The following is a 288,358-nucleotide window of genomic DNA, read 5'->3' as shown; positions in this document are numbered from 1 at the left end:
CTTTAGAATTCTACTGAAGAAAAAAGTCACCTACATCTTGGATGACCTGAGGGTGAGTAAATGAACAGGAAATTTCTGGGTGTACTATAGCTTTGATTTAATTTGTTCCCTGGGACAATTTGAGTGGTGCTTGTTTGCAAAAATCACTTCCACAAGTCTAGGCTGTTCTGTGTACTTTACTAAATACTTTTTGAGTTGATCTGAATGACTATAGCCTTAAGCATGATCAGTAATTATAGTGATGCAGGATTTAACAAACACAACCTCCTCTAACGAATCAGTATCTCCGTATTTTTGCGATAGGTTCTTGTCACCAGGATGTTTGTATGCAGAATATTCGGCACAGGATGCTCTCTGGGAAAGTGGCAGAGGGAAAGTGTTTACCTCCAACTTAAAAGCCTGTATTTCAGTACAGTCGCTCTGTAATTTGTGCATGTGTGTGAAGGGATTGGCCTCTGAATTTGGCGTGACGAGTGAACGATTATTACAGACTTGAACCATCTGGGGCTGAAATCTTCTTTGCATGACTGTCTTTTGAGGATTTGGGCAAATGTATGTTTCTACTTGCCCTCATGCATCTGTCATTGGTATAAATTAGTACATTTATGCTACCTTCTAAGGTCTCCTTGTGTTCGAAATCCAAGACAGCGTCACTTGCAGAATTGCATTCTTCATGGAGAAGACAATTTCTGAATCCATTAAAAAAAGTTGACAGATGGGAAATGGGTAGTAAAGTATAGGTAAAATGAGTTTTTTTTTATATGTCTGTGTACTAAAAAATTCTCGAGCTTATATTGTATCAAGCACATAAACGTATTGTGTTGTTAGCTATTGAAGACGTTTACACGAGTTTGCATCTCACAATTCTTTTCTCAGTGTTCTATGAGTTTAAATCTCATACAGGTTTGAGGTAACATCCCACAGTTCTGTGAATTCTCAGTTCTAATAAATTCTGAATCAAGTAGTTTACAACTTTTTTTTTCTTTTAAATTTTTTTTTTGTAATATTAACCATGAATGTGTGCTTTTCGTCCATGTGAACACATTGTGAGAAAAAAGTCGGAATTGCAAGACGTAAACTGAGAGTTCCAAGAAAACAAACGTCTGAATTATGATATGAACCTGCAATTTTAAGAAAAATGTCATAATTGCAAGATGTAACTCAAAAAAAGAGAGAATTGTGAGAAATTCAGAATAGTGGGATAAAATGTCAAGCAGATCCATAGGAGCTTTCAGGTCTTTGCTCTATTGCTAGCTTGACATCATTGTTATATCTTCTCATTGGCTGGTTCTGCATTCAGACGGTTTTATAAATTTTCTTTTCCCAATTTCAATGTGCAACAATCTACTGTTCCCAGATATTGGTTACCAAAGCTCATCTGAATGCAGTTGATGTCAAACTACTGTTAATCAAATAAAGAAAAAGAAAAATGTAAAATTTTCATGTTTTTTTGTATTCATCCACTTTTTTGACACACACACACACACACACACACACACACACACACACACACACACACACACACACACACACACACACACACACACACACACACACAGTACACATCTGGCAACATGAGATAAAGATGTAGCTACCATAAAAGTAACAAAGATTAATAAAATCAGGAAATTAATCTCCAAATGGAGATGTTACTGCATACCCAGTTGAAATAGTACTACCCAGAAGGCTTTGCTGCGCCTGCTCTCTGCCAGGTCTCAGGCTGGCACCAGCCTGCTAGTATTTTAGGGAATCCCCTGCTTTGTGCGGGTGGCTGAACTACTTTGGGAGTCATAATAACAGGGATGATTTTCTCCCATGATGCAGTCCAGCTGTCTGGGTGCGTTTCATTTCACCACAGACACACTGAGCAGCAGATGCATCAGCTTTAGTTTCACACAAACCCACACACAAAACTAACAGCAGATGCAGAAGCAAGGTATCCACCCTCAGAGGTTTTGTTTAGTCATCCCAGGATATGCCATAAGCACTTTAACACACAGTATGCCAGTTTTAAAAACTAAAACTACTGCTGATCAAGAGGAAAACCAGTAAGAAAACAATTCTCAACTTCCCACAACATGAGTTTTATCTGATGGACATGGTTTTTGCATCGAAATAACAAAATGTAAAACCACTTGTTTAATTGATTACCTTCAGTTTCTAATCTTTCAGATGTCATCAGTGTTCCCTCTGTTTTGTCTTCAGATCAGTGATAAGGTGTGTGGGAGTGTATCTGTACCTCGTGAAGGGGCTCGGGACGCACAGAAGGTTCAGGAACTGGTGCTGAACAGCCATCCTCTCACCCAGAACGGCCCTGACATGAGTTCTGATATCAGAAAGACCGTATCCACAGAGCCACGTCAGGAAAACAGCTGGTTGAGGATTTTTGAAAAGGAAGCAAAGAAGGACATGGTGTACTGAGTAATTCTTTCAGTTTTACAAGATGTTCTTTTTGAGTTGAAAATTAAAACGGCTTCGTTCTTTGCTGCTAAGTAAAGAGGATTTTAGCCGATTTTCAGTTTATGAGGTACATTTTTTTTACTCAGCCCTCGTCACCTCAGACTCCAGGCCAAAGTAGAGAGCTATTTCTGAATGGCCAGTTTTAGCCTGACATTACAACACCTCTGCGCTGCCTGAAATGGAGATGTGGAGGTCATGCTGTGCTTTCAGACAACAGTGGAATTCCTGCTGGGTCTCATAACCAGCGTCTCATCAAACACTGACTCACTGTCCTGTATGAAGTCTTTAGTTTTTTAACATCCTGGCTGTGGTTCAGAGCACGTACACACTGAAGATCACACAATGTCAAACACTGTCAAGCAAATGGTTTCAGTTTCAGTTGCTTCACAAGTACACTGAGAAGAAAAATGGTGTAGGATTTACTTTGAAATAATTTTCACTCGGAAATTGCTAGTAAATGTTACAAATAAATAACAGATTTAATTAAATGTTACATTTTTTAAGGAGAAAGGCTGAAGTGTTTTTTTTAGGGTGAGGTAGAAAACAATGTAACAATTTACATTACACTAAAACAAAATTTGAGAAATTGTTGATTGGTTAAGACCAACATACTAATTCATATGTATACACATTTCTATGCATCAATGCATTTGACTGTGTGCAAGCACTTTTACTAGTTTATGCTTTAGTAATAAACATGCAAGTAAAGTTTGTAGTGGATCTTTGGGTAAAAGCATCTGCAAAATGAATAAATGCAAATACAAAGCAGAAATAAAATGGCACCATAAATAAAGTGTTTTTCAAGCCATTTCATATAATGCACATGCACATTAAAGTCGCTAACTGAAGTCGCGTCAGATTTGTTTTATTCCCCAAATTGCGACTTGCATGTGAATGAAGCGGTTAATCGAAAGAAGAAGAAGAAGAAGAAAAAAAAGAGTAGGACATGGCTTGATTCTGTGCGACGGCTGGATGGAGGCAGGTCTGAATTTCCTTCTTTGAACATTTTTTCTTTGTTCTGTGGAACATAAAATTGGATATTTTGAGAAACGTCTTAGTGTTTGTTTTTTGTCTGTTTGATGTTCATAGCAATACTAGATAATTCATATAAGTACACTGTAAAAACGATTTTATCTGTACATAAAAGAAAGATTATTAGGGTATTTTTCAAAAGAAAATGCCATTTCAGTCTTACTACTTAATTCAATGTTACTTGATGTTTCTAAGTCTCCGAGTTTAAGTCTAAGAGTTTCAAATTATTATTAGATTTTTTTTTTTTAAGTGTACATAATAGGCATACTAGATATGATCAAATATGTATGTTCAAAATAATCTATAGCAATAAAATGGAATCATACATTTTGTGTGAACTATCCTTTTAATTTTAAGTTCTGGTTTCCCTTTTTAGTGAATTTTCAGGACACATCATGTGAAACCATAGAACAATTATCTGAATAGATCTCTCTTTTATAAGACTACTGTGAGACAGCTTCAGGAATGCCCATCATTCCCTTTGGAGATGAGAACAGAGAGACTTGAGTCATCACATTTCAACACCAGAGTAATTTGGCTCGGCGGCCCAACCCAATGACACAACGCACACTGACACCGCGCTCGAGTTAGCGCCTTGCCAAATGGGTTTGGACTGTGTTGCTTTATTTGCTGAGTGTCTGACCTTCTCCAAATGCATCAGAGAGTATGCTTCTCAGTACTTGAGTGAACAATAAGTTGGGAACGGGCATAAAGGAAGCCTTTCATGTCAAATGAAGTGTTATGCCTTTAGGTATTGACATCCTGGGACAGTCGCTGACAGTACCTCTGTTGTTTGGAAACTTTTTTTTGCCCTGTTACTCAGTAACCACACATAATTCAGTCTGAAATCGATCCCCTGTCCCTCATAGAAGTGACTCACTAATAAAACACTGTAGAATCATTTCCCAGAAGTCCCACATTCCTCAAATGTGCTGACTTTAAAAGGAGGAAGGGATTTTTTTCTTGTCCCAGGTGACATGTGACTTGATATTTTTAGAGTATTCATTTCCTGTGTATTGTGTCTTTTCATATTGTGCTACTGCATTCACATTAGAGGTCTGTTATATTCTTCTAGTTTCGTTATTAGTTGTGTTTGCTAAGCCAAGCAGCACTGTTTCTATTTTGAATACTTAAGGTTAAAGAGATAGTTCATCCAAAAATGAAAATTCTGTCATTTACTCACTCTCATGTCATTCCAAACCTGTAAGGCTTTCTTTGTTCAGTGGAAATATGAAACAAGATATTTTGAGAAACGTCTCACAATGGAAGTCAGTGGTAACCAAAACGTTGATGGAAAACATGATCATCAGGAAATTCTAAACTTTATATACATTTTTAAAATCAACTTTTCATTCAATTTAATTTACACTGATACCATAACAGCTCTCAGATGGTTAGAGCCAACTGTTTGCCAATACTGGTCTACAGTAATGTATAACCATTGTCAGCAGCTCGATAGTGGCCCCAAAAAGTATTTGGACACATTTGGTGACGCTTACGAATGTCTGAATGTTGTTGCATCTAACCAAGTGAAATTTTGTTTCAAAAAAGATAGCAAGAGAACAACACTGTTCAAGAAAAAAAACCTTTCTCAAAAAGCTGGGTTGATAAAACAAGTCTCAAAGTGAAGGGAGGTGTGAAATATTGGAACGTGTTCATATGTGACGAACAACACCTGTGTTAACATGAAGGTAACTGACTAAACATCACTGTCACAGCAGTCACTGAAAAGGCATAAAATCAAGAAGTGGTTTTAACCTTGTGCGGTCTTCGGTCACTTCTGACGGGAGAATTTTAAATTTTGAATTTTTAAAAATCGTAGCTTTACCAGAATGGTACGAAACTTGGTGACTTTTGTGGCCATGATTCAAAAAAGCTGAATGAACATAAAAAAAACAATAGTCACACTCATGATCTTCGGTCAAAAATGTCCGACCATAGGAAATGAATGGGAAATGAAAAAAAAAAAAAAATACAGACAATTTTTGTGTACAATCTACAAACTGACAACAATGCCGAAAAAAATTGCACAGCAATGAAGAGGTGAAACTCTAAACCATGTAGAGTGCAAAATCAACACACCAACTCTCTCTCTCTCTCACACACACACACTCTCACACACACACACACACACACCTATGAACTGGTATGACTGTAACACTGCAACTATGTAAAATAAAGTCAATAATTCAACTACAATGCAGTAAAAATGTGGACAGCAAGGAAGGGATTACCCTCTGAAACAGAGGTTAGCAAGTAAGTTTGGAATCAGGCCAAAAAAATTTAGCCACTAGATTGCGGGCCAGAACATAATCAAAGCATAATTTAAGAAATTAATTGATGAAAAATGCAACTAGAATTGCCTGTGACAGACTGTTGCAGCGTCTTTTCTAACTGGTAGCTGTTACTCTGTGTTAAATCCTGTAGGAGGACAGTCATTAACAAAAAGCCGCATTTGTGTGGCGGTGTCCAGAAGAGTATGTGAGTGGAGTAGAGTGTCAACAATATCCCCTCCGTGCTCCAAGCATTTAATAATCACTCCACTCCAGCTCCAGCTCCAGCTCCCGCTCCAGCTCCAGCTCCCACTCCAGCTCCAGCTCCAGCTCCAGCTCCCGCTCCAGCTCCAGCTCCCACTCCAGCTCCAGCTCCAGCTCCAGCTCCCGCTCCAGCTCCAGCTCCCGCTCCAGCTCCAGCTCCAGCTCCCGCTCCAGCTCCAGCTCCAGCTCCAGCTCCAGCTCCGCTCGGTTTCACCATTTCCCTCTTCACTCCATGTTCACTGATATCAGAAACACCACTCCGCCTTCGCATCGCGTCTAAAGTATTTCAGTAGGCCTGTGTTTGAAATACTACAGTTCTGTTCTTAACGTATATTAAAAATAAAATAACAGGAGAGTGGCTTATTGGAACACTAGTGTGCAAACTTTTTTCCTACCACAGGACAAGCTAATAACATGGTTGTCAGCATTAAAAGGTATAATTGCTGCTTTGTGCGGTGCAAATTTTGTCAGTGATGAAAATTACAGATTACTGCTCAATTGAAATCGAATACAGATGAAGTAGCACTGTAAGATTACATTTGTAATGCATTATTGAGAGAGCGATTGCGTGTGAATATGTGTTATAGTACTTGTTTAAATCATGCTTTCAGCTGAAAATATTCAGTATCTAGAAGGAACAAACAAACTCCTTGAGAACTATAACTTCCCGTTTATGTCCATTGCTGTCATCATAAGCCTTCACATTCTTTCTGATTTGAGTGATCCTTTTCTGTCAAGCTAGCTAAATATGTTTAAAATGTGGATTCTTGCTAAATATGCAGTTATATTACGGGTCGTTGGCATGAATTGTACTCGTGATGGAGCACTCTTGGAGCAAGTGAAAACCACGACGTTCCGACTTTTAAAAAATCCGCTCCTCACTCCAGTCAAAATCACACCGCTCCACTCCGCGCTCCGCTCACATACTTTGATTGTGAGTAACTGTTGCTGTCATGACAGATCTATTTCAGAACCAACCGCTATCAAAATAATCTGGCTGCGGGCGCAGGCCAGATGTTATTGCTGGCGGGCCAGTTTTGGCCGTCAGTTGCTGACCACTGCTCTAAAACATCAAGAGTGTAAAACAGATAGCCTACATCCACTCACACACTTACTTGCACACACTCACACAAACATAATTATGCATACACAAATGAGTTGGAAATACAAAAACAAAAAATATGTGTATATATATATATATATATATAGAGAGAGAGAGAGAGAGAGAGAGAGAGAGAGAGAATTTTAATGTTTTGTTTAACAAAATGCTTTGTGTTCAGGTTTGAATATAGTAATAATAATGCAAAAACCTACACTTCAAATCAACATTTAAAACAATAAAAATATAAACCTTGACAAAAAGTAGTCCTTGAGAATGCCTTAATATACATTTAAATCCACAACCTAATAAAAGTAAACAATTATGTATAAAAACAACTAGGGAATTCACAAGCCTCTCTATAGAGTCCTATACAAGAATCTTGTGGTTACACCATGAAATTACAGGTTTTGTTTTTTTGCTCTCGCCAGGAACGGTGAGAGGCAAGGTGGGATTTTAAAGGCCTAGCCTCTATTTTAATTTAATTTAATTAAAATAATTGAATTAAATATAAATTATATATATATATATATATATATATATATATATATATATATATATATATATATATATATATATATATATATATATATACAGTACAGATCAAAAGTTTGGAAACATTACTATTTTTAATGTTTTTGAAAGAAGTTTCTTCTGCTCATCCAGCCTGCATTTATTTGATCATAAATACAGAAAAAACAGTAATATTGTGAAATATTATTACAACTTAAAATACTGTAATAGTTTTCTATTTGAATATACTTTAAAAAAATAATTTATTCCTGTGATGCAAAGCTGAATTTTCAGCATCATTACGCCAGCCTTCAGTGTCACATGTAACATCCAGTCTATCACATGATCATTTAGAAATCATTCTAATATTCTGATTTATTATGAGTGTTGGAAACAGTTCTGCTGTCTAATATATTTGATGAATAAAAGGTTAAAAAGAACTGCATTTATATTTATATGCATTTACATATTTACAGTGGGAAAAATGTCATAATTATTGCATAAATATTAATTAGTACCATAAAATTCTCGAAAAAAAAAATTAGAAAACAAATATATTAGTTTGTTTTTACTGAAGAAAAAAAGTTAGATATCAGGTGTCCGGTCACTTTTGACCGTGAAGACCATAAGTGTGACTCCCAAATGAGGAGCGCACAAAGGGTAAAAAGATCCTGCAGCATTTAAATGCACTTGCTTTTATTTGTAGCTAATGCACAACCATTTTAAGTGTCCACATACTTTAAGGGACTTCTACATGTAATGTTACTGGACGTGTGAGGTGTGTGCTTATAGGAAAGCATTTCCGTCCCTCTTCATGCTGCAGATAATGTTGCTGTGTAGGAATGTTTGGCTTGTGGAGTTGATCACATGGGTTGTGTTATCCCTCACTTCACTTTCCTCTTCACAACATCATGGTTTGGTTTGGCTACTGGAACTCTCTGAAATGTCTTCAGAAGGGACCAGTAAGGCTGATCAGCATGGCGCTGTAATCTCCATGTTCACCACCAAACACGTGTATGTTGTGTGTGTATAGGCTAACAGTTTTGACGCATTTGAATATTATGCATCGAGTTATGCTTTGAAAGATTTGGTTTGGTCTGTTTTTGGTTTTGGTTTGTTCATCACACGGAGATGAATGACTTCAAGTATTGGAATATAGCTAGTGCATGTACTTTTACTGTGCTTTTTTTTTGCCATTTTTGAAGCATTGGAAAATTATGAAACATGCATTTTAGGGACTAACTGTGAAAACAGTAAATTCACTAATTAAATGAAAACCCTTCATCTAGTCTATGCTTTTTCCCCCCATCTATCCATTCATTTTATAGCCTAAATGATTAGGCTGAAGCAAGCTCATTCTTTTATGATAACACTGGAGTTTTTCTCCAGTGCAACAGACCAAGTTAACTCATCAAGTAACCGTATCAAAGTAAACGTTAGATGTCAAATTCACTATAATATATAAAATGAAATGCTTTATTATTTCCACATGTCTTGTGGTGAGAAAATTCTCTTCAGTGAAGGCTACTTTAATCATGTAAAGTTACAACGCAACCACACGACAGCAGGAAGTCTTTACACGTCTCTTTCAAGTAAGCTACAAGCTCTCTAAACCGCTCAAAACATTCTCCAAGCAAACCCCGAAAGACCGATCTTGATTATTTAGCATGGGGACCCGTGTTAATAACCTGCACGCGGACACTGTTTTCCTGTTTGCGCGCTCGTGAGCTGCACCGCTGGTCGCGCGCTCCTTCATTCACAGCGGGACTCGGCGGGAGTCGCTCAGTTTCTCTCAGTGAGGAGAAGAGTTTACTGAAGGAGCCGTTTGAACTTGCTGTCGTCCACTGTGGAGTAGACTTCGTTAGATGTTAGAGTTTGGGTCGAGTTTCAGTCGATTTAAACGGAGAGCTGCCTCCGAAAGTTACAAGAGCAGTTCTGCTCGTGTACGTTTCTTTTCAGTCAGCTGTTAGTTCGTTCAAGAGTAGATTTCCCTGCTTTTTGTCGCTGTCTACAGTTAGTTTTATTTACAGGTTGAGAAAATGCCGAGAGTTTTTTCGTCGAAATAGCATTCCAGTCACGCTTGGTCACTTATTTTCGCGGGTGGGCTATTTTAGTGGATTTAATCTGTGTCGCGTGATGTTTGCTGTGGAAACTTTAAACTCTTCACTTGGCTTTTGCGGTTTTGACTGATCTTACTGGTGGCTTTTCACAGGTGAATGAGTTTGGACAGCTGTTTCTCATGAGTTTTCCGTTTTCAATGGTTTGTCTAAATTTACCGCTGGAGATCCTCCGCTGACAGAAGTCGTTAAAAACTTACTTTCTGAGTGTTTCAGTTCGTGTTTCCAGTTGCAAACATGGATAAATACGACGATTTGGGACTCGAGGCGAGTAAATTCATCGAGGACTTGAACATGTATGAAGCATCGAAGGACGGCTTATTTCGCGTGAAGAGAGATGCGGGAAACAACCCGGATTTTGAAGAAACCAGAAAGGTGTTTGCCTCAAAGATGACCAAAATACACATGCAGAAGCAGCAAGAGGAGATGGCAAGAAACAGTCTGGCGGCAAGGATCAATGGAAGTCATTCGAAACCGTCATATAACACATTTTACACCAAAGACAGACCACCCATCAATAGTTATAGACAGGGTGGTGAAGCAGCAGCCAAACCACCCATCATGTCTGGACCAATGGTTGGCCCCGCCAGTGTGACTCCATACATATCTTATGAAGGACAAAAGCATCATTCAGCCAGCTTACCTGATGGATCCAGTAACAGAGCTTATGACATTAAGGAGACTGGGAATGCTGTTAACCAAATACCAGTGCCAGCACGATCGGCACCCTCTACCAGCCCCCCTGGCACATGGGCATCAAGAAGCGTTTACCCATCTCAGACGCCATCATCTCCTTTCTCAAACAGTTCCTCCTCTTCTAGCTCACCTGGAGCGGGTCAGAATTATTCTCCAGTGTCTCAGGGATTCCCTCAAACAGGGAAGTCTCCCTCTCAGTCACCCACAGGAACGTACAGGGATGCATATCACCAGCCTCAACAGGTTAGCCCTGGGCAGCATTACCAAACAAATTCTGCCCAGTGGCCTGCCAGTGGACTGACATATCAAAATGGGGTAGTTCATAATATTGGCACCCCCTCACCTACCCAGGTGACCCAACCTCCATTGTCTCACAGAGGGAAGCAAGGTGATCCATCCCAACCCATGAGCCCTGCTCCCGGTAACCTGACAGTGCCCGCTTCTACCCCTGTTGAGTCGCCCCATGATGAGTCTTCCAGCCCTTCTCGGGCACTCAAGCTGCCATGCCAGACCCTCCATGTACAGGCAGATCAGGGGCCATCTGTGGCTGAAATAAAATTAGAAGCTCTAACTGAACGCCTGGAAAAGGAGATGGACGCCCAGCCAAAGGCTGAGTACTTTGGTAAGCACAACGTGATCACTGCCAGTTTGGTGTTTTTATATTTATCTTTTTCACATCTGCAATTGTGTTTAACAGCTTGCTGATTGAAAAACCCTCTGCCTGTTTCCACTTGACCTTCACTATATGTGTGTGTGTGTGTGTGGTTCTTGCCACAATGAGCCTTACATTCAGTTGTATATAAGTGTGTAGCCTAGATCCCTGTTACTGGTGCTTTTTCCAGAAGCTATTCCTGGAACTGATTTTTTCTAATCTGTTGATAGTTTCTTTTATTTCATTACATTTCAGTTACCAAAGGCAGACTTTGCTGTTACTGTTTTTTTATTATTATTATTATTATTGAGCTTGACTCTGATCCGTGGGAGTATGTTCAAGCTAATGGATATTTCTTACACTAAGAAAAGTTTCCTCCCTGTCTCTTGGTGCCCGCTGTGTATGAAACTTCCCTAAACCAACATTGCCATCCCCATTATCATTCGCTCTGTGGGCAGTGGGCCTGCAAAACTAATCTATATTCATTCACTTTAGTCTCTACACAAGACCTAACAATTGTCTCTGGCAGACGATATTACAAACCAAACATTCAAAGTATTTTATTATCTTTCATGCTCAGCGTTGAATTTTAGTTTGTTTACTTTGGTTACAAGTTTACTGACCTTAGACTAAAAGGATTTATGGTTGAAGTGCAGGTATATACTTATGGAGCTCAGGGAAGATGGCATATTTAAAGCGGTAGTTCACCCAAAACTTAATATTCTGTCGTTTACTCAACCTTATGTCTTTACTGTATGAGTGTCTTTCTTCTGTGGAACATAAAAGAGAATATTTTGAGAAATCTTTTGGAAGTCAGTGGGATCAAAAGTTGTTTGGTTTCCAACATTCTTCAAAATATTTTCTTTTGTGTTTGCCAGAAGAAAGTAAGTCCTAGAGGTTGGGAATGACGTGAGAGTGAGTAAATCATGACAAGACTTTCCATTTTTGTGTGAACTATTCCTTTACCATGATGCAAAAAGAGTGAATACAATTTTTTTGTCCTTGTTCCGTGTCTTAATATTCATACTTGTATATAGTGGAAGGGTGAAAAAAAAACAGAGGTGGAAAGTAACGAATTACATTTACTCGCGTTACTGTAATTGAGTCGCTTTTTTGTGTACTTCTACTTTTTAAAGTAATTTTTAAAATCTGTAATTTTACTTTTACATAAGTATATTTTGTTTGAAGTATTGTACTTCGCTACATTTTAAAACACATTAATTACTGAGTAAAAAAAAAAAAAAAATTTCCTCCCTGGAAACTACGTCAGTAAATAATGGGCAGGAGGGCAAACTGGCGCTAAAATCACAAGAGAGATGCAGACGGACAAAACAGGCCTTAGTGGTGCAGACACCGCTGAAAACGAAACCCTGAATATTCTGAAGTTGAACTCGAAGGAAAAGAAGTGAAGCCCTGGCCATATTTATAGTGCAAGCTGTGCTTGCCTAGGAAGACCAAAGCAGCTAATAAAATCTCGACAAGACGTCAACCCTTCGCAAGCATATAGAGGTAAGCTAAATAATTGCATCGTTGCATTGGTGGTTAAAATGAAGCTTTGACATTTTAGCAAGAGGTTTTACACAAATTAGCCAAAAAGACAGTGGTGTGGAGTGTGCTATATATATCGTCTGCGATAATATCACAATTGTTTTAATGATGTGCGCGCGCATTTAGAGTGTGTTCTTTCACTGTGTGATTCAGTCTGTTGAAATGCATTTAGAATGATCACAAAATTAAAGATATAGGGGCAGAAAATTTACATATTTATATCATTTCATAGAGTGAATCAAAATCACACAAAGAATGCCGTCTTTTCCTCAAAAAAATCTTCATGATTACATATATCATTATATATATATATATATATATATATATATATATATATATATATATATATATATATATAAGACTATATATATATATATATATATTTACAACAGGTCAGTAAACAAATTAATTAAGAGACTTAATTCTTATACACCACACTCTTTCACCAACCAAAAATTATTCCAAACAGCCACCATAGAACACATCCACCACAGAACAACTTTACGTCTCTGAGCAACATGACAGTGTTTCGTTCCTGAATGATTCGGTTCAATCGCAATGACTCACTTATTAACAGTGACTTCCTGACACCTACTGGCCATTTTAATTTCACATGACAAGTATTTTTTGATTTTTTTAAATAATTAATTTCTTATAATTTCAAATGAGTATTCAATATTTTATGTCTTGTATATCAAAACATTATTCATGCATTTGTAACTGCAGTTTAAATGCATTCTTGTCCTGCATTAAACAGTGTGTAAATACATCTAAATGGCACTTCCAATGAAGCTTCTGCATTTCCTCTGCATTGAAAAGATGAGTTTGTTGATACTGATTTGCCTGGTAACAGCCTAAATGTCTTATTATTCTAAATAACTGATTCCTTTAATTAAAAACAACTGGTTTGAGATTAATAGGCCTATCCCAGGGGTGTCAAACTCAGTTCCTGGAGAGCCGTAGCCCTGCAGAGTTTAGTTATAACCCTGCTCCGACACACCTACCATGTAGTTTTCAAATAAGCCTAAATGATTAGATTAGCTGGATCAGGTGTTTAATTAGGGTTATATCTAAACTGTGCAGGACTGTGGCCCTCAGGAACTGAGTTTGACACCCTTGGCCTGTCCCATTTTTGCCTCCCTCCCACTGTTAAAATGTAACTAAGTAATTTTTACTCTGAGTAAATTTTAAATGAGCTACTTTTTACTTTTACTTGAGTAGATTTTTAGACTGGTACTTTTACTTGTACTTAAGTAAAATTTCATTAATGTAATGGTACTTTTACTTGAGTAGAATATTTTTGTACTCTTTCCACCTCTGCGTGTCTTAATATTCATACTTGTATATAGTGGAAGGGTGAAAAAAAAATATCAAAGGGAATCAGTTCACCCATAACTGAATGGATTATAGGTTTTACTGCCATATGGATAAAGTGCATTGAGATATCAGTGCAGAATAGTTCTAAGATATAAAGCGTGATGGTCTAGCAATCCCTAGTTGCACTTGCTGTTTCCATTAAGCTTTTGTAAATCATTCAGTCTTGCTAAAGGAATTTCCTGCTGGAAAAGCACAGAGCCATGGTAGAGTGTGTGAAGAATCTTTAGTATATGTTACTGTGATTGCAGAAGAGATACAGACGTGCAGTATAGACACAAACATTAGCATGCTTGTGCTCAAGCCTACATAGACACATAAATAGTTTCCTCTAAGCATGTCTCCAGACATTTGTTGTTTACATGGACTGTAAATTGTGATCACTTGGGAATAGCTGGTTTAAATTTAACTAAACGAAGCCGCAAAGCACATGAAGTGTTTGCCGTGCAGCTCATATCCTCGTGACCGTTGTACTGTACTTTGGCTTGACAGTCACACTCACACACACACTCTCTCTCTCTCTCTCTCTCTCTCTCTCTCTCTCTCTCTCTCTGATTCATACTAGAACATAGATTGAGTGACAAATGTTTTCTTTGGCCTCGCATGAACTGAAAAAATCAAGGATTTTTCGTATACTGAGGAGTGGGTGAAAAAAAGTACATTGCTTTCATCGTCAACCCCACGCAGTATTCTTTTTTTAAGCCTTGAAAACGTCAAATATCATTCAGGCCATAACTAGTATCTTTTGGACAATACTAGGGCTGCAAAACGATTAATCACGATTAATCGATTCAAAATAAAAGTTTGTTTACATACTGTATGTTTGTGTTCTGTGTATATTTATTATGTATATATAAATACACACACGTATATATTAAGGATAAAGATTTTACATTTATATGCAATATATATATTTATATTTAATATAAATTATATAGAAGTGTTTACATACAAAAACATACAAATACTTGTTCAAATATATATACATATGTGTGTATTTTTATATACATAATAAATATACACCACACACAAACATAGTATGTAAACAAACTTTCATTGCAATTTTACAGTATATATTCTGGTTATATATTAATGGGAGTTGTGTAACCTACAACACTGTAAATCTAGCAAATATATATAATCATATATATATATATATATATATATATATATATATATATATATATATATATTTATTTTTTTTTTTTTTTTTTTTTTAAATCCAATGCACGCTTATAAGGTTATACTTTGTGTTCTTTACCTTGACACTAAATTTCCGAACACTAGTTGAGTGTTTCTAATACAACAGCTGAGAGTGATGGCAAATAACCCTAACATCTTTCTTCTAACCACTGTAGATAATTTTTTGGGAAAGTCAGAGAAATGCTTTGTTTTTGTTTTGTTTTCTATTAGATCAAATGGGATCGCTATAAATGATGTTTGTTGTAGATTCCATTCACTAAGAATTGACCCAACTATGATAACATAAGCTTCTGTAAAACACAGAAATGTGAAAAGAATGAAATTATTAATCAAATCCATGTAATACAGCGTGATTAAAGTAGTACATGACTAGCTGTGCATTACCCCTAATTTATTTGCTATTGAAAAGTGCATTGATAACCAAACTATTCTGTTTACATTTATTAGGGAAGACCAAGTTTAGGGACTGAAGGAGGTTTCAACATCCACCTGTGTCCTGTTGATGTGTTCTGGATGCTGAGTTGGCAGTAAATGGCATAGTAAAGCCACGCTGGTGTTTATAGTCTCAGTCTGACAGCTGCACCGCCAGGATTTTAAGGAATGTCTGCATTTTACAAAGTAGCTAAATGAGGACAAAGAGACGATAATAAATTACAAGACGCTTTAGTGAAGTCTAATGGCGGTTTTGCCTCTGCTGACATCCCAATGGTTGGCGTCCCCCCTGTCTGGAGTCGGTTATGCTTGGCCTCTCCCTGCTGCTGTGTTTTGTTTTGGAAGAGACAGTGGGTGAGATGTGAGTCGGCTGGAGGGAGGGAGGGAGGGAGTCCCGCCTTGTGCACACAGACATACCAACAGCAGACATTCATGCTTTGTGCCCTGTGCTCTTTTGATGAAGGATTCCTTAATCTGCCTGTCGACTAGATAGCTTTATCTTAATTGTTGTCTAGGATTCTTGGCTTCCTGTCCCTTAGCTCTTGAGTTCATGTCCTGCTCTCTTGAATGGCTGTACTCTGGGTCCAGAATTAACTGTTTGGCCTACATCTCAATGGCGGGTGAACTGGGAAAATGTACCTGCTGTAATTACTTAAGCCCTATTAGGACATTTTTGACAGAGGCCAAATCCATGTGATAATTTGATTGCTGTATGAATCCACATTTCTGAGCTTACAAGAAGGGATCAGTCCCATTCCCTGTTGCACTTTGCGTTAATGTGAATGCATGTTGAATACGGACACTTTTATTACTGAAATGCTGGAAATTGTTTACAGAAATATTATATTACAATACTGCTTCACTACAGTGAATAAGAAGGAAAAAATCATGTTTTGTTGTTTTAAAATGGGCCGTTATTGTAGATGGCAATCAAATGTAAAATATTTCTATACAGTTATATAAATTTGGGCTTGTACAATAATTTTACTAGTCAAACAGGTGTCCAAATGTTCACCTTATGTAAATAACAGTTTGGTTAACTTATTTCTGCAAATTTCCACATTTTAAAAATGACATCAATCATTTAGAGAGCTGAAATGCAAGACAGAAAACCATTTAAATCATTGTGCATTAATTAAATGGTCAGGATATTATTTTCCTATTATTAAACTATAAATGGAGTTATTTATTATTTTAATATAATATAACTGTATTTTGCATAATTTATGTTTTTCAATCTATTGCAGGATTATTATTTCTGTTTTCTCCTTGCATAGTTGTGACTGTTGGTGCATCACAACCAGTTCAGTTAAACTATGCATTATGTGTCTGTTCCTGATAAAGTACGGGACAGCTGGCAAGAAACTGTTTTACCTATTTGCCAAAGCTAGTTTGTACTTGTGTGGCATTTGGTAGGTGTAAATTTAGTGCCCTGGCTGTACTCACATGAATGTATTAATAAGCACACGTGGGCTGATAAATAGCAAAAACAGATTTAGTCTTTTGTAAATAAATAGCACTGGTGCTGATGGGAATCTACTGACTGGTCATGCCAGGGGCTACTCTTACTGGTAATGGTTATTTTGAGTCGATGTAGATCTATGTGCAAGATGAATGTTATCTGAGATAAGTTGGAAACAGTCCAGTGTGAATGTGAGCACATTTCTCTACATGTGTCATCTGTGATAATGTGTTAATTTAACAGAGAGGGATGCTTGTTAGAAATTCACTCCACATGATTTGTTCCAGGTTCAGTGCATCTTCACCGCTATATTGACAGCATCTGGAACATGCTCGATTACCACAGAAAATCATTTTGATCTGTCGAACAGTTTGGAAAATCTGCAGCAGCTCATATTTGGTCAAATAAGCTTGTATTAATTCTAAGGCTGCAACTATCCTTTTTTAATTGATTAATCTATTGATTAATTTATTTAGTCTATTAATCTAACATTTCCCCCCTTATAGATCTATTGATTATTTTCAGGATTTGCCCTGATTAATCTTTCGGTTAACTTACCAATAACCATAACTTGTGGCATTTATCTTTCTACGTTTTATTCAAATAGTGTAGATTTGGGTTAAATGTGGCTATGTTATTATAATGTTTATTTTTTTTTTAAATCATTTTTTATTTTTGCTATTTTCCTCTTTTTTCGTTTTAATTTTAAAGTTTTAGTAATTTTGTCGTGTTTGACATTTTTATGACTTATGTTTCTTTAAATGCGTCTATATCATTTTTATTTTTATTTATTTTTTGTCACAACAATTAAAAAAAAAAAATTTTTTAATAATAATAAAAAAAAAATTATATTAAAAAAAACAACATTTTTATGTGTGGTTTTTTTTATAGGTTTAGTTCTAGTTTAGTTTCTGTAATAACCCTGGGGTGCGTTTCCCAAAAGCATCATTAATTAACTATGGAGATAAGTTCCATTGAACTCTATTAGTAATGACAGAACTTGCGAACTTTGTTGCTTTTGGGAAAAAGGAGTCCTCACTTCTGAAAATTTTAAGATATCTGTTCTTTTATGCAGTTTTTTCCTGCTTGTAAAAAACAAAATGCTGTATAAACGCAACTGTGAGACTTACATCTGTGTTCTAATGTGGAGTAAACACAGCCTATTTCTGCTGTGAATAGTGCTGCCGAGTATGATTTACTTTAGTGCCTAGTGCCGAATCGGAAATGCACTTTGTTTATTTGAAAATGTTGTTTACACCATCTCAGAGCATAACCACAACGTAAATCTACATTGTTTAGTTTCATAAACAAACAGCTTACAACTTGCAATTGTGCTGGAAAGTGGCATTGCAATGCTAGCCATCAGTATCTGCTCTATGGAGTCTTCCTTGAGATTTTGTGTGAAACAAGACATATAAGAAGGCTACAACGACCCATTGGCTCCCAGTTAAAGATTTCCTACAATTTTGATTGTTGGGTGCGATATTTTTGTGATGACTCACAAATTCCCAGCATGCGATGCATTGACGGAAATCATAATGTCAGCATGTCTTTCTGACCCAAATTAATTCTTACATAAAAAAAGTTTTTTGTTTTGAATCCAGACTCAGTTTAAAAGTGCTACAACATGGTGTTTTAATTCATCTTGTTTCAATGAAAAGCCTTTTTGCAAAGCAGATGTGGGTCTGATTGTGTTTGTGTAGAAAGTCTGACTGTGCTTGGCGCGATTGGACCAGGCTTTGCTGAGTGGGCAGAACTTGTTAGCATGATGTTTGCTGAATACCAGATGAAACAGAGGCTCTTTTGTGTGAGGCCAGCGCTGGCTAAGAGCAGACCTCTGTCTGTTTAACGCTGTTATCTCAGCACATGCTTGCTTAAATGTTCTCCTTGCGTATGCCACGTAGACCAGCCTGAACTGAAAGAGATGGACAGAGAGCCTCTTGTGCTCTCAGTTCACCTTCTGAACAGACAGTCTTGTGATTTCACTTGAGCTGTACTGTTATCTTAAGCTCATCTTAATGTAATGTTCTCTTAAAAGTGCGGTATGTAAGTTTTTTACTCTACTAAAGCAGGGAACTCCAACCTTTTTTACACCACGGACTGGTTACGTTTGTCAAATTTTCTTGCGGACCGGCTGGACGTGGAGGGGTGGGGGTGGTGGAGGCTGATATATCCTAAAAAGATTTTTTTTTTAACATACGTTAATTTTATGTGTACATATAAGCAACTCGGTATTTCCGTGCTGTCTGAAACACGTCTTTATGCTTGTGCGTGCTTTGATTGTGTGTGGGAACAGCGCGCGAGTATCAAATTGAGCTCTTTTGTTTGTTCTTGTGGTTTAAAATTTCTTGAACGTGTAAATTGGCAAATTAATCTGCGAATCATGTGCGTGCCGAACAGTATAGGGTCTCGTCCGTATGTATCACAGCTCAACTGCGATCTGTTTAACCCCAATATGTGACCGATCAGAGCAGAAAAGATCTTTCATTTACTTATTTAACATGAAATCGTCAAATTTCTACTCCATATCAATCGCATACAACAAAAATACTGAATAATAAGAACAATCACTAACACGCAATAAATAACAGTAACATAGAGTGTCATATCTATACACATTTTTCCTTGTGACCCTGTAGCAGTTCTCCCACGGCCCTGTAGTGGGTCGTGACCCGGTGGTTGGGGACCTCTGTACTAAAGCTTAAAAATACCATAATATGTTTGCAGATATTTAAGATTAAATGCAGATTTAATTTAACATACTTGTTTATCTGAAAAACAATGCTACAGTCAGTTATTCTCTTTTGAAAATGTGTGTTCCGGGCCGGAATGTTGGTCTCTGATTTGGTTTGTGTTTGGTTTGTATTTTGGCACCCCGGGTTTCCAGTTGGTGGGAAACACAGCGTATTTCATTTCATTCATCGTCAAGTGTGCTCGTTCCTGTCGGTGTCATCAATCTGGCAACCTGCATGTGCATCAAGTCTGAGGAGGAGGAGCCGGGTGAAAAAAACCCTCTCCAATATTTTGAATTTGGACTGCAATACCTAGTACATCCACTTGGTGTCAATCCTACTTACAGCACCAATAAGGTCATAGGGTCTGCTTGTTTACTAATTAGCTCTCACATAACCATATGCGCGTATGTATGTTTGTTTGTGTGTGTTTGTATAAGAAATACAACATTTTAGTTGAACGTAATTCCAGTACCTCTATTTGTAATTACGTATCTCCAATATCAATATCCAATGCTTCACACTGACTGTCCAGTCAGAACAAACATTGTGGTTAGTGTCACAACACAGCTGACCTCTGCACTGAAGCTCAGACTCCTCTTCAGCATTGCCTTCCCTCTTACACACTCTTTCATTAAGTTCTTCTTACCTATATAGAATGAAATTAAAAGCGTGACCTGGTTTGTTTTCTTGCTCTTTTGCAGGCAGCTGTGTGAAGTGCAGCAAGGCTGTGTATGGAGCGAGTCAGGCGTGTCAGGCCATGGGCAGCCTGTACCATGACAGCTGCTTCACCTGCAGTGCTTGCAGTAAGTGTGTGTGTCATACAAACCCACTCAAGATATAAGCGCGCTGTCATACGGAAGTAAACACGGGGGCTGCTGAAGTAATCATTAACCCATTCATTTATAAGCTGATGTGCCACCGAAGGCAGTGAATTCATGAGTAAAAATAAGAAGACACAGAGCAAAGTTTTTAAATATTTAAGATAGGACCCCATAAGTTTAGCTTGTATAGAGCTGTCACTGCAATACTTATAAGTTCAACACCTCTTCATCTCTCCACTGACTACATCCACAACTGTCTGTCATACTCACAGAGCGATCATACCAGTATGTAATATCTTTGGAGTGACTCCTTCCAGCGCGGACTTATGACGAAAGTCCATCTAGTGTGATGTAAATGTCGCATGAATTCTGATATGACCGTTCGGACTGTGGTCGCATTGCAAATCATCTGACCTGAATTTAAGATTTAGGAAGTGGCCCAAATCAGAATCATAAAGATAAGATTCCATGTGGTTTGTGCTGTTCACACTGTCATGAAAAAAAAGAAAAAAAAAAGAAGATTTTTTTAAATGCTTTTAAAAGAAGTCTCTTCTGCTCACCAAGGCAGCATGTATTTGATCAAAAATACAGTAAAACAGTAATATTGTGAAATATTATTACAATTTAAAATAACTGATTTCTATTTTTATATCTATTGTTTCAGCTGTTATGATGCAATCTTTTGTCCCTGTATGTTGCTAATATCTGTGTGCCCAGATTTATGTTTGAAGGTCACATTTGAAGCTGTAGGTCTGGTCTGTGTTGGATGTCAGGCTTCATCTCAGTTTGTCTGTGTTTTGTAAATGATTTAGCTTGTGGTTCGAGCGGAAATGTGTGTGTTGGGAGCATACAGGCTGACAGGAAACAGCACTGGGTCTGACTGAACTAAACAGAGCCCATGCACTGCGGTGAAGTTCAGATAAACCTTCATTCCATGCATTCATCCAGTCTTGTTTCCTCACACTTTATTTAGCTCCGCTCTGGTCCCTGGGACTGGCAGCTATTTGAAGGAAAATGAGCATTCCTGAGCTTCTCCTCTGCATGACTGGCTCTGACCCACAGCATCGCTCTCCGCATCGGCTCTTTAGTTCTTGGTGTGTGTCCAGTGTCTTGTTATGAGCGCAGTAAACGTGTCCGCATGTACCTCCACCTGTTTACACGGATTACGAGACTAAAGATAGTGAGAATGCACAGCGAATAGTTGTGCAGGAGAGAGCGGTTGCCCGCTGGAGAGGAGTGCAGGGAGCGTGCGAGTGAGGTGCGCTGAGGGGTCCGATGAGCAGATGGAGGAATGTCTGATGTGTTTGGTCAGCTGGAGCCAGAGAGGGAACGAGAGAAACAGGTGTTTGATCTCCAGGGTCAGAGTGCAGTACGTAAATGAAGACATGAATGCTTGGCCAATGCATTGCAAGTGCACAGTCACGCTATGGCTGGGCCAAAAAATCAAAAAATTCAAATCTTGGTAATATTTGCCATATACGCTATATACCTCATAAATCTCAATATTTTCATTTTTGTATTTGAATTAAAAAGAAAAGGTGTTTAATATATATGTATATGTGTATATATATATATTTCACTTACCACCCAATGTTGTCCAACAAAATACATATTGAAGGCTATGAAAATAAAGACCATGTAAGCCTTTATATTATGAAAAATCACATTTCATTCTAACATTGTAACATTGCAATCTAAAAACAAAAACAAGGCTTATAAAGCAGAAGTTAAATTCATGAAACTAATAATGGAAATAAATGAGAACAAAAGCACAGAGTTGTGTTAGGCTATTTTGATTACCCCATTACAGTCACTTTACAGTCAGTGCTATCTTAAAAATAAACTTACTTGTAGGTTTAAAATTCTACATGTCACATTTATTGTCCAACCACAAATATTTCAGTGAAATGTATATTTTAGTTAGAATTATTGAGCTCGTATTTAATTGAGCTCTGTCTGTTTGGCGCGCAGCGGCGCTCGTTCACTGAAGTCTGTGAAGTTTAGCGGAGAATCCCAAAACAGAAGGCTCATACACTTCTGACAGAAAAATGGAAATATTTCCATGGCTTTCTAACATTTACAGATGGAGATCATACCTGTGAAATCTCATTAAACAGCGCGAGTAGCCTAGAGTCTGTCAGAGCATGACGGGCCGAGCTGCTTAAATTAATATGCAAAACGAAACTATAAACTACACTGCCCTCAATAAGTATTAGAACAGTGAGGCAAATTCTTGTATTTTTGAGGTAGACTGAAAAAATTTGGGTTTGACATCAAAAGATGAGTATAAGACGAGATCAACATTTCAGCTTTTATTTCCAAGTATTTCCATCTGGATCTGATAAACACAGCTTAGACGATAGCACCTTTAGTTTGAACCCACCCATTGCTCATGTGACCAGTTGGTGGGTTCACCATGTGTTCAGTCTACAGCAATAATAAAGGAATTGGCCTCACTGTTCCAATACTTTTGGAGGGGAGTGTATGTCTTACCCGTTTTTAAAGGCCTTAATATGAAGCTTGTTACATGTTTAGAGCAAATTGGATTAAGCACTTTCTCTGCAGCAGCTCAGTCTGTGTCCTCCGCTATATTTTCAGATGTGCTTGTATCAAACTACTGTATATCAATATAAAAGGTATTGCCTCATATCAAATCGCTTATAAAGAAAACATTGATGTATTGTACAAACTCAATATATCGCCCAGCCCTATGATCCGCTGTACATACATACCAACACAGTAACGAAAAAGGATTTCGCTTTAGCTGTAGGACTCTATAAAATCTGTTTAATTTTTTTTTTTGCCAAATTCAGTTTTTTTTTTACTAAAAATATTATATTAAAATTAAAATTAATAATATTATTATTATTATTATTATTATTATTATTATGCTGGGTTCTATTATATTCTGTTCAAATGAAATTTTAGTAGTCAAAAAGCATGTTTAATTAATTGAAATCATGAAACTTATACAGTGAAACATACCTGTGCCTTTAAAGCTGTTATTCCAACTGTTTGCTATAAATATATTAACTTGCTCAGTATTCAGAAACATTTTAGTTCTCCTCACTCCACAAAAAATCTTTTTAATTTTTTTAGATTTTTAGAACAGAACAGGAATGAAAACTGTAGGTGTAAAACAAACATGAATTCATTTATTATAAATGCCAAGCCTAAACAAATTTATTTTAAGCAAAAAATATGCAATACAAATAAACTTGGGCTCATGTTCCTCTTTCATTTTTTATGACCAATATTTGTATATTATGTAGATTGATTTCTCCACTAAACTGTTTCTCAAGCGTGTTCTCTCATCACCACTGCTGTCCCGAGAGTCACATGTAGATTAACATGGCTGTCTGTCTGAACCAAAGAAATAAAATACAACTATCTGTCCCATACTGAATTGCACAGCATCATATATTTTTTCTCTATTGCATTGAATCGCATTGTATTAAATCTATTTGAAATCGGATCGCACTACATCATGGTGAATCGTATTGCATTGCGTCGGTAGCTGCTTCATATGTATCTTCAATGTATTGTATCATTGGCTATGCATCGATATGCGTTTCGCAATGCCCTCAATTATGGAGATGCACTTCCCTAGTATAGATGTCTTCTGTGATTGTAAGTCTGCAACTCAAGCTGTCAGCGAGCTCAAAACTACAGTGTCCTAGATTTGGCGTGTCATTCAAGTTGCTTAATATAATTTATTCCAAATAAAAATTAATAAATAAATAAAAATCAGTTTTTTATGTTGCAGATTGAGCTGGATCAGTCCTATACTCAAACTGATCTCACAGTTATATCCTACAGAAGAATTCTTGCTGTGTTTAGATCAGACGGCTTCGTCAAGCAGAGAGACTTAGAAATAGCATCATAGACTACACAAACGGCCCATATAAGGGAAAGTGTGAAGGAAAACATCGCAAAGCCCCCATAATACTTAAAATCTCAACAGGCCAAGAAGAAGTGCTTTGATTTCTGGCTTCTTTTTGGACACATTTCATGGACTTCAGAAAGTTGTGCAGGAAATGGCATAGTCTGCTGCACTAACTAGTGCAAGGGAAGACATGCTCTTAAAGTATTTTACATTTCAAACTCCCTGCTTTGAACATCAGATGAGTCTTTGTATGTCTTTACTGAACACAAGCTCATAGAGAGTAACCCAAAACTCACCCACTCTACCACTCCCAAACTCTTTCTCCTCTGGCCAATCAAAATTTGCCGCCTTGAACTCAATTTGGCTTGTTTTGTGGCTTCTCTGTGAAGGCGGAGACGCCAACAGTGGTTTGTGTGAAGGGACAGAAGATCATTGTTTTGGAGCTGTAAGGAGGGTAGCTTTGTTCGTGACCCAGTCCAAATATGCTCAGTATCAGATCCACCAGGGATTGTCTGACATTTCAGTGCTGTACAGAGGTTTTTCACTTAAATTGGACGGTATGGCGGCTTGGTAATCCTGTATCCTCCAATGTATTTATAGGTACAGTGGCCTTAAAAATGGCAATGCATTAGATAACAAAATAACAAAGCAATGGCATCTTTGGATATCTGAACAATAGGGGTTCTTCTGATTTTTTAAAGTCAACTTTTATGTGATGAAAGTTGAGTCGACGTCAACTAGTCGCTGATGATGTCATTAATGAACAAATAAGCCTGAACCTGGAGCTGAGACTCGAAACACTTTGTGTACAGCTATGGCAATATGACACAGCGCTGCCCACATAGCTATAGCTCCTATACAGCTCATTTTTATCAGAACGGCTAATAACTTACCTGTACAATAAGCTGTTTAAAATGTACATTCTCCCGTTCAATTTCGAGCATCCAGTAATATAATCACACGTCTTGTGGACACTTTCAGAGTATGCATTTATTTATAATTTTAACTGTTTGGAAACTGAGCATAAATGAGGAAGTCCTTCAAAGATTTCTTATCCTGTTGCATCCTCTATAGGACCAGCGACTAGTCGACGTCAAGCTTAAAGCGTCACAGCAGAGCATTGAAGTCGACTAGTCACAACCCCACTGAACAGTTAGTTGAAATAGTTTGTCTTAAAGGGTTAATTGCCTCAAAAATGGAAATTCTGTCATCTTTTGCTCACTCTCATGTCATTCCTAAAACAGAGGATATTAAAAGAATGTTGAGGTCCAGACAACATTGTACTCCATTGATTTTCATTATATAGACACAAACACAAAAAAAATATTTTTTCAAAATTTCTTTGGTGATCCACAGAAGACAATCATGCAGGTTTGGAACAGACTGTTTGACAGTACGCAATGGAAAAGAACAGATCACGGAGATCATTTACAAGTATTTTCAGGTTTAAACATCCTTAAGAACATTGAAGATCAGCCATGTCTCATAAAGAACATATTTATAAAGTAATTTTCATTGGAATTGAATTTGGAGGGAATGTTTTAAAGAATGTGATCACACCATTTCTCACATAATGTTCTTAAAGAGATAATTTGCTTAAAGCACACATAATGTGGTATGTACCAAATTAAACCGAAGTGGTTGGCTGAATTACATGATAAATCAGGCGGCTGGATTCCAGTTGAATTCCAGTCTGCATCGCTAACATTTGGTGAACATCATTGAGATGCATGTAGCTAAAGCTCTTGAGGTGCAAAATGATCCATATGCTTTAATTTCAGTAAAATATGGCCATTCATTAGTCTGGTGTCCTCCCATGAGGAAGACAAGTGGGAGAGTTTTTATTCTCTTTCTGAGGAGATATTGGATTGAGAATGGATTGTTTCTTAGAAATCCTGTGTTTTTGTCTCTGCAGAATAAAGCTGAAGTTAAACTGGAGAATAAAGTTTAGAGCAGTTTCTCTGTACAGTCATAAATCTGTCATCACATTCCTCTCAAATCCCAAGCACTCATTCATCAGCTGCAATCAGGGCTGGACTGGGACAAAAAATCGGCCCTGGCATTTTTTGGTTTTTGGTCCAGGCAGCCCACCACCACTTTGATATATATGTGTGTGTGTGTGTGTGTATATATATATATATATATATATATATATATATACACACACACATACCAGTCAAAAGTTTTTGAACAGTAAGATTTTAATTGCTTTTTTTAAAGAATTTACTATTTAAAATAACTGTTTTCTATTTGAATATATTTTAAAATTTAATTTATTCCTGTGATTTCAAAGCTGAATTTTTAGCATCATTACTCCAGCCACATGATCCTTCATAAATCATTCAAATATTCTGATTTGCTGCTCAAAAAACATTTATTATTATTATGTTGAAAACAGCTGAGTATAATTTTTTTAGGTTTCTTTGATGGATAGAAATTTCAGAAGAAGGACATTTATCTGAAAAATAATTTTTTGTAACATTATAAGTGTCTTTAACGTAACTTTTGATCAGTTTGAAGCAGGGGCGTTGCTAGATCTAAAGCTCTACTGGGGCACAGGCCCCCATTACTTTTCTATCACTTTTTTCTTGAAAGCCTGCTGTGTGCAACACAATGCACTGTACAGACTTGCATTGCTTAAACCAATATTCCTACAGTGCAACAATAATTGTAAAAATATTTATATCTTTTAACATACTTAACATGAACATTAACATTGTTCAAGGCATAAATTGCATACACTGTGGAAACAGGGCCGTATGCAGGTTTTTACAAATACCGAGGTCCCAAAAAGGAGATTGGTGGGGGGGGGGGGTTGATATTCCTGACCTACATGTGTGCATTTTAAGATGTTTTAAGGCTCATAAATTGGATAATAAAATAGGTTTAGAACCAAGTCAGTGGGCAGTAGTAGCATAAATTAATTTTTAAAGATAACAGATTCTTAAGCATAAGAATTAGATTAAATGTTCCATGATCCACACTAAAAACTGGAAATAGAGAAGATATAGTTTGTTTGTTTATGAATTTAATAAATTAAGTTATCATTATTCTGGTAGCCTTCAGTGAAATCACGTGTCTAAAATGATTAAACATGAATATTATTATTATTATTAATCACACAGATAGAAAGTAATCTTTTCCAATAACTTTAAACTGATTTTTACATTTTATGGGCATTTTTTACCTTTATGAAGCCATTTTTTCTAAATGTGTCCATTATCTTTTCAGTCAAATTCTTACATTTAATCACTGAATTAGAATAAGACATTTGGGCTGTTACCAATCAAATGAAATCAACACAGAAGCTGCATCTGAAGTGACATTTTGATGTATTTACACACCGTTTAATGCAGGACATGAATGCATTTAACCTGCAATTACAAATGCATAAATAATGTTTTTTAATGTTAAAGGTTTTTTTTTTGCACATCTGCATTCTACATTACATAATGTTAACAATGAAAAATCACCTTTTCAAGAATTTACAGTTACAATATTTCAAGAAATCTGTCATTTTATGGCTGCAACTAAAATAAAGAGCATATTTAATCTAGTAAAAAGGGCATTCCCTGGTTTCCCTGCCAAGTCCAAACAAGGTTGGTTAATTTTTTTTAACGTTAAACTCTAGGCTGCTGCCTATATAGCAAATAGTTATCTCAGCCATAGTTACTGACAATTTTTTATGTCCTAAACAAGAGCTAGAGAATGAAATATTAATTTCATATCTGAAAGTACAGAACACATAATTGTTTTTCTCAGCAACATTGCAATTCTACAACGTACAAACTTAACAGGTTTTCCTGAGACCTTTTCCTCTAATGTCTGAGATCTGTCTGGGTGGGAGTGTACAGTAGTTTATCAGGTCTTACCTCCCTCAAACTCATCCTCTCTCCTTTCTGCTTCCCTTTCCCTGCTTTGCACAGATATATTCTGATGTCCATCTACAGGAGCCAATAATGATAGGGTCAAAATAAGATGATCGATATTATTTAGAGACTTACTTTAGTTTGGTAATGTTTTCATAGCCTACCTCATTCTCGTGTCGTCACCAGGCTGCGTGTTGCAGTTGTTGCAAGGAAACACAGATGCACGAACATGGATTTCTGTGCAAAAGTGATTATCAATTTTAATGAATACACTGACAAAAACAGTAAATTGTTAAAACTTAAACTTGAGATTTATACTGGGGCACAGCAAAAGGGGTCTAGCGACGCCCCTGTTTTAAAGCATCCTTGCTAAATAAAAGTATTAATTTCTATCATCCCCCCACCAAAAAAAAAAAAAAAAAAGTATACTGACTGACATGTATAATGTTACAAAAGCTTTTTATTTCAGATAAATGCTGATCTTTGGAACTTTTATTGGATCTTTCCTACTGTTCAAAAAATTTTGACCGGTAGTGTATGTAAAGTATGTAACCTATGTATCACACTCATATCACATCTTGTTTTGGATAAGAATAACATGAAAGTCTGACAATATCATTTTTTTTTAAATCTAGCTTTATTTGCACTGGCCCATGGAAACCTCTGGGAACACACTTGACTTGACTTGGCCAAAAAATCGCGGGGGATGAATTTATGTTTTATTAAAAAGTGTTTACATATTCTACACTCGTGGTGCGCACATATTAGGATTGGGTTGATGCCTGCCTCCGTTGCGAGTCCCTATCAAGCACTTTAACGATTCAAGTACTCTCTTCTCCTCCTCCTGCCTGGCTCTTTGCCCCGTTTCACTCACCTCAGAGCAAGCCTGTTCTCGATAAAGCTGCAGTGAAAACGTGGGAAAAGTTGGGGTGATGCAGTCTTTATATAGGCGAAGCAAAATACTTCACTCCATGATTGGATGTTTACACTGTCAATACAGGAGACAAACCAATGGGCCACTGGCTGCTCGCTGTCTCTGCGTGATGGTCCTCGGCAAAAAAAATACAATTCTGTCGGCCCCTTAGGTGTGTCGGCCCACTGGGAAAATGCCCGGTATGCCCGATTGCCAGTCCAGCCCTGGCTGCAATCATTCAAAAATCTATTTCAGTGAATCTGTATATATATATCATAGTTTTTTGAACACATTAACTAACATAGAAACTACTGTTTGAAGACATCAGATTTTTTAAATTAGATGTTTTTAATTAGTGCTGTCAAACGAATAATCGCATCCTAAATAAAAGTTTTTTATTTACATAATATATCTGTGTGTACTGTGTATTTTTATTATCTATATATAAATACACACACATACAGTATATATTTGGAAAATATTTGCAATTACATATATATATTTATATTCATACAATTTATAATATGAATATATTTGTGTGTATATTATACATTTTATCATTTATAGACGCTTTTATTCTTAAAATATAGAGTAGAAACAATGTCAACGTGTGTGTATCTAGTGTATATTTTTTTTTAATAAACATACACAGAAAAAGAACACACACATACAGTATTAGTGTAAGTGCACAAAAACTTCTTTATTAGGGATGCGATTAGATCTCAATTAATCGTTTGATATTGCACTAGTTTTATATATTGTAGCTTATGTAAACAAAAACTTTTTTTGCGATTACTTGCTGGTTTTTGAGTCCCCTGTAAGCCTCAGACATTCTCTCATGTGTTGTGTGCTTGCTGGTTTTTGAGTCCCCTGTAAGCCTCAGACATTCTCTCATGTGTAGTGAGCGTGTGAAAAGTCTCTGTATTTACTCTCATCTCTCTGGAGAAAGATGAACTCAGTCCTTTGGTCCACATCTCCCAGCATTCCCTGGGACTTACATCTGTTTCCTGGCAACAGACTGATCTTTGTCTATGAGCTTTTAACCCAGAAGAATGTCTCGTCATTTTCTCACATACTGCCGATTGTCTATTGCAGACTTCCACACTGACCAGGCTTAATAATGTAATTGTTGGTTTTGGGAAGAAGATAAAATCCTAAAAACACAGTTTTCAACATTGCTTATAATCAGAAATGTTTCTTGAGCATCAAATCAGCATATTAGGATGATTTCTGAAGGAACATGTGACACTGAAAGCTGGAGTAATGGCCATCACAGAAATAAATTAGATTTTAAAGACCTCTGTTTTCACATTTAAATGACACCTATTATGCTTTTTTACAAGATTTAATATAAGTGTCAGGTGTCCCCAGGATGTGTCTGTAAAGTTTCAGCTCAAAATACCCCACAGATCATTCATTGTATCATTTTGAAAATACCTATTTTGAGTAAAAGCAGAAACACTGCTGTTTCTGGGCATGTCTCTTTAAATGCAAATGAGCTGCTCTTCCCGCCCCCTTTTCCCAAACAGGGCTGTCCCTCTACAGCACATTCCTCAGATACTCTGCTAAATAAAGTCTGTTTGGTTTTGATTATCATGTATATCGTGCTAAAATTGTGCGTTTTAAACCATATTAGTTTTACGGTTTTCTGAGCGCACCCATCCAAAGCACACGGACAGAAAGCGCCTGTCCCACAGCTTGTGAGTACTAAATTAAGTTCTCTTTCATGTCTTATTGTGCTTAAACTGTCAAATACGCACAAGTTTGTTAAAAACACGAGTTACAAAAACAGTCGGTTATGTCTGTGAATGTAAACAGCTGGGAAAGAAATTGTTTATTTTAGATCTGTGTAGCAGTAATGTAATATACAGTAAATAAATCAATAAATCTACTGCTCTCTGGTCTCCTCTGAGGCTGGGACTCTAAACAGTGTTCTGTGCTCGTCAATGCAGCCAAAGACAGAACAGTTAGCATGCTTTGGCTCAACTTTTGTTAGAACTGGTACACCGTTGTCTCTTGTGAAAACACAATAGTGGCGGCGTGGGTGGAAATGTGCAGATTAAGGAGTTGAAATATTATAATATGGTCCTCTATCTACTGAATGTTACTGGGGGAGCAAAATCTGAGCGGCTCGTTTATCACAAGATGGCAGAGAAAGGCTTACTAAATTTTATTTCACGTTTTCTGGGTTGGTAGATGCACTGGGGACCTGATTATCGCACTTAATCACGGAAAAAGTCGGGTTTAAAATCAGTCACCTTTAAAACTTTTTTTTTTTAATGTTGTTTCCATCCCTGTCTGGTATTCTTAATATTTTTCAAGACAAACCATGTGCAATTTCATCTGTCAACACCATTACAGGTATTTTCTCCTTGAAACTATGTTGAACCAAAGAGTTTTAAAAATGTGGTTTGAAAACACTCGTTTCCTACCATCACAAACATGTAATCAATTCTGTCAACTTGCTTTTAACATCATTAGCAGTGCGTTTCCACCTAAGGATGCTGATCTTTAGAAGGTAGCTGTCTGAGATGGTGAATGGGAACATGGCTTGTGTACACATTATTAGCTGATTGAGAACGTAGTCAAGCCAAAGGCTAATGATATCAATTACTATTACATGTCTGATGTTGTAGAGAGCGATACATAAAATGCATTACCATTCTGTTACATTGATTTGTAGAACATCTTGTTTTGCTCTTCCTCTTCTTGGGAATCAGTTTCTGGTTCAGACATATATAGATAGGGATGTAACGATTCGCTCAACTCACGATTTGAATCGATTCGTGATTTTGATTTCACGATTCGATTTTCTCAGTTTTTTTTTTACAAAATGCGATTGAAGACATTATACAGTAAATGAGAAGGTGTCCTTTTATTAGACAAATGCTGCATATTTCTTTGTGAAATTGAAATATAACAAAACTAAATTTAAATATTAAAACAAACCCCAAATCAAATAAGCAAGTTACACAAAAGAAATCTCTTCATATAAACAAACTAATGCTTTGTCTGTGCTCTTTCCATTTAAAATGAGTGTCAACCACTGCATTTTAATAATCATCCAAATAAAGATGCAGCATATATGCAGCATGAGCAATTTTTAATCTAAATTAGATTGTATAATTGCGAAATTTGAAGCAAAAACAAAATGGTCTGACTTTAGTTTTGTGAAATTATACTACATAAAACATATTTGAACGAAACAGCAGACAAGCTGAATGAGACTTAGATTCACTCTCTGCCAGCAGGTGGCGCTTATCAACAGCGATGATGTAGTAATTCCTTGGTGACCGCTGTAAACAAAGCAGAGCAAACAAAGATGAAATGGAAACACCACGTAAACTTTTCTAAAGACAATCAGATCACCTCAGAGATACATTAGGCAAGGCAAGGCAAGTTTATTTATATAGCACATTTCGTACACAATGGTAATTCAAAGTGCTTTACATGAAAGTAAAATAATCATGAAGAAAAATAATAACAAAAATAAAACAAGCAATTTTAAAACATTGGAAATGATTTAAAAATTGACTTATTTAAAATGAATTTAAAACAGGTAAAAATAGAAAATGATTTTACATAAATTACAGTGAATACATAAAATACAGTGCAATCAGTTCGGACATTGCACAGTGCTCATTCAATAAATGCACAGCTAAACAGATGAGTTTTGAGTCTAGATTTAAATGTGACTAATGTTTTAGCACATCTGATATCTTCTGGAAGCTGATTCCAACTGCGGGCAGAATAGTAACTAAAGGCGGACTCCCCTTGTTTTGTGTGAACCCTTGGTATTTCTAACTGACTCGATCCTAATGATCTGAGTGCTCTGTTAGGTTTATATTCAGTGAACATATCTGCCATGTTTTTTGGTCCTTGGTCATTGAGTGATTTATAAACGAGTAAAAGTACTTTAAAATCAATCCTAAATGTAACTGGAAGCCAGTTTAAGGACCCGAGGACTGGTGTGATATGCTCAGATTTTCTGGTTCTAGTCAGAATCCTGGCAGCAGTGTTCTGGATGAGCTGCAGCTGTCTAAGGGTCTTCTTGGGAAGGCCGTTGAGGAGACCTTACAGTAGTCCACCCTCCTGGTGATAAAGGCATGAACAAGTTTCTCTAAGTCTTGACTGGAAACAAAACATCTAATTCTTGCAATGTTTTTGAGATGATATTATGCTGATTTAGTTACTGCTTTGACATGACTACTGAAACTAAGGTCTGTCTCCAGAAACACACCAAGATTCCTGACTTGATTTTTAGTTGTTGTGATATGCATTCACCTTGAAAACTTCATCTTTGTTTCCAAATGCAATAACTTCAGTCTTTTCCTTATTTAACTGAAGAAAGTTCTGGCACATCCAACTGTTAATTTCATCATTGCATTGGCAGAGGGAGTCACTGGGGCTGTAGTCATTTGGCGATAAGGCAAGGTAAATCTGTGTATCATCAGCATAGCTGTGATAGGCAATTTGGTTCTTTCTCATTATCTGACTTAGTGGGAGCATATACAGGCTAAAAAAGAGCGGTGCAAGAATTGAGCCTTGTGGGACTCCGCATGTCATGGACGTCCACTTAGACTTATGCTCTCCTATACTCACATAATAACCTCTCCCTTCTAAGTATGACCTGAACCATTTGAGTATAAACTCCTACTATAAACTCCTACTCCAATTGTATCGAAGTTTGTTTGGAATCTCAACCAATTTGAATCGTTACATCCCTAATAGATGAATTAATCCAATATTGCCACTTGCCACTGTGTAGTGTTCACTACTTCAGTTAACTGAGTGAGTGAATGTGGAGCAGCTGGTGTGAACGGATGGAGGCAGGGACTAATTTGCATATTAATGTATGGCTTATACTTAATGAGGTAAAGGTTGTATATTTACATTCAAGCCATTTTAAGACCTTAAGAAATTATTTCCATGTCCAAAAATGTGTAAATATGTTATTTTGATGATCAAGGATGGGTTTTAAAGGATAAAATTAGTGACTTGTTTTCAAATAGAAAAGAGCTATTCATTTTGGGGTGGAGTATCCCTTTAAATTAATATTTCACAATGTGACTATGAATGATTACTTTATTTTTGATTACATAAATGCATCCTTGGTGAGCAGAAGAGACTTTTTAGTGACCAGAACTGTTGAACGGTTGTGCACTTGTATGTCTCAGCCCCCAAATCATTTCCACCAAGCATCATTTGAAAAATCCAGCTGAGCAGTGATGGATTCAAGTAAACGTTCCTGTTGCCAGCAGACTCATGTGAAGTGTGTTTAGGTTGACTGAGCGCCGCTGAGCCTGGATGGCAACAGTATGAAGGCTTTCATTGAGCTTTGGCTTATAAGGGTTAACTGCATCGGCCTGAACCCCCCTCTGCAGAAAATGTGCGGAATGTTCCCCTTTCCTGTGGGACGGGGTCTGTCTGAATGGGGAGGGTTTGTCTGTCTGTCTGTTGAGGTAAAAAGCCAAAAACAGTCCAGATTAGGACAGGAAGTCCCCACCATGGGCTGGAAATTGTCTGAACTGCACATTTTGCAAAGTGCTGACACTTGCTTAATGTGTTTACTGTGTGTTCATTGGATTCAATAAATGTTTCCCTCGTGTGCTTTGAGTTTAGCCTCTGATTTATTTTTCGAACTTGTAAACATGTATCAGATTCAATTATATCATTGTTAGGTATTTCTCTAATGAGGTTTACGCTGAAGGTTTAAGTGAGAACAGAGAACAGTTAAGATAGTGACAATGAGTGTGTTTACATCTGCAGTCTTCTGTGATTATGCTTAAGCTGAAGCCTCATCACCTCATTACCCAGGCCTATAAGAGTTAACTAAAACTAGTTCACTTTAAACCATAAAAAATATTTGTTGCATGAAATAAAATAAACATTAACTAAAATAAAATATAAAAAACAAAAAAGTTTGAATGTAGTTTAACTTGATATACTAAAATAACTAAAACTGAAATAAAAATTAACAGAAAATATATGAAGTTTATTTGCAAAAACAAATAAATCCATTTTCTTTTTCAAAAAGCGTTTTTGTTATGTATTCACAATCAAAAACATTATTTTTTAAAATATCTATAAACAAAAACCCAACTGATTTATTAATTAGAATAAACAATGAAAAAAATGAAAAAAAAAAATTTTGAAAATTGTTGTCTAAGTGATGTTTTTGAACTCTTCATATAGACATAAAAAACAACTAAACAATAAAATTACTGAAACTAACTAAAATAAAAACAACATTGTGCTTTTTGATTTGAATTAATTATCAGTGTCCCATAATGTTGCTGAATTGATGGTAAATGTCTTTGTTGTGTGTTTTCTGCAGGCCGAAAGCTCCGAGGGAAAGCCTTTTACTACGTCTGTGGGAAAGTCTTTTGTGAAGAGGACTTCCTGGTATGCTGACTTCCCCTCTTCTTTGATTTGGGGTTTTCATGTCTCAACATGTCTCGAGACATGTCTTACAACCATAGATCATAGTTATGTCAGAAGAATGTGTCATCTTATCTAAAGCATGTCTTTAAAGACATCATGAGGTTTCAGGTTTCAAAACATGAACCTGGTTATGAGCTCACATTGGTTCAACTTGGCTTAATTGTTTAAAAGAAGACCGGTGGGATCCAGCAGTGGGCTTCAGCAGTCTGAGATGTTTTTGTTTTGGCTTCTTTGTTCTTTTTATATAAAAGGAAATTGATAATCATAATTTGAGTAATTTGAGTAAAATTGAGTAATTTGAGTAAAATTCACTCCCCTTAGAGTGTTTAAGAATAATGAGCTTCAGTGGAAGCAAGAAAATCGGAGAGTTTCTACATAATGTCATGGATTAGCTTAGTTAATCTGTTTAGAAATCTGCAAATTGAGTCGTAGTGTACTGTAAGTATTTCCTCTTCAGTAAATGTCAGTTGAAACGCTCACTTTGTCTTCACTCTTGTCTTTAATAGTACTCTGGGTTCCAGCAGTCTGCCGACAAATGCAACGTATGTGGACATTTAATCATGGACATGGTGAGTCTGATGGACCTCCACACCCTGCGTTAGTCACAATATCACATGACGGAGAATATCACACTACAGAGCTTGAAGATATTGGTTGGGTTTCATTTATAAAGCTCCTTACTATACAGTGCTCTTCACATAGATTTGGAGGTGGGATGCAGTTAAGATTAGGGACTGGTTTTGTGGTATGGTTAGTTTTAAGATGTAATTACATGCAGGTATTTTTTTAAACGCAGGTACAACTTAAAACATGTTTGCATGCAACAGGTTTATTATCGTTAACTAAAACCGTAAAAAAAGACTTGAAATCAATGTTAAATGAAATTAAATAATTAAAAAAGATATATTTAATTTAAAGTTGTTGTACTAAAATTACAAACTTAAATTGAAATAAAAATTAAATAAAAACTGTATAGGCATATTTTCAATCAATCTAATTTAATTTAAGCTAATGGGCAAGGCAACACTTCTCATTTTTGTTTAGTTAAGGAGTACTAAAATAACTAAAACTAATTAATACATTTAAATATACTGTTAAAAAAAAGAACAAAAACACAACGACAGTACTAAAACTTCAACTAAAATTAAAGTGAAAAAAAAAACAGACAAAAAAATCATAAGTCAAATGATAAATAACACTGGTACACAATAAGTTAATTGGATTAAATGATTAATTTAAATGTTAATACGTACATAGTACTTAAAAACATTAAATATAAAGATGTTTTCTCACACATGGATGCCCATCTCCTCTCAAAGAGTAATGAGAGGAGGTATGTCACACACACAAACGTGTCGCTGTTGTTTGGCAGCATGTGAACACGGTGTTCTTCCTCAGATCCTGCAGGCGCTGGGAAAGTCTTACCACCCAGGCTGCTTCCGCTGCGCCATCTGTAATGAGAGTCTGGATGGAGTGCCTTTCACTGTGGACACAGAGAACAAGATCTACTGCGTGAAGGACTATCACAGGTGAGATTGTGTGGAGCTGCAGGCCCACAGCCAATCACAATTCTTGATTATATGATTATATGTGTTTATTCATTAATGGTTTGATAAGACTTCAAGACTTCAAGTTCATAAAACTGCACTGGTTGTGCCGCGTGTTTGTTTTTATGTGCAGACCACAGGCATAACTCTACAAAAAGAACTGTTTTCCTGTTTTTTTTTGCAGTGTCACTGGATATTTTCCAGTGGACTTGTGTGTTTTCAATCATCTAAACGGCCTTAACTTAGAATGATTGTGAATTTTAGTCTTAACTTTCAGATATCATATTTTTGACTTTAAAAGTGAACACAATAAACTACACAGTCAGGCAAGTGCCAACTGTGTACTGAAGGTGGAAAAAATTAACTGAATGTACTCTGCTCTGAGGACAAGAGCAAATAGTTCATATCTGTTGTTTCTTTATATCAAGGGCTTCTTTGTAGCCAAGACTTTTAGATCTGTGTCTATTGAAGTTGCCTTTCCTGATAAATATACCCTGGGAAATACTGATTCGAGTAAAAAGTGACAACTCAGACTGAGATGTTTTTATTTTGGCTTCTTTGTTCATTTTATACAAAAGGAAATTGATGATCAGCAGAGCAATTTGAGTGAAATTCACTATTGAATTATTTGAGTATTTGAGAATCATGAGCTTCAGTGTAAGCAAGAAAATCTGAGAGTATAATGTCTGCATAATGTACCCTGGGAAATACTCTCCTATTTATTTAAGTTTGTGTCATGATGGCATTTCCTTTTTTAACACCGCTTTTGAACTTTAAATTGACCAAAAATGGGGATGACCATATATGCATTGTCCAGATATTATTGTAGCATGCAGTTGATGGCTGCTCGCCATAAAAATCATGATTTAAGGTCTGCATTGGAAATTGTGACGTATATCCGAGTGAAACAAACAAGAAAAATATGTAGGGCTGTGTTTCATGTAATCGTAATTTTTAATCATCATTGATGTGCACAGATGAGTCAGGTATAATAAATACTGCATTCCATAAAAAAAAAATTAAAAAAATGTTAATTTAAATTTATGGTGACTTTTGGCTGGTAAAGCAAACTCCAGATGCATAAAGTGAGCTATATATTTCCTTCAGTTGATGGTAGATGTGTGCTTTTTGTTGTGCTCTGTTCTCCTTAATTTCTCAGGCATTTTCTTAGCAGTAGCTTGATGTAATGACATTTTATTGTTAGTTTTATTGGTCTTGAGGGTGTATGTGTGTGTGTGCGCTTTGCTGCGCTGCAAATTCTTCTCATGCACCCTTTGCAGTGAACTGAGCGATGATTGCTGTTGTTCCAAAACCCCAGACATTCAGTCAGGTGGTGACCATATGGAGATGAAATCAAACAATGCTTTTCCACTCGGTCCTTCAGGGATCGAGTTATTCACGGGCTAATCGAGCAGATCTGCAGTCTCTTCTCAATCTATCTCTCACCTCCAAGTCATGCGGTGGCTCAAAAAAGTATTTGGGCATACTTATAAATGTCTGATTGTCATACCAAAATATCAAATCAAATGGAAAAATAGCACTTAATAGCACTTAAGTTTAGAAAGAAATAAATTATTTATGAGAGAGTCGTTGAATTATTCACTTAACCAACAACATTGTATTTTTTCAAAAATGTAGGTTACTCAACCTGAACTTATTGAACTGTTGTATACATGCAATGTCACACTTGCAGTTGTGTTGCTGGTATGAAAATAAGTGTTGATTTTAAGAACAGCAACATTAAAAGGATTCCCTGTTGGTTGTAAAAAAAAAAAAGAGAGAGAGAAAGAAAAAATTCAACTGTTGGTTAAAATTAATTGCTAAAATGGTTAGTTCTGAGAAAAGATCTAGCATCATTTGCCTGAAGACATATTTTATGACAGACATTTTAAATATAGCTAAAGCACCCAAATACTAATTTGTATGCAACTAAGTATGTCACAGTCTTGTACTCTGGATAAAGAGTCATGCTGATATGATTTGAATTGCCATTTAGCGAATAATCTGTGTGATTTATTTCTTGTCTTTTCATCTTCAGAGTTCTTGCCCCTAAATGTGCAGCCTGTAATCAGCCGATCCTTCCCTCAGAGGTAAGATGCATATCAGGGCCAATTCAGCCTGTACTCCATAAACTCTCTTCATACAGAAACAAATCTAATTTGACTGTAAAAGGTAATCAGTAAAACCCCAGGAAATCACTGAAAGTTTGAATCCGCCGGGGGCTTGAGCTGTATTCTCAGCCTGTGTCACAGAATCAGCTTTCTCTGTATTAGATCCACGTGTCACAGCACTGCCAATGCCAATCTGGACTTATGATGACTTTTTGCTTGTTATGAGACAAATTAACTAAAATGAGCATGGGAATTTGTACTACTTGGTAGAACTTTACTGCTATACTTAAACTATGCAGAACATCTAAGTCATTCCAGAACACTTAAACCTTCTTTAGGCCTGATACTGTGAGTAATTCAGTTAGCACTGATGAAGGAGTGATTACTGCTAAATTAGGACATGTGTCATTTGTTAAAGCCACCCCCCCCCATCTATAATTAGAGATGACCCGCGAGGCATGCTGCTCTCCAACACCATCAAGAGCAAGAGCTCAGTTATCATGCACCTGCACGGAGGCTCTTATGAGAAACTCTACAGGAATTCCTCCTCTCTGATCACAGCCGAGTGTAACATTAACACTGTTCACAGCTGAAACATCGCTATACCCAGAAAAGATTAAACAAATTGTTTATATATATATATATATAAAAAAAAAAAAAAAAAATATATATATATATATATATATATATATATATATATATATATATATATATATATATAAAATATAAGAATTTAAATATGAATGTATATGTAAATATTTTCTAAATATATACTGTATGTGTGTATTTATGTATACATAATAAATATAAAAAATACAAAAAAAAAATAAAATAAAAAAAAAAAAAAAACTTTTATTTTGGATGCGATTAATCACGATTAATCGTTTGACAGCACAACTGTTTAGTGCCACTCACCAGAACTCACCTGAACATCATAATACATTGCCCACAGTCATGTTTAACTTCTTAACTCCAGGCTGACATTAACACAACATTTGAGAATTTTTTTATTAGTCATTAATCAGTTGTAGACAGTTCATGTTTCTGTTTGGTTATTGGAGTAGAGACCGCTTTTGAAGGGGTCATGCTGTATCATTGCGCGTGTTGTGGTAAGTTGTGTTCTTCCAGATGTTGTCATCTCACTGGTTTTTTTACTCTCATAGGGATCAGATGAAACCATTCGAGTGGTTTCCATGGACAAGGACTACCACGTGCAGTGTTATCACTGTGAGGTGAGTTCAACTTGGAAGACAACGGCAGTGATGGAAGTCTCATTTGTGCTAATTTAATGTCATTCCCAATGGTTAGAGCAAGTAAAGAAACTTTCGTTCTTGAAAAATAAAATACACCTTTTAAGGCATGCATGCCTCGACATGTGTTATTAACAAAGATCTGCACATATCTAACTATGGAGAATGAAGTTAGTGTGATGTGAATGTGAATCTCTTCCCGCAGGACTGTCATATAGAGCTGAATGACGAGGAGGGTCACCGCTGCTATCCTCTGGACGGACACCTGCTGTGTCACGCGTGTCACCTCAAACACATGGATCCTGCCGCCCCGCCATTTACAGCAAACAGCTACCACAGTCAGTTTTAAACATCTGCCACCCCCTAGTGAGTGTTCAAAGACATCACCGTTTGCCAAAGATGCTCAGATATTGAATTGTCAAAAGTCACAGCTGAGATTGAGATTACAAACTGTGTGAGACACATTATTATATACTGTATTAAGTCTGAATTATTTACCGTGCTGTTTTCTTTTCTGTGCATTTATTAATATTTTATTAGATTGGATTCAAAAAGAAAATAGTTTAACATTTCTTGTATAATATAAATGCTGTAAACAATAAACCATTGGCGTATGCAAAAATGTTGCAACAGATTTTTGTAAATAAGGCAACCATTAGGTATATTATTACAAAACTACATCTGAACTTCTCGAATGGCACCTAATAGTGTATACACCTTTATTTAATTAAAGGCGTGCTCAGTAATTGTTTTGATTCTCTTGTGCTGGTCAATATGGTCATTGTTCAAAAAGCTATGTTTTGGTTACTGATGCCATTGCAGACATCCCCATTACATAGTCAGCTACGATTTATTACACAAGAGAAAGTGTTCAATAAGAAGGAACTTTTTCAAAGAGGAAAAAATGACTAAGTGTACTTTTTAACAGACCAACGAAATAGACATGCCTATTTATGAATGTATATTTATTATAATAAGCCCCCAGTTGCATAAATATTAGGTAGTAAGCTTTTAATTTTGTGTCCGATTCCATTTCAATTTAACGGACAAACATGAACATTAATTGTTTATTCTGGAAGCTAATGCGGATACCTGTGAATGTGTACCAACACATGATCACATCAGCTGAATTGACTTAACAACAGTGACAATCTGTCATTTGAAATCAAACTGACCTTATTATAGCTGAAGCTTATTTATTTATGTGTGAGTTTTATTATTTAGCCATGCAATCAGGTGCATTTAAACAATGGAATATTGTTTTTTTTTTCTTTCTTTCTAATAATTAAAAAATACTCTAATTTGGTGCTTGGTGTTAATTATGGGCCCTGCTTGGAAGTCATAGAAGAGGTTCATCAGCTGTTATTCTGAATATCTTTGAAATGCTTTTATTACACTATTGCACTTGGACAGAATTCAGAAGTTCACTACAACTCTATTACAGATGGCAGGTCAAACCCACATCTTAACTCATTGGAAGACTTGACAACAATTACTCTCAATTTAAGGCTGTTATTTCAGACCTAGAAACCTAAAAGCTATTGTTGAGAAATTCAGATCATTAAAACATGTTCCCAATTTTGTTTCACAAAACACCAGATTAAGATATGACCAGACAAATGTAACTCCAGCTTAGCTCACCTATATATTATTTAAAGCCTTTAATCAGTAACTCATTTATATGCCTGTTGTTTCTTTTGTTTTCATGGTTAAGCTCTTGATTGTGTACAACGCCTTAAGTTCTCAGATCTCCCTCAGTGTTACTTATTTATCCATCTGCTCCTATTAAAAAGTAGGATGTGATGCACTTATTTGACATTGTGTTATGCTGATGATTTCAAAAATAAAATAAGTTTTTTTTTTCATCATTTATTAAGATTGTTTCAGCACTTTTATGCAAAATTAAATAGTAGTTCACCCAGAAACAAAACTTATGTCAGTTTACTCTAATGTTGTTCCAAACCTGTATGACATTCTTCTGTTAAACATTATTTATATATATATATATATATATATATATATATATATATATATATATATATATATATATATATATATATATATATATAAATATATATATGTTTCACAGAAGAATGTCATTCAGGTTATATAAAATACAAAATATATATATATATATATATATATATATATCTGTATATATATTTTCACAGAAGAATATATCCATATATCCATACAGTAAAAGACTTTGGCCAACAAAACTGTTTGGTCAATAAAAATCCCTGATTTTCACAGAAGAAATACATGAAAAACCACTGCACAGTTGCCAGCTAAACCCTGAGGTACCTCAAGGATCAGTGCTTGGCCCTATCTTCTTTTATAAAATAATTTTTGACATTTAAATGTTTTCACTATCACTCTTTTTAAAAGTGATTGTACAAAAATATATTTATTGACTTTTCAGCATCATTACAGGTTCCCAAGGACGTTTGTCATTAGTGGACGCTAAATTATTTTGCTGTTACAATAAAATGTCAATACCAATTTACACACCTTATTTCATCACAACAAACATAAAAATATGCCTCATACTTTTCATGCATTTATGTAAAAAGAATGAAATTAATAAAATACATCATAAGCATGCACAAAGTTCTCTTAAAGTCCGTAATCGTTTAAAAGTCTACACATATAGGGAACAGGTGATCTCCTGATTTTTTTTGTTAGGCATCTGGGGATTGTCAGTTTATCTGAGTTCCTCATCTAGCGTCCAGTTAACTGCTCCCTGAGTGGTGGTAGCAAACCAGCATCATCCAGTGGATGATGGAGGGAGAATTTCAGGTTTCTTGTACACTGATTTCATATGAGAGATGATCATGTCAAGAATCGCATCACCTTTAGTGTTATTCAGGACAACCTGGCAAAGTTTGTTATCCAAGCAGATATCCTGGAATCTGAGATGATTAAAATCTCCAAGTATGATCAATATCTGGGTACTTAGTATGAAGCAGATCAGATGAACCTATCAAAAGGATACTCCACCCCAAAATGCAAATTTTGTCATTAATCACTTACCCCCATGTGGTTCCAAACCCGTAAAAGCTCTGTTCATCTTCGGAACACAATTTAAGATATTTTGGATGAAAACCGGGAGGCTTGTGACTGTCCCATAGACTGACAAGTGAAATACACTGTCAAGGTCCAGAAAAGTATGAAAGACATCATCAGAAAACAGTAATGGACAATTAACATCCAAATGGTGATACAAAAGCAGAAAACACAAACAATGAAATAAGTCAATTCTGCCCCCCCCCTCCCCCTTTTCAGTGCAGAGGCTTCACATTGATACTAAGTTGCATGGGTAAGATTCTGAGTGGGAAATCTGTACAGCTGCTATAGAGAAACGGATAGATTGCTTCCTTAAATGTTCTGGTGAAAGTGCACAGATGTGTGTTAGTAAGAGGATCAGAGAATGAAATCTTTCCTCCATCCCAGTCCAGCTGCACTCTGATCACCTTCAGCCGCTTTTCAAGAGTTAAATGCATGGGGGGCAAGAACGGTGACTGTGACGTGTACTGACCAGCCATGTAACGCACACGCCACACTCCAGTGTCAAAGAAAATACCTCCTTTTCTCTGCTTAGATCCTGTGGTTACTCCAACAGACCAACATGTGTTGTTCTGGACCTCCACATCCCAGAAGTGTGTTCCAGAGTTTAAGTCCTCAGAGCCCAGCACACAGTGATAATAGTCAAATCTCTCTGGATTGTCTGGATACTGTTGTCCATCACCACTGGATTTCACATGGGTCAGATCATCGGTCAGGAACAGCAGAGGATGTGCAGTATTCGGGTCCAGTGTGACAGGAGCTGATGAGAGAACAGTCATCAGAACTCATAACATGTAAACACAAACCAGGAGTTTTGATACTGTAAATTAATTGACCACTTTAATTAGCCACAATTTACTTTTGATTTCAGAAGTTTCAGTAAAAACTATAGATATTAGGAGAGAAAATAAATACATCCTACATATTGATTTTGTGTTTTTAGCACAAATCTGTTAGATCAACCTATTAATAATATATATATATATATATATATATATATATATATATATATATATATATATATATATATATATATATATATATATATATTCATTTAAATAAATCATACTGCAGGCTTCTTAGAAATTTGCTGAGGCCCCTTAGTGGGCAACAGAATGTGCAATTTGAAATAGCTGTTTATATGTTGTTTTGTGTGTGTTTTCACTGTCATAGTGTGTCTGAGTGTGTGTGTGTGTGTGTGTGTGTTGCACTGTCATAACTTTTCTGATGCTGGAGGACGTTTATACAAATCTACATGATTGTGACATGGTAACAAGCATGGCAATAACCAACAAGCAAAGGATCCTGAGGGTATGTGGCCTATGAAAAGGTTGATTGTTCTTACTTGTATTGAAAAAGTAAGACTGATTACCCCTTGGCTACTTGATCAAACTAGTTCTTAAGACACAGTCTTAACATGGTGGCTAAATTTTTGCAACTGGTCCCAGAAGGCTTATGGAATCTGGGGGCGGAGCTTAACCGCCAGCTGAGGTTCCACAAGAGATCACCATGGCCTCCTTCTGGCCAAACATCATGCTTTGCTTCATCTGACCTAAAGTAGACTAACCCAGAACAGGTTCACACCATGCTGGTGTTACAAATTAACTGAAGTGATGATTATCTGTAATTTTCTACACGCTTAAAACAATTATCATTTGACATAAATGGACACTTTACTTACAAATAGTGACAAAAATAAATACAATTAAAATAAAACACGTGCACACATAAAAATGACCAGTAAATTCTGCAGCAAAAAGTACATTATTTAGTGTGAATGGTTAATGAGAGCTTAAGCCTAGTATTGTCATTAAAACTGGACTTATGAAATATCTTCATTGTGACTGTGAATGAAAAGTCACATAACTGAAACAGATGAATGTTAAACCCACTGAGTTGAACTATCTGCATCATCTTCTTCCAGACTTTAAACTTCAGGTTCCCCAAGTATTGTCCCACATTCATCAGTGCTCCAGCAGGCATCACTGGATCCTTCAGTGTGATCTGGGCTCTGTGATCACATTCAGGGGTTAGACAGATGGAGGAACTGCACCACAGAGAGAAGACAGCAAGAAAACAGCTTACCTTTCTTTTGAGAACTTGAAGTTCTGCGAAACACAAAAGGAGGAAATAAGCTACATTTAACCCTCAATCCCTCAACATTTCATTAAAAATACGGGTGATTTCTTACTTGTAGAAAGGGCATGTCGGCAGCGTCTAAATCATTTTTTATGGTTCCAAGATTGTTTGAAAGAGATTCGATCTCTCTGTCTATTTGTTCAATCTTCTCCTTCATCATCTGACTCTTCTGATTCTCTTCCTCTTTCAGTGCAGATATTCTGATCATCTCTTCATCTCGCAGAAACTGATGAAGCCGCTCAAACTCCTCCTGCAAGCATCTCATGGTCTGCTGAGTCTGAGCCTGTATAAAATACAAAGATTTTCACGTCCCTTCTACCTGAATCTTTCTAAAAATCTTTAATCTAAAATATTATACTGTATAGTTCTCACCTTAATGTGGTGCGATGCATCAATAAATGTTTGTTTTATTTCTTTAAAGCTCTTGAGTTTTTCTTGTAACTCTTTCAACGAAGTCTTTAATTCCTCCTGAAATTTAATAATCAGTTGATGTTTGTTAAATCAGTGGGATGTCATTAATTGTAATTAGTAGTCAAACGATTAATCGGGATTAATCGCATCCAAAATAAAAGTTTTTGTTTACATAATATGTGTGTATTGTGAATATTTATTCTGTATATATAAATACATACAGCATATATTTTGAATATCCAAAATAAAAACAAATTATACAAAAAAAATCATATATAAATATATTTAATATATAAACATATTTTTCTTAAATATATACACGCATCTGTGTGTATTTATATGTACATAATAAATATACAAAGTACACACACACAAAAACGTATGGATGCGATTAATCATTTGAGACAGCACTAAAGCAAAAGAGTATTCTATGTAATTTAAAGCAGTAGTTATCCCTCATATTTTTTCTGGTATTTTCTGATGTAATTATGACAATGCTGCTTGTTTTAAATTTTTTTATTAACAGAAACTGAGATTGTTCTACTACATCACAGCACAGAGACAGTGCTCATTAAGATAATAAATGATATTCGCTTAAATTCTGGCAAAATATCAGTGCTGGTACTATTAGATCTCAGTGCTGCGTTTGACACTGCCGATCATAACATACTACTAGAGAGACTGGAAAACTGGGTCGGGCTTTCTGGGATGCTACTCAAATGGTTCAGGTCATACTTAGAAGGGAGATGCTATTATGTGAGGATAGGAGAGCATAAGTCTAAGTGGACGTCCATGACATGCGGAGTCCCACAAGGATCAATTCTTGCACCGCTCTTGTTCAGCCTGTATATGCTCCCACTAAGTCAAATAATGAGAAAGAACCAAATTGCCTATCACAGCTATGCTGATGATACACAGATTTACCTAGCCTTATCGCCAAATGACTACAGCCCCATTGACTCCCTCTGCCAATGCATCAATGAAATTAACAGTTGGATGTGCCAGAACTTTCTTCAGTTAAACAAGGAACAAACTGAAGTCATTGCATTTGGAAACAAAGATGAAGTTTTCAAGGTGAATGCATATCTTGACTCTAGGGGTCAAACAACTAAAAATCAAGTCAAGAATCTTGGTGTGATTCTGGAGACAGACCTTAGTTTCAGTAGTCATGTCAAAGCAATAACTAAATCAGCATACTATCATCTAAAAAACATTGCAAGAATTAGATGTTTTGTTTCCAGTCAAGACTTACAGAAACTTGTTCATGCCTTAATCACCAGCAGGGCGGAATACAGTCATGGTCTCCTCACCGGCCTTCCCAAAATCTGAGCATATCACACCAGTCCTCAGGTCCTTTTAGGATTGGTCCATTTAGGATTGATTTTAAAGTACTTTTACTTGTTTATAAATCACTCAATGATCTAGGACCAAAATATATTGCAGATATGTTCACTGAATATAAACCTAACAGAGCACTCAGATCATTAGGATCGAGTCAGTTAGAAATACCAAGGGTTCACACAAAAAACAAGGGGAGTCCGCCTTTAGTTACTATGCCGCCCATTGAGTTGGAATCAGCTTCCAGAAGAGATCAGATGTGCTAAAACATTTGTCACATTTAAATCTAGACTCAAAACTCATCTGTTTAGCTGTGCATTTATTGAATGAGCACTGTGCGATGTCCGAACTGATTGCACTGTATTTTACGTATTCACTGTATTTTATGTAAAATCATTTTCTATTTTTACTGTTTTAAAATCATTTTAAATAAGTCAATTTTTAAATAATTTCCGATGTTTTAAAATTGCTTGTTTTATTTTTGTTATTATTTTTCTTCATGATTATTTTACTTTCTTTTATGTAAAGCACTTTTTGTGTACAAAATGTGCTATATAAATAAACTTGCCTTGCCTTGCCTTACTATTAAATTAATTCAGCACAATACATTTTGTCCTTTTAGAAGATTCAAAAATCTTAATCTATATGTTTTAAATAAAAAATAATAGTTACAGGGCAGAAAAAGAAATACTATTTAAGTTTGCATCTTGATTAAGTTTTTATTAATAGAATTAAATTACTTTAAGGAAATCCTGTGGCCCCCTGGTTGAGAACCACCAATTTAAATGGAACATATCATGAGATATTAAATCTTTAATTGAAACTAACTTCGCAGACTGTTTAGTGAAACTGAGCTACTCATTCTGAAAACTCAGAACCCGGAAACAGTAGCACATCACTGCCCATATTTATACATCACCGATGGCTAGGCAATAACATATTCCACCCCAATGCAATCAATAGGTACTAAGGAAGTCAGATGCTATTACTCTTGAACAAGAACAGAACAATTGCACTAGTAAAGCACTAAAATGTATATATTTGGTGAACATCTCTATAAATGGAACTACAAGTTAAGAAAAAATAATTACAAAGAAATGACATGTAATTGGATTAAAACATTATTTTTTTCTTGTAACAGATACTCCAGTAATCTTTTATTTACAACTTACACACAATTTACCTTTAGAAGCGGCGCAGCTTCATCAACAGGTCTGAATGTGTGATGCAGGTGTTTCTCTGAATCTCTGCACACCAAACACACAGGATGATTATCATCCAGACAGAAGAGTTTAAGTTTCTCTCCGTGCACGTCGCAGAACACCTCAGATGAACCTCTCTTCTGTAAGAATGACTCACACACATTCCGCAGTGCAAGATTAGCAGGTGTTTGAAATCCTGTGAATCTTTTCCTGCAAACTGGACATTCCTGAAATCCTCTGGAGCTCCAGAACTCTTCCAAACAAGCTCTACAGACACTGTGACTGCATAACTGAAGCACAGGATCGGTGAAGATATCAGCGCACACAGGACACAGCAAATCCTCCTCTGAAATTTGACTCAGAGAACTCATTTTCTACCCTATAGTTATGCCTAAAAAACTAAAAGCTTTTATCTTCACAAGATGTCTGCTGTTCAGTTCTGAGATTTGGCCTCTATAGCAGGTTTAATATGTAATTATGTGCTGATCACTATCAACTTTACAGGTTAATGATTACTTCAGAGGACTTGTACACAGGCAAACTGACTCTCAGCCCTCAGTGTAAAGGAAAGCCAGCATAAAATACTTCTGTAAGGAAGACTGTGATGTTTCTTCATAGCTCTTAACATTCTCAGTTAATTTCTTCATACAAAGAATTGAAAATATGTAATAGCCATACAAGTAAAATGTAATTTACATGCATACTGATTTGTTTTACAGTAGTATAATACAATGGAATAGTTCAAAATACATAAAAATACACTGCCTTTTAGGATCAGTAAGATGTTTTAACGTCCTTGAAAGAAGTTTTTTTCTGCTTACTAAGGCTGCGGCTATTTGATCATAGATACAGTAAAAACAGTAATATTGTGAAATATTTTTGCACTTTAAATATAAAATATTTTCTATTGTAATATTTGTTAAAATGTAATGTTTTCCTGTGATCAAAGCTGAATTGTCAGCATCAGTAATCCAGTCTTCAGTGTCACATGATTCTTCAGAAATCATTCTAATATGCTGATTAGATCCTACCTGTCCGATTGCTACCACTTTGTTTATTTAAATGGGGAGTCATCTCATTTATCACCAGTAAAATATGGAGTGCCACAAGGATCTGTCCTAGGTCCTCTGCTATTTTCAGTATACATGCTACCCGTTGGTCATTAGAAAATACGGGATTAGTTTCCACTGTTATGCTGATGATACTCAACTATAAATCTCAACTAGACCAGATGAAACTTCTAAATTATCTAAGCTAACAGAGTGTGTTAAAAATTTAAAAGATAGGATGACCAATAATTTAAAATAACTCTTATTGAATTTGGATAAGTTGAACAACTTGTATGTGATGAAAGTCAAGTCGAAGTCGACTAGTCGCTGATGACGTCATTAATGAACAAATAATTCTGGAGCTGAGACTCAAAAACTCTGGACTTTCACATTTTGCTCCCAAACTCTGGATTAGCCTTCCTGATAATGTTCAGGGTTCAGACACACTTTCTCTGTTTAAATGTAGATTAAAAACACACCTCTTTGGCCAAGCATTCAAATAATGCATCTCATAATCTTGGACTGCAGTTATATCTGATCAAGTGTGCTTTATTATTCTTTAGCTTGGGTTAAACAAATTAATTTTGCTTGGTTGGAACAGCAGCTATGCTAATTATGTAGGTGGCCAGCCAAATTTCAGGGGGTGCCGGTGCCACCCCCGGCCACCACGTAGACACGCCTCTGGTACAGTTACTCAAGTACTTTACACCCCTGATAAATACGCAGTAATATTTATCACGGGTGTAAAGTAATGAGTAACTGTACTTATATTGTAGCTATATATTCATGACAACATTTATATGCTGCTAATCTCCTAAAAGGATTTAACACTGATTTTTGGTTGCTTTGTGGACAGTTAAAAAAAAAATAATCTTAAAAGTTAAAATAATTGGTTTATAATAGTAAAGCAGTCTTTATGGGAACTGCTCCACACATGAGACTTTAGATTTCATTTTAAAATCAGGCCACTACTGTATGAACATTACAGGCATGCCTTCAAAATAGTAGCACACTAAAATAGAAAGCTGACTGTATAAATGGCAGTTACAAATGTGCAACAGATTTAGTTCTCCTTACACAAAGTAACAGCCGGAGAACTATGTTTGAACAAGCACTCAAAACAGTGCTGGTTCCCGTCCTGCAAGTTTATTTGCTTCAGCTGACTTATCTTATCTGTCAGTTTATTGACGGCTGTGGAATGAATGTCTTGATGCAGGATAACAGCAGTCAGGTCAGAGTCTCTGGATCTCTCACACACATCAGATGAATCGGACAATGGCAGGTGTTTGGAAAATTATTCTTCTCAACATTTTCATCGTCTCTGCTAGAAGTAGCGTGATGAAAGGTATGTCCTTCAATGCTTTGAGTTGTTTCAGCTAAGATAAACGACTGTATACTGCACATCTTTTAAAAAGCACATTGAAGAGCAGAGCCTTTCAGCAGTGTATCACCTTTATGAATTCATTAGAGCTTGAGAATGTGTAGTTTTCAGCATGGAAGACGTAAAGCTGATATGAAGGCAGTGTGAGGACAAAACAGTTGGAAAAGCTAGTTATGTAGCTGTCAGTCAGTACAAAATGGCAGAACGATGCTGTGGACAAACGGTCAACAAATTTTGTGCTGTTGTTTTTGTTTATTTTTATGTATTACAATATTTTTTAATGAAATAATGTATTTGTAATAGTATTCGAATTTGTTCTCCAATTTACATGTATGATTTCTTTTATCTGGAGGAACTGATTGTAGAGGAAGCAGAAGCATTTAATCTCGTTTGATCTCAGTTGAACTGTGAAGCTTAAAATGCTTCTTAGTTTATTAGTGGAGTAATACACACATAAATCAAGACAATTTACACGTGAACACTACATATAGATGGTGATTTATGGTGAAATCTTCAGTCTTCAGTGGACTGTACATTTAAATTGAGGTCTGTAATAGCTCAGTAGTCTTGAGATATATCATGCTCAGTATATGGCCAGGCTGATCACAGCTGTTCTCCACTACAGGTTATTTCTGGCACATCTCAGACCTCCACTGGGATCCTTCTTATGATGTAGGGAGTAACTCTGCATCAAAATGTGCCTCTAGTGGAGGCCGTCCGACCCCAAACGCAGGCAGATTTGGAGATTATTTCTGTGACTCCCCATGGACTCTGATAAACTCAACATTGAGTGCCATGAGAGGGATCCTGCCTGACCCAGACTTCATCATCTGGACCGGGTTTGTGCCAAGCAACCTTTTAACTCATAAGACTGTCCTAGTTTGAAGTTTAAAGTGTATTCAGTAGAGTGCTGCAGTGTTGATGGGTTTTTGTTGACCAAACCTAGTTCACCTGACAAAAACCTAATAGGATTTTTCCATTGGCTTTAAGATTACTGTGCTCTGTGACCAACAAAAGATTATGGTTCTTGCACGTTCATTCATCATGAGAATCTTCACAATTTAACACAACTTTTTGGAATTTTGAAGTCTAAATAAAATTTGCAGAAATAAAAGCTAAACGTTTTAAATGAACTACACCACGGACTTCAACATCATCGCCATTAAGCGCCAACAAATCTGTCGGTCTTTATTTAAAAACCTCTTTTTGAGTTAGAGTAGTTGATTATAAACACAATGAGGCTGTGAAAGTTCATCATGAATCAGTTTGACATGATGATGTTTAATGTCCCGACAACATCTGTTAGCAACCGCCTTTATCAATACAAGTAAAAAAGCACAAGGGGTATTACTGATCCATTTAGGCTTTTAACCAAAAACCCATTCAAAAAAAACCTTGACTTTAGGGCGATGGAACCAGAAGAGCTAAAATGTGAATCGTTAAATGTGTTATCACTGCAGCACTGTACCGTATTTAATTTTTACTTGTTTTAAAGAAGCACAATAGATTTTCAACTATTTCATAATCTTAAAAACATCTAAAGGCTTTTACTAAAATGCTTGAAACTTGTTTTGTAAGCAACTATGAAATGTGCATTCATATAAAATTTAATAGTGAGAGAAAATTAGCCAACAAGTGTCCAATATAGTATATGTTGTGCTTCCAATCATAAAGATAATCATGAAGATAATCATAAAGAATGAGTTGGAGTGCCAAGCATTTAGCCTGTATTGTAGATAGGTGATCTGACTAAAGTCATATATTTCTTACATAATTGATTATATAATTAAATATAATTCAAATTCTTTTTCACAGAGATGATACGCCTCATGTGCCCAATGAGCAGCTGGGAGTCGAACCTGTCCTGCGTATAATCGGCAATCTCACCCACATCATAAAAAGCACTTTTCCTAGTATGTGTTTCATATGGGCTGCTGACTGCTTGTTTGTTTTGTTTGTCTATGAAATTCATTTCACATTTGTATTTCTTTAGATACCAAAGTGTATTCCGCAATGGGAAATCATGACTACCATCCAAAGAACCAAATGCCTCCAGAAAAAAACAACATTTATGAACAAACCGCAAACCTGTGGCACGACTGGCTACAAGCGGCGTCAAAAGAAACCTTTAAAATAGGTATAAACTAAAGCAGCTCATCAATAATTAACAAAACAAGGACACAAAGGCAATAAGAAAAATATACAGATTTTACTATATTATAAAATACATGAATTATATAATATAGCTTTAACTAACGTCATATAACTTTTATTAATGTCTTTCACAGGTGGATATTACACAGAGAAGTTGCTGAATCAAACTGGCCTCAGAGTCATGGTCCTAAACACGAACCTCTATTATGATCAGAACAAACTCACAGAAAACATCAAAGACCCTGCAGATCAGTTCAGTTGGGCTGATAAAGTGCTTCAGGACGCAGCTAAAAATAATGAGAAGGTTAGTAGTAACTTACAGCGAGGAAGCGAAACCTTCAGTTTTGTGTCATTATTGCACATAAAGAGCCTTTTTTCTGTCTTACCCAGGTTTACATTATTGGCCACGTCCCGCCAGGGTTTTTTGAGAAGAAGCGAGATAAAGCCTGGTTCAGAAAAGAGTTTAATAAGCGCTACATAGATCTCATACAGAAGCACAGCGCTATTATACAGGGCCAGTTCTTCGGTCATCATCACACCGACAGCTTCCGCATGTTCTACAGCTCAAAAGGTCATTTCAGTTCTGCTACTAATTCTGTCACATTTTGTGCATCTTTTGGCATTAGAATTAACTTTCAAATTAGAAAAGTGGAAAACCTATTTATTAGAAGGGTTATCGTAGTCAATTTATTTTATTTTAGCTAGTTGTCAAGGCAACATTGAAACTTTTCATTTAGTAACTTCATGTTAAAAAACTAAAACTGAAATCAAATTTAAAAAACTACATATTAAATACAACTATTAAATGCTATAGAATCAGAGATAATAGATTAGCGTGTCTTCTTTTGGCCATGTAATGTATTTCTCAAAGATTTACAATCTCAGAAAAAAATTTACAAAAGCTGTCACTGGGACAGTACCTTGAAAGGTACAGTACACCTTTGTACCTTAAAGGTACATAATAGTACTTAAAGAATAATAATAATAATAATGATAATAATAATAATAATACATCAATATAGTGCCTTTCAAGAACCCAAGGACACGTTACATAAAGTTGATATAGATAATAGATGATACAATATAAATAACACAAATATAGTCACATGATAAAGCAAGTAGAGCAAACAGAGATCATGATGTAATGTCCTGTTTTTTCTGTATTCAATATTCAAAGAAATTCTGAGCCATCCATACTTTAAGATTGTGTAGGCAAGATGTTAAAGAAGAGGGAGGAAAATAGAATTGGACTAGAAATATGCAATGAATTTGCGTATCCTCAGTGTAACTCTAAAAATTTAAGACCATGGTACACACTTATCTGACCCAGAGGAAGCATGAAAATAAGAAATAGAAGTGGGTCAAGAACAGATCCTTGAGGCACGCCACAGGAAAAAGTGACATTTGTGTTTATCAATGCTATTATAAATGCCTTATCATAACATGTTTGATATTTAGGATTTGAGTTCGAGGACGCTCAGTCTGTAAAGGGAACAGTTAAATAATCGTAATGATAACACATGCGAGTCATGTTATAGTGACACTTCATTCTAGTTGACCATATCACAGGTATTAAAGATGGAGAAGTCTTGAATCAACCAGCACTTGGGTGACCAGTAAACATAACGAGGACGACAAGCAATTGCAAGACTTTTACACCATTCATATCTAGAAAAATCTAACTGAGAAAAACAGTTAAATTGGTGCAGTTGTGATTGTGGCAAGGTGTAAAAAATGTTAACCAGAAAGATAAAAAAAATTACATGCGATAAGGGGTAGTTGTCTTGTGATTGCAAGCTGATTAATAACAAAAAACATTGTCTTACACAATTTGAGACAAGCAGCACTCACAAAACACAGCCACACCAACAACACTATATATACACACCAGTAGCCAGTAAGCTAGTATACACATTACTACCTAAAATGCACATACTTGTACCCTTCGAAAAGGTACTGCACCAGTGACAGCTTTTGTGCCTTTTTTTCTGAGAGTGTACCTTTTCAAAAGGTACACCATATTTATCCCTAAAAGGTGCATATTAGCACTTCAATGGTACATTGTAGTAACTAAATGGGTTGCACCTTCCTTTTGAAATGGTACTGCCCCAGTGACGGCTTTTTTTCTGAGAGTGAAGATTATTTCCACAAATTGTTTGTAAAATGGAAGCCGTTAATACCCTTTTACAGGATCTCCCATAAGTGCGATGTTCCTGACTCCAGGAGTGACGCCTTGGATAACAACATTACCTGGTGTCATAGATGGTGGAAATAATCCTGGAATTCGCATGTTTCAGTACGACACCAAAACACTTTTGATCAAGGTAAACCCCATCTGTATGAAGAAATGTGTATTTTTATTGCAAACTTCGTATATTTTTATACTAGTGTTGTTTTAGTATCACTAGGCTTGTTATAGTTTTTGTTAATGTTTTGATTTAGATTTTATTTAGTTTTCAATTTCATTTTAAAGTTTTAGTCATTTTATTTTGTTACATTTTTTTAATATATGCCTATATTGCTTTTATTTATAAGTTTTAGATATTTTACATCAAGGTAAACTAAACAAAAATAGAAATGTTGTCTCGACAATAAGCTAAAATATGTTGTTTTTTTTTTTTACATTTTATTTCAAATAAAATTATTGTTTTAGTTTTAATTAAAGCGGTAGCACATAACTTTTGCCTCTCTATCGCCATCTATGTTTAAAACATAAAAATGCAAGACACTATTTATTATTTATTTTTACGTGGGTTGTGCTTTGGCACTGCTTCTGTGCATAGATGAATCTGTGATCACCATTATCATCATGTATTATTTGAACAAGTAATCAAAATATCTAAATTGCTCATTCAGATCAGATCACACAGTACTCTCAAGAAGTGAAATTTACCTCACTAAAATAAAATTTAATAATAATAAAACAAACAAAAATGAATAAATGAATAAAAAAGAAGCTTCATACCCATCTGAATCAAGCTAGATATGAAATGTCTTACCTGTTCAGCAGAAAAAAAAATTCTCAGTGTTGTTCATTTACCTTCGTTTTAGCACAGGTTTCTGTTGCTTTCCATTTTTGACTGCAGACCCTCCACCGTTTGAGTTTTCTTAGTTTTGAAAACAGGTTCCCCAGATGTTAAAGGGATAGTTCACCCAAAAATGAAAATTCTGTCATTAAAAACTCACCCTCATGTTGTAATAAACCCGTAAGATCTTCATTCATCTTCTGAACACAAATTAAGATATTTTTGATGAAATCTCAGAGCTATCTGATCCTTTTCTTTGCACACAAAAAGTATTCTCGCAGCTTTGTAAAATTACGGTTGAACTACAGATGACACATGGACCATTTTAATGACGTCCTTAGTACGTAAATATCCCAATATCTTTTCAGGACCCTAGCTGTCTATGAAGGGTCAGAGAGCTCTCGGATTTCATCAAAAATATCTTAATTTTTGTTCCGAAGATGAACGAAGGTCTTACGGGTTTGAACGACATGAGGGTGAGTAATTAACGACAACATTTTTATTTTTGTGTGAACTAACCCTTTAACAGTTATTACCGCTTAGAACTTAACAGATTAAAGCAGCCATCTAGATGACAAGTTTAAATTCTAAGCAACTGTTTCAAGAACAAGTTACAAACGCTCCACACAAAATTTTAATAGCCAGATCTTCTTTCTGTTTACGGACGTGACGTAACCACGCAAAGAAGAATGACATACGTCAACTTTCAGTGAAATTGGGTTAAGGCTAGAAGGGATATCTATGGCTCTACTGGGCATGCGCACATCAATACAGCGTAATTTTTGTCACACTGTACAACAATAATTACTATTTTTTCATTATTGTAAGGGGATAGGTTTAGGGTTGGGGTAGACGTTAATAAAACACAACCTAATAGGTAGAAAATTAATTTAATTGTTCATTTCCGGTCTGAGCTTTATCCATTCTAGCCACAACCCGGACTCGACATCTCAAATTTTGAATTATTATGAGCTTACTATTGCAAATTAAGATTTAAAAAGTTACATACTGCTATAATATATAGCCCTGATTTACACGTTTCTATTCTTACTGCTTTGTGTTCATGAAGATATAATCACCTACTATATGAACCTGACATACTCAAATGTGGCACATGAGCGCTGGGAGAAAGAGTACCGGCTAACGGAGGCGTTTCGTGTGCCGGACGCATCTCCCGCCTCTATGCACCGTGTGATGGAGCGGATATCCACCGACAAGTGTTATCTGCAGAAGTACTTTGAGTTCAACTCTGTGAATTATGACCTGACGGAGTGCCACGCTGACTGCCGCATCGATCACGTGTGCGCGATGAGGGAAGTGGACTTTGAGGCCTATGAGAAGTGCGTGGTGAAGGAGGGAGGCTCGTCCACTGCTCCAGTGCTGTTTACTCTGCTGCTGTCACTGATGCTGAGCCTGCTGTGTTTGAGCTGATCACAGAACAGCAGCGTTTCTGCAATATTATCACGTGATCCCTTCGATCCCTTCGTGCATGAGTGTGACATGTTCTCAGCAGTAAACTTTTAACGTGCTGTTCATAAACTTGATCTATCATGATTTCTTTATATTTACTGAACTGTCTCTTAGTTGAAAATGTTTTTTGGGGGTTCCAAACATTAAAATGGAAAATTGAAATTTGGAGTGACGTTAAAGTAAATAAAAATTGCAGCTGTTTTTTTTTTCTTTACTGAGAAAAGTCTTTATTTTAAGATAAAAAGTTGCATGTAATGTCAGAAACGGTTTGATAATGATAATAATAAAGTATGCATAATGATGAATTATGCATTCCTGCCATTTATATTTAAATACATTCGTCAGCATGACGTAATTTTTTTCCCACACTACATATTATCAATGCCACAGTTGTCCAGCTGTAATTAGGGCATCCAGCAGTACGAACACTCACTATGACCAACTATACAGTACAGTAGTCACAAAACAGTACAATACAGTAGCCTTTGATTTGCATGTAAAGTTGCAAATTAAAAAAAAAATTGTGTGGGAAAAAACTGAATACTGCATAAAACATCTGTAAATAAAATTCATCTCGTGTTCAAGAGAACAAAATCAAGGTATCAATAATAAAATAATAATAATAAATTGCTGCAACTGGGGAAGGCTGAGACTCTTTTTCCTACGTAATCAATTATCACCACATCAGTTGAGGCATCCAGGAACTGAATTGACAAATGAGTTCAAGTGCATGTTTTCTTACAGAAATAAAACATTGTCCACCTCGAAGAAATGTTGTTTATCTTTTTAACATGTCATTATTTCTCATTATTCATTCTGTAACAAGGCCTTATAAATGTCATGAATGTCTGTCTTTAACATATGCCCCATATGAGGGTTTTTGTGTTTGACTACATGTGATAAAGCAACAATAATGCTTGAGATGAAACAAATGCTCAGGCTTTCTTGGCAACTAGTCAAACTCATACTCTTTGTACATTATCCAGTTATCTGTATGTAGTCACTATAAATGTAGAGTGATGTCTGATGGACTGAAAATCCTTATGATGCTCATAAATACCAAGTATGCAATAAATGTCAATGCATTTAAAATCAAAGCCAAAACAGCTGATAAATCTAACTGGATTCAAATGAGGTCACATGACAAAAACTTGTTTGGTGGAGACATACGGCTTCATGGCGTTCTCCAGGGCCTTTCTGAAGTCTTGAAGGCACACTTCAGTGCAAGCTGGAGCCGACAGCTTCCCAGCACGAATCAGGATGCAGAGTTCATCCAGCATGTTACGTAAGGCGTCTTCATCTATCACAGAAGTGTTAGTGAGTGTTATAGATTAAACTCTATTGATTCTCAAACAACAGCACTATTTATGTCAGCCTCAGTGAATGCACAAGACTGGAGACACTCACCATGTTTGTTGTCTCTCTTCCACTGGGTCACCCAAAAACCTCTTATTTTCACATCTTTGAAGATCAGTGCACTCTAAAAACAGCATCATATTTGTATAATGCAAAGCACACCATATTAGAGGAACATCATGACTATATGAATCTTCCACTATAATTATACAGTCCAGATATCAAGGTTGATGCAGTGCAGAGAGCAAAACTCACCACTGGAACAGTGACTGGTTGTTTGGCCATCCCACCGTAGGTCACCATGCTGCCTCCACTTCTGAGGAACACAGATACCTTATTCTTTCATTTACAGACCTCATACACAGTGCTTATCAAGGGCCCTAACTGATCAAATCAAAGTTTGTAATGTTGTTCCGCTGGCTGGTTTGGTTCATGCTTCAGCAGTTGATGCGAAGAAACTCTTCCAAATAGGGATGCAACGGTTACCAGTTTTCACATTTTAACTAGCATTAAAACAATATTTACCATGATTGACGCTAAACACTGCCCAGCATTAAGCAGAGTTAGCAACAGTCTCACGCAGACAAGCATGAAATGTCAGTTTTGATTTCTGTAAAACACTGTGGAAGAAAGAGGACCAAGAGAGCGAATTTGCAATTTCTTTCAGTCCATCTTTTTACGCAGTTTTGTACATTTATATGGATTGATGAAAAATGGGGTAATGTGGAATGCAGTGTCTAAACACAGTTGTCCAGAAGACAAGCATTGACACTCTTCACAAGGAGGATAAGCCACAAACATTAATTGCCAAAGAAGCTGGCTGTTCACAGAGTGCTGTATCCAAGCATGTTAACAGAAAGTTGAGTGGAAGGAAAAAGTGTGGAAGAAAAAGATGCACAACCAATCGAGAGAACTGCAGCCTTTTGAGGATTGTCAAGCAAAATCGATTTAAGAATTTGAGTGAACATCACAAGGAATGGACTGAGGCTGAGGTCAAGGCATCAAGAGCCACCACACACAGACATGTCAAGGAATGTGGCTACAGTTGTCATATTCCTCTTGTTAAGCCCTCCTGAAGCACAGACAACGTCAGAGGCATCTTACCTGGGGCTAAGGAGAAGAAGAACTGGACTGTTGCCCAGTGGTCCAAAGTCCTCTTTTCAGACGAGAGCAATTTTTGTATTTCATTTGGAAACCAAGGTCCTAGAGTCTGGAGGAAGGGTGGAGAAGCTCATAGCCCAAGATGCTTGAAGTCCAGTGTTAAGTTTCCACAGTCTGTGATGATTTGGGGTGCAATGTCATCTGCTGGTGTTGGTCCATTGTGTTTTTTGAAAACCAACGTCACTGCACCCATTTACCAAGAAATCTTGGAACACTTCATGCTTCCTTCTGCTGACCAGCTTTTTGAAGATGCTGATTTCATTTTCCAGCAGGATTTGGCACCTGCCCTCACTGCCAAAAGCACCAAAAGTTGGTTTAATGACCATGGTGTTGGTGTGCTTGACTGACCAACAAACTCAACAGACCTGAACCCCAGAGAGAATCTATGGAGTATTGTCAAGAGGAAAATGAGAAACAAGAGACCAAAACATGCAGATGAGCTGAAGGCCACTGTCAAAGAAACCTGGGCTTCCATACCACCTCAGCACTGCCACAAACTGACCACCTCCATGCCACACCGAATTGAGGCAGTAATTAAAGCAAAAGGAGCATCTACCAAGTATTGAGTACATGTACAGTAAATGAACATACTTTCCAGAAGGCCAACAATTCACTAAAAATGTTTTTTTTTGTTTTTTTTTATTGGTCTTATGAAGTATTCTAATTTGCTGAGATAGTGAATTGGTGGGTTTTTGTTAAATGCAAAACAAAAACAACTACTTCAGTCTGTGTGCATTGAATTTATTTAATACACAAGTTTCACAATTTGAGTTAAATTACTGAAATAAATGAACTTTTCCATGACATTCTAATTTATTGTTTACTGTATATAAACTCCTCTAGAACAAATCTCACTAAAGAATTAGTTGGACACTGTTTAAACTATGTTTCTTACATTTTCATTTCTCTGTTTCAGTAATGTAGCCACTTACTGTAAATGACGTAACAGCTCTGTGGCGCTCTTTCCTCCAACTCCATTCAGAGCTAGTTTAGGCCGAGGACACGACTGTTAAAAGCAAACGCCAAACACCAACAAAATACAGAATCTCTGTCAAGCTACAGAATGTTTTTATATGTTGCCTTTAACAGAATTCCATTATAGACAAAGCAAATCTGCTTGTAGGACCAGAATGACACCTTGAAAAGCTCCTTCATTTCTGGCCGTCTTAGTGTCTCCTCTGTGATGACGTGTGTGGCTCCCAGTGCTGTCAGTCTCTCAGAGAGCTGCTGCAGGTCAGGCCTAACAACGACAAACAAGCTGCTTCACACAATAACAACATCAATACAAAGTCACAATACAAAGTTTCTGCACTTTTTATGTCTAAAAGAGCTGTTCTGCAGCCGATGCGAGAAACTTATTTTAAGTCCTTCATTAAAAAACAAAGACCCAAATTTGAGAAGATTTTTAACTGGGTGGAGATCAAGTTCACTCTCAGAGCATCTCCACGTATTCCAGTGACAACGTTTCTTTTCCAAATCTATTATTATGGATTATGTATTGATATTATCGACTAGTATTTTGGTCAAAAGTGATGCATCTTTTCTCTTCACAAGACACCAGTTGATGTATTCATCAGATGATGGCACCCATTCACTACAGAGGATCCACTGGCTTTTCCACAATAAAAAAACAAACTCATCTACATCTTGGATGACCTGAGGGCGAGCAAATTTTCATTTTGAGTGAACCATTCCCTGAAAGTCATGTTTACCTGTCTCTGACGACATTGATGCTTTGAATGCCCTTAGCAGCAGCAATCTGGATAACAGCCTGTCCGACGCCGCTGTTAGCTGCGTTCTGGATGACTGTGTCTCCTAAAATACAGAGTTAAGTAAAGACCTCTGTTGAATGATGAGTGGTTTGGATAAAGTAAAGCACTGCCAACCTGGTTTGAGCTCCTCGAAGTCTGAGAGCATCCTAAACGCTGTACAGGGATTGACTCCCAAAGTGGCAGCAGACAGCACAGGAATGTCTTTAGGCAAAGTCACCAGATCATCAGCCTTCAACACAGCTGCTGTTCTCCACGTTCCTGTGCAGATCAGTGCAGGGGTGTCAGAGACTGAGAACTACTGATGATCACACTGACCACACCAGGCTTATGAATGTCAGCTGAATGTTCACCTATGCCGGCATCTCTTGGAATCACCCAGTCGCCCACCTTGAGCGCCTTCACCTCGTCACCCACCTCCATGACCCGGGCCACACCCTCATTGCCCCCCACCGCTGGAAGCTCAGGCAGGATGGCATATGTGCCTGAATATACAAAATCATATTTGAAAGATATTTGCATTCAATTCAAAGTTTCCCGGTTTAACGGAAATAAACAGTCTATATTTTCCACTCAATTCTAAATATGCAATGCAAAAACATCTGGATCCCATTATTGTGTTTCTTTAAAAAGATTAAACACATTTTAAATACAAAATTATTTTTAAATTAAATGCTGATATTAACTAAAAAACAACAACAACAGCATTAATCTAGATTTGCTTCAATTCAGAACTAAATAAATAAAAAGTAGTGCTGTCAAATGATTAATCGCGTCCAAAATAAAAGTTTTTGTTTACATAATATATGTGTGTGTGTACTGTGTATATTTATTATATATATATATATATATATATATATATATATATATAAATATATATATAAATACACACACATCCGTGTATATATATTTAAGAAAAATATGTTACCATTATATATTAAATATATTTATATATGATATAATTTATTTAAATGTGTGTAAATATTTTCAAAATATATGCTGTATGTGTGTCTTTATATACACATAATATATATAATATATAATACATATAAACAGTACACACACATATATTATGCAAACACAAACTTGACAGCACTAATAAAATAAATGAAAATGAAATTTTGGGGGAGATGTTGTTAAAATAATATCAATGGGTGTCAATGGCTTGCATTTGTCCACTAAGGTCATTGCTGATGTAATGCATTATTTATTCAGTTTATTAATGCTTTGCTCTTGCCTTGAATCATATTTAAGTCAGAGGGGTTGATGGGAGCCGCCAGCATTTTCACCAGGACACTTTCAGGTCCCATTTGTGGCAGAACCAAGTCCTCCAACCTGCCAGGCATGAAGAAAACGCTGTAAACTTTATAAATCTCTCAACATCTTACTGTCTATGTTATGACACGCTTACTGGAGGACTTGTGAGGGCTCGCCGTGGTTTCTGTGCAGAAGTGCAGCGCTGTCTCTGACTGCAGACACAGAGTAGCTGTTTTTAAGGAGGACAGCTGTCCGGTAAACGAGACGTCCCCGTGTTAAAAGAGATAGTTTCATTTCAAAGTTGTGATATGTCCAAAATCAAAGTGTCATAACCTTGCAACAAGCGAGCATATGTCCATATTTACTATGAAGTTAGTGGCCATGTTGCTACCGTAAAGCCTGTAGTAGAGGCGAAGCCTCTGTTAATTAATATTAATTAGCAACAGTTACGACATCGCGCACGTCATGGACGGTCCAATCATAAGCCAAGCCCCTTATGACCTTTTTTAGCAACCTAGAAATCGTTCATTGGCCAGACTGACCAGTGTCCACTCGCCAACGCCGGACTTTTAGCCAATCAGGTAAGCCTACCGGGCGGAACGTCACATTGCGTAATTAATATTCATGAGCTGACGCTGCGCTAGACTTGAATTCGTAAATTTACCATCAAGTTGGCAATATAATCGCACTATATATTATATATACTACTGCTTGTTCGCAAGTCAGAGAAAGGCTGATACAAGTTAGGAAAATCAGAATAAATGTAGCTGTTAAATCAGAAAAAAATAGCTGTTAAATCAGAATAAATGTAGCTTATTATAAAGATTGTAGGTACTAACAAAAACTAATTATGTTTACTTCTATAGCTTTAGAAGATTATGAATTTTCATGGCAGTTTAAGGGCTGTAAATGTACCCATTAATAAATTGTTGAAAGAAGTCGTCATAGCCGGTCTTTTTCTTATATCCCACTAAATTTATTAGATGACAAAACCATTGCAAAACCTCACATTACATTCAAATGTTCAAGAAGTGATTTCCAAGTTCAACAGGATAGTCAAAAACAGCATGAACACATCTAAACGGTGCAAAACTTCATATGATTCCTTCTTTATTAAATACAACGAAACATGAACTTAAATATTATTGCATAAAGGAATGGATTAGATATCGGAAATGTTTCCAGTTTATGTAAGAGGCAACCACAACATTCTAGATAGAATATACATTCCTGTTTGATCCACAGATCTCGAAGAGTCAGTAATTAGAATGATTATGATGGTATGGAACTATAATAGAATAATACAATTCGTGTCACAAATCGTGTCTTCCTCACACTCCTTGAGTAATCTGACATTCCTGAGTTCAGTCATGATTCAACACTGAAGTAAAAGGCATTTACAGGTCAAATAGCGACTGAAAAATAAAGCATATCTGTAAGACGAGGCAGAGAGCAGTGCAGACTTCAGCACAGACAGAGAGAGATCACAATGCTCCATGATGTAATAAAACACAAACACACACAATTCATCGATGTCAGCTGATTCGTGGCACATTATGGTTGAGGTATTTTAGGAAATAATTCTGAGATACTTGAGGTAGGAGTCTGAGTCTCTTTTACATTGTGGAGAAGATGCAGAGCACTTTGCTATAAATAAATACTATGGGTAAAGGCTAATAAAAGGTTTACATAAGCAGTATGCATATATATGTATATATATATATATATTAAATATGTCATAAAGTCTTTCAGCTCTCCTGTAAAATGGGAGTAAAAGGCTGTTAAATATTCCAAACAATACAGGCAGCTAGGAGCCAATGACTTCACTATCGACGCAGGAATGGGCAACATCTGTTCAAAAGAATAACTTATTTCTCTCTATCTTGCTCCAAGAAACCCCTGAGGGCCAACTGTCAAAGACAAATAACAAAATATATTGCTAGCAGACACACAGATCAGCAGCATTTAAGACGAGATAGCAAATACCAAGCCAAGATTTGACTGTAGACTGAAGCTTAGAGATAAAAGTGTGATTGATTATGTACTTTCAAGTCTAATAGATTAAGTAATTGTTTGAAGATAACCGCAGATCACTAATGGCAGATCTGGACACGTGTAAAATGAGCTGCTGGTTGAGAGAACCAGGTCAGCGGTTTAACATTCATTTGGTCCCTATAGTGATCAGGAGAGTCTATAGCAAAACTGGCAGTTGCCAAATCCCCAACTCAAACCCACCCCAAAACACCACCAACACATTTTCATAAAAGCATCACGAAATACAACAAACATTCAAATGCATCAATCAGTCAATAATCTGTAAGAATAAGAGTATATTCCTTGCGGCAACTCTAGACGAGCTCAGTAGAGAAAACACTTTTAAAAATCACCTAAGGGCTGTTTACACGATGACGTTTTCAACTAAAAATGGAAACATTTTATGCGTTTTGGCCGTTCGTTAAAATGGGGACTGAAAATGCAAACATTTGAAAACAGGTATCAAATAGCACATTTTTTAAAATGATACCATTGTTGTCTCTGTGTAAACTACAAAAACATGAATTTACAATGCAAATTTTATAACATGTTCAATCTGAAGGAATGCATGAGTATGTAAGAATGCATATGTGTGCAGGTGCATAATGTTTCTCTACAAAGTGACATCGCCAACTACTGGCCGGGCATGTATAATACAGCACTTTCAGTCTTTTACCTAGATTAGTGTAAACGGGGAACTTAAAAAGAAAAACCACAAAGGAAAACATTTCCATTTTAAGTCCATCGTTGTCGTGTAAACGTCCCTTTAATGAGATATGAAATAACTACTTCTGTAAATACACCAAACATTGTACTGAAATTCCTGAGAGCAGCTCTATTCCTGAGCGTTAAACCAATAAAAAAGTTACATTCTTCTCATCTGTTGCTTTTATAGACCTGAGGGAGTTCCAACAGCAGCATTAGCATTTGTTTTTGTTTTTTCCAGTATAGTGATATGATTGGTTTTCAAGCGTGGTCCCACCGTCCTCTGCGATCTCAGTCGGTGCTCCCGGTGGGTGGCGGGGAATGACTGTGCTCCGCTTTCTCCTCTTTGACACCACTAGACTTTTCCTGAGACCCCTGAGACGACTGCTGGGCTTTGGCGGGGCAGTTGGCGACCATGTGCGCGACACTTTGGCAGAAATGGCATCTTTTGGGTTGGGGAGGCAACTTGCACTCTTTGGCATGGTGGTCCAGACCGCCACAATTATAACACCTGCGGGACAATTAAAATAAGAATTTTCCTTAATCACCGTTATGAACAAAATCACTTTAGTGTCTTACAGCAAGGTCTAACTCAAATCCTGTTAAAAACCAGGATGGGATTTATGGAACTCTGACTTTTAGAATAGATTTGGGAATAAAAAATAGTGATTAAGGGGCCATTTTAAGCCAAAAACTGAAAACTTTTTATGCATTTTGCCTGTTCGTTTACACGACAGTGGCGTTTTGGGGACTGAAAACGCATTTTTTTGGAAACAGGTTTCAAAGTGCAAGTTCTTCAAAACGGCACCGTTATCGTTTCCATGTAAACACTCAATACGGGGATCTTTGAAAACGGTGATGTCATGCGCGTGCGTAGTACGTGTTAGGGTTGTAGACATGCGCAGTACGTGTTGATTTTACATACACAACATGTTGTTGCTGCTCAAGAGTTTGCTAACGCTTCTTCAACAAAGTGTGGGTTTACTTCACCAACATTACAACTAACAGCAGAGACACATCATATACAACATATAATTGTCTCTTCCCTACAGGTACTGTTTACGAACAAGGTGACAGCACCAACTACTGGCCTGGCATACGCAATACAGCATTTTTGGCCGTTTTCGCAGATATGTGTAAACACAAATCATTTTGAAGATGTTGTTGTGTACAAATGAAACTTAAAAAAAAAAGCAAGGGAAAATTTTTTCAGTTTTTGACTACATCGTGTAAATGTAGCCTAAGTGTGTTTACATGTACCACAAAATGCTATCAAACTATCAAAAATCAGGTCATTCTAAAAATTATTTTATGTGAGAATTAATTAGGTTTGTTTCCTAAAAAGTTTCGTAACTGGCATGTGCACATCAAATAGGCTCACAGAACGACTAAAAAAGGGATTCATTTGCCAATAAAAATTGGATAGTGGCAAACACACACACAAGTTTGCATATATGTTTTTTCGAGTATCATGTTTGATACTCCAAGCTTTTATCTCTCATATAGTATCTGATATAGCAGAAAATGGAGCTTATATTCGAGGTGGAAAAACACCTTTAATTTTATTCAGAGGCAAAATATGCAATTTGGTGCAGCTGCTGATGCTTATATGGACAAAAATAAGATGCTGTTCTTGTAATGTAAATCAGTAAGAACTTTATAAAATTAAAACTAAGACTTCTTATATAAAATTCAGATATCTATCACTCAGTTGTCATCTCCCAGTAATGTCTTAGTGAAATTATATTTATACGACTATTTTTATGATCAAAGTTTTATGCAATGCAGTGATTACTGAGAGATGAACAAATACATTCTCCTCAAAAGCCTGATGATCATATTTGAGACTCGCATTTGAACATGATTGTTCTATAAATTGATGTATGGATAATCAAAGATGTCCAGTAAGTGTTCCTCTTGACATATTACTAACAATATCAAAGTTATACTTATGCCTACTTTATAAAAATCAGTAGATTTCAGAACAAAGACACACGTAAAGCACTAGCTGAAGGTGGACGTTTGTACAATTATAATATAGGACCTTTTACTTGATAAAAAGACTAAACTATCAATCAGAAAAAAGAAGGCATGTAGTATATTGTGTACAAATGTTTTTTCAGCAAAGATTTGATCATGCCTCAGAAATTTGTGTATCAAATAAGATATGTAAGCTTAATAGGATTAATGTTTGCCATCAGTGTGAGCAAATATTTCAATTAAAATAAAACATTGCTTGTTTTTTTTTTTTTTTTTTTTTTCCTGAATGTGCATTCATGCCCAGGCTGTCAGAGTTTACACAGTTATTTAGAGGAGGGCCATGTGCGGAGCTCCCAGTGGCATATGGGTGCCTGGTATGGGGCAGTGGCTGCTGCATTGATGTCCACTCAGTTGAGGTCATGTGGGTGACTGCAGGGCACAGGGGACTTTTGGGGGACACTAGAATGGCTTCTGGTGGTTTATAGGCACTGACCCGAGGCCTTCATCACACGGCACGGACAGACAGCAGGCCAAGCGGGCAGAAGGCAATGACGGTCTTTGTTTGAAAAAAGCTGCAGCAGCAAACTATGAACTATGACCTCTAGCTTCCTAACCCCCAAACAGCCCACCCAGTCCCTAAACACATGCAGTTTCCATGGCTATCCTGACCCCTGACCTCTCTCGGGCACCTTCATCTGTTATCAATTAAATAAACTGCAGCGTTTTCTCCTCTGCATCCTGACCTCAAGCATTCTGCTCTCTCTTGTGAAAAAGGAGCGTGTTTAATTGTACTGAATGTGCACTTGTAGTGTTCTTCAAATTTTAAGTGTTTTTTCAAAAAAACTGTACTTGCAGATAAAATTAAACAAAACAATAGGACGCTTAAGTGTACTTAAAATGAGACATTTTCTTAGTCCTTAACACACTTATGTACACTTTTTTAAAAGTGCACAATGTAATAACATCAAATTAAAAGTTTTACTTCATGTACATTATGTTTTAATAATATTTTGTCATGCTTTAAAGAAGTACACTTATTTTGATGTGTTGATTAACATACTAAAGCACACATCATTTCAGTTGTAGGGATTTATTTGATGTTATATTTAAAACGAATTTATTTTAAATGTGTTGAAATGCAACTTCATCATTATAAATGTGTAATTACAAGTATATTTTTAATACATGACAAACACGTTACACTAGTTGCATGTAATATAAATTTCAACTATAATGTATTGTCATTTAATTTTATATAGCATGCTATTAAGTGTCTGAAAACATTACATTCTTTCTTAAGTGCATTCTTTTAAAGTATATCATTTCTGTAATATGCAGTCTTTTTTTTAAAGATTGCAGTGTACTCCTTTTTCACAAAGGCTGCTTCAGTAAAACAATGAAGCTCAATGCAGAGCCTCCACTCAAATGAATGAATAAACATGATGGACAGATGTGGTTTTCTTAAAGGGGTAACATGCTCCAGGGATGTATCGAATGCAAGCCTGGCAAGACCCTTTGAGGATACAATGATCTGATACGTCAACACAGTGTCTTTCACAGAAATCAGAACGGATTGACTGACGGTCCAAATGATACGCCTCTAACTTCCAATCGCACTGAGAGCTGAGAAAGGTTTGTTTTGGTACCATTTGGGAGATAAAATGGCATAAAATAAACTCCTCGCTCTATGTATGCAAACAGAACATTCTTTAATCAAATGTACCATAATTCTGGCATAATGTTTCAGTTTTTACAAATCAAATCTAAAACTGCATCCTTGCAGTTAATATTTAAAGTGACTTATAGTCCTCTTTGTAAACAACAGCCAATTGGGGGATATCCATCAGGTATAAATGCATCAGTGACCAGGCGTTTTAAACAGTTATTGATCCGGGTCACATCGACAGTCCATGCAGCCCTAACCCAGGCCAGAGGAGGGGGAAGGGAGGACCTGGTGAAAGGGGTGAGGTGACCAAACCATGTTTATGGAGAGATCAGAGTGATAAAACATACACCTTATAGCGCTACACACTAATGCTGAAGAAAGACCCACCAAAAGTCTTAAATAAACTGCATTCTGCCACCTCAAGCTAAATTAATTAGATTAGATTAGATTCAACTTTATTGTCACTGCACATGTAAGGTACAAGGCAACGAAATGCAGTTAATGAACTCCAAATTACAAATACCAGTCTGACAGTTTCAGTTGGACATTGCAAGCCTTACACTCAAAGTCATTAAACTACAAGGTGTTTCCTAGTAATTAATTTGTTACACTCTCAGAATTTTTTTTTACAAAAGCTATCACCGGGGTGCTACCATTTAAAAATATGTACCATTTTGGTAATAATATGTACACTTCAGAAAATAATATGCAGCCTTTAGGGGTAAGGTACAGAGTGTACCTTTAAAAAGGCATTCTAATGGCACAAGACCTAAAATAAAGCTGCTGGATTTTTGTTGATAAGTTAAGAAAGACCCTTGAGTCTTAGTAATGAAGAGAAAACCTGCCTTTTGCCAAATGCCCCAGTTGTAAAAATACTAAACGATATATTTTTATATGGCATTGATGGGTTCAATAAAGAAACCTTACCATCCACGGGACCTTTCCATTGTACAAATGGTTCTTCATAGTGGAAAAGGGTCCTTCAGATTATTAACATGTTCTTCTCTGATCACTGAAAGGTTGACTGGGGAACCCAAAATGGTTCTTCTAAGACCTCAGTGTGAAAACAAAGAGTGTATAGCTCTGAGATGACTCACCTGTCTCCTTTGGCCCGGCGTTTCTGGACACTCTTGCCTTTGGGTCTCCTCTCACTGCCCAGACAGTGAGCTCCTCCAGGACCCGTCACCCGCAGAGACTCAAGACCCTTGGAGGACTTCTTGAATGTGAATTCAACAGCCTCACCCTCCTTCAGACTGCGGAAACCCTCCATGTGCAGTTTACTCTGAGAGAGGCAGACAAGGACAGAAAAACATTGCCAGTAAGGTCACTAGACCAATTCCACATTCATACAGGAACTCAATTAGTTACATGCACAAGGCAAGAAATCACTGTTGGGTTTGAAATACAAAACATCTGGTATCATCAGTGTTTGTTTTACTGTGGAACACTATTCAAGCAAAAAGTTCCCAGAGGATAACAACATTAAAGGAATGTGTGGATTATTGTTATGTTTTTATCAGCTGTTTGGACTCTCATTCTGACGGCACCCATTCACTGCAGAGCATCCATTGCTGAGACACTGATGCATTGCTACATTTCTCCAAATCTGTTCATCTACATCTCGGATGACCTGAGGGGGAGTACATTTCCAGCAAATGTTCTTTTTTGGGTGAACTATTCCTGTAACTAGTTGAGTATGTGATGATGCATGTTCTTATGGGATATGAAAGAGAAAGCGAGTGATTTATGTGTGAAAAACCCTGGCCTTACCATCCCCCGACCCAGGTTACAGCATTCCTGATGCACACACACACACACACACACACATCCCCCCACATCACACACAGGTCTCTTAATCCCCCTCACTGACCACTGGGAAGATGCTGTGGGGTCCAGAAAAATTCTTCACATGGTTGCTTGGCTTTAGTGTATCCTGAGGGCGAACATTTTCCCCGTGAAGAATTAGCTCCCATTGCACAGTGTAAATGAGCACCTGAACTAATTATTTAAAGAAATAGTTCACCCATCATTTACTCACACCCATGCCATTCCAAACCCAAATGCCTTTTTCTTTTCTATGGACAATAACACAAGGAAGCATGAAATGAAAATCTTGCCTGATCATCAACTATTTCTAAATGCATGTTATTGTTCTTATTGTGATCAATTCATCCATGCATGCATTTTTATTTTTTTCACCTTTCACCATGTTTATTCAAAAAGTGACAACACTTCATAACTCGCATTCAGATCTGCCTCTATTTTTTGAATTCATCGCTCACATCTCCAAGTAATAACTGAAGCTTAAACCCAGTTCTCACTCTACCTTTTTTGATTTTCCATTGCACTTGGATGTATGTCACAATATATATAGACAAGACCTGTCTCCATTCCATTTAATCGTGACTTTTTAAGACTCATGGAAGTGTAGCTTTCTGGCTTCAAAATAAAAAAAAAATCTCAGAGCTCAAACAGTAGAGCATGCTGCTAGCAACTCCAAGGTCATGAGTTTGATTCCTTGGAAAAGTATGAACTGCTTAAATGTATAGCTCGAATGCAATGTAAGTCGCTTGGGATAGAAATGTCTGCTAAATGCATAAATGTAAAAGGGATGCACAAATACATTAAAAGTATATCATTAGTTAATAAGAAAAGTAGCAATGTCTAATTATTTTTTATTTTTTAAATCAGAAAGTCGGATCTTTTCAATTTATTTGCTCATCAGATTCACAAAACTGGTCTAAATGATTTGCTTACAAAATCGAGTTCAGTTCATCACACAAAGCTATCATGTGGCTTGGGAAGATTTGCATGGACACATTTATGTTCTTTTCTGAAGTTTGAAAGCCTCAGTCCCTATTTATTGTCATTGCATGCATTGAATAGTGACACTAGCATAGTCCTTAGAAGATTCACCTTTTGTGTTCAACAAAAGAAAGATAATCATATGTTTTTTTTAAAGTGCACTTTGTAATAACATCAAATTAAAAGTTTAATTTTGAGTTCATTATCTTTTAATAATCTTTTGCCATGCTTTAAAGAAGTACACTTATTTTGATGTGTTAATTAACATACTAAAGCACACATCATTTCAGTTGTAGGGATTTATTTGATGTTATATTTAAAACAAATTTATTTTAAATGTGTTGAAATGCAACTTCATCATTATAAATGTGTAATAGTTAAATACATGACAAACATGTTATAAAAGACCCCTTTTACACTAATTGCATGTAATATAAATTTCAACTATAATGTATTGTCATTTAATTTTATATAGCATGCTATTAAGTGTCTGAAAACATTACATTCTTTCTTTAGTGCATTCTTTTAAAGTATATCATTTCTGTAATAAGCGGTCTTTTTTTTAAAGACTGCAGTGTACTTCTTTTTCACAAAGGCTGCTTCAGTAAAACAATGAAGCTCAATACAGCTCAATGCATTGTATTCGTTTGGAACAAGAGGAGTTGGGCTTCATTTCATGGTGAACTATTCCTATAACAGAAAACCTTTTACAGGCCATACTCACAGACAACTAATGCTACCCTGCACTTTACAGTATCCTATCTATCTGCCAACAAACAATGGCAGTGATGTGATGTCATGCAGCAAATGCGTTGCAGATCTTATTGCTTTGATAGAACTGATAAAAAAAAATGTAAATGTGGGTTTTTTACTTTCGGATAAAAGCATCTGCCAAATGCATAAATGTTGATTAACACACAACATTTTTATCTCCCTCCTCCAATTGTAAGTAGCCTACAGTTATGCAAACATAACATTTTCTTTACTGTAATGCAGAAAATATGATGTAGGCTACACCTGTATTAGGTGTTGTGAGTAATATTTAACTGATGCTGTATATCAGTTAGAGTTTATGCAGCACGTAGCTTATTGTCAACATTCTGCTGAAAACGGAGAATGAAGGAGAAATCTTTATTATTCCACTCCTGAATGTTTTATATATGATTTTAAGAAATAATACCAATGTATCAAGCACACTCTCGGTGGATCATCAGGTTTGGGTTTGGCCTTAGAGGACTAGTATGACAGATTCTTATTGAAGTGATGGAAAAGGCCCCGCTGGTGCTGAAGAGTATGTTTTGTGGAAACATCATTGGGTACAACTATGTTGTGGCAGATGCAGTGTTCCCTTTCAAGTACTTCCATTGTGTGTCGGTCAAAGTGACCGTTAACCTATTTCCCTAGACACGTGTGACCCCCACACCCCTAACCCCCAACTTCCCTTCCTCCCACCGACATCCCCCTGATGCTCCGAGGCATCTTTTAAAGCTCTCCCTACAGTAAAAAACCTTTGAAGTGAGCGTGTTCACAGGATCTGTTCTGTATGGACATGCATGATCCATTGGTAACAGTCACACAGGTGATGGAGAAAACACAAGCAAGCAGGTTGTGACATAATAAGAAGCAAAAGTCCACAAAGAAAGAAAGGATCTGTCACGCTCTCTTTCTTTTGTCTGCTCTCACAAAGAGTGGTGGAGTTAATGTTGTGTAGCTGAGGCCCGCTGTCATGACCGAACGTGTGTGCAGCACGTGGATCATGAATGAATGTATAAGCCTGGACAATATCCAACTATTTTGAGAGAAATGATCACTCCCCATTAGGTCGGTTCCTAACTTGTCAATATAAACTGAATATTTTGGGTTTTCTAATTGAGTTTAGTAATAATGTGTTGGATAAATGTTCATTTAACCTCAATTTTGCATATGCATAATTACATATTCCAAACATAATGGTATTATATCAGCCATCTTGCATTGGCTTTGGCTACTAAAAACCCCAATCAACCACTTTACAACTCTTTAGTTTGCTCAATGCTCACTGACAGACCAACAACAACACAGAAAATGTACTACATGCCCAGTACTACTCAGAATCTGCTGTTTAAGAGAACACTGGGATTGTGATGTGTTAAATGTGCCAAATGAAGTTGCAAATTTAGTAGGTGTCTGAGACACAAATGGCCACCCAGTTGGTCACCTCAACAAAAACCGGCTCCTAACTGCTACTTCAATAGCATACACGTATCTGGCTAATGACTTTATGACAGGAAACAAGATTAAAGGCATCTTCCTTGAAGGTGCAAGTGCTGACAGGCCAGACTATTGTTTGAAGACATGACACTTACATGGGAATTGAGAGGTAACGGGGAGAATACTAACCACACCAGAGTGGACGAATGCAATTACTGCAGAGGTTCAAACACTTTGTCTGGGAAGCGATGCTGTTTGACTAGTGCTTGGACATTCACGAAAGATTGTTTCAGCCATTTAAGAGCTCATTTAAGAGCTAACTAAGCAATTTTTGCTTCCAGCTGTTGGCTTTCCAAATGGGAAAGATGTAAATGCAAATAAAAGTTGAAATAGTGTGCTGCAGAAATTATGTATTTTTGTAGGCCAAAAGAAGTCAGCACTTCCAGTTCCATCATCCTTAAGGCAATAGTTTTTCGAATAAGTTTTGATAAAACATCTGAAATGAGGTCTGTGGTGTGCATCAGTGTTTCTGCAGGTTTTATGAAGGCTAATTTATGACTTTTTAAAGACCTTTTAAAGCCCAAACTGAAGGAATAAATTATAATACATCAAAAGTTTTCTATATGTAAATGTCACACAATCAGTTGTTTTATGAACACCTCAAAATTTGCAAATACAACTTCTTACGGATAACAATAAGTAATTTTTGCTGCCAACCACTATAATATGGACTTTTACAGCAAAAAAGTTATCACACTGCAAAAAAATAATGACATTCTTCCTTTGTATATTTCTCTTTTTTTACAGTGCTAATGTCTAAAGATTCATTAACTGATATAACCTACATTTACTTGGGAAGCTAAATGACAAACAAAGTCTTGTTTTTCTATAAAACTGATCAAAATTAAGTTTATGATTAAAAAAAACACATCAGTAATACCCCCTTGTTATAAAATGGCTCTAACAGCTAAATAGGACTACAGTTTCCTTGTGTTTATAATCTAGATATTTAGGTTGTGTTCATTTGTTATGATTATCTTAATGAACAAAATGTTTTTGTGTGTATCTTTTGTTGGTCACAGAGCTTGTTTTCTGCAATAATCCAAAATCCTCGAAACTACTTGATATTCAACCCTACACATACCTGATGAACAAACACGTCGACTGGACTTTCTAAAGGCACACCATCTCTTGTGCTCATGGACAGGAACCCGAAACCCATCCGAACATTGAACCACTTGCACACACCCTCGCCGTGGTAGGCCTGGGGGTCTTCCTCTGCGGCCTGCCCCTCCTCCTCCTCTGCTTTCGTACAGCCTCCTGCAAACCCGTTCACATTTACCATCACTGGTTTTACAAGAGAAAATGATATGCATGCAGGCATGTATTCAAAGGTGAAATTTAAAAATTCGAATGTAACGGAAACATACATTCGAAACTAGAATTTTAAAATAATTGCCGCCAAATTGACAGATCTAAGAGTTGTTGTTTTAAATTATTTACACAATAAATCCGCGCCAACGTTTCCCTTTAACTTTATTTCAATGTTTTAAATAGAATAAATATCTGGTTATTCGTCTCTTGCAATTTTGTAGCAAATAACTACAAATAAAAAGGTTTTAAAACACATTTGTGCATATTTACAATTAAAGCGTTTTAGGTTGGGAAACAATGTAACAGTGTAGTATTTACCACTCTCTCCATGTATTTTGGAGTATTAGGCTATTTAAATTATTATTTTTTAATTGAAAAAAAGAAGCAACGAATTAAATTCACCAAAACGTAACACAGTTACGAAATGCCTTGTTATTGTGTTGATAAATTCTTTTACTTATTATGTTTTTAAAAACAATATATAAAATTGTAATATTCATTGTTGAAAAAAAAAAGAATGAATTAATTTAACTTGTCTCAAAGAACACACTCGTACTTTCTGCTTGATAGTCCTGGTGTAAAACTGAACCCATGTTGAGCTGAATGAAATCCGCACGCTCGGTTTCCTTCCATTCTGAGACCAGAGCGGGCCTAAAACCTTCCTCAAGTCTCAAGAAAACACCCTCACAGCAGAGTCTTCCAAAGAGCGCGAGTAAAACAAAGAGGACCTCCGCGATACCCTCACGTACACGCGTTCACGAGTGAGTGGGAACCTGAAGACAATGCGTGGACCCCCGCGTCTCCTAAACAAGCAACACCTTGATGTAGGCTACCTTCATGATGAGGACCAGAACTTCCAAAAACAAGTGACATACCCTCTGCCATGGGTCCCTCTCTTTGCCTCCTCTATGCTCTTCTCCTGCTGTCCAGTGTGGGATGTTAATCTGGGTTCTCCAGGTGATCTCTCGTGTTTCGGTGGCTGCTCTGAACTGATGATGCTTCTCATGCTCGACCCCCTCTCTCTCCCTGTTTCGGTCAAGTCCACGTGATTCCCAATCACCCCAACACCCCCCCCCCCCCCCCCCCCCCCCCCCCCCCCCCACCCCCACCGTCCGAAACAGGCCAAGCCCACACAGAGACCACCGCGCAAACATCCGGCCCCCAAAAGGTGTCCAAAAGCCCATTAGATGTTTGTTTGCACGACACGAACCTACACTATCAAAATGCGCATTATCATTTCATTAAGTGGTACTCAGCATGTAATTGGTCACTGATCTGTTGAATTCTGATAAATTCTTAACCATTTTGTTTTAATGACAAGATTTATTTTTAGAAGTTTCTAAATGAAATGGTCTCAAGTTATGCTCAAAAGGAGAGTAAACACGCCACACTGCTCAAATATGTGTTTCTGTTCTGATCATATTGAGCATTAAAAAAATATGTTTGACACAGACTGAAGGCAGCTTCAGAGCGTAAACTACAAACTACAGTCATTTATTGTCTTATGTGATTACGAGGGACAACGAATAAAGAAGAACTAAATCATTTTAATTGTACAGCAATTCAGATAAGATTTAAAACGCTTCCGAGACGTAAGGATATGTTTACAACAAATGCGCCTTTAAGCTGTTTAAATTCGAAGCTATTCGTAAATATTATCATTCGCTATTTTTGTTTTAAATAATTTTGAGCATTATGGGAAAAAATCCGGCCAAAGCGATTACAGTGTAATAAACAATACATCAGTTTGTTGTTTAATAACCCATAGTTTTTCTCGCAGAATCCGACTTTATTTATTCAACATGATTTAATTCACACATTCATTATTATAAATAATAAATCTGTGATCAGGAAAATAATCGATCTTTTGACTTGATTCACTTTAAAAAATGATGTTTAGCTCTTTATTTGACATTATTGCCGTTTATTATTATTATTACAGTTAAGGTCATTATTATTATACCATACGAAACTAAAGATAAATGTAATTTGTGCAATACGTTTTCGTTAACAATCAGAAACATTTCTTAGGCTAACCTCGAAGTTATAACTGCTGTGCGTAGCTAAAGCTCCCACATTTATGTAGAATATTTAGCTAGATGTTGTTGTTTCTTTCAGCAGTTACACTATAAAATCATGGTCTTAATATGCAATAACTATCACATGTGAGAATTCAAAAGAAAGCCCAGGACAGCAGAGATCCACTAATGATGACAGATGTGAGGGATGCTGAGCTCTCAGTACTGACGCATTGTTACATGTTTGAACCACTGATCTATAATATAGAACATATATAGATCAGTGGTTTGAACCCTGTTTGTTAGAAATGGCGTTCGTTTCATTCCTCATCATTCTGTGATCAGAGATATACAAACAGAGCTGCCCTCCCCATTCAAACAACCAATAATCAAACCAGCAGGCCGATTGATCAATGCATTGTTGCTATGGTGATGCAAAAAGTAACTTATCTATCAATAAGCCCTAATTCCAATTACATTTGTAAAGACAATAAGCATGTGTACTGCACATGCATCACATCTCCAGGGCTTGAGAAGAGACATTTCTGCTTTATAAATCATGAACTAAAACAATGTATGGTTGTTTTTGTGAAGAAAAATGGTTTTACAGAAGCAGTTGTGATAAATATTTTAATGAATGAGGTATCTGAAAGGTGCAAACAAAGATGAAATTTATGGTGAAAGGAATATGCTGAAACACTGTATTTTGCTGATGAAACTAGAAATAATGCTTATTGAAAAAAATTCTAATGAAAATGTTTCTGCATTTAACATGAGTTACATTTTCTATGTTTAAGGCACAGATATTAGTAGATTTAACACAACAAAAGTGCATTTTCCATCAGGGCTCTAGAGTAGGAAACTGTTGTTAAACTGGTCATGATTGTAACATAGTCCATGTTATAAAGAGCTACAGTATCAGCTGATGATAAAAAACATAAAGACGTCTTCTTCTATAACTGATAAATGAACAGCAGCAGAACAAGCTAATTACAACTGTGTTTGTCATGCAGTATTTATTAACTTGAGCATTTCTCTGTCTGGAAAACCCTCACTTGCTATTTATTACAATAGAAAGACACACTTTATAACCTGTCTTTCACATATTTTTAAAGATTTATTCTATTCTATTCTATTCTATTCTATTCTATTATAGACAAATAATTCTTTAAAAAGTAGGCCTAACTGATTAGAATTCAAAATCTTTTTTTTCATCTGCATTTGTACACAAACATATACAATGGAATTGTTTGATACACAGTCCACACTCCAGAGAGAGCAGAGAAAGTCACTTAATATACTTACATATACTTACTTATAGTTAAATATACTGGACTGGAGTGGGGTCCAATTTCAGCCTTTCCTAATGTAACAATGAATATCATTACTTTTTATAATTCTGTCTACTCTAATCTCTATAAAAGAAAGTAACCTTAATAATAATTAACCTTTAAATTTTTATTATTTAATTTGATTTATTTATCCAAGTCCACATCTATTACCAGTACAGAAGTGAAAGTTAAAGGGGCATAATAATGTGATGTGTTCAGAATGCTACATGTAAAGATTACTCAGGCTATACGTCACTGCTCCCATAGAGCTAAACCTTATTATAAATAAATTAACAAACAAAATGTTTTTTTTTTTTTTGTATGGGCGAATGGTTGATTCTGAGGTAAATGCAATAAAAAGACCATCAAAATCGTACAAAAACATCCAAAATGCTACAGAAAATACTGGTATATATTTGTATATCTTGAAACTTTATATGATTAATATACTTCATTTTTTATAATAAGGCATCTTTTCTCTTATAAAATATTATATATTTTTGTCCAGATATAGCCTATACAATGCAGATTTATGGTTTTACATCTCTATGATATTGCTATGCTTTTATTTTGTCGATATGAACAAATTAGCATACATAACTGTGCTGATCATGAACCACTATACCAGGCTTGTTTGATTGAGCAACTCAACTTCTGACTCTTTGGTAGAGAGAATGTTGAGAGAATTATGGTAGCCTTTATTATTTGAAATGATGCATAATAAAATATTTTGTAACTGTATGTTTTGAAGCATTTCTACTTTATTTAATTACATTTTTAAAAAGAACACAGACAAGACATTTCTCTAGACTCTTATATTTTGTATGTCTCCCTGTAATGATTATGCACCAGATGTCAAACCAAGGAAGATGTAGAACATGTTCAGATGCAGTAAATACCATACAGGCAGAAATAGCAGGAAATGGAAGAAGAACATAAAATTGAAGATATTCTTAGGGAACGAGGGATGGAAAGAAATAGACTCAAAGCTTTGTTTATTTTTCTTAGAAATACATGATTAATAAGAAGAATTTGAAACTTATTGATCCCCCCCCCCCCCCCCTAAATAAGTAAAGTATCTGCCAAGTCCCTCTTCTACACACTCCTGTACAGTAGGTGGCGATATACAATTACAAGTTGCAAAAGCCAAGAAGAAGCTGAAGCTGAACAAGAGCAGCTGGTGTGTGTTGTTTGAATGCGGTGCGTGTTTGGAGAATCTTTCTCAAGCCTTGCTTTTGAAGAGCAATAGCTGTAAGTTTCTTTCTCTACTTGCTTTGAGTGACATGTATTTTTGACATAATGTGTAAAGTGGATAAGACGTTGTCATTTATACACATAACATGTTATCTTAAGCTTTTTTTCAGGGCAAATCGTAAATATTTTTGGAGATATATAAAAATCTATTTTAATGTGAAAATGTGCGAACATTCTTGTCACCTGTATATCATAATTAGTTTTATTTGAACACGTTTAGTCATGAGACTGACTGGTGGTTGTGTTTTTTCTTTAGTGTCTGGTCTGTTGTTGCTGAAACTGAAACTTTCTTTCCTCGAATTTCTAACTGATGGACTTTAACTCGCTGTCAGACTCTGGAAAGTTAAACCTGAAGGGAGAACAGTAACTTGTACCTATAGTACAGTAAGCAATGCTTGTCACTAGGAACCTGCTTCAAGCTTGTGTGTTTTTAAATTATATTTTGTTAATTAGGCTAATACTTGGAAAAATGTTGTTGTTTAAGCATAGTAGGCTGAACTATTGGATGTTCCCTTTGTTGTCATTATCAAAGCCACTGCAGCCTGAAATCTTTAGCCAGATAAGTGTAACAGGGCTGGTGCTAACATTGCAGCTTCGGCAGTGGGCTACACAGGGAAGGAGACCAGAGGCCATTCATGATTAGCTTTGTATTGTATGAGGTGCTTCACATGATCCAAGTTAGCCATTATGCTTTTTCCAATCTCCCAATAATAAGACAACCTCTGGCTGTTATCCACCTACTTTTTTCCAATGCAGAAGCAAGCTGTTTTCTGTGAATGTGTGAGACTTCTGATTTATTATCCGCTACAGGGAAAAATCAAGAAGAATATCCAAGTACAGTAAATGGTAAAATTGTATGCACTACAATTAATTAAATTAATGTGTTTATAATTAAGACAGTACATTAATATCATATAGTAAAAAATACCAGTTTGCAGTTTCAAGCAGCATAACAAGTTTTTTTTTTTTGTAGAGCTAAAATGAACTGGAAGTGAATGACTCTGGAAGCCAGACACATTAAATTTACAAATATTTCACTTACATAAATGCTTAAATGTGTAATAATAATAATAATAATAATGATAATAAAAACACGAAGTAACTGATGTATTGTTGATTTTGGCAAATCTGCTTCTTCCACACAGAAGTTCATGTTCAGCGAAGCTCCTTCCACAACAATCACACATTCAGCAATAAATGCTGGGATATTCCCATCAGTTCACTAGTGCAGACGAGCATCAGAGCATCAGGAAGAGCTGAAATCTGCAAAGATTGGGTTTATTAAAGAGGACCTGCAGAATGAAACGCGCTGAAGAACAAACAGGTTGGTATTTACTAGTGAGAGAGACTAACTAGTGAAGGCATTGACCTCGTATATATTTCACTGGTGAGAAAACATTACAGTACAAAGCGCATAATATTACAACAATAACGCCTTCCATTCTTGCTCAGTCTGCAATAACATAGTAAATGATAACATATCGTTCTGTGTGAAAGGTGCGCAGAAAAATGCAAATACATACGTTGACAGGCAGGTATCCTAATGTTTGGAGCGAATAATCTGATTGGTCGAACATTTTATGTATTTCCGATATAAATTCTCAAGCACTCTCTGGTTTGTGTTTATACCAGCCGCACATTTCAGAAGCGTCCAGAAGTGGCTCTCGTGCTGCTTTGCTAAAGATATGCTCCTAGTCTAATTTTGATGGACCCCGTGTCCAAGCTGCACATAATTAGATATTTTATGTATTTTAAACTGCTTAAAAACAGCTGCATGCCTTTTATCTTTGTCATTCATAACTAGATAGGTAGAACCCAAAAATAAATAATAATAAAAAATCAAGTAAAATCACATCGGACAAGCAAATCTCATGGTCTTGCGAATCCAGTTGCTTCGCTCATGGTGAGAGTTGGCACCGCATGGAAGACCGAACAAAACCTCGTCAGAGTCATAAATGATAATGTTAACATAATACGCTGATCGTACGCTGCTTTTCACGAGTTCGCACTTACATATAATTGGATTGAGCAGATAGTAAGCATATTTGGCATGCTGTCCTGAGAGGAGGGCTCCGAGCCCGGAATATAGCGAGAACCCAGAGAACTCCCCTTATCCCTAATCTGGGATGAGAATAGTTAAAGTGAGGAGTTGAGGTGGAGGAGGGATGCTGGAAAACTGTTGTGGGACAGAGGTAAGTTGGCTATATATATATATATATATATATATATAGTACACACACACACATGTATCGATTAAGATGAATAGCTAAACAAGCTCCACCTGTGCTGAATTGATTGACAATCTGATTGTGCTCCTCCCGAACCTTGTTAATAAAACATCATTTACATTTGAACATTTAATGAACATTTAATTTTAAATGTACAAATTCTTATTTGGCAAGATTAGCCTGCCTACACTTTCTTAATAGCTTAAACACATCCTTTATTCTAACTGCAATATCACTGTTTCTGTCACTGCAACTTCCCAAACAGACAAACACACACAAAAAATGCAATTTGTGTATTATTGCTCAGGCAGTAGTTGGAAGATGTTTAATATCTAACACAACACCAGTAAAGATGAGATATCTTTGTCACCCTGGACCACAAAACCAGTCACAAGGTTCAATTTTTTTGAAAGTGAGATTTTTTTTTTTTTACAACATCTGAAAGCTGAATAAATCTTTCCATTGACCTTTGACTAATGATCTTTGGCATAAAAGAAAAATGATAATTTTGACCCATATAATTTATTGTTGGCTATTGCTACAAATATACCCCAGCGACTTAAAACTGGTTTTGTGGTCCAGGGTCACATATATAAAATGTGCATAACATAAAATAAATGTTTGGAGAATACTACAAATATTACATATAAACATACATCTAACAAAATAAAAGATAAACATAAATGAGTTACATTGAGTATATACATGAATATATTATGAGGATTAATATAAGAAGCATAAATTATTAAAAAAATAATATAAATGAATACATGGATATGAAAATCCCCCAAAATATAACAACATTGATTATTTGGATACATAACTGATGGTTATAAAGCTTCAAGCAGATTTAGACTTGTTGTAATAGGAAAAATCTTTAGAGCTGATGAATAATCTAGATGAAGAAGCAAATAATAAGAGACGCTTTATGAACTGGGTCTTTTTATTTTTATAAAACTTATGTTAGATAATTGTGTAATTGATCCTATCTTCCTATAGAGAAATGGGATTTGTGCCTATAATGTTTAAAAAAAATAATAATTTGAAGATCCATGTACCTCATTCTTGGAAAGTTTCGATGACATAATTTATGAAAATGCATCAAAATGACCAAAATTGTTATATCATGATTAATTTTTTATGTCCTTTCACACGTCTCTTTTTTAAAAAAATAAAAATAAAAATTGAGTCGCTCACAAATAAACTGTTTTTACTTTTATTTCAGAGTTGATTGAAGAAAACGAGGAGAAAGAAGAATTGAGTGAATTTGAGGAGGAAAGTCATGTTAAAACTAGAGAAAAACCCTTAAGAAGAGTCAAGAAATCTTTAACCTGCACTCAGTGTGGGATGAGTTTTTCATGTCTACAACATTTAAAAGAACATCAGAAAATACATACTAGTGTGAGAGAGTACATGTGCTTTGAGTGTGAAAAGACTTTTAGTTCAGCAAAGTGTTTAAAACAGCACCAGAGGATCCACACTGGAGAAAAACCATACAAGTGTTCACACTGTGACAAGAGATTCAGTCGGTCAGGACACGTGAGAAGACACGAGAGGATTCACACTGGAGAGAAACCGTACACATGTGACCTGTGCGGGAAGAGTTTCACAATAAAAGGACACCTTACTACACATACGAGAGTTCATACCGGAGAGAAACCATTCACTTGTGATCAATGTGGAAAGAGTTTCGCGCAATCAGCAAAACTTAGGGAGCACATGAACATCCACACTGGAGAGAAACTCTACCCATGTGATCAATGCGGCAAAACGTTTTTGTGGGCTTCAATCCTGAAGAAACACCTGAACATTCATACAAAGGAGAAGCCACATTCATGTTCTTTGTGTGGAAAGGATTTTTCACTTCTGCATCATTTAAAAGAGCATCAGAAAATACATACTGGTGTGAGAGAGTACATGTGCTTTGAGTGTGAAAAAACATTTACTTCGGCATACTGTTTAAAACTGCATGAGAGGATCCACACTGGAGAGAAACCTTATAAGTGTTCACACTGTGACAAGAGATTCAATCAGTCAGGAATCCTGAAAACACACGAGAGGATCCACACTGGAGAGAAACCATATCACTGCACTGCATGTGGGAAGAGTTTCAGTCAATCATCTTCTCTACACAGTCATACAAAAAGCATCCACGGTAAGTAGATCCAGGACTTTCAGGTCCGATGCTGTGTCCTCACCAAATGTGACACAATAATGCATCAACCAATAAAAACATCATCAGGATAAATAACAGAAACATTATCTAAAGTAATGATAGTGAATAAGGTTCATCTTCAAAACCAGCAGATTCAAATCAACTCAAAGATGGAGTTCCTCCCCAAAGAACTTTTAAGTTTCATGTTTTCAGTTGTCTTGAAATGCATATGTGTCACTTGTAGTTTGCTTACTGTTTCGTGAAGAAATGTAGAAGATGACAAACCGTTCTTGTTCAGGAAGCTGAAGAAGAGGCAATTCAGAGAGACAATTTTAAACCACTAGTTATTCTCCTTCAATGACATATTTAGAAATCACGGATGCAAGATATACTGTCATGTAGCTTTGTAACTGATCCTTCTCTGCTTCTCTTGTAAGTAAGGATGGTGCTAAATTTCGAAAGACCGTAGTATTGATAAGCTCTGATAGTATCGGTTCTGCTTTCACTACATACACTTACAATTTATTATTGGTACATAAATATTATCAAAGCTAACTGCATCCATTTCTATATGCGATAATATGCTTTTGTTATTGCACTGTAAGTCTGTAAGATTAATCTAAATTTATTTTTGATTTCGAGTTTGGCTTCCGAGGATTATGAAATCAAGACATTTAAGGACATTTTGGGCTTTGGGTACACGCCTGAATGGCAGGGGTGACGGGCATGGGGTAATAGAGAAACTAAGTAACAGGTGCCCTGAGGAAGGGAGGCACAAAGATATGGATAATCCATAATATTATCATGACAAAATTGGCAGGGGGTTCATGACCACAAAACCAGTCATAAGTCATTTTCTTAAATTGAGATTTATACATTAACAAGCTGAATAAATAAGATTTGCATTAATGTATGGTTTGTTAGGATAAGACAATATTTGGCCGAGATATAACTATTTGAAAATCTGAGGGTGCAAAAATATTGAAAAAAGTTGTTCAAATTAAGTCCTTAAATGCATACTGTATTATCAATCAGAAATGAAGCTTTGATATATTTACACATTTACAAAATATCTTCATGGAACATGATCTTTACTTAATATCCTAATGATTTTTGGCTTAAAAGAAAAATCAATCATTTTGACCTATACAATGTATTGTTGTCTATTGCTACAAATATACCTGTGCTACTTAAAACTGGTTTTGTGCTCCAGGGTCACACACATCCATACATTATTTCAATAAAATTGTATGTTTTTCATTCTGTTAAAACACTACGTGCTGCACAGTTTCAGAAGTGACAACCGCATCTGAATACAAGAGTGAATCTGCTTAATTATTGTTCCGTTAGGCTCTCCTGATATTGAAATGACTGAGTGATAAACAGATGGAAAAAGAAATTTGTTCTTCATTTTATTACTGACTTTTGCTGAATGATTGCTTAATTAAAATACATTTTAACATTCTAATGTTTTAATATACAGTTTTCTTGTAAACAAAAGTTGTGTTTTATTGTGAAAATAAACCAGTCTTGGGTTTTTAGTGTGGTGAGGGGCCAAACCCATGATTCTGTGTCTGGAGCCCAACATTTGGTGCTAAATGGTAAAGACTTTAGTAGCTTTAATAAGAATTAAAGGGGTCATATGATGCTTTTTTTTAAAGACCATTATTTTGTGTATTTGGTGTAACAGAATATGTTGACATGCTTTAATGTTCAAAAAACACATTATTTTTCTAATACTGTACATTATTGTAGGTCCTCTATGCACCGCCTCTCTCAAGCCCCTCATTTTCTACAAAGTCCCTCCTTCTGACAAGCGCAGTCTGCTCTGATTGGCCAACTGACCCAGTGCATTGTGATTGGCCGATCACCGCAAGCACTCATCGGAAATGTAACGCCCCTTTCCCTAATCCAGCTTTCAAAATAAATGAAAACACGGTAAATAATGTCTTAGTTTTACCATCAGTTCAAGCCCGAAAGGGGAACAGAGTTGCGTGCAGACACAGTGATGAAGCTTGTATGTGTTTGCAGTACACAAGCCACGGACAGTTAAAACAGCTGACTCCACTGTGTGACCCTGTCTCTCTCTCTCTCACACGCGCACAAACACATGTGTGTGCATTCGCACACACACACAAACACACACACACACACACACACACACAACGCAAATACTTAAACTAATAACAAAACATACTTACAGTAGCTGATTCAGAAGCGCCAGATTGTCATAGCAAAGTCAGAATTATCTCCTCTCCTAGGTTCATGAAACAGTCGTCCATTAAATGCGTTGCTGTTCTGTTGTAAGTAATCTTAAAGATTCCTAAATGCTTCTACTTTCGGAAGGCCAAATAAAATGCTTTTGCTTTCAGCTAGAAACACAGCATCTCCCTGACATGGCTGCTTCAACACTAACTGCGGTTACTGAAACCATGCCTTCTTTCTTTGCGTGAACATTTGAGCGGCATTACACAAATATTTCCACATAGTGACGTAGAGATGTGGGGGTGTGTTAGAACGAGCCATTTTAGAGGGGTCTGGCAGAGTCTTAACTTTAATAAAGAATATCTCTTTGGATTTGAGACTTTAGTCTTTTGATCTTCTTCATGCACCAAGAGCTTGTTACACTCAAGGAAAAGGGAAAATTTTAAATCGCATCATATGACCCCTTTAATCCATCAGTTTATACAGTGAAGAATATGTATTTTATTTTACATTTGATTAGTTAATTCAGTTTCTTTGGGAGGCTGTTATTTACCTGAATACTACTGTTAGTCAGCCTAGCATAGTTTTTGCTTTAGTATCAAAATCATATATAAACTTTATGTATATAAATCCCAAAGAGTAAAATATTGGTGCAATTATAAATGGAGGTTTTATATTTGTTTTTATAATGGTATTTTGTTTAAACATTCTGTTTCTTTGCTATATTTTTTTACATTTCAGAATAACAGAATAACTGTAAGAATAACAAAAGAATTAAAACCTTAATCATACACATCCCTACCTTTTAGTCGGTAGAAGATAGGGATCCATCTCATTAGTTTAAGTATATATTTAAGTTATTTATTAAATCATACTTTTTTAATTAGTACATTATCTTTACCTTTTATATTTTGTCAACAACTTTTATTGTCTGCTGATTTTATTTGCATACTATAATTTTAGTTTTAATATCTGAGAGACATGAAGTTTTATGTTCAAGTTTTATGTTGGGCTTTCTGTATTAAATTTCTCAATGTTTCTGAGAGTGAGACGGGTTGATCTTTGCAGACAAAATCAACAGAAGAGTGCATTTAATGAAATCCATTAAGCCATTCAGCAATTTTCTACCTCTGAGCCTAAAAACATAAAATAAAGTTGAATTCTCTGTTTATTTTTTGTATTTATTTATTTATTTATTTTGAATATTACATGTGTTTAACTGGTAGGATAATGGTATTGTTACATGCTGCTTGGGTAACAGATTTTATGCTCACTGTATTTGACATCACAGTTATGGTTGAACTGCACTGTGATTATGATTATGAATTGTTTCTTAGTGTCTACTACTGTCACATTATATAGGAGTTTTGGGAAATTCATAAAGTTATGTTTTTATCATAAAAATGTGTTATACGATAAGAAGGTCAAGATCAATTTCATAAATAACAGAAATTACAGAAACATTTAACCTTAATCAGTTGCGTAGCTACGGGTGGGCCTGGGTCTACCCACCTGTCAGTCTTCTTGATATTCGTTTGCCATGTAATGATAAAGATAAGTTTGCAAATAGCACCCTACACAAAACAGACACCGCATATTCCACACACACATAGCCGAACCCATATTAGGGTTTTCCTGGCATGTCATTTTACTTCTATGAGTCAGTTTTGTACTTTCTGCACAAGAGCGCCCTGGGCTTCAAGTATGACCCTCAAGTATGAAGGTAAAATAATGCCTAAAAGATTTGCAAACGCAGGTTAAGAGTTGGGGAAGTGCATGCGAAGAATTGTGGAAGTGTATATGATCCTGAACTAAATGAAGATTAAAGTTTTGGTGTGTAATGTGTTTATTGAACCAATCAGATAAGAGTAAATGGAGAGTCAGCGAGAGCCTCATTTGATTGGCTACAAGAAGGTGGTGGACCCGCTCTCCCCCTCACACTTGCAAAACTCAGTTGAGTGAGAGAATCGTGCCAAAATTGTAAGTGCAGAGAAAAGAAAGATGGGGCTGTACATATTGGTTTATTTTGGGAACTTTTTGCTCCACATGCACAACAAGTGATTTAGACATTTGCAAAAAAAAATTTTTTTTTTTTTGCACATGTGGCAAGTGGTCAGGTATTTAAAAATTACCAATAATAAGACAAATCCTACAGTCGACTACGCCACCTGGAACACACCGGGGACATAACAGCCCTAAGCAAAGGGACACACGTTCATTGCCAAAGGCAGAGTGAGCATGAAGATAGACGTATCAACAAGAATCACTTTATTAACATACAATTAATAAAAACAACAAATACACCACTTCACACAAGGTCTCAAATCACATCGCAAGTCTACAGTAGTAACCTACGAAACCGTAAGTACAATAAAATAAAATAATAAAGAGGGAGGTGGCCAGCAAAGACCCTCTGATTTCTACCCCACACTCAATACCCAATGACACACACTCTTGTGAAAAATCAAAAATGTTAAACACAGCAATCCATGTGGACCCACAGTACAGGGTACCACGGCCAACCCATACCACCTAAATCCACGCATAATAAAAAAAAAAAAAACGTTCCCAGATGAGTTTCAGACAAAACTGTTAAAAGCTATAACAAAACAAAACAGAGCAGAGCAGTCGATTACTTGATGTTTGTTAGGCTTCAATTAAGATAAATGGAAAGCCCTGGATGTGCAATTAAACCTGCAAGACATTGAACAGCCAAAAAAAAAAAAAAAAAAGTTACTAAAAAATTTGTTAAAAACAAACAATAAACTGCATACATACCAAGAAAAGGGTACAATGCTGCAATACATATGGTTGTTCACCAAGTAGGATTACAGCTATTTGCAGGCCAATGACTAAAAACAAACAAGGTGATAAGCCTCTCCATTTAACAGGCAAAAGGCATTTTTTAAAACAGGGACTAACCATGCATGCATGCATGACAGACAGGAGGATAACCCAACTGCTAGCACTCATTTAAAGAGCCACATGCCACAAAGGGGCGGTACCAAGGATGATACATTTGGGTAATGCCAGCCAATCATACTGGGTCTATACCTCACTCTGCTACATTCCACCTCAACATCAGGCATCGTCACCCTGACAATGAACAAATAAATTATCCCAAGGCCTGAAGAAAACTGACACGACACTGGATATTACGTGACACGGCACCTTTAAGCACCTTGCCAACTGTCCTTGGCTAGCAGTAGAAATTTCAGTACTGACCAGCTATTGACCATTAATCTTCAAGAATCTTTGAAGGGAAACTAGCAACGTTAATGCCAACATTGACTAATTGAATTCTGCACCACAGTGATACCCACATTCATGGGCATAGGAAATGCCCCAAATTAGCTATACCAATGACATTGAGGCTATCGATCCCACTGGAAGGCCAGATTTAGAGGGCTCAAAAAGCACAATGTCATCCAGAAACCACATAGACCAATTTACTGTTACTAATTGAAAATGCCAACTATAATCTGCCATACACATACAGATTGGTTCTTTGCAGTCAATCCATTTTGCAGTTCTTTAAATTGTTGTTTTCGCTTGCAAAAAGTGTAAGCGCGGAAAAATGGAAGTCTGAAAGATGCAGATCATATTTATTTTGCGTTAGCATGAAGCTGCAGTTTCACAGTACTTTAATGACACTTACAAGTAAAAGTAAAATGCTGCAAATAATTTTTTCTTACGCTTGAAACACTATTTACACCTTTACAAAGCTTCTCTTGCGCATGCAAATTAAATTTATGCTTACAATCTTATGCAGACTTCCACAACTCTTACCCTGCGTTTGCAAATCTTTTAGGCATTATTTTACCTTCATATCCACATATTCTATGCTCAAGGAGCTGAACAGCTCTGCTAGTGCTAACGTTAATTCACCTATTTCTCCATCACCAGCAGCGCTCCCTGCCAGTGTACAGGTACCTGAATCTACGCCTCCAGTTGGTATAAATGCAGCTGCAAGGCTGCTGACTGGGGCAAAGAAATATGACCATATCACTCCAATTTTAGCTTCACTTCACTGGCTTCCGGTCCATTTTAGAGTTCAGTTTAAGATTCTGTTGTTTGTTTTTAAAGCTTTTAACAATCAAGCTCCATCTTATCTTAAAGATCTTATCATCCCTTTGCCATCTACCAGACTTTTAAGTGACAGAGCCTTTTCAGTCACTGCCCCCCGTCTGTGCATCCAATGAAAACTAAGGGTGACAGAGCCTTTTCAGTCACTGCCCCCGTCTGTGGAACCAATTGCTTCTAGACTGCCGCCTTGCACCTTCTATTACCATTTTTAAATCGAGGTTGAAAACGTATCTTTCTCCTTAGCATTTTAATTTCACTTCATTGCTGTTTTATTGTATTATATGTCTTATTTGCTTCTTTTCTGTGTTTCCTCTTACTTGTAATTCTATTTTACATTGTTCAGCACTTTGGATAGCTTTGCAATGTTTAATGTGCTATATAAATAAAATTGACTTACTTACTTAAGCAGGTGTAGTTGTGTTGGCCTATTTTGATAACAGATGCATTTTAGGCTAGGCCCACCCCTCTGGGCCCACCCAAATTGTGATTCCTGGATACACTAGTGACCTCAATAAGTTGTTTTTTGAAAAATGTTTAAGTTATTTACTTAAGTGTATTCATATCAGACAGAAGAACGAAGGTAAAGGTAGCAGATATAGCATCCTTCAGGAAGAGTAGCAAGAAGCAGACAAATGATTTTAATACATTACAAACAGTGGTTGAATTAATAATTTGGTAGTTTGTTTTTGTATTTTTGTTTTTGTATTATGTTGGGACATAACAGCCCTAAGCAAAGGGACACACGTTCATTGCCAAAGGCAGAGTGAGCATGAAGATAGACGTATCAACAAGAATCACTTTATTAACATACAATTAATAAAAACAACAAATACACCACTTCACACAAGGTCTCAAATCACATCGCAAGTCTACAGCAGTAACCTACGAAACCGTAAGTACAATAAAATAAAATAATAAAGAGGGAGGTGGCCAGCAAAGACCCTCTGATTTCTACCCCACACTCAATACCCAATGACACACACTCTTGTGAAAAATCAAAAATGTTAAACACAGCAATCCATGTGGACCCACAGTACAGGGTACCACGACCAACCCATACCACCTAAATCCACGCATAATAAAAAAAAAAAAAACGTTGAATTAATAATTTGGTAGTTTGTTTTTGTATTTTTGTCGTTAATGTTTTGCCCCTGGTCTTTTAATAATGGTGCTAAGTTAACAGTGTGTACAAAATATCCACGTTCTCGAACGATAATTAGAATTCTTGTTGAATCAAATTGTTGAACCAGATATGATCTGACCTAAATAACACCAAATTTGCTGTTATTGGCACACTTTGTAGAAAAATAATGCCTTCACAAAAAAGAAGACAGAAACAGTGAGAGAAAGAGCTAAGGGAGGCTGCTAAAGGCAGTTCAACACTGCGAACGTGGATTAAAAGATCCAGCAAGCCAGCAGGTAAATCAACGTTATAAATTTTAGCAGTTTGTCACACTGTTATTTTCTGTACAGTACATTTCCCATTATAATCTATTTTCTTAGTTAATACCAGTAATCTATAACATGTATCATATAATATTTATATTTTATTCAGATCATATTAATAGTAGGACTATACATTATCTAAATGCAATATTGGCTACTATAAATGTTCTAAAAGATTTTTAGGTTAGCATATACTGTAGCATAATATATAGCTTTATGCTGTATAATATTAAATTAAATCTCTAATACTTCCATTCAAGATGAGGCAGCAGAGGCAGGCTCAGAGAGTGAGGAAGAGCCCACTGAGCATCAGCCAAATCAGACAGGTACAGGTAAGCCTGTTAAACTGGCTGTAGCAGCTCAAGCAGTGGTGTCCAGTCCTGTTCCTGGAGGGCCGTTGTCCTGCAGAGTTTAGCTTCAACCCCAATAAAACCCTCCTGAACAGCTAATCAGGCTCTTAATAAGCATACACTCACCTAAATGATTATTAGGAACACCATACTAATACTGTGTTTGACCAGAACTGCCTTAATTCTACGTGGCATTGATTCAACAAGGTGCTGAAAGCATTCTTTAGAAATGTTGGCCCATATTGATAGGATAGCATCTTGCAGTTGATGGAGATTTGTGGGATGCACATCCAGGGCACGAAGCTCCCGTTCCAACACATCCCAAAGATGCTCTATTGGGTTGAGATCTGTTGACTGTGTGGGCCATTTTAGTACAGTGAACTCATTGTCATGTTCAAGAAACCAATTTGAAATGATTCGAGCTTTGTGACATGGTGCATTCTCCTGCTGGAAGTAGCCATCAGAGGATGGGTACATGGTGGTCATAAAGGGATGGACATGGTCAGAAACAATGCTCAGGTAGGCTGTGGCATTTAAACGATGCCCAATTGGCACTAAGGGGCCTAAAGTGTGCCAAGAAAACATCCCCCACACCATTACACCACCACCACCACCAGCCTGCACAGTGGTAACAAGGCATGATTGATCCATGTTCTCATTCTGTTTACGCCAAATTCTGACTCTACCATCTGAATGTCTCAACAGAAAATCGAGACTCATCAGACCAGGCAACATTTTTCCAGTCTTCAACTGTCCAATTTTGGTGAGCTCATGCAAATTGTAGCCTCTTTTTCCTATTTGTAGTGGAGAGGAGTGGTACCTGGTGGGGTCTTCTGCTGTTGTAGCCCATCCACCTCAAGGTTGTGCGTGTTGTGGCTTCACAAATGCTTTGCTGCATACCTCGGTTGTAACGAGTGGTTATTTCAGTCAAAGTTGCTCTTCTATCAGCTTGAATCAGTCGGCCCATTCTACTCTGACCTCTAGCATCAACAAGGCATTTTCGCCCACAGGACTGCCACATACTGGATGTTTTTCCCCTTTTCACACACCATTCTTTGTAAACCCCTAGAAAGGGCTGTGCATGAAAATCCCAGTAACTGAGCAGATTGTGAAATACTCAGACTGGCCCGTCTGGCACCAACAACCATGCCACGCTCAAAATTGCTTAAATCACCTTTCTTTCCCATTCTGACATTCAGTTTGGAGTCCAGGAGATTGTCTTGACCAGGACCACACCCTAAATGCATTGAAGCAACTGCCATGTGATTGGTTGATTAGATAATTGCATTAATGAGAAATTGAACAGGTGTTCCTAATAATCCTTTAGGTGAGTGTAAAAGAAACTTCCTGACTGGTGCGTTAGAGGCAAGTTGGAGCTAAAATCTGCAGGTTAATGGCCCATCAGGACTGAGCTTGAGCACCCCTGTGCTATAGTGTGACAAGAAGAAAGATAGACAATTACAGCAACATAAATTGAATAGGCATTAAGCAGTATTTACAATGTGATTGTAAAAAGTTTGTTATTCATTTTCTATATTAAGATGATTCTGCCTCAGAGTCAACTCAAATAAATCAAAGTGAAGGTCGTGGAACTGAGCCAGAGACAGAAAATATTCAGATTGAAATAGAAAGGCAATACAGGGAGACAGAGAGAGAAGAGACAGAGGCAGAACAAGTAGATGTAGGCAGCCACAGCAGTGTACAGTCATGGGCAAAAGTTTTGAGAATTACATAAATATTGGAAATTGGAAAAGTTGCTGCTTAGGTTTTTATTAAAGCAATTTGCATATACTCCAGAATGTTATGAAGAGTGATCAGATGAATTGCATAGTCCTTCTTTGCCATGAAAATTAACTTAATCCCAAAAAAACCTTATCCACTGCATTTTCATTGCTGTCATTAAAGGACCTGCTGAGATCATTTCAGTAATCATCTTGTCAACTCAGGTGAGAATGTTGACGAGCACAAGGCTGGAGATCATTATGTCAGGCTGATTGGGTTAGAATGGCAGACTTGACATGTTAAAAGGAGGGTGATGCTTGAAATCATTGTTCTTTCCATTGTTAACCATGGTGACCTGCAAAGAAACGCGTGCAGCCATCATTGCGTTGCATAAAAATGGCTTCACAGGCAAGGATATTGTGGCTACTAAGATTGTACCTAAATCAACAATTTATAGGTTCATCAAGAACTTCAAGGAAAGAGGTTCAATTCTTGTAAAGAAGGCTTCAGGGCGTCCAAGAAAGTCCAGCAAGCGCCAGGATCGTCTCCTAAAGAGGATTCAGCTGCGGGATCGGAGTGCCACCAGTGCAGAGCTTGCTCAGGAATGGCAGCAGGCAGGTGTGAGCGCATCTGCCCGCACAGTGAGGCGAAGACTTTTGGAAGATGGCCTGGTTTTCAAAAGAGGGCAGCAAAAAAGCCACTTCTCTCCAAAAAACCATCAGGGACAGATTGATCTTCTGCAGAAAGTATAGTGAATGGACTGCTGAGGACTGGGGCAAAGTCATATTCTCTGATGAAGCCCCTTTCCGATTGTTTGGGGCATCTGGAAAAAGGCTTGTCCGGAGAAGAAAATCGCTGCACTACCATCAGTCCCCTGTGTCATGCCAACAGAAACGCATCCTGACACCATTCATGTGTGGGGTTGCTTCTCATCCAAGGGAGTGGGCTCACTCACAATTCTGCCCAAAAAACACAGCCATGAATAAAGAATGGTACCAAAAACACCCTCCAAACAGCAACTTCTTCCAACAACCCAACAACAGTTTGGTGAAGAACAATGCATTTGCCAGCACGATGGAGCACCGTGCCATAAGGCAAAAGTGATAACTAAGTGGCTCGGGGACCAGAATGTTGAAATTTTGGGGTCCATGGCCTGGAAAACTCCCCAGATCTTAATCCCATTGAGAACTTGTGGTCAATCCTCAAGAGGCGGGTGGACAAACAAAAACCCACTAATTCTGACAAACTCTAAGAAGTTATTATGAAAAAATGGGTTGCTATCAGTCAGGATTTGGCCCAGAAGTTGATTGAGAGCATGCCCAGTCGAATTGCAGAGGTCCGGAAAAAAGAAGGGCCAACACTGCAAATACTGACTCTTTGCATAAATGTCTTGTAATTGTCGATAAAAGCCTTTGAGACGTATGAAGTGCTTGTAATTATATTTCAGTACATCACAGAAACAACTGAAACAAAGATCTAAAAGCAGTTTAGCAGCAAACTTTTTGAAAACTAATATTTATGTAATTCTCAAAACTTTTGGCCACGACTGTACACAAGAAATAAAGAACCAGAAGATTTGTTGTTCCAGTTACAAAATCCGTCAGATCCTGCCCATGTAAAGAAATACAATATAACATACAATGCGGCCTTCACAAAATTTTCAAATTTAGTAGGACCCTGTCATCCAATTTTGCAGTTCTCAAAAAATGAACAAGGACGATCATTTCAGAGGCAATGGACCCCTGGCACCCCCTGGCTAGAGTATTCTCCTGAGAATGATGCGATGTACTGTTTTAGCTGCAGGATTTTCATGAATGATGAGAAGGATAAGAGCAGGACAGGTTGGAAGTCAGTAGGGGTGAGTCTATGGAAGCAGGCTAAAGGAAAAATGAAGGAGCATACCAGAACAGTCACACATGCTAGGCATGATTCGGTGGAATGCCTTTAAAAGAAAAGCATTGGATGCAGCTTTGGAAAAAGCAGACTTTGAAATGCAAGCAGCCAAAAAAAGAGAAAGGCAAAACAACAGGGAGATTATCTACCGACTAATCAATAATATATTGTACTTAGCAAAACAAGGCATGGCCATCAGAGGTAATGATGAAAGCCTGTCAGGTTCAAACAAAGAAATTTCTTAGAGCTTGTGGAGTTGGTTGGCCAATATGACAGTGTACTGAAGCTTCATCTTGACAAAATCAAGGAAGAACAGGCATCACATCAAAAATCTCAGGTGTCTCTCCCCTCTAACCGAATACAAAATGACCTAATTAGAGCCCTAGCTGTTTATTTGAAACGCTCCATACTGAAGGAAGTTAGGGAAGCATCAATATTTTCCTTGATGAGACAACTGATGTTTCACACATTGAGCAGGTGTCCTTTGTTGTGTGTTATGTGCATGACATGATGATAAAGGAGCGCTTTATTCAGCTTTGTGATGTTCAGTCAACAACAGGAGAACAACTTGAAAACCTAGTAATGACTGTGCTGAAGGAGAACCAGCTGAAAGTTAAGGACATACAGGTGCATCTTTATAAATTAAAATGTCATGGAAAAGTTCATTTATTTCAGTAATTCAACTCAAATTGTGAAACTTGTGTATTAAATAAATTCAGTGCACACAGACTGAAGTAGTTTAAGTCTTTGGTTCTTTTAATTGTGATGATTTTGGCTCACATTTAACAAAAACCCACCAATTTACTATCTCAACAAATTTGAATACTTCATAAGACCAATACTGGTGAGTTTGCTGGTGAGTTTGCTGGCCAGTCAAGCACACCAACACCATGGTCATTTAACCAACTTTTGGTGCTTTTGGCAGTGTGGGCAGAACCTTGTTCTAGTGGAGAGCGCTAAGTCAAGCATACACTTTGTCAGTTTTTTCACAGTAGTTGAAAAACTTTACACCTTCATTGCCAACTCCACAAAACGACATGCAGCATTTGTATAAACACAGAAAACCATGAATCCAGGCCAGCGTGCCCTTGAGCTACAGAAGCTCTCAGACACCCGATAGAGCTGCAGGGAAACAGCCCTAAAGACTCTCAGAAAATGCCTCCCTGCAGTTGTGCAATTCCTAGAAGATCTGACAAAGTCTGAGCCACCTAATCCAGCTGCAGGGGAAGCAAACATGCTGCTGCACAGAATTAACTTTGAATTCATAGAAATATATCACAATGCTACCATTCAAGCAGAGACAAGAGGGATCAACGTGCCTGAAGAAATTCCAGGGCAAGCGAGACGGCAAAAAGTACCAACAAAGTTTAAGTACTGCTCCACATCAGCAACAGAAGACCACCAGCAACAGACTCTAGAGGAGTACTACAGAGGAAGGATGTACTTCACTTTTTTGGATTCCCTGATTCAGGAACTCCACAGACAATATCAAGAAAAAGGCAACACTGACAAAATTGTGATGTCACTGCATTGTTTGATTGAACCATCAAAGTGGAAATGCTGAAGCACGAATGGTGCCCATACTCTCTGTGAGTTCTACAGTTTTCAAGAAGTGGAAGAACAGCTGCTAACTGAGCTTAGAGTTTTTTCCACTTTCCCCTCTTTCACATGCTCACAAAAAAGTGCCAATGGAATTTTGGAAACATTCAAAGACTTCAAAGAATTCAAAGAGCTCATGTTGTGTTTCCAACACTTTTCAAGCTGCTAAAAATCCCTCAACACTGTCCAACCCCCAACCCCAAAACCCCCTTTTAAAAAACAATCCCAAAATTAAAATCTTGAAAAAAAAAAAACTTCGTAATGCATGTGGACAAGAACGACTTAATGATCTTCTGCTTCTGGCCATTGAAAAAGACATCCCAATCATCAAAGATAAGGTTTTCAAGATCTTTCAGGACATGGTATCGAATAGAAAGGTTTTGCTGTTAAAAAAAAAAGGAACATCAACATGTAAAACATTTATATGTAAATATATAAATAGTTTGTTATCAGCAATGCGTAGTTGTGATTATTCTTTCAAAACATCTTTAATAAAGTCCCCAACCCGTACCCGTAGTGCCCCTTTTTTTAGTTTCAGCCACTGCCCCTCAAAATGTCTGTGCACACCCCTGCTCATGGTGCAGTTTACACCCACGGATAGAATATTCCCAAAAACAGTACTCAGTGTACTGTTTCGCTTGTAGAAACTTTGGCCTTGTAAAACACAGATTCAGTCTTTACATCTGCTGTGGGATATAAAAATTGGAAAAAAGGCAACTTTCAGAGATGGTGGATTTGCTACTCATGCAAAGTCACGGTCACACATAAATGCAATGATCGCTTGGAAGGAATTTGAAAGAAGAAAAAAAGACTGATTCATCTTTAATGACTTTTAAATAAAGATCACAAAAAGCAAATACAGGAAAATTGCACATAAAAACTGTAGCTGAAGTCTTGCTGTTAACTGCAACCCAGAATACATCCCAGAGGGGTCACACGAAGACAGCTGATGCAGACAACAAGGGAAACTTTTAGAAAAATGGAATGTCATTGGCAACCATGACCCAACTGTTAAGAAATTGGCGGGGTCTCAAAATGCAACAAATGCAACACACGTCACATTGGCAGAAATGGTGTGTCTCCATCATTAATGAGGTCAAGGAAAGTGAGGTGTTTGCCATTATGGCTGATGAAACTAAAGATACCAAAAAAAAAAAAAAAACCAGGATCTCTTTAGTGCTAAGATATTATCAAGGAGCAGTTAAGGAAAGCTCCTTACATTGTGAAGCTGCAGAGTGCCAGCCTCCATGCTGCTGGACTGACAGAAAAAAATCATCCATATTCTTGAAAGATATGGCCTTGACTACCGGAGTAATCTGGTTGGGCAAGCCTATGAGTGGCAAGCAATCTGGTGTCCAGAGTTGTATTTAGGAGGTGGCCAAGTAGGCATTTTTTATGTACACTGCAATGCCCATTGCCTTAATTTAGTGTTAGTTGACACCGTGAAAGCAGTCCCCCAAGCTGAATGTTACTGAGCGCGTTTACATGCATGTTCTTAAGTCGATTATGCTTAATAAACCGAAAACTCACTTGGTCATGAAAAAACGCGGTAACCCGTTTTCTTTTATCTGAGTAAGGTCATAAACGGCGTAAGCATAAACAGGTCGCAACAGGTTGCCTCTGCCTCTGATTTCACACGGCATGTAAACGCAAAAACCTGGCTTACTGTAGTGCATGTGTTATATGTGACAGAAACGCATTGTTAGTGCAGAGTTAATCGCATCTGGACCGAGCAAACTTCTTGCAGAAAAGAAAGAAGGAAATATATCACAAAAGCAGACTTTTTCATGACTCAGAAAATGAGACAAATTTGTTCTCATCTCACGCAGCAGAAGTAGAAGTGGTTCAGTCACAATGCTGCGTTTATAATTGCATGAGAGGATAATATATGAGCTGTAGCCTAAGTTTCCGACATATTGCAAGTTGACATGTTGCAAGCTTAATTTAACATCACAACTGACAAAGGTATGGAATACTCCGAGTCAGATATGCAAATGATTATACAAACCCGATTCCAAAAAAGTTGGGACACTGTACAAATTGTGAGTAAAAAAGGTGAAGTCTTCTCTTGATTGTAGACTTTGACAGTGACTCACCTATCCCCTGAAATGTTCTTCACTTGGCTGGATGTTGTGAAAAGGTTTTTCTTTACCATGGAAAGGATCCTCCGATCACCTACGTGGACATCCAGGCCTTTTTATGTTGCTGAGCTCACCAGTGCGTTCTTTTTTTCTCAGAATGTACCAAACTGTTGATTTGGCCACTCCAAAAGTTCCTGCTATCTTTCTGATGGATCTGTTTTGTTTTTGAAGGCTAACAATTGTCTGTTTCACTTCATGAAGAAATCCTTTGAACATGTGATGTGGTTTACAGCAACAGCTTCCAACTGCAAATGGCACACTGAGAATCAACTTCAGACCTTTTACCTGCTTAATCGATGTAGAAACAATGAAGGAATAGCCCATGCCTGACCATGAAACAACTTCTGAGTCAGCTGTCCAATTACTTATGGTCCCTTGAAAAGGGGGGCAGGCACACATTAAAGAGCTGTATTTCCTTAACCTTTCCTCTAATTTTGATTTGAATACCCTCAAATTAAAGACCACAGTGTGCACTTTAAGCATATAATAGTACAAATGAACCTAACTGTATATGCATCACATTTAAGAACGTCTCTCAAATGCATGTACTGAAATATTCTGCAATTCGAGGTCACAATATAAGGCACAAGCTGATATGTATTTTTTTTTTTTTGAAATTTTAAATGTGAGCACAGTGCACAAAATTGTTTTTGTTAATTTGTAAAGTATGACAAAGAAACAAAAAGCAAACCATATCTGAATGCATAAAATAATTCATTTTACATTCTAACATTCATGTGCTGTTGACTTCTGCCCCTTTTCTCATTCTTGCAGATGGGCATTCAAAAGAGAACAGGTGTTTTTTTTTTTTTTTTTTTTTTTCATTTTTTCCCCCACTTTGCCTTGTGCAGAGTTCAATTTAGGTATGATAGAACTGTTGCAATTAATTTATTTTGACATCTAATAGAATGTAAACATTCACTGTTTATTTTTTCAGATTTCATTGATGGTATAAAATTCCGTGAATGTTGACTAAACTTATAGGGTCAATATCTAAGTGCCTTTCAACACTCACAATATTTAAAAATTTTGATTTCCAATTACCACAAATCAAAAACATAAAAAACACAAACACAATAACAACACACTAACACACAGCTGAGCTCCCACACAATTTTTTTATTATTATTTATTTTATTTTTTTAGATAATTGTTGTGGACAGATTACATTTTCATTGCAAAATTAAGATGCAAATTATATTTTCTGAAAGGTGTGATGTCCTTTTCCTTAAACAGGGTTATTAAAAAAAATATATATATATATAATAATAATAAAATATAATTACATCCTCAGTCACATTGATATCTCCACCCCCCAATCCATTTTTTTAGCAATATTCACTACAAATTAATGCTATGTCCACCCTGTCATGTTTATGTCCACTCTATCGAGTCTACGTGGCCGACAGGGTGGACATTTTGAGCTTCAATTAGCACATTAGCTTACAACAAACCGTGACTAGTTAAATATTTAGTCTGGTTGATGAAGAGAATTTGGTATATTTAAACTTACATATTTTGAAAATACCATATTCGAATCACTTATGGATTAAAGGGGCAGATTCCCCATTACGACAGTGTGGACAATCATTTAAGGGACATGGACAAACTCTTTTTTTGCATTAAATAAAAATATAGTTTATTACCAAATGATCAATACACTCAAATTAAGTTCTTATTTAACAAGATATTAATAGGATATTTTTTAATTTTATGATTTGACAATATTCTACTATCATTCAATGATTTAATGAGCAGCGCATGGGACATAGCAAAGTAACATGCATCCTCCAAAAAAAAAAAAAAAAAAAACACACACACAAAAAAAAAAAAAAAATCTAGAAAATTTATCCGTCACGTCTGGATAGAGAGGCATGAAAAATGATTCAGAGCCTTTTTATTTACACAAACTAAAAGATAGCTTCACACAGTAAGTTTTAAAACTGTACCCTAACTTTAGCTCTTGAAACTGAAGGGAAACACTCCTCATCTAAATTCTAATTAAGAAGATCCAGCAAGAAGACAGGAGACACAGAGCCACGGCAATCCAGCGTGATGTGGAAAGGCATGCAACCAGTCAATGAGATACTGAGGTGAGTGAATGAGTGAGTGAGTGAATAAATAGTGTTCAGGTAAATGACATAAGGTGCTCGTAATTAGTACTCAGGTGACTGTGAACGGGTGTAGGTGGCTGGTGTGGCTGATGTGGTGATGAATCTGTGACAATACCCCCTCCTGGTGGATATATCTAAAGAGCCAAATAATGCTTTTGTTATGATTATAAAACTTAGCCTAATATGACACAACCTTTCATATTCATTTTTATTTTAAGTTATCATGGCAATTGAGTTATTTATGTACAGGACACCAAAAGGCTCCTTATGTGATATTGACCCTTTAATTATCTGCATGCCTTATCCATGCCTTATAGTGTTTTAATGTTAATAAAATAAAGTTTATTAAAATACCTGGAGTTGAGGGATAATACAAAATGTTTTATATATTTACTTAGTATTACTTGATCTAATTCACAACTCAATTACAATTAAGTACAAATTAAAGAATATTATTGATACACTATAAAACATTGCCAAGAGCACTTTTTGCACATATATGATAATAAATACAAATAATACATTATCATTCTTTTTACATTATTAATTTTTTTTTTTTTTTTACATTAGTATATATTTAGGCTACTATTTCATAAATAACCACAGCCTGATCACGTGCTTATATTTCTGGTGCAACTGGCCCTTCATAAAAATACAGACAATAAGATTGAAGGGGAGGGTTTAACAGTGATTTTCTGAAACCAGTTATTTCTGGGTGTTTCTCAAATGGAAGGCTGTGTCCTTCCGAGGCTGCATCCTTCCTAGTTCTGTCCTTCAGAAGCTTGTAGGCAAGAGTCCTCCTTGGCATTAAACGCTAGAATGAGACAGTCTAGTAAGTGCACATGGCTATGTCACATAAGTTCCCGCCCTCACCATCACGGCAGTAAAATACAAATATAACATCTCGGTTACTTATGTAACTGTTAAATACAAACAGTTGATGCTGTTAAATAGAGAGGAAAAAAATGCATTACAAAAAAATAAAAACTTCTAGCGTAGGCTATTCTTAAATTGGACCTCATTGAAATAAAAATACAAGCACCAGAAGCGGTCCACAGTCACTCTCTAAGTTTTCTTTAATTGAAAAATAGGCCTATGCATTTTCATTAATTCAGAGACTAAAGTTTCAATAGTATTTTAGTCCAAAACTTTAAGTGCCATTGTTTAAAAAAAAAAAAAAAATGCTTGATTGACTGCATTTCATAGACCTCAGTTACGCTTTCAAATTTCATGCCATTTGTAATTTCACAGTATTTTTGCCTCCTAAATTACATGTGTGAAGTCACAATTCTATAATGGTACAATTTACTCTGGCCGATGACATTTTTTGTATGACATTAAAATTATTTTTGGAGTAATTGTTTATTCTATTATTGTTTTTAACTGCAGACAGAGACTTAGACCTACATTATGGTACAGTACAAATATTTTGAACGTCCCTTATTCTGTCCCTTATTTTCTTAAAAAATAAACACTTATTTTCTACAAGAATAAACACTATTTTCTGGCACTGATGACATAATTTTCTTTTGACTCCCCTGACAGAGGCCCCTTGCTCAAAAAAAAAGTTATGCAAGTAAAAAAACTATAATAGAAAGCACAAAGGCGGCACTGAAAAGGCCAGTACAACCCCCCCGGAAAGGCCTAAGCCGTCTCGAACCCTGCATGAAACGGGAAACCAGGGGGTGTCGACCAATTGAAACACCTCCCACGAGTGCATGCCCTGCAGATATGGTAACTCCCTCAGAAAAACAACTCTGAAGAAACTCCAGCACTGAACCGATGGGGCAATAGACTGGATCCAGAATGCACTGTCTACACCTAGAGGCAAAAAGTCTCCATTTGAAAGCATACAAGCGTCTTGTGGAGAGAGCCCTAGAAATAATAATAGTGTTGGTAATCTCAGCTGAGAGACCGGAACACATTAGCGCACTGCACTCAGGGGCCACACCCATAACCTCCATAATTCTGATCGTAATCTGAACAGAATTACTGGGAGCAACCGGATTGAGGAAAAAAGTGTGGGCCAGAGCATCCAGACCAAGAGGCGACGGGGGAGACAGGGAAAACCAGAGCGGGCAATGCGTAGTCAAAAGCAAACAGAGTCGGGCTCGGCCAAAATGGCCGCATGTGGAGTAGGCCCAACTGAACTACAGGGGATGCTGCTGCCATCAGACCCAACATGAAATCCACTGAAATGGCCGCATGTGGAGTAGGCCCAACTGAACTACAGGGGATGCTGCTGCCATCAGACCCAACAGTCTGAGTCACAAGCCTACATGGACTAGGCACACCATCTTGAACTGACTTAGGTCTGTATTGACTGCAAATGTGTGGTAGACAGGCATGCCTAGGTTCATCTGTAATCCTAGGCTCCTCAGATGATCAAGCATTAAGTCTCGATGTGTCAGTGCCTGATCCTGAGATTGAGCTAATATTAGCCAATCGTCCAGGTAATTCTGATGCCTTGGAGCCGCAACGGGGGCCAGAGATGCATCCATACATTTTGTAAACAATCGAGGAGCCAGAGCTAGTCCGAACGGAAGAACAGAATATTGGTAAGCTTTCCCCTCGAAAGCAAACCTGAGGAACTTCCTGTGTCTCTTGATGATCAGGATGTGAAAGTATGCATCCTTTACATCGATTGTTACAAACCAATCTTTGGATTGGATCTGAGACAGAATGGACTTTACTGTTAGCATCTTGAACTTGCTCACTCTGAGCACAAAATTTAATCGATGCAAGTCCAAAATTGGACGTAAACCACCATCTTTTTTGGGCACGACAAAATACCAGCTGTAAAAGCCTGACTCCATCTGAGTGGGGGATATCTCCTTTATAGCCCCTTTCTCTAGGAGTGACAGAATTTCCTGACTTAAAATCGAGGCCTCCCCAGGATGTACCATCGTAGGAAGAACCCCGATGAAAGGAGGTGGCTCTTTTCCAAAATTAGATGATGTAACCGTGTCGAGTGGTGCATAGTACCAATTGTGAGACGTTGGGCAGGCATCTCCACGCAGCCCAATAGTCTGCTAGGGGATTTAGTCGTTCTATGTATGGCAACAGTTGAACTACAGGTGCCAAGACATCTCCTGATTGCAGAGAGCCACTGGTGTCTGCAAAAACAGGTAGGATATGTGGGGCTACCGCACTTGATGAATCTTCACCTGATTTTCCTGCATAGGGCCCTGAAGCACCTGAGTTGCGTGAAGCTCTATAGCAGGAAGATGTCCAAATGCCCTGTTGGGCCGGCCAACCACCCCAAAAGTGGGGGCTTTGAAGGCTGTCATAAACAGGCCATGCTTGCATGACCCTTAGGCTTTCTCTCGAACTCTGAAGGCTGGAATGTGCAGAGTATCTAAGGAAGTGCTCGTCGTAAGGACTCAACCTAAAAATGCCCATGGTGCAGTATGTGGCGGGACCGTTAAGATCTGAGCCAGGAGGCCACGATGATAGAGACGAATACGCTTGCGTGGTTTGTCCAAACTCTCTAAAGGAGGTCCTGGCCTCCGAAGACCAGCAAAGGAATCAAGAACTGCTATTAGGAGTCTGAGAATGAGAGGCCTTGGCCATCAAACTCAGGTCTATCCACTTGCGTTGCCGTGGGCGAGCAGGTGGGCGAGACCTAGGACCAACAGGCGATGACTCACGCCTCTGGACCTTGCTAGGGTGATGCAAAGAGGACGAGCATGAATGAGCTGTAGGTGGTTGAGGCTCCACTTCCCTAGCCCTGTGTGGGATGAGCTGAAGAAACGTGGCAGAATGCTGTTTCGCTGCCCGGGAAACTTTTCCGCGACAGTCGTGACTGAATCCCCGAACAGACATTAGAAATTGGGGCGTCCAAAAGAAAGGTTCTGTCCTTTTCCTTAATGTCAGTGAGACTGAGCCAAAGGTTGCGCTCAACTGATACCAAACCTGCCATGGACCTGCCCACTGCTCGAGCCGTGTGCTTAGTAGCTCTAAGCACCAAGTCCGTAGCTCGCCTGAGCTCTTTAACAGCCTCCAGGGTCAGGCCTTCCCCCTCATCCAGCACCTTAAGCACATCTGCTTGATAAGCCTTGAGTACACCCATAGAATGAAGCGTGGCCGTGGCCTGTCCAGTGGCCATGTAAGATTTGGTCCAGCGACCAAAGTGGACATAATCCTACAAGGCTTGGACGGCAACTGGGGGCGTGACTTCCAAGACAGTGCTGAGTTCGGCGCAAGATGTGCTGCAAGAGTCTTTTCTATAGCCGTCATCACCACATAGCCATGTTCCACCATTTTGCAAAACGTGGTGAAATCAGCAGCAGTGAGATTGGTAATATGTGCCAAAAAAGGTTGTTTTCAAGACTGGTGGAGGTCTTGGGTTAAAGGGAGAGGCCTACGGGGCTGAGACGGAATGCGGCTAGACAACAATCCGTCATCCAGTTTCATCTGGGCCTGATTTTGAGCCGGCTTGATATCCCACTCTAACCCCAGCTTATCCACAGCATACGTCACAACGTCTAATGGTGCGTTCACGCCAGATGCGAATGAAGTGTTAAGCACGAGTGATTTACATGTTAAGTCAATGCAAAGACGCGAATAGACATCTGGCGGCGCGAAAAATGCGGCGCGAATTGAGCATTTCGGGCAAGTTGAAAAATCTGAACTTTGGCGAAAATTCGCTCCGCGTTAACCAGTCAGGAGCTTGCTCTGGTAGTGACGTGATTATGACGTAGCGAACAGAGGTAAAAATCTGAAAAAAAACAACAACAATGGAGGATAAAATCATCGTCGCTGGATGTGGCAGAGGTGGAAAGAGTACAAAAATATTCTACTCAAGTAAAAGTACCATTACATTAATGAAATTTTACTTAAGTACAAGTAAAAGTACCAGTCTAAAAATCTACTCAAGTAAAAGTAAGAAGTAGCTCATTTAAAATTTACTCAGAGTAAAAATTACTTAGTTACATTTTAACAGTGGGAGGGAGGCAAAAATGGGACAGGCCAAGGGTGTCAAACTCAGTTCCTGAGGGCCACAGTCCTGCACAGTTTAGATATAACCCTAATTAAACACCTGATCCAGCTAATCTAATCATTTAGGCTTATTTGAAAACTACATGGTAGGTGTGTTGGAGCAGGGTTAGAACTAAACTCTGCAGGGCTACGGCCCTCCAGGAACTGAGTTTGACACCCCTGGGATAGGCCTATTAATCTCAAACCAGTTGTTTTTAATTAAAGGAATCAGTTATTTAGAATAATAAGACATTTAGGCTGTTACCAGGCAAATCAGTATCAACAAACTCATCTTTTCAATGCAGAGGAAATGCAGAAGCTTCATTGGAAGTGCCATTTAGATGTATTTACACACTGTTTAATGCAGGACAAGAATGCATTTAAACTGCAGTTACAAATGCATGAATAATGTTTTTGATATACAAGACATAAAATATTGAATACTCATTTGAAATTATAAGAAATTAATTATTTAAAAAAAATCAAAAAATACTTGTCATGTGAAATTAAAATGGCCAGTAGGTGTCAGGAAGTCACTGTTAATAAGTGAGTCATTGCGATTGAACCGAAACATTCAGGAACGAAACACTGTCATGTTGCTCAGAGACGCAAAACTGTGCTATGGTGGCTGTGTTTGGAATTATTTTTTTGTTGTAGAAATAGAGAAAAAACAGTCAATATGGTGTCTAAAACGCATGTCTCTTAATTAACTTGTTTACTGACCTGTTGTAAATATATATATATATATATAAATATATATATATATATATATAATATATATATATGATATATATATATCAATGATATATGTAATCATGAAGATTTTTTTGAGGAAAAAGACGGCATTCTTTGTGTGATTTTGATTCACTCTATGAATGTGATATAAATATGTAAATTTTCTGGCCCTATATCTTTAATTTTGTGATCATTCTAAATGCATTTCAACAGACTGAATCACACAGTTAAAGAACACACTCTAAATGCGCGCGCACATCATTAAAACAATTGTGATATTATCGCAGACGATACATATAGCACACTCCACACCACTGTCTTTTTGGCTAATTTGTGTAAAACCTCTTGCTAAAATGTCAAAGCTTCATTTTAACCACCAATGCAACGATGCAATTATTTAGCTTACCTCTATATTCTTGCGAAGGGTTGACGTCTTGTCGAGATTTTATTAGCTGCTTTGGTCTTCCTAGGCAAGCACAGCTTGCACTGCTTAATAAAGCATAAATATGGCCAGGGCTTCACTTCTTTTCCTTCGAGTTCAACTTCAGAATATTCAGGGTTTCGTTTTCAGCGGTGTCTGCACCAATAAGGCCTGTTTTGTCCGTCTGCATCTCTCTTGTGATTTTAGCGCCAGTTTGCCCTCCTGCACATTATTTACTGACGTAGTTTCCAGGAAGGAAATTTTTTTTTTTTTTTTATTACTCAGTAATTAATGTGTTTTAAAATGTAGCGAAGTACAATACTTCAAACAAAATATACTTAAGTTAGCCTACACAAAAAAAATACTCAACCTACACAAAAAAAATACTCAACACAAAAAGCGACTCAATTACAGTAACGCGAGTAAATGTAATTCGTTACTTTCCACCTCTGGGATGTGGATACCCGGAGCTGTACGATACATCTTTGTACTTTTATAGAAACAGTGGCTTAATTTATCATTTGAAAACTATAATGCTGCGTTCACACCAAACGTGAATAGTGCGTCTGTCGCGAATGATTTCAATGTTAAGTCAATGTAAAGACGCGTTTACGCGCGTCTGGAGGTCTCGCGGCGCGAATGAGGCGTTTAGAGCGTCGCGGTAGACGCGAATTCACCTCATTCGCGCATCTAGTTCGCTATATGCAGGAGGCGTATGCTCTTCTTTATCAGCCGCGCCACAAGGATACGTTTTTTACGTGTATTTACACTTTGGTTTGAAAGAAAACAGCGCATCGGCGCATCGCGGCTGACACAGAAGAGCGTACACCGCCTGCGTACTGCTCAGATTTGCCAAAATGGCACTACACTGATTTGGAGAGACACAGAGAGGAGGAATTGTTGAATAAAGTCATTATTTTTGTTTTAGTCTATGGGACAGTCTCAAGCCTACTTGTTTTCATCCAAAATATCTTAAATTGTGTTCTGAAGATGAATAAAAGCTTTTACAGGTTTGGAACGAAATATTAAGTATTAAGGTAAGTGATTAATGACAAAATTTTCATTTTGCGGTGGAGTAACCCTTTAAGGGTCACTTCCAACTAAATATAAATACATAAATCAAAAAAAAAAAAAAAAAATAATCCCTCCTATGAATTATTGAATCTTATGATAGGACAATATTTGGCCGAGATACGACTATTTGAATATCTGGAATCTGAGGGTGCAAAAAATCTAAACACTGAGAAAATTATCTTTAAAGTTGTCCAAATGAAGTTCTTAGCAAAGCATATTACTCATCAAAAATTAGGTTTTGATATATTTACGCTAGGAAATTAACAAAATATCTTCATGGAACATGATCTTTACTTAATATCCTAATGATTTTTGGCATAAAAGAAAAAACCAATAATTTTGACGCATACAATGTTTTTTTTGGCTATTGCTAAAAATATACCCCAGCGACAGAACACTGGTTTTGTGGTCCAAGGTCACAAATATACTTTATCCTTATAAAAATACCCAAGATTGCTTGAAGAACACAGACCATATACTCTGTTCAATCACATGTTTATTGTCGTCCCGTTTCCTCAGTCAAGATTTCTCTGCCTGTGTTTTATTCAGCTACAGCTATCACTGGATACCTCTGTCCATATTAGTGATTTCCTGGCGCATTACTTCTTCTATGCATATGTGGAGTTTCTGTGCAAGGGCGCCCTCCAGCTTCCAGTATGAATTAAACAGTAGTGTGTACTGCTCACAACACCCTGTTTTGGGTAAAAATAGGAAAGAAAAAAAAAAAAAAAAAACAGGAAAACAAAAAAAAAAAAAAAAAAAAAAAAAACAGGATACCCTAAATTATCGTCATTGATATCGTTATCACAATAAATATCATAAATTATCATGATACATTTTTAGGCCCATATCGCCCATCCCTACTGAGAACATGATGAAAAACGCTTTCCTACGGGCGACAGATGATTCACTTCCTTAAGGGAATGAAATCTAATGAAATAGCGCGCAGCACGCTGATATAGTTTACCTAAGTACGAGTCAGGGCTGTGCTAAGCACTATTTGGCCAGTGAATAAGGGCTTCAGACATTCGTCACACCGGAGGTGTTCCCATAGCGATGACATCATCGCAGCATTGAAGTGAACCTATGAGAGGGAACTTAGTTTTAGAAAAATACTTTGTATTACAAATCATTATGTTATTTGACTTTTATGTTATTTGTTATTTGCAATTCAATGAATCACAGCTGTCTACAGTCTCCCAGTGGCTTACATTATTGGCAGTTTAGCCTTAAGTGAGTAATTTACACCAAAACAAAAAAATAACATCTTTCATGTCTGAAAACATTATTTTATTTTTTTGTCTTACATTTCATAATAAATTCAGACAAGCTCAGTACTGAATCATTTTTCGTCAGTTTATTTTCATGAAATGGAATGGGTACAAAGGATTGTGTGCGATTGAAGGTAGCGGAGGATACATCCCATGCATCCTTCAAATTCAGCTGAATTAAGGACGCAAAAGGAAAGCTGCCTTTCACGGAACCTTCCGACTGAGATGGCCTTCAGCGATGTTTGATGGCGTGGAAGCCGATATGCTGCCTTCGGAGGATGCATCCTTCCGTTTGAGAAACACCCATTGTGTCATTTTTCATGTTGTTATGACCTATTTTAGTGCTCACGTGATTTTGGGACTGTTGGATAATTGTCTTTTCTTTCTCCCATAACTCTTGCCATTATGTCAGTACAGCGATCCCTTTAAACGGTGTCTTGCTTAGTGGAACATGAATATCAACTTCAGGAAGTAAAAATGCTTGGTTTGGTGATTAGTCAAATCTCGCATTATTTTTTTTATGTCTTTTAAATTGCCGACTCAGGAAGCATGATGACAGCTCATTGGCTGCTGTCGAATGGCTCTCGCGTGCTTTCGCCCATTGCGGTCAACGCTGTTATCTGTTTCCTAACATTTGAATTACAAGCGCGCCTTTACGGAGAGACCCCAGAAGCTTTTCAGCGAATTTAATTATTGTACTTTGCCAGGCATAGCGTTCAAGTACAACAGAGGGACGAGTCTGAAGTGTGTGAGGGTAATACTCAGATCGGTGGGAAGCAGGATGATGTAAGTGTCTGTCCAGATCTGAATAAAGAGAAGCTGGAGATGATGAAAGAGCAGCAGGTCTCAGGTCAGTTCTGCTCACTGTTCCTCTGGAGAAAACTGTGCTAAATGACGGCGGTAAAGTTTGCTTAACGTTAGACATTCATTCGACAATCTTTTTTTTTTTTTTGGCCATATAAACTCTTTGCGGCCAGTAGCGGCGCCAGGATTTTTATTGTAGGTGGGCCTCCAGAAAACTGGATGGGCCAGTTAAAATAAGCCAACCCCCCCCCCCCCCCCCCCACCCAAAAAAAAAACGGGTTTGCCCGTCATCTCCGTTCCAGCGCTTTTCTGCGGCAATGAGGACGACAGCAACTTGTATCGCTGTCCTCCGCTCAGTGCTGAAGGCAAGCGGACAAAGAAATACACCTTAATTGTTGGCAGTAAGCTAAATTCATTTATCTCCTATGAACGTTCAATACACAAAAAGACTGAAACGGAATTATATCTTTGGAGGTTCTGTTATCTCTCCATTTATTTTACAACACGGCGGGCAGGGAACTGTCCAAAATTATTTAATTGTTTTACTTATAAATTCAGAATGACAAGACGAACTATATCGGCATTAAATAACAGCAGCATTGAATCTGACACAGCTGCTAAACACAAAAACAGCAGGAAAACGGCCAGACACTAACGATATCGTTACCCTAACTTTTAGCCTATACTTCCTTGCTGGTGTGAGGGTGTGGCTACTACGGGAGGACTTGATGGGGAGAGGGCGGCCGAGCAGGATGGTAAGTCGCAACTTAAATTTGCAGGAGTTTTCCTCCTGCTGTTCCTCGGAGCATTTCTTGCTGAATTTAAAAATAAAATAGCAGCTTTGTTTTGTTTACGTTTCATATCGGCAAAAACTGTCTGTGTCTGTCTTGAATGAATGACGTCCGCCAACGTCATTCATTTCATTGGATCACTTGCTGGTGGGGTAGAAGCCGCTGATTGGCTGAGAAGATTTCGCTCAAAGCTTTCCTCGGGGCTGGTTATTGGATGAACCGCTAGAATGAAAAATCACTCACTACTCATAGGCCTGGGCCAAAATGGGTGGGCCCGGACCCTTAAATGGGTGGGCCCAGGCCCACCCGGGCATGTATGTGAAAGGAGAATGTATTGCGGCTGTTATGTTTAAAGTGTCAGGTAGACACAAATATACACAAATATACACCCTTCACAACTCTCAAAATCCATAAAAAAAAAAAAAAAAATAAAAAATAATTAAATATCATTTCATAAAGTTTCCAAAGTGTCCTAATATTGTGTTGGAGTCCCCTACAACAGGTTTAAATGCATCTAAAACATTGTAATTTTCTCAAAATATTCATTTAATATTAGAGTCATTTACCAATGATTTCGAAACGATTCGTTCCAAATAAGTTCGGAGCAAACCCCTCCCTTCCTCAAGCCTACTCTGCTCTGATTGGTCAGCTGGCCAAGCCTGCTGTGATCGGCACAGAGAGGAGTCCTTGAGCCAGTTAGCCAGGCTACCATTGTACTGTACCTACTTTAATTAAACTCTGACACCGTATCAAACCTACTGTAAAATATTCAGAATATTATTCCCTATAATGGTATAAAGGAAGGAAAAAATAAAATCTGCTAAATTTTAAATTGTATTTCCTCTATACTTGATTATGGAGATTATAAACAGATTAAAATTAATATAATTAATATTAATATAAAATAAAATATAATTAAAGATGTTTATTACAATTCATATAAAATAATAAATGTGTGTTTTTATATTATATAAATATAAATTGTAACAAACATCTTTAATGTCCATAATATTTTAAATATTTATACACACACACACACACACACACCTACATATAAATAAATGCCATATATATATATATATATATATATATACACACACACACACACACACTTTCTATTTGGTTAGGATTAGGGTTTGGTTTAGGGTTACTTGCATGTAATTATGCATAATTAATTATTATTGTAATAGTAATTACATAAATCGTGTAACTAGCACACCTTGAAATAAAGCGCTACCTAAACATCTTTAATTTAATATCCATTTTTTTATATATTTATATACACACATATATATATTTTATATAAAAATGTCAGTTGTAATAAACATCTTTAATTTAATGTCCATAATATTTAATATATTTACACACACATACACACACACACACACGCACACACAAACTTTTTATGAAATATAGATGAAAATTTTCACATTTTAAAGACCTTACACCAGAAACTCGGCCATTATGCATCATTTTTTTCTCATCCATATCACAAATACTGATCATACATACCCTTGAAAATGTTAGATTTCCAACTGTTTCCAACTTTCTAAAACTGAAATGTAATTTATCGGAGCAGTGGTTAAGTTGTCTTTCCGCATTCAAATGATGTTGCCCATTGATTTCATTGTGCTGGGAAGGATGACTCGACAACGGACAAAAACACATTTATGCCCATATATAGAATGGCAACATGAGTGAAGTGAAGTTGCTGCCAGGGGATTCTGAAACCTGAGGCCACAACCTGCCCATTTACTCTGATCCAACGGCTGCAGTCGCGATTTGCTGTCAGAATCATTTGTAATGTATTTTATGCTTGCTTTGATCTTTTGAGGACACATTTGCAGAGCGCTGCCAAACCGAACAAAGAAATCACAGAAGTCAACTTGATTCCAATAACAGAGAGAGAGAGAGAGAAAAAAAAAACTAAAACTGCATTTCTCTAAGGGGAAGGGTTATTGTTTAGCAGATGGCAACAGAATAATTTGACATTGTATATTCATGGGCAAAACACAAGGAATAAGGTGAGGCTTCCTGGAAGGCCAGGCTGCCTCCTCCGCTGCTGAGCCAGCAAACGGGATTCCCCCACTTCAGGATGACAGAGTGGCATCGGATTGATGAATGTTATTAATATTTCACTTTTCCTGAAATGTGTTTGCTTAAACGGAATGTCAAAGCAAAAAATGCTTACTTTTCCATTTGTTAGCAAAGAAAAGATGTTGAGAAATAACTAATAAATGAGAAACATTTAAGATTTTTTTCCCTTTATACCATTATAGGGAAGAGTATTTTACAGTTGTTTAAAATGTTTAATTTATTATTTTTTTTACCTACTTAAATTCATTAAACTGTGACACCATTTCAGTTAAAGCTATCAAACCAACTTTAAAAATCTCTAAATATTATTCCCTATAATGCACAAGGTTCGGTTGTCAGATTATTAATAAAAAAAAAATTTACAGTACTGAACCCATTTATATCCATGAAACTTGAACACCATTTAAAATAAAGATATCACACCAACTGTATATTTTTCAGCTCATCTGATGTTTTTTATATAGAGTAATGAACTTTTAATTTTTTTAGACATACATACACACACACACTACCGATTAAAAGTTTGGGATCAGTTAAGACATTAACCCCTGGTTTCACAGACAAGGCTTAAACTAGTCCCATACTAAAATGCATGTTTGAGCTGTCTCATCTGAAATTATCTTGCTCTGATATATCTTAAAATATGTCAGTGTCATTGTTCTGTGTCAAAGATACACACATGTAATGTTTTCTTATTAGAACATCTTAATTTAACTAAGGCCTAGAACAGGCTTAAGCTAAGCCCCGTATTGAAACTGGGCCGTTTTTTAAAGAAGTATTTTCTGCTCATCAAGGCTGCATTTATTTGATCAAAAATACAGAAAAAAAACAGCAATCTTAAAAAATCTTATTACAATATACAATAATGGTTTCTATTTTAATATACTTTAAAATATAATTTATTTCTGTGATGCAAAGCTGAATTTCCATCATCATTACTCCAGTATAAAGTGCCTTCAGAACTCATTCTAATATGATGATTTATTATTATAATTATCAATGTTGGCAACAATTGTACTGCCAAATATTTTTTTGGAAACTGCGATACTTTTTTCAGGATTCTTTGATCAATAAAACGTTTAAAAGAACAGCATTAATTCAAAATATAAATCTTTTCTAACAATATAAATATTTGCTATCACTTCACTTAATTTAACACATCCTTACTGAATAAAATTTTTATTTCTTTCGAAAAAGAAAGAATAAAAATTTACTGACCCCATACTTTTGACTTTTAGTGTATATTGTTAGAAAAGATTTCTATTTTAAATAAATGCTCTTCTTTTTAACTTTTTATTCATTAAAGAATCCTGAAAAAATGTATCAGTTTCCAAAAAAAAAAAAAAAAAAAAAAAAATTAAGCAGCAGATCAGTTTCCAGCATTGATAATAAATCATCATATAAGAATGATTTCTGAAGATCATTTGACACTGAAGTCTGGAGTAATGATGCTGAAAATACAGCTTTGCATCACAGGAATAAATTAGATTTTAATGTATATTAAAATAGAAAATTTTTATTTTACATCATAATAATATTTTACAATATTCTTTTTTCCCTGTATTTTTGATCAAATAAATGAGCCTTGATGAGCAAATGAAACTCCTGTAAAAAACATAAAAAGTAATTTTTGATCCCAAACTTTTGACCGGTAGCTAATATATATGTATGCGTGTGTGTGTGTGTGTGTGTGTGTGTGTGTGTGTGTTTGTGTGTATGTATGTATATCCAGTTTAATGTATTTTTAATTTCATTACTTTATATAAAAAAAACATCAGATTAATGAGCTGAAAAATATACAGTTGGTGTGATATCTTTAACTTTAATGGTGTTCAAGTTTCATAGATATAAATGGGTCCAGTACTGTCCAAAAAAACAAAACAAAAACAGATTAATAATCTGAAAACCAAGCCTTGTGCATCATAGGGAATAATATTTAGAGATCTTATAGTTGGTTTGATACCTTTATCTCAAACGGTGTCAGAGTTTAATTAATGCCAGTGGGTACAGTAGATAAAATATATGAAAAATATGGATTTATAGTATATGTAAAAACAATAAAGGCATAATCTGAAAAACCAAGCCTTGTGCATTATAGGGAATAATATTCTGAATATCTTACAGTTGGTTTGATAGCTTTAGATCAAATGCTGTTGTGGTTTAATGGCTCTATATTATTTCATTCATTAAAAGTTGTCAAATTATTATAAAACACATAAAATGGTAATTTCAAAAACAAACTTTTTGTTTTTCAGAACATTTTAGTATTGGTTTAATATTATAATGTCACGTAGTTAAATTGTTTAATGATTTTAAAGTTTTTTGTTTTTTTTCACATTAAGCCTTGTGCAACGTAAAGGGCATATATATTTAGTCTATATGAGTTAGTTTGGGCTCAAAACATTATAGCTGCAAAGAGTTTAATAGGCAAAAAAAATAAAAAAAATAACTTCAAACCACCATCAAAAAATTCAATGGAAGAAACTACTGCAGAAGATTGAAGGAACATAGGCTAGTGGAAAATGTATCATGGAACAAGTGAAAAAGAGTGCCAGCAGAAATGCTCATGCTGATTGTAAATTGTTTTGTTGTTGTAAACCTATATGGCTGTTTGTTGGATAATGGCTCGTTCACACTGATAGTGATTTTGTCGATGCTACTCTTTCCTACTGCGAGTCACCAGTGTCACTCTGATGTGATTGGTAGGCTAGACTGACTGCAGGTTTGGACACAGGCCCGGTGTTCTGTCAATTTGTGCTACCCTCTCAGATTGTGCTACCTCCCATTAAAAACATAGGTAGCACAAATTGATATAGAAAAATGCTACCTATCAGATTATGTTACCAGCCTCTTATTCATGTGGTTTGGGGCTTTTTTTGATGTCCATACCTACCCCTACCCTAAACATACCTGTCCATACCTACCCTTACTCTAAACCTACCGTTAAAACAATGCAAATATATTTTTGGTAGCACAATCTGATAGGTAACATGATTCATCGGCACACCAGCGCCAGATGGTTTTAGTTTTGCGTGTATAATAGTATAACTCATAGTGTAAAATATTCTAACTGATTGCTTTTAGATGGAAAAGCTGCCCATAAGTCCTGGTCTAGGATCTGTTTTCTTTGTAACAATGGCATAACGAAATAGATTTGGCAAACAATCCAGTGTAACTGCCCTTCTGTTTAGGAAAGCGTCAAATGATTTTACAGTGCATTTTCGCAGAGGGGAGCAAACCAATCACAGACATGTTTGTTGATTTCTACAACACAATGGCCAGTCAGATGTGTTTAGGTTGGAATCTGTGCACTCACCTCTTTTTGTCCAGTGCTGAGTTCTATCATGCTCGTAACTTCATTAAAAAAAAGTTTTTCATTGTGTGGTCACATACTGTACATTGGTTAAAACGGAACTTTGTGAGATCGTGATGAACGAGTAACAGTTTTTTAATAAATTTAAAGGGAGCGCTCTTTCCATGCTGTATACGATAATATTACTAGCTAGATAGCTAAGTACTACACTATATAGAAAAAGATAATAGCCTAATTTTAGAAGCACAAAGTGATGTGATTCTGTAACCGAGCCTGGTCCAAACGCAGGATTTAGGTAAGGAAACGGTTATTAATTATTTGTATTGGCTGCCAAGGTAACTTACTTTTCTGTTTAATTTAAGTGTTTTTGTGAACGTATATGCTATGTGAACGTATTTTGTGAACTGAGGGAAATGTACTTGAGTACTGCATATTAACAAAGAATTTTATTTAGAATAGAAATTACCCATCAAACTCTAATTGACCATGTTAAATTTACCTAACTTAGTTAAGTAGATTTCACTTAATTCAATACTTAAATTTTACCTAGAGAAACTAGCAAAACAGAAGACGTGTGTAATTTAGTGAGTAGAACCGCTTCTGAAAAACTAACTGAAGATCCAGCAACCTGTTGTGCTGTGCCTTGTTTGTGCCTCAGAATGTCAGTTGTAAAGGTGTTTTTCCCCCCAAGAAATTGAATGTTTTTGCTTAAAGGTTATGGTTAGGGACAGGTATAAAGATATAGCTAGTTTTAATATTTGTTTTTTTTTTAAAATGAGAGATAGTCGTTTTGTTCTGTTGTTTACAGGAAGAGAAAAGTAACTGAAGTCTGATGAAGAATTTTGGCAAGATTTTTCTTTTTTTCTACAAGGTTTAATACAGACTTGATTTGTTGATCTATGAAGAGAGATTTATAAGCTGTTCAGTTCTTGACCAATTAGACATGTTGCCCACGTGAGAATGAAAATAATGACATAAAATGCTGGACTTCTCATAATCTGAAGCGCACATAGACCAACACCAACCGGAAGAATGAAACCACACCAGGAAAACCTCAGTTTGGCAGTTGTGCCCTATTCACATTATGCATTGAGCCAATACTTTTAAACAAAGTGATAAGATCTGTGTGTGGGTGTGTGTGTGAGTGTGACATATCAGGACACAAATTTGTATAATGACATGGGTATGACACAGGAATTGGGTGTTAGGTGTTGGGCGATAGAATATACAGTTTTTACAGTATAAAAACTGTATTGTTTTTTTATGGAATCTAACTGAAAAAAAAAAAAAAACATGTAAAATTTCTTAAATGATTTAGTCTATGGCACAATGAATTTGTGGAATGTGCTTGTGTCATGTGCTATCCACTAATCGACAAATTAGAATTAGATTCAAAATGAATTACAACGGATAATGTGACCCGTTATTAAATAAATGTGTTTTTTTTTCTTTCAGTGGTTTAGCTTTGCATGCGCATAAACAACAGGAGAAAATAAAATGATATATGATAGGAATAAAATAAATAGTTCTACACCACATTTTTCCGTTAAATAATTAACAAATCAACAGGAATGAGGGAAACACATCTGTTTTGGTTACATTTGATACACTACCAGTTTAAGGAAACAGACCGTTTTGTGAATATACGTGTACCTACTAAGTAAACCCTTTACCGTTTTAAATGTTGTCAGTATAGCCTCGTTTAGATTTGTTCTGCTGTGATGAGGACAATGTGCGGAGCCTCTCGCGCACACAGCGTGCAGCATTGCTAGAGGTTTATGTTGTTTATAACGAATGCCATTATAATTTGTGTTTTACTTTAAAGTTGTATATATAATTTTGTACTATAATTTTATAAATACTTATATTTTTCTGAATACTGTAAAATTTAAAGGAATTGCTGTTCTCCTTCTCTCTCTGTCTCTCTCTCTCTCTCTCTCTCTCTCTCTCTCTCTCTCTCTCTCTCTCTCTCTCTCAGCGCAATTTTCACTGATAGGCGTGTAGCAGAATTTTATTTTTGTCCATGCACTAAGCGTTTTAAAAATACAACAGAAGTCTATTTTACATTTGACACACATTTAGATTAAATATGACACTCTAACTAATTAGTGGAATCATTATCCAGAAATTACAACAATGTTTTATATGAATTTAAACATACATATTTGTAGTGGATGTAGTGCTTTCGAACAATTTTCATATATATGCTGTTTTAATACTTTAATCCGCGAGGACTGCATGCATGACAATTCCGCTTTAAATTGTGCTCTAAATAGTAAAACTCATATTATGAGAAAATATATTTGCTCAAATAATGATTATTGATGTAAACCTAACTTTGTCTGATGGCCTATATTTATTGCAGTGTAAATAGAATTGTTTGACTCGGCGCGTCACTGACAAAGTAGCCTATTTTAAAAAGAAAACATGCAAATTACAATTTTCTTCAAGTTGTATCCTTCAGATACAGTGGCATTTTTCATAATGTTGTAGAGATGCCATCACATGACATCAACACCTCCGTGCAGCTGCGGTTGTACAGTAAGATATTATCACTGGATCTGTTCAAACAATATAGACCGATCCACTGAATCCAGCAGTGTCTGCCATAATATCGAAGTAAGGGCGCATCATTGATCATTGTTCTCACTAAAATATTTTAGCATAGCATGAGATCTTCAGTTTAGTTCAAAGATGAATTAAAGCAGCATGCCACAGAAAAAGTGATCAAACGCATTCCACTAAATATGTCTAAATTATTTAACTTCTGCGTAATGAATTTATGTATTATCAATGCTTATCTCCATTAATGAGAGTGGAATATTTAATGTAAATGTGTATATCGAAATGAAAACAGATTTTAAAATCGTTGCTTTCTTCATTTATTTTCTCACTCCAGGAAAAAGAGTGCATACACATGGTCTAGAATGTCCGTAAGGTGCGTACATATTCACGCAGAGTTTATTTTTTATAAATCCCACTATGTGCGTGGAAAATTGCGTATGCAATTCCTATGCCTATTTTACTCAACGTTTATAAATGAGACCCCAAGCCAATTCTCAAATGAGAATCAAGCAAATCAAGTAAGATCCTTCCTTTTAAACAAAATAATAACAACAAGAAATTGTACATTGTGAGTGAGAGAGAGAGAGAGAGGTGATTTGAGTGAGTGTGATTTATTAATATTTGTGAGTGAATGTGTGCGTGTGTGTGAGTGAAAAGTGTATTGTTTGTTTGCATGTACATGGTTGCTTGCAAGTGTGTGTGTGTTTGTATGTGTATACAATATATTATGTGCGTCCCTATAAACTATCCCTATAGGCTTTTAACTTAAAGTCTAACACTGAAGACCAATTATTAGACACTGTACACATGCAAATGCTAAGAGCTATTGCAAAAAAAAAAAAAAAAAAAAAATTCCTGACATTTACTTATAAACAGTGAATAACCATTTGCAAAGCAAAAAAATACAATAATAATTTTGATAGTGCTCAAAAATTGTATTTTAATGCAGACAAATTCTCAATAAAGCTGTTTTCACTTGTATATATTTCTGTTTCTGTTGTAAGATGGGATGGATATGAAAAAGTGACTAACAAGTGGCCCATTAAGACATAACCAGCTCTCCCTTTTGTTAATCTGCACAAAAATCCAGATTCATAATCACGACGGCGTCTAATGAAATCAAATACACATAAGATAAAGAAAATGTCTGTGTTGTGATTTCGGCTATATTTGCATGTAAAATAGCGTTCGAAGCGACATAATACAGTATCTGTTTTAACTGAACGCGCGGTTCCTGTCAATTTTTTGTGTTGTTGGTTTTTATTGTAATGTTACTTTGCCCAGTACAGTAGGCGAATGGACATTTTATTTCAGTGATTTTTTTTTGTTGTTGTTGAGTTTTTTCATGCCCAAAGACTGTCCATTTTGCCTTGTCAGCATGTTTGCATGTCAGTTATATGGGCAGCAGTGCAGTACTCCAGTGGTCTATGTGAAGCACATGAGGATTCATAGCAATACCCCTAAAGCCCCATTCACAACGTCAGTGACAGAGCGACATAATCCCATTAATTTTCAATGGAGAGCTGGTCAACTTCCGGCGACACGAGTTACAGTGACCATTGGGTGAAGGAATGTGGGCGTATCAAGCGATGCGAGTCAAGCGACAAAAGTTCAGAATTCTTCAACTTTATGCAAATAGTGAATTTCGCGAGCGACAACCAGTGGGAGTGAAGTCAGTGGAGAGCATGTGATTCATTTGCTGTAGTGGAGTGTTACGGAGTAGCTAGGCAACCAGTAGTGAGAACGCCCAGTAGTGACCTCAATTGTCAGCCACAAGCGACAAGCAGTAAAAACGTCGCTGGCGGTGTGAATGGGGCTTAACTTGTTTCTTCATTGTTGCATCTGTAACAAGAAGGTCACAAAATTAGCAGCTTTAAAATCACATCTTTACAAACACCACAGTGAGTTTGTGGTGGTGCCTAGATCACATTTGTACCCTGCAGTAGACCTTGCTTGCCATGTAGACTTGGGTAGTGCTAAATGTGATACACTAACTCAGGTTTATTCCCATCTTAAAGTGCACATTAAAGAGGGACGAAGAGTGACATGCCCCATTTCTCTGCGGCCAGACCTCGAGCTTTCCTTCTGCATCATCCAACTTCTCATGACTCACTTCTCTGAGACACAGGAAGGGCTGATCCTTTTTGCAAATGTAAGTTGTTGTTTTTTATTTTCTATCATGGTCTTATTGTCCTAACAACTGAAATATACATTATACATATACACTCACCTAAAGGATTATTAGGAACACCTGTTCAATTTCTCATTAATGCAATTATCTAATCAACCAATCACATGGCAGTTGCTTCAATGCATTTAGGGTGTGGTCCTGGTCAAGACAATCTCCTGAACTCCAAACTGAATGTCAGAATGGGAAAGAAAGGTGATTAAAGCAATTTTGAGTGTGGCATGGTTGTTGGTGTCAGACGGGCCGGTCTGAGTATTTCACAATCTGCTCAGTTACTGGGATTTTCACGCACAACCATTTCTAGGGTTTACAAAGAATGGTGTAAAAGGGGAAAAACATCCAGTATGCGGCAGTCCTGTGGGGCGAAAATGCCTTGTTAATGCTAGAGGTCAGAGGAGAATGGGCCGACTGATTCAAGCTGATGGAAGAGCAACTTTGACTGAAATAACCACTCGTTACAACCGAGGTATGCAGCAAAGCATTTGTGAAGCCACAACACGCACAACCTTGAGGTGGATGGGCTACAACAGCAGAAGACCCCACCGGGTACCACTCATCTCCACTACAAATAAGAAAAAGAGGCTACAATTTGCACGAGCTCACCAAAATTGGACAGTTGAAGACTGGAAAAATGTTGCCTGGTCTGAAGAGTCTTGATTTCTGTTGAGACATTCAGATGGTAGAGTCAGAATTTGGCGTAAACAGAATGAGAACATGGATCCATCATGCCTTGTTACCACTGTGCAGGCTGCTGGTGGTGGTGTAATGGTGTGGGGGATGTTTTCTTGGCACACTTTAGGCCCCTTAGTGCCAATTGGGCATTGTTTACAAATGCCACGGCCTACCTGAGCATTGTTTCTGACCATGTATATCCCTTTATGACCACCATGTACCCATCCTCTGATGGCTACTTCCAGCAGGATAATGCACCATGTCACAAAGCTCGAATCATTTCAAATTGGTTTCTTGAACATGACAATGAGTTTCACTGTACTAAAAATGGCCCCCACAGTCAACAGATCTCAACCCAATAGAGCATCTTTGGGATGTGGTGGAACGGGAGCTTCGTGCCCTGGATGTGCATCCCACAAATCTCCATCAACTGCAAGATGCTATCCTATCAATATGGGCCAACATTTCTAAAGAATGCTTTCAGCACCTTGTTGAATCAATGCCACGTAGAATTAAGGCAGCTCTGAAGGCGAAAGGGGGTCAAACACAGTATTAGTATGGTGTTCCTAATAATCCTTTAGGTGAGTGTACAATACAATATACAATATACATCCTAATTTAAAAATTAAATGCATACAAGGCATTATTGTTAGTGTATTTTCTCTATATCCTCATCATTGTAACTGTGTCTTCCACTCCAGCTGATGTAGAAAAGACACATAAACTACCTGCAACTCCTCAACTGATAATCCTTGGTATGTATAACTGTATGAACTGTTTGAATGTATAGTCGATTTTATTACATAAGCCACTAAGGGTGGAAATGGGTTTCTCTTCCAAACAGTGTGGTTTCTCTGCAGAGACTTACTGTATTCCTCAGGCATGTCAAAGAACACAGGAATCTTGCCAACTTTAGATTTTCTTGTGGGCTTGTCACATGCCCTTGTATCTTTAGGACTGCCACTGCCCTTCAGGTTCACATGTATCTCAACCACTCAAATTGCTAACCAGATGTCAACAGGTCTCACAGATGTATTGATATGACCTGCCATGTTCAGGGATGTGATTTTACTTCCACAATTTTTTCTAATTTATGTGAACATCTAAAATGGCACATAAGAGATGAAAAAAAAATCCAATCAACTTTTCAAAACAGCAAAAATAACTACAGATTAAACTCCTAACTCTGCAGGTGCAAACAAAGTATATACTAAATATATTCATGACAAACTACTCCTGATGCTGCTGATAAAGATGATGGTGACACACACAGTGCAGAGATTGCTGAGACTGGGAAGAGTTCATCAAACAAAGTAGATGGAGATGTATTCATGACAAACTTAGCCCTTTTCTATCTTAGAATGCAAGCTAAGATGCTTTTGCCAGCCACCACAATCTCAGCTTTAACTGCAGAGTTTCAAGAACTACATACAAATTGGATTAAGCATGTACTAACTGTAGTCAGTCAAGAACTGAAAAAAACTTAAAATACCATGAGGTAGAATACATTAAACTGTGGATGGACTATCAAAAGAATATTTACTAAAGATGTACAATCAGAGCGTGTTTCGATCAGATCAAACTAGAAAAAACTTTTTCAAGAATAACTTCTGTTATGTTGAGCCAACTCAGGTTTATCTTGGTGTTGATCCTAATGGTAAGGAATGTTTCTGCCAGTATGCGCCAGTTAAAGACACTCTTAAAGCACTGCTGTGCCATCCATCAGTTCGGGAACAGTACAACGCTACAAAGATGTACCCTCTGGGAGAACCACATGTATTTGTGGATGTGCATGATGGTAGAAACTATATAGAGAACACCCTCTTGCAGAATGTCGCTTCCTCTGTCTTGATCATCCTTTATCAGGATGCTTTGAGGTTGCAAACCCTCTTGGATCAGGCAAAAAGAAGCACAAGCTTCTGGCTGTGTACATGACATTGGGTGAAATACTGCCACATAATAGATCTGCTATAGACCCCATGCAGTTGGTTGTGCTTTGCAGGGAAGTGGATATCCGCCATTTTGTCAATGACAAAATATTTTCTCCCCTAGTAAATGATTTAAAGGAGATTGAGCAATCTGGCTTTGTGTTAGACAATGGTGAAACGTTGCAGGGGGCAGTGATAGCAATTGTAGGTGATAACCTAGGATCACATTCTCTTGGGGGGGTTCACTGAAAACTTCAGCAGAAGCAAATACTTTTGTCGATACTGTCTTGCAGATCGAGAAAGTTTCGAAAGGGAGCCCACAAAGCTTGGTCCATTAAGGACAAAAGAAACCTATGCAAACTGTGTTGAGGATTCAAAATGTTGTCAAACTAGACGCGGTAGAACGCGGAATTTGACGCTCTATTCGCGTTTGGTGTGAACGCAGCATCGAGAAAGTTTCGAAAGGGAGCCCACAAAGCTTGGTCCATTAAGGACAAAAGAAACCTATGCAAACTGTGTTGAGGAGTTGTCCAAGGGCCAGGAAGTCACAATAGCAGGCGTGAAGTTTGACTCAATTTTCAATTAACTGAAACATTTTCATGTCTGTCAACCAGGACTTCCACCTTGCCTGGGTCATGATCTGTTTGAGGGGATTGTGTCAGCAGATCTTGCATTGTATAGCAAGAACCTGGTGTCTGTTGGAAAACATTTTTCATATGTTCAGCTGAATTTCCAAGGCAGTGATGCTAGGAGCCGACCATGTGAAGTGAAATCAGATGGAGAGTGCTTGGGAGGTAGTGCTACCCAGAACTGGTGCTTATTGCGGCTTCTCCCTGTTCTTGTTGGTAAGTGGATCAAAAAGCTTGGAAGACAAAGCTTGGCAGTTGTGCCTCAAACTCAATAGTAATAGAAATAGTAGAGCTGATTTGTGCGCCTAAGATCCATGTCAACCAGGTGGCATATCTTAAGATTATTATCAGGGAATATCTCCAGTCTAGAGTAGCTCTTTTTCCAAACACATTTATCAAGCCAAAACACCACTTTTTACTCCACTATACTGACCTCATACTGAAATTTGGATCTCTCATTCACCTCTGGACACTGCGCTTCGAGAGTAAACACACTTATTTTAAACAGTGTGCTCGGAAGCTTCACAATTTCAAAAATCTTGGTGTCACTTTAGCAGAAAGGCACCAACTGTTGCAGGCCTATCTTCACAGTGGGAATATTTTTGGTCAGGCAAATGAATTTGATGCCCAAATGTATAATGCAGCAATTCAGGAAGCTGTGAGGTTCAGGGGCTTGACTAAAGACAACACAAAAGAAACATCTACTGTGACATACAAAGGCACATTACACAAAAAGTGCATGAGTGTTGTTCTTGATGTCAATGATAGTGGCTATGTGCAAGGTAGGATTGTTTCAATATTAGTCAAACAGGAAAAGGTTTATTTTGTGTCTGAAAAACATCAGTCAGTGCCAGTGTTAGACCTTGGTGTGCATTGCCTACCTTAAGACTCAGTTTGTTTGTGTGTGTGCCGACAGTCTTGCTGACTATTACCCATTGCCTGTCTATAGAAAGTTTTATCTCGATCTTGCTGTGCTCCATCATTCTGTCTGTCTAGGTGAAAAGTGATGGAGGACATCATAAGAGGCACCCTTCCCCATCTGGATAGTAAGACTGTGGAGACTATAGTTAAAGATTTGCCCTCATTGGGAGTAAGGGAGATTAACAAATTTATGTACATGAAAGAGGATGACATCAGACATCTTATGTCCATAGTTGATTGCAGAAAACTACTACAAAGATTCAACAACATAGGTAAATAATTAGTTAATGTAAATAATGTAAATAAATAGTCTACATCTAACATGTTGTTGCACAATCTAGAGATCCTATGTGGGACATAAAAGTAAACAAAATATATTTACTTTGTGCATTATAATATTGGTCATACCATGAGAATAAGTTATCAAATCATAAACATAAATGATAAAAATATAATGAAAAAGGTTAAGCGTAAACAGTAAAATAACTAACAGAATAAGTTAAATTAACCCTGTTGTATTTGTCTACATGTTTTCTGTAACATTTGAACCAAAACAATTTACAAAGAGGTGTTCTAATGTTATAGACAACATGGTTTATTTCAGTTATGAAATTGACAGATATAGTTACTCCACCTTTTTGCCTTAGTTGTCTGTGGCAGGGCTACACTTAATTTTTGTTTTTCTTTAGATAATGGAGCCCAACAGAACAATCTGCTAAGGGACTCTGCTGCGTCTGACATGATAACACTGACTCTTACACCAATGTCTTCATTAGAAGCCTCTTCAAGCACACAGTTTGCACTACCAGCTCAGCACTCTACCCCTGTGCAGCACAGCACCTCGCACCCAACTTTCCAAGTACCTTGGGACAAGACCAGACCAAGTCTAAGAACATTACTTGAACTGGACTTGGACACTTGGACACTTCACTTTGTGTTCACAATTTTTGTGTTCAAATTACAACCTGAACAGGAACAACACCCCCGCACGCCTAAGAAAACCAAAAAGGCCTGCTGTAATGGTGGAGAATAGCCATCCAGCACCATCCAGAAAATGTGCAAAACTCTGAAAAAAATTGATGATAATCACATATGAGGCCAAGCAACGTGCCATCGATGCATCACCTGCACCTAGCATTAACCAACTAAAGACTGATTGGCCTTTCCTGAAGAGTTCTTTCCTTGTTCATGAAGAGATTTCTGATCCAGAATTCCAGTACACTTACAGGCATTGAATTAGAAGCAAGACTCGGGGAGTCCATCACTGGAAAGGAAGAAAGGTTCTCCATTTCTTCAAGTCTCAATTGCTGCGCTGGAGAAAAGAGGTGAGGACAGTCCTTGCAGACATAGAAAGAGAATCTAGAGATGTGGATCCTGGCCTTGCTGCCATTTGGTGATAATGGCATTCTTCAAAGAAAAAGAAGATTCACTTTTCCTTCTGGCTGATGTAAGTACAGTAATTGTTTTATGATACTGTCATAACATACAGGTTTTTAGATGTTTGATTAGTTTGTTCTTTGTAATTTACTGTTGGGAAATTGAAACACTTTAATCTATTAGTTTAGATTGCAATAAAAAAATTAGACTACAATAACACAATCTTATTTTTGAGGGCCAAAGATGTTATTTTAACATGATGAAACAATCTTTTTTATAGGAAGAGTTCTTCTAAAAATGAAAATTGTTATCATTTACTTACCCTACAGTTGTTCCAAACTTGTATGAATTGCATGTCCCCATTATTAAAAAAATAAACATGGCCAAATAACTTGTTGTGCTCAGTGCTAGCTGTTAGCCACTCATAGATGCAATCTTTGAAATGGTGCACAAAACCGTTGTTAGCGAATTCCTTTTGAGTATTTCATCCTTCAGTTATTCCTCTTTTGTCTGCAAAAGAGCGCCTTGAAAGAGGCAGATCGGCAACAAGATATGATGTAGAGGAGCCGACGACAGCGGCTTGGAAATTCCCAACTTAACGCTGGGCGCAGTGTTGCCAAATTGGGCTACTTTAACAATGTTGCTGCAGGTTGTTTTTCATGTCTGCTAGTTGAAGCGACCTCATTGACGTCATATTTAGCCCCTGGAATGTGAATTTTACCAGGAGAACCCCGCCAAAAATGTGTATTTTACTCCTGGAACGCGATTTTTAACGGGGGAAACCCAGAGTGCGAATTACCCCACCATAATTGGGGGGTACTGCTCCTTCACTTCTTCTATGACCATCATGGTCCACTACCATATCAATCCCCACCGTGATCACCAAGTGCAACATGTGTTGTGCAACACACATACAAGGTCTAAACATGCGACAAACTGATAATCAGTAGGCTACAGAATATCTCATTGTTATTATATATCCAAAAGAGAACTGTTTTGATCAAGTCAAAAGTTAGAAGGGCACTGAAATACCATTCTAATTACTAGTAAACGTAATACCTTTACAAGAAGCCTATATTTCATGAAATATTGATTTGGTTTATTTTTAGATTTCATAAGACCTGGAGGTAAGTCCCAACCCTCTCATATACTGTATAAACAGAAATCAATTTTCCATTATAGTCTATGGTAGTCAGTGTCAAATCAACACAATTACTTGGAGATATGTGAAACCTGAGCAATCTTTAATGTGATTAAGGAGCATACTATGAAAAACAATACTACCACAGAAGAACTACATAGCAGTAACATACAAGAATCCGATAACCTGTTAATGTCAGAACAAGCTGGGTATCATCAACACTACAGTAGGCTACACATGCACAAACACAGATACACTACTTCCAGACATTGTATTTACATTATATATCACTATATTTCTAGACCTGTCCAAATCTGACATAAGTATGTTATGTATGAGTATGTGTAAAAGGTGTATATTGTATTGTATATGTATTTATTGTGCTTGAAGTGCACTGAAAACTGAAATAGTAAACGGCTATGTATTCCAACAGACACTGTTGTAATATATGCAGTAAAGCAGGCTTGTTTTAAAATACTGACCACAGAGGTCGGGGTTTTGCCTCTTTTCCCTTCCTCCCTGGCACCCATGATTTAGAAAAGCGATGCCCTGCCGTTACCCAGGACATCACATATGGAGCAGGGTTAAAGATCTCCAAATTAGGGCCATTAAGGTCCACAAAAAGCAGAGAAGACAGACTCTTTGCACGGAGCTTGTTGCGCGTTTTTCTATCTGTATCATTTACTGCCGAAAATCCTCTCTCACATTCAGCAGAGGTGGCCAAGTACGTGTTACTTGCAATGCTACGTTTTTTCAGGGTACCTAGTTGACTAGTTAACTTTCTAAAGAAGGCGCAATCGCTTCTCGGGTCGACATTAACACACTTACAAAATTATATTCAGAATTTAAAATATTTTTATACCACTTTTTAATGTGTGATTGTGTAAAGGTGTTCACGAGAAAGAGATACCAACCTTTCGCGAACTTGCTTTCAACGTCGAACGAACACTCGTTCTCATGGAGACGCGGTGTGCACGGAGGGGAGGGTGTGTGTGTGTGTGTGTGTGTGTGAGAGAGAGAGAGACGCATGAGTGACAGAGAGACGGAGGGAGAGCAGGGAAAGGAAATGCACTGGGCACGTCGCTGGACCCAGAGGGCGTGCTGTCATGGGAACGTCAAAATTTGATTGGCTGATGCTTCTGTCACTAATGCTCGTTACACATCCTTGAACAAAAGGGAAGCACTATCTGTAGTGCTAGCCCTGTTTTCATGCAGTCTATGTGCTGGCAGCAGACTTTTTTATGTAGGATATTCCAGTTCAACCTCAACGAAACTAATCATAGGCCATTGTGTGGACATTACACAAATGAAAAATGATACCTAAATAATAATAATAATAATAAAAACATTTTTTACACAATTTGATTTTTATATCAAATTGTGTAAAAATATATTTTAGAGTGACGGCCCACCACTGGGTGTAGGTCATTCGTACAAATTCATACGAATTGTGCAACTCGTAAAATAGCTACGTACGAATTGCCGTGAGATCGGGCTGTTTGTACTGTTAAGCTTTTAATGCTGCATTGCACATCTGAGCTATTTGCACTATTTTAATACTGCTGCAAACTTTTTTTATAATTAATAATCTTATATTCTATTATATGTATTATATTGTATTTTATATTTTAATTATTACATGTGTGGTTTGATGTTTGTTCTTTTGTTACCAGCGGAAGATCCAGATGAGATTGATGTGATTCCTGGGAGGAAGACCAGGGTTCTCATTTATAAACGTTGCGTACGCACAAAATAGTCATAGCAATTGCGTATGCAATTTTTTAGGCACATAAAGGGATTTATAAAAAAATAAACTTGGCGTAAATATGTACGCACTGTACGCACATTATAAACCATGCATACGAACTCTTTTTCATAGAGTGAGAAAATTAATGAAGTAAACAATGATTTTAAACTCTGTTTTCATTTCGATATACACATTTACATTAAATATTCCACTCGCATTAAAGGAGATTAATACTGAAATCACATAATTTTACAAACAACATAATTGCAAAATTTCATTAACAATAAACATAATTTTCCTGTGACATGTTAATTTTTAATGACAGCGAGGAGTGCTATAGGTGCACAATAATTAATCTTTTAAACTAAACTACAGATCACATGTTATGAGAAATATATTAGCGAGAACAATGATTGATGATGCGCACTATATAAATGATATTATGGCGGACACTGCTGGATTACTGTACAACCACAGCTGCACGGAGGTGTTAATGTCGTGTCATCTCTACAACATTATGAAAAATTCCACTATATTTGAAGGACATAACTAGGAGAAAACGGTAAGATTTGCATGTTTACTTTTTACAATACTTTGTCAGTAATGCGTCGAATCAGACAGTACACTGCAATAAATATGCGTTTATCTGTTTCCACTAAAATAGCTAAAATATGTTTTATCTTATCAGCAAAAGTTCAAGACCTTTTGCGATTCATAGAGTTCACATCTGAAAGAGACATGTAGCCTACGTGCGTTTTCTGAACGTACGTTCATTTTAGGAATCACACGAGACGTAGCCTATGCGTATTTGAGAGTCTGAGAGATGATCTTAAGATCCATTTTTTATTTGAATGTGCCATTAATGAAACTACATGAGTGAATAACGTTTCAACGATGTGCTTTAACTGTATTTATTTATTTTTTCAAGAATTAAAGAGAAGAAACATTCTCTTATACCTACTCCAGTTCATTTCAGCTTGTTTTTAGTAACTGCATCTGGCAGTGGCGGATCCTGGCATATGCAGGTGCCTAGGGCCGCTTTCTTCTTCTCTTTATACTTAATTTTAGGTGGTTTCTGTTGCGTGATATGACAAATATCGAGCGCGCATAATGATCCATGTAATGCGTGAGGACGAATCTCTCCACCCGCAAGTGGATTTCTTTCACTCACACAAAACTGGATGTGTGCTTTTAAATATGCATTTTTCTTTTAATAAAGCTTCTGCTCTCACTCTTTGACTACAAAGCTTGTTCATAACCACTAAAAGCTCCTCTAGACACACCCCTGTGAGTCACATCGCTCTTCCTCTGGCCCTCTTTCTGTTGCGTGAAGCACTAAACAGTTCTCATGTCCCTTCATCTTATATTACTCTGGCCAAGGATCCGCGTAAGGTATGAAATATGTTTAATATGTTTTATATCAAATTAATATGTTTGAATTATATTTACGTAAACACAGCTTGAATGTAAACCGTTTTGATTATTAGTAGTTTGTATATTTTCAAAGCAACTCCTAAGTATTCTTGAAGGTTAATAGAGAATGTTAATGTTTAAAATGTTCACGAAAAAACAACAACTTGATTTCTGCTATTAGCCTAGCTAGCTCAAACAACTATCCCAAGACACTGGGATCCTCTTTTTCTGTTTAATGAGTTTAACATTGATCAGTTCTTCAGTTTGTACAGGATTTTATGCGTACGCACAAAATGGGCATAGAAATATGCGCACGCAATTTTCCACGCACATTTATATATATATAGGCTATATATATATATATATATATATATATATATATATATATATATATATATATATATATAATATATATAGAGCTATAATAACTTGTCTTAAATATGTACAGACATTCTTGACCATGTGTACGAACTCTTTTCCTGGAGTGAGAAAAGTAATGAAGTAAACTCTGTTTTCATTTCGATATACACATTTACATTAATTATTCCACTCTCATTAAGATTACCTTTTAAGATTAAAATTACATAAAGTGTCGTACACAGAAGTTAAACCACAAACACACGTGGTTTAAATGTTTACACACATGCTAGCAGCATAAGAAAACTTACAGAAAGCTACTAGTTACCATATCAACATTAGATATATAGAGAAAAAAGTGCAAAAATGCACAAATCTTTTGTAGATAAAGCTGAACATTTATTTTACCATAGCAAAATTATATTTCTGCCATAAGTAATTTTTTCATCTCAGTTTTTATTATTCATTTTAAAATAAGACAAATCTGCTATTATGTTCATCTCCAATCTGTTATTTATCAGTTTAGATTTGTGTTTTAATGCTTCGATAACTAGCAGAAGACATTCCGGTTGCGCAGATGGGCACGTTGTAACACTACGTTACAATGTGCCCAACAATTATTAAACTATGCTATTCTGTGACATTAATGATGTAATTTCAAGACATGTAAAGCCTTTTGGCTCGTTTATGTTGGCCGTCCCATGCCTGGTTGTAATGTGTTCATTGTCAAACTCCAAAATCAAATTACTTTTAATTCTTAAAAAACGCCATTATTTTATTTAAAGATTTATTATTATTATTATTATTTTTTATTGACAGAATAGTTTGTCTTGTATATATATAATCTATTATATATATATATATATATATATATATATATATATATATATATATATATATATATATATATATAGACCTTGCACTTAAAAAACTCCTAAAAAACAAAAAACCTTCCACTGACCTGCCTCGCGACCAAATCTCTATCTGTGTGAACCCTGTGTTCTAATAGGTCGAGAAATACATGAATGGGCCACAAAAGTTTTTTTTTTTTTAGGCTACTCTGTGCTATGTAATCGCCCCCTTTCGACACCTCAGCCGCCCCCTCATCGGCTCTGCTTGAACGCACCTCATATGAAGTTTCAGGAAGGTGTGTTGAAGATTGCACACGTCTGAGAATAAACCACTCTTCTAGCGCATGCTGCTTCTTATCTGTATGTGAGTAAAATGTAGTTAAACCTCTACTGCACACATTTTGGTGGTACATGAGAAAAAATGATTCCACATAATTTCTTGGTTTATTTGGGAACATTTTATTGATAAAATATTTTTTGACCATCCTCCACCCCAAAATATTTTTACATTTTTAAATTAAAACCTGACAAAAGTCTTCTCTCTACACACACACACACACACACACACACACACACACAATGTACAGTTTATGTCACTTTAAATAAGATTACTAAAGCAAGTAATCTTGCCTTCTTCTCACACCATGTGCTCCTATGTGTCAGAAAAGGAAGTCCAATCTTCAGATGGTGCTTGATAGTGGCTCCCACGACTTATTGGACTGTTTTTGATAACCTTAAGAAAACCTTTAGTTTTTGCTGTGCTGTAGAATAAATAATATATATTGCCATGCAGCCATTTTGTTTTATATATATATATATATAAACCTTAAGAAAACCTTTAGTTTTTGCTGTGCTGTAGAATAAATAATATCACCTCTAGATGAAATAATATCAGATGTATTAAAAGGGATGCCATGCAGCCATTTTGTTTGTTTGTAACCAGCCATTGCTGAAGTGTGACGACTAAATGAAAACTCTGTGAAGTGCTCAATAGGGTTGTTTTGGTTGATGTTGTTTTTATTATGAAGAATATCTCTGTTTCTGTTATCATTACATTGAAAGTGGATGCGGTCAAGATCCAGAATGGCACTGCCAAGGCAAAGTCAAGGATTGGACTGGAATTTAAATTATTTGTTAGAAACCATTAATTCAAAGCATCATAATTCTTTTGATATTTTATGTTATTTTTTAAGATGGTAAATTATAGAAGATGAGAATATTAACATTTAAATGCATAACAGTACACCTTTTTTCAGAAATATTTTATATCAAATTGTTTTAAGCAAACACTTGTCATGCAACAATGAAATTGAATTAAAATACTCTTCTTTTTTCAGCGCTGAATCATGCATAACATCACATGTGCGGAGATTCAGACTCCAGTGGGGTTTCTGTATGTGATTCTGCCTATTATACTGAATCAAACACTCAATCCTGACTGTGAGCAGGGCTGGTATTCAGAGGTGAGTGTGTTTCTGTCCCCAAACTGCTCCATTATACACACACACACACACACACACACACACACACATGCACAATTTATATGATTGTTATCTGTTTCATTTGATCAGGATGGATTTAAGATAGCAGATCCATCAACTCCTCAAACAGTGGTTGATCCTGTTATTTCTGTCTCATCTGATCGCCTTGTCACTTCTTACTGTGTGAATCTGAATCATCAGATCATCTGTGATTCTGCTGATGGAGTAAATCAACTCAATCTCTCTCAACATTCATCTGTTTTTCATATTTAATCCTTCATAAATGTTATAGATGCTGCTCTAATGCTTCTTTCCTTCCTTCATTTCAGCTTCATTACAGTCATGAGCTCATGTTCAGAGGTGAGAAAAACAGTAAAACACATACATGTGTCCCAGGGACGGATTATGACTTGCAAGGGCCCTGGGGCCAATTATCTCCAAGGCCCCCCACCCCACCATACAAGTTTTTTTCTCCCCACGTTCTTTCTCTTAGCTGCGCATTCGCAGTAATAAAAAGAGAAAGTTACGATCATGAATATTCAAAGCGTTATCACTCCACGTCAAATGCCTGCGCTAAGAAAAGCACTTTGTACAGGGTTTACAGAATCAATGTAGGACTAATACACTTTTGTGAGTCTAATACCTACAACGAATAATCAACAATGAAGCAAATTGAGGCTTATGAAACACATCTTTAATGAATTAACTGCCAGATATTTATATATTTGATGCATCATGAATCAAAAAAAATTTTGCCACTAAACAACTCTGTGACAAACATCACATGTAAAGTTTAAACATCAGATCATCACATATAATAAAATACAATTTAAGAAAACACACAATTGCAAACATTTTTTGCAGGCCCTGACAATTATGCAAACCAGCATGGCTACTGAAAGAATTTCTTACAGGAGTTTCTTTCTTGTCTTCCTCCTCGCGAAGTCATCCACCACTTCATCGAAACTGAGCTCTTTTAAGAGTTCAGACTCCATGGCCATGAGCGACGGAAAGCTGAGATGTTCTTGGCACATTCTCGTTCTCAGTTCGTTTTTAACTCTAGTCATTTTAGAAAATGAGCGCCCTCCCTCACAGTGTTAGAAAAGGTCTTAACGCAATGAACACGTTTGGAAAAGTTGATTGTAAATTAAGATTAATCATTGGGGTTGTTTACAGTCAGTCTAAAGTTTCTAGTCTTAGAATTTAAAAACCAGCTGTATCGTGTCGTCCTAATAAATATTTTATTGAACATGTTTAATATTTGCGACTGGCGGCGCTGGCAACTGTCTGCTGTATATGTTCTGGAGATGCATTCCCTAGGCTGTCAAACAACATTCATCCTTATTTTTCTGATTTTGTCAAACACATCTTCTTTTTTAGTGTTTCTTTTGTAATAGGCTATGTGTAATCGCAAGTTAATTGTTTTAGGCTATTCATTTGTTCTGCAGATGGAAAAAAGTGAAACTGGATTCTGTAAAAATCCAGAATAAGATTGTTTAAACAGGAAAAATAAAATGGTAGCTTATAAACTGCAATTTATTAATATATAGGCTTCCTAGCCTGTTTTAAATAGGCCTTCTCTAACGAATAAAAAAATCAAACATTTGTAAATAAAATAATTTTACTATATATACACTTTAATATATTTCAGAATATATGATGAGGAAATATCTCTACAACTCTCAAATGAAGTCATAGAGTTTCTGTGTTGTCCATTGGGAGCGTTATTTACTGTAAACTGATCAAGTTAAAATGAAAATATACAAATACAATATTAAATTACTTTTGTTTCGGAATAAATAAAACAGTATTTTATATTTTGTTCTAACAGGTAATAAAGAAAATTAGCATTTTTGCCCAGAACGAATTATTTTTTAAGGCCTGATTTGACAAAAACAGCCAACATTAGCCTATTGTTTGATTATAGTAAAAACAACAACAACAACAACAACAAAAAAAAAACACTAGCAATGTCTAAATTAACTAAATTAATCTGGAAATGCTTAATGAAACATTCATACAGAATGTTTTTGCTTTGAAAAATGCATGTGTGTTCACTGCTGTGTGTGTGCACTTTGGATGGGTTAGATGCAGAGCACAAATTCTGAGTATGGGTCACCATACTTGGCTGTATGTCACGTCACTTCACTGATCACTGAGTGGAATGCAGGCAAAACGTTTTAGGTCTACTAGAGCAAGTTTTGAAGTTTTTAGAACGCTGTGTCATGCGCGAGACGCTGCAAAAGACTGCAAGCCGCGAGCGCAAAGGGTAAACACCTCTGTCTAGTGCTTGTTTACATAGAAAAACAATGTAAAAATAGTGCATTGGAATGGAAAAATGCATTCTGTGGCCCCAAAGTGAGTTTTGCCAAAATATAAAATCTTTACTAAAACCGACTCATTTGCTCTCTAAGCTCCTTATTCACATATTTTTATCTTTATTTTTAATTTTACTATCTGTGTAGGCTACTGTTGTTGTCTCAGAGTCTGCACTATAAGCTTTTTCTGTCACCAAAACAAATTCCTTGTGTGTGCAATGGAAATAAATCTCTTTCTGATTCTGGCAAATAGTAGGGTGCAATGGGGCTAAAGACCCACCACAGCAACAACTTGCATTGGGCCCCGGATACCCCAGCTACAGCCCTGGATCTAAAAGATTTGGAGGCCTTCAAATTTACAGGGCCCAATAGTATCAGGAGTGCCAGAGAGCCCTCATAGACCAAGAGCCTTGTTGAAGAGGCATTATATAGTCTAAGGGACACATATATTCAAGCATAAATAAACGTTTGTTTTCATTGTTTATGGGTTTTTTTGTACCAAACTGGATCGCGCAACATTAAAGCCAAGGGCCCCTCCGGGCTCTTGGTAGTCAGTGGCCCCTGGGCACTGGCCCCATTGGCCCAGTCAGTAATCCATCCCTGGTGTGTCCTGATTGAGATCAAGCTGTGTTTAATTAAATCTTCTGTGGTTAAAGTGAATCACAATTATTCTGAATGTGTTTTTCAGTGAGGAATGAAACTGCAAAGATTCCAAGCTCAAGTGAGTTTCATCTGATAAACGTCTGATTATTCACTAATAAAACACTGTGGATCAGTTTCACACTGAATCCAGTTTCAATCTTTTCTTTCATATTGGCTCATATTTGTGATCATTGTGTTTGTAAAGATATTCTGAATGAAGTGACTCCAGATCTCCTGCACTCAGGTGAAACATTCAGAGCTTTAAACCATTTTATGGTTACCATTTAATTATTTTTTACTTTTAATTTTTTTATTGATTTGCTGATTTTCTATTGTATCTCTTGTGTAGATCAGTTGTGGTGGTTTTCTGTCCTGATCTTCATTGTTCTGGCATTTCTATGTTTCTTGATGCGTAAAAGGATTTTCAGGTGAGACACGATTCTTTAATTGTTTCAGAGAGATAAGATCATCAAATTATGATTGTTAGAAAAAAACCAAGACTGACATTGTAGGAGAAAATATCATTGACTGTTTCATCAGACTATGACCTATATTTGTCATAAAGTCCTATTTCATTATAAAAGTGATGGTCTAAACTTCAGTATCTCTGAATAAATATAATAATAAGTTCCAATCTGTTGTCAGGTGTTTTCAGAGGGAAGCTTGGTTCATCTGTCAGCATGAGGATTCAGAAAACAGGTGAGTGAATCAAAACAAGAGAAAGAAAGTCTTTGAGAGAGTTCCTGCAGCACAGACTCTGAATGAACTGTAAGTCAATGTGTTTCTCTCAGGGATCCTCAATCTGATGAAGATCTGATCTGATCATCCTCATTCATGGCAGTTTAATTCCCTTCGTGTTCAAAGGATGATCATCATCATCATCATCATCATCATCACAGTCATGTACTCAAACTCAAGGCTGAATGTCACTGTGATGTTCAACATGATCAGGGGAGTTCTGAACCATTCTTAACTTGTTTAAACACTTAACAGCCTATTTTCATGCATTTCAATCCCTCCCCAGCAGGCACACAATGTCATAAGACATTGGTATTTGGTTACATTTCGGTTGCGACATCGGGTGACCAAAATACAATGTAAATTCAAAGTCCTAATGCCAATTTGATGTCCAATGCCGACGTCAGCTGACCTTGATATTTGTTGTTTTTAGGTTGTGTAAAACCAAACGTTAAGTCAATGTCAAATTGGCGTAAAACACTGACGTCAACCCGATTTTCATTCTCAACCAAAATGCAATATCTGTCCAACGTCAATCTGACATTATATTGATGTCTTGTGCCTACTGGGTCCAGTTTTTCACTGTTCTGTAATCACTGAAATTAATGTAAACATAGACAAACAAAATGAAGCAAGCTAAGTGATAATTGTTCAATATGGCTGGGTGGTATGACAGGATAAAGTGTCATTTGATTTTCATTTATATCAGGCTATGTAGCCTATATCTGCAGAGCTTTGCAGGCATAAATTTAGCAACTCGTTAGAGTTATTAAGAAACATGGATGAATGACAAAAAAGTATGAAATGCTTGATAGAGCAGTATATTGTGAAACAGAGCTTGTGACTGACATCATACTGACAGACATAAGACTGACATTCAGTTTTTTAGGTTTATTATACTTGAAAGGTTAAATACACACAGTCATGCCAAAATGTGAGCATGTGTGAGTATTCATGTAAACACAATCGATTATGTTTTAAATGAACAAAAGTTTAGGGAAAAACCGTTTGAGAAGTGTGCCAATATTGTATCCACACATTATTGCTGTAGGTCTTAAAGTGTCTATTATTTACACACTGCTGCCGTTGATGCCAAAATAAAACCCAAATTTTATGCTTTTTGTTTGCTTTTACTTTGTGTCATGCGTGACTATTGATCTTTTAACATAAAACATAAAATATTATATGTGATATCCTAATTGAAAAATGCTCTTTATTTCAACAGATTCATATCGTTATGGTTTCTATGTGAAGAAATATATATATATATATATATATATAGAGAGAGAGAGAGAGAGAGAGAGAGAGAGAGCGAGAGAGAGAGAGAAAGAGGGGGAAAGGTTAAAAATGCATAAATACAAATTAAAGAATCAAGGGAATGGTTTTGGTTTCTCAGTTCATGACCCCTTTAAAGTGCCCCTATTATGGATTTTTGAAAATTACCCTTTATGCAGTGTGTAACACAGCTCTTATTGAATGAAAACATTGTGCAAAGTTTTAAATCTGAAAGTGCACCATGTATAAAGTTATTGTCTCTCTCAAAAAAAAAAAAAAAAAAAAGTCGCCTCCGAATCATTTAAACGAGTCGTTTTTAAAACGAATCCCAAGCCATTTCATGTCAACATAAAACATTAGCATATTTCCCGCCCACTTGTTGGTCTTTTCACATTGGTTTGAATGAAAATGCAAATTCCTTCTTTGCCACTAGGTGCAGCTTTTAGAGCGGTAAAAATAGCGGTTTCCTCGTAATGCTGTACACAAAGCAACACTGCACTCACACAGCCTGCTTTATCAGGTGTTACAGGAATGATGAAAGGGGAATGAGACCAATAGGGCAAATCATGGCAGATTAGCCTCACACAAAGTAGGTGTTTAAAAAAAAAATAATAATTGTGTGAATTGTTTGGGAGTCATTGAGCAAGTAAGGTAAAAATAAATGCATATTATAAGACAATGAAAGTGTTTTTACGGGTTACGGGAAAGTTAAGTAACCGAGAACGTTTTATTATGGCAGTAATAAAATACAATCTTCTAAATCATCTTAATCAGAAATCGATCTGTTTAATAAAGAACAATTTTAAATATCATTATTAAGCATTACTTCTCAATTTTCCAGGTTTTTTATGACACAAAATAATGAACCCGTAGTGTCATGTGAAATATCTTCTGGATGATTTAAAGTGCCCCTATTATGAGTTCTAATAGGTTCATATTTTGGTTTTGGGAGTCCCCAATAACAGGTTGACATGCATGCAAGGTCAAAAAAACACTTCAGCTCCGGGTCACAGTACAAAATACTGCGAACACGTGATGCCTTCAGTAAATGAAGATTATGCGCTACAGCACCACAACCATAGACTCCAACACAACACAACACAGACCTCAAGCAACAAGCAAAGGAGAAGCGCGAAAAATCAAAGAAAATCTCGGCATTCCACAGGAAAGGTTGACTGACGCCGTTATATTTTTAACGTTTGTTTTTACGTTAGCTAGCTACCAATTTCATTCTGAGGTTATGGGGAAATGTAGATTTAATGAAGTGTGGCTGGATAAAAACTCTTTTCGTCATTGGTTAAAACCAGTGGACAACAACGTTTTTGAGGCTTTTTTCAGCTAGGTACAATGGGAATGAAGGCATTAGAGTCTCATGCCAAGTCGTCCAAGCACAATGGACAAAAACAAACTCCTTTCATCGCCTGCATGTTTCAACCAACTAATGTTAGCCAGCTAGCTGCTAATGTGCCTGAAGCGGCAGCAGGAGCTAATGTTAGCCAGCTTGCTGCTAGCGCTGCAGACCCTCCAGCTATGACCGCAACTAGAGTGGATCTGCGCACAGCTTTTGGGACCACACCAACAATGAAAGCCGAGGTGTTGTGGACTCTTAACACAATCGCTAAACACCAGTCCTACAGTGGAAATGAGGGTATCTCAGAGCTTTTCAAGTGCATGTTCCCTGACTCCGACATTGCTAAAACGTTTACTTGCGGTTAGGGATATGCCGGTATCAAATTTTCCTGTTGCGATTAATTGATAATGCTTTTGTCACGGTATACGGTATTATCACAGTATTGAAATTTAGTTTAAAAAAAGTGGTCATAATACAGTATAACAGGTTAAATAACTTTTTTCTTATAAAAAAAAAAAAATAACTGAACATTTAAATACAATAAAGCAATACAGAAAAAAATATATATAAAGTTAAAAGTTTTACACATTAAAGTGCAAAAGAACTATAAAGAGCCATAGGTATCACTTTACAATAAGACCTCATTAGTTAACCTTAGTTAATGCATTAACATTCAAGGCAAGGCAAGTTTATTTATATAACACATTTTGTACACAATGGTAATTCAAAGTGCTTTACATAAAAGAAAGTAAAAAAAGAATTTAAGACAGTTTAAAAATAGAAAATGATTTTACATAAAATACAGTGCAATACATTAAATATAGTGTAATCAGTTTGTACATCGCATAGTGCTCATTCAATAAATGCACAGCTAAAAAATGAGCAATAGCTACATTTGCTATAGAAGCTATTAATCTTTGTTAAAAAATATGTCTTAGTTCATGTTAGCTCATTAAATAACACAGATGCAACTTTCAATTTTAACATTGTGTTATTAAATATTGGAATACCTCAGATTAATGAATGTTCAGAATAATTTTTCATTGGCAGTTTGTTAACTAAAGAAGCCCTAATGTAAAGTGTGAATGAACAATAAAGAATCAAAACACTTTCAACCAATATCTAGGGCATGTTGTAGTCCAGATTAAAAAAAAAAAGTTTGAAAATAAATATAAGCGTATTAAGTCTAAATATTTAAATATTTGGCTCTGTGATGAACACCATAGCAAATCCACAAATCTGAATGGCTATTTAAAATTATTTAAATGTGGTTTAGAAAGTAGCATCTGATTTATTTATGGGGTTTACAGAATGAGGGCTGCATTTTAGCGCCATCTGTTGTCAGAGAGTAAATGTGCTTTCATTCAGCGCGTCTCTCACGTGTTCCCCCATGTGCTTCTCTTACGTGTTTGTTTACATCAGAGCGCACGCTTCTTTCAAGCAGCATACAACGGTGTTGTGCATTTGAGCAGTTGATGGGAAAAATATTCTTAAAATGCATTCCAAATTCGGAATCATTTGTAATATATAATTATTCACGGTATTTAGAAGTGCCCACGATAACAATATCGTGCATATTCATTACCGCGATATATCGCATTACCGAATACCGGCACAAGTCTACTTGCGGTCCCGACACAACAGCTTACATAGCCAAGTTTGGTTTAGCTATTCACATCAAAGAAGAGCTGGTGTCCAAAGTCAACAAATCACCGTTCCTTCTGATGTTTGATGATAGTCTCAACGAGACTACGAAAAACAAACAGCTGGATGTGCACGTCCGCTTCTGGAACGAGGGACAGGTTCAGTCCAGATATCTGGGCTCTCAGTTTATGGGACATTCCACTGCACAAGACCTGCTGTCGCAACTCAAAGTAAGGGTAATCATTTTTTACTTTAAAAGTTCATCAATTTATATTGATAGACTCAACTTGTGTGCATATACTCTGTAACTGCAATATTACATGACCAATTAGTTATTTGGGTGAGTGTGAATGTGATCTATTTATAATTATAATAATGCATTTTATTTGTAGTGCACTTTACATTGAACAAACAATCTCATAGTGCTACAGAGCAGTTCATATGCAGTACAAAACAATCTCCATGTGATACAAAATATGAATTTGGGTTTCTGATATTAAGTTTTGCAACGAAATCTTCAGGTGCTCAGCTCATTTGTGTGGGGAGCTGTGGCCTACACACGCTACACAACGCATTCAAGTGTGGGTTCACTGCATGGTAATTTAGTACATTTTAGTAAATTTTCTACCAAAAACCGTTAGTGTGGTGCCCTCTTCAGGTTAAAACTTTACACTGTACTTGAATTTGAATCGGGCATCACTACTGGCTCATACTGCTGCTGTGGAGTATAAAATATGCCCAGTCTCGGCCACACCTTCGTAGCGAGTTGGAATAGGAAGGAAGTGTTGAGGGCCCCACTCCCCCGACGCGTCCCTCGGTCCGCTAGGCAACGCCTCCTTTTGCTGCATTTTTCAAATCGGAAATGCAGTAAGACTCTGGTAGGGGGGTGAGTTGCTCTCTAACATTATAATCACCACTGATTGGGCTCAACTGATTTGTTTTGACAATGTGGAGTTTGTGGTTAGTATGTATAAAAAATAGTGGATACATTGTGCATCAAAATCAGACAATTTGATGTCGGTGATTATTGTGCCGCACAGGACATTTTTGTGTTTGTCTTTTGACAGAGTCTACTCAGACGCTTCATAAAGAGAGAAATCCTCCATGATATCACTGCCCTGCAGCTGACCAAATTGGATGTCACAGACAAGACCATCTGGCTCAGCCCACAAGACATCAGCACTGGTCTAGGTGCAGAGTCAGTCCTTAAGGTAGTGTGATGGTTTAAAAAGGTCATTTTACAAATGGTTAGGCTGAACCAGGTCATTGAAGACATGTTCTATATTCATGGCTACCTCTCTCTAGAGCATCAAAGGTGCAGAGCTCAGGGTGCTAGAGTTCAGGAGAGAGTGCATGCAGGGACTGTGTAGCATCATTAGAAAAGTGCAGAACAAGAGCCCCCTCAAGTATCCGACTGTTAGGCAGATGGTGTGCCTGGATCCATCAGTAATGTACAGAGACCCAGAAAGATGCAGGAAGCACATGAAAGGGCTGGTTCAGAGGTTTCTCCAGGACAGACAGCTAACTGATACTTCTGCGGGTAGGAATAAGAAAGGCAAATCATAGGCTACACATGAATTTATCCTAAACCTGATTGGCTTGTAATGCCCTATAGCCTAATTATTTCTTTTTTTTTTCCTGCATATTTTCTCATCTGTTTTGTCATAGGGGATGTCATACTGCAGCACTTCGACAGTTTCCTATCCTTGGAGAGCCGGAGTGAGGACTTCCTCTCCTTTCCTCCCATGAAGAAGAGGCTGGACATCTTCCTGAGGAGTGGCATGGAACCTTATCCAGAGCTGTGGGACTTCTCCAAGAAGCTGCTCATCCTATCCCACTGCCAAGCTACAGTTGAACGTGGATTCTCTATCAACAAAGAGGTGGAGTCAGACAATATTCAAGAGGACACTGTGGTCACACAGAGACTGGTGTGTGATTATATCACACAACACGGAGGTGTTACCCAGGTAAGAATGACCCCTGCCTGGACTAGTAAAATGCTTTTGACTTAAAAGTTGACAGAATCAACATAGTTGGCTTCTTGAGTTTGTCACTGACTCTGGTTCTCTTTTCCCAATCCTATACCTAGGTTCCACTCAGTAAAGCGCTACTCGAGAGTGTAGCAAGAGCTAGGACCAGATATCGTGCCCATCTTGAGACAGAGAGAAAGAAAAGGGAGGCAAAATCCCAGGCTCTTAAGAGGAAAGAGGCAGAGGACTGTCTTCAGGAGCTAAAGGTGAAGAGGAGACGCATACAAGAGGTGTGTGAGGGTCTGGCTAAGGATGCGGACAGGCTGGCTGAGGAGGCTGAAAGGAAGGCAGGAAGCAAGATGGCTGACCTGATCTCCAGGTTCAACCTCCTGCGGAGAGGCCATAAGGAGAAGTTGACGGAACTGGCTGTCCGTGATAAAGAAATTGCTGCCCTGAGTGAAGAGCTAAGGAGTTGACTGTGTTTCTTAATTTAATTTATTGTTGAGTTCTGATTTTCGATGTTTATTGTTCAGGGGTCTCTCAGTTCCCCATATTCCCAGCATGGAATAAGTAGCTAGCTAATGTTAAAAAACAACTTAACATTGTTCGGCAAACTTTCTTGTGGCTTACTGAAATGTTTTTATTTTTCACACCTGCTTGGCTTATCTTTTACCCATTCCACATTTGAAAAATAAATGAACACAAGTTCAAGGATTTTGTTTTTCTTTGCTGGTAGGGACGTGAAATAGGTACTAATTTTTTATATAAGTGGTCTTAAAAAGGTCTTAAAAAGACTTGAATTTAACTTGAAGAAACCTGTAGGAACCCTGCTTTCAATACTACACTCGTATTCCGTCATGCTAGACGCATATGGGAACACAGTACAATCACGCCGTGCTAATGTAGTGGAACGACTAAAGATATCAGACTTCCATAAGCAACCATTGCCCATAGAGAAGTTAACAACAATCCAAGGCTGAGACGGGTTGAGCTTCCTGAGGTTACACCCGGCCTGGTTAATCGTTCCGAAGTACTCCTGTAACTTCGACACCCAAGGGTCTAGAGCTAACAGGTGAACTGATGCCAGAGAGCTTGAGCATGATACGGTCAAGGGCTCTCTGACAGATCTGTTTACTCAGCGCGTGTCACTTCAAGCGGAAAGGACCCTGGCCTGCAAGGCCGGGATTCCAGGTTTTAAAACCTTGCAAATGTGGACGGTGAGGCCCAGCTGGGCGCCTCACAAATATCCGCAATGGACACTCCACTGGACCATGCCCAAGACAAGGCGATACCTCTAGTTGAGTGGGCCCATACTCCAATGGGGCATTGAAGGCCCAAGTAAGAGTACGCTAGCAAGATGGAGTCTACTATACATCTAGAGAGTCTTTGCTTCGTGACCGGAAGCCCTTTGGTGTGGTTACCGAAGCTGACAAAGAGTTGTTCCGACTGCCTATAGGAGGCAGAACGCTCAATATAGATTCTCAGAGCTCTGACAAGTCAGAGCAGAGATAGCTCTCTGTCCTCTTCAGAGGGGGGAAGCGCAGAAAGCATAATGAACTGTGCTCTGAACGGAGTAGAGAGCGCCTTAGGTACGTAACTGTGCCTTGGTTTCAGGACGACTTTAGTGTCATTAGGCCCGAATTCCAGGCAGGCAGGGCTAATAGAGAGCACCTGCAGGTCCCCTATTCGCTTTATTCACAAAAATTGACCCTGAGTCCCAGGCACTCCAGGTGGCTGAGGAGGAGGGTCCTGTGTGATATTAATTCTGCCTCTGACTGGGCCAGAAGGAGGGGAGAGAGCCGCGTCCATGTACTTCGTAAAAGTGCGGGGGGCCAGAAAGTATGCATTCAGCGAAAAGAACCAGTCTCTTAAGCAAATTTGCACAAGGATCTGTTTCAGTGTAGTCTTCCGGAATGACCTTTTCATGAGGGTGTGATTCAGGCGTCTGAGATCGAGGATGGGCTGGAGCCCACCATCATTTCTGGGGACGAGGAAGTAGCGGCTGTGGAAGCCTAACATGCTCTATGGCTCATATCACCAGCAAAATCATCACCTCTGAGCACAGGACGTGTGCATCTTTGCTCTAAACTGAGGTGGGAACCACACAGTTGAAGCACGGGGTATTCAAGCAAATTGCAGTGAATAACCTCGGCACTACAGGGATGGCCTGGCAGGCCTCAGCCTGTGTGACAAGGGTTTGGATTAAATTGAGAGGCTGGTTGCCATATGGGGACCCCTCACTCAGAATAGGAAGTTTACTTTCCCTGAAAATGCTTTCAGAAAATGCTTCGCTAGACTTAATGCTTTCATAGTGAGAGCAGTCAGCCCCGTGCATGCTGCCTCAGCGTGGGCGTGGCCCAGATGTGTTTAATTTGAAGCTGTCAGTGATAATAATCACTAGTGACAGCATTCTCTTTTAATCCGCCAAAAAAAGACCAAACCACTCATTAGAAGAGGAGTTTTGATGATCTTTATGTGTATACACTCTGCTGTGCGCATTCTCTCAAATCCGTTTGTAGCAGATGAGGGGAGGGTGGGCTCCAGTGAAGAAGAGCAGTGAGCGAGCAGTCTCTGCGTGGGGTCTGTCCAGACAGATGACATACTCATTGCTCTTCTGCATCGTGCAAGTTTCCCTGCATGGGCCACACTCGCAGTGCGACATTTGCAACAACATCGCTAGAATTTGCTCTTTTAGGGCTTACCTGCTAGAAATAAGATCTTTCAGAATCACCGGATGGTGGCAGGGAATACGGACTGGACCGGAACTCCGTAGCGGCGGAGAAGCAGGTCAGCTGTGCTGAGAGGTTCCAGCTGCGAAGGCGTGTCAACGGCGAGCAGGCTTTCACGATCAGCAATGAGAGTAGAGTTGCCGCTGAAGAAGAAGAAATCTGATAATCCTGTGGTGAAAACCCGCTTATACAGCCAGACGCCCCGCCCATTCTGGCGGGCTTTGGCAGGCTTCATTGCCATAGGCTCGTGCAGCTCCACTGCCTAGCCATTGGTTCATTTTTTTAATACACTGCACAAACCACTGGCCATGCAGTTTCACTACGTGAATGAAAAAAGGCTTCAGTTCAGGAGAAAAAAGGCTTTTTCCCATATGCATCTAGCAAGATGCAGTATGAGTGTCGTAATCAAAACGGAACTGAACTTCCTGACTGCAGTTGTGTTGACCCTTACGAAAAAGAAGTTTATTCAAGTGTGCTATTAGTATACTTCTTTTAAACAAAAAATAGGAAAGTATGCTTTTAGTTTACTTTTTATGTACTTCTCAGAAATGGGCTTTATGTACTTCTCAGAAATATACTTAAAATGACATTTAAGTATACTTGACTTATACTTACAAAAAGTCTAAATATACTTGAACTATACTTAAGTATACTTAATAAAATAAACTTGAAGTATACTACTTTTTGTTAAGGGGAAGTCTATCTTGTTGTGATTTATTTAATGAGCTTCCCTGTACAGAGAGAAAATGTGGTTTGATGATTTTTCGCATATGTTGTTCCTCAGATCTTCTGCTCCAAAACTACTGACCTGCTGCACATAGCAGAAAGAAGCTATGTAGTGAGGGACTCTGCTAAAGTCTGCAGGAAGGGCTTTGACCAGCTTCCTTGTTTAATGGTGACATTGACACAATGTTGAGTTTTCACTCTGAATCATCATCATCTTGGTTGAGGTTCACATTTCAATATTTAAAGTATGTTGAATCAGCATTGAAAATGTAATGAAAGCCAACAGCACACACAGGGATGGAGACATGGATATTGACAAAACTCCAAAAACTACTGACCAGCTGCACATAGCAGAAAGAAGCTATGTAGTGAGGGACTCTGCTAAAGTCTGCAGGAAGGGCTTTGACCAGCTTCCTTGTTTAATGGTGACATTGACACAATGTTGAGTTTTCATCTGAATCATCATCATCTTGGTTGAGGTTGACATTTCAATATTTAAAGTATGTTGAATCAGCATTGAAAATGTAATGAAAGCCAACAGCACACACAGGGATGGAGACATGGATATTGACAATGATTTGATGCTGATGAACCACAACATCATGAAAGTATATCTCTAAAAAATTACGGTTGGTGTTACCCAATCAGTGGGGCATTTTTAAGCTGCTTTACCTGATTTGTTCTTTGGTTTAGGGGTGGGGCTTTGAGTAAAGCAGCTAAAAATACCCTCTATATGAAATGCCCATGGATTAAGAAGCACTGAATTCTATGCGGCATATGCACTTCTCAGTCGTATAACTCATGCTTCTTCATCAAAGAGAAAAAAGGTGCATCCTATACAGAAGTTGTTTGCTGAATCTACTAACATATGATACACAACTTCTCTGCTACAGTTTTAAAAAATTTTCATCAAATTTATTATTTCTCTTGTTATTGTAATGAGGTACTTTCATTTAAAAGTTATTAAAGAGTTTGAATAAACCATCTGCAAATACATCTGCCTATACACACATGCTTTAGTAATGCTTGCAGAGCAGCCTGAGCCCTTTCCTTTAGTACAGTGTTTCTCAATTCTGGTCCTGGGTGCCCCCCCAACACTGCACATTTTGTTTGTCTCCCTTATCCAACACACCTATTTCAGTTTCTGGAGTTTCTTTTAATGAGCTAATGAGTTGAATCAGGTGTGTATGATTAGGGAGACAAACAAAATGTGCAGAACTGGGGGGCGCTCAGGACCAGGGTTGAGAAACACTGTTTTAGTAGAAGTAAATGCAGATGAGGATGGACAATTAAAGAAATGAGAAGGATGACACTAATTATACATTGAGCTGTAGTATATTCTGTTGCTTCTTAAAAAAAAAAAAAAGTATTAAATGTGATGAATGTAACTGATATCCATTCAGTTTAGCCCATTTTTGCTGCGGTGCCCAGGGAGCAGTTGGGGGTTCGGTGCCTTGCTCAAGGGTCTCACCTCAGTCATGGTATTGAAGGTAGAAGAGAGCACGGGTTATTCACTCCACAGATTTCTTGTCATTGATTGTGTTAAACAAATAAATGTGATAAATGCAGGGAAATAGTTAGGCTGACAGAGAAGATTTCAGAATTTCAGATTTCAGAATTAGAGACACGCATCCAAACTTTAATTGAGGACAGTAAGAATGTGAGGGCTCTAGATACGGCTTTGGATGCGTCTAGCTCAGGGAGTCCTGTACATTGTTCGGTTCCGGTAACAGGGCCTTTGCAGCAGGGCAACTGGGTGACTGTGAGGCGGCATAGTCGTGGGTCTAAACACCACTCTTCTGTTCCGATCAAAACAATAAACAGGTTCTCCCCACTCAGTGATGCACCCACTGAGAAACCCTGGTGAAAGTGCTCTAGTTATTGGTGATTCTATTGTACGGAACGTGAAAATAGAGACACCAGCCACCATAGTCCAATGTTTACCGGGAGCCAGAGCACCTGACATCTTAGCAAATTTAAAAGTGCTGGCTAATGCTAAACGTAAATACAGTAAGATTGTTATTCACGCCGGTGCTAATGATGTTCGACTTCGCCAGTCGGAGATCACTAAAAATAACATTAAAGAGGTGTGTGAACTTGCAAGCATGATGTCAGACACTGTAATATGCTCTGGTCCCCCTCCCTGCTTACCGTGGTGATGAGATGCATAGCAGATTGTCATCACTCAATGGCTGGATGTCTAAGTGGTGCCCGCAGAATAATATAGGTTTCATAGACAATTGGACAAGCTTTTGGGGCAGACCTGACCTGTTGAAAAGAGATGGTCTTCATCCCTCCTGGGGTGGTGCCGATCTTCTTTCTAGAAATATGGCACATAGTCTTAGAGTTTGTACTTGACTAACTGGGGCCCAGGTCAGGAAGCAGACAGACTGGTTAAACCGACCGTCTGCTAGCCGCCTCCAGTCACAGAAGTCAGTTAATTCTCAGCACATAGAGACTCTTTCACCTAGATATCACACTATAGAGACTGTGTCTGTTCCCCGGGCTAGAAAATACAAAAAACATCCAAACCGGTTTAAGAGCAACAATTTTATTGAGGTTCAACAAATAAAAAACAGATGCAATACGGATAAACAAATGATAAAGCTTGGCTTATTGAATATCAGGTCCCTTTCTACGAAAGCACTTTTTGTAAATAATATGATCACTGATCATAATAATGCTGGCTGCAGATAAAGTTTTAATTGTTGGTGATTTTAATATCCATGTTGATAATGAAAAAGATGCATTGGGATCAGCATTTATAGACATTCTGAACTCTATTGGGGTTAGACAACACGTCTCAGGACCTACTCATTGTCGAAATCATACTCTAGATTTAATACTGTAACATGGAATTGATGTTGATGGTGTTGAAATTATGCAGCCAAGCGATGATATCTCAGATCATTATTAGTGCAAACTTCATATAGCTAAAACTGTAAATTCCACTTCTTGTTACAAGTATGGTAGAACCATCACTTCTACCACAAAAGACTGCTTTGTAAGTAATCTTCCTGATGTATCCCAATTCCTTAGCATATCCAAAACCTCAGAACAACTTGATGATGTAACAGAAACTATGGACTCTCTCTTTCCTAGCATTTTAAATACAGTTGCTCCTTCACGCTTAAGGAAGGTTAAGGAAAACAGTCTGACACTGTGGTGTAATGAGCACACTCGCACCCTAAAGAGAGCAGCCCGGAAAATGGAGCACAGCTGGAGGAAAACAAAACTAGAAGTATTTCGTATTGCTTGGAGGGAAAGTAACCTATCTTACAGAAAAGCATTAAAAACTGCTAAATCTGATTACTTTTTGTCTCTTTTTGAAGAAAACAAACATAACCCCAGGTATTTATTCAATACAGTGGCTAAATTAACGAAAAATAAAGCATCAACAAGTGTTGACATTTCTCAACATCACAGCAGTAAATGACTTTATGAAACTACTTTACTTCTAAAGTCGATACTATTAGAGATAAAATTGTAACCATGCAGCCATCAGCTACAGTATCACATCAGACAGTGCACTATAGATCCCCTGAGGAACAGTTCCACTCATTCTCTACTATAGGAGAGGAAGAACTGTATAAATTTGTTAAATCATCTAAACCAACAACATGTATGTTAGACCCTATTCCATCTAAGCTCCTAAAAGAGGTGCTTCCAGAAGTCATAGATCCTCTTCTGACCATTATTAATTCCTCATTGTTATTAGGGTATGTCCCCAAAACCTTCAAACTGGCTGTTATTAAGCCTCTCATCAAACCCCAAAAGAACTAATTATATTATAGACCGATCTCGAATCTCCCTTTTCTTTCCAAGATACTAGAAAAGGTAGTATCCTCACAATTATATTCCTTCTTAGAGAAAAATGGCATCTGTGAGGATTTCCAGTCAGAATTTAGACCGTATCATAGTACTGAGACTGCTCTCCTTAGAGTTACAAATGACCTGCTCTTATCATCTGATTGTGGTTGTATCTCTCTATTTAGTGCTATTGGATCTTAGTGATGCGTTCGACACTATTGACCACACTATTCTTTTGCATAGACTAGAACACTCTGTTGGCATTAATGGAATTGCATTAGCATGGTTTAAATCGTACTTATATGACCGCCATCAATTCGTAGCAGTGAATGAAGAGGTATCATATCGATCACAAAGTGCAGTATGGAGTACCGCAAGGCTCAGTACTAGGGCCGTTACTCTTCACGCTTTACATGTTACCCTTGGGAGATATCATCAGGAAACACGGTGTTAGCTTTCACTGTTATGCTGATGATACTCAGCTCTATATTTCTTCGTGGCCCGGCGAAACATACCAATTTGAAAAACTAACGGAATGCATAGTCGATATAAAAAACTGGATGACCATTAATTTCTTACTGCTAAATTCTGAAAAAACAGAGGTGTTAATTATAGGGCCTAGAAGCTCTGCATGTAATGACCTAGAACGCTGTCTAAGCCTTGATGGCTGCTCTGTACATTCTTCGTCATCAGTTAGGAACGTAGGTGTGCTATTTGATAGCAACCTTTCCTTAGAAAGCCACGTTTCTAGCATTTGTAAAACTGCATTTTTCCATCTCAAAAATATATCTAAATTACGGCCTATGCTCTCAATGTCAAATGCAAAAAATGTTAATCCATGCGTTTATGACCTCAAGGTTAGATTATTGTAATGCTCTATTGGGTGGTTGTTCTGCACGCTTAGTAAACAAACTCCAGTTAGTCCAAAATGCAGCAGCTAGAGTTACTTACTAGAACCAGGAAGTATGATCATATTAGCCCGGTCCTGTCAACACTGCACTGGCTCCCTATCAAACATCGTATAGATTTTAAAATCTTGCTTATTACTTATAAAGCCCTGAATGGTTTAGCACCTCAGTATTTGAACGAGCTCTTGTTACATTATAGTCCTCCACGTCCGCTCCGTTCTCAAAACTCTGGCAATTTGATAATACCTAGAATATCAAAGTCAACTGCGGGCGGCAGATCCTTCTCCTATTTAGCGCCCAAACTCTGGAATAACCTACCTAACATTGTTCGGGAGGTAGACACACTCTTGCAGTTTAAATCTAGATTAAAGACCCATCTCTTTAACCTGGCTTACACATAACATACTAATACACTTCTAATATCCAAATCCGTTAAAGGATTTTTAGGCTGCATTAATTAGGTAAACCGGAACCGGGAACACTTCCCAAAACCACCGATGTACTTGCTGCATCGTTAGAAGAATGGCATCTACGCTCATATTAGTCTGTTTCTCTCTTATTCCGAGGTCACCGTAGCCACCAGATCCAGTCTGTATCCAAGTCAAAGGGTCACTGCAGTCACCCGGATCCAGTATGTATCCAGCCCAGATGGTGGATCAGCACCTAAAAATGACCTCTACAGCCCTGAAAGACAGCGGAGACCAGGACAACTAGAGCCCCAGAGACAGATCCCTGTAAAGACCTTGTCTCAGACGACCACCGGGACAAGACCACAGGAAACAGATGATTCTTCTGCACAATCTGACTTTGCTGCAGCCTGGAATTGAACTGCTGGTTTCGTCTGGGCAGAGGAGAACTGGCCCCCCAACTGAGCCTGATTTCTCCCAAGGTTTTATTCTCCATTCTGTCACTGATGGAGTTTTGGTTCCTTGCCGCTGTCGCCTCTGGCTTGCTTAGTTGGGGACACTTCATTTACAGCGATATCGTTGACTTGATTGCAAATTATTGCACAGATACCATTTAAACTGAACTAAGCTGCATGATGACATCACTGAATTCAATGATGAACTGCCTTTAACTGTCATTTTGCATTATTGACACTGTTTTCCTAATTATTCTTTTTTGTTTAAAGCACTATATAAATAAAGATGACTTGACACAGTGGCTGGAAATGTGACATTTTTATTTTAAAAGGTTTCCCCCAAACTTTGAAATGGTGAGCAATTTATATACCATTGTTTTGATATTAACTGAGGGTAAATAAGTGATGTTTAACCAACATCACTTTATAATATTGATTCAATTACATAATGTTTTTGCCAAAATATCCTCATTGTTTCAACATTAACTGCAGGTGCAAAACTTTGTAACATTAATTCAATGCAGTAAGTGTTGATACATCAACATTGACTTGACATGGTTGCTTGCTGTCTGTGTAGAGACAGAATGTGAAGGAAAGTTTCTCGGTTTCAAAAATGAGAGAATCAGATGATCAGTTATTATTTCAGTAACTGACTGATTGATTCTACAAAAGAAAACAATCAGTACAGTCTGACTATAACAATCAAGCCTGAAATTTTGTGGGTCATTCGACGAAATCAGTGCATTTTGCATCTCTAAAAAATAATTAAACCGATTTAATATAACAAATAAATTTGCAATTCAAAAACATAATACCATGTACTCTTGCATCAATATTACATAAAAAGTCAATTTAACATTTTTTAATTAAATATCATTTGTGCTGGTAATGATAATGTTTTTGGCTTGTCCTTCACCATGATTTTTCTTTTTTAGCAGGAAATTTAATTTGTGAATTGAAGGCAAAAAAAAAAAAAAAATTATTATATATATCTCAGATATGCAAATCATATTTGCATATTATTCCAAATACAGTCTCATTGTTAAGCAATGTTTTTGACATAAGTATGCATTTTTTTTCTATAAAATATAAATCATTTTATTGGTGTCCCCTGATTTCATGTCAGCCCTGGTACCCTCATCGAAAAACCCTTGTAAAATAATGTACAAGTAACATCATCTTTCAACCAGGATTCCTACACTTAAAACAGAAGCATATTTGTTTCTAGAAAGTTTGTCATTCTCACGTATTTTAAGTCTTGTCAGTTTAAACATTAATGTTATTTTAATCCATTCCAGCTCAAGACAGCGTGAAAGATCTCAGTGCACTTGTTGCACGCGGTGATAGATCATCACAGTTAAAGTGCACAGATAGAAATCCACCCCTTGGACAGCACTCAAGTACCAGACCGAGCTCTCTTTCGCATCTTTTAGAGTTAATAGTACACAGTATATCACGTCAGAATGAGTTGGTAACATCTTAAAGGTGCAGGGCTTACAGCCAATCAACATTCAGCTTGCAAGCCTTAATAAAAATTAGATGATTAATGTAAATTATAAAATCATATACCGATGAGATATAATGCCAAGGTATATGGAAAGAGGTTTAAGTCATATCTGCCTTCTACATGTTCAAGTGAGCAATATAGTAAGCAGTCCCTTTAGGTTTTTAAACATCCTATCCTCCAGACTGAAACCAGTGTGTATGTTAAGTGTACAACAGAGTGGCTCAGTGAAGGGTTGACTGATCTGCCATGAAATCATCACACACACACACACACACACACACACACACACACACACACACACACACACACACACACACACACGCTTGAGCAAAGATACACTGGTGTGTCCAAAACCTTCCACTGTCATCTCAAGGGAATTTCTGCACCTCATTTTTGATCAGGTACACGCCGCGCTCCATTACTAATGGCATTCTGACACACAGAAAGGAAAACCCTCGAAAACCTACACTATTACGGTACATTTACTACTTGCAAAGGTATAATTCGGTATATTTTCCAGGAAATAAACCCACAGATGGCTTAAACCATATGCTTTCACGTTTTAAAACATCAACCATGGACTACATATCAACTATACAAAAATATTCAAAATGTCTTCTTTATATGCTGCAGAACACATATTACACAAAAACAGAGGACAGTACTGAAATCGAAATAAAAACAAAATACGTATTCAAACCAACACTAACGGTCATACATTTTATTAGATATGAATAAGCATTTATTTTATATATACATTAACATTCTTTACTGTCTTGAATAAGGAAAGCATAAATTGAGAAAGGAAAACTAATTGCTTACGATTGTTTATTTCTCCAAAATTAATCCAAAAGGGAAGCATTCACAAAGAATATTAGTGCAACGTGCCAAAAAATGTTTTAGGATTAAAGTATTCCATATTTCACTAGAAAATTTCCATAATGTTTTGAAGTTTTTATTTGATTTAATTCCATGTTGCTTTTCCCAAATCACACGTTTACAATTCCCCCATATTTAAAGTGTTTTAATATTTAGTTACCAATGCCATTATTAAAATGAGTCGCTCACCACCGGCCACGATTCATTGATTCCATGTCAAATAACAGAGTTATCATCTTCATTTTGATTAGAGACGCTGCATCTATCGCCCTTGAACACAGTCACAGCTAGTAAACAAACAGCCAGTCACTCTCCCTAGACTGCTGCTCCATGTCAACATGTCTCAGAAGAACAGAAACATAGCTCAACCCCATTTACAGCCACGCATTCAGAAGCATTACTAACTGTATGAAATAAAACGGAAGGCCAACAGGGACATAATGTTTTCACTGCAAATACAAATGAGTGGGACCATTGCATAACATCTGCATGTAAGATGATTTACTCTGCTTTGGTCCACAATGCTTGACCTCAGATTCAGATTGTTTTAATTTTATAAAAAGACTGACGCTCTTCCAGAGAGCAAGTGACCCCTGAAAACACACGTTTAAAACTGCAATAAATAAAATCCCAATTAACAAAACAAAATCAATGAGTCTAAACTCTTACTGTACTGTAACAAAGCAATCAACTCAACCAAGTTTAACAGTATTCCCAGCATTATAGTCAGTGTATCCCCGAAGGCATCTGAGTGGTGAGGAGGTCACGTCAACAGGAGAATTATTCCACTGTACAGAACATCTAAACACACGCTTTACAAACTAAACGTCTGACTGAGTAAGAAAAATGTGCGTCTTTAAAACGAGAACCTTATAAATTGAGTTTGTGGATTCAATAGACTGAGAAGATCATTTCAAAAGCACATTCAGATCAGAACCACCAGTCCCAAACTCTCTGAAAAGAAGAGGTGAAAAGCAGACCCTCATTACTGAGAACCGCACAGACTTCAGAAGCTCCGACTGATCTCTGGGCCGACTTTGACCTACAGCGGGTTTGTGCTGCGCTTGAATCTCATTGGTTGGCAGGATCCTCCAGCAGTCCATACTTGCCCTCAAGTACCTGAACTGTAGCAGAGAGAGCACTGCAAGACAAGACGAGAGACAGCCCATATTTTATTGGAAGTAGGGATGTACCAAGATGGCTGACTAAATGACTAGCAATCATAGATCAAATAAAAGATGTCATATAATGTCATTCAGTGTAACAGATTTGTCAAATTTTAACAATTATTCAATTAAAACAATTATGAATTCATTTGCAAGTCCCTTTGGATAAAAGCTTCTGCAAAATGACAATGTTATTATATTTTAAATGATTAAAAACTTCGTGCTGACACATGGATAATACCTCGTGGTCTGAGGGACAGTGGTTAAGATTCCAAATTACAATTAATTAGTTCCAGAATTGAATCTTTTAATGTCATCTAATGATTCTTGTTCCAAATATGACAGACAAGATTTTTTGGTGTGTAAAATATTGTTACATTGATATTTTAGTGAGTGTCTTATTTAAATCATGGTGAAAATATAGCAAATCAATTTTTTGCTCAGAAAAAAAAAAAAAAAATTATGCTGTATTAAACCTTTATTGTATTATTGCTTGAAACCCCCTTTTTGTCACTGAACCATATACATGACCCTGGAGCACAAAACCAGTCTTCAGTGTCAATTTTATTGAAATTGAAATTTATACATCATCTGAAAGCTGAATAAATAATCTTTCCATTGATGTATTATTATTTAACAATATACAATATTTTGCCGAAATACAACTATTTGAAAATCTGGAATCTGAGGGTGCAAAAAAATCTAAATATTAAGTTAAATTAAGTTTTGATACATTTACGGTAGGAAATTTACAAAATATCTTCAAGGAACATGATCTTTACTTAATATCCTAATGATTTTTGGTATAAAAGAAAATTCCATTTTGACCCATACAATGTATTGTTGGCTATTGCTATTAATATACCCCAGCGACTTAAACCTGTTTTTGTGCTCCAGGGTCACACATATAAATACACACACACACATAAAAATGAATGTTTATATGGTTGCGAGTTGCTCACCATCCCGGTCTGATTATACGGTATCTGCCGCACACAGACAGATCCACAACTGTTGAACCCAAACGGCTTTTATCTCCAATCGGGCCACCGTCCACCACAACAGCCAGACTGGGCCACAGATCCTCAAACTCCTGCAGAACACCACCAGCACGTCAAACACACACTGAAGACCATTTAGAAAGAACGGAGCTCTGTACTTACGTTAGCAGCAACCGTGCTGGTTTGTGTGCTGACGTTAGCGCTGGTGAGAGCAAGCGGCTCGCCGCACATCTGACAGAGACGCCTCATGAACGGATGGTCTGGAACACGAACCCCTATGAGCTACAGCACACAGAATATTACATAACACAGAAGACAGACAACAAAAGAGGACCGCACTGAGCTCTACACACTCAACCAAGAAGAAGTCTGCTTTATTGTATTAAATGTGCACTTGTGTACTTTCAGATTTTAAATGTACACTCAAGTACACTTTTAAAAAGTGCATAATGTAATGTCAAATAAAAGCACATGAAAAGTACATGATTATAATTTCTAATTTAGTGCATCTGACATGTAAAGGTAATATATTTTAAATGTACTAATCAGACAGCTTCATTACAAATGTGGAATTAAAAAAATATATTTAAATACACGACAAGTTTCAATAGAAATGTCATTCAAATATTTTAGTTTATCATAAATGCTTGCCAGTACATTCAGCAGTGACAATTTAACCATATTGCAAAGATAAATATGAAATAACACATTAAGATGTACTTAAGTTCTAATTAAGTGGGTCTAATCTAATTGCATTTAATATAAATTTAAACTAGAATACATTTTTCATTTAATTTTAAACATGCAATTATGTGTTCAAATACATTACATTCAGCTCTCATTTAAAGTATATTACATTCTTATTAAAGTACTCTTTTAAAGTATGCTGAAGTATTCTTTCACTAGGGGCATATATTCAAGTAAACAGAGAATAACGAAAGCAGACCTTGGTAAAAGGATTGAGGTCTCCGTTCAGCGCGGTGGATCTTTCCAGAACTAGTGTCACAGGTCCAGGCAGCAGATCTCGGAGCAGCTCCTCCTTCACAGACACCGTACAGTACCTGAAAACATCCAGAACCGCCTTACAACACAAATACTGTACTGTCACTATCACCAGGATACTTCGATATACATTCCATAAGTGCATATCAAGTCACTTAAAATATCTGTTGCAGTCAAATCACCACGGTGCAATGTCGAGGTCACTACTACTCAAAAAATGAGATGTCGGTACAATTTCCTAATGTTTTCGAAAGTCTCTTGATCATAAATGCAGTAAATATATATTGTGAAATATTATCGCAATTTAAAATAACCGTTTTCTTTGTGAATACATGTTAAAATGTCATTTATTTCTGTGATCGAAGCCTAATTTTTAGCATCATTACTGCAGTCTTCAGTGTCATCGATCTAATATGCTGATTTGCTGCTCAAGAAACATTTTTGATTATAGTAGTTTGATAGTACCTAGGATAGCAAAGTCCACTAAAGGAGGTAGAGCTTTTTCACATTTGGCTCCCAAACTCTGGAATAGCCTTCCTGATAATATTCGGGGTTCAGACACACTTCCTCTGTTTAAATCTAGATTAAAAACACACCTCTTTGGCCAAGCATTCAAATAATGCATCTCATAATTTTGGACTGCAGTTATATCTGATCAAATGTGCATTATTATTCTTTAGCTTGGGTTAAACTAATTAATTTTACTTGGCTGGAACAGCAGCTACGCTAATTATGTTTCTATTTTTTTGTTTCTCTGTTTTGCCACGGGATTTACACAAGCTCCAGTCTGGATCCAGAACACCTGAGAAGAGATGATGCCAACCCCTCAGAGGACCTCAGATGATGCTAACCCAGAGACAACATACAGAACTACCACATTTTGCTATAAGTTTGATTGCATAATTGCTGTTAATAGTGTTAATCGTCTGTTTGTTTATGTCTTTTATTGATTTTTCTGAACATTTCTGCCGTATGTACATAAACTGACAGTCACCACTGATAAGATGATACTAAATATCGTAGAAACTTAATGTTCTGTAAAGTTGCTTTGCAATGATTTGTATCGTAAAAAGGGCTATACAAATACACTTGAATTGAATTGAATTATCAATGTTGAAAAAAGTTGCTGTCAAATTGTGAAAAGTAACATACATTTTCAGGATTCTTTGATGTAGAATGTTCAAAAAAACATTTTAAAATAGAAATGTTTGTATCATTATAAAATATCTGTAATTGCAGTTTTGAATAATTTAATGCATTATTACAGAATAACAAAATCTCTTACTGAGCCCAGACCTGTCAACAGTAGTGCTGCTTCAGTAGACTGATCTGAGAACAGTGAACTAACCTGTAGATGTCCTGGATTTCTCCGACACAGATGGCGAGAGGTTTGTCTCCATTCCTTCCTTTGAGATCATAAACTCTCCTGACGGCCGCGGAGTCCTGAGCCACACAGGCCAGACCGTAGATGGTGTCGGTGGGGACGGCCACAAGCTGCCCCGCCTTCAGAGCCTTGACTGTGGCGCTCAGGACCTCCGTCCACTCTGTGTCCCAAAAAAACAATACACCGGCAAAGCTCAGAGAGGATCAGAAAACTCCAGCCACAGACCAAGACCTGATCCCCAAAATACTGACTTCAGTTTTCCTTCTTACTGATAGATTCGGACCATATTAAAAAGTTTAACAGATTTTTCTTCATATGTTATTAAGATCACTTTATTAAAATAAATAATAAAATAATCTCAAAGAGTAAAATAAACCATTGTTATGTGCATCTGTATTTCTTAAAAAAAATAACAATAAAAATATAAAAAATACTGTATTAAAAAAAAAAAAAAAAAAAAAAAAAAAAAAAAAAAAAAATACTGTATTTTTACTCAATGACAAGTTGTCATTATTTTAGCCCAAAACCAACAATTTTGGCAAAAATAAGTGTAGCCTACTTGGTTACCAGTGAGACAAAAAGATATAGAAAATATTTCACGTGTGAAGAATAAAAAGGGGTTTATGAGAGAACACCTTTAAAAAGCCATACATTTTCTAAAATGTAATTCTGTATTTAGATACTTAAATCGCTAGCTATGACATTATGACAAATCTACAACAAATATAGATGAAAATGTCTTTTCCACCACAGAATGTCACTCCAGGGTCATGAACCTATTCTAGCATCTGTCGTTCATAAAACATAACTTGAACTATAGTGGAAATGACGCTGTAGTAGAATATTCAGGACAATATTGACGTATATCCGCCGTTTAAAGACAATAATGTTAATGTTACCCGACTAGCGAGCGTGTTCTCTAATAGTTCTCTGAGCCAAAAGTGCCATAACTGAGAGTAAGAGATTATAGAAATATGAAACCGGAGCGTATGCTAGAAGTCACGAGCAGAAGAATGACAGTAGTGTTTGTTTCTCGACTAATAAACAGATTCGAGAGTATAAACGTTCTTACCCTGCTGCTGCGCTGATAGCCGCAGGACTCTCGTCTTCAGCTCTTTACACATGCTGACGCTACTAAACGACCCGTTTAGTGTGAACGAGTAAATATTGAAACGTATGCCGACCGTAAACTGCAGAGCTCCATCGACAGCTCGCCGCACTGAAATCAGACAGCACGCTTTCATCAACCAGGAAGCCACGTTTGACTCCACTTCAAAATAAAAGTCCCTTCATCACAGAAAATACAATTTAGATCTTTATTTCAGTCGTGCGGGAACAACAAATTCCGAGTAAACAATCCAGGTGCATCTTGTTAGGACCGATCGCATGTAATTAATTATGACTAATTACTAAATAATATAATTAAGCTCGAACACTCCCGGGTTTAACGTTTTACAAACAAAACTTAAAATGGCGTCAGGTACAGGTGAGAGCTTTTCGTACATTTAAAGAATAATTTCATAGACTGATATTTCTTATTAATGTCCATACCTCAGAAAACACCGAAGAATCAAACACCCAAATAAAAGATCTTCCTGCAGATCAGGTAAATTGCATGCTTCTGTAATTATTTATAAAAAAAAAAAAACTTAATTCACTAATAAATAATTTTTTCAAGCAGTGCCCTTCTGTGAGACACCTGGAGGCTCTTGATGGCAAGATCTCTGACATGCACGAACAGATCGAGCTCTGCACCATGATCCTGAATGACCTGCAGGAGATTCAGAAAATAGTTGCTGTAGGTGTTTAATGTTTATAGATGTGCTTTTAAAAGGCTGTTTGCAGAGCTACTCACTCAAATGTTTGTTTTGGTAGGAAAGAGGCCTTGAAAATGCATCACTCCGAGGACTGGATAACTGAACTGTTTCCTTTCAGTATTTGAAATTCACAAGTATGCATGTATAAATAAAATCTTGATGTGAATGTGTTGGGATGGAGCAATTTCTTTCCGAAACGAGTAAAATAATGTAACAACTCGGACAGGATTTTACTGGTATTGTATTGCTTTTTGATTCAAAAAGTTATTACTTTGTCATAATACTTTATACAAAACAAGCATATGAGAAAAATTTCACATTATACATTCTTTAAAAATACACATCTTTACAGTTTCCTCACACTTTGGGTATCAAAAGCAGTCCTTATGGAAGCATTTGTTTCCTCTTTACCTCAAGCTTCTGAGACTCGACTAACACCGGACCAACTTCTGCTCTGGTCTCGTGTCCTTGATGCTGCCTGAACCAGAAGAAATCCAGAATAACGAAAAGCAACGGTTTATTAAGCTAGTTTGTTGCATTAAATCATAAGTTAATGCCTTAACAAGATCCATGTGTGAATGAAAACATGATTATGGCACCTGATGAAGGAGGGGGAAAAAAAAAAAAGCTTGAGCAAGAACAAAACCAGAAGGGTTGAGAGGCAAGCAAGTAGTTCTTTCACCAGTATTCTTCCAACATTAAAACAAATGCAAGATTTTCATGTCATGTGGGGGTCAATAAAATAAAAAAATACATTGAAGCAGCAATAATTTTCAACAGGAAAAAATATACATAGACATATATAACATTGCAATGCCCAGATACAAAACAAAACCGATTAAGTCACACCAAACATAACTGTACACAACAAACATATTGATAGATGAGACTTAAGTGAAAAAAAAAAAAAAAGGCTTTTAAACTTGAAATACTCAATGCAACAGGACACGGCTGTTTCTCTAAATAATGACTAATGACCACTGAATGCTGACACATGACATTTCACTAATGAACATGTACAGAAGGAGTGATTTGATGTTTTTTTCTATATGCTCTATGACATTGCATAGTTACTTATTTTAGTTAGGTGATGAATAATAACTGCCTTCAATCAAAATGAATCTTTCATGTAAAGTAACTTGTCAAAATTCCTATGCAAAATATATGAACAAAACAATACGGTTGCAAAGCGTGTGCATTATTATTATTATTATTAAGGTACGGTTGATCATTGTATTGGCTGGACCCCAAAGTGCGTGCATTTATTAGAGAAAAAAAACTGTGTTGTTCAGACAGATCGCATTTATAATGTTCTAGTACTAGGTTTGCACAGGTCCCATTAATAGAGATTTAAAAAGAAAATGTAGTGGATAAATAACAGCAACTGATTAACATTTTAGGAGCGACGTACACGGAGCTACCAGCGCTATGAAGCATCACTGTCAGTTCACGGTTTAATTTGGCACTGGATAGGAAAAGGCTCGCTCGGTAATATCTACCCGATTCAAATTCTCCACGTCTAGTCCATGCTGAAATGAAATGACTATCATGAGATGTAAGGCAATGGTTGTCCTACTTGAGTCTGAAACACACGGATCTGCGGAGAACTACATACTGCATAAGAGATGCACAGGTGACAGAGAAGGCAGTGCAGAGTCACGTCTCTCATCTCCTCTCACAGCTCTATACAAAAATACAAATACAATCTAAAGGCTTAAACATTTATCTTCTCAAATGTACTATGTATTTACATTACGGTCAGCTCTTCAGAACCTCTATACAGCAGTGGTATATAATGGCCGGGTCGGCTGAACCGTGGCTGGGTAGTGCACTACAAGCAGGTTCAAAACAACAGGTCAGATGAGACGTGTCAGCGTATCTGGTCAGCACACACACACACACACTTATCATCTCTGAATATACCGCTGCTTGTTTTTCTGCATCCCTGAGCGGGTCACAAGAGACTCACGCGGGTTTAGAAACGGGGTTCAAGAAAGAAAAAGTGCAGGGAGACACTGATAAAAGGAGGGAAACAGAGATCTATAACAACCGATGGGGACAAAAACCCAAAGGAAACCCTACCACATGCCTATCACAAACGCAAAAGTGTTTGATTTCATCACAGAATATTCAAGAGTGATCATATTTCATCCAAAAATCAAGAGGGGAAAAGAAACATCTATTTTTTTGCATAAAGAAAAGACTATATATTGTATATTGTAGCTACAAATTAAGGACTTCTTCCCATGACTTGTTAATTCATTGCCACAATTTACTAATTTGTTCCCTTGATTTAACAAATCATGGCCCCATACTAATTTAACTAAAACAAGGGAATGATTTAGTAAATAGTAGCCACAATTTACTACAACGAGGGAGTGAATTCATAAATTGTGGCCATGATATACTAATTTGATTCCTCATTGTAGTAAATCATGGCCATTATATAATTAAAACAAATGAATAAATCATGTTACAATAAAAAAAATAAAAAAATTGTCGTGGGAATGAATTCTTAATTTGTGGTCACGATATTATATATTATTCAGTTTAAATAATATATTTATTTATTGTTTATATTATTTTTAAATTACTATAATGACAATTGGAGGAATGAAATTGTCATTAATAATAAAAAAAAAAAAAAGTAAAATACAGTTAACTTTCTTTATGCAAAAATGACTATTTTATATTTTTGTTTTGATTGTGGGAAATACAACCCAGAAAATTTCTAGACAGGTTTCGTGAGATTCACTTCAAGACAGACTTAGTTTGGGGAAAATCTAGAAAAATATAGTGAAAAGTTGGGAAAGAGAGCTACATTTATCCAACAATTGAGTATTTTAATAAATTAACATACATAAAATTAAATACCAAGTTATAGGCAGCCAAACAAACCTAAATTACATTTAAAAGGCAGGTAAATGTTCATTGCAGTTTATCAAGAATGACAAACTGTAAAATAAAACCTCAACAAATCACATTATTAATATTATTTTGAGCACTGCAGCCTTTCTAATAAATTACACATAAAATACTTCAACGTTTCAATGTGCAGGACTTTCCGCAGATGACTTCATTACCCACAAGCTGTGATGAAGGCCCTTCTGTTGAAGTCTCAGACACACCAGTGAATCAGCGTGCAGTACGTTCCCATCGATCTAGAGGGTTTCAAGTTTAAACTCAAGCACAGCATGTGGCCGGCCAAACCTCATCTTGTTTTATACGGAGAATCTCTATAAGCAGATTTAGATCTTTAAATAATCTCTGAAATAATCTACCAAAACAGCGGGGTTAAAACACTACCGACACTCAAATCATTATGAGAAGCAACTAAACTACTTCTCCTGGTTCCCTAAACTGCTCCGTCTGCTACTCTCCCTTAAAAGTGCACCAAAAACCACTCACTCGGATCAGGGTCACACAGGCCTGGGGAGAGACGCGTGCCTATAGCAGAGGTACAGGTGTGTGTGAGATACCCATCCGTACACGGTACAGACGAACAGCGAGGCCTGAGCCTCTAGGGGGCGCTGCTGCTTGCTCTATCAGGCATGCCGAACTCATCCGCCACCATGAGCAGGGCCTCTATTTTGGCCGTGGTGTCTGGACTGAGCAGATCTGACACATCCATGCCGGCCAGGCCATCGCTGGGGGTGTTGGGGGTCACCGGAGGTGCCAGGTTGTCCTCTAGGGGCTGAGCGGGGTTCTCTTTGGATGGGCAGCAGGATGGAGGTTCTTCGGGGAGGGCTGGAGGAGCTGGAGGAGCAGGAGGAGGCGACGACGTGTTCTTTGACTTCTCCAGCGAGGTGGCAGTGCTCTTGTCTTTAGCCGAGTCTCTGCAGGCACACTGACACTGACAGGACTCCTCCTGCTTTATGATGATGACCGGCAGACTCAGACCGATCTGCTGCACTGCATTCCCTGAAACAACCACAACAGCAAAAATATAATATATAAAATATTGAAAAAAAAAAATAAAAATAAAAAAAAAAACTTAATTAATGTTAAACTTCCCCCAACCAATTTCCTTAATTAACAAAATTTTCAATTAAAATAAAAAAATTTCCAAAATAATATAATACAATGGTGTCCAATGACTAACATTCTGACTTTTTCTATTTTATTCAGACGTTATTGCCCTCATCCAGTTTCTAACACCAGAAATTCACACTTATGTAACATTTTTCTGTTTTTTTCTAAATTATGAAAACAGGTTAAACTAGAAGCTTCTCTCAAAAGCTAAATCAGTAAAATTCCTAATATTAACACCGGAAATTCACACTTATAAAACAATTTTATACACCACAGACAAAAAAAACTTTTTTTTTTAAACGTTTTTTTCAGGCCAATTTTGAGATTTTGGGCTGTTTTTTTCAGGATAGTGGGATGTTTTGATTTCAAAAATCCAAAAATAAATACACATTTTATTGCACTTTTTCGTTTGACATCTGTATATTTCAATCACTAATCTGCAAAGGCTGTTTTCACTTGCACACACCAAACTTTAAAATTTTTCCTATCTATATTCTAAAGGTTTATTGGGATTTGTTAAAAAATAATCCTTACCTCATACAACATCAACACTAACAAAAAAAAACATGTTGACAATTATTATTTCCTTCTTCCTACAGCATACAGCAACTACTTGCGGTGTGGTGACAAATGGTTAAAAGATTTAAAATATAAAAAAGAAAAATTACTCACTTCAACCTATTATAAACCTTCAACATCTCAAAACCTCAAATCAGTGCAATAAAAAGTCAAATATAAAGTCAAAATGGAAAAACGTTTTAAGGATAAATAACCAATCAGTAAATATCATAGCAGATTATGCTTAACCTATCAAGAGAATCAGAAGCTGGAATTGCATAAAAAAATAAAAATAAAAAATTCATGTAGCATTCATTCTGTTGTCATTACAAATGTTAAAATCAATAAAAATTCAATCATACCTGAATGTCCACCAACTGGAATGGCTGTTGTAAAAAAGACCTTCTCTACTTTTGGGCCCTGAAAATAAAAGCAGTAGTCATGTCAAAAACTGAGAAGAATAAACTTAATAAACTTAAACTTATGCCATTAATTCAAACCTGAACTAGACAATTATTAAAATCATAGCTACTGTTAAAACAATCTAACAGTAAAAAAGAAATTTAGAGAATTTCTGAAAAATAATCACACATGCCTATCAGACAAGATAAGCTTGTTTGTAAAAGCAAAAGCAAGCAGTGAAATAGTTAACTTAAAAACAAAACCACACACATGATGCTAAATAGCAATAACAATGGCAATAAGTACCTATTACTGACTGATTTCACTGATGTCTATATGAAGGCCATAATGGTTGTAACTATTTACTTTAAAGTCAACTTTGTGTTTTAAATTTGTCGAGCTGCTATGATGTGCGCCTTTGAGGATGAATTAGCAGCTGGATTTGAGAAACATTGTGAGGTTCATAGCATCAAATCTTTGAATGTCGTCCTGGTTTCTGATACAGTGGCTAATTCTTGGCCAGAACAAACTTCAATACGCATCAAAAACAAAATGCACCTAAAAAAACCTCACTATAAAAAATGGGTTTTAGCCATAAAGATTTTTATGTTTCTAACATTTTTAACATGTTGTTAGCATGTTTCTAACGTTTTAATATGTTACTACAACATTTTAGCACATTCCTAACATGTTTCTAACATGATGCTAGTTTAGTTGACCAAAAAAATACATTTCTGTCATCAGGTTCTTACCCCCATGCCATTCCAAACCTGTAAGATTTCCATAAATGTTAGAAAAACAAATGAAGTAATTTCTTTTTTCAATTCAGTTTTTTTTCACTAAAACTTTCGAGCTTCAAAAAGTTCATAAAGACATCATAAAATAAATCTTTTACTTTCACAATTTCTTTTATGCTATCTTTATGAACTTTTTGAAGTTTTGCTCTTGCAAAAGAGCGATACTCCCAGGCTTCATTAAAAAAAACTTTCTTTGTGTTTTGCATAAAAATAAAAGTCTTATGGGTTTGGAATGGCACAAGGGCGAGTAAATAATGACAAAACTTTCATTTTTGGGTGAACTATACCTTTAACGGCAAATTAATTCCAGCTTAATAAATTAAGACAAACATGCAGCTGAAGCTAGCAGAAGCAAAACCATAGATGTAGACTGCTGGACCTGTTGTTCAGGGTTTTGCTGCGCGCTGGCGGCACTGCTGAGGATCCACTGCAGGTTCTGATCAGACATGACGATGCTGGGCTGCAGGCCGAGTGTGGGGGCGATAGTGATCGCAGGAGGAGGAGGAGGAGCCAAAGGCACCGTGTGCGTTACTGCTGCCGTCACCTCAGTCGTCACGGCCGGCACGCTGGAGACTCCTGGCGCGGATGGCGGAGGCCCCGGCTGAGCCGTAGAGGTCAGTGTCACGTAATGCTGGGCAACTGAGGGTGCAGATGGAGCGGGCACTTCATGTGAGTGTGATGAGGTGGGCGGAGCACAAGGGAAAGTGGAGGTCAGTAATGAGCTGCTGACAGCGGGAGGAGGCGGGGCCGACTGAGAGGGGAGTGCTGTAGGCGGACTCTGAGCCTCCACATCAGGGGTCGTGATGGAGCAGGATGGGGAAGAGGTGGATGAAGGGGACTGATCAGACACTTCTGCAGCAGCTGTCTGAGGTGACGACTCAAGGCCAAAAGACTCCGCTAGGTTATCTGGAGAGACAGAAGCTTGACGTCAGATTGAGCCACAGGATATGTGATGGCTCACTCCTACTATGCAGTACATTTTGTCATAAATATGCTGGTTGAAATGTCAAAGATGGACGCTGTTTGTGGCATATTTCTAGCATTTTGCTACAAAGTATTAGTAGGTATTGTCCCAATTTGCGAATTTGTACACCAAGCCATTTTCTAATATGTATTGTGTGAGTGACGTTGTAACATGTTTTAAGCATATTTCCAGAACGTTTTCACTATGTTTCTAGCATGTTTTACCATGTCAACCTGTTTCTAACATTTTTAGCATTTTGCTTGAATGTTTTAACAAATCGTTAACATGTTCCTATTATGTTTTAACACAATAAGGATGCAAATGTTTCTAACATGTTTTAACATATTGCTTATTTAACACATTGTTACCATGCTTTAACATATTTCAAACGTCTTATCATGTTAACATGTTTCTAACATTTTTTGTAAAATGTTGTTAACAGGTTTAAAATTTAAATTAAATTAAATTTATGCATTTAGCAGACGCTTTTATCCAAAGCGATTTACAGTGCATTCAGGCTATCAATTGTTACCTATCATGTGTTCCCAGGGAATCGAACCCCCAACCTTGCGCTTGTTAACGCAATGCTCTACCACTTGAGCTACAGGAGCACATGTTTCTAACATGGTGTTTTACATATCTAATGTTTCTAACATTTTAACATGTCATTTAATGTTAAAACATACCAGCAATGTGATAAAACATGTTAGAAAAGTTTTATCACATTGCTAGCATGTTTTAACACACTTTTAACTCGTTGCAACACACTGTTACCATGTTTACATGTTTTAATATGTTGCTACCATGTTTTAAGAAATTGCATGTTTTTACACATTGCTAGCACATTTAAGCTTATGCCTAACATGTTTTAGCATGTTACTAGCATGTTTAAAAATTGTTAGCACATTCCTAAGTGTAAGCATGTTTTAACATGTTGTTACCACATTTCTAACATGCTGTAACATGTTGCTAAGATGTATGAGGACATTGCTAACATGTTACTAATATGTTCCATCACGTTGCTACCATGTTTTAAAAAATAGCATGTTTTTACATTGCTAGCATAGTTAAGCACATTTCTAACATGTTTTAGCATGTTATCAGCGTGTTTTAGCACATTTTTTAGCACATTCCCAATATAGTGTTAGCATGTTTTAACGTTGTTCCCATGTTTCTAACATGTTGCTAAGATGTATGAGCACATTGCTAATGTTTTAACATATTGTTAACACATTTCTAACATATAACATGTTGCTAAGATGCATAAGCAGATTGCTAACATGTTACTAATATGTTCTTTCGTATTGTTACCATGTTTTAACACATTGCTGGAATGTTTTAACATGTTTCTGTCATGTTTAACAAACTACCATGTTTTAACACGTTGCATGATTTCACATGTTCTGAACATGTTTTAGAACATTACTAACATGTTTATCACATTTTAATACATTGCTGGAATGTTTATAACAGGTTTAAATCCATTGTTTTAGCACATTTTAACATGCTTCACTAACATGTTTATCAATGTTGCAACCATGTTTTAACACATTGCTAGCATGTTTTTATATGCTTCATTATACATAACTTTTTGCTAACAGGTTTCTAAAATGTTTTATCACAATGTTACCTTTTGGCTGGTAGGTTTAACAAATTTTTAACATGTTATAATAATAATTCATTTCATTTTATATAGTACTTTCCTAAGCACTCAAAGTGCTTTAAATTGTGAGGGGGATCTCCTCATCCACCACCAGTGTGCAGCATCCACCTGGAAGCCCATCACACACCAGCTTATTGGTGGGTAGGAGACAGAGTGATGAAGCCAATCAGTAGATATGTGGATTGTTAGGAGTTCATGATGGTCAGAGGCCGATGGGCAAATCTGCCCAGGATGCCGAGGTCACACCTCTACTCTTTTTTGAAAGACATCCTGGGATTTTAAATGACCACAGAGAGTCAGGATCTCGGGTTAATGTCTCATCTGAAAGACGGTGCTTTTTGACAGTATAGTGTCCCCATCACTATACTGGGGCGCTAGGACCCACACAGACCTCACTAGCACCTTTTCCAGCAGCAACCTAGTTTTCCCAGGAGGTCTCCAATCCAGGTACTGACCAGGCACAACCCTGCTTAGCTTCAGTGGCGACCAGTCTAGGGCTGCAGGGTGATATGGCTGTTGCTATCATGTTTACACTATAAATTTTAAAGGGATAGTTCACCCGGCGGCTCCGGCGCTGACCCAAATTTGGTATGATGACATTGAACACAAGGCACAAGGCATGGCACGTGTTCAACATCATCACGCCAGATCTGGGTCAGCGCCGGCACCGCCACACACTCGCATCGTGGTGTGGTCGTGAACGCACGTCCACAAGTGATGTAGTAGAGAAGGAAATGTGGAATGAAGTCGTTATTTATGTTTTCTTTGGGCAAAAAAAGTACTCTTGTAGCTTCGTAACATTACGGTTGAACCACTGATTTCACATGGACTACTTTGTCGATCATCTTGGTACTTTTCTTTGCCTTGACCGTGGTAGTTCCCTTGTTATCTACGGGAGGGTCAGAGAGCCTTTAGATTTCATCAAAAATATCTTAAATTGTGTTCTGAAGATGAAAGAAGGTCTTATGGGTTTGAAACAACATGAGGGTAATTAATGACATACTTTTCATTTTTGGGTGAACTATCCCTTTAAATGCTTGCAAAAATCCCTGAAAGTCTGGTATACTCAAAAAATAAATTAAAATAAATACTTACATAAAACACTAACAAATGCTTATTCACTTACAGTGCCCTCCATAAGTATTGGAACAGTAACGACAAAATAGTTCTGTTTGCTGTGGAGTCAAGAAATCTGTAAATATGATAAAAAAGATAAATATGAGAGAAAACTACAGAATATCACATTTTATTATTGGGTGATTCAACACAGATGTTTTACCAACTAAGAAGATCAGCACTTTCTGTTTCATCCCTCTATCAGATTTGAGCATAAGTATTGGAACAGTTGCCTCACAGGTCTTTCTAAGTGTTCAGCTGTGTCCTGTTGCATTAATTATTCAGATATTATAAGTAGGGAATATGTAGTATCAGCTATATCCATTCCCTCTGCATTCTAAATCTTGCATTAGATGACGACACACAAAAACCAGGATGAAGACGAGGGAGCTGACTTTGAGAGAAAAGCAAGCAATTTGGATGCTAAAAGAAAAACGTATATCAATTAGAGCTATAGAAAAAACAAAGGGCATGGAGAAATCAAGAGTTTGGAAACCATCAGTGACATCAGCATCCAACAATGACCTGATAAACAACAGTAGTTGATGACAGACAAATCATAAAAGCTGTTTCAATCTGCTCTCAATTTTAATGATGACAATGTATGATGACAGTAGCAGAATGTATTTGGAAGAGTACAGAAACATCCCTACCAACAATAAACAAAAAAACACCATAATAATCATAAAAAACCACATAATACATTACAACAACACAACAACCAAAAAAAACACCCCATCACAACCAAGGAGTATATCATCAAGAAAAAAAAATAAAAAAAGTCTGGGATTGGCAAAGTCAATCTCCAGATTTAAATCAGACTGAACATGAATTTCAACAACTGAAGAGAAGACTAAAGGCAGAAACTCCCCAAAATAAGCAACAGTTGGAATTGGCTGCATTAAAGGCTGGGAAACGCATTTCAAAGGATGAGACCAAGAGTCTGGTGACGTCTATGGGTCACAAACTCACTGCTCTGATTGCACGCAAGATATCTGCAACTAAATATCTTTAAAACAAAAAGTGAAAGTGAAAGTGAAAGTGACGTGACATACAGCCAAGTATGGTGACCCATACTAAGAATTTGTGCTCTGCATTTAACCCATCCAGTGAACACACACACACACCGTGAACACACACCCGGAGCAGTGGGCAGCCATTTATGCTGCGGCACCCATACATCTGCCATAAGATCAACTGTCCCAATACTTATGCTCATATCAAATAATGGGATGAACTCTAAAAGTGCTGTCCTTTTTAATTGGTAAAACATGTATGTGTTGAAACAGCTAATATTAAAATGTGACATTCTGTACTTTTGTCTTATATTCATCTTTTAATCATATTTGCAAATGTCTTAACTACAAAGCGAACAATGCTTTATAATAATAACAAAATAATTTTTGTCATAGCTGTCCCAATACTTATGGAGGGCACTGTATATATATATATATTTATTCTGGTGCTGGGCAAGTTAATGTGTTATCGCATTAATGCATTAATTAATTAACACCGACAATTATTTTATCGCACATTAACACAGTGTTTTATTTTTATTATTATTTTGAATGCCTGTTGCTCACTGGCTTTGAATACGCATGACCTACTAACAAACTATGGGTCACAGGAGGGGTGGGATGTTGATCAGTACTGGCTTGGGATGAGCGTCATCACGCGTCTCAACCAATGAGAGCATTTGTGGAGGGCCTATGACTGTAGCAGCGCTCACATGGACGCTCTCGATAAAATTATTTAGGCGAAGCATCAACAATCACAAACCACTGTTCACTGTTATTTTTTAACAGAAAAGAATGCAACGAGCTCGTAATCACGACTTCACAAGCGAGCACGTGAAGACAGCAGAGAAGTGCTCTCGCTCAGCACAGTGGAGTGCAGCGTTTTGTAAACTCTGTGGTTAATGTTTAAGTTGAGATTTACAAGAAATATTTTAACTGCTACTAGCCGGTGTAAAATAATTACTGCTGTAAAAAAAGCACCTTATTTGTTTAAAGTGTTTGAAAACAAAATGTTATTGCTTTGTTCATATTGCAGTAGTTTTAAATGAAAAATTGTGCAATACACTTTACTTTTAAATTCATTTTTGAATTCTGTGCATAACAATGCGATCAATCGTGATTAAAAATTTGAATCGTTGCCCAGCACTAATTTATTCAAACCGCACTGCATAAGAGGAGTGACCCAGTGTATTTGAACACAGCGAGCTCTAAAGTTCTTGCCTGTGGGTTTAGGGTCGTCCGGGCTGACACTGTTCTCAGGACTCTGGAACATCAGCTCAAAGATTCGTATGGGGGTGACGCTGTTCAGATCCAAACCCTGAGACTGAGACATGAACATGTGCTGAGATGAACTCGTATCTGAGAGACCACTGAAAACAGCTCTGTGTAAACGAGGATGCGACTCACATTGTGGTTTTCCTGGAGCTCAGAGTCTGTGGAAATGAGGCTCAAATCACTGAGGCACAGCGAGTGATTCGCATCCTGCAGTTGAACAAGTACAACAGTACCAATTAAGTCCACTGTCCTGAAGCGGCCATGTAACAAAGCAGCCAGACAGGGCTGTGATTATGTGAGTGCGCACCTCTGACAGCGGATGACTGCTCATGGTGAACCCTGGACCTTTATCGTGACCCCGAATGTGACTCTTCAGGCTGTACTGAGAGCTGAAGGTCTTCTCACAGCCATCGCTCGGACAGAAAAACGGCTTCTCTCCTGGAACAGAAAAAGAGACCATAAGAGAAGAACCGGACAGGTTCTCTTATCTAAATTAGGTCTATCTATCTATGAAATAAAAAATAAAAGATTCTGGGTTTGTATTTATGATGGATAAGAATTAATAATTCATTTAATTAGTTTTCATTTTCAAAGCGTTTTAAGTGATCTATTTTTGTGGAAACTGTGTTCGAAAGTTCAAAAGAACAGTGTTCATTACAAAAAGGCAAACTTTTGTAACAATACAAATGTCTTTACCATCACTTTTGAGCTATTTAATTCATACTTGCTAAATAAAAGTATTATTTTGTTTAAAAAATGGTAGTGTACGCCACCAATATATTGTGCACATCTATTGTTTTTATTTCAATGGTTTGATTAATGATGAAAGAAGGTCTTATGGGTTTGGAACAACACAAGTGTGAGCAATTAATCACACAATTTTCATTTTTGGGTGAACTATCCTTTAAATGTCTGTGAAAGTCTGGTATAATCAAAAAAATTAATTAAAATAAATACTTTAATAGATTACATAAAACACTAACAAATGTTTATTCACTTATATATATTAATTCTAGGGCTGGGCAAGTTACAGCATTATTATCGCATTAACGCATTAATTAATTGACGCCGACAATTATTTTATTGTGCATTAACATGTTTTTTATTATTATTATTGTTTGATTAATGATTACCAATTTTACAGAAACCCCTCAGCTGTGTGAGGTCATATGAAGCAATCAGACGTATGAAATATCAGTCAGATTTTCTTTTTCTTTTAAACCTTTGGACAAAATATAAAAGAGAAGTGTTTCTACATAATTGTTTTTGGTTGAGTATCATGTTTGTACATCATGCTTTTATGACTCAATATGATTGAGAGAGAATATAGAACTCAAACCCAAGGAAAGAGAGAGAGAAAAAAAAATGCTATTTGGTGCAGTTGTTGATATTATATTGCCAAAAAGTGAGATAAAATTCTGATAGCTTGACCAATCTTTATAACAGCATTGCAGATACTTACATAAAATAATATGAATATCAGTTTATTAATATCACAGTAATACCACTCTATATCTCCCAATAATATGCATTGGTAAGATGATATTTAAATGCTTAGTTTAATAATCAAAGCTCAGTAGTTTTTATTGTGGGGGAAAACACATAATGCAATGCAATACAATAATGACTGAGAGATAATAACCAACCAATCACCATTTGACTCACATTATATAGCTGACATTGTTAGAAGATCATAAACCTATATGCTAGTTACTATAAAAAAAAAAAAATGTATTTGATAAAAATCAGTAAGGACTTCACAGGAAAAAGATGCATGAAAAACACACTGAAGGGGGACATCTCTACAATCAGACTAAAAGACCTTTTACTTGCTCAAACTTATAAAATATCAGTCAGACAACAGAAGGCATTTAGTAGATTGTGCAACAGGTTTTTAGGCAAAGTTCTGATCATGTTGATAAATTAGAGGCCTTAGAAATGTGCATATCAAATATGACACAGTAGGCTTTATAGGGTAAATAAGTTAAGATTTCGTCAGTGTATTGCTTTCATTTTGAGATCATTCATGGGGCAGACTGCGTGGCTTACCAGTGTGTGTCCGTACATGTGTTTTCAGGTGATGACTAGCAGCGAAAGCCTTACCACAGCCATCATGATCACACCTGCAGACACAAACACAATAGCACCTCAATCGTTAATAATATGCAGAAGTACCACTTTCATGATTTGGTAGGTGTGTACTCATTATTGTCAATGTGAACGCTCTGATTGGGTGCTGAAACAGATTTCCTCACCGGAATGGTTTTTCGCCCGTGTGTGTGCGGATGTGCTTCCTCAGGTCACTGAGTGTGGTGAAGTACTTGGTACATCCCTCTGATTCACAGTTAAACGTCTTCCCAGTGTGCAGCCTCTGGTGTGCTTTCAGTCTGACGAGAGCAACACAACAATCATGCAGTGATCACGTTTACTCACTGAGCAGATGCCATCATACAAAATACAAATGAATGAATTATGTATGGGTAAATGAATAATGACAGTGAACACTTAGAAGCAACTAGATGCAAAGCACCAAGTTTCCACCGATGAGAAAAAACAAGCTTCAAAAAAATAAACACTTATATAAAAACACAGATCCAAATACCGAATTCTTATTTCATTCTATTTTCTGTCTGAAAAACATTACAACAAAACATTACATTTCCCAATGCCAGCCAACCAATAATAATGATTTTTTTCCTGATAAAATAAAAAAAAATGAACAACTACTAGTTTGGACTATCAAGTTAACCAATGATTCATTTTAAGATTCAACCAATGATTCATTTTAAGGGTTAATATTATAGTCATATCATAGGGTAGACAAAATCACAGGGTTCCTGTATAGTTTACAGCATTTATTGAGAAAGATTGTTCCTTAAGAAAAATTACATATACTCTACCTGACATATCCAGAGTCAAATCGAATTAAGAGCTTGAAATTAGAATTGTGCAATCTGAGTCAATACCCACCTCTACTGTGATGTTTTCTGATTGGCTGTGTTACGTTTCATGTTTATTACACAGTTATAAAGAGTGTGATTTCGGACCAGTATGATTTCACTCTGAACGGGGCAACCCAGTGTGATACAGAAATTAAATCCAAGAAACCAATAAAACGACCTGCACTCTTTGCCCGGCAGAGTTACGGCTGATTAGATGCATATCTGAGGGTGCAGGACATTAGCAAACAGAGGCGCACAGGAACTGTGGCTTCTGGCTAGCAGTCACATGAGCATGAGCTTCTGATAGACCCCAATACACTGCAATCGCTCTCTAACAGCAAAGCCCACAGGAGGCCAAGAGCAGCTACTTAAGCATGCAAATGTAAAAATGAAAAAACAGTGCTTCGTCCTCATATTAACCTGTAGAGAGTGTTGAAGGCTTTCTCACAGCCCTGCACGTCACACTCAAAGGGCTTCTCTTTTGTGTGGACGCGGACGTGGATCTTCAGGCTGTAGGATGTGAGAAAGGCTTTGCCGCAGCCCTGCTGGTTGCATACAAACGTGTATTCACCGCGGTGCGTTTTCTGATGCGTGCGCAGGTTTCCCGCCGTGCTGTAGGTGCGCGTACAGCCCTCAAACATGCACTGGTATCGCTTCACCTGAGAGATGCACAGAAAGAGTCAACGGTCACAAAGACAGATTGGGAATAACGGTCTCCAATGGAGAACAATAGGCATCACGCAGATGAACAGAATCTTTCCTTTGTGTCAAACTTCCACAAACAACACTTTCCCACAGAAGCCAGGCTCTACAATGAACAAAATATATATTTTTCTAAAATATGCATGGAGTGGAATGACAAATTTATCAATTAATACTTTGAACATACTTTGAAACTTTTTTGAAAATCTACATACCCTTAAGCCAGCCATTCTTCATGGGAACAGATTTGAAGAAATTCAGCATTCCATAAAAACCATATCAGTAAACCAAATTAATCTAATAAAAGCACTCAAAAAAAGAGTCCAAACATCTGAGCTGATTACAAGTAATCCACACAACACTACTCCAGTCCATCAATTAATTAATGAACTTGTTTGTAAGAAACAAATAATTATGACGTATTTAAAGTCAAACTTTTGCTTCTGGCCAAAATACTAGTCCATAATCCATAATAACGCTTCCTCCAATGAAAAAGTACATCTCCTGTTTTCTCTCACATCAAAACCGACCAAAATATTTCTGTTTTGGCTTTTGAACGGTGCTTGATCTGTGCAGATTTCTCTCCCGATTCAGACGAGGTTACTTTTTCTACTGAAGAAAGCAAAATTACAGACAGAGAACTATTAATGATGGATTTTTTTGTTTTAACAAACATGCAGCTTTTTGCTTCACAAGACGTTAACTGATGGACTGGAGTGGTTTGGATTACGGTTAAGACTCTCATTCTGACGGCACCCATTCACTGCAGAGGATCCATTGGTGAGCAAGTGATGTAATGCTACATTTCTCTAAATCTGTCCGATAAAGAAACAAACTTTTGGATAGCCTGAGTAGATTTTCATTTTTAGTTGTACTATTTCTTTAGGTGGCATGTGGGTCAGATACAGAACCCAGTGGTTAACTCACATGGTGCTTCCCGTGGTGCTCATGTGTGCAACATGACATTAAATCCGGCTCTTGACATTTCCCAATCAACCCACTTCTTTTCTCTTCATTTCCTGTCATAATACTGGCCAATGATGCCATACTACTCATACGACTTCTGCAACATGCATTCTGTGCATTTTTTTTCTTTTTACACAAAAGAGCACATTGCACGCAACACTGACAGTATCTCACAGTTCGATTGACATTTCATTTCTAGTGTGAGTCACATTGCTTGCCTACAAAAATGGGAGAATGTTTTGATTCCATGCTGCTCTTTTAAACTTTCTTTGTCAAAAATGATGGTATAACATTTTTTTTTTTACTAAAATATTAAGCAGCACAACTGATTTCAACATGGAAATGTTTCTTGAGCAGTAAATCGGTATGTAAGAATAGTTTAAGTAAGTTTTAGGAGCTCATTTTTATTCCATCTCCTATCCTGAAAAGTCTGTCTTGCAGGATTGACTAAAAATGAGCTTCTAGAACTTACTGCCAGATTCTGGAAGATCGATTCTTCAAACAGTGCTACAAGAGGATATGGTGCTGGTCCTTCAAGAGTCACTCTCACCTTGACTGTCCATAAAGCCTATAAAAAAAATAAGTCTTAATGTATTTCACAATACTTCAAAGGGCCAAATCTGGCAAGCTGGACCTGTTTCATCATCTCTGGTCTAGACTTACTGATGTATTAACAGTTTTTTTATGTGTAGTCTAAAAAATGTATAACATGCAATTGTCCTAAATAAGATAAGTTATATTAATTAACATAATTACCAACCAAGATAACAATATCAGGAGTTATTATTTTATTCTATGCGCAGAATTCTGCTCAAGTGTTCCATAAGCTGCTTATATCAAAACACCGGATCAATAAAGCGTGTCCTGCTGTGTTTGGGAAACACTGAGCTCTATTCTGAGTGGTTTACGTGTGGCCCTGAATGACCTGCGCCTCTGTGTGTGTGTGCTTCAGCAGCAAACAGACTCTCTTTCACATCAAGCCACTGATCAGTATTCAGCAGCAATCTCTTTAGACGCAGACATCTCTGTTCCTGTGAGCGAAGAACATCAAGCCGTGAGATAATGCTGATCTCTCTCTGCTCTTAACAGGCAAACACACAAAACACAACAATAACTTCAACAACACACCTTACTTCTTTTGTTCTGGAAATGGCATGCCCACTTTAAGGCTACAGTCTAGCCCAAATGTCATTTTTATCCTCATATGGTCTACTGCAATTTATTTGTCCTACTATTGAACTTTAATGATGCATCACCTCATTTGCTTCTGACCATGTCATCTCAGTGCTCTTTTAATACTACACTTCATATTTAAAACCTCCTTACGTTTTCATTCAATTATGTACATAATCAACCAGGGTGTTTCCTCTGAGAAGGCAAGGGAGGCAGTGTCTCCTCAAAAAACTGGATGAGAAAATAATTATATTACAAAAAAAACAACAACAACACAAATATGAGTAAATATGTCATTAAAAGTATAAAAGTCACTTGCTTTTATAAAGTAACACTGTCTAACAGTAACACCTGCAGCTAAAGTTGCTTCCCCTCAGCCCATTGACTTTCAACAGAGACCCCACAGTGTGCCATGACTTTACTTGGGGGGTAACTGAGACGAATGGGGGAAAGTCACGTGAGATGAGGCTACGCTATGCTACGTTGCTATAATTGGATATGATCGGTTATGATTGGATATGATTGGCTCGTGCAATAAATCCTGCCTCTTGTTTTCATGCAAACTTTCGGCCTGAATGAAGTACATTATGTTGTTACTGACTAATTATAATTCTGAAAAAAATAATAATAATAATAATAATAATTAAAATCTACAAAACCATGAAGCAGCAAAGCTGTTTTCTATGGAAGCCCGTTTCCACCACTAAATAAAAAATAATACAAGGCAAGGTTCTTTTTTTTTCACAGAATTGTATGATATAAACTTGCAATTCTGACTTTATAACATGCAATTCTGAGAAAAAAGTCATAATTGTGGGATATGAACTCGCAATTGTGAGAAAAAAAAAAAGTAAGAATTGCAAGATTTAGGCCTAAACTCACAATTGCGAGAAAAAACTTTATAACTCACAATTGTGAGTTTATATCTCGCAATTCTGACTTTATAACTCACAGTTGCGTGTTATAAAGTCAGAATTGCAAGATATTAACAAAAAAAAGACAAAAAGACCCAATTACATTTTTTATACATTTTATTCAGTGGCGGAAACGGGCTTCCATAGTTTTCAACATTGATAATAATCAGAAATGTTTCTTGAGCAGCAAATCTGCATATTAGAATGATTTCTGAAGATTTCTGAAATTCAGCTTTGATCACAGAAATCAATTACATTTTACATTATATTCACATAAAAAAAATATTTTACATTTTAATAATATTTAATCATATTTCTGTTTTAAGAAAATAAATAGGTCTAAATACAGCCTTGGTCAGCATAAGAGACTTCTTACAGAAACATCAAAACATCTTACTGGCACAAAACTTTTAAACAGCAGCAAACGTGAATATATTCAAATTAATCTAAAAATGTATTTATTATTTTAGTGTCTTGTGCGTTCAGACATCCAGAGCAATGTCACAGATGGGTCACGTTTAAAAGGTCATGAGAAAAAACACCTGAAAACATCGGATTTGAGCATAATATGAGCGTAATTGGGTGCTGTGGCTTGTAGCTGTGCTCTCATACAAATTATCAACATCATCAATCATTCTCTGAACACAAAAGCAAGAATAACGATCTCATGTAACACACAGTGTGACATACAAAAAAAGACAACTACAAACATGTCCAAGTATTTAGGGTTATTATGAGACAAAGCTGTGTAGCTGTAGATGTGATGAATGACCTTTCAATATGTGTGTGTGTGTGTGTGTGTGTGGGCAGTAAAAGCTGGTCATTTGCAAGTCTGTGTAATGCAAATAAACCACCTGGAGCCATTTGTTGCAGCCAAATTACTCTATTTCTGCTTTGCGGTGGCCATTCCACATGAGAAATACTACATTATGACAATATTTGAATGCTTTTTGTTTGCATCTTCAGCCTGTTCAGCATGACATCATTACAAATGTTACATAATATCTGTCAGCTTAATAGTCAATTGATCACATATCGTCTCTGAGACTAAATGTCTTCATAATGACCCCCAAATATTTATGTCAGCCTCCCGGTAGGACAGCAAGATAATGATTAAACTGTTCATCAAGATTATTTTGCTCAAAGATATAATCACGATTATTAATCACACTCACTGTCATTTCATTTCATCAAAATTATTGCACTTTCAAGAGAATCAAGCAAACCTCAGCTCGCATGGTTTTCTGGCAGATTTAGTCGCAGCGAACAGCACAAACGACTGTGTGAACGAAAAACTGAATCTAACTTTTATTTGAGTAGAATATCTCAATAGAGAATGCTTAACTCTAACATACATGTTTGCCAGTGATTTCAGCTCAACAACGCAGCGAGAGAGAGCGCATGGTTGCCAGGTTGGGAATATTAATAAAGCACTGCAGAAAGTCAAAGGAAACAGATAAATAACCCGAGGAATTGTGATGATGATCACCTCTTTGTACGTCATCTGAACGTCAGCGTCAACACTACACATCACACTGGCAGAGATCTGTGCTGTGAGTGAGGAAGAGCAGTTAGTGTTCAGACTGAGTCATCATCACTAATCACAGAACAAGACTTGAGTTTAAAGATCTGCTAGTGATGCACCAAATAATGGGCAGCCACAGCAGTTTTTTTAAGGCCTGGAACAGTATCCAGTTTCTGATGACTGCGTAAACACTGTCAGCAGTGTGGACACACTTCACCCTAACCACAAATGATGCTACAGTAGCAAAATGTGCAATTTGTTTAGTTGAAATAGTGAGAGGCAGCTCAATGACAAAGAACCAACTGAATTTAATTCCCAAAACTTTATTTCCATTTCATTATCTAAAACTTTAATTTTAGCTTCTGTTTACACAGCTTCTGTGTAAAAAAAATAAATAAATAAAAAAAAAAAAAAACTTTAAAAAATTATAAAAACAAATTATTAAAATTAAAAAAAAAAAAGATTAATTAAATTAATTAGGCTTTATGCATTCATTTTATTATTATTGTAATACATTTGTATTAAATCATAAAACAAACCATTTATTATTAACATTTAAAAAACATTAAGATAGAATTTAGGATTTAAAATAAAATGCATTTCATAGGGCACTATTTTTAACATTTTAAAAATTGAAGTAACTGTACATGCTTTTTTATGATTAAAATGTATTTAAACCATTGAAACAGAACTCAGAGAAATCAAAACGGAAAAAAAAAAACCCATGGAATTTGGGACAAAATAACAGATTTCAAAGGGCACTATTTTTTGAATACATTTTTAGATTGTTATAGCTTTATGAATAGACAAAAAATTAAAAAGACAAAAAAATTTTATGAAAACATAAAAAAAAAAACCAAAAATGTCACTATTATTGTTGAACTTTTAATAAATTATTAATTTGTTCTGATTATTAACATTTAATAAAACCATCAAAATGAAATCCAGTAAACATAAAAATGGGAAACATGGAATTCAGGGAAAAAAAAAAAAAAAAAACGAATAATTTAGGAAAAAATCAATCAAGTGCTCAGTGCATTAACATCTGACTGACTTCCAGACTGGATGTTCAGCATGTGGTTAGGGCCAGTGTGAGGTCTGGGTCTCTTGTGATTTAACCAGATCGCAGACAGAGGAAGTTTACTGGAGCAGCAACCAGCCATAAGAGCTGAGGACGGCTGGGTCCAGAGCTCTGATGTGAAATCACGTGGAAACACACAGATCCTGTGGGGATGAATGCCCCATGCAAACACACCCATCCCTCTCCCAGCTTATCTGATTTGCTTTCCCTGAACAAGCAGATCTGACTGATGGACACGCCACCAGATTTAACACAAACCAAACACTGAGGGTCGTCACTGAAAGCAATGCTCTGTCAGATAAGCTGCTCACCTCTCTGTGCTTGGTCTCGGGGCACTCGGAGTGTAGCGTCAGCGTTGCGCCCTCGATGTTTCGCGGCATAGGGGTGGACCCCGGGTTAATGATGAACTGTATCTGGTCCGCAGAGATGGTGTGGTGTATGTATCCCTGCGACATGCCATCCGGGTCACCCATGAAGGCCAGAGAGCCCTCGTCCCCCTCACACTCTCCCTCCTGCAGGAAGGCCATGCCGTCCTCCTCGCCCTCCTCGTCCAGGCGGATGGGGTCCTGCTCGATGAGCACCGTGGTGCGATCATAGACCCTTCCCGAGGAGGACGAGGGTCCCGAGATTATGCTGTCGTCCTTGTCAAAGTCTGCCATCTTGTCCTCATCTTCCTCCTCACGGCCCAGTTTGTCCACATCCTCTTCCTCGTCCTCAAAGAGCATGGCTGTCACCGAGAGAGGGCCATTCTCTCCCATGATCCTGACGGAGGAGCTCAGTCCTGGGTTCGTGTCCACGTGCTTGCTTTTGTTGCGGCTGGAATACATTCAAAACGGTTTAAGACAATATTCATAGCACACAACGCCAAGTAATCAAATAGAAAACAGGATTTATAGCCCTCAATCATAGACTAAATTGATTAGTTTTTTAATGAAAAAAATATTTTTTTTCATTGAATGAAAAAGTTGAAATAAGAAACAAATATCAGATGAAAAACAAATGAAAACAACAACAAATATAAAGCTGAAATAAATTAAGATAAATATCAGATGAACAACAACAAAAAACTTAAAAATTGTTTTCAATATCTGCAATAAAGCTAAACTAAAATAAGATAAATATTAGATAATAATAATAAATAATAATAATAATAATAATTGTTTTCCGTAAATAAAAAAGCTGAACCAAAATAAATAAATAGATAAATATCAGACAGGTTTATATATATATTAAAAATATTTATGGTAAATGAACTTAAGTTCAAATAAAATTATATAAACATCAGATGAAAAATGTTGCCTTGGCAGCTAACCTAAATAAATGAGTTATGTGATATAAGTACTAAAATTAGCAAAACTAAAAATTTTATGAAAATAAATTAAAATTAAATAGAAATATTAAAAGTAAAAAAACTACTAAAATGAAAAAAAAAAAAAAAAAAAGAGTAAAACTTAAAACATATAAAGTTATATCAAAATTAATAACTGCTATGATGGCATATAATTAATACTAAAATAACATCATTCCTCACTAAATCGTTATAACAACTGCAGGTTATCATAATGATTAAATGAGGAACAGTAAGGAAATAAGTAAAGATCTATTACAGTGTAATGTGCGCATTATCAAGAAAAAAAATGTTTTATAAATGCTATCTTGTAAGTTTAGGTACATTTACATAAATCATTCACATAATTCAGTTTAATTAACATATATCACATATCAACAACATATCCGTTTTACAGTTTTGTTTTAATAAGAGGTATTCCAATATAAATAACAAACAGCGTAATGTGTTGGGAATACAGCACGAATCCAGGACAATGCAGGTGTTAGAGTAACTACAAAACAATCAGAGGAAAGGTGCATCTGCAAACTGAAACTATGGTCAGCCTAAAACAAACCTAGACACACATGACCCAGACACACCGGCTACGTCACAAAACAGAGCACGCTGACTAGCTAGACAGCACTTCGGACATCATGTTCTGAGTCTAAACCTCTGATGCCTGAAAACGTCACTCACATTTTTAAGATTATGATGTTATCTAGGAAGAGACTGTACTAGGTTATAATAACCATACATGCTGTCTAGGAAGGGAGCTTACCATCTCATGATGCTCGAAATGCTCTAGAGGGAAGCTCTCTACATTATTATGCACAAAAGATGCAGTCTAGGAAGACAGCTGAAAGCAGACAGTGTACACTACGAATGCCTCTCATACTACACGGTTACAAAGAAAAAAACATTTCACAAAAAAACAAACACAATAATAATAAAAAAAAAAACAATAATAATAATAATAATAATAATAATAATAATAATACACAATGAGCCTCAAAGCAGGTGAGGCTTCTGTCATTCTGGACACTTTCTAGAAGTTTCCATGTTCACTTTGACATTGATGACAATCACAAGTCATGCAAGACAACATTTACATTTATCAATTTAAACACACACACACACAGAGAAAGACGCGAATACATTAGACACATTAAAAACATGCAGTCTTTAATGTCGTGAAGTCATAAACGTGTCATATTCATCTTAAACTGGAAATGTTGTTATAAACACAAACTGTCATGTCAGTACTGCTAACTGTTAGCTCACCTGTGTATTGAAGCTCGAGTCATTAGTTAATCTGCTTCTGTCCGGTCAACATCCCAAAGACAAAAGGGCTGAAATAATTAAGCAACACACATGTAATCACTTAAAGCGGTCGTGTTTTATTAAGAATGCAGAGAGAAGCTAACAGGCTAATGTGCTAGCAGAGTCTCCATTGACAGGCGTTAGCTTCATCAGCTAGCCATTAACACTAGTTTATAGATCACATTAACCGGTATCGATGGACACAGGCGCAGTTAATTTGACGTTTTAACCGGTTAAAATGTAAAATATTGTGAACACGCTAAATATGTGATGGTTAAAGCACGCAGGGTGGACGTATGCTAACATATTTATCCCGTTAGCATTGAACAGAAACTCTAATGAAACCGAGACAAGCCATTAAAACATCTGAACGATAACGACGCGCTTTTACACCCCCAAACCAAGCAGATTAAAATAGTTTAATGCATTTACCAGTGCTATAAAGACGCTGGAGGCCTCTGTAATGTTGTGTCCTCATCCCTCCGCAGCGGCACCATCATGAACAGCGGCGCGCGCACAGACTCCAGATCAGTTCAGTTCAGCATCACATCACACCCCAGAAACACTAACAATAAACAATACTTCTGCAGCATTTCCTAGTTAATGTTAATTTTTAGATTTACTAACACATTTTAAAAATTGCATGAATAACATGAACAAAGAACAATTGTTATTATTATTATTATTTTATTTTTTAACTAAAATTAATAAATGCTGGGAAAATATATATTGCACATAATTACTTAATGTTAACTAACGCATTATCCATCTAATAAGACCTTATTGTAAAGTGTTAGCATATTATGAGGACATTGTTTGGTGAAGTATTTATGGTGACACTTTACAATTTATTCGCGTTAGTTAACTACATTAGTTAAAATGAACTAACAGTGAAAAATACTTTGCTGGTGTTAATTCCAATATTTACTAATTCATTAATAAAATCAAAAAATGTTTTAATATTTAATGAACCTGAGCGAACATGAACTAACAATGAGCAACTAACATTAACAAAGATTAATAAATACGTTACCAAATGTATTGCTTATTGATAATTAATGCATTAACTATTAACTAATGAGACCCAACTGTAAAGTGTGACCGTATTTATTTAAATAGTGACTAACAAGTCTGAGCATGTCTTCTAGCATTTTCTTTTCATTAGAAATGATGCATGTTGAGCAAAATAAATGCTCAATATTGGAATATTGAATGAGCAGTTCGAAATTGTTTTGAGGAATAAACCTTTTACCAACATATTTACATTTTCTTTGTATGAATTATCTTTAAAATGGTAAAAAATCTTGAAAATGAGCATTAAAATCAAAAGACAAATATATAATGGCTATTATACTATACTACAAAATGCAAATTAAATTCTTTAGATTATTTTGCATCTAAATAATATAAGCAATTATTTCGAAGAAAACAAAAGAAAAAGGCAAACACAAGAGTGTGTTGTAATTGTTGAGATTTAATATAAAAGAACAACTGTTTTTTTTTATTTACAAACATCAAAATACAAATATATTTAATTAAATAACAAACTCCCATTTGTTTTCGCAAATAAAACAAATTAGCTCCAATATCTGTATAAAATGCTTTGAATTAAAATGCAACTACAAAGTTAATCGACATAATTCTGCTGATACCCGGAACAACTAGGCATGTGAAATAATAAAGGCAACACGATGCAGTACATTATTCGGGTAATTTCTCGTCAATATCTCTGTCAGAGGGCGTCTGGACCAAGAAATGCTGGACAAACTCCTTCACCTTTCTTTTCTCTGTGAGATCTTGCTTTGTGGGTGACCTGAGCAAAAGGCCAGCGAAGATCGAGGCTGTAAACAAAAGACAAACGAGTCAGTCAGACCGCCAAAGTCACTTCCACACCAAACTCCCTGATGTTTCCAGGTTTTCCATGACTCTAAACAACATGGAAAATCAAAACTTCAGACTTTCTTTCATGCATGACTAGACGTCTGAATTATTTTTAATAATAACATCTTAGCAGTAGGATGATGCTCGACGCTTTGCTTCCAGCTCTTTATTTGCCATTTTGTTCATCTTCACTAAGCACTGAATGTGTCTTGTGTAGAATAAACCTTTGTGTTTGAAACTGGCCTGCACTCTCCAAATCTGCAGACAAAGTACACAAAAACAAGCAGTGAATGTGGATTGTCAACCTACCTAAAATACTGACATCCAGCCGGTTGTGTGCGGAGTGCTTCAGCAGCTCTTGAAGAAAGGCCATCAAATAGTTAAAAACGTTTTTATGGCACTGAGGTAGCACAGAAATGATCTGTGGACAGAAACAGAAAGGAAACGTGTTATTTATTTATTTTTCAGTAACTGCACTTCTTCATAAGACACTACACTGAAGACAAACCTGTCTACACCGGCTGCTGTCTGAGCAGCAGTCTAAGCACTGTGGGTAGAAGGAGAAGGGAATCACTGGGTCAGGAAGGGCATCGAGGAACAGGAGCAGGGCTTCGGCCACTGAGTGGTTACTGCCAGCTAAAAGTGCTTCAGGTCAAGGGCACTCAACAGTCAAGTAGAACAGAGACACGTGGGTCTACACATAAAGCTTATCAAATCGGCATATTCCAATGATTTTAACACATCAGAATGATTTCTGAAGAATCATGCGACATTGAGGACTGGAGTAATGATGCTGAAAATTCACAATATTACTGTGTTTTTGATTAGATACATGCAACCTCGGTGAGTAGACAAGACTAACATTTACATTTAGTCATTTAGCAGATGCTTTTATCCAAAGTGACTTACAAATGAGGAAGCAAACAAATTCAACAAAAGAGCAATGATACGCAAGTGCTATGACAAGTCTCAGCTTAATGCAGTACACATAGCAAGTTTTATTTATTTTTTATTATATAATAAATAAAAAGAAAATAGATTTAATAAAAAAAGAAAGAATAGAGCAAGCTAGTGTTAGTTTTTTTTTGTGTGTGTGAATAAATGAATAGAGTGCAATTCTAAAAGAGACATTTTTTTTTAAAGAATATAATTAGAATAGAGAGTGCTAGAGTTAGAGGGTCAAATAAAGATGGAAGAGATGTGTTTTTAGCTGATTCTTGAAGATGGCTAAGGACTCAGATTGAGTTGGGCAGATCATTCCAACACGAGAAAAAAAAAAAAAAAAAAAAAAAAAAAAAAAAAAAAAAAAGCCTTGACCCCAAACTTTTGAATGCTAGTGGAAGTTATTCAATCCTACTAAATATCAATAAAAATGTAATCAAAGATAATTTTACTAAATATTTGAGTCTCTGTGAGCATAAGAGACCTCTTTCAAAAACACTGAAATATCTTAATCATCCCATACTTCTGGCTGCCATTGTATGCTTTCCAAGTACTTTATTTTATATAATCCATTTAACTACATAGATTTTATTTTTGAGAAATTATAATTCATTTTACAGTTAAGCAAATCAGCTAGTAGCCCAGCTATGACATGTCATTTTTACATTACTTGCAATAATTTATGTTCGTATGTAATGCAATTTGAGCCATTATCATATGTATATTACCGTATACAGACCTGAACAATAACATAAAAAAAGGTTAAACACATAAAAACAACCTTAAATGATGTGCAAATGACGTACATTAGCAAACCCGAGGATGATATTATTATTTTTAATAATTTGGTCACAAAAACATTTGATTTAAAAAGTTTACAACTGCTTTTATATTTTAGTTTTCATTATTATTTTTTATTACAAAAACAAAGCGAGAACTCTTTTAGTCTTCTGTTATATTCTTGGTTTTTATTTTTATTCAGGTCCTGCAATGTGAAAAAGAGAACATGGCCTCCCGTACAGTATGTCATGAATTATTCCATTAGGCTACGCTTGGAATAGCTTGTTTTTTGTCCAAACCTTCACTTACTAAGTCTTTCTCCTGGTCTATTTTTGCCGGGGCAAAATAAAGGAAAGTATTTTAATTTCTGGAATTATCCAGAACTGCAAAAAGCTTCCAGTTAATGCAAACCCTGGACGCACGCTGAGTCAGTTCACACCGCAGACATGAATCACACAGTGACCGTGTGAAAGGATACGGAGAGTGTCTAAGCTGCCCGTGTCCAAACAATCCCGAATCTCCTCAAACTCGCCGCGCAGGCCGGGCTGTTGAAAGAGCTCTTCCTGTAATACAGATATTGTCAACAATTTCACTATGGCTGCTTTCACAGTTCTTGGATGAACTCCAGGCATTGTGCTTCAAAGTTTCATTCGCAATCAGTCGATGAATCATGTGTAATTGTGTAGCAGATTTAGTCAGCCTTCTCTGAACAGCAAAGAATGGTTTGCTGTTTCGGGTTACTGAAACAACTCCTAAGGCAACGGGTAGTGAATTTCCTCAGCAGATTCCTGCTTTAGTGCTGCTGTTGCTATAGAGAGGAGCTCAGTGGCTCGACCATAAAAAAAAGACAAACAGCTTTTAGCAGCACAAAATTACAAAAGCACAGTTTAAATGTTTTAAGACAGGGAGAGAGAAAAGTTTAAAACACAGTAATACGTGAGAAAAGAGCAATCCTGACCTGTTTTTTTGCGTAACGGAAGAGATGGTCCACCATCATCCATATTTCCTTAGGAATGTCTTGAGGTTTATCAGTCTCTGGGTTACTCACTTGGCTATTCGACTTCATACTCTGATGTAAAAAAGGAAAATTATGAGGCAGGTTAATCATTATCAGATAATTACAGCTTGTAACCAAGTCTTGATGTATAGAATATTTACTAAATGCAAGAATCCTTCACAGAGAAGACAACCCATAATACATGACAGCAAATGCCGGGAAAAATCATTTCATTCACCAAGATTTTGAGTAGTGATTACTTTTATTCAATAACGATGATTTAAACTGAACAAAAGTGACAGCAGAGAAATGATCTTTTGAACTTTCTATTTATCAAAGAATCCTGAAAAATAAAATGTATTACTGTTTTCACAAAAATACATATTTCGCGAGCAGCAAATCAGCATATTAGAAATGATTATTACGTTTTGAATATGGATATTTTTCTTATAAAAATGAATCGATTCGCTACAAGAGGCCTGTTTACCCCCTGGAGCCGTGTGAGACAGATTTTTTTTTTTTAATGGATGGGCACTTTTTATTCACTTCTTTTGGACTGAAGCACTGCAACACCTGCTGAGTGCAATGATAGAGCTTGGAATAGCCAGGACATTTTTTATATAACTGTGGTAAAAAAGAAAAAAAAGAAAGAAGAAAGTCATATACACCTAGGATGCCTCTGGGGTAGGGCTGTGCCAAAAATCGAATACGATTTTCATGCGCATCTCTTCAGTAAAGGCGCTCCTGTGATTAGTAGTATATCTCCAGCACGTGCGTTCAGATCAGGGTTGCCAGGTTTTCACAACAAATCCTGCCCAGTTGCTTCTCAAAACTAGCCAGGCCAACTAGCCCAATCGCATTTCCAGGAGGTTCCCCGATAAAAATTGCATCCCGGGGTTAAAATATAAGTTTTTTTGGCAGGGTTGCCTTGGTAATATTCACATTTTAGAGGCTAAATATCACGTTATTGGTATTGGGGTCGCTTCAACCCGCGAACATGAAAAACAACCACAGACTTGGCAACGCTGGTTGGCATTTACTACACAGAGCCGTAATTCACTGACAATCTACACAAAATCGATTTTAAAATCGCAGGCGATTCTTTGTCGATTTTGAAAGCGATTTTGTGTAGCTTGTCGGTGGACTACGGCTCTGTGTAGTAAATGCCGCTCCACCTGAACCAGTGTTGCCAAGTCTGCGGTTGTTGTTCATGTCTGCGGGTTGAAGCGACCCCAATACCAATAACGTGATATTTAGCCCCTAAAATGAGAATTTTACCAAGGAAACCATGCCAAAAAGCGTATATTTTAACTCCGGAATGAAATTTTTTATCGGGGAACCTCCTGGAAACGCGATTGGGCTAGTTTTGGACTAGTTTTGAGAAGCAACTGGCCAGGATTTGTTGTGAAAACCTGGCAACCCTGATCTTAACGCACATGCTGGAGATATACTACTAATTACAGGAGCATCTTTACTGATGAGATGCGCATGAAAATCGTATTCGATTTTTTGCACAGCCCTACTCTGGCCAAATTTTATTTTTGGTTGAACTAACCCTTTAATGAAGAAGCAACATGCTAATGTCAAGATATACTGCAATCAGCCGTGAGTAGAGTAGAGTATCCCATGTGCACCATGTAAGAAGTGCAGTCACTTTAGAATGCTGCCTCACAAAGTAGCTGTCCATTTAGGCAGTAGGAAGGTTTTAAAACAGCTATAAGCATGGTTCAAAAATATAACTGTCGGTGAATCTGTCAGAAATGGCAGTGCTCTTATAAAAATGGCAGGATCTCACCAGCTCTCTGATGGTCTCTAGGGGCATGTCCTGGATGGGTTCTCTCAGCAAGCACAGGGTACTGAGAGACGAGCCGAAGCAGCTGGGCAGGTAGTTGCCTGTGACGGAGATGAAGTAATCTTTACCCCTCTCCAGATGCAGAACCAGGATGTCCTCCAGCTGCTGCTGGCCTGAGTTCAGCTCTGGGGCTGTAGAGCGGTTCACAAACACCTCCAGGTCGATGTCCACACTGGTACCTATGCAAAGACCACATAGACTGTGAGACTGATTAATACTCTTCAGGTCAGGTTATGCCATCCCATCACACAAAGTCATATGAAGTTTTTGATGTGCATGGAGGGATTTATTCTGCAAATGCATTTCCATCTCCCATTGTTCACATTAACCCTTTTTCGCACAAGACAAAACCACCTCAAGTGAGCATATTTTTTTTTTTTTTTTTTTTGCGAACTGTAATTAAGTACAACACAAAGTGCGTCAGACTTTATACGGGTTCCCAAATGAAACCCAAACAAACTGCACATGCAATAAAAGACCAAACAATATAATTTCTCTATCAAAGGTTTTACCACAAACTCAACGAGACTGCTTTTCCTCAAGGAGTATTATTGTCACATTTAATCACAAGATCTTGTGCACGCTCCTGAAATGGCTCTGTATTTATATGAGATGCACTGCTTTGTTAATTTTGCATGAAAAGATTGTTTTTTTCAGAAAAAAAAAAATTAACACTATACTGCTTTTCAAGTACCTTCTCAAATATATGGCTGTTTTCCAGGACTTAAATTTCAAAAAATCAAATTCAAGTACTTCAAGCATTTTAAGCACCTTGTACAAACCCTGATATTAAGTGAGTTTCAGACTAGAGTTGCAAATGGGAGGGAAACTTCCAGTAAATTTCCGGAAACTTTCCATAATTTTTTGAAAATTTCGTAAACTTTTTGGTTTTAAGTTTTTGGAAATTGACCACCCCTTTGCAACCATATTTCAAACACAATATTGTCTGTTTTTGCTTTATTTCGCAGGTGAAAGCAGTTCCAAAAAAGCCACATTACAACCCGTGTAGGCTGTTTTATAACCGAATGAATCCATATTTTTTAAAAGAATCATTTGAGTGCAATAACAGCTGGTTGTTTTAGAACTAGTATTAACTAGATGTCACTCTATCCACATCGAATAAACACCAACACTGTGGCGAATGTAAGTATATTAGTGAATCCCTCTGACCTTGAGCCAAGAAGCCTTTAGCAGGGTTTGCTGTTAACCAGGGCTTGCAGTAGGTGGGCTCGTCCAGCTTCGGAATGAACTCAAACTGACACGGCACCTGTCCATCATTATAAACGCTCACAGTCTTTGCCTGGTGCTGCATGAACTTCACATCCTGGAAGAAGAACTACAGAAAGAAACCAAAAGGAAATATAAATAATTCATTTTCCATTTAAATGAGCATTACATATTCACAATACTATTCACAAGTCTGGGGTCAGTAATTTAAAAAAAAAAAATGTTTTTGAAATGTCTTATGCTTACCACCAAGGCAGCATTTATTTGATCAAAAATACAGTAAAAACAGTATTCATATATCAAATATCATTACCATTTAAAATAACCGTTTTCTATTTTAAAACATTGTAATTTGTGTAAATTATTCCTGTGATCAAAGCTGAATGTTCAGCATCATTATTCCAGTCTTCACTGTCATATAATCCTCCAGAAATTATTTTAATTAGACATATGCCGGTATTCGGTAATGTGATGTATCACGATAATAAATATGCACAACATTGTGAAACTTTTATAGATTTTTTTTTTCAGGATGCTTTGATTAATAGAAAGTTCAAAAGAACAACGTTTATTTGAAATATAAACAAAATGTAACGTTTTAAATTACTAACACCAAACTTTAAAAATTAAATGCAAAATTTAAAAATAAATTATTAAATTCTGGAAAAAAAAAAAAAAAAAAAAAAAAAAAACTTGCTGACCCCAAATGTGAAAGTCAAGGGCTGGATTATGTAAGACTGCTAACCTCTCTTTCAGACAGAGACACTGAAGGAATACAATCATTCTCCATTCTGTCAATGTGCCTCACAATCTCTTCGAACGTCCGTTTATAAGACTCCTCGTTCACGACCTTGATCTGCGCAGAGTAACAGCAGATGTCAGTAAGAGGAGAGAATGAGGACCGGCTGATGCATGATCAAGGCTGGTGTTCTCACCCCGATCTCTAGCAGAGAGCTGACGGGTTTGTGGTCACTGGTCTTCAGGGTCATGTGACTCTGGTAATGAAGCTGTTTAATGTTCTTTCCCCTCCACAGGATGCGGTCACACCATGCTGGAACTCGGCACTTCTCACTGCATAAACAAAACAACACTGCTTAGGTGAAGTGATCCGACCACTGATAACACTTGCAAACACTTGCCATTTCCTACTTGTATAATATTTTATTATAATTAAGTGTTTTATTTTTTGTTTGTTTGTTTTTTAGTCCACTTTAGGACGGAATGATATGGAGGGAAAAAAGTCTCTATTTAGTTGTTCTGTTATATATAATGCAATATGCAAAATACATTCTAAATACCTTATCCGAATAGTTTAAATGTGCATACAATACAAACATGTTTTTAATCAACCGGTCAAAATTTACAGCAGGGCGTGCAAATTCATTTTTTTGGCCAGAGAAAAATGGCACACACAGGCTGAATGTGAATGCAACTCTCTGTAAATCCACTCTCTGACACTAGGTGGCGCATATGAAACAGCAGAATTACAACTGCTTCCCATAACATCCAACCTGCCGATTAAGAGCACTACTTTACTCAATTAGGTATTACATGGAGTGAAGATGAAAACAAAATTGCATCCAATTTTTTAACTTTAGAGGTGCATTCATATAATTAATTCATTTGCATATTCATTTGTATAATTCCCTTCGCAACCTCCCAGCTATCGCGGATTCGCACATCGCGATATCGATGCTGAAACGATATATCGTGCAGCCCTACTCTGAGCCATATCACAATATTGATTTTATTTAAACTATCATGCAGCATTAGTCCATGTATAATGTTAGTAAATGTTTCTTGCAAAGCCATTGCTGTGTCATTGCTAAGGCACTATGAGTGGGGTTTCAGCACATTCATATGTGGTTGTTCATTGGTCAAGAGAGCCTCTATAATATTCTGGTATCTAAATATGGTTTGGGTTGCTCATTTTTTGTCAGACAAATTTTCATTTGTTTTATTACCCCGGAGAAAAACATAGGTCTGATCACTCAGAAACATGACAGCTTACCATGAATTGAAGTATTTATTTATATGCATAACACAAAATTAATTATGTGCCAAAGTTATTATTTCCTATGGTTGTTTTGGAAAGACTGTGAACATTGCAGTATGTTTCCATATTATATCAAACTTCGCAGACTGGCAGCAAACCAACTATGTTGTGGAGAATATATTTTATAGAAAGTGTCAGAGGAAATAGTGTGTGATGGTGTTTTCTGACCTTGTATCCCACTGATCTGAGCCGGTGTCGTATTTGTATGTTGGTTGGAAATCAATCTCTCCCTCCGTGAAGCCCACAAACACAACCTCCTCATCCATCTGCCGTTTCAGCTGAAACACATGCACATCCACGGTCATTTATACTGCCATCTAACGCAACACTCTCCAGACAAACCGCAGCTGTGTACCTGGTCGTGATTATACAGAGTCTCAAAATCCTTTTTAGCGATCAAGTCCTTCACATGATCAACTTCAAGGTCACTTATTCGGTAGTTTAGATCTCCCAGCCACAACACAACACTGCAAATGAAGAGAGAACCATGATGATGAAAGATTTAAACAGGGAGAATTAGATTTTGTCTCTAGTTAAACTGGCAGGCTGTTGAGTTTGGCTCATACTTGTGTTTCATGATGGTGAGAGGTGGTAGTGTGAGGTCATCCTGTCTGAACTGAATCCTGCGACAAATGTCCTTGAAGTCCTGATTGCGTCTTTCAAACTCTTCTGTGTGCGCGGCGAGGTGGGAGTTCACCACACAGATGTCCGAGTTGTGAAATTGGAAGCGGATCGCTACTGCACCTTTATTACCCTAAACGAGAAATAAGATATTTAAACACACCAATAACAGGGCACTATTTTTTAGTGCACTCCTAAATTAAAAAACTGTAAAGTTAACCCTATTAAACTGGCTGTGTCATCGCAGACACATCAAATCAAGACGTATTCATGTAAGATGCAACTGTGTTGATTTCTGATGAGATATGGGAGGAGGCAGCGGGACTTGTCAGACCAACATCTCTGCATGCGCTGTGTCTGAGTTTGTATGTTTGTATGAGAGAACTTGCACTAAAAAAGTCTCCTGAGTGAGAACTGTGAAACCCAGTGTCAGACTTGTTTTTATTGTAGTCCAGTTGTTAGATTCTTTCGTTCGTGTGTTTTCTGATTTGTTCTTAATAAAAACCAATAAAATTAATTTTTACTTTTTTAAAATTCTATTTACAAACTCTCAACAAGCAATAATGGTCAATAACTGTAATTTACTGAAAGCAAATAGTTTTCTGAAAGAAAGAAAGGAAAAAAAATATATACCTTGCATTTGAAGATTGTATATTGTTTTAGAATTGTACAGTCCGAAAAATAAAATATGTAAGAACTGCCTATTTTAGCTTTAGGTTCTCAATGGTTAAAGTCTACCTTTCAGAGATGATAATAATGTATGCCAGAATATAACATGCACAAGTAGGCATGCATCAAGGTTACACTTTATTTTTTTAGGTGATGTTGTAATATTAAAAGTAATATTAACTAGCTATGTGTACTTACTAAAGGGTTAAGGTTAAGGTAAGGGTTTGGTTTAGGGTTAGTTGTTTTTAATAAGGCATAAGTTACTGTTATTACTAAAGTAAGTACATGCAACTTGTATGTCTCCTTTAACTAAAGTGTAACCCTTATTAATTATGAGAGAATTCATTAACATAGTGAGAGTCATGACTGTTGTTTTTGGAACACATTCAATAAGACTATACAACAATACTAGTACTAATATACTACTACTACTATTGATAATAATGACAAAATAATAACAATAATAAATGAGTAGAAATACTATTTTACTGCAAAATAAAAACAGTATTTAATAATAATAATAATGAAACTGCAGTCTTTGCTAATTTTAGTAATAATACTATTTTACTGCAAAATAAAAACAGCATTTAATGATAATCAAATTAATTTTCTAATATAATAATATTTAATAATATCCATTTTATTGGATCCGATTTATCCAATTTATCCATAATCAATTGTAGTTTTTGCCAATTTCAGAAGCAATATGGTAAAGACAGTATTTATTACTATTATTATTATAAATAACAATGATAAAAATAAAATTGCAGCCATCATCTTTTTACTAGCATTTGGGGCTTTGCACTTGTTAATTTTGGACTCTGTATACAACTATGCATGAGCTTCAATCGGGTCATTCGCACCGTAGCGGCCTGAGTAACACCACTCACCATGCGCCCCATGACCCCTGTGCCGACGGTCTCAGCCTCCATCTCAGAGATGTGTGCCGCATGCTCCGCCTTCACATAGAACAACAGCATGATGCCCACCAATCGCACCAGCTTCACCTGCAAAACACAAATCATCAGTGTAATCTGTGCAGCTCCTATCTCTCTGAATGGGGAAACATCAAATTCTACAAAACTGTTCACTAGGCTTGCGATTAAATTTCATATCTGAAATCACCAAAGAAATCTGATAACAACTGTGTCATAAATGTTGTTTATTTTGCTCAAATAGCGTTATAAAAAGCTTATTATTCAGGCTAGATCAGCCAGTGCGCACGTCTCAGAACGCTGACTGTTTCTATAACAACCGGGACGCTTCTAACAGCAGCTGCAGTGACGCGCTGACTTTACCGATTAGCGAATGGCTCCTGTTATAACTAAACCAATACAGTTCACCTGCGAAATTAAAGTTCAGGGAAAGTATGTTTTTTTTATAGTTTGTTTAATAGCAAAAGCAGATAACTCCACATTTCATGTTTCAGAGTTAAACAAAAACACTCGTTTTATCTTTGTAATCTCCTCGGCTGACAATGTAGATGCCTGACAAACGTTGTTGTGATCATACGCAATACACAGAGCTTTTCCTTCACCATTGTAATGTGCTGCTTTTGCAACGATTTTATTTTCCTTTTACGACCTGAAGAATTTATCACGGGTTCATCAAGTTCTTTTCAAAGTGACTGGCAGCCTTGTCACCTGACCTGAATACAGCGCACTAATTCGCTAAAATGGACTTATCGGCTTCTGTTCACAACCAACAAGGGTGCTTGTTGGCTTCTGCTGTAAAATATGAACTCGCGATGCCTTGAAAGTGGACAATACCATCTTTTTTGCCAAAACGCATTTAGGGTTCAGATCGCGCTGTGTGTGGAGGATCATGCATGGCACCCAGTTATTTATTGTTTTTGGCGCACACACACACACACACACATATATATATATATATATTATTTGTGCTGTCAAACGATTAATCAACAAATAAAAGTTTTTGTTTACATAACATATGTCTGTGTACTGTGTGCATTTATTATGTATATATAAACACACACATACAGTATATATTTTAGGGTTGGGCGATGTCAACAACATTGGCATTGGACGATGTCTACAGTGAAACATCACGATGGACGATTACATCGGTGGCGGCAGGGGAGGGGGGGGGGGGTTGATTTAGTGGGTGTGCCTAAAGCGTGAATCCTTATAAGACATGGAAAACAAATAATTATTCCTAACAATGGGTCTAAACCGGACGCGAGCGGCACACGCGTGGTATGACAAATCCCTGACAGTAAACTGTTGCACGTTCTATTTATGACGTGCTGACACACATTTCAAATGATTTTCAACGGTCGCTTTGTCACATCCAGTGTAGACAGACTTTAGCTGATGTGGTGCGTCCGGTGTAGACACGGTGTAATGGTTGCCTGTTACATTACAGTACATAAAATTTCACTTTCCAAAAAAACAGAGAAGGAGACATGACTGAGGACGAAGGCAAATGATTAGCAGATCCTGAGCACCACTAATCTTGTAAAATGTAATGTAAGTACTGCCGCTCCATAGTATAAACAGAGTACGTCTGATTGTTAATCTCTAAAGTCAAAGTGAAACTAAAAAGCGGTCGTGCACTCAAAAGCGCAGTTTCAATGCCAGGTGCCTTCCTGATGCCAGAAATAAATATGTAGTATAATTACCCAATGATATCACTGTAAGGGAAATATTGAAATATATATTTTCCTCCCATCTCTTATTTATTCCCTTTAGGGGTTCTATATACACTTAATTTTCTTCCCGAACACGGTATTGGGATGTGGCGGATTGCAGGGGTATTGAGGAAGGAGATCACGATGCTGGCTCAACATCATGATGGCATCGCTTATCGGCCCAACCCTTACATTTACATTTACATTTAGTCCTTTAGCAGACGCTTTTATCCAAAGCGACTTACAAATGAGGACAATGGAAGCAATCAAAAACAACAAAAGAGCAGTGATATACAAGTGTTATAACACGTCTCAGTTAGCCTAAACGCAATACACGTAGCAAGGGCTTTTAAATAATATAATAAATAAAAAGAAAACAGATAGAATAGAAAAAGAATAGAGCAAGCTAGTGTTAGAGGTCTTTTTTTTATAATTGTATAATAAATGAAAAGAAAATAGATAGAATACAAAAAGATTAGAAAGGTAGTTAATTTATTTATTTTTTTTAAATAGAATTAGAATAGTGAGTGAAAAAGTTAGAGGGTCAAATAAAGATGGAAGAGATGTGTTTTAAGCCGATTCTTATAGATGGCTAAGGACTCAGCTGCTCGGATTGAGTTGGGCAGGTCATTCCACCAGGAGGGAACATTTAATTTAAAAGTCCGTAAAAGTGACTTTGTGCTTCTTTGGGATGGCACAATTAAGCGACGTTCACTTACTGAACGCAAGCTTCTAGAGGGCACATAAGTCTGAAGTAATGAATTTAGGTAAAGGGGTGCAGAGCCAGTGGAGGTTTTGTAGGCAAACATCAATGCCTTGAATTTTATGTGAGCAGCTATTGGTAGCCAGTGCAAATTGATAGAGAGAGTTGTGACATGCTTTCTTTTTGGCTCATTAAAAATTAATCTTGCTGTCGCATTCTGGATTAATTGTAGAGGTTTGATAGAACTTGCTGGAAGACCTGCCAAGAGAGCATTGCAATAGTCCAGCCTGGACAGAACAAGAGCTTGAACAAGGAGTTGTGCAGCATGTTCTGAAAGAAAGGGGCTGATCTTCTATTTTCAGCATCATTACTCCAGCCTTCAGTGTCACATGTAACATCCAGTCTATCACATGATCATTTAGAAATCATTCTAATATTCTGATTTATTATGAGTGTTGGAAACAGTTCTGCTGTCTAATATATTTGTGAATAAAAGGTTAAAAAGAACTGCATTTATTCAAAATAAAAAAAAAAATTCTAATAATATATATTCTAATAATATATGTTTTCTTTACTATCACTTTTTTATCAATTTAACACATCCTTGCTGAATAAAAGTATTGATTTTATTTAAAAAAGAAAGAAAAAAAATTACTGACCCCAAATTACTGACCAGTAGTGTATATTGTTATTACAAAATATTTATATTTTTTAAAAACATATAGCTTTTTTTTTTTTTTTTTACTTTTTATTCATCAAAGTATCCTAAAAAAGTATCACATGTTCTGAAAAAATATTAAGCAGCAGAACTGTTTCCAACTTTGATAATGAATCATCATATTAGAATGATTTCTAAAGGATCATGTGACAATGATCCTAAAAATTCAGCTTTGCATCACAGAAATAAATGATAAATTAAAGTATAATACATTTAAAAACAATTATTTTAAATTGTAATAATATATCACAATATTACATTTTTTTCTGTATTTTTGATCAAATAAATGCAGCATATATTATTTATTTATTATATACAATGTAAAAATTGTGTATATATATTATATATACACATACACACAAACACATACATATATATATATATATACACATACACACACACACACACAAAAAAAAAAAAAATAGGAACTTTGAACTCTCCCTAATGTTCAGTTCCGAAATGTAAGCAAAATAATGCAGATCAATTTAGACAATGCCTCATTAGCATATTTAAACAACATTTCTGAAACTTGTAATACACTTCTTAATGTAATCTATCACCTGGGGAAAAATGGTGATCTCTATTAGTATTTTATTCACCTTGGGGGTGTTGCCTTCCTAGTAAGTAGTGTGTTTTATTTATTACATTTTATTAATTTTTTTTTTTTTTCATCCATACAAACAACAAACACAAACAAATATATCTATTTGTTTTTGAGTTTAAGATCTGGATTAAGGACATTAGTGCACACTAGCTCAGGTGTGAGAGGGCAGAGGAAGTCCTTACTAAAGCATACTTGGCATCTGGATGGAGGCCCTTGTAGACGGCTAACATCCACTCGGGTTCTTTAGGAGTGTCATTGAAGAGAAACGCCTCCTTACTCAGATCCAGCTCCTGGAAACTACAGATGGAACACAGCCGGGAATCAGAAACACTGATCCGTTCAACTTCATTGCTGTTTAGGTTCATGTAAATATAATAATGTGGAGTCTTACCCAACGAGGTAAAAGTCTGGAGGAGTGGCAGTGGAAGCCAGCCATGGACTGAGACTTTCCTTTGGATTCTGGCCATTCACATTGTAGGTGCCCAAGAAAAAGCTGTTTGCACGCAATGAGAACAGAGTGAGCGATTCACACGATCTCACGACACAAGCCAGACAGAGCAGCTGTCAGTGTAAATTAAGAAACATCTCACATCCTGAAACCTCACAATTAGCCTGAGAACTTGTACAAAGATCAAACTGAAACAGGCATACAAAAAAAAAAAAAGGACATGAGTCTGATTAATTACGGCTGAGACTGGATATAATACAGTTTTATTTTGAAGTGACTATGCTTATGATTGCAATAGGGAACAACATCACTATGTTTGTATGAATAGTGTTCATGCATGTGCCGCTGTAGGACAGGTTTCCATCCAAAAGGGAGCACCGCTGACACAGTACTACAACTTTCCACTCAAGAATGATCTTAACTACCCTTAAAAATACACTGAACTGAAATCTAGAAATTTAAATCAACAGTGACAGTAAAGACACTTATAATGTTTTTCAAACTAATATAAAAATGCAATTAGAAGCATAAAAAAGTCGGGCCCCATTGGGTTCAGCCTGAAATGTAGGGTTCTAATTAACAATATGTCACTTTAATAACTCACAAAATGCCATTTCTGTTTATATATCGTGAAATGTAGGCCACATGGGACTATGGAGGCCTCCGAAAAGCAGCAGATGCAAATGTTAAAATCAGCGCACGCAGCATGACATAACAGGCAAATGTTAACTTCAAGCATGACTGGCACCCAACCGCACCTGTAGTTCTTGATGTAGGTGTAGGCGTCCTCGTTCTTGAGGAGCTCGCATTTGATGAGGTTATCCCGCAGGCCAAACTGGGGCATGCCGAGCATCTGGGATTTATTTGCCAGGATGGGCTGGGAGTTTCGGATCAGGTCATCTCTCACCTCACTCTTCACTCTCTCCTGACTGAAACAAAACCAACAAAGTGCTTTATGACAGAAATACTAATACTTTTATTCAGTTAGGATGCATTAAACTAATCAAAAGTACCAGTAAAGGCATGTATAATGTTACAAAAGATTTATATTTCAAATAAATGCTGTTCTTTACTTTCTATTAATTGAAGAATACTGAAAAAAAAGGATCAAGGTTTCCATAAAAATATTCAGCAGCACATCGGACTGGAGTAATGCTGCTGGAAATTCAGCTCTGATCATGGGAATAAATTACTTTTTAATATATTCACATAGAAGACTGTTATTTTAATTTGTAATAATATTTCACAATATTTCTGTGTTTACTGTATTTTTGATCAAATAAATGCAGCCTTGGGGAGCATAGGAGACTTCTTTCAAAGAGATGTTAATAAGGTGTCAAATTGTTAATCAAACTGTTTTCTTATGTGCAGAGATGCAAACAGGTAAGGGGGGAAAAGGTGAGAACATTGCATGGATTGGGGGCATGCTCCACACAGAATTTCTTTTAAAGATGTTTGCTTTATATGCGCATTCATAGTTACTTTAAGGCATTTTTATTACCGTATATATGCAAAATGCTAAAAAAAAAAAAAAAAAAAAAAAAAAAGCATTGTGTTGCAACATTTTACAAAAGCCAAGATTGAATATATTTGGTCAAAATCCCATGTTATAATAGATGAAGTGCTAAGCAGACTGTTTCAGGAGCATTGGCTGATTAGACGGCAATGCTGACCTAAAATGCAAAATGTTTGCCTTCTCACTCTTCACCATTCATCACATCTCAGACCTCAAATACATACAATTTGTACCCTTCTTAGGTCAGTAGCTCGGGTTTATTTAACATGTAGTAAATACTAAATTGAACAATCAAATGTAAAAATACTGCAGAGTCTTCATTGTATGAATTAAGTCATTTATTCAAAAACAGTGAGTGATTTTCTCTTTTTTTGTTGTTTGATGCATTAATGAAAAAACATGAATAAAACAGACAGCAACAGTTAATTAGGCTGCTGTCACTTTAAGAACAAATGTGCGGATCTAATATACTGATAAACATCTAACTGTTTACGTTCGCATAGAACATGACAGACTGTGCTTACATGAATACTCCAACCAATGGAACATTTTGGCATAACTGTGTCTGTATTTGACCATTCAAGTGCAATAAGTTGTGAAAAAAAAACTGAATTTGCCATCTCATGCATACTTAGACAACCAGCCTTATAAATTCTTTTCAGATAATTACTAGCACATCATCTCAACTAATTACAGGTCCTTCTCAAAAAATTAGCATATTGTGAAAAAGTTCATTATTTTCCATAATGTAATGATAAAAATTAAACTTTCATATATTTTAGATTCATTGCACACCAACTGAAATATTTCAGGTCTTTTATTGTTTTAATACTGATGATTTTGGCATACAGCTCATGAAAACCCAAAATTCCTATCTCAAAAAATTAGCATATTTCATCCGACCAATAAAAGAAAAGTGTTTTTAATACAAAAAAAGTCAACCTTCAAATAATTATGTTCAGTTATGCACTCAATACTTGGTCGGGAATCCTTTTGCAGAAATGACTGCTTCAATGCGGCGTGGCATGGAAGCAATCAGCCTGTGGCACTGCATGATAATGTTATGGAGGCCCAGGATGCTTCGATAGCGGCCTTAAGCTCACCCAGAGTGTTGGTGTCTTGCGTTCTCAACTTTCTCTTCACAATATCCCACAGATTCTCTATGCGGGTTCAGGTCAGGAGAGTTGGCAGGCCAATTGAGCACAGGAATACCATGTTCAGTAATACCATTTACCAGTGGTTTTGGCACTGTGTAGCAGGTTTCCAGGTCGTGCTGAAAAACGAAATTTTCATCTCCATAAAGCTTTTCAGCAGATGGAGAGCATGAAGTGCTCCAAAATCTCCTGACAGCTAGCTGCATTGACCCTGCCCTTATAAAACACAGATGGACCAACACCAGCAGCTGACATGGCACCCCAGACCATCACTGACTGTGGGTACTTGACACTGGACTTCAGGCATTTTGGCATTTCCTTCTCCCCCCAGTCTTCCTCCAGACTCTGGCACATTTGATTTCCGAATGACATGCAAAATTTGCTTTCATCCGAAAAAAGTAAAAAAAAAAAACCACTGAACAACAGTCCAGTGCTGCTTCTCTGTAGCCCAGGTCAGGCGCTTCTGCCGCTGTTTTCTGGTTCAAAAGCACACGCCTGTGCACGGTGGCTGCTAAGGATGTTTCTAGACTCCAGACTCAGTCCACAATGCTTCCGCAGGTCCCCCAAGGTCTGGAATCGGTCACTTTCTCCACAATCTTCCTCAGGGTCCGGTCACCTACTTTCTTACCTTCTTGGTGCAGCGTTTTTTGCCACACTTTTTCCTTCCCACAGACTTCCCACTGAGGTGCCTTGAGTCAGCACTCTGGGAACAGACTATTCGTTCAGAAATTTCTTTCTGTGTCTTACCCTCTCGCTTGAGGGTGTCAATGATGGCCTTCTGGACAGCAGTCAGGTCGGCAGTCTTACCCATGATGGTAAGTTTTTAAAAGCCTCAGGAATCTTTTGCAGGTGTTTAGAGTTAATTAGTTGATTAAGATGATTAGGTTAATAGCTCGTTTAGAGAACCTTTTCATGATATGCTAATTTTTTGAGATAGGAATTTTGGGTTTTCATGAGCTGTATGCCAAAATCATCAGTATTAAAACAATAAAAGACCTGAAATAATTTCAGTTGGTGTGCAATGAATCTAAAATATATGAAAGTTTAATTTTTATCATTACATTATGGAAAATAATGAACTTTTTCACAATATGCTAATTTTTTGAGAAGGACCTGTATAGTACAGTAGCTGATTTTAACATCAAACACATCCCATTCTTTATTTTCTCATCCAATTATGTTTCTTTAATACTCTAACAAGCCAATAGCATTCAGTAGTACGGCAAAATAAAATAAAAAATTTAAACTTAAAATTGATTTTTGAAATTTGTGAAATTAGTAGAAGACAAAACTGCAATTCATATTTGATCTATTTTTTTTCTTCCACCCATATGATGAAACAGCAAGCAATATTTTATATCCAGATGCAACAATTTCCTCTTGAAAGGACAATTAATGTACATAAACTAGTGCTTATATATTAACTAATCTACTAACTAATTAACTAATTTTTTTCTGAAATTAAAGTCCTTAAATATACTTTGTACATTGATCTGAAGATTTAATGCGAAATTATTGCAATATCAAACAACATAAAGACAGTATATTTTTAATATATGTTAAGGCCAGTATCCTGACCCAGTTCAGGTCTTAAAGTCTCTACTAATGAGCTGACGAGTTAAATTGGGTGTGTAAGATGAGGCAGCCAGTGCTGGGCTGCTTCAGTAGTTTTGAAAACCATTTCAGAGACATGTTCTTAAAATATAACGTAACATATTACATGCACGCACAGCTTTAAAGCAGCTTTCATTGTCTTTTTGGTAACTTCATGACTTAATTGACCATGACATAGCATGCACGTAGTTTCATTTGTGCTTTGATATCAAATGATACAGGCTACAGCGCGCACCGGCGCCATTGTGCACGCAACGTACAGTATCGCTTCTGCGCTCGTTTGACTCACGCCTGGCGCTGAAGTGAAGTTGGAGTGTGTGTCTGAAACATCTCTCATTTCATGTGGTCATAAAGACATTCTAACTAAATAAATGCACTTCATGCCAAGAAAAAAAAAAGAGACAGAGGCAGCAGTTGTGACTGAGGTGGCCAACCCTATAGTCCCGTCCCTGCGTTAACTGCATTGAATATTTTTAACGTGTTAAACTAAAAAAAAGATATCACCTGCATTAACACGCTATTTTTGACAGCACTAAAATAAACACAATGTGAAAGTATTATTTTAAGGTACAGTATTAAGATTTTTGGTTAAATATGACTAAAAAAATTAGCAATTATTCAGTTAAAGACCTTCGTCAGGCAAACACACCATTGTGTCTTTTTTCTATTATTTGATGTACCTTTTGAACTTGCACCTGGCCAAGACATTTCTGGATGTGTGTACTTGGACCCTTTCTTTATACATTAAATAAACAAAACTAATTATGCCAATTCATGTTTTGAAAACATATTTACTATAACTGAAAGCTAGTTTGGTTTCTGGTATCAGACAGCAGTGATTTCTTCAAAATCAATAGGACAGTCTACTGAAACTGATGGACGAGCTTGAATCTGGCCCACAGGCCGACAGCTGACAGGTCCGGGTTTAAATCAGGAGCAGCCAGGAGAAGCAGAACTGTTAGAACTACATACAGTGTGTGTGCATTTATGAAAACAACATAAAAATGACCTGAGCTAACTGTGTCTGCAATAAAGTGGGGAATGTACCTTTCATGCACGCCGTCTCCTCTGGTCCGCTCGTCCTCTTTCTTATGTCCGCTGTTGTCGGCTGCATGTGCTCTTTCTGCAAAGGTGGAGACAGATTTCTCTCAGATTAGTCTGCAGCATTACATGAACAGCAGTTAAACACAAGTCAGATATTTCATCATTTCAGGGGAGACTCCTACAGCTCTTTTCTAGCACTCAGATTCCTGGTCGTATTAAAAGGGAGTTTGTTACAGCAATTTGTAAGAAATTATCTCATCTGATAACAAGCGGAGAGAACAGGTCAAAGTTCCTCTGTGCCTTCGTGAATCAGAAGTCATGAGGGTGTAGAAAAGAGGAATGTGGGAGGGACCAAAACAAACATAAGCTTCCCCAAAACTATTTCATACAGGCCAGGAAATTTCAAAGGAAAGGTTTGGCAACAATGGTTTCTGCATTAACAATAAAGTTTGGTAACAAGTCCTTTATACAGCTTTGAGTGGCTAATATTGGCCTGTGGGCAGCACATTACACTATGCTGGCGCCTGAGCTACATGTTTGAAGAAAGACATGAAGATTTGATTAAAGTCAGCATCACATGAAAATTTCCATACAATAAATTTATGCACAGTTTATTTGTGCATAAGTTCCCTTTTTTTACTTTGTAAAGTGTAATCCAAATGTTATAACTGGACCTTTTGTTGAAACGACAAACAAATAATCTGTTACACTCAGATGAATGTCAAAACACAGAAGACAAGATCTGTTTCTACTCCTGTTTCATTGCAGTTTTAATAAACTAAACAGACACACCTGCCCATTATTTGTTTGATTAAACACCTGGATATTATAAATTCATTTCTGATGAATACATTGTTTTTTTTTTTTACCTTGGAATGGACTAGATACCCTGCTTAAATTAAAAAAAGACACTCATGAAGTAGAAAGTCAGGAGATATCAGTCCAAAAAAAAAAAAAATTATATAAAAACACACACACACACATATAAACACACACACACACACATATATATACATGCACACACACACACACACACACACACACAAAAATAAATCTATATATATAAACAAGTCTTCTACTTCCAAAGCAAGTTTGAAGAGAAACACGCACACATACATATATATATATATATATATATATATATATATATATACACACACACACACACACATATATACACACACACACACATACATATATATACACACAAAATATATATATATATATATATACAATATATACACAGACACACACACATACACATACACACACACACACACACATATATACACACACACACACATATATATATACATACACACACACACACACACACACACACACACACACACACACACACACACATATATATATATATATATATATACACACACACACACACACACACACACACACACACACATATATACATTGATTTACACTTTCTAATATCAAGATTTTAGGTAAAAATTTATATCCAGTACAATCCAATGTCTCACAAAGACTGTGAAAATTATTATTACTATTATTATTATTAGAATTCAATTTAATTTGATACAAATATTTTCATTACAAAAATGTATCATATTAGGTTAAATACTACCAGAACAATTTAAAAGCTGAATGGAACAATTTACAAAGAGCATCTTGAGCTTCAATGGGAGTTAATATAAAAAATATAATAAAATAATAATAATAAAATAATAATAATAATAATACATAAAATACTTTCATACGTATTTCACGTCACAAAGCAGGTCACTACAGTCAACTATCCCATAGTTCTTAATAGTGTTAGTGATAAACAAGCAAATAATCAGAAACAAACAAATAAAGATAGAAGCAAATACATAGAAATTAACACTTTCTAACCCTGCCAGATTATCACCGATACATCCATACAGTACACATGCGTTTCTATTTCAAATCCTATCTAGTCAGCATTTCTTTTCAACGCCTAGAAGTGCTCTCTAGGTAGGCAGCTCAAACCAGAAGAACAGAGTTATTTTAGGTCTACTCGGGATGTTCCTGTCAAACCGAATAGACAAGACGTCCGTGTTTAAGTTATATACATAATGATATATCTGTGACGTTATCGGTTTACTTTCTATATATAACCGAGAGCACATTTCTTACCATTTAATCCAGTCGTATTAGACATCTCCCTGTTTTTGCATTCTGACTGTAGTTACACACGGACCGACTCGAGTTCATTCGACTCTAAATAGCTTTTGGCACGGAGCCCTACTATGCTGAAGGTTTGGCTCATGAATATTAATCCCGTCATACTGACGTCGCCTCGTAACCTTCCTCTAGCGTCCAGTTACGAGGCTTCACAAGCGCTCATTTAACAACGTCAGCTTTGCAGCCAATCAAATTGGGCCGAGACGTCACATTCAATTATTATTCATGAGCGCAGCCTTCGCCACAGTAGAATTCGTCATGACGCTTCCAGGTTGCAGACTTGAGCGGTCTAACACAAAGCAATCGATTGAGAATTAGACTCAACTAGCTAAGAATGTTTTCACTATTCCAGCCAACCTTTATATAATAATAACAATGTAAAATCATGTTATTCATAAACAACACCGAGATTTCAGTCCAACAATATACCCAGTGCTATCTTAACTGTAGCACAAGTATAATGCAAATATGAATTCTGAGAACACTTTATATTGTAGAAAGTGTGCTTGAGGACAGTGCTGTTACTTTTATCTAAAACTTTTATTAAAGCTACCAAAAATTATTTTTGTTAATTGAAATAATTCTAAAATAAGTTCAAATATAATACTAAAATTGTACAAAATAAAGCTAAACAGATAAAAAATTAAATATGACAATGGCTAAACCTTAAACTAAAATTTAAACAAGCTTAAAAATATCAATTCAAAATATAAATACTATGTGAGCAATATTAGAGCAACACTGTTAATGGTTAATAAAATGATGATTTCTCTGACATGTCTACAGGAGATACAGATGATTACTGATGATCTAACAAGCTCGTGGTTTCGCTGATGACGCAGTGCTGGCATGTGGATGTACTGGTCTGTTTACTAAAACAACTTCATGCAGACTTAAAGAGCAACAGCCACGCTTCTGCTGTAAAGTCCCGTTCACACCAACAACGATATCATCTGTTTATTCTAAGCGCACTCATTACAGCAGGATGGATTCTGATTGGCTGTCAATGTTTGTATCGTTCACCAGATGAATAAAAATTTGTTCTGAAAATGATTCCAACGATATCATTTCTCTGTGCCTTTATCGTTATAGTTGTAGTGTGGACTCTGCTATTCTTTAATATTGAGAACGGTTTTTAGAACTATATCTTTATCGTGCTTTAAGGGTTTCAGTCTCTGGATGATTATAGAGACCACTGTTCAGTAAGCAAATATACAGTTCTTATAACCAATTAACACAGAGCAGAGACATACCACAGGTCCATGTCGAACCCACTTTGTGGACTTTTGTAATGTTTTCACAAAAAAATACTTTTTGTGGAGTTTGTAAAATGGGTATATTCATTTGTATTGATGTGTTTTACACTGGAAGAATGCAACGCTTACTCAATTTAAAATGACCAGCTCTACACAAAAAACATCTAAATAAGCTCTCACGCTGCACTGGAGTCTTCTTAGGATATGAGTGAGAGTACTTCATGTTATGAACATGTGCGACTGCAATTTTTGTAAAGCTTTTTTATGAGGCTGAACTTATTTGAACCAAAAATACAGTGAAATTGCTATTTAAAATACCTGTTTTCTATTTGAACGTATTTTAAAATGTAACTAATTCCTGTGGTGGCAAATGCATCACTTACCTGATTTCTTCATCCGACTCATCTTGACAGTCGTTGCTCCAATTGACTTTCTTAGTGATCGAGCTCCTTTTGACAACTTTTGGTATTTAGTAAGCCAGTCAAATTTTGGTTCTTCCTTCGGATACTGCTCACAGACATCTGAAAGTTTAAAACACTATTTATTTTTTATTTTTTTTACATAAATGAATTAAACTTCCAGTTTCAGGATAAAACATAAGAGATAAATACATAGAAAGAAATAATGATTCTCATTCTTCTAAGAACATCAATCATTTCTATGTATATTCCTGCCGTTCTCTCTCTCTCTCAAAACTATCAGCCACAAATTTCACAGTAACTTCAACACTCCCTCAAAACAATCATCAAAAAATCTCACACCAAATTCAACATGTAATCACACAGACGAGATCTAACTTCCCTTTGCAAGCAAGTGCCTACTGATGTCTGAGTTTCTATATGACCACAAATGATCTACAACAATAAACCTTCCCACCCCCCAAAAATACAATAATACTTCAACGCTAAAGAGCGAGCGCATCTGCTGAGCCCCTGATACTCGCCATCAGCGCTCAAGTGATGAAGGTCCTTCTAGCATTTGTTAAACATCACTTAGCCTGAGGGTACAGCATTTCCTCTTTAGACCTTGCTGACTTTAGTTTGAGATGCCAGATGAAATCACTTTCAAGAGTTCATCTTTAAATCACGAAAATGCACTGTAGATCCACAATCATTAGAGAAAATAGCAAACAGCTGCTTTTTCTGTATGTTAAAAGCCACAAACTGAATAGAAGCAGACAACCTTCTTTTTTTTTTGAACTCAAACTCCGCCTCTCACACCCCTCTGTTCCGCACTCTTAATCTCTTTCTCAAGTCTTCCTTATTTGCTAGATTTAGCTGTTGTCTGAGAGTTGAGCACACTGGCTGCTTAGCTTCTTCAGATCTCAGTTTATTTTGTGAAGATATATACAGTACAGACCAAAAGTTTGGAAACATTACTATTTTTAATGTTTTTGAAAGAAGTTTCTTCTGCTCATCAAGCCTGCATTTATTTGATCAAAAATACAGAAAAAAAATGTAATATTTTGATATATTATTACAATTTAAAATAATTGTTTTTAAATTTATTATACTTTAAATTATCATTTATTTCTGTGATGCAAAGCTGAATTTTTAGGATCATTATCACATGATCCTTTAGAAATCATTCTAATATGATGATTCATTATCAAAGTTGGAAACAGTTCTGCTGCTTAATATTTTTTCAGAACATGTGATACTTTTTTAGGATACTTTGATGAATAAAAAGTAAAAAAAAAAAAAAAAAAAAAAAAAAAAAAAAAAAAAAAAAGAAGCTATGTTTTTAAAATATAAATATTTTGTAATAATATACACTACTGGTCAGTAACTAGGGGTTAGTAATTTTTTTTCTTTCTTTTTTTTAAATAAAATCAATACTTTTATTCAGCAAGGACGTGTTAAATTGATAAAAAGTGATAGTAAAGAAAATATATTATTAGAATATATATTATTAGAATTTTTTTTTATTTTGAATAAATGCAGTTCTTTTTAACCTTTTATATAAATATATTAGACAGCAGAACTGTTTCCAACACTCATAATAAATCAGAATATTAGAATGATTTCTAAATGATCATGTGATAGACTGGATGTTACATGTGACACTGAAGGCTGGAGTAATGATGCTGAAAATTCAGCTTTGCATCACAGGAAGAAATAATTTTTTTTAAGTATATTCAAATAGAAAACTATTATTTTAAATTGTAATAATATTTCACAATATTACTGTTTTTTCTGTATTTTTGATCAAATAAATGCAGGCTTGATGAGCAGAAGAGACTTCTTTCAAAAACAAACTTTTGTTCTGTACTGTATATAGCACTCGCAGGTTGTATAGCTGGGCTTCCCTATTACTATGCAATCATTCCAAAAGTACCATTTTACCAGGTAAACGAATAACAGAACCAGTCAGCTGATGTCTTTCACTTTCAAACAGCTTTGCTTGGTCTGAATGGATTTCAGAATTTGGTTAGCATGAATGGAAATGCGTTTGGCAGGTCTGCTATGGATGGTATCAATGAAACGTTATCTTCTGCATCACTGCCGTGTGGATTCCCCTTCATTTAAATAAGTATTCCACAAGGAAACCACATAGTTCTACACAAACACATCTAAATATGATTAATGTGTTCTCATACCAAAGTTTTGGGGTCAGTAAGTTTTTAATGTTTTTGAAAGAAGTCTCTTCTGCTCACCAAGGCTGTATTTATTTGATTAAAAATACTTGGCAAAGCTGAATTTTCAGCAGCCATTACTCCAGAAGCATTTTTAATTTTTTATTATTAGTATTATTAAACTCCGTTTTGTTGATTTTCGTGAGAACTGTGGTACATTTTATTTTTCAGGTTTCTATGATGACGACAGCATCAGTAAATAAATATTTTACCGACCCAAAGCTATGGAAAGTCATGCAGAATGTGTATCTTACCACTCCATGCCCGATTGACTTCACTGAGGAAGAGACGGGTATGAGAACCAAAGGGTAACTTCAGCTCCAACTCCTCTTCAAAAAAAGTTACTCGTACCCGAGTATCTGCACCTTTGTAATAACACGTAAACTAGCTTTTAAAATAGTCCTGAGATATGCTGAATATTGATGCATTGATATATACTGTAACTTTGATGCAAACACTACTGCAACTGTTGATATATAATAGAAATGCTCACCAACAACAGCAAGCTCATCTGGAGATGAAACTGTGAAGATATCAGATAATTCCATCAAATCCATTTACCATGAAAGCATGCTTTCACTTATAAACAAAATAATTCCTTCAATGATTACCTTCAACAACTGAGAAGTCATAAGAAATGGGTATGATTTCATCCAGTCTGACATCATCACCAGTGATGGCCATTCTTCGATGGGAGTATACGAATAACCTGAAAAATAAAATGAACAGAACATGTTGAAAGTCTGCAAACACAACATTAGCTTTATAAACTTTGTCTTTTAGATTTTTGTAATGAATTAAAAACTATTAATGGCAAGTTTTACATGCTGTTGATAAAAGTCAGTAACAAAATAATAATAAAAAAATTATTAATATGCCTTTTTTGTTGTTTTCCAGAAGAGCAATTTAAATGTATATACCCAGCTAAGAAAATATGATCTATTTTGCTAACATTCCCATTTTTAATTTTTTTTAAAGTTTGTTTTTTTCTTAGTTATGTGAACATTTGAGACAACATTAACGGAACAATCAATTTTATCACTTTGGAAACCTTATGGGAATGCTAACCCGAACTCGTTGCGCAGTGGTCATTGCTAGGAAATGCTTGTTAGACGTGCGGAAGCTGCGTTTGGTCTCGTACTGTATCACATACCTTGTCAGTGTTGTACGCTTGCTTAGCCCTTTGTTGTGATAAACAGTAAAGTGTGTTCAGATGAATTCAATTTCCATTTTGTCAAACGGTATAACAAGGTTAGTATACCACGTCGGCCCTTGTGTGAAGGCTGAAGAGTGTAAAGACGATCGACTCTACCGTGTGACTCCACTGTACAGGAACACCAGCAAGGGACATGAGTATCACTTCAGATTCGTACTCTTTTCTACACCTTGCTTCACTTCTGTTTCAGTTTTAATGACCAACTCTTACTGTGTTTCCATATCCCTACTTTTACTACCACTCGCAAACCACACATCACACACTATAGGCAAAGCAATCCTAACAACCTGCACACTTTGCCTATGTCTGCTTATACACTACTTTCTTTTTCTATTGGTCTCTGGAAGTTTCAGTCTGCAGTAAACAGAAGCAGATTTCATTACATCACTCTACCTTTCCTGAGGATGGTACTCCCCTAGTTATGCTTGGAGACGTCAAAATCCACCTAGATAAACCTCAGGCTGCAGACTTCCATACTCCGCTTGCCTCTTTTGATCTCAAGAGAGTGTTAACTACTGCTACTCACAAATCAGGCAACCAACTGGACCTTATTTACACACAACACTGCTCCACTGATCATGTACTGGTTACCCCACTGCACACCTCAGATCACTTCCTCCTCACTCTTAACCTCAACATGGTTCCTGACACATCACTTACTCCTCCACATGTCATCTTTTGACGTAACCTACGCTCACTCTCACCCTCCTGGCTATCTGCTATGGTTTCATCACTTCCTCCCCCTAAACAGTTATCATCTCTTGATGCTAACAGTGCTACTGATACTTTCTACTCCACTCTTACATCTTGTTTAGACACTGTCTGCACCTTGTCTTCCAGGCCAGCCCGTACCACCCCTTCTGCCTCTTGGCTCTCTAATGTTCTCCACGAGCATCACTCTAAACTCAGGGCTGCTGAAAGGAAGTGGCGCAAATCCAAAAATACTACTTACCTTAATGTGTATCAGTCACTCCTCTCTTCCTTCTCTGCTAATGTCTCCACTGCTAAAAGGACATACTATCATAACAAAATTAACAATTCGTCTAACTCTCGCATGCACATTTTCCTCACTCCTTTGTCCACCTCCTCCCTCTCCTTCATCAACTCTAAAAGCTGACGACTTTACCACATTCTTCATTAATTAAAATTGAAACCATCAGTACTCAATTTTCCACACCCAATCTATCAAGCACATCTTACCAGAAAACATACACTCGTTCACATCCTTCTCTTTACTCTCTAAGGCAGAAGTCTCCAAACTCATCCTTTCTAATCATCCTACTACTTGTGAAGTGAAAGTGTGATATTTGCCAAGTATGGTAACCCATACTCGGAATTGGTGCTCTGCATTTAACCCATCCAAGTGCCCACACACAGCAGTGAGAAGTGAACACACACCCAGAGCAGTGGGCAGCTATATATCCAGCACCCGGGGAGCAACTGGGGGTTCACTTCAGCCATGGATATTGAGGGTGGAAGAGAGTGCTGTTCATTCACTCCCTCCCACCTACAACTCTTGCCAGCACCGAGACTTGAACCTGCAACCTTCGGGTTGCAAGTCCAACTCTCTAACCATTAGGCCACAGCTGGATGCCAAAGATGGAATCCTATTCCATCTCACCTTCTTCAAGCCATTTCTCCTGCAGTTGTGCCTGCACTCACTCACATCATTAACATATCCCTCCACACTGGTGTTTTCCCCTCATCATTTAGACAGGCTCGTATAACCCCACCAATTAAGAAACCCACCCTCAACCCATCTCTTTTAGAGAACTACAGACCAGTTTCCCTTCTTCCTTTCATTGCAAAAAGACTTGAACAAGCTGTGTTCAACCAAGTCTCTGCCTTTCTCAAACAGAACAACCTCCTCGACAGCAACCAGTCTGGCTTCAGAAGTAAACATTCAACCAAGACTGCCTTGCTCTCAGTTGTTGAAGCCCTAAGACTGGCAAGAGGGGATTCCAAATCTTCAATACTTATCTTGCTTGATCTGTTCGCTCCTTTTCACACAGTTAACCACCAGATCCTCCTGTCAGCCCTATTGACAAAGGGCATCTCAGGAACAGCACTCCAGTGGTTTGAGTCTTACCTCTCAGATAGGTCCTTCAGGTTATCTTGGAGAGGTGAGGTGTCCAAGTCACAACATCTAACTACTGGGGTGCCTCAGGGCTCAGTTCTTGGACCACTTCTCTTCTCTGTCTACATGGCGTCACTAGGGTTTGTCATTCAGAAACATGGCTTTTCATATCACTGCTATGCTGATGACACTCAACTCTACCTCTCATTCCATCCTGATGATCCATCGGTAGCTGCTCGCATCCCAGCTTGTCTAACAAACATTTCTTGCTGGATGAAGGACCATCACCTTCAACTCAACCTTGCCAAGATAGAAAGGCTAGTGGTTTTAGCAAACCCATCGTTTCATCACAATTTCACCATCCAATTAGGCACATCAACCATAACTCCTTTAAAAACAGCCAGAATCCTTGGAGTTATGATTGATGATCAGCTAACTTTCTCAGACCACATTGCTAAAACTGTCCAGTCCTGCAGATTTGCTTTATTCAACATTAAGAAGATCAGCCCCTTTCTTTCAGAACATGCTTCACAACTCCTTGTTCAAGCTCTTGTTCTGTCCAGGCTGGACTATTGCAATGCTCTCTTGGCAGGTCTTCCAGCCAGTTCTATCATACCTTTACAATTAATCCAGAACGCGGCTGCAAGATTAATTTTTAATGAGCCAAAAAGAAAGCATGTCACAGCTCTCTCTATCAATTTGCACTGGCTACCAATAGCTACTCGCATAAAATTCAAGGCATTGATGTTTGCCTACAAAACCTCCACTGGCTCTGCACCCCTTTACCTAAATTCATTACTTCAGACTTATGTGCCTCTAGAAGCTTGCGTTCTGTAAGTGAGCGTTGCTTTATTGTGCCATCCCAAAGAAGCACAAAATCACTTTCACAGACTTTTTACATTAACTGTTCCCTCCTGGTGGAATGACCTGCCCAACTCAATCTGAGCAGCTGAGTCCTTAGTCATCTTCAAGAATCGGCTAAAACCACATCTATCCTACCTTATAATTGCTCTTTTGTTGATGTTGATTGCTTCCATTGTCCTCATTTGTAAGTTGCTTCGGATAAAAGCGTGTGCTAAATGACTAAATGTAAATGTAACTAGTAAGTTTTAGATTTAGATTTTTTAAACAAGTTCAGCGAACAATGTTAAAATAATGTTTTTGTGCTAACGATTTGAGATCATTATTGAAGTATAACATCAAACGAACATTCTATTATGGAACATTCTATTATCGTTAATGGAAGAATGTTTGTTTGTCAGCCAGGTACCTGCTAAAAGATTTATGCAGATTTAGATGTTAGTCTCAACTACATAGACTAAACCCTACAAAACTCCAATTGTGGATTATGAAGTAATGTATATTGACGTTACTGATGAAAATTATTATAATGGTTTTCTTAAAAGTCCATAAACTCACGCATGTTCGTTGTTCTGCTGCACCAGTCCGATCAGTTTGCTCTCTCTCACATCATTCAGCAGTGAAACACACTCCACAGCATGTGTTGGCTGCTAAGGAAATCTAACACAATTCATCACGTTTCTATCAGCCGAGATATTAGATGACTGATGTTCAAGTTATAAGAGCTATTTTTAGCACCGTACACTGGCGACATCTAGCGGACACGCCAGGATTGACACACTGGAATTTCCTTTTTCCATTAAAACTGGGCATGCTCGATAAAAACAGGAGAAAAAAACAGTGTGTGCTTAGTAAGATACACTGTAAACAGAATTGTAGATAATTTTAACTACGTGACATTCACTATAATCTAAACATAAGCATACATATAGTCTGTTTAGAAAGTGCAAAGTTTCGCAACAACCTGTATGTAAGAAAACATGCAGTCGGTTTCAAATACACGGCTTTACTTCGAACAGAAATAAACTTGTGCAATGCAGTCACGGTTTCAGATGAGCGCTGAGAGGATACTATGGTGCAGTCTTCTCCTTTGGCCAAAGTCTCTTGAATCGCCACGGACTGATCCATTATTCACAGCGAGACTGCGCCGGACACTTCACACGTAAGAGATGACATTTACGATCACTTTACATCAACAGACGAGACGCTCAAAGTGTGCCAGATAACGGTCTGAAGTGTTTTACTGTCTTCATGGTTTCCTCCGCGAGTCCAGTGACTTCCCGTCCGATAATGCCACGCAAGAGATTCAAGACTTGATGCCCAGCGCTCCAATCATAGTTTTATCATAGCGTCTGTAAACGGTTATAAAGAGACATCAGCCACGCTAACAGAACCACTTCTGATTTTCTCTTCTTTAGATGTATTACTTTTCTTCTGGCCAAGAAGTGGCGTCAGAGACTGCAGAGACTCAAACTTGGCAGCCTCGGATCCCACCCACTATTGCTTTACGACACATGCGGTAGTAGGCGCTCTCGTTTGCATTTGTAATGTTTTGAACAGCATGTTTGTCTTACTAATATTTATTCTGTTCGTAGTATGGAAAATTTCTTTACGGATAGGATGTTTCGTATGGAATACTAGTGTAGTTTCTGAGTAGCCTACAGAACACTAGTAGTATTATTATTAATAATAATAAAAAAAATTGGTAATTGAAATAAATATTACATAAAATAAATATAAGATGAAAATCTTAAAAAGTAATAATGATAATTGCTAATAATAATAATAATGAAAAACATGAAAATGTAAAAATGTATTTATTTCAATTATAAATTTTCTGAGTACTGCACCAGTTTTGTACTATATATATACACACATACAGTACTGTGCAAAAATATTAGGCCATTAAAAAAATGGTCAAAAAATGGTTTAAAAAAATAACAAAAAATAACAGTTTACTTTTCCAAACATTCCTTTTGCCATTAATTGTAATACAGTGAATTTCTTTGTAGACACAAGGAGTCTGCTGACAACAACCTGTGCTCCACAGAGAGCTGATCTCATCATCATCCAGTCTGTCTGGGATAACATTTACGCATTTAGCAGTCGCTTTTATCCAAAGCGACTTACAGTGCATTCAGGCTAACACTTTTTATCTAACATGTGTTCCCTGGGAATCGAACCCACAACCTCTTGCGCTGCTAATGCAATGCTCTACCACTGAGCCATAGGAACACAGATTACAAGAAGAAACAGAAAAAACTGAGACCTTCAGGAAGACTGAAACCTTCCTGTAAAGCTACCTGAAAAACTATGCACAAGTGCACCTACCGTAGGACAAAAGCTGTTTTAAATGCAAAGGGAGGTCACACCAAATGTTGATTTAATTTAGTTAATTGATAAATAAAATCTATTTATGACATTATTTTTGAAAGCACCGTCACTTTACAGCATCTTTGAGACATTGCCACAGTTTTTCTGGATTTAGTCTGCCTCTGATTTTACTGTTTCTTCTTGTAATCCCAGACAGACTGATGATGGTGAGATCAGATCTCTGTGGAGCACTGGCTGCTGTCAGACTCCTTGTGCATACAAAAATCTCACTGGAATATTACAATTAATAATTAATGGCAAAAGGAATGTTTGGAAATATGAACTTATTTCCTACTGACACACTAAAATACTAAAACATATATAAACAACACTCTAAAAAACCTAAATTTCAATACACCTGCTCAAAAACACTAATAAACTAAAACTTTTGCACAGTATTGTTTGTATGTATATTATATATATATATATATATATATATATATATATAGAGTGGTGTCCAAAATTATTAGTATATGTAGGAGACATTGCCACAGTTCTACTGGAGTTTTTCTAGTATTTCTCAGTTTTTCTGTTTCTTCATGTCATTCCAGACAGACTGATGATGATCAGATCAGATCTCTGTGTGGAGCACTGGCTGCTGTCAGACACTGCTTTTGGCAGTGTGGGCAGGTGCCAAATCCTGCTGGAAAATGAAATCAGCATCTTCAAAAAGCTGTTCAGCAGAAGGAAGCATGAAGTGCTCCAAAATGTCTTGGTAAACGGGTGCAGTGACTTTGGTTTTCAAAAAACACAATGGACCAACACCAGCAGATGACATTGCACCCCAAATCATCACAGACTGTGGAAACATAACACTGGACTTCAAGCAACTTGGGCTATGAGCTTCTCCACCCTTCCTCCAGACTCTAGGACCTTGGTTTCCAAATGAAATACAAAACTTGCTCTCATCTGAACAACAGTCCAGTTCTTCTTCTCCTTAGTCCAGGTAAGACACCTCTGATGTTGTCTGTGGTTCAGGAGTTGCTTAACAAGAGGAATACGACAACTGTTGCCAAATTCCTTGACACGTCTGTGTGTGGTGACTCTTGAAGCCTTGACCCCAGCCTCAGTCCATTCCTTGTGAAGTTCACTCAAATTCTTGAATCGATTTTGCTTGACAATCCTCATAAGGCTGCGGTTCTCTCGGTTGGTTGTGCATCTTTTTCTTCCACACTTTTTCCTTTCACTCAACTTTCTGTTAACATGCTTGGATACAGCACTCTGTGAACAGCCAGCTTCTTTGACAATGAATGTTTGTGGCTTACCCTCCTTGTGAAGGGTGTCAATGATTGTCTTCTGGACAACTGTCAGATCAGCAGTCTTCCCCATGATTGTGTAGACTAGTGAACTAAACTGAGAGACCATTTTGAAGGCTCAGGAAACCTTTGCAGGTGTTTTGAATTGATTAGCTGATTGGCATGTCACCATATTCTAATTTGTTGAGATGAATTGATGGGTTTTTGTTAAATGTGAGCCAAAATCATCACAATTAAAAGAACCAAAGACTTAAACTACTTCAGTCTGTGTGCAGTGAAATAATTTAATACACAAGTTTCACAATTTGAGTTGAATTACTGAAATATATGAACTTTTCCACAACATTCTAATTTATTGAGATGCACCTGTGTGTGTGTATATATATATATATATATATATATATATATATATATGGACGTCCTTGTGTGTGTGTGTGTGTGTACCTACTTAACCATATTTCGGGGACAAATTTGTACCAAAAAGTGAGCTAAACCTGACAAAATCACCAAAAACCTCCCTTTGGGGACGTCCTCATTTGTCAATTAAGTTTTTTTTTTTTTTTTTTTTTTTTTTTAAATTGTAAAAATGCAGAACGTTTCTTGTAAGGGGTAGGTTTAGGTGTAAGGTGATAGAAAATACAGTTTGTATAGTATAAAAACCTTTACGGCTATGGAATGTCTCCATTTAGATAGCTAAGTAAACGTGTGTGTGCATGTGTGTGAACAGAAGTATTGAAGAACCTGACCATTACACCAACAATAACTTTGACATTGCACCATAAATACATAGACATTAATGGAGTTGATGGAGCTATAACAGCTTTCACTTTTCTGGTAAGCCTTTCCACAAAATTTTGGACTGTGTCTGTGGAAAAATGTTTTTTTTTTTTTTTTTTTTTTTTTTTTCAGATGATGTTGTAAGAAAAGATCTGTTTCAGTTCATTTCAAATATGTTTGATGGGTTTGAGGTCAGAGCTCTGTGTGGTTATTACACACCAAACTCATCCAACTGTCTTTATGGACCTTGCTTTGTGCACTGGGGCACAGTCGTGCTGGAATAAAGGGCCTTCCCTAAACTATTCCCACAAAAGTTCAGTGGTCCAGTGTTGGCTGCTTTACAGCATTCCATCTGATGCTTGGTGTTGAAAGTCTTGCATGCAGCTGCTTACCACTTACAGTTGATGCAGAATATGTAGGAGAGATGAAACTGCAAAGGTACCATCCTATCACAGTATGATGCTTGAATTTATTGAGCTCTTCAAAAAGACCCTTTTCCCTTTTACTAATGTTGGTAAATGCAGACTGCACGCCTGGGTGCTTGATTTTATACACCTGTGGCAACGGGTCTGATTGAAACACCTGGATTCAGTGATTAAGAGCTGCGTCCCAATAGTTCTGTCCATGTAGCCTGAGAACACCTGAGAAGAGATGATGCCAACCCCTCAGAGGACCTCAGATGATGCTAACCCAGAGACAACATACAGAACTACCACATTTTGCTGTAAGTTTGATTGCATAATTGCTGTTAATAGTGTTTATCGTCTGTTTGTGTACGTCCTTTATTGATTTTTCATATGCCGTATGCACATAAACTGACAGTCATCACTGATAAGTTAAAGCTAAAACTAAATATTGTAGGAATTTAATTTGCTGTAAAGTTGCTTTGCAATGATTTGTATCGTAAAAAGCGCTATACAAATAAACTTGAATTGAATTGAATATAGCCTACATTTTCCCAGGTATTCCTTTTAAAATGTGCATATACTACACATGCTGAATACTTCAAAAACAGAATTCTATTCTTAAAAAAAAAATTAATAGTATAGTAATAGTTGTATTTTAGTATTCTTTTACCCATATCTGAATATACAGTACCTCCTCACAGTCTTTCATTTGTCTGTATACTAAATCCCCAAACCTGCATGTTTAATTGGTTAATTTATGTCACTGACACAGTTGTAAAGTAATCAGATAAAACAGACTGGTTGTTGATCTAATACAGTAGTTCAAGAAATGTAATGCATTTTTAGGAGAATGTAAAAAACAAGAAAATGTACAAAAAAAATGCTAGACTGGGTGCTGAGAAGATAAAGTATTTATTTATTAATTTCAAAAGCAATCATTAAGATCTATTTCTTGCATTAGCAGTACAGAGCAATAAACATCACTGCAACCTTTATCAACCGAGCTGTCAAAATCCTAATCATGACATTTATCAGAAGTGTTACTCTGACAGAATTTGTGAATTCAAATGTTATTTAAGAAAATTAGCTTAGCCCATATGCTCTTAGATCTGTACACTTACATTTTAATAAACACATTTTTCTTTAAAAATAAAGCTTTATATTTATGAGTACAGGCATCCATATGAGTAATATTATAAATTCTTTATAAATGTGACCCTCTATGTGAAATCCAGGCTAAAGTCTTAAAATCTAATTATGAGATGACAAGCATCAAAGTTTGATTTCAACCATTAATTTCATTATGATTTCAATCTTTGACATGGCATTAATAAAATTGAAATAAATAAAAAAAACATGACTTTAGCTGGGTTTTCACAGCCATGGTTACAAATATTTCACATTGTCTAATTTCCATTTAGATGCAAAAAGTGCATACTCCATTTGTTTGATGTTAGCAGGTTTGTACATAACTATTATTTTTGCATGCGCACACGGTGAAATCTGATTGGACAACCTGTTTTATATTTCATATAATTAGTATCAGAAAATGGATTATCTGAGCATTCTAATAATATTCTTTGGAGTATTTTGAGTAATATAGAAGAGAACATTGCTTTTTTAGAAATGTGTACATTGGACACCAAACAAAATATAAGAAAAGAAGCATCAGATAACTATGATTGACTGTAATCAAAATTCAGACATGTGCACACTGTAAGAAAAGTCCATAAAAATACAGCTCTATGTACCATGTTAATATGTTTCGATTTTTCACAGATGTTTTACCAGTTGCACATTTTTTTAGAGTTGAAGGAAATGTCCATTTTCTACATATTTATTTTTCTTACAGTGTACATTAACGGCAAAAAAGAGCAAGAATTAATCAAACATACACAACTCGTGAGAGGAAGCAAACCTCATATTTGTCACTGCATTGTTAATATATTCCTCTTTGGATCATTTCTGTCTAACTCTGTGATAGAAAGAATCCAACATGTTCCCACTTGATGTAGCTCTCACACATACAGATGCCAATGGTAAAGCTTATTTGGCATCTACACACACACACACACACACACACACACACACACACACACACACACATGCATATATATATATATATATATATATATATATATATATATATATACATACATTCTGCTTCTCATGTTGATCTTATAGACACACACACACCTTAATTTGCTTACATCACAAAGAATGTAAAAGTGACAGTAAAAGAAGTACAATCAGCTTTAAGACACACACACTCTCCTAACAGAATGGATTGCATATTAAATGTAACTGTTATGCTCAATTTAAGATTTTGACTATCCAGAAGAACAGCAAAGAGGCCATGAGCAGTGCGGGACAGTGAGGACTCCTGGTGGCAGAGCTGGGCATGTTCACTTCACCTGTCAGTTTGAGGCATGAGGTGGTAGTGGCATTGCAGCACTCCAGGTGACAGGCAGTACTGGTGCTTGAACAAGCTGTCATCTTTCTGCAATCTGTACTGCAACCCGCCTGCCAGCTTTCTGTGGTGCCAGATGTTGTCTTTTGTAGCTAGAAAATGAGACAACGAGTTGCTTTCATTTAACATTCATGTATAATATGGTGCATCTGCCGGGCTACCAGCTGTTCAGAGCGGATTGCATAGCAGAGTTAATGGGGAAAACGAGAGGTGGTGGATTCTGTTTTTACATCAACGAAAGTTGATGTTCAGATGTAATAATGCTAAAAAAAGATATGCTGTTCTACCTGAGAGGCACTCTTCATAAACTGTAAACCTTTCTACTCGCCGCAGGAGTTTTCCTCTTTCACTCTCGTAAATGTGTACTTTCCTCTGGAAGCATGCATGAGTGCCGCAATGCAACAGCTGGCCAAACAAATAACTGAAATGGAGTATAGGTACCCAGACTCTATTTTAATCATCCTTGGAGATTTTAACAAATCAAATCTCTCCCATGAACTGCCAAAATACAAGCAGCATATTACATGTCCCACCAGAGACAATAATATACTGGATCACTGTTACATCACAATAAAGGATGCATATCACTCTGTCCCACGAGCAGCTTTGGGGCTCTCTGATCACTGTTTGGTTCATCTTATACCAACCTACAGGCAGAAACTGAAATCAGCTAAACCTGTTTTAAGGACTGCTAAAAGATGGACTAATGAAGCAGAGCGGGATTTACAACCCTGTTTCAACCTCACTGATTGGAATGTTTTTGAAGCTGCTGCCACCGATCTGGACGAGCTCACAGAGACTGTAACTTCATATATCAGTTTCTGTGTGGATATGTACGTCCCCACCAAGACATTCTTATCATTCAATAATGATAAACCGTGGTTTACAGGGAAACTCAAACAGCTTCATCACGTCAAAGAGGATGCCTATAGAAGTGGATATAAAATCTTGTATAACCAGGCCAGGAACAGACTAAGAAAGGAGATCAGAGTGGCTAAAAAGAACTACTCTAAAAAGCTGAGAAAACAGGCGTCAGTATGGACTGGTCTCAAGAACATCAACTTGTACAAGACACCACTCCGACAGTCTGTGGAGAATCAACAACTGCCTGAATGTGAATCTGAATGTGTTTAAAAGGCCAATCTACCACCCCCCATCCACTCTGATCTGCACTTTACATATTCCCCCCACCATTCAACCTGCGCTTAAGGTCTGTGTAGAGGATGTGAACCGGGACTTCAGGAAGTAGAAATCTAAGAAAGCTTCAGGCTCAGATGGTGTTTCACCTGCCTGTTTAAAAGTCTGTGCTGACCAACTGGCCCCCATCTTCACACAGATCTTCAACAGATCTCTGGAGCTGTGTGAAGTTCCCTGCTGCTTCAAACGCTCCACCATCATTCCGGTCCCCAAAAAGCCCAAAATCAACGGACTTAATGACGCTCTACTTGTCGCTCTCACATCTGTGGTAGGACATCACAGAACCCTTGCTGGATCCTTTTTAGTTTGCGACTGGTCCTGGCCTAACCTGAAGGACATCACATCCTGCAATAGGGGAATTAAAACAGCTAGTGAGGGACTTTGGGGCAAACTCACATGCCTGACCAGACTAAATGACACATCAGCCCTGTCAGTGGATCCCAGCTTTCTGACAGATAGGCAGCAGGTAGTGTGTGGGCAAACTCACAACCAGGACCCCAATCTGCTTTTGAAGTTTGTGGTTGACACTACAGTCGACTGCACATCAAAGGACCCCTCTGTCAAGCTTTTGAAGTTTGTGGTTGACACTACAGTCATCGGCCTCATCAAGGACGGAGACAAGTCTGCTTACAGACAGGAGGTTAAAGAGCTGGCTGTCTGGTGCAGTCACAACAACCTGGAGCTCAACACGCTCAAACCGGTGGAGATGATCACGGACTTCAGGAGAAAACCCCTGCAGTCTCCCCACTCACCATCATGAACAGCACTGTGTCATTCAGATTCCTGGGCACCACCTCTCTCAGGACCTGAAGTGAACAATCACATTGACTCCATTGTGAAAAAGGAGCAGCACAGGCTGTACTTTCTTCGCCAGCTGAGGAAATTCAGCCTGCCACAGGAGCTGCTGAAACAGTTCTACTCTGCTTTCGAGTCTGTCCTGTGTTCATCCATAACTGCCTGGTTTGGTTCAGCTAACAAATCAGACATCGAGAGACTACAACGGATAGTCAGGACTGCTGAGAGGATTATCGGTGCCCCTCTGCCCAGCCTCCAAGATCTTTACGTCTCCAGAGTGAGGAAAAGTGCTAAGAAAATCACATTGGTCCCCTCACACCCAGCCCACTCTCTCCTCGAATTGTTGCCTTCTGGTCAGTGCTACAGAGCGCCAACCACCAGAACAGTCAGGCTCAAGAACAGTTTTTTTTTCCCCCCACAGGCTATATTCAGGCTGAACAATTAAACTTTCATACTCATACACCGTCCTCACAACTGACATATTTATACACAGAATCCAAAATTTGTACTCTTGTAAACTGCACACTTTTTAAATAACATATCTGCACACTTATAACATATCTGTACATTAATTTAAACAACTAAAATTTTTTCCCCTATACTTCTATTCTGTATATAGTACATTATTTAATTCTGTTTTTTTCTTATATTAGTGTTATATTCCATCCCTACTATGTTATTCCTATGTATGTCTGCACTATGTCTGTACTTTCTTCTGCATTGAAAGCTCCTGTTGTCAAGTCAAATTCCTTGGGTGTGTAAACATACTGAAGCTCTTCTGATTCTGATTCCTATTTATAATGTGAATTTATGTGTGTGAAAGTTGTAAGTACAGTATATACATAGAAAGTTGTAAAACAAAAAATAATCAGAGTGTTTTTAAGTTTTTTTTTCACCTTTAATTCTGTGTCATTTTCCAGTTCTTTGTAATTGTTTGTAAAATTGACCGTTTCTTTGTGAAAATTTCTAACCATTTCTACTCTTCTTTTGTTTTTGTTTTTTTCATTGTATATGCATAAGACCCCAGTAACATTATCCCGCATAAAATTAAAAAAACATTTTCATGTTTAAAAAGATGCACTTTAAATAGATGACACAGGCATTTTACATGGTTTTTAATTGTACTCTCAAAGAATTAGAATAATTATCAAAAACTAAATGTATAGTTATCGATCTATGGCGTGAACAGCCCTCGACTCTAATAGACAGGTGGGTGGGGAAAATATTTAACAATATTATCAAATAAAAAAGATTATTAGGAGAATTAAACCTAACTAAGTAACATTAAATTAAAAAATAAATATTAGCTTGTTTTTTTTTCTTTTTTACTTTACCATGCAGTAGTCCAGACCAACTGGACATGCAGCATTACTGGCGACATTGGCTTTGTAACACGCTGCTCCATTACACTTGAAATTATGACACTTCTTGCCCTTTTGGGAGTAAGAAAAGCAAAGAAAAGTCAGAAGGTGGCAGAAAATGTTAATTTTTGCCCTAAAGTGACAAATAGCTTTGTGTGTTCTCACATTGCTTGCTGGGGTGGTTGGAACTGTGGTCTTTATGGTTGTGGTTGTAGTAGTCGGTTTTGTTGTAGCTACAAATAACAAGATAGGAGTAATAAAAGAGTCAATATTCAAAAGTGACCACTCACATATGTTAGAGATAATAAGAGAAAGAGTTGGAGGTTACCTGTGGTATTGAGTGAATTGAACATGGCAAGCAGACTGTTGTTGAGGCAGTTAGTTGTGTTGCAACAGTTGACAGAGCAATTACTGAGAGTCCCGTTCTCACAGGGCACGCCACATGAGGCACTGCAGCTGACAGAGTAACCTGCATCGCCTTTCATTATCTGAAGCACAACAGAGCAAGAAGTAACTCTTCAAATCAAGCCTGCATCAGTGCATGATTTGCATGGATTACTTTGCACTGGAGGTTCCCATCTGAAAGCGCAGCACGGCAGACTGACCTTACAGAAGTATTCACTGGATTGGCAGGGCTTCGCCGTCATATTCATGAACTGGTCATAACAATCTTTTGTGCAAGCAAATGCTGGACAGGATAGCTTTTGGGGAAAAAGCAGTTGCAGTTCAATAATTGTGACATATATCACACTAAAAAAGATATACGTATATATAAATTAAAGCTTTTTGGTGTAGGTTTTGGAGGAATTTATATCTTAGAATATATATAGAATTTCATGTCTAATTCAATGTGTTACTTGCTATTTCTTTGCAGTTAATTGTGAAAGTTATTAGCAATTTCTGAGTGAAAATTGTTTCGAAGTAAATCCTACACTAATTTTTTAGTGTACTTGCCCAGCACTTACCGCCGTGTAATTTTCTGAAGAAGATATGTTTGCTGAAACAACAGACAATCAGGAGAATAATAAATAAGACAAAATAAATAATTAAATAAAATGTAGTTGTCAAATTAAAACTGTGAACATTTATAGGAATTTTAGTTTTTAATTTTTTTTTTCACTTTAGCTAAATCTGAAAAAATCAGTATGAGATGGCGCCGCATAGACGCAGCGGCTCAGTGCTCTCTTTTTCGGTACTCTATGAAGTTGTTTGTGTTTATAGTGTTATCTGTCCTGACATTTTCATGCTGAGCGATAACATCTACAGTCGACATCATATTCTGGAAATAGGATCACTTAGGGAGCAAGCTTTTACAGCCGAGTTTCTCTGCTCTCACGATATCCTGGTGGAAATCGCTAGGCCTTCCGGGCTCTCCGTGGATTAGCAGCCCCATGGGGAGGTGACGAAGGCGGCGCAGGGAGAGGAGGCAAAAGCGAGGCTGCAGAGCCTTCGTGCTAATGAGGCTACAGAAGCAGCCAAACAAACCGCCGCTTCCAAATATTTTCCTTACCAATGCGAGATCCCTCGCTAACAAGATGGATGAACTGAAACTACAGGGTGCATCGAACAATGTCGTAAAAGACAGCTGCATCCTGCTCTTCACCTGGCTTCATTCATCTATTCCAGATACAGCTATCGAGCTAGCAGACCGCACAGTGCATCATTACGACAGGACCAGGGACTCCGGTAAGAGCAGAGGAGGGGGGTTATGCATTTATGTGAACAACAACTGGTGTACTAATACCAAGACTGTAAACAGTCACTGTTCCCTGGATTTAGAGTTTATGACTGTTAAATGCAGGCCCATATATCTTCCTACTGAATTAACTATTGTTTTGATAACTGCTGTTTGTATACCACTGGATGCTAATGCTAGCTCAGCTCTTGGACACTTACATGATAACATTAGCAGCCAGCAGAGTATGTATCTTGAGGCTTTTCACATTGTTGCAGGGGACTTTAATCATGCAGATTTAAAGGTAGTTCTCCCTAAATTCCATCAGCACATTAAATGTGCTACAAGAGGAGCAAACACATTGGATAAGTCCTTCTATAACATTAAGCTGGGCTTCAGGGCTAAGCAACTACCACATCTGTGTTAGTCAGACCACATGTCCCTGCTTTTAATTTCAGCTTATACCCCCTAAGAAAGAGTGTTCCTACCACATTTAGAACTGTCAGAACATAGACTGTTTCGAGTCAACGAACTGGGATATTTTTGAACATCAGGATTTGGAGCTGTATACAACAGCTGTCCTGGCATACATTAAGTACTGCATGAACTCTGTTACAGTGGATAAATGCATCCGGGTTTATCCTAACAAGAAACCTGGGATGACCAAAGAAGTGCAGTGCCTGCTCAGGAGAGGAACGTTGCATTCAGGGCTGCTGATGAGGAGCTTTATGGTATGGCCAGAGCCAACCTGAAGAGAGGAATCAAAGTAGCTAAGGCTGCACACAGAGGGAAGATTGAAGGCTGTTTCCAGAACAACAACTATAGGCAGGTGTGGAAGGGGGTCCAGCATATTACCAACTACAAACCCAGCAACCTATTGGCTGATGGTGGTGACCCATTGCTAGCAGAGGAGCTGAATCACTTCTTTGCCCATTTCGAGGTGGTGTCACTGGAGGATACCACACTTTATCCACTAGCACACAGCAGCCACATCCTCACAGTGCAGGAGCATGAGGTGAGGCGCACATTGAGGGTTGTGAACCAGACGAAAGCTGCGGGACACGATGGCATCCCTGGACAGGCGCTGAGGGAATCCGCAGATCAGCTGGCTGGGGTCTTTGCCATGATCTTTAACCAGTCCATTTTACCACCTTGCCTGAAGTCTGCTACAATAGTCCCACTTCAGAAGAACATGGTCATCAACAGCCTGAACGATTACTGCCCAATAGCACTGACACCTGTTATTATGAAGTGCTTCGAGAGACTGGTTCAGACTCACATCATCTCAAATCTCCCACCCAGGTTCGACCCATACCAGTTTGCCTATAGAGTTAATAGGTCCACAGAGGACACCATAGCAACAGCCCTCCACACTGCTCTGTCCCATCTGGAGCTGCAGGGGAGCTTACACTAGGTTGTTATTTGTAGACTTTAGCTTGCCGTTTAACAGCATCCTCCCCAACAGACTAGTGTCTAAGGTGTCTGATCTGGGAATATCTCACTCCATTTGTCTTTGGATCAAGGACTTCCTTATTGATCGCTCACAGAGGGTAAGAATAGGCTCTCGTATTTCCTCAGCCTTCAGACTCAGTACCGGTTCTCCTCAAGGCTATGTGTTGAGCCCCCTACTCTACACCCTCTATACTGAAACCCCTGTCCACTCCAGTAACACCATAATTAAGTTTGCTGATGACACCACTGTGGTGGGGCTCATCTCTGGGGGGGATGAGTCCACCTACTGGGATGAGGTGGAGCAGTTGTCCATGTGTTGTACAGAAAACAACTTGATCTTAAACACCACCAAGACTAAGTAGCTTATCATAGACTTTAGAAGGAGGAAAATGGACATTAAGCCTCTTTTCATCAGTGGTGATTGTGTGGAGAGGGTCTCAGACTTCTGGTTTCTGTCACGTCTGTTTTGAATACTATTTAACTTAACTGAACATCATGTGCAATATTGAATGAGTCGTGCAACTCAGTTGAATGTGAGATTAACAGTTTTCTATGCTTAAGCCATATGTTTTAAATACTGCAATAACTAACCGAAAAATTATGTGCAATGTTGAATGAGTCATGCGACTCTGTTGAATGTGAGATCAACAGCACCCAAAGGATTGTATTCAATTTCGTTGTACTAGTACAATGACAGTAAAGATTCTAAATTCAATTCAATCAGGCACAGATTTTATACATCTTCATAAATGTCATATCATCATATTTATTATGTACTGTATATCTATCACAGTATATATTGTTAATCAGTACCAAATTGTTATTTGTACAAACTGGTGTATTATACCTCACTGTTCTTTATTGTTTATAATATCTCTTTCTTCGTTATATGTCTATTCTATTTCTATTCTGCCGATCCCCCATGTTGCTAAAGTTTTGTTGGTTTTGAAACAGTAACAATAAAGGTCTATTCTATTCTATTCTATTCTATTCTATTCTATTCTATTCTACTCTACTCTACTCTACTCTACTCTATTCTACATTGTTTTTGTGTGTTAATGTGTATTGTTGGGATTAAATACATGTACAATAAATGAAAACTACATATTAGAAATCACAACCACACAAAAAAAAGATATAGATAGGCATACAGAAAGAAAAAAATACCTGTCTCCATACTAGTAATACCAGCTGAGGCGACAGTAGCACTGTTAGAAGCAGTGTTCTGTGTTGAGGTGGATGAAGCTCCTGTCACTGTAGAGCCTGATGTGGCCATCTGGTCAGTAGAAATGGAGGAGGACGTGCTTACCGGATACGTAGACTGAGTTGTCAAACTCTGGGTAACAGGGTCTGACACTGTAGATGATTTGGCATCTGTTTTCAGAGTGGTTGCTGGACTAGCTGTTGTGGAAGTTGTCCATACTTTAGAGAGCAGACTCATTTGCAATAAAAGAAAAAACAGGAAGCCTGCTGGAAAGACAGACAAAGGACAGCAAAAGTCTGTGACAACTAGGGCATTTACTGTATTTACATGTGATTAAATGTACTGTAACTTGGCCAGTTGAGAAATGCATGGAAAAACATGCACACAAGAAGCACGAGCAGAAAGAATTTCTAATGAACATTGTAATTAATTTCCTTACACACAAAGGATTTTTTACATGCAATATACACAAGTTCCCTCTGCTTCACACTAGCCACGTTTACATGTACAGTTTTTTTGTCATTCCGTTTAAAATCATTCTGATTGAAAGATTCGCTGGACTGTTTACATGAGATGTTATCTAATCCGAAATGGTGTTTACATGTGCCGGTGCATTCAATTTTGGGACATCACGTTCCCATTCTGACGAACACGACCTCTTGATGTGATGGCGTAGATGCAAAGTAATTGGTTTAACCCGTTTACATGGCAGGATTTTAATTTTGTTCGGTTTGTAGAAAGGTTTATCCCACCCCTCTCAAACCGATTACAATTTCTTTCGGTTTGGGCATTTTTATTTCGATTGAGGTGTTTATATGCATCAAAACCGATTACACATGTAAACGCAACCAACTTTACTGTTAAATGTTCCAACAATTAATTACCAAACAGCAAATACCAATTGTAAATATTAGTTTTGTTGGTAAAAAAAAAAAAAAAAAAAAAAAATATATTAAGGCTGTCAGTCGATTAAAACTGTTAATCTAATTAATTACATGATAGTTTGATTAATTAATCGCAAAATAAATTTGATTGTGAAAATACCCACAAAAGATTATTTAAAGCTATTTTTGTGTTAAATGAGAAAGTATCAAGTAGACACTGCAAATTGTAGCTTTAGAAAGAAATATTTTATTTGATTCAACATAAACATAAACATTTAGGATACAACGGCCTAACATAAACTATAGAAGATAATTTGAGAAACATCTCACTGTTTTTAAAAAAAAATTAAAAAAATACAAATTTGAGAAACATCTCACTGTTTTTGTTCATGCATTGAAAGTCATTGGCAACTAAAACAGAATTACACCAGAACAATCAAATAATGAGAGAATTAGAAAATTATTTTATTTTATGTTCCACAAAAGAAAAGTCTGAAATGACATGAGGGTGAGTAAATAATGAGAGAATTAGATTTTTTTTGTACGTGACGTAGAGGTGTCTGACTAGGGGCGAGACGTGGGCTGATGACGGGTGACGAAAACGCAAAGGCGGCGTTTTCAAATATCTGTCACCCGGTTTCGGTGAGTTTGTCCGTGTGGACAAAAACGCCTATCCGTTTGGTACTGCTGGACAGGGGCCTTTGATCTGTTTTTTTTGATCTTGTTTTCTATTTTAGTACTGTGAGCAGTTTTCCAGTTTGGTAATTAGTTCATGCTCCCATTTGTTCATTGCCTGTTTAGTTTCTTTAGCTACTAATTGGTTGAGTACTCGGTTCAGGTGCTGCTTGTTTAGTTGCTCTATTTAAGTCTTCAGTTTCTCCTTAATCAGGGTCTGATATTGAAGGTCATAGCCTAATAGTAGAGTAGACCTATTTCTCTTGTGAGCTACTGCGTTTATGTTGGTGAATTTAAATAGTGGACCTTGGATTTTTGCATCATCTTCATTGAGTTCATTGATCTCTGCACTACGTCTATAACACTATCCCTTTAATTTTTTTATTTTTATTATTATGATCTTTTTTTTATGAAATGAAATTCTAAATAAGAAACTAAATCTGCCAGCAGGTGGCGGTAAATGCCTTTATGATTTGTTCAAACGGCTGAAGTAATCGGCTCTCTTTATAAAAATGCCCCTTACACACATTTTCACACAATATTTTCAAAAAACGCATACACACACAAAAAAAAAACACTCTCATAATCAGAAAAAAAAACAATTATGTTATGGGTTTAAAGGTAATATTTTTTCTGCAAAATAGAGAAAAACACATTATATTGTGTTTAAAATATAACACAATATCAACTTCTTATTTACTGAACTGTTGTATAAAATCACATTCTAACACCTGGTTTCTAACATTCTGGACAAAATCAGCACTCCTGTGATATTGCTCATCCTACTCGTGTGTGATATTGTATGATATAAATATGAGACAAAAATTCATTCAGGGGCATTTATTTATTTATTTTGCATCAATATCTTGAATTTTAGGGCATAACTGCATTTATGGAGTTGTTGCCCTGCATCATATTTGTCAACAGTCAACTGCATTTAATGTAAAGATGATGTACAGGTCTGGGAGTGTGGCCAGTGCGTTAAAATATTTTAATCATGTTATTTTTTCATAACTAATTAATTAAGTTAACGCTGTTTGGTTTTGTGATGTTAAATACATTTTGACTTGAATAAAACCAATTTATTTAGATGTTACCAAATATTGATTTAAATACCATTCCATGAAAAGGTACAATGACAAACCTGTTTTTGAAGAGCTCCTAGTCTTGCTTATATCGATAGTGCAACATATTTCTCCCAACGCCATCTGAAAGCATGAAATAATGATTAAAAACAGCAGGAATATTGATGTTTATTAATGTTAATGGTAAGCTTGATTGCTGATTTTACATGTTTAAAGGGACCAATAACCAACATAAAGCAAAGCATGTATCAATATCAGAAAAATCCCTTTGCCTGTGAATTATTCTCTGATGGTGGTTTGCATCCATGACGTTGGAGACAAACTTTCACCGAGAGCTATGCAAACCTGACCTGTCATAATTGGCATTGCGGAACATGCCTAACCTCTCGTGACCTCTGAGCATGATATTCTGCTTTGATCTGCAGTGGAGCATGTCATCAGAGATGATTTCTTCTAATAGATGTCAATTGTGAGGCTGTAACAGAGCCACATTGATTCGGTTTCCACCGCCGCATATATTTGAATTAGAAACAGGCGGCATCTCAGTGTGGCTATCAACGTTACATTAATGTTACATCACAGAAATGCCAATCTTCATTTAAAATTCTCTAGCAGACACACCGGTTCATAGTTACAAAAGTTCCCTTGCTACGAGGCCACTTGCCCACACACAATTAACAACTTGTTTGTTCTCTGTGAATCCCACGGGCGTAAGTGCAAAGCACGGCTTGTTACCCCTTTCCCCATGAGGCGGTGATCAACACTGTCAAGAAACTACCCTGGAAACCATGTCTTCCATGAAAACATTGGTTCACCCAAATTATGACTCTTTCCTTTCTATTTAATAGTAATAAAATCAGGTTTTCTGATGATTTCTGACCATCTGTTTACAATTCACCTCTTCTCTAGCTTGCTTATTAATCAAGTTGTCTAATAAACCTGGCATTGTATATTACAAATATTATTGGCTTTATTATTGTATGTAAATGTAATTTTTCTTAGATGCACCAAAAAAAAAAAAAAAAAAAATTGAAGTGTGAAGCATTTACAATTTTCACTGAGAAATGACTAGTAAATTTCACAAGTAATTGAAAGAAACAGCAATTTTTTTCCCTAAAAATAAACATCAGATATGTAATATACTGTTGATGATGTCCTGCATTTAACGGTGATTTGATATTGTTATTTGTTCAGAAAGTATCTATTACTGGGCATTACTCGCTAACCTTTATAATATTTATTATATTTTTTATAACTGATATATAAGAAAAAATGCATAGATCTTATTCCCAATCTCATTCATAAAGCAATAAATCTCAAAAGACATTCATAACAGTACTTGTCCAATAAATACACACATGCAATATTTAGCATCTGCCGTATGCAGCATCTCGGGTCTTTTCTAGACTCTCGGTATCACCTCTCTACGCAACAGCATCTCTTGCGAAAATCTGTCCAGCTACACTTATAGCCCACAGCTGGACCCAAAAGTCTATTTATACATTTGCAACATCTTAATATGGCATATTGGGAAATATTTCTTACCTTCGCCGTGCAGTGGGAAAGCACAGATTGGACTGGAGTTTTAACAGCTGTGGATGAAGTTAAGAGTGTCTATATGATCCTCTATCCCTTCCTCTCTGACTTTTTTCTCTCCCTCTCTGTTGCTATTTGCTCCTCCAGTGTGGTGACATCAGAGGGAAGTTTTCCTAATTAGTGGGAACTCTGATGGGATTGGTCTGCTGATTGTGTGCTTAAACTAGAATGATGTGGTGTGTCTTATTGAAATTATGCATTCAACTCTCTATTGATATTATGAGCTATGTTCTTTACACAAAAAATAAAATAAAAAATAAAATAAAAAGTGTAAAACCAAATATGTGAAATCACGGACTTAGATTGATGTATTAGCATTGTAATAATAATAATGATAATAAAAATAATACAATATATGTAAATAAATAATATAAAATAAAACATTTGATTAAAAAAAAGTGTTGACATGAAAAACGACTCGCATGCGAACTCCTTTATTTAATATTTAAAAAGCATCACAGAATGCAGAAGTGCAGTGGAAGCAGAATACAAAAACAGTTCAAATTTAATTGATTTAAAGGAAATAGTCAAATCACAAAGAATGAAAATCAACTGATACAAGCCATAGTTCCCTGGAACTAAAAAATACTTCTTTGACTACAGGCACCACAATCAAATATCATGAACTCAAGCATGGAAACAGATTTAGAACCATGGAAAGTATAAAATAAATTTAAACAAAGTGACATCGCCAACAACTGGCCTGTTTGTAGTCACTTTTGCGTATGCATGTGAACTGGGGTCATTTTTACAATATTGTAGTCTGTATGTGAAACTTTTCAAGAATGCAAAGGAAAATTTTTGACATTTTTAGTACAATCATTGTCATGTAAATATACCGACAATATCCAAACTTTTCACAATACTACAAGAAACTCCATGGCAGATACTTCCAGCTTAAGCAATACTACTCACAAATGGCCATTCACAGATAATTTGAAACAAAGAATTCTACTCTCGTGAATTCAGGTCCATCTCATCTGTTCTGTAAATTTACAGTTGAAAGCTCTTTGTTCAGAATGAACATAAACTCACTGCATGCTTCAAAAAGTCTGGAGATCCTATTTAGGGCAAGTTGAGAGAAGTAGAAACTGTGGCATGTCACACTGCGGTAAGATGGACTTTGAAGGTGATTTCAGCCGGTGAAATCAAGACTTTCCCACAACAATCACCCCTTTGTAGTGGTGTGTATCACAAAAATGCAGAGCACCAGCTCTGACACACTGAATGATTGTGGGTGCTGAGATGACAAAGATGGATTTCTGGGACTTCCTAACACTATAATCTTTCAGAGTTTATACACTCTTCTACTCTTATATATATATTTAACCCATGCTACACTGTTCTGTGTTTTATGGGTATGGAGGATTGGAAATAGAGAGAGAGTTAACTTTGCCAGTACTTATGCTGAAACTGAAATGCAGGTCTGGTCCAGTATCACTGATCAAATGTTTCTCTGAAAGCACAACTGATGGTGAATGGAAAAAGAGTCAAGTTTTAGCACTAGATGTCCTGTATGATTCAAGGTTTATGAAAACAATATATTCAAGTTAAAACAAATTTTACTGGTTGGCATAGACTATATGCAAAACTGGTGTTCGACTATTAAACTACAAAATCAAAACAAATAGAAACTGAAACTTTGTCAAGACAAATGTTAGCTGCACAGTTCAAAACATTCTGAAGATTATTTTAAAGTCTGATGGTTATCAGGCTTTTGATTATTTGATTATGCTGTACATATGAATCGATGATGAACTGACTTTAACTGGAAAATTGAATGTTTCCTATTGTCCTCTTGCTTTATCGGCACACTATATTCCTGTTTAATACTGTAAAGCTGCTTTGACAATCTGTATTGTAAAAAGCACTATATAAATAAAGGTGACTGGACGTGATTTGACATCTTTAAAAAGATTCAGGCAATGGGAAGTAGAAAAAAAATGAAACTAAATGAAAAGGATCCTATTCCCATTTCTATATAAAAAAAGGAAATAAATAAAAAATGAAATATATATATATATATATATATATATATATATATATATATATATATATATATATATATATATATATATATATATATATTTGTGATTGTAGTGTTGATTCTAATCCCTGCTCTTGGCCAAACATTAGAAAACATGCAGATTTGTCTGTCCCTTGATAAGGATTGGCATGGTATCAAAAGATTCCTGTAGATACAGTAGCTTTTGCACCTGCCGTTGCCAGACAGATGGTTGTGGTATAACGAAACTTCATTAAAAAGCTCAACCTCTTCTGAGTGTTCTGAGTGAAGACATCAGGGACCTCAAACCACAAGGACCTTGTACATCTTCTCCGTGGGAGCTCACATCAGGGACAGAATAAATGGACAAAAGAATGGCAACACTTTATATATATAAATCAGTGGTGTCCATTCCTGCACCTGAGGGCCAACATTCTGCAGTTTAGGATTATGTATTTAAATAGGGCTAAGTGAATATTCAAAAAAAAAAAAAAAATAATAATAATAATGTGCCGATTAATTAATCAAATGATTCTCAAATGAATGAGATTAATTAATTAACGTACATCATGTGCTGATTAAAGATAAAGTTATTATTAAAGATAAGTTATCGTTAATTAAAAAAATTAATAATAATAACTGAATCGACATTACAAATATATACAGAAATATTTTAATTCAACATAAAAAACAAATAAACAATTAAATTATTTGAAAAAGAAACATCTCTGAATATAAAACTAAATGCGGCAGTAGGTGGCGGCAAATCACTGTCTAAAGTGACTCTTTCAATCATTCATTCAATCATTAGTTCAAATGGCTGATTCATTCAGAAATGAAGCAAGTGACTGCCTTTATAAAATGGATCACTGAATCATTGATTCACTCGATTCATTTAAAAATGTGGATTCATTAATTAAACACCAATGTGTGTTGATCTGAGACGCACAATGGTTCTCCTAGGGCTTTATTTTCATCGGTGGAATTACTGACAGTGTGTCTAAAATGTAATTATTCACACCTTTACCTTTTCTTAATTTTTAGGTAAAAACTTTTATGTAACCTATTTTTGTCTTTCTACCAGCCAATGATGATTCTGAAAGAAAGCACAGTGTTTGTTATAGTAACACATGTAACTTTCACGCACATCTGACTGAGAGAACCGTGCAATGTATTTCAGCTGTGCTGTTAATTGTATGGATATTTTAGCAAATAGTTTGCTTCATAAATTCACTTCAGCCGCATTAAGTTGAAGAGGGTAAACTTTATCACTCGGCTGAATCTACACGTGCATTTTAGGCATTCTTGCTCCATCCAAGCAATAAATGCACGTCTTTGATTGAGCGCTGTAGCGTATTCTTCTACCGTCTGAACGACCCATTTCAGGGGCTGCCAAAATGATATTTTAAAATCAGTTGGGGCAAATGGATATGAATATTTACAAGTTAATCTCCATATTATGTGTAGGCTAGCCTTCTTTCTATCTGACCCCCCCACATCTAGTTTTGACATCCATCAGGGGGGTTAAAGCGTTCTTTAGGGGGTCAGACCCACCCAAGCCCCCGTAATTCACACCCTGCTTAAAGGGCACATTAGCACCAACCCTAATCAAACACACCAAGCTAATCAAGATCTTAAGGATTACTAGAAAGGTACTGGCAGGTAAGTTTGATAAAGACTGGAGCTAAACTCTTCAGGAAAATGGACAATGAGGGCCAGAGTTGAGAACCCCTAAACTTGCTACTACAATAGGGGCTTTCACACCAGGGGAACTTTTTTAATGTATTTGTTTGTTCAAGTGCAATAAGATACAAAAGAGATTCTGTGTTCGCACACAGAACACAGCATGCTAATAATGAATTAAGTACTTTCACGTCTTTTTGCGCTTGAATGCTTTAAAATGTTTTCACACTGGCCCTGGGCAGCCCATTTAAATTGCCAGGGTCCTCCCAACAGACATCCACCCACACAAATAACACCAAACACTCACCAACAACCAGCTATGACCCTGATGACATGTAATAATGCATTCTCTGAGGTGCAAGTTTCCCAGGTGAGCTGTATAAGCTCTTCAGGAAAGTTGCATTCTTATCTCTCCTCTACCTGGTTTCAAAATAAGTAGGGCTGCCCTTGACCAAAAATTTGTCTGGTTGACTAGTAGTTGATTATTTGAAGCATCAGTCGACTAATTGCACGACTAATTGCACGTTTATTAGTAAACCATTTAAATAATAATAATTAGCCTTTAATTGTCTTCATAGCCTAATAAGCGCTCAAGTGCACGCATTAAGCTTGCCACAGAACACCGGCAGAAGTAATGATTATGAATGTGTCAGGGAAAACCGGTAAGGAGGCTGCATTAACATTTTAATACTTTATTGATAAACTAGTGCTTATTTGTTTTCGGTTTAAGAGATGAAGTCGGCGACACTGACTCGTCATCTCCTCAATAGGATGTGCTTGTATGCATGTTACGGATTAATCTGAGAATATTTGTTTTCCATTTTAATTGGTTTATTTGAAAGTAGATATTTCTCTCTCTCTCTCTCTCTCTCTCTCTCTCTCTCTCTCTATAGATTTTATGTCTGTAAGACAAATATACATAGAGTTTTGAAGTTTCACGCTCAAGTTCACAGACTGAGATGGCAGAAAGCGCATCCTGTTTTCTTTCATTATTAAAAAAAATACCATGTTTTGTTGTTATTGTGAGTGCAAACAAATAAATGTAGAGTCTTTACAGATTTGAAAGATTTATTACTCTTATCTGTATAATCAAAACTAAGTGAGTATTTTAAGAGCAAGTGAGCGCACCTACGCCTCCATCTGTCCAGAAGTGAGCGGAGCGCATTACTGTTCAACTTCCAAACTCCACACAGACACTTGAACAGCGCACACATTTCTAGATTAACATCAAATTGACCATCAAAGCGGCCATGTAAAGTTGCTGCTATTAACAGATTTCAGATGATAAGTCATATTTGAGGTCGATGAATGATAGGCGAGCGTTTGGATGTCCTGCCCGATGTACTACCACACAGACCAGCTGTTTACGATCTGCACAACTTTGCCAATGTGGATATTCATTTATTTATTATTTTTTCTGCGACTAAGCGACAAATAAAATTTTGGCCGACCAAGCCTCTTCTGGTCGACTAACGGTTAGTCGACTATTAGGGGCAGCCCTAAAAATAAGTGAAGGATAACACTGTTCAGGGATTTTTGTCAGTAAATACCATACATTTGTGTTCAATCTATAAATCATGGTCATGGTCCATGGTCCACTCATGGTGCTATAAATGGACTTGTTGGTCTTGGGCAGGGGTGTCAAATCCTACTCCTGGAGGGATATCTTCCAGCAAAGTTGAGCTTTAACCCCAGTTAAAAACACATTAACCAGCTAAACAAGGTCTTCAGGAACGAGGCACTTTGGCCCTGTCCTAAATGGCCTTTGACTATTGGGAAGAAGTCTCCTGTAATGTACATCAAGGGAGCACAATGGCCACAAAGTCACGCTCACAAGCACCTTTCTGAAAGCTAAAATGGCAAATGGGACACCCCATGGTCTCATGGACTTAATGGACACACCCACATGGCTATTGTACATCTAGAAGGCTGCAAGTGCGCATAAAGTGTGCCATTTGGTACAGGACCTTTAAGTGAGCCTCTAAGTTTAAGCAAAAATGGGAGGTGTGTTGGAGCTAAACTTTGCAGGACTTGCCCTTTAGGAGCAGGATTGGATTCCCCTGTCTTGGGCCAGCAAGTTCAGACACCACTGTAGAGGGACTGCCAGCTCATTAAGAGCACTCAAACCTAGGGACACTAGGGACTTAAGCAGATAAAACACCAATACTTGTCTTTGACAATGAACCACAAAGCTTGACATCTTCTCCATATCACCCAAGGGTGTCCAGTCCTGCTCCTGGAGAGACAATGCCCTGCAGGGTTTAGCTCCAACCTGCCCCAACAAACAACCCAAGTTTATAGTTATCCTGAAGACCTTGATTAGCTTACTCAGGTGAGATATTTAGGATTTGATCTAAAGCAGGGGTGTCCAATGCTCCTCCTGGAGGGCCAGAGTTTAGCTTCAGTCAGCACCAACACATTTGCCTAGAAGTTTCTAGTGAGTCTGAAGACCTTAACCCTTACTTTGGTTCATGTGTGTTTAATTAGTGTTGGGGCTAAAGACAGTGGCCCTCCAGGAACAGGTTTGGACACCCCTGAGCTAAAGGATAGCTCTCTGTAAAAGAAGACACGACGTAGCTGTGTCTCACAAGCAAGGCTCTTGAACTCCACCAATCACGATGACAAGGAGACATTCAGGAGATATTAACAAAAAAACAGAACCACACTTGAGCCAGCATATAGTGGCTCTACAGCCTGATAAAGACTAGTTGTCTGATCTGTGGTTTGGATGAGATGCTTGTCCCCAGCTGAAAGTGGAACCGAAATAGAGGAAGATGACAGGAGGCATGTTGCCGTCACATTCCCTGCAAAAACTTCCCTCAGCTCACCCAGCTCAGACCCTTGAGGTTAAACTTTGGGCAGCTTCATTTCCTTGGCAATATAACAAACAAATCATTCAGTCAGAGGGGCACCAACACCAACTGCTTCAGGTGTCACGGATGGGGTTGTGGAGCTGCTTGAAGGTGCTGCACTGGAACCTGGTAACACAACTGTTGTTTTCTTGATGCAAACTTTCATTATTTGCATTCAGTTAGGCTACAAGATCCATCAGTTCCTGCAATTCCTCTTCCATTGAGTACAATGATGCTCACCACAGAAAGGGAAGCAGATGTGTAGAGGAAACCATAGACGAGACCCAATACAAATGAATTGTCTCCAGGGTCGTATACTACTCTTTCACTTCTATTGCAAACAAAAAAACATTTTTCTTCAGATCTAACAAAGAACTTTACTGGAGCAATAACATCTGGCGTTTAGTGATCGTTTTCATGCTAAGTTAAAAGTAAATTCCTTATATTCAGTTGCAATGAGTTTTATGTCAAAGCAAATGCATCACTGTATCCTGTGTATATCATGCATCCATAAAACCATGTAAATTATCTGGCTAAAGACTGGCCATTAATTATTAATTTTTTTCTCCAAATGATAGCTCTGGGTACAGTATGCCAGATGCTTCCAGGTAAAAAGTGCAAGTTGCTCAACAAATAATAGAGACTGAGTTTTGCATTCAAAACCAGGAAATTTTCCTTGTTGACAAAGTGTGAAGCAAAGGTCAAATTTCTTAGGGAAAACTTATTTGTTAAAGTAAATGATCAAGGAGTTTTTTTTTTTTTTAAGAATTTGGATGGAGCAACATAATAATAAAGTAATAAAATCTTAGCTCAGCCCGATAAAGCATCTTTTTGTAAACTTTATTTAGCTTTTATATCAAGACTTTATCATAGCTATGGCAAACCTAAACTGTGTCATTACACTAAAATATTCTTAATATTAAACCAGATTAAACAGGATTATACATTTGCTTTACGATGCATGTGTTTTTAGTTAAATTCATTAGAAGTTTTTTTTAAGGCATTGCAGATTTCTTTCCTTATAAATTAACACATATTTTTTATATATAGTGCCAGTCACAGGATAAAACAGATGTTATCCCTCTTAAAAATTATAATAAGCATTTAAAAGACCTCTTTATCAAAACTCTATTATACCGACTTGTTTGAAGAATGTAGTGATTACTTTACTGTGATTAATTGATAGCAGGCATTAATTTTTAAAAAAAAAAATTTTTGTGTGTCTAGCCTATAATGCTTTTCCCAATACATATTGTAAAAAAGCAGCACAGAAAATACACAGTTATGGCACAATTTATGCATGTCTCTAGATTTAAAACTACCTGTGGGATAAAGAATATTAAACATCAACATTTAAAAAGTCATTCTGGATTCCTCCCAAATAAATAAATAAATAAATATTATTTTGTCACGCACATTATTAACTATTAAAGATCAACAGAAGAAACAATTGTTCCGAGAGGAGGGAATCCTCCGTTCGTAGTAAGCAGGAGGAAATAATATGTTTCTGTCATCTGTTAAATTTTGCTCTCAAATATGTGGCTTTGCATTTCCATTTGCACCCATGGGACATGTTTGCATTGCATGTCTCATTTTCATAATTACTGCACTTCAGTTTGGGACAAATTCATGCTGTTAAACTGGAGTAAAACTATAATCAAATAATATGGTCATGTCGAAGACACAGGCAAATCATTTTCCATCTAACTTTTTTCATTACATTGCTCATAAAAATAAATATTGCAAAAAACGAATACAAATGTATAGTAACTTTATACATTTGTATTTAAATGTATTTTTTCATTTAACATAAAGCGATTTACTGGACGTTGCATTCAATTAAGTGCACTGTAAAAAAAAGTTTTTACAGTTTATTGGAGTGGATTTTACAAGAAAATACAGTATCTGATACCATGTTACAGCCACTACTGACATATTTTACATGCATACAGGGAAACAGCACTGTACCAACACTGTAAATAGCTTTAAATGAAATGAATAAAAATGCCTTGTCATTCATAACAATGCAGGTAATTCAAAACTGAAGTAAATGAGGGAACGTGACCCGATAATATCCCTCATTAAGATGCTTGCATCTGAATTCAGAAGGCTGTAAGGCCTGTTGTTTTCACAGTGGACAGGTGCTCGGAGAGCGTGCTAATGAAACCCCTGAGAGTCCACACGCTGCTCGACAGCTAACAGCACATTAATATCAGATACATTATGAATGCACAGCGGTTTACTCGCCAGATTTGGAAGAATTCGAACTAGTTTACTTTGTGGAACCGAAAAGGTGAAATATTGAAGGACAACCTAAAGAAGATTTTTTGGGTTGATTCAGTCATGTTAAAAAGCCTAATATTCCTGACTTGAATAAAATCAGTTAATTTGGATGTGACTATTTTTAGGTTAAGAGCACATATCTGACAGACTTAAAAATATGCAGTTCTCTACTGATAATGTTGGAGCTTGACAGACACATTAATTTTCATGGCCAGGATATTCTTCAAAAAGGCATATTTTGTGCTCCACATATGTAGGAAAATTATGTGGTTTTGAAACGGCATAAAATTTTCATTTTCGGGTGAACTGTGCCTTTAAGACAGATAAACACTCCCCAGTGTCTCTGTTTAAGAGGATGTGTTTTTATGGTAACATTAAACTGCTGTTTACACCAGGCCACAATTTTCCACCCATCCCACAATTCTGACAAATCAAAAATACACAGCTGAGTATTAACACAACAATCGGTCGCCGTCATTTTAAGCTCAAATTTCATTTGAAAGCTCAGGAACAACATCAGAATTCACACTGAATGGAAAATGAGCCTTTCGTTGCGACATGCTATCGGATATGTTCAAACAGAAGTTAAATCATGACGCAGTTTGTATTTTACTATGGACAAACCCATGTGTCTGGAATGATGGATGAACTACTCACAGACAAACAAGCTATGAAACTAAAGCTGAGATATTTGTGACAATGAAATGCTAAATGAAACATAACTGATTGGGTCCTATATAACATGTCCAGTCCTTTTATGTGAAAATATGAGTATGTTACACTGAAGTATAATGTTTTTATGATTTGTCTTATTACATTTAATATAATTTTCAACTGAAAATAAACTTTTTAGGTCTTTATAGGTTTTTTCTTTCCTTAATATAATTTTCCATGCTTTTAGATTATTGTAATATTTGTTTAACTTAAGGCTGTAATTATGTTATAAACTTTAAACTGCATTGTAAACGTGCTGAAAACTATTCAGCTAATGTTTTTTGTCTTTACTTTTTATAGTCACAACTATGAATTGCCTTAAGAATCACATACTGTAACTGACATATTTTCAATTCAAAATGTGAACATCACTAGCAGGCAAGTAGTTTGCATCCTTGGAAATGTCTGTCAGTCGGTAAAACGTTTGGCAGCTTTCATCTCACCTGGAGCTTTTCCAATAGGCTTCTGCTGGAATCATTTTCTCTGACTGACCGTGTCAAAAGTTTCGGTAAGTGACATTAAGAAGTCACATAAATTTGGTTGGATAACAATAGTACAGACATACAGCTTTTATTATAGAAATAGTTCACCATATACTAACCCTCAGGCCGCTCAAGATGTATACGTTTTTTTTTCTTCATCAGATTTGGAGAACTGTAACATTCTATCACTTTCTCATCAATGGATGCTCTGCAGTGAATGGGTGCCGTCAGAATGAGAGTCCAAACAGCTGATAAAAACATCACAATAATCCACAGCACTCCAGTCCATCAGTTTACATCTTGTGAAGCCAAAAGCTTCGTGTTTGTAAGGAACAAATCCATCAAGACATGTTTAACTTCAACCCCTTTTTTCAGCTATTGATTTCTCCGGGGATAAAGTTGTTTACAAGCCAGAATATTTCAAAACAAGAATGTGGGTGGATTTTGATTGTAGAGGACAACAAGTAAAAGAATTTTTCAATCATAGAAGTATGTGTTATTATGGATTATTATGGACCAGAGATAAAGGTTTTTAAATTACTTCGATATTCTGACGGCACCCATTCACTGCAGAGGATCCATTGGAGAGCAAGTGATTTAATGCCACATTTCTCCAAATCTGATGAAGAAACAAAGCCATCTAGGCCTACATCTTGCATGGCCTGAGGGTGTGTAAATTTTCACCTTTGTTTTTTTTTGGTACGAGTGGAGTTGGTGAATTCAGTTTTTCACCTCTAAAAACTAATCCAATCTTTTTCCTCTAAAAATATAATTCAATAAATCGATCAGTGTGTATTTGTTATCATTCCATAATTCCCATATATTATTTAACCAACTGTGGTGCAGACAGCATTTTAAAAAAAAAGAAAAAACCCATGTATTTGTTTATTAACGGAAACTGTGGTGCAGACAGCATTTAAAAAAAAAAGAAAAAAGAAAAAGAAGTACACTGGACATCTTGTGAATATCTGAGCTCATTACTATTTTTAGTTTAAAATCAAGAAATGGATACTTCTGCCATCTAGTGGCAGGGACTGAAGCACCTGCCCTAAAAACACGTCAACCAGACTCAAAAAATGTTTGTATGTCACTGCATTCAAGTGGTTGTCAGCCTTTAGCAGAACATGTTCTAGTTAATGTGATTGAGGAGATCCTCATACATCTATTGAAATATAAATAGTTTATGTGGCTATGAGAATACAGACAAATATATTTAGTCTATTCTGTATTCTGTTATCTTGTAATTGTGAAAAATAGTTTATTTATTAAACAGATTATTTTATTAATGAATTCTAATACATCTTTAAATAGTCATCTATTATAAATATGATTGTGTAGTTTGTTGCAAAGGATATTTTAGAACACTGGATGCTTGTTGAGGGTTTTATGGTGGCAATTATTTTTCTAAAATACAAACGTCTTGCTAGATTGGGTTTGTTTTAGAGGAATCTGAGAGTGTTTAGTCCCTGATCACTACTTTGGAAAAATAGGATCAGGTACCAGAATTAGTATGTGATGGGACGCAAGAGGAGCATGTAACCCAATCACTAATGAGATTACACAGGATTATGTCTCTGGACTCTCGATCAGTCTTCAGCAGACTTGATAGCAACAGGTTGGTCTGTGAACATGCCACCGGATAACCAAATGAAGAGAAACTAATCCAACAGGTTAATTCTTAGCCACTGAAGTTCAACAGGGATCTGTATCCAGCTATTGAAGCATTCAACCAGGCATTGTGTCAAGGTATTTACCTGTTTCAATGTTTTTAAGAAAATAAATATACCAGAATAGATTGCTTTTTCTCTCAAAGCCACAGCGGTTGGCACTCTGGTGGTGAGTCTTAAATCCAAGCCAATCAGAATTTAAAGAATGAATATACAGAACTGCTTGGCCTGTTGTATTTCACCTACAGTATATATTGCAGGCAATAGAGCACCATGTGAAATCTTCATAAAATGGCTATTTATGTACTGTGGTCAGCAGTTGTCTGGAGTCTCAAGGGCCTGTTGTGCACATGGAGGTTTTTCTGGGTAATTATGTCCTCTTCATGTTAATACATTCTATCAATATATTCTAGTTTTACTGTATTGCTACACAAATCACTGATTAATCATCAAATTTTACTTATTTATATTATAGGTCAGCCCATATTGTGCTCTAAAATCTGCACCATTAACACAGCATGCAGCTGACACTGACTATAAATTACCATCCAAACTGTCACCAGGTAAATCCTAACATCACAGAAAAAAGTAACCAATCAATTATTATGCAAAGGAAGCAACATTTGCTGATTGTCTTTCAATTGCAATGTAAATGTAATGTACATACCTGTCCAATAGATGGGAGGCTTGTTTTGTGAAATAAGAAATAGTCTGTCAATATCGCATTAAAAATTAAGAAGCCTTTTAAACTAGAGCAAAAGAGTTTATATCTGAGTTTTAATTGATTTAAAGGGAAAGTTTACCCCAGAATGGACAATCTGTCATTGATAAGACACCCTCATGTTATATTTATGTTTAAAAATATTATGTCTTTTATAATATAGTGAAACTAAATGTTTTCATATCAACATTAGAAAAAAAAAAAAAAAAAAAAGGTTTCGAATGACATATAAGCGAGTACATAGCGACAGATTTTTCATTTTTGGGTGAACTGTCTTATTAAGTGTACTCCATTATCCATATCAAAACAGAATCAGCATTTGCCAAAGTATTAATACTAAAGACTTTTATAAATCTGTAGTTGTCCAGCATGTCAAGCATCTGGCAAGGACAGATTTAAATGCAGACTCAGTGAAGAAGGTCAAACCAGAAAACTGTGTTCAGCCTGAACGCACAAGTGGCCTGTTCAAGAGACTGCTAAAGGCTGAGGGGGAGATTCAAGAGCTGAAGATAGAGATTGCAAATCAGAGAGCATCATGGGAGATGCGGTTTGTGGAGCTGCAAAAGAGACAACATGATCTAAGAGACCAGGTATGCGGGTCTAATAATATTTCAGAAATGATACTCATAAATTCATTATAATGAACCTTTTACACTATTGCTTCTTTGGCATCTCTGCTTTGATCACCTGGCTCTTTTTCTAAATTCAAAATGCATGCTTTTTTTTTTTTAAATGACTATAACTGCTTGATTATTTGGGATTTGCAACAGGAACTAGCAATGCTTATGGGTTGCAGTACTTAAAAATGCTTGGTGTAATGACTAGGTGGCATCTCTGTGGATCACTAAATGCTACTATCTATCATGGCAGATAAGCTAGAATGCCAGCTTTCATAGCATCAGTTTTGCACCTTGAAGATTTGAAGAATTTTTATGTGAAGGTGAAAGATTTCCCCACACAGGTATTGCAATGGGCTGAAAGGTGCCTGGTTTAAAATGACTTGTGCGAGTAGTGCTACATTGCTACACTATTAATAAAAGACAACGGAGATCAAAATAGTTCCAAACAAAGCCAAATAAAACCACTGCAATACTGAGAAACACACTGTAGTGGTGTTTTATTCCTGAATGATTAGGTTTTGAACAAATAGGTTGAGTGAATTATTCACTGACTCCATCCTAAAAATGGTCATTTGTTTAATTTATAAGTGAATTATAAACAAACAAAATGATTCAGTCACTTCATCATAAAAATGGACACTTGTTTAATTTCTAAATGAATCAGCATTTTTGAACAATTGGTTGAGTGAATGATTCAGTGAGCATTTTTTGAACAAATCAGTTGAGTGAATGATTCAGTGACTATCATAAATGCCATCACTTCTTTAGTTTCTGAATAAATTAGCATTTTTTAACAAATGATTCATAACTAACTCATAAATACAGTCACTTTTTTACAGTGTGGGAATGGATATGATTTAAGTGGAACCTTTCTAACTTGTATTTTAATTGCATGATCTTTTCAGCTGACCTCTGAGATTCTGGTAAGGACTGGAACACTGTACAGAGACACTGATTCAGAAGACACAAATGAAGTCTTTCTAGAGTCTGGCTTGGAGAATGGACTTAATCCTGAGGAGGAGGATGAATGTTCTAGTAAGAGCTTCCTTTGGTGGACTGGCTGGATGTCAAAACTGCCCTTGCTGAGCATAATTGAAATTAAATATATTTGAAAAAAATTAGATCATCTCTTCCAAATTTCCACAGGTGGTCTCAGACACCAGCAAAAGGGACCTGATGTGGAATTGCTTATAGACTGTGGCAGTCAAACCTCCTGCCCATCAGACTCCAGAGCCACTTCTGTCATGTCTAACATCAGGTATCGTTGACAGTGTTTTAAGCTGGACATGTTCATGCATGCCCAGCTCCTGTCACTGGAAAGTACTGTCACAATAACATTTTCCAGAGAACTGTGTTATAAACAGAAAAATCTGACTGTGGAATGCAATGTACTTACCAATCAGAAGCACATATTCAAGAGAGTTGTTTAAAAATGAAGAAATCATTTAATCATTTCTGTTTTCAAATGAGTATAGTAAAGTGTTACATTTTGTGTTACATTTAAATTCCAATCTTAAAATTAATGTCCAATCTAAACACCATACTTGTGCTTGCATTACCTTTTTCTTCAGTATAAGGTCTTGGAGGAGTGGAGGGGGACCTCATCGAGTGTTTGTGCCCCACTCCCCCATGGATTTGAAGATTGGGCACAGGGTACGAATCATGTTACCCTCTGGACGGATCAGCACCGGTACCTTACGCTACCTGGGCAACATACAAAACTCTCCCGAATACCATCTTGGCGTAGAACTGGAGTTGGCTGATAATGGACAGCATGATGGCACTTATGAAGGACAGCGCTACTTTTACTGGTATGATCACTTTTCTTGTCTTCAGCAATTCAGATAATGGGAAAATTTGTGTATACCTTCATGAAAAGACCAGATAAGAATCTCCACAGTAAAACTTTTATTTTTTCAGCAAAGTAGGTATTGGATCTATATAAATATTTCAAAGTTATTTATAGATTATTATTTAAATATTTAATATTTTTACCAAATTTACCATATCGAACCTTCTGGGTAATTTATTTACCGTTTAAGACAGTGGTTCTGGACCAGAGACCCTCTATTCATTATCCAGATCCCTTACCGTCCTCATGAAATAAACTCTAGGCTATTGTATTCCCGTATTAAAGTGTTAGTTCACCCAAAAATGAAAATTCTGTCATCAATTACTCACCCTCATGTCGTTCCAAACCCGTTAAGACCTTCGTTCATCTTTGATGAACTCCGACAGATTTCATTGACGGCTGAAGGTCTGGAATCCATGGCAGCTTTCATTGGCCAAGGCCCGCCCATGAGGCCGTTTGACTAACGTCAAACAACCAATCACAGTTCATTTCATTCAGCGTCACATTTCGTGGTGTGGAAATGTCGCCACAATAACTGTGTGTAATTGACTGGTGTGTAAAACTCTCGGACGTGTTAAAAAGATTCTGTGCTGTGAACTTTAAATATTTCACATACTTTTGAGAATCCAGCGTTTAGTTGATCCTGGTAAGCACTCGTCGTCACAGTTGTAATCATGACTGCTTTCTTCTTTCGTGTGGGGGTTTCGAGCCACTGCATCTTCCAGGCATTTCCAGGTGGAACGTTAAAGAATGTGACACACGCGTCTCCTGGAAATCCTGTATAATTCAACCAATCCGATGACCACTTCGAAACTCCTGAAGTGTTTCCACTTTTGTGTGCCGTATGCATCACATACACAGGCTGAGACTAGCAATGATATTACCACAATCAATGCACAGAAATGTAATAAGGACATCTGAAAAATAGTCCATGTGACATCAGGCCTTCAACCGTAATTTTACAAAACTACGAGAATACTTTTTGTGCGCAAAGAAAACAATAATAACATAATTTATTATTTATTAGAGTACCCCAGAACGAAATCAACGTAATGAGCATTGTTTACGTTCAGCATTTGCGCGCTGTCTACTGAACGTAAACAACGCTGATTACTTTGATTACGTTCTGGGGTACTCTACAAAAAGTAAGAGGACGGTAACTCAGGGCGAATAATCTAAGAAACAAAAATACTATTATTTCAACAATATCACACAAAAAATAATAACCAATCAATAACATTTAATCAAAAATATCACAATCTGCATTTCTAAAATAAACAAAGGTCTTACAGGTTTGGAACAACATGAGTGATTAATGACAGAATTGTCATTTTTGGGTGAACTATCCCTTTAATGTTGTTTCTTCTTCTTCTATCACTAAAAAAGCATGTCATTGAATGCCAAATAACAAATTTGATTGGACTGGACAGTTGGAATTTCATTATCATTATAAAACAAACAAACAAAAAAAAAGAAGAACAAATTTGGTGGCTCATCAGAAGGAACCGTACTGTATATCAACAAACACTCTTAATATTATTTTTCCAATGGAATACAAGAGCAAGGAAAAAAGCCAAAGGATTTATCTTAAAGGGATACTCCACCCCAAAATGAAAATTTTGTCATTAATCACTTACCCCCATGCCGTTCCAAACCCGTAAAAGCTCCGGTCGTCTTCGGAACACAATTTAAGATATTTTGGATGGAAAACTGGGACTCCTACTACCCCACAAAATACCAACAAAAAAACAACATCAACAACCACAAAAAAAATTATTAAAGTCGTTGTCAGAATACTCCATCTGCCATCAGATGTGCAATCTGGGTTATATGAAGCGACAGGAACACTTTTTGTAAGCAAAGTCTTTGTCAACAGTCTCCTCTGTGTCTCTCCATATCACCATATTCTGTTAATGCTCTTTTGTATCATCCACACCACAAGGATGCGCTGTTTCTACGTGTATTTAGCTTTGATTTGAAAGAAAACAGCACATCCTTGTGGCGCGGCTGATACAGAAAATGGCACTACGGTGATCTGGAGAGACACATAGGAGACTGTTGACAAAGGAATTGTTGAATAAAGTCGTTATTTTTTTTCTTCACTTACAAAAAGTATTCCCGTCGCTTCATATAACCCAGATTGCACATCTGATGGCAGATGGAGTATTCTGACGACGACTTTCATACCTTCTATGGACCTTGACACTGTTATTTATTTGGCAGTCTAAGGGACAGACACAGGCCTCCCGGTTTTCATCCAAAATATCTTAAATTGTGTTCTGAAGACGACTGGAGCTTTTACGGGTTTGGAACGACAAAGAGGTAAGTAATTAATGACAAATTTTCATTTTGGGGTGGAGTATCCCTTTAAATTTCTGGTTTGTTTAGCGATATCAGTTTTGATATTTGTCTGGATTTTGTGTCTTGGGTTACAGAAACAAACATTAAAGTGTAAAGTGTTGTTACTTGGAAATGATAAACCATCTTGTCTAGCTGCATTGGTGTAAACTGGCAGGTTTCACACCCTGTCTACACCAGATAAGAATGGCGCGACAGTCGTATCAAAAGCAAATAGGACCCATTGATGTCAGTTATACTTGCAGTGTCTGAAAGCATACGCAGCTGACTTGTAGCCTTGTGCACCCTATCAGGCAATGACTTTGCAGGCAGCATTTGTGCACCTTCCCAAACTGATTTCAGACAGACTTCTGATGCAGCCTAAAAGTTTAGTGATCTACGACAAAATATAGAAAACTTTGGTGATAACTAAGCAAATATTTAATTACCACAATGCTAATTTCTAGCTAGAAATGACATCAGAAGTAGAAAAAGTGATCACCAAACACAACTTTCAGACGCCATCATTAGCTCACAGAAAATGCACAGCATAGTGGGATATCAAAGTCAGTGAAGGATACATCAATACTGCCTTCAAGTAGATGAAGGTATCACAGCTGACAAGGTGACACAATCATTGGATTTGGATGTGCCTTGTTGTCTTGCCAGTTGCCACCTCAGTATGTTGCCTGAGGAGGCAGTATTTTTCAGCTTTTGGATGTGGCCACTGTCTGCATTATTCACATCCATGTGATTGCTCTGCTTCCAACAACAATTTTGTAATGTGTTCTTTGATGCAGTATAGTGTAGACAGCTGGGGTTACAGTGTTTGAATTATTATCCATTACCATCCCACCCACTCACATTTTCAAGAAAACAAAAAAACAAAAAAAAAAAAAAAAAAACAAACACCCCCCAAAAAAACAAACAAACAAACAAACAAAAAAATAATACAAATAAATAACCTCAGAAACACCTCAACACATCTCCATTTTGAATAATATTGTTTTAGAAATACATTATCTTCAATGCTCTTCTTTCATTCTGATATTTCTTTTTTAATTTCCTCTTTCTCTTCAGTGACCCTGGACATGGTGCATTTGTAGCATTCAGTAAATTGTTAATGGCATGGGAGTAGATGCTCTTATTGGAACACTTAAGTGAAGACTCTTAAGGCCACTCAAGGGCACTCTTGCAACAGTTCGCTGTATGGATCAGAGCACAGCAATGATGAAGTAGTTTTGTAGGCCAACCCAGAAGTTAACATTCCCTACACAAAAACACAATAGGATTTTGGATTATTGCAGAAATTATGAAGTAAAAAGCTAAACATAAGTAAACATGGTCACATGACTTCAATGTCACCAATATTACATAGCAAAAATTGTATTAAAGACATTTTCCCTGAAAGTTTGATTTTTAATAGTCTGCGATAGCATGATTATAAACACGATGAGGCTGTGAAACTGGGTAGTGAGTAGATGAGTTTACCTGTTCAGTTTGAAGACATTTAACATCCCAGAAAACCTCTGTAGTCCCATTTAGTTACTTGTTAGCAACCGCCTTTATCAAGACAAGCAACAGCATTAAAAACACTAAGGGGTCTTAGAATAAAACATGATAATATCTTAGGCTTGTGTTCACCACTTCAGTCATTTAACCAAAAACCCATTCAAAAACCAAATTGACTTCAGTACAGTGCTAAAATGCTAACTCTTTCCAGGTTTGGCCTACAAAAACACATCATGCCTGCAGGACTACTTGTGTATAGTGTAACTCTACTAGTAGAACAATAACTTGTAACTGGCAAACAGGTGACCTTATATGTTACCATAAAGGTGAAAAGGGTAACTTTGCCACTAGTGACACCAAATGTAATAGCAAAAATGATGACTGTTTTCAAACAAAACAAATAATTTCAACCCAAAATTGTGCCATTGGATGGACATGGTAGCAATCTTTTGAAAGTGGCATCAACCTATGAATGTATTAGCTACTTGGAGTCTCTGCCTATTAATAAGCTGTCATTTCTACCAAGAAATCACACATGTGATCATGTGATTCATATGAAAATGTAAACATATGATTTTTAGAAAATAAGCTAGCATGAAGGTACTCCCTAACCCTAACCTCAATGGGACATAAGCAGATCTTACAAATTACAAATTAGCCACCGATTCTGCATGTATGTAGATGTAAATGTTAATATAGTTACACATTGCCATGCGATTGTGTTGGAATCTGCACTTTTTCATGTTCATTTATGACTGTTGGGGAAATTCTGTCTTTCAAATATATACTAAAATATCAGCACAACTGAGATAGGTAGACTTATATCAGTAGGTTAAACAGATCAAATTATCCAAAATATTTCCATACAAGGAACAGGTACGTGCAAGAGAGTGATGATGGGTGGTCAAATTCTGTGGAATTCTGTTGACACACATTCCATGCATGTCTGCTTATTGCCAATATCCGTTAATGCAAATTAAGGATACACTCTATTGAACACAGATAAAGAGGACATTTAAACAGCATTCTGAGGTAGAAACCAGTCACCTCTGCTGCATTCTACTATTCAGGATTAGGTTCAAAATATTCCCAAGAGGCCAGGTGTGTTCTCCAGATCCACGTATCGAAAGATTTTCCATTTATTGAAGGATGTGTTCTGATGTTTCAGGAAAAAGCCTCAACCAATACATGACACTGTTATACCCCATTCATGGAAATTAAGATGATTTTTTTTGTATCAAACAGGTTTACCCACGGACTTTTCAAAGAGAAATGATAATGCTCATGTTACAAAATATAATAATGTTACACACGTCTTAAGCAAAAGTCTTTGCTTTGGCTTTTTTGGTTATTTTTGTCACTGAACTTCCTCTTACAAAGCAAGCAAATCATATTTCTATGGATTAAGATAAGGAAATAAACAATGATCACATGAATTACAGGCAGCTGTTTTGCATTTTCATAATACTTTCTGGTGCGTGTGAACTTCCTTCTTCCTTGTAGATGTAAACAGATAAATATATTGTCTAAAAGGGAGGGAACGACAGAGAGAGAGCGAGAGATGGAAATTTATACATAATTTGACATTAAATGATGACATACACAATCGCCCCAGATTTACTATTCAAATCATATAAACTGTCATACTCTACATCCTTTTGTAAATACTGGACTTAAGTCATTACATGTAAAATTGTTCATGTCACAACATTTTTAGTTGTTATACTGGCTTTCAGCAGTAAAAGCAAAAATAACATTAACAAACGAAAAAAGAGAAACAGTTCTTTGAAAAGCAGTATTTATATTCATACAATTGAATAAAGTAACAAATAGCACAGAATGTTTTGTGTTGAATGTAAAGGTGTGTCTAGGACTGTAGTTAAAACACTGCCATCAGTCACAAATAAAATCAAAACAGAAACTATTTTACAGAAACATTTTATTTCGTGCCAACAGCAGGTTTCCCAGCTTGTTAACATGCAGTTAACATAACATACTCATGTATGTGGTATTACTGGTTAATCTCCATCTAAAATGGTTAAACACATTGTGAAAATAATTATGATGCATGCAGTATCTAGCTCATATTAATTGAGAGACTATTTGTTTATTTAAAAACCGGATTGCAAAATATTGAATGCAGGGTTATTTAAACCATATGAGTTACAATAAAACCCAAAAAGTGAACACATAAGAAATATGTGTATCCCTATATTATGTTTATACAAAAATTATGAAGGTTGTGTTTGTCAGATACTAATTTTGGTGCTGCTGGTTGCATGGGAAATGACTCTGTATGTATACTAACAAACTATTTATTTATTTTTCACAGCTTCAAAAATGTTTAGAGATTTTTTTTTACTACTTACTGTGTTTCTGTTATTATTGTCATTTTCAATTTTACGAATTATTTTACCTTTAATTATAGCATTTTAATTAGTGAGGGTATTGAGATGTACAAAAAAGCTGCTACATCCACAATTATCTTTTTATTTATTTATTTATTTTATTTTATTACTGTTTAAGAGACAAAGAGAAAGAAGGTCAGTTTTTTTTTTTTTTCATCATTGCATTTGCCAATACAACATTGAGAACTTATTTCCTGTTCACATTAATGATTATAATGCACTGGCAGGATATAAACATGTTGCAAGTTGCTACTTGGACACCATGAACTACACACACCGAGCTGTGTTAAAGCAGTTAATTTGGTAACACTTTACTTAAAGCCTTTACATATAATGCATTAAAAGTAGTTTTAATTATGTCTTATAATGCACTTTATAATGAATTGTATGAACAAATGAATAATTGTTTCCACAGTTATAATAGATTACATTACTTAAAAACTCATTGTTACATCTTTAGAAAGTAATGTATGAAAACACATGACAATCAAATAAATGATGCATTTTCAATTTGGTTACAATAATTTTTCTGAAAAACATAATGCATTACAACTTACATTATGAATACCTTAAATGTATTATACATAAATGCTTTAAGTGTTATTGCTGATTTTATGACATTTTTACAAAAATAAGAAAAATAAGAACAACAGCAAAAGCTTAAAATATAATGTCTATGGAACATCTTTGCAAACAGATGCTATAATTAAAAATCTGCTAAGACTGTCTCCTCTAAAGAGAAAACATCAAACTGTACAAACTCATACTCCCTGACAGTGTCTTTGAATTTGTTCACATTAACATAGATATTAGAAGACATACAAGTGGGTTGTGATGACACAAATACCTAAATGCTCATTTGAAAACAGTGGATATAACATCAGCATAATATATTATAATAAAAACTTTCATCATTATTTTGAATTAACACATCTAAAGCCTTATTTTTCTGTGATATTCATTGTATAATATATACCATTACGTCAAATCTTTGATATACTTTGACACGCACAAATGCAAATCATAACTACTTAGTGCAAAGAATTTGCTCTTCTCTTGTTTGAGAGCAGTTGTTTGAACAATGAGATGGCGCAAGTCAATTTTGCATAAAAGGAAAGATGTGAGATGTCCATTGTACATTCAAACCGTCAAAAGCAACAAGCTCAGAGTTACACAGCAGAACCAACCTGATATGAAACATGTAACACCACTGAAGCACAATTAAATATGATTTCCAGTACTGTGGTAAGTTTCAAAAACTGGAATGCATCAAATCACAGTGCTTGACTTAAGTGTGTATTAATTATATATAAACACATCAGGGCATTCCCACCCACAATAATTGAAACAAAGATATACAACGAAAAGACTGCAGGAGACAAGGAATCACGCCTACTACTATTTGAAGTCATTCTGTGGTGGAGCGGATTTGAACGAACAATTAGCAGCAGACGAGAAATCTACTCTGAACATTGAAAACAGGGAGGTTCCTTAATGACTGCAATTACATACAGCTATATTTAGAATGCTCAAAATTACATTTAAGCTTCTGTCCAAAACCAAATCTGTAGTCTTTGAGCCAAGGTACTGTACAGTTTGCTACACGTTAGGAGCAACAATTGATGCAATGTGCATCAACCTCTTAAAAAAAACATCTAGAGACACAATTGACTTTTTAGTCATACATAGTTACCACATGTACTATGTGATAAGTCATTCAGGTTTCTGAGACTTTAAAGAGCACAAAAGACAGACCAAAGCTACAGGAAAAAAAAAATTACAATTGTATAACTTTAGAGGTACAACAGCATGTCAATGGGACAGCACCCTTAAAAGGACAATTTTGTACCTTATCTACCCCTCGAAGGTGCATCTTAGTAATAGGTACCTTTAAAGTAGTAGTAAATAATAGTAGTAGTAATCAGAAGAGCTTTATTACCAAGTATGTTTACACACACAAGGAATTTTGCCTTGACGACAGGAGCTTCCAGTGTAGAAGAAAGTACAACATAGTGCAGACATACATAGGAATAACACAGTAGGGATGTAATATAACACTAATATAAAAAAAGAATCAAAAAATTAAATAATGTACTATATATACAGAAATAGAAGAATGGGGGAAAAATAAACAAAAAAAGATAATTGTTTGGATAAATGTACAGGTATGTTATTAGTGTGCAGATATGTTATTTACAAAATGTGAAGTTTAATATAAATATGTCAGATAACTATGTTAGCTGTGATGGATGTTGTAAGATTAATTGTTCAGGTTGAATAATGCCGGCGGGAAAACACTGTTTTTGTGCCTGGCTGTTCCAGTGGACAGTGATCTGTAGTGCCGACCAGAAGGCAACAGTTGGAAGAGAGAGTGGGCTGGGTTTGAGGGGTAGGTACCTTTAAAGTACTACTATAAAATTTTAAGGGTAAAAAGGTACAAAGTTCAGGGAGCACCCGAGTGACAAGTTGTTGTACCCCTAAATCGACAGGTTTGTACCTTATCTCCCCCTAAAAGATGAAATAGGTACCTTTAAAGCACTTCTACAGACTTTTTAAGGGTAAAAAAGTACCCCTAAAGGTACAATGTTTGCACATTTTTTTCTGAGAGTGTAGAGATTCTTTCTTTTGAGAAACTTGGCATGCCATGCAGTCTTTTTTATGGTCCCAAAGTTTCATGAATCAGAAGATTTCTCCTTTGGACTTGAGTTTGAGAATCTTTGCCGCCAGCTGTTGAGCATCTTTCAGCTGCGGAAACATTTCCATAACTTTGTTTACATGTTGCGGGTTAAAAATCGCATAAAGCTTCTTCCTGACCTCCTCTCTTTCTTCCTGGAAAGCGTTGGACTGTGGCATGGCTAAGTGCTGCTGGCTTCTGTAGACATCAGGAGACCTGTGTGAGCTAGGACAGGGTAAAGGTTCGGGTAAACTGGTTGCCTGTGGTAAGAAGTAAGGGTAAGACCAAGCACCGTAAGCATGAACATTGTAACGGTGGACAGGGTTGGCCAGAGGTAGGGAGCTGTAGGCACCAAAATTGGGCTGATAGTTGGAGAAAGAACTCATGTTGTCATAGTAGCGCTGGCCACCTGCAGGTACACTAGGGTTACCAGACATCGGTGGATGATTGGATCTCATCCAATGCAACTCATCAATGCTCTGGGATGGATCTGAAAACTGGCTTTGGTAGGATCCAAGACCTGAGTCAGAACTGAAAATGGATGAAGGGTTTGTTGGGCAAGGTGCTTGCAGACTAGTTCTGTCTACCGAAGCACTGTGTTGTCCCACTGTGGCTGTATTTAAGGGCTTTTTGGTGGACAAAAGGTCATTCCAGTACTGGAACATAACATCCCTGCTGTCAGAGCTCTTGGGATCTAAGTTGAGCTTTTGTTCCAGTTCTTGCTCCAAGGAGGGTGAGCTGGACCCAAAACCAAGGTCATTTCTTGGGTACATGCCCCTTATTGGCCCAATTACTCTGCTTTCTTCTTTTGAACCAGACAGTCTGGCATTCTCTCGAAGCTCATCAGCTAGAGAACGCTGTGACTGATTTGTGCGCTCTGGGTGGTAGAACTTACACTTGATCCCATATGTGCACTTTTTTCCTGAAGAGTAAAAAGACCAATGTGTTATAAGGTATACTTCAGGAATGTGCAACATCAGTCCTGGAGCGTCGTGATCCTGAGTTTAGTTCCATCCATAATCAGATACACCTGTCTGTAGATTTCTAGCAACCCTGGAGACAAAGGTTAGATTTTTCAGGTGTGTTTGATTAGGGATGTAACTAAACTCCGAAGGACAGGTGCCCTCAAAGACCAGATTTGCCAGATCTTTGGTCTACTTCAGAGGTGTCCTGGAGAACCACAGTCCTGCAGAGTTTTGCTCCAACCTTGATAAATTATCAGCTGTAGCTTTCTAGTAAACCTTGACTTAGTAGTAACCTAGTAACGTAGATTAGCTTGTTCAGCTGTGTTTGATTAGGGTTGGAGCTAAACTCTGCAGAACCCCTTTCACACTGCACGTTGGTCCTGGAAAATTGCTGGATCGCCTTCTTTGATTGATTCTGGGATCGATCCCAGGTTGGGGACCTAGTAACATTGCCGGGTTCAGTCCCGGAACGAGCTCTGTGTGAACAAAAGCCAGAACCAATGCCGTAAAGGGTGTGTCATAGTGATGACGCATGTTATCGTGCAACCCTTTTACCAGGTGTTTTGAAGGCAGATCAACGTTCACAATGAAAAAATATGTGCAAACTGTAATGAAGCAGAGATCAGGTAGCTCCTCACCATCCGCGCTGAAGATGAGATTGTTCGCCAGCTTAAGTGAAAGTTAACGTGCCTAGCATTTTCGACTCGTACATTACACATCATATCCTGATGTCACGTGTCATTACGGGACCTTTACGGGTTGTGTGTGAATGCACGCACATATTCTGGAAAATCACTGGCAGTGTGAAAGGGGCAAAATCTAGCGACCCGGGAACAATTGCCGGGACACATTACCGGTGTATTTTCTGGAATCGCAGTGTGAAAGGGGCTCAGGACTGTGGCTCCCCAACCCTGGTCTACTTCCTTCTGTTCATGTTCATGTATCCAGCTCATGGAGACCCACTCCCCTGCAAAGTTTATTTCCAACTTGCTTCGATACACCTGCCTAAGATTTTCAAGTAATCCTGAAGACCTTGATTCATGTATGTTTGGTTAGGGTTGGGGCTAAACTCTGTAGGACAGTGGGTCTCCATGAGCAGGACTGAAGACCTCTGAGAGTTACATAGCGTTAGGTCAAATACTAGGTATATCAATTGACTGAATTACATCAAATGCAGGCTTCTATTACATCAAAGGGCTTCTATTATGCTTTTTGATTTCACCTTTAGTGTGTAAGAGCTTTTTGTGCACGTAAACCAGACGTGTCCAAACCTGTCCCAGGAGGGCCACTGTTCTGCAGAGTTTAGCTCCAACCCTAATTAAGCACACCTGAACCAGCTAATCAAGGTCTTCAGACTCAACTCACTAGAAACTTCCAGGCAAGCATGTTGGAGATGGTTGCAGATAAACTCTGCAGAACATTGGCCTTCCAGTAGCAGGAATGGACACCCATGATGTAAAGTTGATGCTAATGGGATTTAATCTCTTCAGCAAAAAACACTTGTCTGAAATATCTTGTTTGTAGTCATGCTATTATAACCGTGACTTAGTTACATCATCACATTACACATTTGCATAATGCCCACTTACTGGCTACTTTAGCCTACCCTCAAGGAACAGTTAGATAGGTGACTTTACTATGTCAAATATACGCTGTTTGGACATTGTATGGAATTTCAATACCAACACCGCAGTCACCATAAAAATCATTGAAAACCAATTATGGTAAGGGTCGTTACATTTTTGTTACACTCTTTAAGTGGCTGACTAATCACAACAGACTTGGCCAGTTTCAGAAAGACGGCCTTCAAAAGACAGGGGCTAAAACGTATCAGGCAGAGGTTGAAAAGAGTTGCTGCAGCAATGTGCAGTATTAGTAAAATAATGTGCTTTTTGAACTTTAAATTATGTAACTATTTTCTAGCAGACCCAAAAAATAAAATTATGAAATTGTAAATTAGCATAAAATGGGAACTTGAATCAATTTAATTACCATCAAATCACATATATCAGTATTTGCTAAGAAAATTTAAAGAAATTCAATTAATGTGGCAGTTGAAAGCAGACTTTACAATTGTTTGAGAAGTCATAATACCATTTTGTTTTTTCTTATAATTTACCCATAGTTTATCACTAGCCTATATGGCGCTATATCTGGCTGTGAGTGTCTTTGATGGCAGGAAAATCCATTATTACGAAATATGAGTCATTGGACATGATAATAATGTGCATTTTTCATTGGGCTTTATTTTTATAATTAACTCCACTTTAATAACACATTAAATTGATAGTCCTAGAAATGTATTTCAATTAGTTTGAGGTTTATATGGCATACAGTGATAGAAACTGATAAGTACTTACCATATGGACAGAGTTGTCGCTTGTGGTCAAGCAATATTGCTTTTTTACGAAGAAAATTATCTAAATTGGGTCCATGACGGCCGAGAGGGTCATCAGGTGGCATGAACCTGTCCAAGAGGGTCGTGTTGATGGTTAGTTAAATGAATAGGAATAAGAACAGGCATTACAAAAAGCATTAGCAGCTCCTAAAGAATAGTTGTAAAAACGTACTTGTCATTAACAAAGGAGTACATAAGCAATCTCTCCTCAATACAACGCTTCCATTCCGGACGTTCACTTTGCAGGTCACGATATGTGTCGTTGGACACTATAATGCCGTCCTGCTCATGAGCTAATTTGACAATAAAGCGATCATCATAGCAAACTACACGCTTTCCTCCGACCCTTCGTGAAGGCGTAAACACAAGAATCTTCTTCTTTTCCAGCTCTTCCAAAATACGCTGATCTGGAAACAAAGACAAACATATTTTATATTTCTCATTGTGTTTGTTGACATTTTTAGCATGAGTTTGGAATGAAGGCTGTCTTTCTTATTGCCATGGGACATTATTTACCAGTCGCTGATAGAATAACTGGACCATAACACCTAGCAAATTGACACAATTTGACAACTATAATAGAACAACATCTTTAAGCTTAACTAATGTTTTAAGCAATTACCCGTGTTTGACCAGTTTTCTACATTACAGATACAAAACAAATGGTTATTCCCCCAAATTAGCATTTAATATTAAGGGTGTACGATAAATATCAGCCTAATAATTAATGCGCATCTCGTCAGTAAAGCCGGTTCTCTAATCAGCGGTAAATTCCATCAGGAGCGTGATTTCACACAGATCAGCTGTTACTACACAGAGCCATTGTTAACTGTCAAACTGCGCAAATCCACGTTCATCATCAGAATGGATTTGCACAGCTTATCAATTAACAACGGCTCTTCAAAGTAATAATAGATGCTCTATGTGAAATCACACACCTGATGGAATTTACCACTGATTAGAGAACCGGCTTTACTGACGAGATGCGCATTAATTATCAGCCGATATTTATCGTGCACCCCTATTTAATATCCACCAAATGCTACTTTGGGGAGGTGGTACACTAAAAGATTCCAAGGAACACAAGCCGCCATCTGTGAAACAGGAAAGAGGCAATAATTTATTACACTGCACCAGACTCGATTACAGATTCACAGGGAAACTGTAGGTGATAAGGAAAACTCTTGAACTTCCTGGTGGGGAATTCCCAGTGAGACCTGCAGGAAACTCAACTCTTCCTTATTCTTCTTGTTTTGTTATTACTGTTCTTGCTCGAATTGATTTGAGGAATCTGAGCAGGGGTGTTCACAACAAAAGAGAGACAGTCCAGGGACATATACAACTGAGATAATTATCTCCACATCAACACCTATAGGCTGTTAAAACTGAACCTTAATGTTTCTAAAGTCCTGAAACAAAGGTCATTTTGTACTAGTACCAGTACAGAGGGACTGTTTTGCAACCACAAACTAATGAACATCAAACCGTTACATTTTTTAATTAAACTTTTTTGATTTTAAAGACCTTGTCGGTTATTGCAATGTGAAAACACAATATTCTGTGTAATGCATGAGTCTAAAGCTTTTCATTAATGTATTGATGTCAGTAAGATTTCTTCAATGGTTTTGAAATAAGTCTTAATGAAAGCATTTGTTTCTTAAAATAAAATCTTACTGACCCCAAACTTTTCAACAGTACTGTATGTTTACTGAAAAACCTAGCAAAAATACTGCTAAAAAGAAAATTATTTCTTTGCAGTGTGAAGTATAGGCTTATCTGAGTCTGTGCAGTCAGATGGGCGTTTTCGCTTTTCAGACAAACCTGTCTGTGATGACTCATTTTTACCAAAAGTGCTGAGGGAGTGTCTCTACCTGAAATAGGTACATCAGGCCTGGGCTGCTCTTTTCTCCAGGAAGGCACAAACACAGTGATATTTCTGTGTCCTCGGTCAAGGAAGTAATTAACTGCCAGCTCAATCCCACGGCAAGAAAACACTTCCTTGTTCCCATGACTGAAAGAGAACAAGAGAGACAGTAAAAAAGAGAGAGAAATTAGTTTGGCAAATGAGTAAATCAGTAAATGTGCATGCCAAAAACCATTGGTCCGTATAAATGTTATAGGGCTTTGGTAGTTATGTGTCTTTTTCAGCATCTTATGCCATGAATGTAATGTTCCTTAATGACATGCCACATGTCAAATTATTAATTCTTACAGTTTTAAAAGTCCTGTGTGAAGGGCTCTTTAATTATTCTGTGTGGTTTGGTGCTCAACAACTATTGTTTTTAATGAGGAACATAAATTTCTTGAAAGTTCATGAAGTTTTGCTAAACTGTGGTTAATCCATTTAATGCATCAACACCAGCAGTTTTATTTTATTTTTTATTTTATTTTATTTTTTTATGTGAAAAGTATATTGAATTCCAAGGGTTGATTCAGTAACCCCAAAACTAAAGTTTGATCCATCACTATTTTTTTTTTTAGGTTTTTTTTTTTTTCAGATGTAGACCTTGGATTAGCTTATAGCAATAATGCAACTAGAAGGCATGCTACAACACAACCGAATTTGCATAACCTCTACTACAACAGTACAACAACTGGAATGCAAACTGTGGTTGTTGACAGATGCATGTAAGACATGTTTATAGTATTACTGATAAAAAACAACAAAAAAAAACAAAACAAAACACAGATATTATGACAGATTTGTTTGCTTTGAAAATGGGTTTAGTTTTCATGGTTATTAATGTATGCAATTTCAGCAATAAAAATTACATTTTTCTAAAAAGAAAACTAATTAGTTGTTTATTTTAAAAGATCTATCGTATTATCTCTTGTATATTTAGTATTGCTCTTTTAATCGTTGGAATAATCTGTAGAATACTCGATTACTAAAATAATCGATAGCTACAGCCCTACTGGGAAGCTACATCCAACAAAACAAACGAAAGAACAATAGCCATTTCCATTAGGTCATGAAGTTAACGCAAATATCAATGCATCGTTTGGCTTTCACACACAATGTGCGTGAAGTGTTGTAACTTACTACCATCTCTCTTAGATTACTTATAAACCCTTCCTTTCAAGGAAGAACGTCTTTCTCAAAATTCCCTATGCATGACCAAAAATGTTGCAGAGTGTGTTGAGCATGAGGCCTTGGTCTCTTGGAAACAAGATGGTTTAAACAGTGTATATTATTTGCATATTAGAGAACAGAGAAGCATGGACAAAAGGGGAAGTACAAACCTTTTCAAAAGAACCAGGTCTAAGTTTAAGCCCAAAGGCAATATGAGCAATTCACTATGGGAAGTGGTAAGCAATATTCCATTGAATGCACTAGTTACTACTTTAAAATGAATTATTAATCAATTGACCATTATTAAAAACAAAGAACAATCTGGGAAAAGCCATTTATAACATTATTTGGATGTGATATTCACATTTTTAAAAACACACTTTAAAAAAATGTTACAACAATTTGAGGTGGACCAACATTTAAAAAAAGTGGAATGACAGTGAAAGCCTTGTATAACTTGGTTAAAAGTTTATTCACAAGAAGAGCACAGCTGTCATGAATTTCCCTTTGTAACGGCAACTTGTTGATACTTGTTAAACTGACAAAGACTCAAAACTCCAGCATAGTTTTTAATCTCCATTCTCTTTCCATTGAAAAATCACATAAGATAAACGTGTCCTCACCTCATGGCCACGTTGCTGCCATCAATAACAATAGGCTTCAGGTCACTTTCTGGTTCAGTGGTGTCCTCCAGCGTTGAGCCCTGTGCCCTAGATGAGCTTCCTCCCCGATGGGGCAAACTGAACCCACCATCATCGCTGTCAGAGCTAGAGGAGGGCACAGCCTTGGCCCCTGAACGCACCAGCTCCCCCAGCACCGCGTTGGTGTCCGTCCCCAGGCCGAGCTTCCTCAGGGCGGCCTTCACCTCTTGTGGAGAGTATCCCAGCTTACGAAAGAAGTCGACCTTCATCTGCAGGTCATGGAGGTCAGGTCCGTCTTGGCCCGGGCCAGCGGGTTGATGGTAACACCTCGACTGCATCCTGCCGTTTGTTGGATGTTTGATGTCCTGGGGTTTTTCAGTCTAAGAGCTGCTGTGTCGTCCATATGCTGCTCTGACATGTTGCTCTTGCTTCTGAATAAGGCTAAAACATAAACAAATAAATGGGAAATAAAACACAAGCCATAACAATGCAAGTTAGAAATTGCAATTAAACATGTTATATTTACTTAAAAATATATAATACATAAAATGTAAACAGTAGAACAAGGTAAAATTTTATACGGTAATATCTTTATACAAACACATATTTTATGCATTACATGATTTGTTCTTCATAAATTCAATCATTCATTCATGAACAACACAATTGCAGTGACCATATCATTTATGAATAAGTGCAATTCAATTCTCCATCAACCTCCTCCCAAAAATAATAAACAATTTTATGCGTGGATATTGCAAAAAAATAAAAATAAATAAATAATAATAAAATAAAAAAATAAATAAAGTTTTAGTTTTGTAATTTAGAATACATACCAGAATACAGTAACTATAAAGTACATTTTAAAAAGGGTTATCTGTCCTTCAGAGGTTACATATGTTTTCGTGTTGTTTTCCCGAGTTGACTTTGATATTTATTTGCAATAGTGTCAATTTTGATATGTATTTATCTGAGGGTAGAGGACTGTTTCTAGGCCCGTGAAAATGGTCCAGTGTATGCAAAATACATAGAGATCAACCCAGTAGTGACTTGCTATTTTACAAAAAAAGTTGGAAATGGCTTTAAATCTGTTTCCAGACTGTCCAAGGGGCTCAAGCATCATATTAAAATAATGGTAATATTTACTCCAACGCATCTGATAAACAAAATCAGTTAATAGAGGTTTATATCAGGTGTAGTTTTCCTCTTTATTGATGTTCTACTAATTTGCATTTGCTTTTACTAATTGCTAAAATATTTACATTTAAGGCATTCTATTTTTACTCACTAAAGTATTGAGCATCTGTTTATTTAAATTGTACATTCCAGGTGTCTTTTGTTAAATTACATGGTTAATAAATGACATATACACTTCCCCTACTATTACAACACTTTCCATGAAAAGTTTCTGATTCACTGATTACATAAGATAGCATACACAGTGTGTTTAACTCCTACAGACAGGGCTATAATACGAACTACACGAATAAACTCTGTACTGTAATATACTGTACTGCCGATGACGCGACGATACAACTTACACGTTCTTCATCTCAGAACGCGGTGGCCTTCACCTCAGCTGAGCTTCAGCTCTGTGGACCCCGGGCTAAGTACTAGAGAAACTTATAAACCAATTGTAGTTTTGAAGTAAGAATAATAAAGCGTTACTTTAATGTAGAATACTGACGGAGTGTAAACGCCTGTCTCAGCTGTTCCACAATAAACGTTTCTTATGAAAACGTTAACAAAGTAAAACAGAATAACTTAGACTTACCATATTCTCCCACTGATGAGTCCGGTGATCTGTAACGCGCGCGTCTGTGCTAGAAAGAACTGATCTTGTGTTGAATGACGTGTTTTACTGTAACACCTTTCCTCTTCTACTTCCTGCTCCAGGTAACTCGACCTGTTTCTCCCCCGGAAGAGAGAGAGAGAGAGAGAGAGAGACTTTGCTGGTCTATACTAGACAAACGAGCACATTTACATGAAAATTATTTTAATATTCATATTTTTTCTAATCTTAATTCATTTTCTTTTAAATATTATTATGTTATTATCATTTTTTTTGCACCGTATTTCATTTTCATTTTCATATTTTCAGTTCCTGTATTTCTGTTTTCAGCACCTTATTCACTTCCTATTGTATATTTTGTATTATATTGTTTTGATCTTTTGGCACTATTAGTACTGATTAGAAAATCAAGGTTTGTGTTTTTGCATTATTTTCATGATAGTAAAGCACATTTCCCCTCATACTGTAAATTATCATGATCTAAGTAAAGAGAGAAAAAAGAAAAATAGATTCTCAATACTTTAATATTGTATTTTTAGGCAAGATGTATATATATATATATATATATATATATATATATATATATATATATATATATATATATATATATATATATATATATATATATATATATATACATACTGTATTTATTTATTTATTTACTTATTTTTTGATTTTGGGTGGGAATTTACCTGCACATGACAGAAAACACTTTCAAGGAACTGGTAAAAAAAAACAAACAAACAAACAAACAAACAAACAAACAAACAACTATACAAACGGCATATTCAAATCAAAGACAAAAAGCAAAAAAAAATAATAATAATAATAAATAAATAAATAAATAAAAAATAAAAAACACTGACAATTACCAAATAAGTAAAAAAAGTACCTACCTTGAATTAAGCACAACAAAGTCTTTTCCAACTTCTCTTGTGTTGCATAATTTCAATCATAAATGGGTGATGAATTTACATTTATGGTTGCGAAACAAGTCTAAAAGAAATGTGGGAGGTGTTTTTATGAACATACAGTATATCATATTTTATGATCATGACATAATGCTCTTTATGAAAGCAAGTGTGGGTAATATTACACTTGAAGAAAGAGTGATAAGAATCAAAATACAGGTAAGATGTGATTGCGCAAGGGTTTTCTCCTCTCTCACGGGTTTTCCTTCAGTTGTCCCCTCTTTAGTCTGTGAAAGCATATTGTAATTGTATTTAACGCACCGTATGTTAATGACAGAGCTGTTTATTAGGGTTGACCAAACATAAACATTCTACATCTGAATTAAACCACCAAAAATCTGTATCAAGTTTTACACATTCTTACTTTTTTTTTTTTTATCAAGTTTTTTTTTTTTTTTTTTTTTTTTTTTTTTTTTTACGAACTGTGCAATTATTACTGCTTAATACTTTTATTTTTTATTTAGTTATTATAATTATTATTATTTTTTTTTCTGGTTTCAAACCTAACTGACCAGTACATATCATCAAAGTAAGCATTTATGATTGATAGCATGGTATTGTATATAATGTGCATAAAATCTTTTATATGTTTCATTATTGATTGATACATGTTGTTGTTTACATACACACACCCTTTATAGAGACCTATAAAGAAAATAAATCAGAAAACTTTAGGAACCTGTCAACACGTGCAATGCAATGCCTTGCCATTATTTTATTGTCACCAAAGTGACATTGGCGATTAGCTCCACTTGGTTGCTCCAGGACAAATCAAAAACAATTCGGTGCCTTCTTGTTTTTCAGTGGTTTGCTGACTCTTTGCAGGTCAGTGTCTATTGTGTGTGCGTCTTGAGGAAGTTATTATGAGTGAGGTTACTAATATGTCCTGCTCCGTGAGCCACAGGTTAATGGTGTGTACTGAGTGCAGTTCCGGACGCTGGAGAAAGCAATCACTGGGGGTTGCCAGTCCACTGCTCTCTCTGAGGTCCTGTGTCAGCGGGCCCAGGTGTCTCCGGCGCTGATATTACAGCGGGGCAATGAGCTACAGCAAACAGAGATGAGTTTCCCCGCTGACCCCCGCCGGCACACAGCTGCCATGACAACCAGTGTCCAGAGAGATCCGAGGAGAGGCTGGACCTGCAGCGTTTGCTCCATCAGGATAAAGTCAGCGCAACCTTGAAGTAAAATATCCAGCAATTAGCCACTGTTACACTCTGGATGTCACTAAATTAGGTCTAACATATAAAATCAAAAGCATCCTAGAGTTTTCTTTTTTCTTTTTTCAGAATTAACTATCTGATCCAGACTAACCTACGCTCTAATAATGTTTTGCAATCACAAAATCTTCACATGTAATATGATTACATTAAATTTTTTTAAGCCTAACATTAAAAGTTGATATGATAAACTAAATGCATTCCCAATAACATAACATAACATAAGAAAAAAAAAAAAAAAAAAAATCACATCAGCGCTTTAATATGCATTTTTACAGAGGTGCTTCCTCTGTAAAGAATTCTATTATAATGAACACAAGAGGGCAGTAAAAGTATATGATACAGAATTGGCTATGATCCATAAGTTATCTTAAACAGCTTGTGTTGCACTCGAGCGTCAACCTCGCGCTCTCTCTCGTGAAGCCAATAAGGAAGTGACTAAAACTGTAATTCATCGACTGGCCGCTTGAGGCTGGCTGCAAAAGATAATCATTTCCATAGACTCCCCATGTAAAACCAACAACACAACATGTTTACAGCCTGGTTCAAAAAATGATTTTGGTCTATATTGCTAATTTTGCCCTTCATGACAACTGTGAGGGGGGTGAATTTTTTTATAACTCATCCGTTTAAATTTTATCAAGCCTTAAAGTTCTGCATAATTAAGGGCGTGGACACTCTACCAACATCTGGATTGCCGCTGCTGACAATGCCGTCGCGCTAGGTGGGCGTGGCTTCAGCAACCAGCTCCCGCCTTTTTGCCCATTTTCGATTATCCGGGAGAGTCACGCGGTGACGCGCTGCCAAGATGGCGACGGCCCGCTCTGCACACTTTGAGCTTCAAAACCGCTATTGAGGAGTCTATGGGTGACGTCACGGACACTACGTCCATATTTTTTTACAGTCTATGGTTGCACTTCCTTACTGAACAGAGCTGTCCAAAATAACATAGTGCTCACACTATTTCTGCAGTGTGAAAACTGTGCAAAGTGCTGAAATGTTCTGTGTGTACAGAATTCTCAATTTGATAAAATGCACGAGATACTGTTTCCTATTATTTTTTAACAAATCTTTCTTAAATCAGTATAGGCTATTTAATCAAAATACCAGAAGTTACTATGTTTTACTCAAAACTGGATAAATACATTTAAAAACAACAACAACAAAAAAACAAAAAAAAAAAAAAAAAAAAAAAAACAATGAACTTATTGACTATATGGTCAATGAGGTTTAAAGATTTTAACCATTTATCCCCTTCAAATGTGCATTATTCCATCTTATTCCAGGATAAGGTGTAGTGTTGCCCACATTTATCAGGTTTCTTGCAAAATAAAATCTAAAATGCAAGATAAAATACATATTTGTCTTGGTCTCATCGACAAAACATTGCTCTGACTATATAATCTCTGTTGAGGACGACAATAGCTAGGCCTAGCAAAATTGTTGATCTGGCATTTATAAAGTTATACTATCACATAAATCCAATTACTTATCCTTCAGCTAAGAATAATCTGTAACACATGTTTTTATAAGCAGGTGTTGTGTTGAAGTCTGTTCCACCTATGTTTCCCCTTAGTTTAGCGTTCCCGCAACGCAAACAGCGTACAGAGCTACACACACACACACACACACACACACACACATGTATCCAGAAATAATTAGATTTCTCTGTAGTCATTTTAGTTTTTTTTTTTTTTTAAATAAATACATAAAATATACAGTATATTTTAGAATTTAGACCTTTAAAAAACACCCAAAATTATACCATTTTAGTAGCAAAACTCAGAACATATAAGTTTATGTATAAAAATAACAGTAGTGCTAAATAAAAATATTATATTAGAAACAACTATGGAAAAATAAAAAAATAACAAAAAAAAAAATTATAAAAAAAAAAGGAAAAATTAAAAAAAAAATAATAAAATTAAAAATTATTTTCATTATAAACTATAAATATTTACACTTCACAGCCAAGCTTGCTGATATTGTTGCTAGGAACTACCAGACTGAGATATTTGGTACCCAAAAGCAGGCATTTATGAGCAAGCGCACACAGGTAAGGTCAAACAGCACATTCTTGGCATGTAGATTCAGTATTAACTATAATTGTCTTACAGGAACTTAATGAAGGAGACAACGAGGGAGACTGACAATGGAGAGCAAAGAAGGAGATCAGGAAAGTACTTCAGGTAAGTTAAACACACAGTTTGCCTGTTTGTAAAGCTGCTTTATGTCACAATTGCATATTGCATAAAGCACTATAAAAATAAAAATGACTTAATGACTTGACTTGACAAGAGGCTTATTGCAGTGTTCTCCCAGTATATATATATATATATATATATATATATATATATATATATATATATATATATATATATATATATATATATATTGTGCAAAAGAATTGGGTTTTATGCATGTGAATTAGGATATGCATGTGTGCATCATGGCTTTTGCATGAATTATTTTTGAGTCTAATCTACTTCCATACAACACCTGTTGGTAAACTTACATCACCCTCTACTGTCAGAAATGGGAAATGCATCCCATTTGGTCAGAAGCAGGGATAAAATGTACCACTCCGGGAAAGAAAAAAAATGACCAATAGTGAGACATCAAAAACGTGAAATAAATAAAGTTCTTGAGTTTTAATCACTTCACTAGAGCAAGCTAACAGAAACCACCTATCCTTACTAAACCGACCAATCAGAATGTATATTAAAATTACACAACATTGCTTCCATACAAATTGTCACCGAAAAATAATTAAGAGATGCTAAATTAAATTTGCCCCATTTGTCAATAATTATCAGTGGTTCCTTCTGTATCTTCATTATCAGAGGCATCTTTCAGAATCACGCTTGTGTTCCATCAAACCTGTTAGCAGGTAAAACAAGAACAAGGTTGATAAATTTTCACATTTATCCGAATTTGTGAAGGACAAACAGGTGAGGTATTTGACTCCATTCACGTATTTACGTATAATAGTTGTATGTATATGACATTCTGTAATTTGTTTAATCAGTTTAATATATTGTGTTGTGCTGGTGAATGGAAAGATTATAGTACAGGCCTAGCTAAACGTGCTGCAATCAGGTTTGGTTATTTACATATAAGCCTCCTTGAAAAATTCCCTCACAGGCCGCCACTGTAGCATATTAGTCACATATTAAAATGATTTAAGTATTAAAAAATAAACCAGTTGTGGTAGCTTAATATGAGAGATCATGTGTGATGTGAAAGTGCACAGTGAACAGGTGCAGGCAGGTATGTCAGTGCTGATGCTAATAGGTTGTCATGGAAACAGACACTGAAGATATGTCATCATGAGTGCGTGCTGTACTTAGATTGTCGTTGCAGAAACCAGCACTGGACATTTGTTGGGACTGGTGCGACTCACTCTGATGAGCCGCTGTTGGGTTCAGGTGTGTTCTGTCCACATGGTTTGACCGATAGATTGGAATCTAAGTCCTGTATGCAGCAGGCTGTATTATGCTGCATAGAATCATAACCATGCAATGCAAGAAAAGTCAGCGTAGGCATCTCATTCTCAGCTGAGATGGTCATTACTGTGTGCAGCAAGCTGTTCTACCCAGTCTGTGCATCAGACAATGACCTTGACAAGGGTCGACTGGTGACTGGTGGCTGGGGGTTGTCTCTTGCAATCCAAATAGCCTTTTTTGTAGCCCTGGAAAAATTAGCTTAAAATAAAGATTCCAAAATGGCATTTTTGCACTGAAAAATTATAACCTAAAAATGGTAGCATCTAAGTAAACTGGTTTTATTTATTTGAGAAATAAATTCTCAAGGTAACAGTTAAAGGCATCCATTTTTTACTGTGCAGCAATGCAATATTAGAAACATTTTTGGTTCCCCAAAAAAGAACCTTTATAAAAAAAATTTTTTAAACGAGCACCTTTTTCTGCTAAAAAAAAAAAAAAAAAATTCTATAAGTTTAAGGCTCTCAATGGAACCATCAATTCCAATAAAGAACCTTTATTTTAAAAAGTGAATCTTCAAGAGGTTCTAAACAAAATGTAAAAAGTTTTTGTTATTCCAACTTGTACATTTGTCAGTGTGGTTTTCCAATTCCATTTTTATTATTATTATTAATATTATTATTATTATTATTATTCTGTTGGTTCAATTCGGCAAACTAGTTGTAGATTTATTTACTAGTATCTCATTTATCTCAGATACAATAGAATAGAGAACCATTGAAAAACCATTACCAAAATGTATTTAGTACACCATGTGTCTATTGCTTGGATTTCATCTAATCAAGATCCATCAATCCCAGGACAGTCAGATTAATCAACATGTGAATGTGCTGCTCTCTTGATCTTCAAATAAAAATGAAGAAGTGCTAAAGAAATGTTAAAACGCCATTTCCTATTTTTTCATGTAATGCTTTTACTAATTAATGTTACCGACTTACCCATAACATTGGTTTGTGCATAGTGTGTGAGAATGAGTGTGTAAGAGCCCAGGTTTATGTAATTAATCTTGATCTTGTGATGGTAAGCTAATTAGTAACATGATGTCAAAATAAATGAAAATATTGCAAAAAGCTGTTATAGCAACTATGACTCACCCATGTCAGTAATTGAAAGATTTGTGCAACCTTAGTAGCTGGGACGTGGTACTTTTTCTGAAGATTTTCTGAAGTTCATATTAAATAAGAAAAAAGTGTGCTGATATATTCATTAGCACTGCAGTATACAGGTCATTATCATTTTTCATTCAAAATTCATCTAATCACATAGAGTGCAAACTATGTTACTACTGGTTCCTTGCTGTATGTTGATTTTCGAGATCATGGGATTAAATTTTCCCACAATCTTTAACGGACAATATGGCAAATGAATGAAATCCACTTAACCTTTGCAAACTGCCACTGCCTTGGTGATTTATCATTTCCACTGAACCGCTGTTTGATTTCACAGGAACTCTGATGGTAACTAAACAGTTGCCATTGACTTTAATAGTATTATTTTTTTTTCTTGTACTTTTTTCACACTGTGCTTGGTTATTGACAAAATATATTAAAAATGTCTTCTTTTATGTTCAGCAGAAGAAAGAATCGCTTTAACTATAGACAGATGCTGCTAATAAGCTGTAAATGGTCTGTCTTATCTGTACTTTAATGATATTCTATCATGCTGTAAAAATTTATGCTCATGAAGGTCACAAAACTCCAGCCTATATTAAAATGGACAAAAGAAGATAGATCCTATTACTTTCTTCTGTGGAACACAAAAGGGGGTAATTTAATTAATATTCAATTTGGGTGTATTCACTATGATAATACATCAGTTTAATAAAAAAAAAAAAAAAAAAAAAAAAAAAAAAAAAAAAACCTGATTTAAGCAGTTTTACAGTAAAATTGTGGCAGCCACCACTGCTCTCCTTTGCAAGTTCACATGTTTTTGTGTGAAATATTCCTTTATATTTTGAATTGCTTGTAACTTGTAAAAATTACAAATGTAACTTGCAAAATAAGAAGGTATGCCTCAGCATCAGTTGGGGTTATTGGTGCTCTGAAATATGTCAGCAGTTGTGTACTGTACATGAAATGTGCATATTAGAGAAATAGCATTGAGCTCCTGGCAATTCAAATCCAGTCCTATCTGAATTCTTGTACGTTCATAATGAAAATTATCTTCTGCTGTGAGTGTTTGAAATCACGGGTGTGACCAGAACCTCACAAATAAGCATCTGAGCTGTCTTTAAATTCACGTTTATACTCATAACCAGACCGACTGGTTATTATACACTTAATAATACAAACTCTTTCGTGAGTTGAATCAACACCCTTAGTCATGCTTTGCGGTTTTTTTTTTTTAACTACTTTTTCTAGTAAAGGTGTGTAAGAATGGACATGTCATATGTGTAGTGAACAAAGCAGTGCTAATATAGAGGGTGTTTCGATAAATAATGTAAAATTCTCTCTTTTAACAGTCTATATGTGTTTTGACATTTAAAAATGTTTTTACCATCTATTTAATATTGACACAGAAATAAATTTACACTGCATGCTTTCTGTATAGGAAGAGTGAGCTGTCTCAGTTTTGTACTTTACCATCTTTAGTCAAGAAGAAAAAAAGACAAGATAAAGCAAATAATATTTTCTGATTAAAGGAATAACAAAAATGAAATGACTCACCATCAGGCCATACAAGATGTGGATGGGTTTGTGTTTTCATGGGAACAGGTTTGGAAAATTTAGAAATGTATCATTCCATCACTTGCTCAACAATGGATGCTCTGCAGTGAATGGGTGCCGTCAGAAAAAGAGTCTAAACAGCTGATAAAAAATAAAAATAAATAATGTGAAATAATAATAATAATAATAATAATAATAATAATAAAAACTTTACTTCGGGTCCATAATCCATAATAACGTGTACTCCTAAGAAAAAGTCCATCCTTGTTGTCCTCTCATATCAAAATCCACCAACATCTTTGTTTAGAGCTGTTTTAGCTCGTAAAAAATATGTCCATGGAGAAAGCAATATTATGCATAAAATATTATGGAGGCAACGGTTTGAAGCTAAAGACGTCTTGACAGATTTATTTCTTACAAACATGCAGCCTTGCTCTTCACAAGATGTGAATTGATGGAGTGGAGTGGATAACTTGTGATGTTTTTATCAGCTGTTTGGACTTTCATTCTGATGGCACCCATTCACTACAGAGGATGCATTGGTGAGGAAGTGATCCAAAATTTCTTCAAAAATGAATAGTATACCATTCCTGAAACCTCTGGAATTACAAAATGAATCATAGTTCATTCATTTTATATAGCAATGCTCTCTGTTTCTGCTAATAAAAAGCTATAATACTGAAAATTGTTATGGATACCAGGGATCTTCCAGGCAAAATGTTTTGAGAACCACTGATCTAGTGGGGTTTGATTTACATAGATACATGTCAAGTCATAGCACCTAATATAGCTAATATAGAATAAGGTGGCCCATCTTCATTTATTCATCCATCCATCCATCCATCCATCCATCCATCCATTCTCCAAACTGTGTATCCTCTGTAGGGACGTGGGCCCATCTTTATTTATTTAAGCCTGTTTCACTTGTTTAGCACAGCTGGGCAGTGTGTTGGACTGAAACACACTGCCTTGTAGGGAACAATCTGATTGTACAGAAGAACCACCATAGGAATCCCAAGTTCATATACATGAGTGATGAGAAGACATTACCCCACATCTCTCCTCTATTCCCAGCATGCATTTGGACTAGAAGAGAACAATAGGAGAGGTTTTCAATGAAATTGCCAGTAGCAGTCTGCTGAGATGGATGAATATTGTGTGTAGTCTTTGTACAGGAGAAAGATAACATTTATTGACAGTCATTAGAAGTGACAACTCTTCCTCAATTCAGATGCTAAAAGAACCGATGAAATAAAGGAGCGGAAAGTGTCTGAGCATATCTCATTTTCTGCAATATAATGTGCACGGCTTCAGGCAACATCACATTACTGTGTTCACCTAAAATAATTTATTGATACTGAAGACTACTCAGTTAAGAAAACAGCCTAAGCCACCAAGAGAGCTGTAATTCTTTCAATTTATTGGGCTGCAGAATTCAATATCTAGTGTACTTTTCGTCTTCTTTGATGTAAAGAGCATGTTGAAACTACATAACATTATCGTCTGTCTGCAAGCATGGCAATCATCCACCACCTTTTTATCTGTGTGTCTCATTTGTCACTGTCATTTAGTGCTTGGATGTCACATAAATGGCAGCATTTCAAGCTGATCAAAGGGCAGCCTAAACATTCTCACTTCACGTGGAGTCATTTTCATTTGCCTGGAAGAGAACATCATTTCTCATCTCTCTTTTCAACAGGAGGTGGCTTTGAGCACAAATGCTTTCAGCAGAAACTGAAGAAAGGAGCTGGACACTTTTGATCGCCAGGACAAAAGCTTATACATTTTTAACTACATTTATCTAAATGAAACCCAATAAGCTTAATATTCAAAAATCAGCACTGTGATGAATTTTCATATTTGCTATTTAGGTTTTACTTTATGTATACAGCAAATCTTGATTGTACCCTTTTTTCCTGAAGAAAATGTGCTTTTCACCATAAAAAAGAAAGAAAAAAAAAATCTCCAAATCTATTTTTACTAGTTATAATTACAATAAAAGAGCTCTCTAATTTGAATTGTTACTAGTAAAAATGTAATTACGACGAGTAACGTTGGGAATATTTTAAGCTAAAACGGCTTGCCATAGTGTTGTCTGTAGTTGCCAGTCTTATGTATCTCAATTCATTAATTCTGTTACACTGTAAATGATAATTTATGATCTACTGATTGTTTTCTTGTGATACAGGATCCCGTGTCATTACTGAAAGCATGCCTTTTATTAATAGATATTACTAAAGCCTCCCATTCCTTTTAAATAAGCCATCAAAACTGAGTTTTGCAGTCAGTGCCCACAATACACATTATTATTTATTTTTATTTTTTTTCGGTATGTGAAAGATAATCTTGGACATTTGCAAAATAAGACATTCTGTGCTCCATGGGGGAAAAAAAAGTTTTGGGTAAACTGTTATTGACCAGGAGTTGTCAGACTTTTTGAATCTTCAGACCAGTGTTATTTTTTAGTGGTACTACTATTACTATCAAAATATGGAAATAAATAAATATTTCTACATTTGAATAATCATTTTTTTTTAAATATATATATTTTCCATTTTCATTTTAGTTTAAGATTTTTTTTTTTTAATTTGAAAGCTAAACTAAATGAAAATGAGAAATGTTATTATATATATATGTGTATATATATATGTATATGCACACACACAGGTGTATCTCATTAAATCAGAATGTCATGGAAAAAATAATTTATTTCAGTAATTCAACTCAAATTGTGAAACTCGTGTATTAAATAAATTCAGTGCACACAGACCGAAGTAGTTTAAGTCTTTGGTTCTTTTAATTGTGATGATTTTGGCTCACATTTAAAAAATCTCAGCAAATTAGAATACTTCATAAGATCAATAAAAAACATTTTCAGTGAATTGTTGGCCTTCTGGAAAATATATTCATTTACTATACATGTACTCAATACTTGGTAGAGGCTCATTTTGCTTTAATTACTGCCTCAATTCGGCGTGGCATGGAGGTGAACAGTTTGTGGCACTGCTGAGGTGGTCTGGAAGCCCAGGTTTCTTTGACAGTGGCCTTCAGCTCATCTGCATTGTTTGGTCTCGTTTCTCATTTTCCTCTTGACAATACTCCATAGATTCTCTCTGGGGTTCAGGTCTGGTGAGTTTGCTGGCCAGTCAAGCACACCAACACCATGGTCATTTAACCAACTTTTGGTACTTTTGGCAGTGTGGGCAGGTGCCAAATCCTGCTGGAAAATGAAATCAGCATCTTCAAAAAGCTGGTCAGCAGAATGAAGCATGAAGTGCTACAAAATTTCTTGGTAAACGGGTGCAGTGACTTTGGTTTTCAAAAAACACAATGGACAACACCAGCAGATGACATTGCACCCCAAATCATCACAGACTGTGGAAACTTAACACTGGACTTCAAGCAACTTGGGCTATGAGCTTCTCCACCCTTCCTCCAGACTCTAGGACTTTGGTTTCCAAATGAAATACAAAACTTGCTCTCATCTGAAAAGAGGACTTTGGACCACTGGACAACAGTCCAGTTCTTCTTCTCCTTAGCCCAGGTAAGATGCCTCTGACGTTTTTTGTGGTTCAGGAGGGGCTTCACAAGAGGAATACAACAACTGTAGCCAAATTCCTTGACACGTCTGTGTGTGGTGGCTCTTGAAGCCTTGACCCCAGCCTCAGTCCATTCCTTGTGATGTTCACTCAAATTCTTGAATCGATTTTGCTTGACAATCCTCATAAGGCTGCGGTTCTCTCGGTTGGTTGTGCATCTTTTTCTTCCACACTTTTTCCTTCCACTCAACTTTCTGTTAACATGCTTGGATACAGCACTCTGTGAACAGCCAGCTTCTTTGGCAGTGAATGTTTCTGCTTACCCTCCTTGTGAAAGATGTAATGATTGTCTTCTGGACAACTGTCAGATCAGCAGTCTTCCCCATGATTGTGTAGCCTAGTGAACCAAACTGAGAGACCATTTTGAAGGCTCAGGAAAACTTTGCAGAGTTGATTAGCTGATTGGCATGTCACCATATTCTAATTTGTTGAGATGAATTGGTGGGTTAATTGTGAGTAATTGTGGGTTAATTGTTAATTGTGAGCCATAATCATCACAATTAAAAGAACTTAAACTACTTCAGTCTGTGTGCACTGAATTTATTTTATACACAAGTTTCATAATTTGAGTTGAATTACTGAAATAAATTAACTTTTCCACAACATTCTAATTTATTGAGATGCACCTGTATACACACATACATATAGGGTACAATGGGGATAAAGGCGCTCTGGGGTAAAAGTTGTCTTTGATATTATTTTCATCTAAACCACTAGATGGCACAAAAACGTGGCGTAGCACTTTCGAAAACATCTGCATTTCAAGATGCTCGTGTATTTTTGTCTGATCCTTATCGTGCGAAGCAGTGCAAAAGTTGATTCTGTACTTATTGGATCCAATATTTGATGTTTTTTTTTAGAGTGTTGTAGATTTGATCAAATGAGAATGGCTAAAATTAATGCATATATTTTGAGACAAAGGTCTTCTTTATGATTTTCAGTTTTACGATAATCAAAGCAACAGTTTTAAAATAAGCAAATAATATGTAAAATTATGGTATTTGGGGTAAAAAGCACCCCTGCTATTGGCGCTAAACGTGCACAGTAATTAACATGACTTCACTATTCACTTTTCCATTTTTTGACATGACATGGTTAGATTAAGATGGTAAATATATTATGTTTGGTGTCCATATTAGAGATAATCACCATGTTTAGAATGAAACCATCATATTTAAAAATCATATCATATCATATCATATCATATCATATCATAAAATATCATTTATTGTTACTACTGTAAATATATATTCAATTATTATTGGATCTCCTTCAATACTTTCAGAATCTTTACTTTAAAACGATTTTGTTTCTGTATTTTAAAATGTATTTTTATATTAGAATATTTTAATGACAGTATATTTATTGAAAAAAGTAATTAAGGAATACATTTTTCAAAATAAGCAAAAAATTGTACAAACTTTGCTAAAGTGATTGTTTTGAACAAGTATTAACTTAACAAAAAAATAAATAAAAAAAATCAAATAAAATAAAAAAACAACAACATTATTTTAGCTGAAGTATTTGTATTTGTAATACCGTGGGCCTTTTACCCCATGCTGGTGAGCCTTTTACCCCGTGTTTGGGGTAAAAGGCCTCCCTTGCCACCTAATACATTTATAAGATTTTTAAAAAAATAAACAACTTGAATGATTTATTTTCACACAAAATCTGTTGCTCCATGTTCAATACAACGTATATATTTTTTCTGCAATTATACGTTTTAGGTGCAGTGAATGGCACATTTTTTCTTAAGGCAGGCCTTTAGCCCCGTTGTACCCCACACACACACACACACACACACACACACACACACACACACACACACACACACAAACAAACACCATATAGGAACCCCAGATATATATTTTAAATATGCATGAAGACAGTGAAATATAAAGTGTAAAACATTACCTGGAGAATTTTCAATTTTCTTTTACATTGACTGTGTAGTTTTTTCTACCCACCATCAAAGTGCTTTTTATATTATTAACCTAAAGAGAAACACAAAATCCTGACTTTAGAATATTATTCTAGGCTACAAGCTCCAGGTTTGACAGTCTTGTGAACAAATGTGTTTTTGTCTTATGACCTTATTTCAGTGACTTCAAAATGTTAGTTTTTCACTAACCACGCATAAACGTTGTTTTCTCAAAAACAAAATCATGTACATGTCCATACATGCTATTTACATATTATTGTAGCCCAGTTTGTACTGAATACAGTGTTTTCAGACTTTAGCCATGTATATGTTTAGAAGCAACTGAAAAAAGCACAAAAGTCAGGGCATGTCAAAACTTCTCCAGGCCCCCAAAACCCCTAGACCTCAGAGGGTTAATGTCTTTATTAGTCTTTAGATCGAAACAGTAATAATGTCAAAATGTAACTGTAACATGGGGTGCATGACACAACAGAGTTGGGTATTCAAATGCAAGGCTTTATTCACAAACGTAGTCAAAACAGGCAGGGTTGAGCACCAGCAAACAGTGTAATCCAAGGCAGAGGCAATAACGTAATCCAATATACAGGCAATGGTCAGGGCAAGCAGCAAACAATCAAAAAACAAGGAAACAGTCCAAGGATCAAAAACACAGGTAAACTAGGAAACACAGAAAGGGTAAACTTGGAAACTACATAGAATCACCAATACAGATAAAATATTACGCAGTCAATTTAAATAATCGTATAGTCCGTGCTGTACAGCTTGAGCCCCGGTCCACTCCAATGCAGCATGTTTTTTTTCATTATGATTTTTGCCCCGTCGATATCGGAACGTACAAAGCCCAGTTAATTTAATAAGTAATGGTTTTGCTTCAAATACATTGTGAATATGGAAACATTTGGATCTGTGCTGAATGACAGCAGTACGTGAGCCCATACTTTCGGTTTCGCTTTAAATTAGGTTTTGGCTTGTTTATAGCTATTCTGGGCTTGTCTGTTTTCCTGTGCAAAAAAGAGTATATTTTATTAATAAACTGCGTACCATATTTTGGTTTTAGCCTACCATCTTCGCCATGAGCCTCCTTTAAGCATTTTCTGTAGCCTAATGGTTTTCTAAGGGGGAGAAATGTTGCATTTCTAATAGTAATGCTGTTAATAAGGTTATTAATATTACAATTGTTATAAGTATTAACATTTAATCATTTAGCAAACGCTTTTATCCAAAGCGACTTACAAATGAGAACGATAGAAGCAATCAGACCAACGAGAGAACAACAACAGTATATAAGTGCCATGACAAGTCTCAGTTAGTCTAGCGCAGTACACGTAGCTATGGTGTTTTAGTTGGTCAAGTGCTGGCGAAAAAGTTGTATCTTTAGATGTTTTTTGAAAATGACTAAAGACTCAGCTGTTTGAATTGAGATTGGGAGGTCATTCCACCAGCTGGGCACAGTCCAGGAAAAGGTCTGTGAGAGTGATTTTGAACCTCTTTGGGATGGCACCACAAGGCATCATTCATTTACAGAATGCAAGCTTCTGGAGGGCACATAGTTTGAAATAGCGAGTTTAGGTATATTGGTGCAGTGCCAGTGGTTGTCTTGTAGGCAAGCATCAGTACCTTGAATTTAATATGAGCAGCTAATGGTAGCCAGTGTAACATGATGAGGAGAGGAATAACGTGAGCTTTTTTTGGCTCATTGAAGACCACTCTAGCTGCTGCATTCTGGATCAGTTGCAGAGGCTTGATACAACATGCAGGAAGGCCGCCAAGAGAGCATTACAATAGTCCAGTCTGGAGAGAACAAGATAAAGGTAAGATATAAGGCAAATCTGCAGGACCGGGCCCTTGTAGCAATATGGTCTGTGAAGCTTAACTGTTCATCAATCACAACTCCTAGGTTTCTGGCTGTCCTGGAAGGAGTTATGGTTGATGAACTCAGCTGTATAGAGCAGTTATGATGAAACAATGGGTTTGCCGGAACCACAAGCAGTTTTGTCTTAGTATGGTTGATCTGAAGGTGATGGTCTTTCATCCAGCTAGAAATGTCTCTCAGACAGGCTGCAATGTGAGCAGCTACCGTCAGATCATCTGGTTGGAATGAGAAGTAGAGTTGAATGTTATCAGCATAGCAGTGATAGGAAAAGCCATGCTTCTGAATGACAGATCCTAATGACATCATGTAGATGTAGAAGAGAAGTGGTCCAAGCACTGAGCCTTGAGGAACCCCAGTAGCAAGACACCCTGAAGGACCTACCTGAGAGGTAGGACTAGAACCACAGGAGTACGGTTCCAGAGATGTCCATCTTTCTGAGGGTGGACAGGAGAATCTGGTGGTTAACTGTGTCAAAAGCAGCAGACAGATCCAGCAAGATGAGTACTGTGGATTTGGAAGCTGCTCTTGCCTGTCCAGGAGGTTGTACTGTACAAGAAACATAGAGAGTTGGTTGAACACTACTCGCTTAAGTGTCTTTGCAATGAATGGAAGAAGGGATACTGATCTGTAGTTTTCTAAAAATGCTGGATTTAGAGAGGGTTTCTTAAGCAGTGGGCTTACCTGAGCCTGCTTAAATGCTGTGGGAAATGTACCAGTGTGAAGGGAGGTGTTGAATGTGAGTAAGTGAAGGTATGACTGAAGAAGAAATAGACTGAAGGAGGTGACTAGGGATAGGATCAAGTGGACAAGTGGTAGGATGATTGGAAAGGATAAGTTTGGAAACGTCCGTCTCCGAGAGTGGAGAGAAGGAGGAGAGAGAGTGTGTATTAGTCATTATGAAGTTATTATCAATCTGTGGTGTGGGGAGAGTCAGAACAGTTGTTCATTTTGTTGTGGTAGTATGTTGTTTTAACTGTGAAGACATTTGCAGAGAAGGAAGAGAGTAGTGACTGATACACACTGAGGTCGGTAGAGTTTTTGATTTGTGCTATTTCCTCTCTGCAGCCCAGAGTTTAAAGCGATGTTCACGGAGAGCATTGGACAGCCAGGGGGCAGAGGTGGTGATGCGTGCTGGTCTGGATGACAGTGGGCAAAAGTTGTCGAAGATAGAGGTTAGAGTGGAGCAAAGAGTGTCAGTAGTACTGTTTGTGTCCTGTGCTGAAAACTGAGAGGGTAAAGGAAGTGAGGATGAAGCCATAGAGGATAGGCGAGAGGGAGAGAGTGAGCGTAGGTTACATCGAACGGTGACCTGCGGAGGAGTGTGTGCTGTGTCAGGAGTAAGTCTGAGGTTAGAAGTGATGAGGAAGTGGACTGAGGTGTGCAGTGGAGTAACTAAAGTATTGTCAGTGGAGCAATAGCGTGTGTAGATGAGGTCCAGTTGGTTACCTGAATTGTGAGTAGCTGTAGTAGACGTTCACTTGAGATCAAATGAGACGAGCAGAGTGTTGAAGTTAGCAGCCTGGGGTTTTTCTAGGTGGATGTTGAAGTCACCGAGCAGTACCATCCTCATGAAATTTTGATAGTAACACATCCAACTCCTCCAAGAAGTTTCCCACTTCTAACCAGCACAAAAAGTATTCTCGTAGCTTCTTACAATTGCGGATGAACCACTGATGTAACATGGATTATTTTACACATCTCCTTGCTACGTTTCTGGACTTGGGAACATTTCAGTTGCGTTGCTGTCTATGCAGGGTCAGACAGCTTTCAGATTCCATCAAAAACATCTTTGTGTTCTGAGGATGAACAAAGCTCTTACAGGGTTGAAACAACACGAGGATGAGTAATTAATGACAGAATTTAAATTTTTGGGTGAACTAACCCTTTAAGCATTTTAGAATGTCCTTAAACTGTGCCTTAAACTATATGCAAAGCTGACTCTATTTGAAACCAAGTTTA

The 288,358-nt window shown here is 36.8% G+C and overlaps 13 protein-coding genes and 1 long non-coding RNA gene across 29 annotated transcripts; 6 read left to right on the top strand and 8 right to left on the bottom strand.

Annotated features, from left to right (window-relative positions):
- Positions 1 to 9,312: 9,312 nt before the first annotated feature.
- On the top strand, positions 9,313 to 46,493 carry LOC109101031 (LIM domain-containing protein 1). Of its 4 annotated transcripts, XM_042740385.1 has the most exons (10): positions 9,315 to 9,901; positions 9,975 to 11,076; positions 20,562 to 20,663; positions 35,687 to 35,754; positions 36,300 to 36,362; positions 37,192 to 37,322; positions 39,379 to 39,430; positions 40,615 to 40,683; positions 40,907 to 41,067; positions 46,097 to 46,493. In XM_042740385.1, exons 1-9 carry the CDS (start codon positions 9,881 to 9,883, stop codon positions 41,048 to 41,050), a joined length of 1,752 nt encoding a protein of 583 aa, XP_042596319.1. In that variant the 5' UTR covers positions 9,315 to 9,880; the 3' UTR covers positions 41,051 to 41,067; positions 46,097 to 46,493. The 4 variants fall into 4 exon arrangements, with proteins under 4 accessions (XP_042596322.1, XP_042596319.1, XP_042596320.1 ...); XM_042740386.1 differs by lacking the exon at positions 46,097 to 46,493 and having other exon boundaries at positions 9,316 to 9,853; positions 40,907 to 41,313; XM_042740384.1 differs by lacking the exon at positions 46,097 to 46,493 and having other exon boundaries at positions 9,316 to 9,901; positions 40,907 to 41,313.
- LOC109101030 (zinc-binding protein A33-like) lies at positions 43,824 to 49,329 on the bottom strand. The gene is made up of 6 exons (XM_019114442.2): positions 48,839 to 49,329; positions 46,279 to 46,374; positions 45,959 to 46,189; positions 45,853 to 45,875; positions 45,660 to 45,778; positions 43,824 to 44,527 (listed from the first exon to the last, which is right to left on the bottom strand). Exons 1-6 carry the CDS (start codon positions 49,226 to 49,228, stop codon positions 43,983 to 43,985), a joined length of 1,404 nt encoding a protein of 467 aa, XP_018969987.2. The 5' UTR covers positions 49,229 to 49,329; the 3' UTR covers positions 43,824 to 43,982.
- A 1,676-nt stretch (positions 49,330 to 51,005) lies between these two features.
- Positions 51,006 to 58,578, top strand: smpdl3b (sphingomyelin phosphodiesterase acid like 3B). The gene is made up of 8 exons (XM_042740382.1): positions 51,006 to 51,251; positions 51,913 to 52,126; positions 53,103 to 53,200; positions 53,281 to 53,424; positions 53,576 to 53,745; positions 53,832 to 54,012; positions 55,632 to 55,765; positions 57,536 to 58,578. Exons 1-8 carry the CDS (start codon positions 51,170 to 51,172, stop codon positions 57,896 to 57,898), a joined length of 1,386 nt encoding a protein of 461 aa, XP_042596316.1. The 5' UTR covers positions 51,006 to 51,169; the 3' UTR covers positions 57,899 to 58,578.
- A 122-nt stretch (positions 58,579 to 58,700) lies between these two features.
- LOC109106675 (enoyl-[acyl-carrier-protein] reductase, mitochondrial-like) lies at positions 58,701 to 63,906 on the bottom strand. Its single transcript, XM_042740383.1, has 10 exons — positions 63,635 to 63,906; positions 63,461 to 63,558; positions 62,577 to 62,708; positions 62,341 to 62,484; positions 62,167 to 62,269; positions 61,592 to 61,694; positions 61,387 to 61,460; positions 59,549 to 59,609; positions 59,345 to 59,417; positions 58,701 to 59,237 (listed from the first exon to the last, which is right to left on the bottom strand). Exons 1-10 carry the CDS (start codon positions 63,772 to 63,774, stop codon positions 59,074 to 59,076), a joined length of 1,092 nt encoding a protein of 363 aa, XP_042596317.1. The 5' UTR covers positions 63,775 to 63,906; the 3' UTR covers positions 58,701 to 59,073.
- A 511-nt stretch (positions 63,907 to 64,417) lies between these two features.
- Positions 64,418 to 77,263, bottom strand: LOC109106378 (protein lin-28 homolog A-like). 3 transcript variants are annotated; one of them, XM_042740381.1, is made up of 4 exons: positions 77,110 to 77,263; positions 76,005 to 76,180; positions 70,963 to 71,147; positions 64,418 to 66,730 (listed from the first exon to the last, which is right to left on the bottom strand). In XM_042740381.1, the coding sequence occupies exons 1-4, from the start codon at positions 77,117 to 77,119 to the stop codon at positions 66,511 to 66,513; spliced, it is 591 nt and encodes a 196-aa protein (XP_042596315.1). In that variant the 5' UTR covers positions 77,120 to 77,263; the 3' UTR covers positions 64,418 to 66,510. The 3 variants fall into 3 exon arrangements, with proteins under 3 accessions (XP_042596315.1, XP_042596314.1, XP_042596313.1); XM_042740380.1 differs by lacking the exon at positions 77,110 to 77,263 and adding an exon at positions 76,791 to 77,086; XM_042740379.1 differs by lacking the exon at positions 77,110 to 77,263 and having other exon boundaries at positions 76,005 to 76,220.
- Positions 77,264 to 80,701: 3,438 nt separating this feature from the next.
- On the top strand, positions 80,702 to 86,720 carry LOC109105713 (zinc finger protein 239-like). Of its 6 annotated transcripts, none has more exons than XM_042740377.1 (5): positions 80,723 to 80,834; positions 81,094 to 81,221; positions 81,594 to 81,683; positions 81,983 to 82,161; positions 84,291 to 86,720. In XM_042740377.1, exons 4-5 carry the CDS (start codon positions 82,137 to 82,139, stop codon positions 85,226 to 85,228), a joined length of 963 nt encoding a protein of 320 aa, XP_042596311.1. In that variant the 5' UTR covers positions 80,723 to 80,834; positions 81,094 to 81,221; positions 81,594 to 81,683; positions 81,983 to 82,136; the 3' UTR covers positions 85,229 to 86,720. The 6 variants fall into 6 exon arrangements, with proteins under 6 accessions (XP_042596310.1, XP_042596309.1, XP_042596311.1 ...); XM_042740374.1 differs by having other exon boundaries at positions 81,094 to 81,484; XM_042740376.1 differs by lacking the exon at positions 81,094 to 81,221 and having other exon boundaries at positions 80,702 to 80,834.
- Positions 86,721 to 126,118: 39,398 nt separating this feature from the next.
- On the top strand, positions 126,119 to 130,961 carry LOC122139941. The gene is made up of 3 exons (XR_006156666.1): positions 126,119 to 126,460; positions 127,241 to 127,437; positions 127,855 to 130,961. It is a non-coding gene; the product is annotated as an uncharacterized LOC122139941 (long non-coding RNA).
- A 14,107-nt stretch (positions 130,962 to 145,068) lies between these two features.
- Positions 145,069 to 146,276, top strand: LOC122139940. Its single transcript, XM_042740371.1, has 2 exons — positions 145,069 to 145,467; positions 145,590 to 146,276. The coding sequence occupies exons 1-2, from the start codon at positions 145,105 to 145,107 to the stop codon at positions 145,944 to 145,946; spliced, it is 720 nt and encodes a 239-aa protein (XP_042596305.1). The 5' UTR covers positions 145,069 to 145,104; the 3' UTR covers positions 145,947 to 146,276.
- A 10,442-nt stretch (positions 146,277 to 156,718) lies between these two features.
- Positions 156,719 to 162,750, bottom strand: yrdc (yrdC N(6)-threonylcarbamoyltransferase domain containing). The gene is made up of 6 exons (XM_042740369.1): positions 162,517 to 162,750; positions 161,409 to 161,604; positions 160,005 to 160,119; positions 159,221 to 159,340; positions 159,020 to 159,150; positions 156,719 to 158,032 (listed from the first exon to the last, which is right to left on the bottom strand). Exons 1-6 carry the CDS (start codon positions 162,686 to 162,688, stop codon positions 157,963 to 157,965), a joined length of 804 nt encoding a protein of 267 aa, XP_042596303.1. The 5' UTR covers positions 162,689 to 162,750; the 3' UTR covers positions 156,719 to 157,962.
- Positions 162,751 to 166,057: 3,307 nt separating this feature from the next.
- LOC109105673 (metal-regulatory transcription factor 1) lies at positions 166,058 to 187,613 on the bottom strand. Its single transcript, XM_042740370.1, has 12 exons — positions 187,470 to 187,613; positions 186,999 to 187,066; positions 184,699 to 185,203; positions 178,447 to 178,685; positions 177,340 to 177,471; positions 177,134 to 177,207; positions 175,392 to 175,522; positions 175,217 to 175,291; positions 175,031 to 175,133; positions 169,430 to 169,956; positions 168,214 to 168,271; positions 166,058 to 167,182 (listed from the first exon to the last, which is right to left on the bottom strand). Exons 2-12 carry the CDS (start codon positions 187,019 to 187,021, stop codon positions 166,782 to 166,784), a joined length of 2,268 nt encoding a protein of 755 aa, XP_042596304.1. The 5' UTR covers positions 187,022 to 187,066; positions 187,470 to 187,613; the 3' UTR covers positions 166,058 to 166,781.
- Positions 187,614 to 188,491: 878 nt separating this feature from the next.
- Positions 188,492 to 223,608, bottom strand: LOC109105668 (type II inositol 1,4,5-trisphosphate 5-phosphatase). Of its 5 annotated transcripts, XM_042740363.1 has the most exons (23): positions 219,814 to 220,215; positions 219,301 to 219,380; positions 215,200 to 215,297; positions 215,082 to 215,111; positions 214,843 to 214,953; positions 212,337 to 212,474; positions 208,517 to 208,592; positions 203,944 to 204,114; positions 203,129 to 203,230; positions 202,920 to 203,034; positions 198,953 to 199,069; positions 197,339 to 197,526; positions 197,128 to 197,239; positions 196,941 to 197,050; positions 195,652 to 195,787; positions 195,462 to 195,572; positions 194,660 to 194,825; positions 193,433 to 193,668; positions 191,599 to 191,709; positions 191,119 to 191,203; positions 189,427 to 189,554; positions 189,228 to 189,339; positions 188,492 to 188,878 (listed from the first exon to the last, which is right to left on the bottom strand). In XM_042740363.1, the coding sequence occupies exons 1-23, from the start codon at positions 219,868 to 219,870 to the stop codon at positions 188,739 to 188,741; spliced, it is 2,730 nt and encodes a 909-aa protein (XP_042596297.1). In that variant the 5' UTR covers positions 219,871 to 220,215; the 3' UTR covers positions 188,492 to 188,738. The 5 variants fall into 5 exon arrangements, 4 of the variants coding, with proteins under 4 accessions (XP_042596297.1, XP_042596298.1, XP_042596299.1 ...); XM_042740364.1 differs by lacking the exons at positions 219,301 to 219,380; positions 219,814 to 220,215 and adding an exon at positions 223,541 to 223,608; XM_042740365.1 differs by lacking the exons at positions 219,301 to 219,380; positions 219,814 to 220,215 and adding an exon at positions 222,381 to 222,399.
- A 1,768-nt stretch (positions 223,609 to 225,376) lies between these two features.
- Positions 225,377 to 238,046, bottom strand: LOC109106667 (keratin-associated protein 10-12). Of its 2 annotated transcripts, none has more exons than XM_042740368.1 (9): positions 237,899 to 238,046; positions 236,413 to 236,476; positions 233,673 to 233,972; positions 230,344 to 230,375; positions 229,984 to 230,079; positions 229,707 to 229,866; positions 229,544 to 229,611; positions 229,352 to 229,450; positions 225,377 to 226,117 (listed from the first exon to the last, which is right to left on the bottom strand). In XM_042740368.1, exons 2-9 carry the CDS (start codon positions 236,474 to 236,476, stop codon positions 225,869 to 225,871), a joined length of 1,068 nt encoding a protein of 355 aa, XP_042596302.1. In that variant the 5' UTR covers positions 237,899 to 238,046; the 3' UTR covers positions 225,377 to 225,868. The 2 variants fall into 2 exon arrangements, with proteins under 2 accessions (XP_042596302.1, XP_042596301.1); XM_042740367.1 differs by having other exon boundaries at positions 233,673 to 233,975; positions 237,899 to 238,045.
- Positions 238,047 to 248,911: 10,865 nt separating this feature from the next.
- On the top strand, positions 248,912 to 258,910 carry LOC122139939 (CAP-Gly domain-containing linker protein 4-like). Its single transcript, XM_042740362.1, has 8 exons — positions 248,912 to 249,714; positions 249,896 to 250,001; positions 250,111 to 250,198; positions 250,717 to 250,946; positions 251,882 to 252,011; positions 252,123 to 252,234; positions 252,548 to 252,787; positions 256,246 to 258,910. The coding sequence occupies exons 2-8, from the start codon at positions 249,927 to 249,929 to the stop codon at positions 256,301 to 256,303; spliced, it is 933 nt and encodes a 310-aa protein (XP_042596296.1). The 5' UTR covers positions 248,912 to 249,714; positions 249,896 to 249,926; the 3' UTR covers positions 256,304 to 258,910.
- Positions 258,911 to 259,153: 243 nt separating this feature from the next.
- On the bottom strand, positions 259,154 to 270,759 carry LOC109054333 (endoribonuclease ZC3H12A-like). Its single transcript, XM_042740361.1, has 6 exons — positions 270,611 to 270,759; positions 268,819 to 269,277; positions 266,994 to 267,133; positions 265,295 to 265,529; positions 265,085 to 265,191; positions 259,154 to 262,681 (listed from the first exon to the last, which is right to left on the bottom strand). The coding sequence occupies exons 2-6, from the start codon at positions 269,172 to 269,174 to the stop codon at positions 261,765 to 261,767; spliced, it is 1,755 nt and encodes a 584-aa protein (XP_042596295.1). The 5' UTR covers positions 269,175 to 269,277; positions 270,611 to 270,759; the 3' UTR covers positions 259,154 to 261,764.
- Positions 270,760 to 288,358: the final 17,599 nt, after the last annotated feature.

Source organism: Cyprinus carpio, chromosome B16, assembly GCF_018340385.1.
Source record: "Cyprinus carpio isolate SPL01 chromosome B16, ASM1834038v1, whole genome shotgun sequence".
Lineage (NCBI taxonomy): Eukaryota > Metazoa > Chordata > Actinopteri > Cypriniformes > Cyprinidae > Cyprinus > Cyprinus carpio.
The sequence above is the reverse complement of the archived record's forward strand: the minus strand, read 5'-3'. Positions and strand labels throughout refer to the sequence as shown.

Bases quoted from the DNA above. Each gene is read 5' to 3' on its own strand.
- LOC109105713 (XM_042740376.1), top strand. From the start codon at position 82,137: ATGAAACGCGCTGAAGAACAAACAG. The intron at 82,162-84,290 runs GTTGGTATTTAC...CTTTTATTTCAG, and splicing joins ACGCGCTGAAGAACAAACAG to AGTTGATTGAAGAAAACGAG.
- LOC109105673 (XM_042740370.1), bottom strand. From the start codon at position 187,021: ATGACTCGAGCTTCAATACACAG. The intron at 177,208-177,339 runs GTGAGGAAATCT...TTGTGTCTGCAG, and splicing joins ACGGGCGAAAAACCATTCCG to GTGTGATCATGATGGCTGTG. The intron at 168,272-169,429 runs GTCCAGCAGTCT...TTTTATTTTCAG, and splicing joins AGCAAAACCCTGAACAACAG to GGCCCAAAAGTAGAGAAGGT.
- LOC109106667 (XM_042740367.1), bottom strand. From the start codon at position 236,476: ATGGCGTTGGGAGAAATATGTTGCACTATCGATATAAGCAAGACTAGG. The intron at 229,867-229,983 runs GTCAGTCTGCCG...GTTGTGCTTCAG, and splicing joins CCAGTGAATACTTCTGTAAG to ATAATGAAAGGCGATGCAGG. The intron at 229,612-229,706 runs GTAACCTCCAAC...TGTTATTTGTAG, and splicing joins CAATTCACTCAATACCACAG to CTACAACAAAACCGACTACT.
- LOC109101031 (XM_042740385.1), top strand. From the start codon at position 9,881: ATGAGTTTTCCGTTTTCAATG. The intron at 20,664-35,686 runs GTAAGTGTGTGT...TGTTTTCTGCAG, and splicing joins CTTCACCTGCAGTGCTTGCA to GCCGAAAGCTCCGAGGGAAA. The intron at 36,363-37,191 runs GTGAGTCTGATG...GTTCTTCCTCAG, and splicing joins GACATTTAATCATGGACATG to ATCCTGCAGGCGCTGGGAAA.
- LOC109106675 (XM_042740383.1), bottom strand. From the start codon at position 63,774: ATGAAACTATCTCTTTTAACACGGGGACGTCTCGTTTACCGGACAGCT. The intron at 62,270-62,340 runs GTTGGCAGTGCT...TCTGTATTTTAG, and splicing joins CTTCGAGGAGCTCAAACCAG to GAGACACAGTCATCCAGAAC. The intron at 61,461-61,591 runs GTGTCATTCTGG...TGCTTTTAACAG, and splicing joins AAATGAAGGAGCTTTTCAAG to TCGTGTCCTCGGCCTAAACT.
- LOC109106378 (XM_042740380.1), bottom strand. From the start codon at position 76,827: ATGGGTTCAGTTTTACACCAGGACTATCAAGCAGAAA. The intron at 76,181-76,790 runs GTACGAGTGTGT...ACGGGTTTGCAG, and splicing joins CCAGGACTATCAAGCAGAAA to GAGGCTGTACGAAAGCAGAG. The intron at 71,148-76,004 runs GTATGTGTAGGG...TGCCTCTCTCAG, and splicing joins TCGACGTGTTTGTTCATCAG to AGTAAACTGCACATGGAGGG.
- LOC109101030 (XM_019114442.2), bottom strand. From the start codon at position 49,228: ATGAGTTCTCTGAGTCAAATTTCAGAGGAGGATTTGCTGTGTCCTGTG. The intron at 45,876-45,958 runs GTAAGAAATCAC...TGTGTTTCGCAG, and splicing joins CCGACATGCCCTTTCTACAA to AACTTCAAGTTCTCAAAAGA. The intron at 45,779-45,852 runs GTAAGCTGTTTT...ATGTGATCACAG, and splicing joins TTCAAGTTCTCAAAAGAAAG to AGCCCAGATCACACTGAAGG.
- LOC109105668 (XM_042740363.1), bottom strand. From the start codon at position 219,870: ATGGATCAGTCCGTGGCGATTCAAGAGACTTTGGCCAAAGGAGAAGAC. The intron at 195,788-196,940 runs GTCAGAAAACAC...TTGTTTATGCAG, and splicing joins TCAGATCAGTGGGATACAAG to TGAGAAGTGCCGAGTTCCAG. The intron at 189,340-189,426 runs GTTTGTCTTCAG...TTCTGTCCACAG, and splicing joins ACAGCAGCCGGTGTAGACAG to ATCATTTCTGTGCTACCTCA.
- LOC122139939 (XM_042740362.1), top strand. From the start codon at position 249,927: ATGGCTATTTATGTACTGTGGTCAGCAGTTGTCTGGAGTCTCAAGGGC. The intron at 252,012-252,122 runs GTAAGAGCTTCC...AAATTTCCACAG, and splicing joins GGAGGAGGATGAATGTTCTA to GTGGTCTCAGACACCAGCAA. The intron at 252,235-252,547 runs GTATCGTTGACA...CTTTTTCTTCAG, and splicing joins TCTGTCATGTCTAACATCAG to TATAAGGTCTTGGAGGAGTG.
- yrdc (XM_042740369.1), bottom strand. From the start codon at position 162,688: ATGAAAGCGTGCTGTCTGATTTCAGTGCGGCGAGCTGTCGATGGAGCT. The intron at 160,120-161,408 runs GTTAGTTCACTG...GGATGTTTTCAG, and splicing joins GAAATCCAGGACATCTACAG to GTACTGTACGGTGTCTGTGA. The intron at 159,341-160,004 runs GTCTGCTTTCGT...TGTGTGCTGTAG, and splicing joins ACCTCAATCCTTTTACCAAG to CTCATAGGGGTTCGTGTTCC.
- LOC122139940 (XM_042740371.1), top strand. From the start codon at position 145,105: ATGCCCTATAGCCTAATTATTTCTTTTTTTTTTCCTGCATATTTTCTC. The intron at 145,468-145,589 runs GTAAGAATGACC...TCCTATACCTAG, and splicing joins AACACGGAGGTGTTACCCAG to GTTCCACTCAGTAAAGCGCT.
- smpdl3b (XM_042740382.1), top strand. From the start codon at position 51,170: ATGAATCGGACAATGGCAGGTGTTTGGAAAATTATTCTTCTCAACATT. The intron at 52,127-53,102 runs GTTTGTGCCAAG...TCTTTTTCACAG, and splicing joins GACTTCATCATCTGGACCGG to AGATGATACGCCTCATGTGC. The intron at 53,201-53,280 runs GTATGTGTTTCA...GTATTTCTTTAG, and splicing joins CATAAAAAGCACTTTTCCTA to ATACCAAAGTGTATTCCGCA.
- LOC109054333 (XM_042740361.1), bottom strand. From the start codon at position 269,174: ATGCAGTCGAGGTGTTACCATCAACCCGCTGGCCCGGGCCAAGACGGA. The intron at 267,134-268,818 runs GTGAGGACACGT...GTTCTCTTTCAG, and splicing joins GGCAGCAACGTGGCCATGAG to TCATGGGAACAAGGAAGTGT. The intron at 265,192-265,294 runs GTACGTTTTTAC...CCTCTTGGACAG, and splicing joins TACTCCTTTGTTAATGACAA to GTTCATGCCACCTGATGACC.